Source organism: Triturus cristatus, chromosome 7 (assembly GCF_964204655.1).
Source record: "Triturus cristatus chromosome 7, aTriCri1.1, whole genome shotgun sequence".
NCBI classification, from domain to species: Eukaryota; Metazoa; Chordata; class Amphibia; order Caudata; family Salamandridae; genus Triturus; species Triturus cristatus.
The window spans coordinates 314,418,776-314,707,133 of record NC_140590.1 but is presented as its reverse complement, the minus strand read 5'-3'; the positions used below and the strand labels follow the sequence as shown (position 1 = coordinate 314,707,133).

The window sequence follows — 288,358 nt, the reverse complement described above, 5'->3', positions numbered from 1 at the left end:
GCATTTAAGGAATCGCAATTTGCGATCCCTAAATGCTTTCGCAAAATAAGGAATTGCACATTTTCCGATTCCCTATTTTGCGAGGGCCTTTTGGGATGATACATCCCAAAAGGCTTTTTCCTGTTCTGAGAATCGGCCCGTTTGCGAATGGGAAATGGGTTTCATACATATGCCCCTTAGAATCTGCCATTGCCTTAAGGTATAAGAAATGCACTAATCCGTGTGATTTGGGTTCCGTGCCCTCCGTTGCCCAGTGTAGTTTGACATATCTTGTGATATTTGCATGTGTGAGGAGCAATGAGTCTGGCAATCCCTGCTAAGTAGAGGTGGAAGATTGTGAAGATTTGTCAAATGACACAAAAGTTATAAGCAAAGCAAAGAATGTTTTTCAGATGAAACGTGGTCTCAAACATAACTACTCAGTGGTGACCTATTCGATGTATCTGCACACTGCTGGATGCATGCTCCATGTGCTGTTAACCTTTCCTGTTGGGAGTTGTGTATTGGTTGAAGATGTGCTGCTTACACACATTCGCCAGACCAAATGTTGACTTTGTCTAGATTGTTCATTTTTTGGTGTTGAATAGTAGGGAGGACACAACAAAATTCAGATTTTCTACAAAGTTGTTGGTCATTTTCTTTGGTACTATGATTCACAAGAAATGTGTGGGTCTACTTTGGGTTAAAGTTTAATTTCTAAGTTAAATAGTAAGATAGCCGATATTTCCTTTGTGGACTGTGTCTATACTGCTTGGTCTTTTGTATTTTCTTTTTTTTTTTTAAATATTAAGGCTGTACAAAATTGAAATCAGGCCTGCTGGGTTGATTATGTGGCTCATGGGTGGGACTCTTGAGTTGACACACTCATACTTGTCTTTTGGCTTTATTCACCTTCATAATCACCAGTATCATTTTAAAGACAAACAATTGAGGGTGTTGTGCCACCGTACCCATTACTGTCTAGGTGGCTCTGCACAGGACTATGGGCCACATGCATCAAAAGAAAAACCGGTCGCAAACGGGCAGATTCTCAGAATCTGCCCCTTTGCGACCAGTATTTTTGCATTTGGGATGCATCATCCCAAATGCAAAAATCGCAATTTAAGTAATCTCTAAATTGTGATTACTTAAATTGCGATTGCATTTAAGGAATCGCAAATTGAGATTCCTTAAATGCAATGCATTAAAGTAAAATTAATTGCAATTTCGCTAATAGGAGTCGCAAATTACCATCAATTTGTACATGATGGTAATTTGCAAAAACTTTGAAAAATGCACTAAAGTGCATTTTTCAAAGTTACATTTTACACACACACATGCTCTTGGGGCATTTGTGTGTGCAATATGTACTCATATGCAGATTTCAGGGGTGCAACAGGGTATCCTTTTGGAACCCTTGCACCCTTGAAATTGCATACGCAATTTGCGAGTACCTAGGCCCATAGGAATTAATGGGAAGACATTCCTTAATTGCGACTCGCAATTTGCGACTCGCAATTAAGGAATGTTTAGAAGTCGCTATTTTTTTCGTGTTATCTACATGCATAGGCGTTTGCGATTCCTTAATTGCGATTCCTTAATAATCGCAATTGAGGAATCGCAAAAGCCTACCTTGATGCATGTGTCCCTATGCCTTCTAGGTAAAGCCATGGCTTCACCCACCTCTCACTTGGGATTTCTGGAATTGTTTAGCCCAGAGGAGACCCAGACTTTGTCTGATGCCGCCCTACCCTGGGTAGAGAAGGGGACTCTGGCTGGTGCCTGAATGTTAGAAGCCAGAACACATGAACATGAATTAACCTGGGATCAGGCCCAGCAGGAGTGATGGTTCGTATTCTCCAAGTGGAAATGGTATCTTGCTCGCCAGGAAGCTCACCCAAGTGAATGGGGGTGTAGATAAAATACCAAAAGACAGCCTACTGGTAATCTGCAGTCTATTGTTTTGCCACCTTGATTCATCTCTAGGAGGCGTCTTGTATTGTGTGGTCCAATTTCAGGAAGATTACCATCCAATGTGAGGGAGAAAAGAAAGGTTTAGTCTCTTGTTTTTTACCTTTCCACTCATGCGTCACGTTGCATACACCCTGTCAGACTAACTCACATGTACTATGATGCTGCTTCAGCTTAGTTGCTGGTTTTTGAGGAACCACCTTGAGAGACTGCTTAGAGCCTTCTGTTCATACATAGTCTCTACAGGTTGGAATAACTGCTTGAATCACCTAAACTCTTGCATGAGCTTCCTTTGAACCACTATGCTGTATTCTCTCAAACAAGCCTTTAGTTCATAGTAGTTCGTAATTAGTATTTGTTATAAATGGGAGTCTCTAGTTGGCAGAGGTAGGTACCTTTGTCCAAATAGGGACCCTTGCTTCTAGTCAGGGTAAGGGTATACACACTTTAGATAACCCCTGCTCACCCCCTTGGTAGCTTGGCACGAGCAGAAAGGCTTATTCCAAAGGCAATGTGTAAAGTATTTGTACCAACACTCACAGTAACACAGTAACACAGTGATAACACCACAAAAGGACATCACACCAGTTTATAAAAATAAAATACCTTTATCTAAACTAAACAAAAATCCAACATACACAGTCAAAAATATGACTTTCACAAGGTTTCAAGAACTTGTACCATAGAAAACTATGGATGCATGACTTTTTACCAAAGTACCTGTAGATTGGCATATGCGTAACCCAGCTGTACGTGATAACACCCACTCCTCAACAGCAAATAACAGTTGTTCAAGGCTGGACTACTGGCTACTCACAAGCCAAACCTCCACAGAGGCAAAGGACAAAACCCATCTCCCTAAAACACTCTCTGACCGCAAACCTGTTCTACTGGCACTATTGATTCCGACATACATACCACCGCCACAGCACTACTAGAACCCATTTATAAAGACGCAATACAGACGGCAATAGAAGATTACTTTGCAAAATCTGTCGACAGTGCAGGTACACTATGGGAGGCCTTTAAAGCCACCCTAAGAGGCATCTGTATAAGCACAAATGCTGGCATTCTGAAGGATATCAGAACGCAATTGGAGATGTGCGAGGGTCGCATACACCGCTTAGAAGTAGAATATGACAAGACTCATAGTACACTCACCCTAGGCAAACTACGGGACAAAATGAACCAATATAATACACTAGAAGATGATGAAATAAAATATACCTCAACACCATGCAGCGCGCAGGATAAGAGAGGGAGGGAGACCAGGCAGAATACTAGCTCAAAAAGTGCGCACAGAACACAAACAACACACGATTACCCAAATAGAGGATGACAGTGGACAGATACACTACGATACCAAAGGCATATTGAACACGTTTGTAGAAACATATGGTGACTTCTATAAGTCGCAATACACAGCACCCGAGGCTTAAATTCTGAAGTACATTGAGGACATAGCCTTAGTAGGGCTGTCAGACACACAATGTGAATACCTAGCTCAACCTATAATGGTGGATGAGGTGCAGACAGCTATAAAATCATTACCTAATAGGAAATCACCTGGCCCTAACGGGTACATCGCTGAATTCTATAAAGCATATCCGGACCTGTTTATTCCGCCCCTGCTTGAGATGTATGATGAAGCCTATAATAACAAAATTCTCCCCCCAACACTATGAGAGGCGCTCATAGTGGCACTCTTGAAACCGGACAAGAGACCTGAAAAAGCGGAGTCTTATAGACCCCTATCGTTGATAAACACAGACGTTAAGATACTTGCCACAATACTTGCCACAAGATTACAGCCACTTATGCCCACTATAGTCGTGCCCGACCAATCGGGTTTTATTCCAGCTCGTTCAACTGCACATAATCTGCGCACCATCTTTTCTCTTTTGCATCAATTAAACCTGGAGCTACAGGCCGTGGCGGTGCTACTGGATGCGGCTAAGGCCTTTGACTCTGTCGAGTGGCCTTATCTGTTCGCGATTTTACAGGCAATTGGCTTCCCACCCATGTTCATCAACTGGATTGCCCCATTATATAACAAAACCACTTCCCGTGTTAAGGTCAATAGACATATATCGGACAAATTATCAATACAATGTGGCCCCAGACAGGGCTGCCCATTATCTCCATTGCTCTTCTCCATCGCACTAGAACTGCTGGCCTGTAAGATACGTCAGAAGTATGCACACGCTGCACTGCGGTTCAACCTGAGACCTATTATCATATCGTTATATGCAGACGATATGGTATTATACCTTCGAGACCCAGAAGAGAACCTTTCCCCAATACTGCGAAAATATATATCAAATACGGGCATTATTCGGGGCTGCGCATCAACTGGAGCAAGTCAGCAGTGATACCACTAACAGAACACACTAAAGCAACACCAATGGAATTCCCACTTGTTTGGCAAGAAGATCCAATTAAATATCTTGGAATCTGGGTACATCGTGACTCTGACTTAGTACTTAGATATAACTATGGCACCACAATAGACCGTATAGAAACGCAAATAACTAGGTGGATCACACTTCCTCTATCACTTGCAGACAGAATATCACTAATAAAGATGGTGTTGTTACCTAAGCTGTTATACCTCTTTATTAATATACCAATAAAGCCACCTACCCCAATTTTTAACCGGATACGCACAAACCTTAGTAGACTGATATGGGCCGGAAAGCAAGCCCACATAAGTCTCCGAACCATGTCACTACCGTACGATTCGGGAGGTTTTGCGGTCCCGGATATCTATTTATATTATTTATGCGCGCAGGCGCAATACGCGTACTATTGGTATCACCCGGTGCGATATCTGCCACATCTTGCGGTGGAGGATGGCGATGATGATCCAATACCCCTATCAAGCATACTCACACATACCCGTCATCATCTGTCATCGCGAGAATTAAACACAATTCGAACAACATCGCAAGCCTGGCATTGCATCAGTCAAAAAGCGAACAAATCCCCAATATATGCCCTGAATCTACCACTGGCCCATCACCCCGCGCTATCAGTTACACAATAAAAAAACAGCATGATGATCTTAGAACAAATAGGCATAACACAGATGAGTGATCTATATCCGAATGGTGCCTTCATGACGACCGACGACCTGTCCTACATCAGCAATCAATCAATTTCAGATTTATTTATCATAGACTAAGGGCGGCCATCAGAGAATTGTATCCCACATTCCCAGCTGAACCTTCAGCACTACAGTCATTACAGACGTTGATAGCAACTCCCACTCACTCTAATATGATCTCGCGGCTATACAAATTGGTGCAAGCAGAAATAGGTACGCAAACACACAAGGCCCGAGATAATTGGAACAAACTTTTAGACATCTCCCTAACGGACGATGACCGGGCCTCATGCTGTGCACTTATTACACTGCTCACACCCAATTGTAACCTCTGCATCATCCATTATAAGTATATACATCGAGCCTATCATACTCCAGCCAAATTACATAAATATGGGTTACGCGATAATGCACGATGTAGGAGGTGTGGAGCTGATCAGGCAGACTTTGCAAACCTAGCATGGAATTGTGATAAGATACAACAATATTGGAAAACAGTGATTCACCTGTTGAGTATATTAATCTTGTGTGAACTATCATGCACACCACAATTGTGCCTGTTGGGCCTTCATATACCTGTGAAATCTGCAAAGAAGAAGCTGATTGCCATATTACTACTCCTGGCAAAACGCAGGGTAGCGATACATTGAGATAGTAAACAGACCCCCACTCTACCAAACTGGTTACGTGATGCAGTTTACTGTAGAGAATTTTTTTTAATATATGCGGAAGAACTACCAACTGCTTCAAAGCCATCGGATATATGGGAGCCACTTACAGCATATCTACGAGGCCACCCTGACTTATTCCAACCTAGCCGTTGAATTAACTTTTGAATTGTTACTGTGACGATATGGTAATATGAAAACGCTCAACTGTGTATTACTGGGAAATCTGTATTGTAATGTGCTTGCAGATATTGTTCTAGATGTGACAACTGTTATGTATGACTACCAGAAACTTCAATTAACAAAATTTAAATAAAAAATAAAAAAAGTACCTGTAGATGTGTCAAAGTTCACCAGCCAAACAGCCGCAGCCTCGAAAAAACAAAGAGATGCGACACTCCTGAGACCTTGGGGAGGTGATGCGACAGTCCCGCTGCACGCAGAGGAAGGGTTGCGTTGAATCCGGTCTGTACGGGGAGTGATGCGTCGAGTCTTCGTGACGGTTCTGGTCCGCGGGTGATACATCGGAAGAACTTGCCACACAGGTACGATGCATGGAAATCCGGGAAACGTCGGCGATCAATGCGGCGTTGTTGAGCTGCGCGGCGTCGATCCTCTTTCGCCATGATCCCTTGATGCGTTGATTGCTGTAGTTCTTTGAGTTTCTTCTTTCTTCCAGCTCCCAAACAGCAGCAACAACCTCCATAGGCCCACAACTGGCACAGACACCTCTTGGCAGGTCAGAACTCACAGCAGCAGAGTTCAGGGAATATGGGGATGAAGTCTTTGTGGCCCTGAGACTTCAGAACAGGAGGCCAGCTCACTTCAGGCCCATGGAGATCTTCTTCAAGCAGGGGACACAGCACACAGCAAAGTCCTTCTCTTTTCCTTGGCAGAAACAGCAACTGCAGGCCAACCCCAGAACACATCAAGGGCAGTACTTCTCCTCAGTCTCTCCAGCTCTTCTCCTTGGCAAAGGTTCCTCTTCCAGGAATGATCTAAAGTCTGGAGTTTTGGGTCTGATACTTATACCCCAAAATGTGTTTGTTCTCTTTGTGCAAGGGGCTCTGAGCCCAGTTCAAACCAGTTCTGGGGGCACTCTGCAAGTACACAACAACATCCATTGTCAGTGTGAGCCTTGGCTCCAGACACACCACAGGGGAGAGGAGCCAGCATTGTGGAAGGCAGGCACAGCACTATTCAGGTACAGGTGCTACTCCTCCCACCACTCCAAATGCAGATCAGGCCTATTCAGCCTAGTGCTAACTCATCCAGACTCCTGGAGCTACTGTATCTCCCCAGCCCCTGTCACTCCATAGTCAGACAGTCAATCCAAAAACAGGCAGAGGCACACAAGATGGTTGAACGAGAAAATAGCCACTTTCTAAAAGTGGTACTTTCAAACATACAATTTAAAAACCATCTTTACTAAAAGATGTGTTATTAAATCCTGAGTTCAGGGATATCAAACTCAAGTTTTTCATCTTATCGCTATGGGAAGATATGCTTGTAAAATGTTACAAAACACTCGCCATTCTGTCCTATGGGGCAAGATAGCCTTTCAATAGTGAAAAACGAAACTGGCAGTATTTCATTATGAGGACATGTTGCACACACCAGTACACGTCCTACCTTTCACATACACTGCACCCTGCCCAGGGGGGTACATTGGGCCTACCATAGGGGCGCCCTATATGTAAGGAAAGGAAAGGTTAGCACCTGGCAAGTGGGTGAACTTGCCAAGTCGACATGGCAGTTAAAAACTGCACGCAGGCACCGCGGTGCAGGCCTGAGACATCTTTTCAGGGCTACTCATGTGGGTGGCGCAATCAGTGCTGCAAGCCCACTGGTAGCATTTAATTTACCAGCCCTGGCACACTCAGTGCACTTTACTAGGCACCTACTGGTAAATCAAATATACCAATCATGGATACCCAATCACAATAACAATAACAATTTACACAGAGAGCGTATGCACTGATCAGCAGTGGTAAAGTACCAAGAGCCCTATAGCCAATTACCACAGGTCAGGAAAAAATAGGAGGGAGAAGCAAAACGTTTGGGGATAACCCTGCAGAAAGGGCCATTTCCAACAGTATTCTTCCGAGAGATGAAGTTGCTCACTCACTAGCACAAATCTCCATTCTTCAGACACAACCACTTAAGTCAGTCAGTTAGTCATTCAGTCATGCTTGCACATGCTTTCTGGTAAGTAGAAGTTTTAACTCTCAATTCTTCTCCTTTCTTTCTTTCAGGTCGACTAGGTGCGGTGGAGATGAAGAATGGAAGCGCAGGATACAGAGACTCCCTTGGTGAAGTCTTGTCCGGTAGAGGTGGGCCGAGTCTGGAGCCAGGGCAGGAAGGGAAAACCTCTGTGCACTTCAAAGGCCTGTTTTTGAAGTCTCCTCCACTTCAAAGGCCCGACTGGTTATAAATACTGAACTTCTGACACTATCACTTCAGTACTCTTCTGAGCCTGTGACTATTCTGCCAGGAAGAAGGACCGCTGTGCTGCTGAAAGGACTGCCACTCTGCTTGACTGCTGCTTTGCTGGACACCTGCCTTGCTGTGCTGCCATGCTGCCTGCTGTTCTTGGATTTACTCTGGGTTCAGGTGATGCAGGTCTAGCCCTTCTCACCCAGGCAAGAGAACTAGCTGGCTGAACTCTTGATCTGAAGTCTCAGGGACATAAAACACTTCCAGCATCCCTGCCTCTGCACCTGGACTCTGACATCTGTTTGTCTGTCCTGCCAAGTGATGCCACCCGAGTCCTGGACCCTCAGAAATTTGCCCAAGGTGTTCGCCACAGTGGAAACAATGCTTCCTCTGCTGAACCAATACACCTCCACTTCTGCATGGATTGGTACTGCTGCTCCGCCACCTCTGTGTGGATCAACACCAGCGCATTGCTACTGCTGTGTGGATCAAACTCAATGCATTGCTTGCAGAACCGCCACTGCGCGATGCTCTTTCTGGCGCAAGGTTCTCGCACCCCCGTCGATGGCAGCCTCGACTATGATACTGAAACTCTACATCGCAGCTTCACTGCTCATCGAAGTCAAAGCATTGCATCGCCTCATCGCCTCGACTACACAACGTATCCTCGTCACCAGTTTCACAATGCAAGCCCCATGAACAGGATCCTTGACGTTGATGCATCAGGATCGCACACCGCAGCACCGACACTTCTCTTAACCAGCGCATCGCCTCTGCTGAGTGACACATCTTCGTCCTGAATCCACGCAATGCTCTGCAACCTCGGATTAAGTTATTTCTGTTCAGCTGTCCTAACTGGATCCTTGTATCCCGTCTGCTCTCCATCGTGGTTGACCTGAACGTTTGACTTTGTCTCAGTCCGGTGCAACCAGATATCCTATTTTAGCTATATGCACTTCGTAGCACTATTTTTACTTAAAATCTTTAAAAATCAATATCTCAATTTCTACTTATTAGATTTTTCTTTCTTTTTATTGATTATAGTCAGAACTATGTTTCGCACTTGGTGCGGTATCTTTTCGTGTGATGCTTTCACTGCTTTTCTGTTTGTAGTGTTGCACAAATACTTTACACACTGCCTCTAAGTTAAACATGATAGCTCTGTGCCAAGCTGCTAGAGGGTGAACAAAGGTTAATTTCAGGATGCCGGACACTTACCCTGACTAGGATTATGCTTGCTGCTTGACTAAGGTTTTTACCCCAGTCAACCAAAAACCCAATTTTTAACACTAATTTCCTTGCTTCTCATTCCTCAGGGCCCCTTCTTGGACTTCAACTGTTGGTCCCTCCTGGGGAGCACTGACAAACTACAGCTTCCTTTCTGCAGCCAGTGTCAATCCACTAGCCAAGTTTTTCTCTAGGTACTATTTTCACTTTTGTTTTTGCACTATATAAGAGTGCATGTGTTTGCAATCCCCCCCCCCCTTCCTCCCACTGTCTGTGGTTTTGCTTGCTCTCTACTGTCACCCTCCTTTCGCTGTTGCTTGTTCCCTCCCTCCTCCCGCTATTCATGGTTGTGCCTCCTCCCACCATCCTCTCACTGTTCTATCTGTTGTCTTGCTGCCCTCTCCACCTTAGCTAACCTGCCCTCTCTAACCTTCCTGTCCACCACAAAAAAACATTACCACAGCCAATTAGCGCTCGCACATGAGAGAGCTATTTGGTTTTGTAAATGTTTTTTTTAGACATGTTGCATAGGAGTGCATGCTGTTGTGCAACATGGCTGAAAGTAAAAAAAAAGGGCTATGATGCAGTCAAACTGGCTGTGTCATAACACTTTTTTCTTTACTTTAAGCCATGTTGCACAGCAGCCCACACTACTGTGCAACATGTCTAAAAAACACTGACAAAGCTAATAGATCTTGCAAAGGTGAAACCTATTGGCTTTGCCAATGCTTGTTCTTTATCTATTGCTGACCACACCACCAACTGACCTCTAAATAATGTAAGGCTTTGGTTTGCAGTGTACCCTCATACTGTGGGAAGCACTTTGCCTCTTCTAGGATAATGCTGTTTGACCTATCTGCTTGTACTGTCTCAAGAGCACCCTCCTCATTTGCCCTCTTTTTTGTGGGCATCATAGATATTATGTCACCATCTCCAATGATTTTGCAGTCAAAAGGTGAACCATCCATTTGATCCTGAAAGAATTAATGCTTTATTATTCCATGCCAGGGCAAACATTTTTAAAAACTTACCTGTTGTAGCTCCTGGTGCAGATAAGTTCGGGAAAACCCTAACTTTCCAGTTAACATCAGGCTTCACTAGAAAAAGGCATAATTTAGATTTTTCACAGCCTGCTGGGCAGAAAATCTGGATTTTATTAAAGACACGGAGGCTAAGATTATGCAAATCTCCTTTATTGCGCAGCTCACAGCAGCAACAATGAAGAGATCTAGAACTTCAAAAACATTCCAATAGGATATACAGTCCATGACAACGCAGACATCTCCCTTCTTTGTGCGGCGAACAAGATAGCAACTTCATAAACTCCTTGAAGATAACAACTTTAATAAACTCCTTGAAGAATCTTTAATGAAGACAACCGGAAGATCTCTTGAACATTCTAATCTGAAAAAACAGAAACAAATAAATTATATTCCCAGGGAGGGAACAGTAGAGGAGGGATAATCTTAGCCTCCGTGTCTTTAATAAAATCCAGATTTTCTGCCCAGCAGGCTGTGAAAAATCTAAATTTTATGGCATGACACGGGCCAATATTATGCAAGTTCAAAGTGAGTTCAGAACATTGTCAATAACATTTGGAACAGGCTTAAAATAACATCTTTTGAAAATGCATTCATTTGACCAATCGGCAGCCTTAAGGATATCTTGAAGGCCACCGCCCAGGATAAAAGCTTTTGAAGCTGAGGCTCCTCTAAGGGAGTGAGCACCAAAAACAGAGATATTAATCCCAGCCTCTTTCATAACATCCTTAACCCATCTGGCTAAAGTAGGAGAGGAAACTGCTCTATGTGGAAACCTGTGAGAAATTAATAATTGATCCGCACAACCCCTTAAATTTAAGGTTCTCTTTTCGTACTCCAACAAACACTTCACCACACATAAACCTTCATTCTGGGGAAAGAAGGGGGTAGAAGACAGAAGAGGACATGGTTTTAGTTCGTCTTTTAAGGAAAAAACAAACTCCCTCAGGTTGATAAGCCCTAGAAGAGATATCCAAGGCTCTAACGTCCGACGTACGCCTGAAGGAAACAAGGCAAAGTAAAACAGTGAGTTTATAGGATAGCTTCTTAAGTGAGAGGATGGAGTTCTCACCCCAATCGGCAATTAGTCTAAGGACATCCCTTACGTCCCATAGTTTAGAATATTTGGGTAAAGGTGGATTTAAAACACGTATGCTTCTCATAAGTTTTTTAGTTAGCAAGTTCTGACCTACTGAGGTACCATCTATCAAGCAGTGACCTGCAGCAATGGCCGATCTATAGACATTAACGGTTCGATAAGCCAGACCTGAGGCAAAGATTTCAGCCAAAAAATTGAGAACTTGAACTATATCAGTTGAAATGGGATCGTAATTCCGTCGAAGGCACCAACAAACCCATTTACGCCAAGCCAATCTATAGGCTTTCCTTGTTCCAAGTGCCCAGGATTCAGACATGAGTTTGAAAGCGCTCTCCGAAAGTCCCGGGAGTTGCCATTGTCTCCTGAAATCCTCCATGCCATCAGAGGCATGAGTCCCTGAAGAACTAGGGGGTGACACGCGCCCTGAGGATCTGTGATTATTTCGTCGAAGGAAGGAATGAGAATTGGAAAATCCACACTCATTTCCAACAGGATGGGGAACCAAGCCTGGGATCTCCAGAGGGGGGTTATTACTACCACTATTTCTTTGTTTCTCTGAATCTGAAGGAGAAGGCGTGGAAGCATGGCAAAGGGCCGGAAAGCATAAGGTCTCAGACCAAGCCAGTCTTGAAAGAAGGCGTCTATCCCCAAGGCCATCGGGTCCGGTCTCCAGCTGAAAAAATTGGGGAGTTGAGTGTTGACTCTGTCTGCAAAGAGGTCTATTCCAAAGGGACCCCATAACGACTGGATGGTTAGAAAAACATCCCTGTTCAGTTTCCAGTTGCTCGAATCTTTGAAATTCCTCGAGAACCAGTCTGCAACCCCATTGTTCAAACCTGGAATATGTTCGGCAATGACTGAAATGCCCTTGCTGAGGCAGTAAGCCCAGAAATTCTTGGCCAGATCGGAGAGACCTTTGGAACGTGGGCCTCCCATTTTGTTCACGTATCTCATGGCAGAAATGTTGTCCATGCAAAGCATGACAGAGCATTTCATCAGACCCTTGGTAAAACTCTGGATTGCAAAGGAGCCTGCCAGAAGTTCCAGGCAATTGATGTGAAGTTCCTTCTCCTTTGGAGTCCAAAGACCCCCTGTTGAAGAGTTGCCACATGTGGCACCCCAACCTTGAAGGCTCGCATCCGAGTCTATTACTAAGTCCGGGTCTTCCCCAAAGATTGCTCTGCCGTTCCAGGCCTCTGCATTCCTCAACCACCAGAGTATTTCTTTCCTTGAGTCCGAGTCTAGGCAAACAAATTGGGAATAGGATATATTCCTCCCGAGGGCTTTCGTCTTGAGTCTCTGGAGGGCTCGGTAATAAAGTGGCCCCGGGTAAATGGCTTGGATAGTCGAAGACAGCAGACCCAAAATCCTTGCTAAAGTCCTTAAAGGAAACGAGTGCATCTTTAGAATTCTTCTTAACTCCTTCCTGAGTTTCCTGAGTTTTTCCCCTGGTAATTTTAATACTGCTTCGACTGTATTTACTGAGAACCCCAGGAACTGTGTATCTTGGGATGGAGTTGTCAAAGATTTCTTGGTGTTTATAACGAAACCTAGGTGTTCTAAAAGTTCTATGGCAAGGTTTGTATGTTGTGAAGCAACTTCCCTGGACTGAGCCATTATTAAAATGTCATCCAGATATATAATCAATCTTACTCCCTTGCTTCTCAGCCAACCCGCTATGGGACGAAGAACCTTGGTGAAACACCAAGGGGCCGATGAAAGGCCGAAGGGGAGGCTGCAAAACTGCCACAAATTTCCTTCCCAAAAGAATTGGAGACATTTCTGATGCGGTGGCCAAATTGGGATGGTTAAATAAGCATCCTTCAGGTCTAAACGGGTAAGCCAATCCCCTTTTCTTAAGATATCTCTGAGAAGGTGGACTCCTTCAATTTTGAAATGGCGGTAAAGCACCCATTGGTTCAGGTCTTTTAGATTTATGACTGGTCTCATCTTTTTGTCCTTCTTTTCTACTAGAAAGACATTGCTTACAAATCCTGTTTCCTGAGCTACCCGGATAGCACCTTTTGCAAAAAGGTCTTTTACTTCTTGGGAGACCAATTCGGAGTCTCTCTCCGAGAAACGTATTTTTCGTGGCGGTCTCTCTTGAATAGGAAAGTCTATGAAATCTATCTTGAACCCTCTTACAGTGTCTAAAACCCAAGGATCTTGAGTCACCATGTTCCAGTTTCCAGAGAAAAGGGCTAGTCTCCCACCCACCTTTATAGGGATATCTGAAGGGTCTTTGGGAAGACTTACCTGTTGGGAAACCTTTGGGCTTTCTTTCCCCTCTGAAGCCTCTTCCACGGAATCTTTGCCTCTGGGGAAAGAAGGAGGACTGGGATGTGTAGCCAGATTGAGGGAATCTCCCTCCTCGTCCAGCGAAGGGTCTTGATGAAAAATTTCGACGGCCGGGGAATCGACCCCGCATCCTCCCGGCCCGGGTAAAAACTCTGTTGTTAAAGACTCTTTTGATGTCCTTTTGGGACTTTTGAATGGAGTTGAAGACTCCTACATACTTCATATCTTTGATAAATTCCTCTCCGAAGAGAAGGCCCTGAGAGGAAGCTCCCCCTTCCTTGTTAGCCAGTTCGACTAGCTTTGGGTCGATTTTCAATAATACACTCTTTCGTCTTTCGTTGGAAAGTGCAGTGTTAGCATTGCCCAAAAGACAAATCGCCCTTTGCGCCCATTGGCGCAGCTCTTTTGGGTTTATGGGATTATTATTCAAATATGCCCCTTCGGCTATTTCGAACATTTTGGTGAGTGGACCCGTAATGTCAAGCAGTCTGTCTTGGCAAGACTTAAGACCTTTGTCAAGGCCTTTTCTCGGATCTCTACCGGTTTTGGCAATGAATGCCACTACTTTGCTGTCCAGATCAGGAGTCGCGGTAATTTTATCCGGAAGAGAGGGGCGAGGACATTCGGATCTAAGTCTAGATCTGACTTCTTTGGGTATTTCTTTACGAAGCCAGAAGGATAGGTATTCTCCGATGTGGTGGGAGGGGACCCATTCCGGAGAAAGAGGATGTTTGATGAGGAGGGGGTCGAACATATATTCCCCAAAGGGGTCAAGGATTCCCATTTTAGACCCAGAGGCCCCTGAAGCCTCACCCAGACTATCTCTGGTTTCGCCTTCCTCTTCAGAATTGAAGTCTGAGGAATAAGAGAGGTCAATCTCATCCTCTAGAGCATCATCACTATCGATGGGGATAGGAAGGTTAGGGCCTTTGAACTGCCCATCTGTTGTGCCCGAGGCACAGTCATTGTCACCGCCAGAGCGTGAAGTCAGGAGAGTAGGATTGGAGCTCCTCTGTTTTTTGGTACCTTCAGGGTGATTCAATTTAAGTTGTCTTTTCCTCTGCACTGTCGTAGTCTTAGTGGGCTCCTCTTGAGAGCTTGTGGACGGCCATCCTTTTTTAGTTATTTTTTTCTAGCTTCTTATTAATTGTGTCATCCAGGGATTCCATAACCTTATCCAAGGCTTTATTAATAAGCCCCTCTAATTTATCCTCCATAGAGCTTGATTGGGGGTCTGAGGACATAGCTGAGAAAAAATCAACTGTCAAGCAGAAAGGACAAAATGGTTGTTAGGTTGTTATGGAAACTCTATCGTGCGCTAAGGGTCTTTCCTTTAAATGAGGTAGCTGTGTAAGTCCTTTTTCTAGTGAGGGGAAAAGGTTATTGTCCTTCTATTATTTTAACGGAGTTGGATTAGGACCGAGGGGTATTGTCCTACCTTTGTGTCCCCCTTTTTTTTATTTTTTTTTATTTACTATACTTGTTCTGACGGGGGCGCGTGCTCCATGTGGCTCTGTGGGGGAGATCCGGAAGAAAATCCGGTAAGAAATGGCTTAATCCGGTAAGAAATGCCTTAATTAAAGAAGGAGTGGAGTCTCCGGGAGACCTCCGGCGTGACCCGTCTCCGTGGCAACCCAGCGCGGCCTCCCCAGTCTCGGGTGAGGTCGCGGAGTCGCCACGGAGACGGGAGAAGAACAGCGCGTTACTAAAACGGACCGGCGTTAGGGAGAGCCGGTCCGTGTGCAAGTTCGGCGGTTATATGTTAGACACGAGACCGGCATTTGGAAGATGCCGGTCCCGTGTGAAATGCTTTTAAAAGCGGACCAAAGGACCGGCGTTAGAGGGGCCGGTCAGCATGCGGATTTAGACGCTGTGAAAAACGACACGGGGGAGGGAAAAAAACAACACGGGACCGGCGTTTGAAAAATGCCGGTCCCGAGTGAGAAACTCTCAGCTCTCAGCGGTGAGGAAGCTTTCCTCGGCCTAAGCGAGCCGAGGGAAGGCAGGGGGAAAGTAAGTGAGATCAGAATCCGAGGGTTACAAGGTGGGGGAACATCTTGTAAAAAAGGAAAAACGAGCGAAGCGAAGGTGAAAGAGGGGTTCAGTTCCCACCTATGACACCTAGAAAGGGCACGAAAGGGGATCCAGGCCCGACCAGGGAAGGGTGTCTAGAGAGTAGGCAAATAAACTCGTGCGCAGGGGAGGGCAATCGCCAAGTACTCGAACAGCCAACAAGCATAACAATAACAAGTATTCGCAACAGGCAAAAGAGCATATCAAGAGTAATTAGAGATTAAGATCAAGAGTAGAGAAAGATAGGTACTTATCTTGTGAGCAGCAGCAACAAAGAAGGGAGATGTCTGCGTTGTCATGGACTGTATATCCTATTGGAATGTTTTTGAAGTTCTAGATCTCTTCATTGTTGCTGCTGTGAGCTGCGCAATAAAGGAGATTTGCATAATATTGGCCTCCGTGTCATGCCATAAAAATCATGAGTCAATTGTACAACATGAGTCAGTGTTCAAAATTCCTATAACTTCTGTGGTCTGGAAGATCAGTCTGTAAGAGACCAATTACAGTCTTCTAATATAGTCGAGTGATCAAGAACTGTCCCAACTACTTACTGGTAATCTTCATTATTTTGAGACCTAGCGTTACTTGTAATGTTCTTTACTTAATGAAGTGAGTATTTGTCTTATAGACGGGCTTCAGCACCTACATAAAGCTCAACCCAACCAGAGGCAGAATTCCTATAATTTGTCAAGAACAATAAACAAGATGCAGTATAAACATAACTATATGACAAGAACCTTGATCGCTTCGAACCCCATCTTTCACCAAATGCTAAATCACTTGGATTCACTCTGGACACCAACCTCACCCTGAAGGAACACATTGCCAAAAACACAAAGATGGTCTGGTAACAGTGCTCACTTCTAAAGGTCAAACCATTTCTTCCAGAAAGCGACTTTATACTCCAGGACCTCCCAGACTTTACACTACACTGTAACCCCTTAGTGGCATCCTTCATGCTACATCACATCTCATTGAGGGCCTAAATAAATATTAACGAATGACCCCCATCCTGATGGAACTTCATTGGCTCCCTTTGTTGGGTCGCACCTTCTTCAAAGCCATCATTTACCAAGCTATCACGACCAGCACCGTGTGGAAGCACAATCTGCCCTAAGCACTTTGTTAAACCAGACACGAGCCTGCAAGATATATATATATATATATATATATGTATATATATATATATATATATATATATATATATACATATATATATATATATTCACTGAAAAAACCATAGGTTTCACACATGTTATAGTTAGCTGTACATTTCACTCGTAAAAAACCAATGAAATTCCCCCGTTATAGTTAGTGCAGGCAACTATAACTCACGCGACCGCAATCCTCTGCTGATGCTAATACTGTATTTAGACACTTATTTGCCCATGTCTTCTTCCATTAAATTTTAGCTATACATATATTACAAATATTTTTTTTTCATAAAGACACATATGTCATCAGCAGAAGATTGCGGTCGCGTGAGTTATAGTTGCCTGCACTAACTATAACGGGGGAATTTCATTGGTTTTTTACGAGTGAAATGTACAGCTAACTATAACATGTGTGAAACCTATGGTTTTTTCAGTGAATTTGCAAGGTTTTTTAAATGCTAATTCCTAACTATAACGTGTGTGAAACCTATGGTTTTTTCAGTGAATTTGTACGGTTTTTTAAATGCTAAGTTACTTTACGCCATTCGTGGCATGCGCACCCAGTTAACGCAGTTCGTTCCGCGCGCGCCCACTTTACGCAGTTAGTGCCGTGCACGCACGGTGGTCACGCGGTGCGCTGCGCGTACCGCGTGCCCACGTTATGCGGGATGGGCCATGTACGCACGATGCGCTTCGCGCACCGTGCGCACATGGGGGACATATTATGCGCATCTTTGTGAAATGTATTCTTTGTTTATTTCTTACCTGTAATAAGCCATGCACAAATGGTGGCCTTCGGGCACCATTTGCACACGGGGTGGGGAGTGTGTGGATAATTTTTTTTGAGTGTGGCTATCAAGCACCCGAAAATGTCAGGGTTGATTATCAAGTTTGCCTGCACATCAAGCTAGAACATTATGCACAATAGCAAGTACATGATTACAAAGTGGAGAGCGACACACATAAGTTAGAAAAAGTATTTGAAGAACGCTTAAATTATGTGGAGTTTTCTGAGAAACCTGTTTTAAAGGCTCTTGCCAGGCCTTTTGTGCACAAGTTGTTCAGTCCACCTTTGAGATTCAGAGAGGAGTTGACTGCTTTGTAGGAACAAATGTGAAAAGATAAACAATTGTAACCCTTTTTTTAGCCACTGTTTATCTATGGCAAGTAAAGAATTGGGCTATATGCTGACTCCTGCATCTCTTATTCAATGAAGGCTGGGGAGTTACTGCGTTCGAGGATGACATTTTAAAATTTGCAGAATTCTTATTGGACCATAATGTTCATGCTGTAAAAGGTGCAGGAGATACTAAAAAGAAAAAGTACGCCTACGAAATATGAAGCAGGAACATTTTGGACTCTTCTTTTGCCAACTTAGATAATTTGCCAATTGTGTCAAACCCAAGCATGTCTTGAAAATGATACAAAGAATGTCCCTTATTTTATGGATGACCTTTATTGGTTAGTTCTAAGGTTATGTAAACCTAATTACAAAATCCAACCTTTTATCTGAGCTATTGATACATTACCTGTGTAAAGTGTTGGTTTCAGGTGAGATGATAGGCAAGCACATGCTTTTAAAGGCATCAAGGAAAATATAGTGCAGATCTGGGTGCTGTTTCATCACAGTGTATTCAGCTTTAGGAAGAAGAGGATTATGGCATTTGTCTTCTGAACATTATGAGATGCAGAAGAAAACTGTTCTTCTGTAAAAAAGGATAGTTTAATATGTTTCTTAAGTGGGAAGTATTTTAAATAATGTTTGGGGTATTTAAATTTGTGGTAAGTACTTTCCACAACCCCCATAACAGATTTGATGTTTGACGAGACACTATCAGGGTTTTACCAGTACTTGCAGAGATAACTTTGCGGTTACATGAGCATTCGTTTTCTATTAAGCCCATTTTATTTGGTAAGAACAAACATGGAGATGTTTTATTCACTGATATTTGTGAAATTTTCTGTTTTTAAGGACTGGCCAATTCTTGGTTGCCATGATTGGTGTATTGGTTGTCTATGGAAAGGCTATTCCATGAGACAAATAAGGTGAGTCTGTGAGGACAGATGAAGTTTTCTCAGTTATCAAACAGTTGATTGCTAGAAAGTGGCATAAAGATCCAGAGTGGGAGTAAGCGAGTGTCCGTTGCTCAAGAAGGGCGTACGGTCATGACCACAAATAAATCTGAAAACATTTTAAGAAGATCCTATTAGTGGCTTGGTCTAGATGGTGAAGTAGTTTCTCAATGAGTGCATAGATTGTCACATAAGCATTTTGTTGTATTTTTAATGAAGTAAACAGTAGACCGTTGCTTATATTGCCGTGGTAAATTAGGACTGCCTTGAGTTGCCCGGCAGCACTCTTCTTCACTGGTTACAGCTTGCCTTTCTGTTATTAAGCCTTGTTTAAGTTATCCTAATAACCCTCTGTATGTCTTTTACTGGCAATGAGTCTATGTGAGGAGGAGAACCAAGGTTCCGAGCATTGACCCTTCTGCTGAGTTGTGCCTGTGGTCCGTAGCTGATCACCTACTTTCCGTTCTTTCTGACTACCTTATTGGTGTGGGTGGTGCTTATTTACTTCCACCTGAAGTTCTCATCTGTTTCACATATCCAATGCCTCAAACATTGCTTGCACATCATTCAGACCCGGATGTCCAGCTCCTAAATGAAGCTGAACCCATCCAGAGGTGGAATTCATGTTATTTGTAAAGAACAATATACAAGATAAAGTACAAACATGGCTAAATGACATCAACCTTGACCACTTCAAACCCCATCTTCCACCAAATGCTAAGTCACTTGGATTCATCCTGAACACCAACCTCAAGGAACACAATGCCAAAAACACAAGATGGCCTGGTACCAGCTTACTTCCAAAGAAAGTTCAACCATTTCTTCAAGAAAGTGACTTCAGAACTGCCATCCACTCCCTCGTACTTGTGCATCTGGATGGTGGTAAAGCCTTACTTCATGGCCTCCAAGACTGTACACTGGCACCGCTTAGTGGCATCTTACACACTGCATCATATCTTATACAGGACCTAAATAAATATGAACATATGACCTCCCATACAGAAGGAACTCCATTGGCTCACCTTGCTGGCCCAAACCTCCTTCAAAACCAACTGCATCATTTACCAAGCCATTACCCCTGCTTACCTTCCAAAAAAAGTCCTGAACTCTGGTGGATCTTGGCACACCTGTAGCCAGGACGCCATCAAATTCCAGACTAAAAAGTGTAATAAAAATAGAAATGAAATACAGCAGGCCTTTTCTATCTATGCAGTCAGGATCTGGAACAACAACCAGGTAACCATCAGGACTGCCCAGCACTGCTCCAATTTAGGAACGAGTTGAAGACTTCCCTCTTTGAAGAGCACTACATCTCAATGCGTTAACCATCCACATCCCAGATTCTAGTGCTATTTGCAATTGACTTCATACCTGTCTATGACTATGTTCAATGCTCTGCTGCCTTTGGGGTAGGTTCACCCTATAGACATATAAATGCATACATAGATAAATGGTACAGTATCACTTTAAACTGCAATATGTTTAGAACAGCACAGACTATAAGGATGGTTCAATTAGTTCTGGAGTCAGGCCCTCCAGAAGGATGTAGTCCTGTGATCTAGAGCAGGGTTCTTAACCTGTGGTCCAAAGACCCCTGTGGGTCTGCGACACCTACTCAGGGGGTCTGTGAATGCTTAGAAAATTAAATACCTTTTATAGATTAATAAAGTGTTTTTAAATAAAGAAGCAGAATTGAGAATCGACATTTTTAAATGTTGTGTAAATGTGAACGAATTTGAAATTGAAGACTAAAAATTAAGTTCATATCTTCAGATTGATTTGTGGGAGAGGTGCAAGAACGTCAAACAGAATATAGTATGGTTGATGGGCGGCCTCAACTGAGGTTAGAAAAGCTTCAACCCTCTTATTAAATCTTTTATAATTGTGAATTAAATAATCTATTTCACTGTATGTGTATTTGTTGGGTGGATGCTTCTTTGTGTATTTATGTGTATCAATTTGCAGTTCAAATTATCGAAATTGCTTAAGCTAAGGTCCTTCAGATTCCAGTAATGAACCATGGAGGGTTGCCAGATGTTAATAATGATTGTTTGGGGTCACCGGGTTCCAGTAATAATTAAGTGGGTGTCCAATGAAGTCAAAAGTTTAAGAACTGATGATCTAGAGTAAAAACAGAACATTTAAGTGTTCCTTTTGGTTTGGAAAATAGATCATTAGATTTGCACAAAGTCATCTTGATTTAGACTCTCTATACCCCTTTTAAAGTATCTTCTTCTGGACCTCGTCTTTCTTGCAAAGCAAATGTCTTAATTTTTCCCATGCCTAGTTGAGCTACTGGTATCTTCTGGGTGTCTCATTTCTTTGAGAATGACCCCTGTGCAGGCTTCTATATTCCAGCTCTTTCTCTTTGGCCTTCTGGTCAGAATAAGCTCCTCTCCACACACTTGGCAATGCAACTGCCCCGTCCACCTGAGAAAGCCACGGCAGCAAGACTTATTTCAAGTCGTCGGCCTGGCATTGGATGAAACCATTAACTCTCAGAGTCCTCTTTGACCCCCCCTCCTAAATCATTTATAGGTCTGTCCAAACACTATGCATAAATGTGCCATAGCACGCATTTCAGTGAACCACAATGAGCATTGCTAATTCGATGACAAAGCTTCACAAAGGCTGGGACAAATCCCACCTTACTAGGCCAAATTCAAACCGCATTTGACTTTAAATGTGCTAGGTGGCAGTTTAACGATTTTCCTGTATCCAGAGAATTGATTTAGATCAAGTTGAGGCCCTCATTAGAAAGGCAACTGGCCCTAAATCAAACATGGCAATAACTTGGATATAATTACTTTTATCATTGATTCCAACGTTGGGCTACCAATGTTCGCATAAAATCTACCTTATCAAGGCTCCTTTATTTTTGACTGTAGCTAGATGATATCTCCTTCACACTCTGTACTGAGCATGCGCAAACCCAAGGCTAAACACGGCAGCTTCCCCCTGCCCCGGATCTTTGATCCTGCATCTTAGTTGAGGCCTGTCCCCCGCCTTACGGATTTCTGGAAAAAGTTCAAGATGAGATGCTCCGGTGAAACATGCCATAAATTTACAGTGTTTTTATTAGTGGGGTGAAAAGGGGTGCAGTAAGAGCTCAAGCATTGAAACACAGCTGTACGAAGTCCTTACTTCCACAGTAAAATTGCCATACGGCAAACAGGAAGATAGATCTGTTACATTAAGCTGTCCGGTATGAGGTATATATGGTGGAGGGCCCATCTAGGCCACCAAACCGTGGAACATGGAATGTCGAGGTGCGATGAGGATCTATGGTGAGATATGGAGAGAGGAAGTGGTGAGGAAGAGGGAGAGCAGGAAAAAGAAAGCAAGAGGAAGGGGGCAAAATATAGAGGAGGGGCATCACTATAGAGCCATAGGATCAGGAGGGAAGTAGAAGGTGTGAACGAAATCTTCTGGTGTTGATATTTCAAGACTTTGGGAGGCTATTGTGAGTTCAGACTCAAGTCCTGGCAAAAGCATTAAAAATGCCTGCTGCACTGACAAAACATATAAACAAGCATTGGCAAAGCCAACAAGTCTCGTCAATCCGAGAGCTAATGGCATTGTCAATGACAATGTCTTTTAGCCATGTGTTATGAAGTGAAGTGAATGTATGTGGTGTGGAGTGGAATTATATAGGTTGGATTGGAATTGTTTTTTGTGGAATTACATGGTGTGGAATTGTGTTCTGTTAAGTGGAGTTGTGTAGTGGAATAATGTGGAATGGTGTGCAGTGGAAATATGTGGATAGTAATTATGTGGCATCGAGTGAACTGAAATTCTGTGGAGTTTTATGTCATGGAGTGTAATTATGTGGAGTGGTATTGTGTGTTCTGGAATGGCATGTAGTGGAGTGTAATTATGTGGTATGGTGATGAATATTGTGGCATGATGTGGAGTTCTGTGGTGTGAATTGGATATATGTGTGTGTAGTGGAATTGTGTTGTTGAGTTGAATTATGTGGTTTGTTGTGGAATTATGTGGTGTGGAATGGAAATGTGTAGCGTTGACTTGTGTGACTTGGAACTGTGTGGTGTTGAGTGAAATTATGTTGAGGAGAATTATGTGGCACTGTTTGGAGTGTATTTATGTGGATCGTTGCTATGTGGTATAGAGTGGATTTATATGGAGTGTATTTATTTATGTGGTATTGAGTAGAGTGTGATTATGTGGAGCTGTAAAATGTATTAAAAGGCTATAAATTCCATAAAATTGACCATGGGTGTCCAAATCTTGTATGCTTATTGCTGGAATTCCTTGCAGTTGCTGTATTTTCTTTTTTACCACAGCATTTTTTAAACTTCCAATACACACTTTCATATCGTTTTGCAGAATAGCTAGACCAGTTGTAGAATGGTGTGCTGCACAAGGGAAGCACCAGCCCTCTTAAATCTTTTGTGATACTGCTCTGTAAAGGGAGAGAATTCTGAGCTGTACCGGTGGAGACTGATGTAACGCTTTGGTGTGAAAGGTGTGAGGGTTTCTTTCTGCTCGAGGGGAGACTCATGCCACTTGCCACTGTAGAACCCTCATGGCCGGTGTTGTGATTGTGATCTTGGCTTCACAGGGAATGCCGGGCAATAATTATAACCTGCTTTCATTGATTGCATGCTCTTGCCTACAGCCTGCAGCAAAAATGGAACAACAGTGAAGAGGAGCATGTTCAGACAGAGGCAAGGTTGAACTGTGTTTCACAGTTTGCTGGCAATCAGACAATTAGGGAAAAAAATCCTAATTACAGGTTTAAACAAGATGACCGGAATGGCTAATTTATTTTAGTGCTACCGAAGCACTTTACAAGAGCCCAAAACGCAGGAGCGTATCAAGTTTCACAAAGACAGGCTCAGGCATTTCTTGGCAACCCTCAGAGCAGCCTATCAAGGGTAGGTGGTAGGTTGGATTAACCAGCTCAGTGGCAACCCTTGATATATCACGTAATATAGCTGATTTCAGAAGTCAAATAAATGAATGAGACTTGTATCAAATGCCATCAGACCATGTAATAGGCTGGCCAGACAGCACCTTTACTGCCTGCTGATGGTAAATATATCCAGATGGGAAAAAACTCCTCAAATTCTTGCATAATAATGCTCTTTGTCGCAGTTAATGCTGCATGCCAAAACCAAGCTCCCGGCTCCCGAGTTCAGATCCAGTGGCTAATCACTCCAGCCCACACTTGCACTGCCATACCTAGGGCCCGATTCACAGAATTAACTTAAGACAAAATCCTAAACTTACTAATTTTGGTATTCACAGAATGCACTTACTACTTTTGGTATTCACAGAATGCACTTACTACTTTTGGTATTCATAGAATGGATCTACGACTACTAACTTTACGTCCGCACTCGGGCCGGAAATTCCGGGCCGGAGGCGGAGACTTCCGGGCCGGAGGCGGGATTTCCGGGCCGGTGGCGGAGCTTCCGGCCCGGAGGTGGAGATTTCGGCCATGGCTAAATCTCCGCCACCGGCCGGAATCCCCAGCTCCGGGGCGGAAGTCCCGCCTCCGGGACGGAAGCTCCGCCTCCGGCCCGGAATTTCCAGCCCGAGTGCGGACGTAAAGTTAGTAGTTAATTCTGTGAATCGGGCCCCTAGTGTGGAAACAGATGCCTGGTATGCCACTGACCATGCCTTCTATTAGCCTGGCTAAGACCAGTTCTGTGAAGACAGGTGCTCTAAACAGCAGGAGCTGTAGCTACCATGGTTAGAGGTGGGCGAGCAAATAGCCTCTGCAAAGTTCTGAAAGTGTTTCCTTTGTAGATCATGCAACACACATCACATAAAATATGATAGGGTTTATAAAATACTCGAAGAGAGTATTTCTTCAACATGTTCAAACTTTGATATTAATACTTTACATGATGGCACAGCACAGAGAGGTACTTGTTCAAAGCGATACTTTTTAAACGTTTTTGAAAAAGTGTGAAGAGCCCTTTCAGTCGGAGGTTCAGGACAGGAGGAGAGAAGTGGTGTTAGGCCACAGCTGCCGACTACGGAGCTGGGAAACTGGGTTCAAGTCTCAGCATCGGCACAACCTCCTGTTATCTTGGGCGAATCACTTAATGTCCCTGTTCATACAAAAATTAATATGCCCCTGTGTAACTGGTGCTCATGTAAAGCTCTCTAATAATACAACCTTGATCGCTTCGAACCTCATCTTTCACCAAATGCTAAATCACTTAGATTCACTCTGGACACCAACCTCACCCTGAAGGAACACATTGCCAAAAACACAAAGATGGTCTGGTAACAGTGCTGACTTCTAAAGGTCAAACCATTTCTTCCAGAAAGCGACTTTATACTCCAGGACCTCCCAGACTTCACACTACACTGTAACCCCTTAGTGGCATCCTTCATGCTACATCACATCTCATTGAGGGCCTAAAAAAATATTAACAAATGACCCCCATCCTGATGGAACTTCATTGGCTCCCTTTGTTGGGTCGCACCTTCTTCAAAGCCATCATTTACCAAGCTATCACGACCAGCACCGTGTGGAAGCACAATCTGCCCTAAGCACTTTGTTAAACCAGACACGAGCCTGCAAGATATATATATATATATATATATATATATATATATATATATATATATATATATATATATATATATATTACCTACTGGCGGTCGCCAGTAGGTAGTTATAGTTAGGACCACGTTTCCATAGGAAATCCGCAACATTCTATTTTGAATAACTTTGGCGCCGGTCGACGAATCCTCGCGAATTTTTCAAAATAGGTGGGGCGCTACGCTCCGCTCCTACCCTGAAAGTCTCGGGGGGATTCGTCAAGCGGGGGCTGAGATAAAAGGGGGGTCCCAAAACGCATTTTTCCCATGCATTTTTCCATAGGACCTTTAGACAGGGCTACAGCCCGAACGGCTGAACAGAATTACTAGAAATTTGGCAGAGAGGTAGTCCTCAGGTCAAGGAAGTGCCTTTTGTAGGTTTGGTGTAAATCTGTTCAGTAGATTCTGAGAAAATAGCCTTTAAATCAATATATATATCTGAGCCAGCTTACGGTGCGCTTACGGTACGCTTACCGTACGCGTACGGTGGCGTGCGCGAGCGCGATTCTGATTGGCTCTTAGATCTTAGTAAACATTCGAATCGGCCGAAACCAGGAAGCGGCGGCCGCCATTTTCTCTCTCGCACTGAGAGTGATTTCTAAAATATAAAGCCCAAAAACATGTAAAGGGGCTGTTTAGACAGCTCCCACACACATAGCCATGTTGAGGGAGTCCCCAAAGATCCCCCAAGGCCAAAAACGGAATTTTTATTTTTTCGGTAATTTCGCCGATTACGCTTACCGTACGCGTACGGTAAAAAATTAAAAAAAAAAAAAAATTATCCACACTCTCTCCACCCCGTGTGCAATTGGTGCCCGCAGGGCACCAATTGTACATGGCTTATCAGAGATGAGATAAACTAAAATATTATTAAAAAAAATAATTAAAAAAAAAATTATCCACACTCTCTCCACCCCGTGTGCAAATGGTGCCCGAAGGGCACCATTTGTGCATGGCTTATAAAATATACGAAAAATTAAAATATTACCTTTCAAAACGAAGTGCATCATATGTCTTCCATGTGCGCACGGTGCGCGAAGCGCATCGTGCGTACATGGCCCATCTAGCGTAACGTGGGCACGCGGTGCGCGTAGCGCACCGCGTGCCCACCGTGCGTGCACGGCACTAACTGCGTAAAGTGGGCGCGCGGTGCGCGAAGCGCACCGTGCGCGCACGGAACGAACTGCGTTAAGTGGGCGCGCACGCCACGAATGGCGTAAAGTAACTTAGCATTTAAAAAACCGTACAAATTCACTGAAAAAACCATAGGTTTCACACACGTTATAGTTAGGAATTAGCATTTAAAAAACCTTGCAAATTCACTGAAAAAACCATAGGTTTCACACATGTTATAGTTAGCGGAAATTTTACTGATAAAAAACCAATGAAATTCCCCCGTTATAGTTAGTGCAGGCAACTATAACTCACGCGACCGCAATCTTCTGCTGATGACATATGTGTCTTTATGAAAAAAAAATATTTGTAATATATGTATAGCTAAAAATGTATGGAAGAAGACATGTGCAAATAAGTGTCTAAATACAGTATTAGCATCAGCAGAGGATTGCGGTCGCGTGAGTTATAGTTGCCTGCACTAACTATAACGGGGGAATTTCATTGGTTTTTTATCAGTAAAATTTCCGCTAACTATAACATGTGTGAAACCTATGGTTTTTTCAGTGAATATATATATATACACGGACAAAACAGAGGGGCAGATTTGCTAAGGGCTTGCACTGCCTTTCCGTGGCACAAGTACTTTTAGTATGTATTTTCTAGGCCCCAAAAAGCCACATTGTGTGGTACTAACGGGTTTAGTAAAGCCAAAGTAATGGAAGGCCGCACATATCGCTGCCTTGCGTTACCTTGCATAAGAGAGTTGTCCATGGGTGGAGATTCCCACGCATCTACTCATGGATTTTGGCACATTCACAGAGTTACAACGAGTTGTAAACCTGGAAATCCATCAAAATGGTGGGCCACCCAGACCCAGGTGGCACAAGGAGAAATATCTTTATATATACCCATAATTTCCTGTTTTGCACATTACTTCCTTTTTAGGTCGAGGACTACCGGTCTGCCGAAGGCAGAACCGGAAGTCCGGAGATCTGATGTTTCTGAGAGTGGCTATTTAGCCCGCCTCTCTTTTTGCCTCTCCTCCATTGGCTGGCTTCCCAAACGGAGGCCAGCCATTGGAGGAGAGAGCCGTCCCTCCAAATAAGCTCCGTCTTTTTCAGATTCGGGGGCGTGTTCCGTGCTGTTCTTTCCACTTTTTAGCCACGCCCTTTTTAGAACAGCAGGAACACGCCCCCGAATCCGAAAAAGTTTAGAAGCTTCTATCCGCCATTTGTTTGCTATCGTCTGTTCGCGAGGATCTTCTTGCTGTTGTGCGTCGAGGACCCGCACTCCACACCGAGGCAGACAAAGAGGCCTGTGCTTGCGACATGCCAGCTGTTACTTCAACACATGTGAACAAAAAACACAACGCCTTAGGTTGGTGCAAGATGCAAAAACGTTAAGCTCATTTGAAGGCCAGGAAGGAAGGTACGGAGGAAGCGGAGGGGGCGGCAAGCGTTCCAAAAGGCACCTCTCGCGGGAGACAAAAAATGCTTATAAAAACACGTGGGTCTTGGGGAGTCAGGGCACAGGCGCGGCAGAAAAGGAAGCTTTTATTAACCCCTTCCCCGCTCATGACGGAACCGTTCCGTCATGAGCCACGGTTGCCGTGTGCTCATGACGGAACGGTTCCGTCATGACACGCCCGTTGGCGGCTGCTCCGCCTACGCGGCGCTGTTTCCCCGCCTGTGCGGGGGGACAACGCAAATGGGCGGAGTCATGACGGAGCGGCTCCGTCATGAGCACAGGCCCACCGCGCTGCCCCCCTGCCCCCCCCAGCGCTGCAGCGGAATGTCCGCAGCAGCGAAGGGGTTAACAACACATCTTCTCTGTGCGAAGCTTCAACCCGTGCGTTTCGTTCTCTCTTCTCTAACAGTTCACCTTTTAGGTGTCTGCCCAGGACTGAGCAACGTTTATCTATTTTTAAAGATTCACACGGGGGGGGGAATAAGCAGAAAGATTAACAGCAGCACCCAGTCTGAAAGGAGCGCGTGCCACCAATTTCACATTTTCGCGAGCTCCCTGGCCCAGTTTAAGATATTGATTCCTTAGGGAGTCACAGCACTAAGTTGCGGTTTGAGCTTCTTTTCAAGGGTTGTATTTTGTATTGCAGACAGGAAATCCAATTCACTGCAGCCCTGCAAACCCATGTCCTAACTCTAAAGATGGAGGCTGCACATGGCAAAACACGAATGAACCAAAGGCGTGGCAACCATGACTTGGTCTCTATTCCAAGAAAGAAAGAAAAATGTGCCTATGCATCTTGTTTGATAGTAAAAGACACCTGCTGGTTTCTTACAATAACTGATGCGCAGAGATATACAAAAGGCCAGAGGTCAAAACAATATGGTGCACAGATGTCCACGTGTCAAGCCAGCAGTGGGCGAGGGCGACCACAGCCCTAGTTTAGTTTGTATTTGCATTAGCCAACTGGCTTTTGTACATCCATAATGTACAACATACACACATTTTGGAAACTGTTAAATGATTAGAAGAAAAAGTTGAAAAAAAATAAGAGAGGGCTGCAGAAGAAAAAAGAAATGGCATATGAATAAAAAGAAAAATTCCATTTGCAGCTGACTCCGCTGTCTTTGCAGATCTAAGGATGAGGTATTTTGGTCAAATCCTCAGTTAGGAGTTCAAAAGATTCCGCAGTTTCAGACCAAGCATCCCAGATAAATAAATGGTCACTGTGTTTCTGTCAGTTGAAAAGGGCATTGTCACTCACTAACTCACTCTTTCACTATCTCACTGTCTATCTACTTCACTCTCTCTCACTACATAACTCTATACATCACTACTCCCCTCAATCTATATCACTACCTCACTATCTCACTACTTCTCTCTCTAAAAAGATCACTACCTCACTCTCTCACTACCTCACTCTCTAGATCACAACTTCACTCTCTCTCTAACTCACTACATCACTCACTCTCTATCTCTCTACCTCACTCTTTCTATCTCACTAACTCATTTTCACTCTCTCTTTCACTACCTCTCTCTATCTCACTACATCACAACACCACTCTGCTTACATCTCACTACCTCACAACATCCCTCTCCCTCACTACATCACTGTTTCACTACCTCACTCTCTCACTACATAACTCTCTCTACCTCACTACTCCTCTCTATCTCACTACCTCACTATCTCACAACTTCTCTCTCAAAACATCACTACCTCACTCTCTAGCTCACAACCTCACAACTTCACTCTCTCTCTCACTACCTCAATCACTCTCTATCTCGCTACCTCACTCTTTCTATCTCACTAACTCACTTTCACTCTCTTTTTCACTACCTCTCTCTCTATCTCACTACATCACAACATCACTCTATGCTTATATATCACTACCTCACAACATCCCTATCCCTCACTACCTCACTCTTTCACTACCTCACTCTCTCTATCTCACTACCTCACTCTCTATCTACCTCACTCTCTATCTCACTACCTCACTCTCTATCTACCTCACTCTCTCTCAGTACCTCACTCTATTTCAATACCTCACTCTCTCTCTCTCTCTCACTACCTCACTCTCTCTCTGCTAATGCAATAGGTATCACATGCAAAAAAAAAGCTAATGCCAATACAAATGACAATGCCATTTATTTAGGGATACAAAAATGATAAAAAAATAATGAGCAATACCAATTGCTCTACCTATAATATTGCCGAGACCATTGCATTGCAAATGCTTGTTCTATGTGTAAAGCATTGTGCATCACACATAAAAAAAGGAACATGCATTTAAGGATTGTTTTTGTGCAGGAAAGTATCTCTTCCTGCCTGTAAATCAGACACTCCTGGACCATGGTGCAAATTTGCCTGCATTGGCCCTATGCAGAACACAGTGCACAAGCACAAGGAGGCAGCAGAAATGTGCGATATAGTTGTAAACCTGGCACATTTCTGATGTCTCCCTTTCACGCAATGCAGTGCAGCGCAGCAAGTTACCTTGCTACGCTGCGTGAAATGTTGGTAAATCTGCCCCAGACTGACCAGTGACTCCTCAGGGTTCTTATGGGAGCAAGAAGAGAAGGTGCTAAAATGTAAGGGAAAAACATTTTTGGGGAGATTATTCTTTTATTTTTCTAAGGGGGAAAGTGCATTGCCTGTCTAAGAGGTAACAATTTATTTCAAGACTGTGATGAGAAAGACAGACGAGCTGGTAATGGTTACTTATTAGTGGGAGCTTTTAAGACGAACAGACCAAGTTGATTGTAAAGTCTTTATTGAAGTAGATAGGAACAACCCCCAGACGCTTCCTCTCCCCGCAACCACCAGAGCTTCTCCTCATTCCCTAACAGATTCCATTACCATGGAAACTCTCGTGGAATACAGAGTGAGTTGCTACGACAGCATGGTAGGTTGTAGATGTAGAATATAACACATCCCCTTCCTTTACAATACAATAAAATTAGAAATACTATATATATATCAAATGATAAAAAGATTACAGAACACTTATAATATGCATTCTTGATTAACACCAAATACTCAATAAGTTACATAGTCACTAAACCACCTTGGAGTCATCCGGACACGTTTATCTTGGTTTGTATCCCCATGCTCCTTGATTGTCCTATGATCAGTATTCCTTGATGAACAGGCTTTCACTTCTAACTCGTTACATAATGTGACACTGCGTGTGTTCCACTCCCTGCCATCACTTAACCACAAACTGTTACCTTTGACCTTGGTAATCTGTTTTGGTACTGACCATTTTGACAAACCCCTCCTTTGTGAACCAACACTATATGTTCTTACCCAATCACCAATGGTGAAACTACGTACATTCCTTTTTAATTTACTATTGTGTCTTAGTACATACTTGTCTTGTTGATTCTTAACACGGCATTCCAAATCCTTGGTGCACACAGATTGTGTAAATCCCTTAAACATCCATCCTGGAGTAGCTTTTGTACCAGGTTGTCTTCCTTTCAAAAGTTTGAAAGGTGACTCATTAGTTAACGAGTGAGGTGTGGTACGGTAGTTCCATAACATATCCCTCACCGCTTCCCTACAATCACCACCACTTTCTTCCGTTAATTGTATGCAATCTTTCAACACTCTATTAAATCTTTCAACCAGACCATTTTCTCTTGGATTGTACACCGCAGTGGTGTGATGACTGATACTCATGCTGTCCAAATATGTGTTGAATTCATTTGAAATAAATTGTGGGCCATTGTCTGTGATTAATCTATCTGGACAGCCTTCTCTGCGAAATATTTGATCACAAAACTCTATTATGTTGCATGCTTTAATGTCGCTTGTAAATGCCACCTCTGGCCACTTAGAGTAGTAGTCTATCAGTACTAAGGCATATTTATTTGTGATACCCTTAGATGAGAATGGACCACAAATGTCCATCGCAACCTTTTCCCATGGTCTGCTAGGAAATTGTGTAGAGGAAATGGGAGACTCTTGTACTCTGTGGGTTTTGTCACTATACATACATTCTATACAGTCTCGTACATGTTCTTCTATATTCTTGTCCATACCTGGCCACCAAAATGTTTCTCTAGCCCTTCTTTTCATTCTTGACATACCAGAGTGTCCTTCGTGTAGTAATCTGAGCAATCTGTTATATAAGCTTTCAGGAACTACCAATCTGCCATTTCTACGTAATATACCATCCACTACAGAAAGCTCTGTCCAAACTGTCCAGAACTCCCCAAATTTTTTTTTTAGAATGGCATCAGGAACAGATGGTTTTGATAGTTCAAGCATTAATTCAATGAAGGTGTTATCATTGTTTATAGCTGCTTTCCATTCTTCACATGAAATAGCACCTTTACAAGACCCTTCAACTTCTGCTACTACACAATCATCATTGTGATCTTCATCATTGTCATCACATTCTAATGGTAATCGTGAAAGACAATCAGCATTAACATTTCTGTTCCCTGGTACATACTTTAATGAGAGGTCGTACCCTTGCAATCTGTATAACCACTTGGCTATTCTAGGAGTAGCCCTGGCTGCTCCTTTGGTCGTAAACAATTCTATTAGTGGTTTGTGGTCTGATCTGATTTCAAAGCGCGTGCCCCATATATAGTTCTTAAAATATGTTACCCCCCACCAACAAGCGAGTGCCTCCTTCTCGATTACAGAGTAGGTAGCTTCTGCTCCTTTCAAGGTGCGTGATGCAAATGCTACTACTCGTTCTTGGTCCAAATGCCTTTGCATGAGGACAGCGCCTAGGCCATAAGCACTTGCATCAACTACTATTATGCTTTGGTGTAAGGGATTGAATGGTTTCAAATAGACTGATTTGGCAATTTGCTCTTTGATGGATGTGAAATCATTTTGACATTCATCTGTCCAATTGAATTTTGTACCCTTCTTCATTAACAATCTAAGTCTGTGAACTTTATCGGCAAATTGACGAACAAATTTGGAATAAAACTCCGCAAGACCCAAAAAGGAGCGTAATTGATCCTTGTCTTGCGGTGGTGGTGCATTTGTAATTGCATCTAAAAGTTTTTTCTTCGGCTTAACCCCATCTTTAGATAATGTATGTCCCAAATATTCAATTTCTTGCACACCAAATCTGCACTTATTAATTCCTACTGTGAGGCCTGCTTGTTGTAGCTTCTCTAAGGTTTTGGTTAACGTCACATCATGTTCTTGAAGATTAGCACCCCAGACTAGCACGTCGTCTTGAAACACTAATACCCTCTGTAACCCAGTTAAAATTTTCGACATTACCCTCTGAAAAACCGCTGCTGCGGAAGCTAATCCAAATGGCATTCTTATGAATTGGAAAGCTCCTTCAGGTGTGATAAATGAAGTGAGATGTTTAGATGCAGGATTTAATTTGATTTGGTGATAAGCATTAGATAAGTCAATTAATGAAAAATATGCTGCATTGTTTACTGAGGATATCATTTCATTAATGTGAGGTAGTGGATGTCGGTCTATGAGGATATTACGATTTAAGTCCCTCAAGTCGACACACATGCGTAAATTTCCGTCCGGTTTTTGCGCTAAAACTATCGGACTAAGCCATTCTGATGATTCAATGAGTTCTATTACTTTGGCTTCACATAATCTTTGTAATTCAGTTTTTAATTTGTCTCTCAGGGTGAATGGTATACTTCTTACTTTGTGAACGCATGGTACGTTGTGTGCTTTGAGCACAATGCGGTGTTCAAATGTTTGTAAACAACCTAGACTCTTACTGAATAATTTGGGAAATTTAGTTGACCATTTGGTGGTTTCAGTATCTTCCGTGACCAGAACTTGTTGTGGGTGGTTGGGATTTATTTAAATTCCCAATTTCTTTTGCTCACACCACCCCAACAACGCTCTACCTTTTTCCACCACATAAACTTTGCTGACCGCTGTCTTATTTTTATGAGATAGGGTACATTCAAAGTACCCTAGCAGTGGCAGTTTAACCCCACAATAACCCACTGGTTCCACATCAGGGACCTTCAATTTATGACTCCCCACCTTTTCCCATGCATGTTTATCTATTATAGTGTATGGTGAACACGAATCAGCCCACACTGTTATTTTACTGCCATCAATTCCTAAATCACATTTAGGCGGATTGTATTTTTCAGACACTTCATTTATGACATTGTCACATATCACCATTATTTCTATTTCCCCATCGTTCTCAGAGCTATCATTCTCTACATCTTCATCTATAGCATTTACAGGGTGTTTCCATTTTGGATTGAAAACAGATCCTGCTTTACACATGCGTGCCAAATGTCCTATTTTTTTGCATTTGTAGCATTTTTCTTTGACCGCATAGCATCTGTCAGAATCCGCAGTATGTCTCGTGCTACCGCACCTGTAACATATTTTGTTAATTTTTTGATTGGTGTATGTGTTGTTAGTTATGTTTTCCTTTTTATTAGATTGTGGTTGAATTTTCTTTTTATCTACTACACAAAATTTTGTCGTGGCTCCTTTATCTGAACTTAGTTCTTTAACGTATTTGGTCGTGTTCTCAATTCTTCTTGTTGTTTCTATAGTTTTTTTAAGGGTGGGATTATTCATGTCTAATAATCTCTCCTGGATTTTTGTGTTGCTTGTTCTGTTTATGAATTGATCTCTTATGATTTCTTCATGGAGATCTCTAAACTTGCACGTAGCTGCAAGTGTCCTTAAAACGGAAATGTATTGTTCAACCGTTTCACCCGGTTGTTGAGATTGTGAAAAAAATGTATGTCTTTCTACTACTATGCTAGTTTTTTTTCCAAAGTTTTCCTCTAATGCATTTTTTACACTAAGATATTCATCTCTGAGATCTGTCTCTTGGTATTGTATTTCTGTTTCTTCGCTATCCTCATTATTTTCATCATTGTTTTTTTCCTCTATAACAATTTGTTTTTGAATGGCACAAATAGGTAATGTTTTTAAAACTTTCCTGCCTTCAATACCTAAATTGTGCTTTAATATGGCTACTTTCCGTGATGCAAGGAAATCTTCCCCCCCAATAGCCTCCAAATAAGTTTCAAATGACTCTATCCAATCTTCCCAAGGTAAAGTAGGTTCTCCAGGGTTTTGCAAAAATTTGGGTGGAGCTACAATGGATGACATATCCATGTTGTCAGTGTTAAAATTAAAATAACAATTAACTATACTCTATGTTTTGCAAAGTTGGAAATGTGCCCACACTTATCCTAGGATACAGTTACTATACATCATTAAGTAACAGGACAATCATCTGAAAAGTAAAAGGTTAAGGAAAATAACAGACTAACATAATTAATGTAGTCACCGTCGTCTTAAGTGCTTTGTTCAGTTCTTCCCAGGTTGTAATATGGTTGACTGAGCAGTTCACGTCGTTTTATTTCCTTCTCTAGTGTTTTTCCTCTAAATTGTGATGATATCCCAGTTTATTAATTTGTTTTTGCCCTTCTTGTGGAACAGCAATAAAGTTTTATTTTTCGTTTCTCCTTTGTGAACGCGTTCTATCGCGTTTGGTGGTCGTTATGGTAACCCTGTGTTGATTTTAGCGAATGGGTGATGTCCGGGACGTCATGACGTATTGTTGCTCCCACAATACCTTGCGCGTGCTAGGAACGAGAAGGAAAGAACAAAGACGAAGATTCCTCGTGACGGAGCGAGTCTCAACTATGGCCGAGTGATTGTGTTCAAAGGTAAACACCCGTGCTGTTTACTTACGTTTCCTGTCTATTTCTATTGTAACGTCGATGAAACTTAACGAACTTTGGCAATGGTGTGTTCCTTTCCACACCGTTTCTCAACGGAAACGTGACTTTCACATTGATCTTTCACACTGTAAATATGCTCGCTTTTCCAAATTAATCATGCATATCGATATAATCATGTATCTAGTAAAATCAGCACAGTACTGTCACTCGTATGTTTTCCGCTTAACTGATCAACCACGACGTAATTCTACTCTTCACACGAAACTCTTCCTTTTTTATTTGGTTACTCACGAAGTTGTGGCTTCACTGACATCATGTGGTTGTCGCGTTTTACTCCCACTGTCTCTAAGAAGTTGATGGTTGTAGATTCTTAAAAAAAAAAATTCGTACTTATTAGTTTCATTCCCATGTGAAGATTTTTGTTCCTTCTCAATTTCTGTAGCAGGAAACTGTAGTACCAATATTGTCTGGGGGTTGATGGCTCATAAATTCCGTTTTTTCAGTCTGTTTTAGCAATGAAGACCTCTTCCTTGTCTCAGTCTGAAATAGACATATGATCCCTCGCTCGTCGCCACTTTTAAGACGAACAGACCAAGTTGATTGTAAAGTCTTTATTGAAGTAGATAGGAACAACCCCCAGACGCTTCCTCTCCCCGCAACCACCAGAGCTTCTCCTCATTCCCTAACAGATTCCATTACCATGGAAACTCTCGTGGAATACAGAGTGAGTTGCTACGACAGCATGGTAGGTTGTAGATGTAGAATATAACAGGAGCCTCTCATTAGAGGAGACTGGAGGCCTCTTATTAGAGGAGATGAGTACCACATCTAAAAGTGTGGAACACCCTATGTTGTCTATTAAAAAAAGGTACCCCAGTGAAAGAACGGATTTCTTTAACCTTGTTTTAATTGTGGTTGCTTATGAGACCTGAGGATGAAAGTGAACCTTTAAAGGCTCCATTATGTGAGTTTAAAGCTACTTAGAACATTGGAATGTGGAGCACTTCATGGAAGAAAATGGAGTGCTCTGTGCTTCTACGGGCCGGTAAAGGCCCACAAAGCAACATTCCAACGTTGTTTTACAAAGGCCTCCTGGAGTCCGAGGGAATTTAAACCCCCTTGAATTCTGAGAGGCCTTTGTTTTAATTGTTGTAACATTCTGCCTCTAGTTGCAGAATGTTCTAATAGCTTTAAAGCCCTTCGTAGCTGGGCTATACCGGCTATTAAAGTCCTGCTCCCTTGTTAGAGTCCTTCTCCTTCGGCTCGGGCCTTTAACGCTGGTGCGGGCCTTTAATAGCCGGTATAGCCCGGCATGCTAAAAGGCTATAATGTGTGGATGTCCTGGCTAATAATGAGCTACTCAAATATATCATAAATAAAACATTTTGATAAGTTATGTTCTCATAAGCAGCCCCTGTAGCCTAATATTTTCTCTGGGCCTTCAATCGACAATCGACAATAAATATCTCTAACCGCTATTTTGTGGGGGCGATTATTCTGAAGGGATGGAAGAGCAGAGGGAGCATTGTGTGTGGCTATCAAGCACCCGAAAATGTCAGGGTTGATTATCAAGTTTGCCTGCACATCAAGCTAGAACATTATGCACAATAGCAATGCTTAAATTATGTGGAGTTTTCTGAGAAACCTGTTTTAAAGGCTCTTGCCAGGCCTTTTGTGCACAAGTTGTTCAGTCCACCTTTGAGATTCAGAGAGGAGTTGACTGCTTTGTAGGAACAAATGTGAAAAGATAAACAATTGTAACCCTTTTTTTAGCCACTGTTTATCTATGGCAAGTAAAGAATTGGGCTATATGCTGACTCCTGCATCTCTTATTCAATGAAGGCTGGGGAGTTACTGCGTTCGAGGATGACATTTTAAAATTTGCAGAATTCTTATTGGACCATAATGTTCATGCTGTAAAAGGTGCAGGAGATACTAAAAAGAAAAAGTACGCCCACGAAATATGAAGCAGGAACATTTTGGACTCTTCTTTTGCCAACTTAGATAATTTGCCAATTGTGTCAAACCCAAGCATGTCTTGAAAATGATACAAAGAATGTCCCTTATTTTATGGATGACCTTTATTGGTTAGTTCTAAGGTTATGTAAACCTAATTACAAAATCCAACCTTTTATCTGAGCTATTGATACATTACCTGTGTAAAGTGTTGGTTTCAGGTGAGATGATAGGCAAGCACATGCCTTTAAAGGCCTCAAGGAAAATATAGTGCAGATCTGGGTGCTGTTTCATCACAGTGTATTCAGCTTTAGGAAGAAGAGTATTATGGCATTTGTCTTCTGAACATTAAGAGATGCAGAAGAAAACTGTTCTTCTGTAAAAAAGGATAGTTTAATATGTTCCTTAAGTGGGAAGTATTTTAAATAATGTTTGGGGTACTGAAATTTGTGGTAAGTACTTTCCACAACCCCCATAACAGATTTGATGTTTGACGAGACACTATCAGGGTTTTACCAGTACTTGCAGAAATAACTTTGTGGTTACATGAGCATTCGTTTTCTATTGAGCCCATTTTATTTGGTAAGAACAAACATGGAGATGTTTTATTCACTGATATTTGTGGAATTTTCTGTTTTTAAGGACTGGCCAATTCTTGGTTGCCATGATTGGTGTATTAGTTGTCTATGGAAAGGCTATTCCGTGAGACAAATAAGGTGAGTCTGTGAGGACAGATGAAGTTTTCTCAGCTATCAAACAGTTGATTGCTAGAAAGTGGCAGAAAGATCCAGAGTGGGAGTAAGCGAGTGTCCGTTGCTCAAGAAGGGCGTACGGTCATGACCACAAATAAATCTGAAAACATTTTAAGAAGATCCTATTAGTGGCTTGGTCTAGATGGTGAAGTTGTTTCTCAATGAGTGCATAGATTGTCACATAAGCATTTTGTTGTATTTTTAATGAAGTAAACAGTAGACCGTTGTTTATATTGCCGTGGTAAATTAGGACTGCCTTGAGTTGCCCGGTAGCACTCTTCTTCACTGGTTACAGCTTGCCTTTCTGTTATTAAGCCTTGTTTAAGTTATCCTAATAACCCTCTGTATGTCTTTTACTGGCAATGAGTCTATGTGAGGAGGAGAACCAAGGTTCCGAGCATTGACCCTTCTGCTGAGTTGTGCCTGTGGTCCGTAGCTGATCACCTACTTTCCGTTCTTTCTGACTACCTTATTGGTGTGGGTGGTGCTTATTTACTTCCACCTGAAGTTCTCATCTGTTTCACATATCCAATGCCTCAAACATTGCTTGCACATCATTCAGACCCGGATGTCCAGCTCCTAAATGAAGCTGAACCCATCCAGAGGTGGAATTCATGTTATTTGTAAAGAACAATATACAAGATAAAGTACAAACATGGCTAAATGACATCAACCTTGACCACTTCAAACCCCATCTTCCACCAAATGCTAAGTCACTTGGATTCATCCTGAACACCAACCTCAAGGAACACAATGCCAAAAACACAAGATGGCCTGGTACCAGCTTACTTCCAAAGAAAGTTCAACCATTTCTTCAAGAAAGTGACTTCAGAACTGCCGTCCACTCCCTCGTACTTGTGCATCTGGATGGTGGTAAAGCATTACTTCATGGCCTTCAAGACTGTACACTGGCACCGCTTAGTGGCATCTTACACACTGCATCATATCTCATCCAGGACCTAAAGAAATATGAACATATGACCTCCCATACAGAAGGAACTCCATTGGCTCACCTTGCTGGCCCAAACCTTCTTCAAAACCAACTGCATTATTTACCAAGCCATTACCCACTGCTTACCTTCCAAAAAAAGTCCTGAACTCTGGTGGATCTTGGCACACCTGTAGCCAGGACGCCATCAAATTCCAGACTAAAAAGTGTAATAAAAATAGAAATGAAATACAGCAGGCCTTTTCTATCTATGCAGTCAGGATCTGGAACAACAACCAGGTAACCATCAGGACTGCCCAGCACTACTCTTTGGCCTTCTGGTCAGAATAAGCTCCTCTCCACACACTTGGCAATGCAACTGCCCCGTCCACTTGAGCAAGCCACGGCAGCAAGACCTATTTCAAGTCGTCGGCCTGGCATTGGATGAAACCATTAACTCTCAGAGTCCTCTTTGACCCACCCCCTCCTCCATTTATAGGTCTGTCCAAACACTATGCCTAAATGTGCCATAGCACGCATTTCAGTGAACCACAATGAGCATTGCTAATTCGATGACAAAGCTTCACAAAGGCTGGGACAAATCCCACCTTACTAGGCCAAATTCAAACCACATTTGACTTTAAATGTGCTAGTTGGCAGTTTAACGATTTTCCTGTATCCAGAGAATTGATTTAGATCAAGTTGAGGCCCTTATTAGAAAGGCCGCCGGCCCTAAATCAAATATGGCAATAACTTGGATATAATTACTTTTAGCATTGATTCCAACGTTGGGCTATCAATATTCGCATAAAATCTACCTTATCAAGGCTCCTTTATTTTTGACTGTAGCTAGATGATATCTCCTTCGCACTCTGTACTGAGCATGCGCAAACCCAAGGCTAAACACGGCAGCTTCCCCCTGCCCCGGATCTTTGATCCTGCATCTTAGTTGAGGCCTGTCCCCCGCCTTACTGATTTCAGGAAAAAGTTCAAGATGAGATGCTCCGGTGAAACATGCCATAAATGTATAGTGTTTTTATTAGTGGGGTGAAAAGGGGTTCAGTAAGAGCTCAAGCATTGAAACACAGCTGTACGAAGTCCTTACTTCCAGAGTAAAATTGCCATACGGCAAACAAGAAGAAAGATCTGTTACATTAAGCTGTCCGGCATGCAGAATATATGGTGGAGGGCCCATCTAGGCCACCAAACCGTGGAACATGGAATGTCGAGGTGTGATGAGGATCTATGGTGAGATATGGAGAGAGGAAGTGGTGAGGAGGAGGGAGAGCAGGGAAAAGAAAGCAAGAGGAAGGGGGCAAAATATAGAGGAGGGGCATCACTATAGAGCCAGAGGATCAGGAGGGAAGTAGAAGGTGTGAACGAAAACTTCTGGTGTTGATATTTCAAGACTTTGGGAGGCTATTGTGAGTTCAGACTCAAGTCCTGGCAAAAAAATTAAAAATGCCTGCCTGCTCTGACAAAACATATAAACAAGCATTGGCAAAGCCAACAAGTCTCGTCAATCCGAGAGCTAATGGCATTGTCAATGACAATGTCTTTTAGCCATGTGTTATGAAGTGAAGTGAATGTATGTGGTGTGGAGTGGAATTATATAGGTTGGATTGGATTTGTTTTTTGTGGAATTACGTGGTGTGGAATTGTGTTGTGTTAAGTGGAGTTGTGTTGTGGGATGGTGTGCAGTGGAAATATTTGGATAGTAATTATGTGGCACTGAGTGAACTGGAATTCTGTGGAGTTTTATGTCATGGAGTGTAATTATGTGGAGTGGTATTGTGTGTTCTGGAATGGCATGTAGTGGAGTGTAATTATGTGGTGTGGTGATGAATATTGTGGCATGATGTGGAGTTCTGTGGTGTGGATTGGATATATGTGTGTGTAGTGGAATTGTGTTGTTGAGTTGAATTATGTGACTTGTTGTGGAATTATGTGGTGTGGAATGGAAATGTGTAGAGTTGACTTGTGTGACTTGGAACTGTGTGGTGTTGAGTGAAATTATGTTGCGGAAAATTATGTAAAAACAACAATTGATGGACAGAATGCAGAACAATGACATACATTCACCACAGTACAGAGATCTGGGCCTAAATCCATCGTTTTTTTGCTCACCATGCCATTCCAGTTTGAACCCAGCCATATGCAAATAAGTCTTGACCCTGTGCCTCATGGGAACAGTCCAGCCCAAACTGCCAAGCCAGGTCCTCCCTGGACTGGAAACACGTCTGAGCATACCCGTCCCCACTCGGGTGACAAATGCAAAAACAACAATTGATGGACAGAATGCAGAACAATGTCATACATTCACCCCATTACTGAGATCTGGGCCTAAATCCATCGTTTTTTTGCTCACCATGCCATTCCAGTTTGAACCCAGCCCTATGCAAATCAGTCTTGACCCTGTGCCTCATGGGAACAGTCCAGCACAAACTGCCAAGCCAGGTCCTCCCTGGACTGGAAACAAGCAGGTGCTCAAAACAGCAGGAGCTGTAGCTACCATGGTTAGAGGTGGGCGAGCAAATAGCCTATGCAAAGCTCAGAAAGTGTTTCCTTTGTAGATCATGCAACACACATCACATAAAATATGATAGGGTTTATAAAATACTCGAAGAGTGTATTTCTTCAACATGTTCAAACTTTGATATTAATACTTTTAATGATGGCAGGGCACAGAGAGGTACCTGTTCAAAGCGATAATTTTTAAACGTTTTTGAAAAAGTGTGAAGAGCCCTTTCAGTCGGAGGTTCAGGACAGGTGGAGAGAAGTGGTGTTAGGCCACAGCAGCCGACTACGGAGCTGGGAAACTGGGTTCAAGTCTCAGCATCGGCACAACCTCCTGTTATCTTGGGCGAATCACTTAATGTCCCTGTTCATACAAAAATGAATATGCCCTTGTGTAACTGGTACTCATTTAAATAATACATTTGCGTGGTGTTCGCAGTATATAAAACTGCATTAAAAAATCGGGAGACGGAGCGAGAGATAGGGTTTATAAAATACTCAAAGGGTGTATTTCTTTATCAGTTTAAAACTTTTTTATTACTATTGCACATTAAGGCAAGACACTGAGAAGTACTTGTTCAAAGTGATATCTTTCTAACGTTTTTTTTTTAAAAGTGGGAAGAGCCCTTGCATTCAGAAATTGAAGACAGGAGGAGACAATGCGGTGTTCCGACCAGAGCTGCCCTCTCTGGAGCTGGAAAACCGGGTTTGAGTTTCTGCGTTGACACACCATCCCGTGACCTTGGGTAAATCACTTAATCTCCCTGTTCTGGAAAAATGTACGGATCCATTTGTAAAGTAACTGGAGCTCGCGTAAAGTGCTCTAATAATACATTGAACAGTGTTCACCCTCTTTAAAACCTAATTTAAACAGTGAGCATAGCACCAAGACGCTGGAACATTAAGTCAGAAAGCAGCAAGACAATGATGGACTTTAAGGGGTGATGATAAAAAGACACAGCATACATTCATCATTTGCACATATTTAGACCCAGCAAGCAATGACGAGAATAAGTGCATTAGTGGCAGGGGATATGTGGTCAGGCAGAGGGTCAAGCAGAGGTGTCACTTCTGCCATTACGAAAAGGAGTTCTGCTCTTGGCCACACAAGAGTGTATTCTCTAAAACGCAACTTTGTTTGACCTCAGAAGGGTTAAATCGTTAATATGATTTTTAAGCCGGAGTCATCGTGTTCACGCCATGTGCTGCTGCCCCCACAGGAAGCTTTTCAGTATTTCAGAATCCAAGAATTTGATAATTGTGTAAACAATAGTCCTATGCATCGGGTATTAACATGTGCTTCTTTAGCCGGTACTGTCTGCACAGAGAGCAAAAGGGCTCTATCAGAAACTCTGCCCTTCCTCATACACGCTGCAGGTGGTATGGTCCACTCCACCGCAGTGAGGAGACACGCGCTGCCTCAGGCTGGAGTGCAGCTCACTGCTGCCCGATCACTAGGTTTGGTTGAACATCAGGCATGCGGCCACAACTCCGCTTCAGGTATGGTTTTATGAGCGTCAGTGCAATTATTGGAGCTTCTGTGTTGGCACAACATCCTGTGATTTTGGGCAAACTGCTTAATCTCCCTGTTCCCTCAGAAAACGAACATGCCTTTGTTTGAAGTAACTTGCACACGTAAAGCACTCTTTAGGTGTCAGCACAACATCCAGTTATCGTGGGCAAATCACTTAACCTCCCTGTTCCTATAAAAACTGAACCTGTCCTTATGTGAAGTAACTGGCTCTCTCGTAAAGCACTCGAATAGTATGTTTGGGTGGTGTTTGCGCTATATAAATCTGCATTGAAAAAGAACGACAGAGGAGGGAGCGAGTGAACTGAAAACATGAGCACTGTATGGAGTGCTCTGAGACAAATAAAAAAAGTAGTCCCGAAAACATTTCCTTAAATGGCCGCTGTGTATGAATATTTGTACTTGGTCCCTGCTCTCGGGGAGGGCTAAACACAGGAAAAGGCCTGACGCATGCATGCCATGGGCAAATGGAGAGAACAGTGTCAATTTTCCAAGTTTTCACAATACAATTCAGCCTTTATCCTCAGGCAGATCTGGTCCTCTTTAGATACATCAACTTCAACGTTTTCTCCCCTTTGGCGCTCCATAGAGCTTTCATGAATCTTTCCCTTTTCATTTCTTCAATTTGCTCTTATTGCTCAAGCACCTAGGTCTATCTCTTCTACCTTTCAAAATTATTCAAGTCATTGTTAAAAAGTTTATTTCCCAGATATACAGTGTAAATTCCTAGGGCAACTCAAAATTGATACAACGCTAACATTTTTATTCTAAGGAGAGACAAGGACAAGATGTATATATTGAAAAGTACAAAATATAGTTCTTTATTGAGAATTCTACATTAAATATATATTCATAGATGAGTCTTAAACAATTCAGAAACACACCACATCCATGTCATCTTTCATTCTAAGTTAGTCATAATACATCCAATACGAACAAAGTGAACACCTGAAATAGTTGTCATTCAAAACATTATATACATAATCAAGGAATATATATTGTCTTTATAATATTTGTTTAAAAAAATTCTGAGTAGGCCATGGATACAGGCTTTTAACTCCTACATTCATGTCTGTGTCACTGAGTAGCTGGAACTTCAGATGGTTTTCCAGAATGTACACAGTGTATTATTTCCCTGCCTAGAGGAACTCCCTATTGGTAGCAGGGGGCCCCTTATATTTACGCTTATTTGCCAGATATACAAATCTTCTCAGCTCTTACTTTATCCCCTATTTGGTACAATCCTATTATCACCATATACAACAAAGTTCTAAAGTGGTGCCCCTGGCTGGCTAATGGTGTTACATCATTTTCCCAGATCATCTCCAATAATCAGTTTATTTCCTTTGAAGTTACATACCTGCTTCCAAATTTCCTTCTTTCATAGACGCAAATATGCTCTTCTCTTAGACATTCTTAGGCAAAATGTTATTGACCCTCTTCTACTTCAGTTCAATCCCTTGGCAATCCTACAACGTCTCTCATTTTCTAAACAGAAGTCAAAACTGCTTTCTTATTTAAACAGCGCGCCACATCAGATATGGATAGAGCTAACACCAACATTTAATTAGCCGGGGAATAGGACCTTTTGTCCACTTACTCCATTACTTTATGGAATAAACTATGGCTTAAAATTGATCATACTTCTCGCTGTGCCAGCACTACTCGGTCCATTTTTTTTTTTACAATAGGTTGTTTTTAACTACTAGCTCTGTATTCAAAATGAAACTCTTGAATAACAATAATTGCTGGGCTTGCACTGTTTCCAGCAAAGACTTTCTTCATACGCTTTTTCATTGTCCCAAACTCTCTGTTTTTAGCAAGCAAGTATAGCACAAGCTTTCTCAACTCCTCTCTATTTCGCCTCCTTCCACATAATTCACCTTTTTCTTGGAGGATGCTCCGGCCTATGGTCTGGAGACAAGGTTAAACGTATGTTGGGGGATCTTCTGGCATTACCTTTCAGGTTATTACCTCTAATTGGAAGAATTTCAATAATGTCTCTTTTTTGACATGGTGGAAATTGATTTGCAATAACCATAGAATTGATACTGCTGATGCACCCATATTAGAGATAGCCATTAAAAGAGAATTGCTATGGCTGCATTTGGCTTCTTGCATAACTAACCCTTTTGTAGTTAATAACAGAAATGTTGAAGTCTCTAAACCCCCTTGAATTCTTAGATTTCCCTTCATACTATTCAGGCTACCCACAAAATAGCTCACTGTATACCTCTTGTTTACTTTGTATCATCATTCTGTTGCTGTCATATTTTCTTTTTTATTCCCTTACTACATCTTATAAGGTGTAATTAATAACCTGTTATTTTTCTTTGTCTATTTCCCTTTCTCCTTAAAAATACTTAAAACACATAAAGGCTATTAGTACTATGTTGCAAAATTGCTTCCTTAGTTTGTCTGAGAGATATGTCTTATTTTACACTGGCCATGTAATTGTATTTCTTTACTTTTTTGATTTCTTTATATTATCAATGCCGTTTCTATAGCGACATGTCTCAGGATTTCGTATATTTTAATATTTTGTTGTATTTCAGAATGTTTATTTCTCATTAATCCATTTTTTAAACTGCAAAAAATAAATGAAGTTCTTGGAAACATCCCAGCTTCTCTCCTGAACGGATATGTATCACATGCACCACACCTAACCTCTCCTGCCACCAGGCCCAGGTCTAAGCCAGTGTTTCAACACTGGAAGCAGTTTTCACACATCACTTAGGTCAAGCACTAGCAAGGCAGTTGATGTTAAGCTAATATAATTTAACCTACAGGTGTTCCAGGCAGGTAAAAGTTAACTTTCTAAAAATATTTTTCCTAAATCTTTAAAAAAATAGATTGGATTTTTAGCAAGTTAAAAATGCATTTTTCTACCTTGCTCCAAAAATCAGATTGCAGAACTGATATTTTGTTCTGAACCTTATATTCCCTCATAAAAAAGCCGAGCATTCACCAGTGAAAATTGCTTTTGAGAAGTTGTCAGTCTATGTTCATGGCACCATTACATTTCTAACCGGCCTCTTTTTAAATATGATTAACCTTACCTCGAGGGCTACAAGACCTACATAGAGTGACTTATTAATATTTAAAAGCAAAGTCTCCCCTGTCAAAAGGGTTATTTTGACAGGGCGGGCTAGAAGTTTACACTGCAGCAGTCAGGCTACAGTGGTAGGCCTGAAACCAATAAGGACAGCATTCAGCAGTTGATATTTACCTATGCATGCCATGGGTGCATTTCTACACCATATACTATGGCCTTATAGTGAAGGTATATATGCCAATTAAGAATTGGTCAATTTTTACATGTTTTAGGGGTCAGACAAATACTCTGGGCAGCTGACAGAAGTGCCTAAGTATGCAGAGTCTGAAAAACAGTGAACAAAAAAAAGTGAGAAACAAATTAGGGCTACCATGCAAAAAGGAGCGTTTTGTCACACATTTCCTTTGTATTCTTGTGTTTATCCTGCACAAGAAACATCTCGGCCCCACTGTATTTTGATTGGATGACTTGTATCATTTCATAGCAGATGTCAGGACCTTACATTGCAGTACATAAGGCACTATTGTCTCTCCTTGCTTTTAATGCTCCCCACTCCCTCACTCATCTGTTTAATTAAATATTTGTCTCTCTACCCTCATACGCTGCACCATTTTCTCTCTCGCTCTCTCCTGCTGGCTCTACAATTTCTGGTCCCGCACACTGTTTATTTAAATAGTAAACCACCAGCACTAACCTGCTCCCCTTTGCACCCTGCTGTATTAACAGTGGCTATCTGTAAATAGTTTCTATATTAATCCAAGATGGCATACATGCCTGCCTTCTCAAAGTGTTTTTTCTTACAGCAATAGAAAAAATATTTTGAGATGGCATTCGTGCTTGTGAACGGGTGGGTTTATGCCTGGTGTCATCTTGGAATGCTGCTTCTTTTCCATTCAAAGATGGCTGCCTTATTTCAATGGTTGTGTCATAAGCAAAGACAAAACCAAAAATACAGAAGTAAAGCCAGTAGTTTAAACGGCAATCAACAATACATTTACCCAAAGAACATAAAGTCAAATACAAGCACATTGAGTTATTTGCTGTCAAATATGTCCCAATTTATTGGTCTTTTTTATTTGAAAAATATATTTTGAACGGTCACATACAGTACACAGTATATTCACCATTTAAAAGAGCTGATTTTGATGTAGCAACACATCATTTTTCCAATCTCAATTTATGACCTTTATTTTGAAATTGATGAACCACTAAACAGGCCAGAGGATCTCTGACCTCAAATATAATTTGCCATTATTCCTGAGGTGAGCAATAAATACTTTTGCTATGCTGTCAGTCGTGGTTTGTGTCAGTGAATTGGCCATTTAGATTGACTTGTTTTCGAAGTAGGGTTTAAATTCAACTAATACATAGATTAGAGGGGTGTTTTGGAGCAGTGTATAATTCCAAACATTAGGAAACGCAGTACAGCTGCACCTTTCCACAAAAGCAGCTTCTCCTGTTTGTGCTGTAGAGTTCACATTAGGGCTGCAAAAGTACAGCATTATTCCCTTTTCTTACAACAGCCCTACACTGTGCTGCACTGTGGGGACTGGAACCAACATATGCTGTTTCTAAACCCCCCTCTCTGAAGATACAGTGCTGTGGCTTCGATCTCACTGCAGCATGAGATGAAAATGAAAATCGGAGCCTGTTTTCTTTTTATTCAGTTTTCAAATAAATGATTTAACATTCCTCCATTTGTATATAAAATGAATACAATAAAAATTATTTCACTAACGAGATGTACATACTGTGTAACATTTAAACCATGAAGACCTATGCTCTTGTGTATGACATGACAGTATAGTCACCATTTAAATGTGTGTCCTGACTTAAATAAAGTACGAGTGTGTTTCAAATCCCATAATAAATGAGAATGGTCTTTAATCCTCCTTTCCTACTAAAATAGCTGTTTTTTGTAACTTTTTTTGTAGTTGTGTATACCATAAACTTGACCTGAGGGCAAAAGAGTGCTTTTTATGTGTACCAGATTACATTACTCAAGGCCAGGTTTTTTTTAGACATAGGGAGAATAAGAGATTTGCCCGAAATCACAGGAGGTTGAGAGATCCTGGGTCTCCGACCTGTTTCCTTATTGATGGGCCTTAAATATTGGAGGAATATAGTTTTGATCCCACTTTGAGATAAAGGTAGGAGTGCATCATAACTACAAATAGTCAGCCCTCTAATATATTTTGTGTGATTAACGGTACTAATAGAAAGGTGGAGTACTGCATATATAAAGTGCCTCACATACAACTGATACCGTTTAGATAATGTGTGACTAATGGAGAAATTAATGTACTGATGTATTAATAATTAGATTAGATGATAGAAGATCTATCATAAAACTAATTAAATGAAATGAGCAAACGAATGGCTAGAAGATCTAGGTGCAACACGATGTCATGTTCACTTGAGAGTATTTTATTAATAACGCTTAATAGCTTTGCATTATTCATATGTTCAGTGGCTTAATTTGTGATGCATTTACATTTGTGCATGTATTTGTTAGCTAGTGCACTTGCTAAAGTTGACTATTCATTTTTTTTTAGGCCTATCATGTATTTAGTTAACTTCATGTGCCATTTCATTTTAGCCTAACGTATTTCAGTGCAAGCTCACATTGCAGTCTCACGTTCTCTTTCCGCTAAACCTTCAATGGGCAATGTTTCATTGTATTTTGTTTCCACTGCAGGTGTGGACAAAACCTCATTATTAAGAAAAGGGGGGCTTGTGTTTTGTAAGATAGCAAAGCATGAGAAGATGGAGTTGGCAGAGATAATCATAGTAACAAGCGAGGAGAGGAGTTCCCATGGAGGAGGAGAAGAATGCCCAAGGATGAATAAAGTTATAACTTATAGATGTGGGTAAGAAGTCAACAGTGTCTTATTTGTGCTGGAGGACTGGAAAAATACTGGAGGGGGTCACATGTGATTGTCTACCAGAATGCAATTGCTATTACATGCTGTTCTTAATGAGGGAGAGAGACACATCTTGAGACCTTGTAGCGTGCAGATCCATGCTTATGCAATTGAGGCTTTATGCTACCTGACCCAATGCTTGGAGTATTTCTACTGAAGACTCTAGAAGCTGGCACCTTTCTTCTTTTTCTTCCTATTCTTAACTGAATCAAATGCTCAATAGGATAGTTGGCTCACTGTAAAGTAGTATAGGGAAAGATAGGACTAATGCTTTCGTTTGATAACCGATTGATGAAATTGAATGCACAATTCTTTTTTCCACATCTTTTGCTTGACAATAATCAAACTAGTTGTATTCTTTCTTCAGTATAGGGTGAATCGCTTCAGGAGATTTGGACACGTTTTGTTTGTTCTGTATTTAATAATAATAATAATAATAATAATAATCCACGTTTTCTAGAACGCATAGCTACTCCTGTGAGGTGTGTCCCAGGGTGAGCAGTCAGAAACAAGCTGATGAGACAAACGGGAGAGATGTCCTAAAAGAGCAAATTCTTAAGTTTTTTGCGAAACTTAGGCTCTGACAGGGATTGCCTCAGCTGCAACGGAAGGGAAGTTGTGCAAAGTTCCCAATTAGTGAAGTTGTGAAAATGTTTGCTTTGCCTTCTACTTCAGCCAAGGCAATTTTCCCTGTAGTTGTCATGCTATTGCTGCCAATGTTAATATTAGGTTTATTGTGAAACTAGATGGGCTACATTTTCCTTGTGACTTTGAAACTGGATGGGTGGTTTAAAGAGCAAGATAATTAAAGAAATGCACTTGCAAACTGAAAGGATATTTTAAACAGGTACCAACATTTTGTTTGTTTTCAGGTGTGGAAAGGATGCTCTGCAGAAAATGGTGGGCATATTTTTCAAAAGCTTCTGATTTCGCACGAGTGCAACTAGAGGCACATGAGATGATGAACGGAGAACTGAAACTTTTCAGACACTCACTCCTAGTAACAGATCTAGGCTTAATCCATCATCATTTTTTATCTCACTTTACCACCCCATCTCAGACCCAGCCATATGCAAATCAGTCTTGACCCTGTTCCTCCGGATCTGTGACTAGGGGTGAGAGTCTGAAAAGTTTTAGCGCTCCTTCCATCATCTCCTTGTATTTGCTTTGTTCGCCCTAACTTGGCAGGCTATTCCTAGACGTAGGCCCCTTGCACACTTTGCCACTGGATTCTAGCTAGCCTGGCTGATAGGGGTGTTAGCCCAAAACCGGTCCCAGGATGCTTGTTTCTGGTCCAGGGAAGACCTGGCTTGGCAGCTCAGGTTGGACTGTTCCCATAAGGAACAGGGTCAAGACTGATTTTCATATGGCTGGGTCTGAACTGGGGTGGCGAAGTGAGCTAAAGAACGATAATGGATTCAACCCAGATCTGTGACTGGGGCTGAGTCTCTGAAATGTTCAGCGCTCCATCCATTGTGTCCTTGTGTTTGCCTCACTGTATAGCACATGTCCAGTGTGTGAAATGTATTACAGGTTGTCTAATCATAGGATTTTGTACCACACCCCTTACTGTAAAAAACCTCTGCTAGATATCACTCACTTTGCAATGAGGTGCACATGACGCTAGGCAGTTTGTGTTTGCACCAACACGGGGCAGGAGAGTAGCATCAGTCCTGTTAGAATCCGGGTTCTCTGGTTGGCACAGGTAGGTACTCGTGACAAGCAGGGAACCTTTCCTCTAGTCAGGGTAAGGGGTTACACTCCTAAAATAACCCCTGCTCACCCTCTAGGTAGCTTGGCCCGAGCAGACAAGGCTTATCTCAGAGCGTTATAGGTTAAGCATTTATGAACACATACAGTAACCAAGTGACAACACTACAGATGGACACCACACAGGTTTTTATATTAAAAATAAGGATTCTTTATATAGAGTTACCACAAGACCATTAAACGACAAAAATACACCTTACTGTTAATTTAGATGGTAGAAGTTTGCTTAGTTCTCTTAAGTTCTTAAATGCGACACTTTAAGTTAATGTACCTTAGATGCGACACGCAGGGCAACGAAAGTGTTGCAACGATGCTGATGCGGTGACGTTTTTGGTGCAAAGAAATAAAGACATGAAGATCTTCAGATGCGTTACGCTTCTCCGATGTTGCGAGAAGACTCGTCTCGATGCATCGGCTGCAGCCGCGTCACCCCTTTACGCGATGCGACGACAGCGGCCTTGGCAGCGACACTCTTCTCCGACGTTTGCGAGATGCTTCCGCTCGATGCGATGCTGCAGCGGTGTCACCCCTTTACGCGATGCAACAACAGCTGTTCCGACGGCGGCACGCTTCTCCGTGGATGCGAGGCGCTTTTCTTGATGCGGTGCAATGCGACAACTACGATGGCTGCGATGGCGACACGCTTCTTCCTCGATGCAAGACTCTTCTCTTGAGGCGGTGCAATGCGTCAGCTACGATGGCTGCGTTGGCAACACGCTTTTTCGGTGTTGCGAGACACTTCCGGAATGATGCGACACGCTTCCGCTCGATGCGATGCTGCAGCGGCGACACCCTATGCGAGATGCGACAACAACAGCTCCGACGGCGGCACACTTCTCCTTCTTGAGTCGCGTTTCCAGCTCCTTGCGACACGCAGTCCCTCAGAAGGCCCAACAACAGCAGCAGGCACTTCCAAAGAACTCTGGGGAGCTGGGGGGTGAAGTCCACTGGTCCTGGGACTTCGTTCAGGGGGCAAGCTCAGCACAAGCCCTTAGAGATCTTTTAAGCACAAGTTGAAATAAAGTCTTTGTAGTCTTTCTCCTCTCCTTCCAGCAGCAAGGCAACCACTGCAGGCCAATCCCCCAGGTCAGGGACAGTACTCCTCCTTACAGCTTTCCCAGTTCCTTCTCCTCAGGCAGAGGTTCTTCTTGTCAAGCAGGATCTAATTTCTTGGGAGTATGGTCCCAATACTTATACCTCTAATTCCTTTGTTCCTCTAGGGTAGAGGGGCCTTTGCCCAGTCCAAACCAGTTCTTGAGCACTTTGTTGACATGACTCTGCCTTTCTATTCAGGGTGCAGGGCAGAGATATCAGCCGCTCCACAGGAGGTGGAGCCAGCATTGTGGTGGCAAAGCACAGCCCTATTCAGAGTCCAGGTGAACTCCTCCCACCCATCTGGATGTCAATCTCCCTATTCACCACCAGGCTACCTAGCCCTGCCCCTCTGGGTTTCCCCAGCCCTGTCACTCACACAAACCAGACAGGCAGATACACATCATAGCAGAGGAGGGCTGAAATGGTTAGGCAAGCAAACACCAACTTTCTAAAAGTGGTATTTGCAAACACAGAATATTAAAATAAACTTTACTAAAAGATGTATTTTATTATTCTGAGTTCAGGCATACTAAACACGATTTTCTACCATGTTACCTGGGTCTGTTAGGATCATAGGATGTAACAATTCTAACAGCCCATTCTGGCCTATGGAGAACAGGTAGCCTTACAATAGTGAAAAACGAAAATGGCTGTAATTCACTATTAGGACATGCCACACACATCAGGGCTTGTCCTACCTTATGCTTATAATGCACCCTGTCCTTGGGCCTACCATAGGGGTGACTAATATGAAGTTAAGGGAAGGTTTAGGGACTGGGAAGTGGGTGCACTTGCCCAGTCAGCATGACAGTAATAGACTGCACGCAGGTTCTGCAATGGCAGACCTTAGACACATTTTACTAGGCCGCTTCTGTGGGTGGCACAACCAGTGCTGCAAGCCCACCAGCAGCATTTGTATTTACAAGCCCTGAGCACTCCTGGTGCACTTTACTGGGGTCTGACAGTAAACCAAATAAGCCAATCATGGAATCCAACCAACATACACATTTTAAATAGGGAGCACTTGCTCTGTGGCACTGGATGGCAGTGGCACAGTGCTCTGAGAAGCGAACACCAGCAAAACACATGAGGCACAGCGACAAAAAGTGGAAGGGAGACTCACGCCCAGGAGCCAGGTCTAACAAGTCCATATTGTGTAAATATAGCTCTGTGCTGCTCTCTCTCTCGAGTACAACAAAGTGTAAGAATTTTGGTTACTGCACTGCATTGAACAATGTTTTAATAAATCTACCCCTTAGAGTATAGGTACACTTTCAAGATGAAGAAAGGAAAAATGCCGATCTCTTCTGCTTCGGTACATTACATAAATGGGATCATGATACAGACTTTAATTAATGGATAGGTGTAGCATAATTTTGTTTTTAAGAAAATTCCTTAAATCCAAAACTGTAAAAAAAAAAAAACGTCAACTTTAAAAGTATCTCTTAATAAAGATACAGACAAAAGTTATCCAAAAATTCCTCAAATTCACTGCATGCGGTGTTAAGGTAATGTGGTTAGATCAGGCTTCTCAAACGAGTATCTTGTGAGATTCTGGTAGCTCTCTAGCTACTCTCCAGTGTGTAGCCTAGTCTACTAAATTATAAGATTTTGCTTAATTGAAAGAATGTATTTATTTCAAAACTAAAATATCTGATGGTTTAATCATGCGTAATTGTAGATACTTATTGCTAACATTATTACATTGGTGCCCGGTGCATTGCAGCTACGGCTGTCATGTAATTACCATAGTTAGGCATTCCAAATTCATAAAGACTTTTTGACATTACTGCTAGCAACCCTGCTTGATGTAATGAGGCAATAACTGCTGGTAATCTTGCTTGGTGTGCTCGTTAATGTAATCTTCCCTGAAGTATCCATTGTTACCACACTAATAATATTAATAGCGTGGGAGAATTTTCATATACCATAAGTAGCTCTTATTACAGAACAGGTTGGAGACTCTTGGGTTAGATTGCATACCATGGTACTGTCTCACAATAGCACATCAATGTAGAATCGAAGTAACTGAGCTGATGCTACTACTATGAATTAGCTCCAGAACCCATCCTGCTATAGATAAAAGTACTACATTTTGTTCTGAAAACAAAGTTAGAGAATGTTAAAAAAACATTATTTAAAATACTTGTTACCATTTCCAGAGAATGGGCCTGTTGAACTAAGTATACAGGCATGCTAGATAACTGAGCTGTGGTTATCTAGCATGCATCTGAACTGAATACCCTCTGCAATCGGTAGCTTCGCACAATCAACCTCTAGTTAAGGTTTTTTTCCAAAAGAGGTGAAAGGTCAGCAGGGATCCCAATCCATTCAGGAAGGAATGCTGCATCATAGTGGAAAACATTGAGGAATGGCGAATTAGGCAACGTGTAGTTGTCAAGGTAGATCACCTCTCCGCCCGCTAGGTAACTTGCCCAATATCCAAAGGTGCCGATGGTCATGATGGTGTGGTTGCAGTGGGCGAGGAGGGCAAAGTCCATCCCCGGCGATGACTCATTGCTATCACCAGAAAAGTAGACATCGCCTCTGGAGTTGTTAATATTTTCCTTGCACCACTGCATCCCGTTGCTTGTCACCACAAACACAGGCTCCTCGTATTTGTCTCGGAAATATTTCATAGCCTTTTCTAAGTAATCTTTATCAGCTACTACCCCTTTCCAGGAGTCGGGCATTATCGTCAGATAGTCCCCTCTTCGAACATGAACCCCAATGTAAGTTACATTCTTCCGAGAGCCTTTTACTGTCTCCAAATACTGATTGACCTCCTCTGTGATATAGTCATGGAATGAGAACTCTCTGACGATCTCATCTCGAATGTGGTGGTACAAGGTCCAGGAGCAGGGAGTGCTAGTTAAGTGCACATATTTCCCACTGATGTGCTTGTACTCTTCAGACATCCAGTCGTTTATCCGATAATATTTCCACTTTATTTTATTGATCACACTTTGGTGCATCTGTGGCAGGCGTATCTTGAAAATCGGAGCTAGCCAGTTGAACATCTCTGGCAATATGTAAGCTGGATGCCCGTTGAGTTTGGCCAAAGCATATAATGTTGCATACTCACCCATTTGATTGCCTAGGCGGCCAACGGAATTCACAATCCATGCCCCATCAGCGAGGAAGTGTGAGTCATTCCGTATAGTCTTAGGTTCCTTATGTTGGACTGCACGTGTAGTCTTCAGTTGACAAGTCTTGTGAAAGGAAACAGAAACAAAGAAAAGCCCAAGAAGTGCAACAAAAACCTTGAGGTGAGAGAACGCCGTCCTCATGATATGCCCAGTCACTTGTCGATTCATATTTGCTCTTCACTGTTTGACCTAGACAAAAAGAAAGGATTGGTAATGAGTTCAAGATATGAAATCTCAATTTGTCATTGTTAGAGTCTCTGATCTGTACTGTTCTGTGTCTCTTGTATGTTGCTCAATGCAAAGATGGTGATGTGTGCCCTGTTTGCAGGCCCATAGTGTGTGTGTGTATCTATGAGAGCTTGGAGAATGGCTATGAGCCCCTGTGGTAATGGCTGTATGAGATTATAAGTTTCATTGAGTCCAGAGTTGGAAGGGACTTGGAGAGGTGTGGCCAGAGCGACTGACTCAGGAGCGCAGGGTTCAGGGTTTCGACCCCTGGCGTCCGCGGCAGCTCAGCTCAGCACCATGCAACTCTGGGCATTAGCTCACTTCACCTCCTTGATGGCCCCCAGCGCCTTGAAACACTTAAGGCTTATATGTTCGTGCTTTACAAATAGGAATTATTAAAGTCAGTTGATTATAGGATTTAACAGGCATATATTTAGTGTGCTGCTTGTTGCCGGAGCTAATAAATCGAGCTAGAACAAGATCAGCTTAATTGTTCAGTATCCCTTTTGGAAGAATTGGAAGACTGCAGAACAGTTGAAAACATATCTTTCCGAAGTTAGGCCAGATCTACAAAAGATCCTTTCGCTGTCACAAGCCCTATGATTCACAAGTCACAAGGCTTGTTACTGCAGAATGCTTCTCACAATGTACAAAACCAATTTTATAAGTTAGAAAAGTCTTACTGACTTCTAAAACACTATGTGTGACCCTTTCTGATTCTCAAATAGGAAAGTCCGTTAAAGGAGCACCCTCTCATATTTACAGTTCGGAAGGGGCTACATCAATGGTTTGTCATAAAAAAACAGTGGCAAAACATGGATCAGTTACTGACCCCCGAGATTAGGAGGTGGAGGGTAACTAATTAGTTTTAAGAGGCGCAGACAATATATATTAAGTAAGAACTTTAATAAGTTCAGAGGAACAACCCCTAGACACGTCCTCTCTCCAGCAACTGTCCACTCTTCCACCATCCAGCTCCAGAAACTTAGCAAGCTAGTAACCATGAAAGAATGCAGAACATGTTGCCAGGATACATTACTAGGATACAACATATCTTCCTACTTTAACAATAAAACAAAAAAAAATAATACAAAATATAGATCACAAATGTTACGACAATGAATGGAATACATATACTAATTTGATAATGTGATTAACAATAACGCCTGGAAATCAATGGGTCACGTAGTCACTGTGCCATTTTGGAACCTTCCTAACACATTTGTTATCTCTTACATCATCACTGCTTTTCACCATTTGATCGACACCAATTTTTTCCCACCAAGCGTGTAATTCCACAGCATTGCACAAAGTGACACTTCGAAAATTCCACACCTTGCCATCACTTAGCCAAACACTGTTACCAACAACCGTAGTTATTCGTTTGGGTACTGACCATTTAGATAGACCCCTTTTTTGAACGCCCACACTGTGCAACCTCACCCAATCTCCAACAACAAATACACGTTTGTTCCTTGTTAGTTTGTCATTGTGCCTGCACACATATTTCTCCTGGTGTTTCTTGACCCTACACTCTAGACTCCTGTTGCATACAGGTCGTGCATGACCCTTGAGCATCCACCTGGGGGCAACCCTTGTTCCTGGTTGTCTGCCTTTGAGGAGTATGAATGGAGATTCTTTGGTGACAGAATGGGGTGTGGTTCAGTAACTCCACAACATTTCCTTCACTGCTTCTTTGCAGTCTCCACCACACCCTTCAGACAATTGGATACACTCTTTCAGAACTCTATTGAATCTCTCAATGAGACCGTTTTCACTGGGATTATAAACAGCGATGGTGTGGTGAACAATGCTCATTTTGGAAAGGTTTGTTTTGAATTTATCCGCTATGAACTGGGGCCCATTATCCGTGACAAACATGTCACAAAATTCAATAACGTTAGAGGCTTTAATTGCTCCAGTGAATGCCACTTCTGTCCATTTGGAATGGTAGGCAATTAGTACTAAGGCGTATTTATTGACAATTCCCTTGGCCGAAATTGGGCCACAGATATCCATGACCAACTTTTCCCATGGTCTGCTCAGAAAATTAGTGGATGAGATAGGTGATTGCTCTACTCGATGGGTTTTGTCACTGCAGATGCACCCCACACACCCATGTACATGCTCCTCTTTGTTCCTGTCCATCCCTGGCCACCAAAATGTTTCTCTGGCCTTCCTCTTCATTCCAGACATGCCACTATGTCCTTCATGAAGTAATCTAAATAACCTGGGCTGCAAGCTAGCCAGAACTACTAGCCTACCACTTCTGCGCATCACACCATCCACTACAGAAAGTTCTGTCCAGACTGTCCAAAACTCTCCAGTTTTTTGGACAAAACTGGGGCCGGAAGGATTGAGCAATTCAATCATTATCTCTTTGAACGTGGAATCATTTGTTATCGCATCCTTCCATTCATCAATGGATATGGCACCCTCACACGACTCAGTCACACTTGCTACCTCAAAATCATCATTGGAGTCGACATCGTCATCATCGCATTCCAATGGTAAACGGGATAGGCAATCGGCATTGACCTTACGAATGCCTGGAACATACGGTAGTGAGAAGTCATACCCTTGAAGCTTGTATAGCCATTTGGCGATCCTGGGGGTTGCTTTTGCAGCTCCCTTAGTGGTGAACAATTCTAATTTCAAAGTGGGTCCCCGAGATGTATGTTTTGAAGTAGTTCACCCCCCACCAGCATGGAAGTGCCTCTTTTTCAATAACCGAGTATGTAGCCTTCATGCCCTTGAGGGTACGAGATGCAAATGCTACTACACGTTCATGTCCCACATGTTTTTGCATGAGCACTTCTCCTAGACCACAAGCACTGGCATCCACTACAATTATGCTATGATGTGATGGATTAAATGGTTTCAAGGCTACAGCTTTGACCATTTGTTCTTTGATGGAGTTGAAGACTTTTTGGCATTCATCGGTCCATTCGAATTTGACACATTTTTTAATTAATGTTCTGAGAGTATGGACTTTGTCAGCAAAATGCTGAACAAACTTGGAATAAAATTCCGCAAGGCCCAGAAATGAGCGCAACTGCTCCTTGTCACGAGGTGATGGTGCATTCGTAATAGCATCCAATAACTTTTTTTTGTGGTTTTACTCCATCTCTAGATAAGGTGTAACCTAAATAATCAATTTGCTTGACACCAAATTTGCATTTTTTGACTCCCACGGTTAGACCTGCGCTTTGCAACTTGTCTAATGTTTGTGTCAGTATAGAATCGTGTTCAACACGATTAGTTCCCCACACTAGCACATCGTCTTGAAAAACTAACACTTTGGGTAATCCCACCAATAGCTTACACATTACTCTTTGGAAAACCGCCTAGGCGGATGCCAAGCCAAAGGGCATTCTAATAAACTGGAAAGCTCCTTCAGGTGTGATAAATGAAGTGAGATGTCTTGAAGTAGGATGCAGTTTGATCTGACGGTATGCATTGGACTGATCAATCAGTGAAAAGTAGGGGGCATCAGTTACAGAAAACACAATTTTGTTGAAATGAGGTAATGGATATCGGTCAACTAGGATATTCTGATTAAGGTCTCTCATATCAATGCACATGCGCAGGTTACCGTCGGGTTTGCGTTCTAAAACAACTGGACTAAGTCATTCAGATGACTCAATGGGCTCGATCACCTGCGCGTCACAAAACCGACTGCAACTCTAATTTCAACTTTTCTCTGAGGGTAAATGGTACGCTTCTCGCTTTAAACACACATGGAATGTTATTGGGCTTTAGTACAATGCGGTGTTCAAATTTTTCTAAACAACCTAATTTGGTTCTCCATTTGGTTTTCTAAATATCTTCAGTGGCCAGGACTTGTTGGGGATGATTAGGGTCCAATGTAATGCCCAACATTTTTTGCTTGCACCACCCCAAAAATGCTCTCCCTTTTTCTAGGGAAACAGCCTTTACAACGCAGTCATTACATCACACTACCTTTACATAGCAGTCATTACATCGCAACATCCTTTACATCGCATGTCATTACAACGCAGCCATTAAATGGCATGTCACTACAACGCATGTCATTACAATGCATGTCACTACAACGCAGACATTACATCGCAAGTCATTACAATGCATGCCATTACAATGCATAGTACCCTTACACTATCCAACACTTACCCTACTGTTGCACTCACTGGAGTTAGAATAGTAATTTTTACCCCTACACTATCCAACACTTACCCTACTGTTGCACTCACTGGAGTTAGAATAGTAATTTTTACCCATATACTATCCAACACTTACCTTAAATGTGATGTAATGGTATGCATTGTAATGGAATGCGTTGTAAAGGTAGTTTTTGAAAATGTGATATAGTGGCATGCAATGTAAAAGAATGCATTGTAAAGGATGTTGCGATGTAAAAACTGTGTTGTAAAGGCATGCATTGTAAATGTATGTGTTGTAACGTCATACATTCCTTTTTCTACCACCTATACTTTGCTTGTAGCTACCTTACCCTTGTGAGACAACGTGCACTTGAAAAAACCTAATAATGGAAGCTTAACACCACAATACCCTACAGGTTCAACATCTGGAGAGTTCAACTGATGACATCCTACCTCTTCCCATGTGTTCTTATCTATAATAGTATAGGGGGAGCAGGAGTCTGCCCAAACAGTTATTTTGGTTTCATTGATGCCTAAATCACATTTGGGTGGGTTGTAGCACTCAGATACATAATTGATAACATTATCACAAATAAGCATGGCTTCAACTTCCCCATCATTATCAGAATTATCATCTTCAGAATTCTCTCTAATGGCATTCACAAGGCGCTTCCATTTTGGGATGGGTAATGATCCGGCCTTACACATGCTTGCTAAGTGACCAATCTTTTTACAATTTTAGCACTTCTCCTTAACTGCAAAACATTTGTCCGAATCAGCAGTGTGTCTAGTACTGCCACACCTGTAACATACCCTGTTGTTTTTGGGAATAGTGGTTTTGATATTACTTTCTTTTTGGAAGGAATTTTCTCTAAGGCACACACTTTAGTAGTGCTGGTCTTTTCCCGAGCTCAGTTCTTTGACATAATTAGAAGAATTCTCGACCCGCCTTGCCACTTCAATAGTTTTCTGCAGAGAAGGATCTTTCATATCTAGTAATCTTTCTTGAATTTTAATATTGTTTGTTCTATTTATGAATTGATCCCTTATAATCTCCTCATGAAGATATCTGAATTTGCAAGTGGAAGCAAGGGTTCTTAATATTGAAATGTATTGCTTGACAAACTCCCCAGGTAATTGTGATCGCGAGAAGAACTTATGTCTACCACTATGCTAACCTTTTGACCATAGTTTTCTTCTAGTGCTTTGATTACCTCAACATACTCATCAATAAAAATTACCTCATCATAATGTAGACTTACTTCCACATTTTCTTGTTTATTCTCACCTTCATCCTCTTCTTTATTCTCATTTTCACTAGTGTTTTCCCTTATAATTATCTGTTTCTTATCAGGAATCGATGGGTATTGTTTTCAATACCTTCCTGCCCTCTAGTCCTAAGTTGTGTTTAAGTAATGCCACCTTCCGGGATGCTATAAATTCTTCTCCACCAATAGCCTCTAATTAGGTTTCGAACAACTCTATCCAGTCTTCCCACAGTAAAGTGGGTTCTCCAGGATTTTGTAAAAATTTAGGTGGAGCTATGATGGATGACATATCCATACTGCACATTTTTCCTAGCTGTAAAATGAAAATAATAAGGTGAAACTATAAACAGTACTAATAATAGTCACTGGTGTAGAACCATCTGAAAAATCAAGGAAAAAACCAAACTAACAAAATTAATGTAGTCACCGTAGTCTATGTAATTGCAGCCTTACTCAAATTGTACTCGATATATGCAGTCTCCTTTTCCCTCCTTTTAAAAATAGTTACGTTTATGCCCGGTTATAATACTGTCTTGGCTTCCCGGTCCCGCTTCTGACTTTGTGATGTAACACTCCTGCTGGGTTGTCACAGCAGCCACACACTGTTTGTAGATGAGCGTCATTCACGTTGCTCGTCACACACAGCGTGGCTCCCACACTGCATTGCACGCTGGTGACGTGTAGGAAGGTTCAGAGACTCCATAGTTGAATAGATGAACATGCACCCCATTATGATGACTCACAATAATAAAGAGTTGAACGGGCAGAGGCAAGCACGAGCAGTGGCCGGTGAATCAATTTTAAATCATAACAACTTGTGGGTGAGTCTAACTTTGAACATAACAAGTTGGTCAATGGCTGGAACAGTTGAGCTTCTGGTACCAATGGCAAACTTGGGGAAAGGCACGCAGTCAAATACTTATATGATTGTACGCCAGAGAGTAGACTTGGTAATTAGACGTTCCTGCATCTACACACTACGGCACATTGGTGTTGCTCACTCGCCTTTAATGTAGCACAGCTCGGACGATCCTGTATTAACAACACCAGATTAATCTTAGAGATTAAGTTTTAGCGCTTAACCGACCGGGTTCGTGTACACAAGCGCTTGGTACACACAGTCACAGCTCTTACCAGAGAAGCAGGAAAGCTTGTGTTCAATTTACACATATCTTTGGTATAAAAAGGACTCCAGTATCCGTTTCGTTATAGCAAATCAATCCCAGTCTCTTCTCTAGCTGTTCTCACACTTCAGCAAGCTTACGGCAATGTAGCATCGACAGCTCAGCAGTAAGAGATGTTGTTTCACAGTTCTGTTTTATATCAATTGTCTAGGGGTTGATAACCTGCAGCATCGCATGTCCAGTCCACCCTCACGACAGAGAAATACATCCCATCCTCGTCGCCACTTTTAAGAGGCACAGACAATATATATTAAGTAAGAACTTAATTAAGTTCAGAGGAACAACCCCTAGACACGTCCTCTCTCCAGCAACTGTCCTCTCTTCCACTGTCCAGCTCCAGAACCTTAGCATGATAGTAACCATGGAAGAATGCAGGACATGTTACCAGGATACATTACTAGGATACAACAATTAGCAAAGCATGAGCTTCCCCTTTGGGAACAGTGTCTGTTGCCTTTGGGGTGGAGGGCAGTAGTTGACTTGTACTAGCTCCTCCCAATGTACTTTCAAACGGGAAATACATTTTTTTTAATTAGGGCTCGTCTCTTTAATGAATGGGTCAGCTTTTTTTAAAAAAAAGATTTTCTAGTTTGGCAAAACAAATGTAGGAACGTACGTCTGCTGTCCGTTGCAGACCTCCATCCCTGTATTTTCAGGTAATATGCATTAGACAGGTCATCTTGTAACCTCCTGTGAATGGACTGTTTAGAATTGGACCAATTAGTAATTAGGTTGCATCTCAAATTGCATTCTCCCACCAGTGTGACATTACACACCTTTAGTTTGTAAATGGGAATAGCATATACGGCCCCTAATCCTCAAAATTCTTAGACTGGGTGAAACTGCTGCTCTGTTGGTTATATCTGCCTGGGGGCTACTTCCTCCGTAAGGACGCTACAAGTGTTCTAAGTATGCTTGAATTATGATACAAAACATAGAAATGTAATAGACTTATTCAATTGTAATTTACATAATGTAACCTATGCAATAATATATCCCTACAAATGCTGTATGGAATGGGCTGTGTGATAGGAGGACCATACCTTATCTTCGATAAGATCTTTAACATTCCTTCTATTAGCAACGACAAGTTGTATACTCCCAGTATTCTTCCTGTTAACGCGTTCTACCAATCTATTAGGCTGGGTAGAATATAAGGGAGTGCATTTGTGTACATCATCATTTTTCATTAAAAACTCTGTCATATTATGGGAAACGCATTGTCCCCATGTACCTGATGTTGAAAGACAGAAAAACTTCTAGAGTATTCTTTTAGGAACTCCAATACACCTTCAGTATTGGTGCTTTTCCACTCAACCTAGTTTGAGTAAATATCCACCAGAGTGATAATGTACCGCCTTTCACTACCCAACCCAAGGGAATGTGAATCAATAGCTTCCTGCAAACTACAGGGCTTAATCTGATCTACAGCATTAAGGCCAAGTTTAACTAAGGTTAAAATCATATCATTAGTGTCCTTGTACAGCACAAGTACCCCATTCTATCCAACTGCTTGGTGGCACTCTCAACCATGTGCCCTTTGTGGGCTGTTTCCACAATTTGAGATCTAGCAATCAACTCTCCAGTTCAGGACATTGCATTGGGTTTGTGACGCAAAGTTTACTAATGGGATTGATATTCCAACAATAATCATTGTTTGCATTGAGTTGTTTTGCGTTATTTTGCATCAAGGTGGCGTTCCATGCTTGATGCATGGGTGTTCCCAAGCAACCAAACGATGATGCAAATACCTATCTGCACAGAATTATAGACAGGGATTTGCACCAACAACGTATGCCTTCTATGGCAGGCATAACTAGGAGAATTGCTTTCTTTGCTCCTAGTTTTTCCTCTTTTCATGTGGCTGCATTCTACATCATATATACAAAGAGGAGAATGCCTTAGAGCATAGTTTTTGTACTTTTGTACCGGAAGGGACCCATGGTCCAATAGTTTTTCCTGGGCCATTTATTTAGAATGAAGTTACTAATCTGATCTAATGTATCATCTGTTTCCAATCCCTTAACCCAATCATCTTTGTGAACCGCCTCTCCAATGAGTCCGATGGCATCACCAATTGACGCTACAACAAACTCTTTTAGACTACAAAATGATCATTAGCACTTTCACTACTTGGCAGTCTTGAAAGGTAATCTGCCCTACAGTTCCTCTTACCAGAAATGCATTCAGTATCAAAATTAAACTGAAAGAATTGGCTAATATCCTGACTAATTTTAAATACGATTTCTGAGTGTCATTAACAAAAAGCAGGAGGATTAGTGGTTTACCTGTCTTCAGATTGAAAAGTCTACCCTAAAGAAAGGTTTTATTGTGTTCTGCCACTCACACACATCCCAGGTTCTCTCTTTTGATGGTGGAGTGTCTCTATTTGGTACCCTTTAAAGATCTTTAGACAAGTGCCACCTATTATCACTTCCCTCCTCTGACTTCTGAGTCACAATTGCCCCACTTTCCACTGCCATCACACATGACAGTGCATTATTTGTATTATTTAAAAGATGTTAAAGCCAGGGCATTAATTAGCTTATACCGAAGACAAACTTCTTGGTCATCTTTTGAGACAACTTAATTTTGAATTTTTTTTCTTGCGTGTCCCCATGGGGGAAATAATTGTAGAAAATCCTCTGCAGAACGTCAGTAAAGCTCGTCTATCTACAAAAATAGCTGTCAGGAGGCATTTGTATCTCCTTGATGTCCTTACTAAGACGTCCGTTGGTTTAATCCCTTCACTAGAAATACTACATCCCAAGGGGCAGATCTATATTGGAGATGCGCCACTTTTACGCCGCCGTTGCGTCACTTTTGTGACGCAGCGGCGGTGTAAACCCTGCGCCACGTTGCGCCATATTTACATCGTGACGCATCTATGGAGATGCGTCACGATGTAAAGCCCTGCGCCACGTAAAACCTGCGTCAGGTTTCACGTGGGCGTGTCGACAGAGGGGGGGGGGGCGTTCCGTCGCAGGAACGCCCCTGGAAAGTGACTCAGACAAATCTATAAGATTTGACTGAGTCACTTTCCCAACGCTGATGCGCCAAAACCCTGCGCCTGCTTGAAGCAGGCGTAAGGCTTGACGCACCATGTTAGGGATAGGGTAGGTTGGAACAGTGCTGGAGTTGCGTCGCGCTTGCGACGCAACTGAAGCACTGCGCCAACCTTACGCCATCGGATGCGTCAAGCATCTGTTTATTCCTGCGCCATGATGCGCCGCATTGTAAATGCGGCGCATCATGTGTGCCGCAAGGGTAAACTTGCGTGACGCATCATTCCTGGCGCATCCTTGCTGATTTGCAGGGATGCGCCAGGAAACATAAATCTGGCCCCAACTATTCAAAGTCTTAATACAAAAACTAGTATTTTACAACTGTAAAATCATACCTCTTCTTTGCAAAATATCCAAACTTTGCTTAGAATTCGGTTATGCTCTGTAGGAATACCAGAATATCATCTTGTAATGCTGCAACTCCATCCATTTTCCCAAATAGGTTATTTATAAGTCTCCTGAAAACAGAAACTGCCGAGCAAGGGAGTAGCCAGAAAATGTAAAATTTCCCTCCCTACTTTCATCTATACCTCAAATGGCATTAGGTGAGCGAAGCAAGAAAGCCCTACCCACTCTAAATGAGGTCCCTTCATCCCACCTTCCGTCCAGCTAGCTCATCCTTTAAGCCTTTCATGCATCCATCCAACTATGCATCTCTTCATGCTTCCATCCATCCTTCCTTAACCATTCTGTCTATCCACCCTTTCATCAATACTCTTTCATTGTTGCTTTCATCCATCCTTCTATCCTTCCACTTACAACTCCAGCCATTCATCCATCCTTTTATCCTTCCACTTACAACTCCAGCCATTCATCCATCCTTTTCTCATTCATGCATCCATTCTTTTTCGTCGATACATCATTTAACTCTCCTTTAATCAATTCACCCATTCATCCAAACGTACATCCATCCACACAGTCCAGCCTTCCATCATTCCAGCCATTCTTTCTTTCATCCACCCATTCAATGTTGTTTTACATTTCATCCATCAATTCTTTTACCATGGCATTAATCTTTTTATGTCTTTGGCCCTTCCTTTTTGTCACAGTTTCATTCTTCTTTTCATATGTTCTTCATTTCGCTCTTCCTTCCAGCCCTCTTTCTCACAGTCTCAGTAGCCAGTGTATTGTGAGCGCTAGTTCAAGGAAGAAAGTGGGGCCCCAGCTGCTACTTGAATGATAAAATACAGCTATAAACAGGGGCTTAGTGAGCCCCTCAGGCTTCTTGGCCCCAGTGCCTCCGCACCTGATTCACCAATGGAAGCTACATCCCTGCACACTTTCTCTCATCTTTTCACCTTTTGGGCATTTTACTGTGACTGGCTCCACAACCGTTATAATTTCACCTTTCTTTAATGCTTTTTAAACCCTGTGTCTGCTGAGCTGCAGACAAAACAGGCTAATAAATAATTATGAGTCAACATTACCCCCACTTAAGCTGTGAAAGCGAGGGGTTGACGATGCCACTGCTACCAAGCCTAAATGACAAGGCACGAATAGCAAAATGCCCCATCTGGAATTGGAAAAGTAGTAAGATGTTTACAGTTTTTTTTGTTTTTTTTCCTCAGAGTTTTATATAGCACGAACTAGACCCAAGACATTGGGTATCAGAGTGCTTTACATGAGCACTAGTTTAGTTGGAGATGGACACATTCATTCTTGTTAGGCACGGGGCGATTACGTAATTTGCCCAGAAGCACAGGATGTTGGGCATCATTGCTGAGACTCAAAACCCAGTCTCCCAGCTTCGAGGCCAACCGCTCTAGCCGTAAGGCTACATCCTCTCCTATTACTACTCACTTGAATCTGATGGTATGTGACACGTAAATCTAACATGTAGAAGTAGCTGGCCTTGCACAATGTAGGACCTGTCAGCCTTAGGGTAGTTTCTCCCAACACGTTTTGCCTACTTACCTCCATTTTGTCTGCTGAAATTCGGTTTTGTTGGTCTTAGGACTCTGTGCACATTACCAGTGCTAACCAGTGCTAAAGTGCTTGCGCTCACTCCCCTAAATTTAAATTGGTTTATACTTGATTGGCATATTTAAATTACTTGTAATTCCCTTGTAGAGTGGTATACCATATGGCCAGTGCCTGTAAATTAAATGCTACTAGTGGGCTTGTAGCCTTATTGTGCCACCCACTCAAGTAGCACCTTAGAACATGTCTCATGTATGTCATTACCTACCAATCTCATAGGATAACATTGGGTTGCCTTATCACAATTTATAAGTGCTAACTTTAAACTAGGACCAGGTGAGCATTTCATGTTTGGTATCTTTTAAATTGTAATAAAACATCCTCTTTAATAGTAAAGTCTTATTTTAAATTACAATTTTGAAAATGCCACTTTAAGAAAGTCAATATACACAAAAATACCTCTGACACCATCAATCAATTATCCATTCTGCCACAATGGTTATCTGAATTAACCCTGGGCTACCATTTATGTATGGATTCATTCCATGTTTTTCAAATGAAAAAAGAGGTTGCCAACACATTGTGTTTTATGACATATGACCCCTTCTATTTGGAAACAAACAATACTTTAAACACGGGTACATAACACATAAACGCTATTTACATTACAAATAATAATATGACCTAATACTTGGAAAAAAGAACATACAAACAACCGTGTTCCAACTTAGAACAATGCTATTGCACATTTCTTATTAACAACAATGGTCATTATTGTGTAATTGGGACATTTTTCTGTTCAGTCCTCAATTGTTTTGCATATAAAACAAGGCCCCCCTGTAATTACTAGTGGTTCCTAGGACAGGGAATTGATTCTGAAAGAAATGGCTCCTAGGCAAAACAACACCTGGCGAAAATCAGGTAATGAGCATCAGAACAAGGACTCGGTGTACTACCAGAATATGTTTAAATGCATTTTATTCTTTATCATAGTTTAAAAAGATTTATTTTTTTATAAATGTTACATCAGAAAACAAATGACAAAACAATGACATGATTATTAATAAGGTCATGCGTATATTACAGAATCTTTTGTTGTAAGAAAGACCTATAAATATTACATAAACAAACAATACATGGTGGCTAAATCTAAGTAGATGGAGATGTAAGTCTCTACGCGCGTTTCGGTGTAACAAAAAACGCCTGCTTCAGGAGAAACCACTTGATTTTCTGCATGAGAAACATAGAAAGCCATGTAACATAACTGGACAACACACATGACATGACAAAACGGAGCCTAAATTATATTCAAGTACACCTAGTCCAAAGATATAAAACAATGCGCAAAGTACATCAAAATAATTCCAGGTGCTAAACCGTTTCATTTGATCTAGAAAAATAGTCCATGGACCAAAGGGATAAAGAAAAAAGAGAGAAAAGGAGAAAGATGATAGAGTGACTAAAGGGAAATTGAAAATATATAACCCAATTGTGAAGTGAATAGTTAAACCGAAAAGATAAGTGACCCAAAGTGTTAAGATTTAGCCAAGACAAAAGTGAAGGGTATAAAAACTAGGAACTAGGCGCTTACCTAGAAACAACAAATAGTGCAGATTTTGGTAAATCTGGTCCACAAACATAGAAGCGAACCAAGACACTGGAGGGGAATATGAGAATAAGGAAAATCTCTAAATTATATGTTCAAGATTTTGTCACAACCTAGCGGCATTTTATAGTTAAGATATGAAGTAGTGATACCTTTCCTATATTTTGTATGGCCCAAACAAGGATGTTTGTAAAGGTCGAACAAAGGGTATACAGCAGTGTCACTTATATATATCTCTAGAAAGAATGATATATGATAAAATGTGATTAAGCTAGTTGAAACGACAGATATAAAAACCAGGGGTAAGGGCTTGGTTGGATGTAATTACTCATATACCTGGATAAAATCAACTCTATGAAATGGAAATCACACTGCCAAATACGGAGACGCTTGAGCCCAAGACGTCTGCATGACAAGAATCATATGTAGAATGCTGAAGCCAAAGTAGATAAAATCAAACCAGTAGGTGGGCAGCAATAAATTCTAAACCTGAAAGAGACATGAACAATGTGGCTATTAGACTTAACTTCTCATGTGTACTAAAGGGATTATCAAAGTCATATGTAGATGTAAAAGTACCTGTTATATTGGGATGTATCATATATAAAGATTGGTACATCAGGGGCAATGGCTGCTTAAAGATGGAGACATGCCCGTTAAAACGGTGTAAACCGCTGCTCGACACGATACCTGTTGGATATAGCCACAAATTAGAACTAGAGGCTAGATAGGCTCCAATGTAAATGACTAACTCTAGTATATATTCAAATAAGAAATGGCTATAGATTACGGCATGTCGTTCGTGGAGGCAAATTAAGTGAAAAAAACAGGCCATTGATAGATGCAAAGCAAAAAATAATCTAAACTTTAATCACAGCAAATGGGAATTCATGCTCAACGAGGTAAGTGATGCGTGTCTAATGCGGGATCGAAAAACGTGTATTTATTAAATAGCTAATATACACTACAAGCAGAAAGACGACCAGACTAGGATAACGCAGGTGGTACCATAGTGGTGCGCTAACCAGATTAAATCTGTGATGATTTCGAGTAGGAAGTAATCCAATACTCACACATCGTGGGATGAGAACGGCTCCTGTGCTGCCTCCAAGAATGGGTAGAAAATAGCAGGCGAATACAGCGTCTATATATTGGTACTCCAAAGCGCGCCGTGACGCACTGGATGCGGATATCCTGGTCACGTGGTACGACGTACCAGGAACGTAGACCGGAGGAAAAAAAAAACTAGTCTGCTAACTGGTCATATTGCGAGCAGGAAAAGACCCGGACCCGGGCCATGATACATCGAATAACGATAGCTACAATAAATAATGGAAAACACAAAGGAACCTGCCTGTTATAATAAATCTAACAATATCTACGATGGAAGAGCACTGATCTGGAGGCTTAGATTTCCTGAAAACAAGATACCTATGGAATAGAAAAGGGTATAGTAATCAAAGAAATAGATAAAATAGTACCGCTAGCTAAACAAAGGTATGCTCAGTAGTGACCAAAAGAGGAACATGAGTCACAAATAAAGACAATGAAGCAAAGGGTGAAAAAATAATCGACAATTCTAAAAAATACCAACGTGTCTCAGGTGCCATAATTGTGAGAGATGATCACGAATGCCACAATATTTAAGATCCAAGAAAACCTCATTTAGTGTTGTATTTTATGGCATTCTCCCAAGGGATTTCGTTGTTTAGGCCTTTTTTATGGGATGCTAGAGTAAAAATCCAATATACCTCACGTTTTTTGCGGATGACTTCACTCGTCACTGCCTGTATTGTATAGAATTTCGATGATGAACCAACGTATTTCATTTGGTTTATGTTTGAATTCTAAACAGTGCTTGACCAAGGGGGCATTTATTTTAGATGTATGAATAGCTGAACGGTGTTCAGTGAGTCGGGTACAGAAGGAACGTGAGGTTTCACCCACATATCCAAGTCTGCATGGACAAATGAGCAAATAGATGATGTTCTTAGTTTTACAATTCGAGAACCTGTGAGGGCGGATAGTATAATTTTGGAAAGTATAGCTCTCGCCTTCAAGTGCAGTGGCACAAGCTATGCAGTTCATGCATTTGTGTGTACCTTTGATCGGAGATGTTCCAGCAATAGTTTTCTGAACCAACGGAAGGCCTTCAGTGAATCTCGACTGAGTTATGAAATCTTTGATGTTTTTGTTTCTGCGATGCGCAAACAAGGGTTTAGGCAATTTCCCATGTTCTTCTAGATTACTATTAAGGATATGCCAGTTGGAATTGACAATTTGGCGTTCCTTGTTATTCATAGTGGAATGTCTAGTATTACATACAAGTTGATTTGCGGTAGTCACAACTTTAGGTTGTAATAGACAGTCACAATCATAGAAACGTGCTTGTTTAAAAGATTCTCGGACTAGTCTGTGAGGGTATCCTCGGGAGAGAAATTTGTTTTTTAACAGACTTGCCTGAAAGTGGTAGCCCTTGACGTTAAAACAATTCCTGCGGAGACGGAGGAATTGACTGAAAGGTATGCTTTCTTTTTGGGCTTGGGGATGGTAACTGTGAAAGTGTAATAATGTATTAAGTGCAGTGGGTTTAATAAATAGATCCACCTCCAGGGATCCCTCATTGTGTCGAATGAGGATATCGAGAAATTCCACTTGGTTTTTATTCATGTGTGAAGTAAAATGCAAATTAGTATCGCACATGTTAAGCCATTCCATGAATTCAAGTAATTTGTCGTCCGTATCGGTCCAGATGAAAAAAATATCATCGATATAGCGTGACCAATTGGAAACCGATTCATAGAAAGGGGCTACTTCATGCTACTTCATTGTGAATATGAATCATCTCAAAATATGCCATATAGATATTAGCCACAGAGGGAGCTACCGAAGCTCCCATACTGACGCCTTTAGGTTGTTGGTAAAGACTATTGCCAAATTCAAAGGTGTCCTCAGTTAAAACAATTTCTAGGCATTGTAAAAGAAATGTTTTAGGGCATGTTACGTCATATTTATCAATGAACCAAGAAGTGGCTGGCTACTAGGGCTTTATCTTGAGGGATATTGCTGTATAGAGCCTCTATGTCTAACGTCACCATTGTACTGGTGGACTTGTTAAAAGGAAAATGTTCAACTTTATTAATGATGGCTGTAGTGCCCATAATGTACGATGGTATTTTGGGTATGTGTGGTCTCAGAAGTTTATCTGCATATTTAGAAAGACGTTCAGAAATGGAACCAATGGTAGATACAGTGGGTCGATAAGGAGGATTAAGTAAATCCTTATGAAATTTAGGAACGCTATAGATGCATGGCATTTTGGGTTGTGATTGATTTAAATAATCATGCTCCTTTATGCAAATTACATCATTATCTAATGCTTGTTTGGTCAGATGTTGAATTTTAGATTTAACTCTAGTGGTAGGGTCTCGGTGTAAAGAAGAATAGAAGTTGGTATCACATAGGAGGGATTTCATATTTTGCTCATAGTTAGTGGTGTCAATAACCACGATACCACCTCCTTTGTCACAACCTTTGATAGTCAGCGTCTTGTCATTTGCCAATGCATGAAGAGATAAAAATTCTTCTTTGTCTAAGTTGTACACTGGTTTAGGTACAAACTTAGTAGCTTTCTTTAAGCAATTGAGGACTGTATGTTCAAATACCATGACTTCGGGTCCAAGTTGATCCAAAGTAGGGGTAAACGTGGAGGGGTTGGACATGCCTGAGAGAATCACAACGTTCGTACTAAGATCTTCTTTGTTCATGAAATATTTTTTAAGTCTGATCTTACGGAAAAACGTAATGACGTCTTGATGGAGCTCAAAGATGTTGGTAGTGGAGTGAGGTACAAACGATAATCCTTTAGATAACAAATTGTTGGTAGCATTATCTAAAAGGATGGAGGATAAATTGAAGATTGGAATCACGTTCCTCTCCTCCAATACTGGCCATTGCGTGTTTCTAACATCTGATTGCTACTCTGTTGATTGTATCCATGTTGATAGTTGCCCCGAGTTTGATTGTGAAATCGCACTCTTGGTTTCCCCCTGCGAGCTCCTCGTTGTCCTAAAAAGGTTGTGGGGCATTATGGATAGAGTTAAACGTTCTATGTGTCCCCATAGAATCGTATTGGTGAGAAGTATGGTCACCCTCTGAATCTGAGGTATCGGAGAATGTATGAACTCGAAATATTCTGATAAATAAGGAAACGTATCCTTATTTATCGGAATATTTCTACAAACAAAATCACTACCCCAATGAGGATAACTCTAGCCACTATCGATGATATTCTTTTCATCTGGACCGATACGGACGACAAATTACTTGAATTCATGGAATGGCTTAACATGTGCGACACTAATTTGCATTTTACTTCACCCATGAATAAAAACCAAGTGGAATTTCTCGATCTCCTCATTCGACACAATGAGGGATCCCTGGAGGTGGATCTATTTATTAAACCCACTGCACGTAATACATTATAACACTTTGACAGTTACCATCCCCGAGCCAAAAAAGAAAGTATACCTTTCAGTCAATTCCTCCGTCTCCGCAGGAATTGTTCTAACATCAAGGACTACGACTCTCAGGCAAGTCTGTTAAAAACCAAATTTCTCTCCCGAGGATATCCTCACAGACTAGTCCGAGAATCTTTTAAACGAGCACGTTTCTATGATCGTGACTGTCTATTACAACCTAAAGTTTTGACTACCGCAAATCAACTTGTATGTATTACTAGACATTCCACTATGAATAACAAGGTACGCCAAATTGTCAATTCCAACTGGCATATCCTTAATAGTAATCTAGAAGAACATGAGAAATTGCCTAAACCCTTGTTTGCGCATTGCAGAAACAAAAACATCAAGGATTTCATAACTCAGTCGAGATTCACTGAAGGCCTTCCGTTGGTTCAGAAAACTATTGCTGGAACATCTCCGATCAAAGGTACATACAAATGCATGAACTGCATAGCTTGTGCCACTGCACTTGAAGGCGAGAGCTATACTTACCAAAATTATACTATCCGCCCTCACAGGTTCTCAAATTGTAAAACTAAGAACATCATCTATTTGCTCATTTGTCCATGCGGACTTGGATATGTGGGTGAAACCTCACGTTCCTTCTGTACCCGACTCACTGAACAATGTTCAGCTATTCATACATCTAAAATAAATGCCCCCTTGGTCAAGCACTGTTTAGAATTCAAACACAAACCAAATGAAATACGTTGGTTCATAATCGAAAATCTGTACAATACAGGCGGTGACAAGAGTGAAGTCATCCGCAAAAATCGTGAGGTATATTGGATTTTTACTCTAGCATCCCATAAAAAAGGCTTAAACAATGAAATCCCTTGGGAGAATGCCATAAAATACAACACTAAATGAGGTTTTCTTAGATCCTAAATATTATGGCATTCGTGATCATCTCTCACAATTATGGCACCTGAGACACGTTGGTATTTTTTAGAATTGTCGATTATTTTTTCACCCTTTGCTTCATTGTCTTTATTTGTGACTCATGTTCCTCTTTTGGTCACTACTGAGCATACCATTGTTTAGCTAGCGGTACTATTTTATCTATTTCTTTGATTACTATACCCTTTTCTATTCCATAGGTATCTTGTTTTCAGGAACTCTAAGCCTCCAGATCAGTGATCTTCCATCGTAGATAGGGTTAGATTTATTATAACAGGCAGGTTCCTTTGTGTTTTCTATTATTTATTGTAGCTATCGTTATTCGATGTATCATGGCCCAGGTCCGGGTCTTTTCCTGCTCGCAATATGACCAGTTAGCAGACTAGTTGTTTTTTTGCTCCGGTCTACGTTCCTGGTACGTCGTACCACGTGACCAGGATATCCGCATCCAGTGCGTCATGGTGCGCTTTGGTGTACCAATATATAGACGCTGTATTCGCCTGCTCTTTTCTACCCATTCTTGGAGGCAGCACAGGAGCCGTTCTCATCCCACGATGTGTGAGTATTGGATTACTACCTACTCAAAATCCTCACAGATTTAATCTGGTTAGCGCACCACTATGGTACAACCTGCGTTATATTAGTCTGGTCGTCTTTCTGCTTGCGGTGTATATTAGCTATTTAATAAATATGCGGTTTTCGATCCCGCATTAGACATGCATCACGTAGCTTGTTGAGCATGAATTCCCATTTGCTGTTATTAAAGTTTAGATTATTTTTTGCTTTGCATTTATCAATGGCCTGTTTTTTTCACTTAATTTGCCTCCACGAACGACATGCTGTAATCTATAGCCATTTCTTCATTGAATATATGCTAGAGTTAGTCATTTACATAGGAACCTATCTAGCCTCTAGTTCTAATTTTTGGCTATATCCAACAGGTATCGTGTCGAGCAGCACGCACCCTGCTTAACACTCCACGTACGCAGTCAGCCAGACCCGGACTGAAAAGTCTACACTGGCTACCGGTGAAGCAGCGAGTGGCTTTTAAGGCACTATGCATTTCACATCATGCCTTCTGGAAAACAGGCCCAGCAATAAATGATAATTTGGTCACCCGCTACCACCCAAGCAGGAATTTACGCTCCGCCGAAGCTTTCCTGGCCGTGGTCCCAAAAGTTAAGAGAGCGAGATCTGGAGGCAGAATGTTTGCTCTGAATGCCTCAAAACTCTGGAATTCACTCCCGCTTCAACTCAGATGCAATCCCAACCTGCAATCGTTCCGCAAACAATTAAAGACTCTTCTGTTTGCTAGGTCCGTCCTGACCTAATCTTGTCTTAAACTTCCGCCGTACCTCCCCTCTCTGACTGCATCCTTAGCGCTTGGACGCCCTTCGGGCAGCAATCGCGCTCTACAAATCGATATACAATACAATACAATACAATACACCGTTTTAACGGGCATGTCTCCATCTTTAAGCATCCATTGCTCATGATGTACCAATCTTTATATATGATACATCCCAATATAACAGGTACTTTTACATCTACATATGACTTTGATAATCCCTTTAGTACACATGAGAAGTTAACTCTAATAGCCACATTGTTCATGTCTTTTTCAGGTTTAGAATGTATTGCTGCCCACCTACTGGTTTGATTTTATCTACTTTGGCTTCAGCATTCTACATATGATTCTTGTCGTGCAGACGTCTTGGGCTCAAGCATCTCCGTATTTGGCATTGTGATTTCCATTTCATAGAATTGATTTTATCCAGGTATATGAGTAATTACATCCAACCAAGCCCTTACCCATGGTTTTTATATCTGTCGTTTCAGCTAGGTTAATCACATTTTATCATATATCATTCTTTCTAGAGATATATATAAGAGACACTGCTGTATACCCTTTGTCGGACCTTTACAAACATCCTTGTTTGGGCCATACAAAATATAGGAAAGGTATCACTACTTCATATCTTAACTATAAAATGTCGCTAGGCTGTGACAAAATCTTGAACATATAATTTAGAGATTTTCCTTATTCTCATATTTCCCTCCAGTGTCTTGGTTCGCTTCTATCTTTGTGGACCAGATTTACCAAAATCTGCACTATTTGTTGTTTCTAGGTAAGCGCCTAGTTCCTAGTTTTTATACCCTTCACTTTTGTCTTGGCTAAATCTTAACACTTTGGGTCACTTATCTTTTTGGTTTAACTATTCACTTCACAATTGGGTTATATATTTTCAATTTCCCTTTAGGCACTCTATCATCTTTCTTCTTTTCTCTCTTTTTTCTTTATCCCTTTGGTTCATGGACTATTTTTCTAGATCAAATGAAACGGTTTAGCACCTAGAATTATTTTGATGTACTTTGCGCATTGTTTTATATCTTTGGACTCGGTGTACTTGAATATAATTTAGGCTCTGTTTTGTCATGTCATGTGTGTTGTCCAGTTATGTTACATGGCTTTCTATGTTTCTCATGCAGAAAATCAAGTGGCTTCTCCTGAAGAAGGCGTTTTTTGTTATGCCGAAACGCGCATAGAGACTTACATCTCCATCTACTTAGATTTAGCCACCATGTATTGTTTGTTTATGTAATGTTTATAGGTCTTTCTTACAACAAAAGATTCTGTAATATACGCCTGACCTTATTAATAATCATGTCATTGTTTTGTCATTTGTTTTCTGATGTAACATTTATAAAAAAATATTTTTTTTTAAACTATGATAAAGAATAAAATGCATTGTTTTTAAACATATTCTGGTAGTACACCATGTCCTTGTTCTGATGCTCATTACCTGATTTTCGCCAGGTGTTGTGTTGCCTAGGAGCCATTTCTTTCAAATTCACAGTCCTCAATTGTTTCCTTATTCAGGTCCTAGAGAGGTCAGGGACTTATTTACAAACTCTAATGCAGAACATCAACTATTCAACTCGTGTGTGCCTAATATGGAACGGTGTCTTTGAATTAGGTAGCTCTGAACCTCTCTTTTTAATGAGCCAACGCGTTTCGACCTTCAGTTGATAGGACCAAATGCAAAATTTCAGACGAAGGTCTTCATCAGGGCGGGGCTTTAGTCTGGTAGGACTTTGGTTGCCTGCATAAATAAGACATTAATTAAAACCTGATAAGGGGCTAAACCTAATTTTCTATTGTGTACATTATGTTTCTTCGATTTAGGATCATGACATACCATTTTGAGGCTCACGTGAAGGAATAACGTGGTACTCCTATGCTCCTTTGTGTGGAAAGAAAGATGGCATTTTCCTGCTCCTTATGGTGCCTGCAGCCTGTCTTAGGTCACATGACTGGTTGTAACTGGCAGTTAGACTTTATGAATTCCTCCCAGACAGTCACACAATAGAGAGATTAAGCGTACTTGACTAGACCATCTGCTGACAGGATGGGAGGCAGCGCTGGGCACAGCCCCACTTACAATTGAATTGGCTATACTCTGCCTTCACACAAAGGGCTTGTCACAACAGCATTGTTTCTGCAACCAGCTTGGAACCAGTCCTGGGAAGACCGGATATTCCAAGCTCTTCGCAGAGAAACCTCTAGAAAATTCTCCAAAACTTCAAGAAAGGCACCAGGTATAAAAATAGCGCCCTGAGACCCACACTTCAGTTCACTTCTGGACCTCTGGAAGGACTCCCAGAGGGCAGCCTGCTGCTGTGACCTGATGTGCACTCTGCAAGACTGCTTTGCTGTACCTTAAAGAACTGCTTTGCTGCCTGGAGCCTGCCTTGAACCCTCAGATACCAGACCTGCTTTTCGAGGCCTGCTTTTTCACCTGCATCCAGGAATACCACAGTGACTCCAAAGGCTGGTTTGCTGGCATCTTGTTCAAAGCTACAGGGACATAACTGTCTCACACCAGCTTGAACCGACGCCTTGACCCAGTCTGAGTGAGTCCGGAACCCCTCAGTGGTGTCCCCGCAGTCCTGGATTCTTGATTGGGGTGCTAAAGGATCCAAGTTGCCAAAATCCCAAGCTTGAGAGTCTGAAAGTTTTTGGCTAAATACTACTCTGAGAATCGAGGGGAGACCGGGTCCAACTTGCTGATCTGTCCACCCATGATGCCAGGCGTGGCTGGTACATGTAAGAGCAGTGAGGTTTGTGGGGTGGGGGTAGGGGGCATAGAAGTCAACAGACAACAGGATAGGTAAAATACAATTTTAAAAAACACTTACCTTGCGGTTGCCGCATTGTTGAGTCAGCGAGGGGCAAGGTAAGTTGTGGTATTTATTTTCTTATTTTATTTTACCTATCCCGCCATCTGTCGACTTCCCCCCACTCCGCAGCTGCATGGTGCTGCTACGTTCAGTGGTCCTTTGCAAAAGAGGTATCCAACCTCCTGGAACTGTCTTCAGCTATAGCTTCCTGCCTTGTCCCGCTAGAGATTTTCGACTTCCAAAAGAGTGTCTAAGTCCAAATGTAAAAATCATCACCCCTGCTTCGTCCAGAGGCTTCCAGATTATGGCGCTCCCTCCTCGGACACCGCTGCAGCCTTGCCTCGCTGAATTTTTACCTTTTCAGATCTTTTGTTCGAAATATCTTATGAGTCCATAGGTAAGTGCTGACTGGGCCCAAACCACTCCTTGGATCCCATCCGTGCTCCATTGCCATCTGCTATATTTTTTGACTTTGAACCAGTCTCGTGCGACTAGATGTCTGCGGTTGGAGCTTTGATCTTTTAGGCGCTAGTTTTTACTAAAAAGTTTTAAAATGTATAATTCCGATTTGTCATTTTGGTGTCAAATCATTTATTAAAATTTATTTATTTTTCTAAATTGTTTTTGGATTATTCTTGTGTTTTGGTTTCACTTTTTTGCTAATTTTAGTGCTGCATAAATACTTTACATATTGCCTCAAATGTTAAGCCCAACTGCTTTGTGTGCCACGCTACCCAGGGTTAAGCACACGTTAAATTTAGCGACTTTATGTGGTTCACGTTGCCAGGGATTGTGGCTGTTGCTTGACCAGGGCTCACACCCCAGTCAACCAACAACCCAATTTCTCACTTTGGTGTTCAGCAGCATGGGTCAGGACTTATGTTTGTGCTGTACCATACAGTAATTAGTGTTACACAATTCTTTCTAGTTTTGTCACTTTTCTATATTTAAAAGCCCTTACTGCCTCGTATTTTCACCATGGAAATGGGGCTGTGCAACGTTGACATCCTCAGCCGGGTTGACCAACTGAAACTCTGAAAACACAAAGGGCTGAAAGCAGGCAAGAAGGCTACCAAACTCGATTGTTAGGTAGCCCTCGGAGCCTTCGAGGAAGTGCAGAGGGTACAGTCCTTCTCAGGAGATGGTGATGGTGACGAGCAGAGGGGAGGTGGTGGCTTAGTCCTAGGTCCTAAGCTGCAAAAAGAGCCCAACTTAACCTCAGAAGATGCCCAGGATGGCCATGGTGGGACAGGGAGCATTGTGTCTTCCAGTGGCCTAATCCCAGAGGAGCTGAAGGACAGGAAGGCGGAGAGGGAGCTCGAACTTCAGCTGGCCAAGATGAAACTAGTGACAGAAAAAGAGAAGGCTGAGGAGGAGACAGCCTTAGCTGAAAATAAATTGTTTCTGGCTCATGAACTGAGTCTGAGAGCGCTGGACATCAAAGACAAACAAGTGGAGTCCAGCACTAGTGGTGGCAGCGTACCAACAGTGCCTACTGGAGCAGTGAGTGTACGCATACCACAGGAACTGGTGCTCAATTATTTGGTAGGAGATGATATTGGAAAATGGTTCTTGGCTTATGAGGTGGCTCTGAGGGGACACAAAGTCCGAGAGTAGTACTGTGGTGGGAGAGGGGCAGGGGGGTTAGGTTGTTGAAATGTATGCCTAGAGTGAGGAGGGACACACTACTGAAGTATGCTCCCATTAGCGCCATACTTATTTCCAAATTTGGGCTGATCCCTGAGAAATATCGTCAGAGGTTCGGGGACAGCCATAAACTCCCAAACCAGTCCTGGGTGGACTTCTTAGATGATTCCAACAAGGCACTGGAGGGTTGGGTGAGGGGCAGAAAAGTGGGTGATTTTGTTCGGTTGTACCACCTGATTCTGATGGAGCACGTACTCAAAACTTGTTTTATAGAGCTGTGCCAACATCTGTTAGATAACAAGTTGACTGACCCCAGTGACTAAGTCTGAAAGTAGAAATCATCACTGTGATACAGAGGCTCCTGGGAAGATGATGCTCCCTCCTCGGACACTGCCTTCAGCCTTGAACGTCTACCTTCTCAGGATTTTCATCAACATTTCTTCCAAGCACTGACTGGGCTCAATTCATCTTGGATCCAACCTGCGCTCCATCGCAACTGGCCATATTTTATGACTTTGACCTGGTCTGGTGTGACCAGATACCCGCCGTTGGTTTTTTGATTTTTTACGCACTAGTTTTTACCAAAAACGCTAAAAACTAATAACCCTAGTTCTGATTTGATTTTTGTTGTTTTGGTGTCAAATCATTTAATAGCCATTTCAGTGTAAGGAGAGGAATGACTTCAAACCTCAGTGGAGACCGCAGCAGAAAGCCGCCTGTGTTGTTCGTGCGCCAAAGGCACACTACCTAACCTGGCAGAGCTCCGACAGAGTGGGGGCAGACTTCATGCCCCAGTGGATACCACGGCAGGAAGCCACCTGTTTGTGCCGCTGTAATGAGGAATTCAGAAGCACCTCTGGTCTGGTACATGGCGCAGCAAGTGAGAAAAGACACAAAACTAATACTTTTGAATGCCTTTTGACTTATGCCATGGGGACCATTAACAATGAGATCTGGATTGTTGAAGAGAGGTTGGACACCTCAAAAAAGCTCTATATGTAACTAATACATGTAGCTGTACTGAGATAGTCATCCCCTGGGGTAACAGCACTGATATCCATGGCCCACCAAGTAGGCCGATCCCTAACAAAGAGCAGGTTTTAAATCCCCCCGGGGTTGGTAACAGGACAACTAACCAGTGCATCTATAATGGCATGCTAGATGTTGCTCAGGACCCCATAGTAGTGACACACTCAGAGCCGAAATGTAATCCCCCATAAATAAGCAAAAAGAAAAGACTTCCCAAACAAAAATCCAAGGTGGGCTTAAGAAAATCCCTGCTGTCACAACCCAAGTCCAACAGCTGATGGACAGAATGCAGAACAATGTCATACATTCACCCCAGAACAGAGATCTGGGCCTAAATCCATCTTTTTTTTGCTCACCATGCCATTCCAGTTTGAATCCAGCCATATGCAAATCAGTCTTGACCCTGTGCCTCATGGGAACAGTCCAGCCCGAACTGCCAAGCCAGGTCCTCCCTGGACTGGAACCAAGCATCCTAGGACCGAGTCCTGGGCTCACTGTGCCACTGGAATCAAGCTATCCTGGCTGAAGAGGGGTGAAACCCCGAAACCTGTCCTAGGATGCTTATTTCCGGTCCAGGGAGAACCTGGCTTGGCAGTTCGGTCTGGACTGTTCCCATGAGACACAGGGTCAAGACTGATTTGCATATAGTCAGGTCCAAACTGGGGTGGCATGGTGAGCAAAAGAATCATGGATTTAACCCAGATCTCTTGACTGGGGGTGAATGTTTTGATTTGTTCTGCATTCCGTCCATCAATTGTACGTCTTTTGCTTTCTCGCCCTAAGTGCGCCAGGTATGCTCAGACGTCAGTCCTGGGCTCACTGTGCCACTGGAATCAAGCTTTCCTGGCTGGAGAGGGGTGAAACCCCGAAACCGGTCCTATGATGCTTGTTTCCGGTCCAGGGAGGACCTGGCTTGGCAGTTCGGTCTGGACTGTTCCCATGAGGCACAGGGTCAAGACTGATTTGCATATAGTCAGGTCTAAACTGGGGTGGCATGGTGAGAAAAAGAATGATGGATTTAACCCAGATCCCTTGACTGGGGGTGAATGTTTTGATTTGTTCTTCATTCCGTCCATCAATTGTGTGTCTTTTGCTGTCACAACCCAAGTCAACATCTTGGATGGTGACGAACTGCAGGTTGGGAATTCTCACGAGGTGGACAAATGTAATGTAGTTGCGTCATAATCAACCCTGGCCGCTGATTTGGAGGGGCAGATGTATGTACCGGAGGCCATATGAGCCAAATCTTTAAATCTAGTACTCACGGCCTTAAAGGAAATCGATCGGACACAGAAGGATATAAAAGACCAATTAATTGATCTGAATTCTAAAACTAATGTTAACTCAAAAAGGGGTTTGCCTTGTTCCTACAGTAAGGAAAGTTCTGCTTGCGAACAAGTAATTCCTGATGGATCACAACAGTTCGATCGATAACTCAAACAGACAATAAAACAAAAATAAATCAGTTTACCCCCAAACTCCATTTGGCTGACACAACTAAAAATCACAAGTTGCCCTGGTTGATGGAACCAAGTTTAAAATCGGTACCAAGTGCAGGTCGCCAACCCAATAGCTTGTCTGTCTTTAACACTTCTGCTCTCCCTCTTATCCAATCACCACTGGAGTCACCCCGGCAGGCCATTGTTTTAAAAAAATTACCTATTCTGATAAATGGCCAGTTAGAGGCGGAAGCTCAACTGAAAAATAAGGTTATTCATTGGCTTTGTACATCTTTGGAAGACATGAACAGCAATTCCGCCCCAAATAATATCAGTACTGTCCATAGAGTTCAATGGATAGGCACTGTGCCAAAAGGGGAGTTTGCATTATTGTCAACTTTACTAATGCCCGGATAGTGGGCCTCACCCTGCATTGACTTCCTTGTAAAATCTACAACCAATGTGTGAAAGCGGTCCCCCTGAGCTTTTTTTTTATAGAATCAATACTGAGAAACATTTATTCCTTGACATGGAGAGTCCTCTGTTCCCTAGCCAGCGTTCTATCACTTGCTTGTTACCAACTCATAACCGTTTTTTATCATTGGCTGATGTTGATTGACTGGAATTTGCTGTTCCCGGCATGGATCATGAAAGCAGGGTTAATATAAATGAATAAAGGGTTGATATAAATGAAGAGGTGTGGCGCCAGGGCGACTGACGTTGGATGCTGGTGATCACGGTTCGATCCCCAGCTCCGGCTGCAGGGGTCTGCCCAGCACCATGCCACTCTAGGCATTAGCTCGCTTAATCTTCCCAACGGCACCCAGCGCCGAGATACCCCTTCGGGGGTGATTCGTGCGCTATATAAGTACTGGATTTATTTATTTTACCCGCTAAATACTAATGTATCGCTTATATCTTATTCCCATGAGTCCTCATCCACAGCACCTGTTTTGTATACTTATAGGGCTCATAAGTCCCAGCATACAATCAATTCCACAACGGAAATAGTAAATAAAGGGTGGGGCTCAAAGGCCCTATTTTGGAATTTAGCAGGGATTACACATAAACTGTAAGACGCTGAATGGCTAGCCATGATTGGTGATCATCAAATTATCTGTTTACAAGAGACTTGGACTAGTGCGCATATATTTCTGAATGGCTATCGTACAATTTCAGCCTCTGCAATACCTGCCCCACATGGCCACAATAGGGGAGTTTACTAACTCTTATAAGTACAGCTCTTTTCGGCAAAATAATGGATACGGTTACTGACTCACCTTTTTGTCAGATTTTATGTATTAAACTGGGGACAATGTCCATGATAATTTTGATCAACTTCTATCACAACAACTTTGATGCAAATGACTGCACTTTTATAGATTTCATGGGTACTGTGCTTATAAAGTCACTGAAAGTATTCCAGGGGATTTTTATATGTTGTGGGGGGTGATTTTAATTTGAGGCTGTGCCAATATTCTAGCAATCTTGTTTGTGGTCTTTGGGACAACGATTTTCCTGATTTCACACAGTTTACTCACAGTCCATGTGACTCTGCCTTAAACACTCTTTTGTTAACACAATTTATTCCTAACTTGATTTGCTGAGCGGTTCAAGTGACAGACCGGTGTCTTTTACGGGGAGACGTTCCGGGAGATTAATCGATTCTATTACCGTCTCATTGGAGATTACAGACTGCATTATAGATTAGGTCATCCTAACCACCAAAATAAGATCACAACCCCCAAGAGATAAATCTAAAACTGGGCTTAACATCTTATGCAACTACACAGCTTTTACCTAGCGCTGATTATTCTAAAAATCAGAGATTTAGGGGCAGATAGACTCAGGGGAGCTCCCAAAACAGTGCTGGGAAGCTGTGAAACTGAAATTGATATTTGCCTAGGTTGTGATACCCCCTCAACAAGAGTTATTGAGGCATATTTAGACATTTGTCATATCATAGCTGTTAACAACAAAACCATCAAAACGCCAGAATAAGGCCAAGAAATGGTTAGATGGACACTGCACTAGGGCACATAAGCTACTCAAAGAAGCATCGAAAGTCTCACCCAGGGATATTGAGACAATTTACTCATTGAGAAATACCTACAAAGCTATGCTTGCCGCTAGGAAAGTGAGCTTAAGGACAGAGCCATGGAAGCAGGTGGAGAGGGCCTGCATAAAGAAAGATTTAAAGACCTTCTGGACAGTTGTTAATTCCCCATATTTTGCTTACAATCACATTTGTAATACAGATCTACCCATCCTATCTCAAACCTGGATGGCTCACTGTTAGAAATGGGGGTCTCTAGTTGGCAGAGGTAGGTACCTTTGTCCAAATAGGGGCCGTTCCTTCTAGTCAGGGTAAGGAGGATACACTCCTAAAATAACCCCTGCTCACCCCCTTGGTAGACTGGCACGAGCAGACAGGCTTATCTCTGAGGCAGTGTGTAAAGCTTTTGTGAACACATACAGTTATACAGTGAAACACTACAAAGGGACACCACACCAGTTTAGAAAAATAAGTAACTTTATCTAAACAAGACCAAACGACAAAAATCAACAATACAGTATTACAAATAAGATTTCAAATGGTAGAAATAGTTCAGTTCAATGCAAGTTGTAAATGCAACACTTTTCTCACATAGTACCTCAGGTGCGTCACGCAATAGAAACAAAAGGGTCACAGGGAAGGTGATGCGTCAGTTCCTTGCTTCAGGGGAGGTGATGCGTCGGTTCCTTACTGCAGTACAGGGGAGGTGATGCGTCGGTTCCTTACCGAAGAGGAGAGGATGCGTCGGTTTCTTACTGAGTTCCGCTTACGATGCGACAAGATGGTGCCTTGATGCGATGCTACAATCCGGTGCGATGCGACAAAATGGCCGGTCGAGGCGATGCGACGACCCGGTACGATGCGTGTACGTTTGCAGCTGCACGGCAGGTTCTGCGACAGTCTTCTCGGCGATGTGTCGGGACCCGGTGTGGATGCGGCATGCTTCTTCCTGGTTGCTCGGCGAGGCGTCGGAACCAAGTGCGGATGCGGCACGCTTCTTCCCCGTGACTCGGTGATGAACCGGGAATCGGTGAGGGTGCGACAAGCTTCTTCTCTTTGCGTGAATCTTCCTGCTACCAGCGACAAACAGTCTCTAGAGTTCTTAAACAGCAGCAGGCACCTCTTTGCAGGCTAGAATTCCCAGCAAGGAAATTTAGGGGAGCTTGTGGTGAAGTCTTTGTGTTCCTGAGACTTCTGAACAGGAGGCAAGCTCAGTTTCAAGCCCTTGGAGATCTTTTCTTCAAGAAGGTGACAAAGCAAACAGCAAAGTCCTTCTTCTCCTTTCCTTGGCAGCAAGCAGCCACTGGAGGCCAACCCCAGACAGCAAACAGCACGGGGGCAGTATTCCTCCTCAGCTTATCCGGCTCTTCTGCTTGGCAAAGGTTCCTCTTGATTTCCCAGAAGTGATCTAAATGTCTGAGGTGTGGGCCCCTCTTTGTATACACCAAAATTCTTTGTTCCCTGAAGGCAGAGAGTGTCTGTACCCAGCCAACACCATTCTGTCCTTACTGGTGCAGCTTCCTAGCAGGAGGTGGAGACAGCATTGTTGAAGGCAGACCAGGTCCAGGCAGGTGAGAGGAAATCTCCTCCCCCTACTCTAAATTCAACCCATGTCCCATTCAGCCCATAAGACTTCTGGAGCCACATCCCTCTTCCAGCTCCTGTCACTCACCTCACAAGCCACACATGCACTACACAAACCTAGCAGAGGCATACTGGATGGTTAGGCAAGAAAATACCCACTTTCTAAAAGTGGTATTTTCAAACACAGAATGTAAAAATCACCCGCACCAAAAGATGCACTTTAACATTCTGAGTTCAGGCATACTAAACTTTCTTTTCCTATCTTGTTCTTAGGGCCAGTTATGTTTATAAGATGTTATAAACTAACTGCCCATTCTGGCCTATGGGAACAGCCTTTCAATAGTGAAAAACGAAATTGGCAGTAATTCACTATCAGGACATGCCACACATCAGCGCATGTCCTACCATTCCCATACAATGCACCCTGCCCACAGGGGTGCCTTGGGCCTACCTTAGGGGTGACTAACATGCAGAAAAGGGAAGGTTTAGGGACTGGCAAGTGTGTGCACTTGCCAAGTCGACATGGCAGTCCCAGACTGCACACAGGGTCTGCAATGACAGGCCTTAGCCTCCTTTTACAAGCTGCTTCTGTGGGTGGCACAACCAGTGTTGCAAGCCCACCAGCAGCATTTGATTAACATGCCTTGGGCACACATGGTGCACTGTACTAGGGTCTGACAAGTAAATCAAATCAGCCAATCATGGAATCACTAATCCATTACATCAATTTGCAAAGGGAGCACTTGCACTTCGGCACTGAACAGCAGTGGCAAAGTACCCAAAGCATTTAGACCAGCAAAAACAGATGAGGCAACAGCAAAAAAATGGAAGGGAGACCCACGCCAATGGTGCCAGGTCTAACACGTGTCCCCTCCAGCTGAAATGTGGAGAAAACTACCAACCCTCCTGGGAGTTCTCTTCACTAAGGCGGAAAAATCTGGACAGACCATCAGCATTGGCATGTTCTGTACCAGGGCGGTGTTCCACCGTGAAGTCCATCCCCTGTAGGGAAATGGACCACCTCAACAGCTTTGGATTCTCACCCCTCATCTGCATCAACCATCTGAGGGGCCTGTGGTCTGTCTGAACCCGGAAGTGAGTCCCAAACAAGTATGGTTTCAACTTCTTCAGTGCCCAGACCACAGCAAATGCCTTACGCTCAATCACACTCCACCTCTGTTCCTGGGGAAGTAACCTCCTACTAATGAAGGCTACGGGTCGGTCTAGGCCCTCTTAATTCAACTGTGAGATCACAGCCCTCACGCCATGCTCTTAAGCATCTGTCTGCACAATGAATTCTCTTGAGAATTTGGGCGCCTGAAGCATGGGTGCCGTGCACATGGCAGATTTCAGGGCATCAAAAGCTTTCTGGCAGGCATCAGTCAAGTTCACTTTCTTGGGCTGCTTCCTGGAAGTCAGCTATGTCAAGGGTGCAACAATGCGGCCATACCCCTTGATAAACCTCCTGTAATGCCCTCTGAGTCCTAAAAAGGCTCTCACCTCTGTCTGGGTCTTGGGGGGTTCCCAAGCCAGGATGGTATCAATCTTGGGCTGTAGGGGCGCCACCTGGCCGTTCCCAACCTGGCGTCCCAAGTACACCACAGAACCCTGCCCGATCTGGCACTTACTTGCCTTGATCGTGAGACCTGCCATCGCAGCACCTTCAACACTTCCCAGAGGTGGTGCAGATGTTCCTCCCAAGTGGCACTGAACACTGCAATGTCATCCAGGTAGGCAGCACTGAAATCCTCCAGTCCAGCCAACACCTGGTTGACCAACCTCTGAAAGGTGACAGGGGCATTCTTCTTCCCAAAGGGCATCACCTGGAATTGGTAGTGCCCATCTGGTGTGGAGAATGCTGACCTCTCTCTTGCCCATCAGTTAAGGTGATCTGCCAGTACCCAGACGTTAAGTCAAACGTACTCAGGTACCAGGCAGCCCACAACCGATCAATGAGCTCATCAGCTCTGAGGATGGGGTGCGCGTCAGTCCTGGTGACTGAATTGAGCCCTCGGTGGTCCACACAGAACCGGAGTTCTGGTGTGGCACCGGGTGCGGCAGCCTTTGGGACCAAGACCACTGGGCTGGCCCAAGGGCTGTTTGAGGACTCAATCACCCTAGTGCTAACATCTTGGAGACCTCTTCCTTGATGCAAGCTCTGACCCTGTCAGTCACTCTGTAAATCTTATGTTTTACTGGAGGACTGTCCTCAGTGTCCACATCATGGACGCATCACTGAGTGACACCAGGGGTCAGGGAGAACAGATCCGAAAACTGTCCCAACAGTTGGCGACAGTCATCCTGCTGCTCAGGAGTCAGGGCGTAGAGAGGTTCACACCATTCGCTGACCCATCTTGCTCCTTTGCAGACAGGAGGTCAGGAAGTGGCTCGGTCTCCTCTTCTATCCCAGCATCTGTTGCTAAGAGCATGCCCACTTCGGACCTCTCCAAGTGGGGCTTCAGGCGGTTCGCATGTAGGACCGGCAAAGGATTCCTAGGAGACTGCAAGTCCACCAAGTAGGTGACTTCACTCTTGCGCTCCACCACCTCAAATGTTCCAGTCCACTTATCCTGGCACTCACAAGGCTCCACTAGGTCCATGACCCAAACCTTTTGTCCAGGCTGAAACTCGATCAGAGTGGCATTCTGATCATACCACCATTTCATCTCTTCCTGGCTGGCTTCCAGAATCGCCTGAGCGAGTTGTCTGAAACACCTAGTCTGGTTTCTGAAGGCCAGCATGTAGCTATATACATCCTGGGGAGGTTTTCGGGGAGCTTTCTCCCAGCCTTCTTTCACCAGACTCAGAGGTCCTCTTACAGGATAGCCGTACAACAGTTCAAAGAGACTGTGGCACCTCTCTGTAGGCAAACAGAAGGCATGGTAAGAGGACGTCCCACTTACACCTCATGGGTTCCTCAAGATCCATTATCATTCCCTTCAGGGTACGGTTGAATCTCTCAACCAGCCCATTATCTTGGGGCTGGTAAGGAGTGGTGAACTTATAGGTTACACCACACTCCTGCCACAGGGACTTCATATACTTAGATATGAAGTTGTTATCACGGTCTGACACCACCTCTCTGGGGAACCCCACATGGGAGACAAAAACCCCATTGACGCACCATGAGGGCAGTCACAGTCTGGAGAGGGGTGGCTTCCGGGTACCGGGAGGCATGGTCCACCAAGACCAGAATGAGCCTGTTGCCCATGGCCGTCTTGGGATCCAGAGGCCCCACAATGTCAATGCCCACCCTCTCAAAGGGGGTGCTGACCGCAGGGAAAGGTTGGATAGGATTCTTGTGCTTTCTTCCACTCTTACCACTTGCCTTGCAAGTCTAACAAGTTCTGCAATGAGTATCTGAACTCTTGCACATTTGGGGCCAGTAAAAGTGGGTGACACGCCTTTCAAAGGTCTTGTCTTGCCCCGAATGTCCTTCTAAAGGTACATCATGAGCCAGACCCAGTAGGAAGGCTCTGAAGCGCTGGGGTACTACCAGCACATGGGCTGACCCAGGCTCAGCAACCTTAGGCTTGCTATACAGGAGACCATTCTCTCAGTAAATCCAATGTGATCCAGACTGATGACCTGCTGCCTGGTTTGCAGCCTGTTGCCGCAAACCCATAAGAGAAGGGCACTTCTTCTGTTCCTCGCAGAACTCTTCTCTGTAGGGGCCTCCTTCCTGCTGCCAATGGGTCAGCTCAGGCAGGTCCCCCAGTTTAGCTAATTGCTCCCCTGTAGGCTCCAGGGCATCCCCCTCAAGGTTTGCCTCCTCCTGGACCATGGGAACTTCAGGGTCCGGTTTCCCGCGCCCCCTGCATCTTCTCTTTAAGGCAGGTACCTGGGCCACTCTTTCAGGCTCCAGGTCCTCTTGAATGCCTTTACCGGCTGCCATTGACCGAGTGGTCACACATGCCCATTCAAGGGAAGCTCTCCAAATCATTGCCTAGCAGACAGTCAACAGGCATGGCTGGCCTCACAGCTGCTTTCAAGTTACCTGAGACCCCCCCACTCAGAGGGAACCTGTGCCACTTTGCAGAGGCACTCTAAGTTGTCAGCGGCAATTACAGGCTGGAATGTGTAAGGGACCACCTGCTCTATAGACACCAGCCGACAACTGACAGCTGTCACACTAGTTCTGGTGTCTCTCAGAGCCTCCAATCTATGGCCATTGATGGTCACCCACTGCCTGTATTTTTTAGTGTTATCAGGCAGATGAGCCCTAAGGACCATCTCACTGTCTCCTAAAGAGACCAGGGACATCCGTGCGGGACCCCACCCACCTTGGGCACCCATCTCCTCCCCCAAGGCTACACTAGCCATTTCCCGGGGCGGTGCACCAGTCAGTGCAGTGGTAACTGGTTTGGAACACTTAGGATCTCCCCTGAAGTGACCCACCTGACCACAGCTAAAACAGGTTTTGGGACCCTTCTGCAGAGGATTACCTGGCTGGACCCATGGTCTTTTGTCCGCTGGAGAGTGGGAACCCTTACCTAGGTTCCCTTGGAGATTACTTTGGGGCCCTTATTGGAACTCCTTTTGTTTATCCTTGTCCCCCCCAACTCTTCTGCTGGAGACCCTGCCCATTTTTGGCGGAGTCTCCCCCAAGACCCTTGTGGATCCGTGTACTGGCCCAGCGGTCTGCCTCCACAACAAGCTTCCTGGGATCAGTCAGCTTACTATCAATCAGGTGCTGGCGTAGCTCTGGAAAACAACTACTGGACAAGAGCTCCCATGCAATCAAATCATAGAGCACCTGAAAATCATTTGCCTTGCTACCCTTCACCCAACCATCCAATACTCTGCAAAAAAAAGACACATATTCCACCCAGGTGCTAGGCTTCAGCTTCTTGCTATTTCTACATTTCTGCCTATAAAGCTCTGGGGTCAACCCAAACCTGGCTACTAAGGCTTCCTTCATGGGGGCATAGGACACCTGATCCTCAGTGGGCAATGCCAGCAAGGTTTTCCTTCCTTCACCCATGAAGCGGCCCCACAACCCCTCTCCCCAATCTTTCTCAGGGATTCTATGGGACATCATGGCTACCTCATAAGCCTTAAACCACTGCCGAATGTCCTCATGCTTCTGGAAATCCTTAATCACATCTTTGGGAATAGATACGTTTCCTTCTACAGGCACTGACAGTGTGCTGCCACCAGAGGGAGTGGTCTCTAAGCGCTTCGCCTTCAGCTCCAGCTTCCTCAACACTCTCTCATGCTCTAAAAGCATCTTCTTTTCCTCCATGGCCAATCTCTTGCTCTCCAACTCCAATTTCTTATTCTCTATGTCACCCTGGCTCCCCAGTTTGAGCTTAGCAAGCTCCATCGCATGCACTCTGCTTTTCTCCCTGTCCTCCAACTCTTCTGGAGACAGACCCTTTGAAGACACACTGCTGCCCTCCCTGGGAGGAACTCCCCCACCAGAAACAATACAAAGGAACACCACACCAGTTTGGAAAAAAAAGTAACTTTATCTAAACAAGACCAAATCTCAAAAATCCACAATACAGTATTAAAAATAAGACTTTCAAATGGTAGAAATAGTTCAGTTCAATGCAAGTTGTAAATGCAACACTTTTCTCACAAAGTACCTCAGATGCGTCACACAATACAAACAAAAGGGTCACAGGGAAGGAGATGCATCAGTTCCTTGCTTCGGGGAAGGTCATTCGTCAGTTCCTTACTGCAGCGCAGGGGAGGTGATGCATCGGTTCCTTACCGGAGACGAGGGGATGCGCCGGTTTCTTACTGCGTTCTGGTTACGATGCGTCAAGATGTCGCCTCGATGCGACGATCCGGTGCGATGCGACATAATCGCAGCTTGAGGCAATGCGACGATCCAGTACGATGCGTGTATGTTTGCAGCCGCACGGCAGGTGCTGCGACAGTCTTCTCGGCGATGCGTCGGGACCCGGTGTGGATGCTGCGCGCTTCTGCCTGGATGCTCGGCGAGGCCTCAGAACCAAGTGCAGATGCGGCACTCTTCTTCCCCGTGACTCGGTGATGCGCCGGGAATCGGTGCGGTTGCCACACCTTCTTCTCGTTGCATTGATCTTCCAGCTCCCAACGACAAACAGTCTCTGGAGGTCCTAAACAGCAGCAGGCACCTCTTTGCAGGCTAAAATGCCCAGCATGGAAATTCAGGGGAGCTGGTTGTGAAGTCCTTGTGTCCCTGAGACTTCAGAACAGGAGGCAAGCTCAGTTTCAAGCCCTTGGAGATCTTTTCTTCAAGCAGGTGACAAAGCAAACAGCAATGTCCTTCTTCTCCTTTCCTTGGCAGCAAGCAGCCACTGCAGGCCAACCCCTGATAGCAAACAGCACAGGGGCAGTATTCCTCCTCAGCTTATCTGGCACTTCTCCTTGGCAAAGGTTCCTCTTGATTTCCCAGAAGGGATCTAAAAGTCTGGGGTCTAGGCCCCTCTTTGTATACACCAAAATTATTTGTTCTCTGAAGGCAGAGAGTGTCTGTAGCCTGCCAAAACCAGTTCTGTCATCAGTGGTGCAGCTTCCTGGCAGGAGGTGGAGACAGCATTGTTGAAGGCAGACCAGGTCCAGGCAGGTGAAAGGAAATCTCCCCCCCTATTCTAAATTCAACCCAGGTCCCATTCAGCCCAGCCCTGACTTATCAGACTTCTGGAGCCACAGCCCTGTCCCAGCTCCTGTCACTCACAAGCCAGACATGCAATACACAAACCTAGCAGAGGCATACTGGATGGTTAGGCAAGTAAATACCCACTTTCTAAAAGTGGTATTTTCAAACACAGAATGTAAAAATCACCCTCACCAAAAGATGCACTTTAACATTCTGCGTTCAGGCATACTAAACTTTATTTTCCTATCTTGTTCCTAGGGCCAGTTATGTTTATAAGATGTTATAAACTAATTGCCCATTCTGGCCTATGGGAACAGATAGCCTTTCAATAGTGAAAAACGAAATTGACAGTATTTCACTATCAGGACATGCCACACATATCAGGGCATGTCCTACCTTTCACATACAATGCACCCTGCCCACAGGGGTACCTTGGGCCTACCTTAGGGGTGACTAACATGCAGAAGAGTGTGCACTTGCCAAGTCGACATCGCAGTCCCGGACTGCACACAGGCTCTGCAATGGCAGGCCTGAGCCACATTTTACAAGCTGCTTCTGTGGGTTGCACAATCAGTGCTGCAAGCCCACCAGCAGCATTTGATTTACAGGCCCTGGGCACATATGCCGCACTGTACTAGGGTCTGACAAGTAAATCAAATCAGCCAATAATGGAATCACTAATCCATTACATCAATTTAAAAAGGGAGCACTTGCACTTTGGCACTGAACAGCAGTGGCAAAGTGCCCAAAGCATCTAGACGAGCAAAAACAGATGAGGCAATAGCAAAAAAATGGAAGGGAGACCCACGCCAATGGTGCCAGGTCTAACACTCCCTTTAGCCAGGTCTTTAATGACCCCCATAATAAAAATCATGAGAAATTGCCGACTGATTTGAGTGAGGTTAGGGAACTATCAGATGCTTATCGGATTAGATGAAGTTACTCTAGCTCTCGCAAGATGCCCAACTAATAAAGTGCCCGGGCCGGATAGGGTGCCAGTTGATCTTTGTAAAAACAATACTTAGCTATGGGCACCCATTCTGGTTAACATTCTAAACAGTGCTATCCTGTGTGGGCCCCCCAAGTCCTGGTCCAGTGCCATTATAGTCCCAATTATCAATAAAGATGGCAGAGGGGACCCCAAATGTTATTGCCCAATATCGCTTATAGATAGCACAGCTAAAATTTTGGGCAGGACAATTTTGGAGGGTCTGGAGAATTGGGCAACTGATAACGAGATCCTGACACCAGTCCAGTTTGGGTTTAGGAGGGGACTGGGAACAATGGACCAATGCCTCAAACCTGCCCTAATTCATGGCAAATATGTACAGGCTAAGAAAGAACTGTTATACCTCGCCTTCATGGACCTAAGCTCAGCATTTGACAATGTTGACAGAGGTAAAATCTGGGTCCAATTGCTGGACTTGGGCGCAGAGGCCGGGTTGGTGCACATCCTAAGTAAACAACATGAGGACGTTGAGGGCTGTGTCAGGTATGGCATTAACGGTGTGCTCCCCCTTTTCAAAATCAGCATGGGAGCATGTCAAGGGTGTGTCCTGACCCCCTTCCTCTTCAGCATTTAAATCAATGCTCTGGAGAAACACCTAGGAGAAAGTGTGGCAGATTCTCCAAGAGCAGGGACCACAGCCAACACTGAATTTATGGTACGCGGAAGACTGTGTCCTTATTTCGAGAACAGCTTTGGGTCTTCAGAGGTTGCTGGAGGGACTTGTGGCATTTATGGGATCCCTAGGTCTACAAGCCAACAAAACAAAGTCCTTTACTATGATTTGTAGCCCCTCTAATAGGAAGATTAGACCATTTTTTATCCAGGGCACTAGATTGGAAACAGTGAGTACATTTACGTATTTAGGGATACCATTTGACAAGGCATGCAATTGGAAACACTTGGCCTGGGTAAGATACTCTCAGTTTGAACAAGATGTTGGAGTGATTCATAAGTTCATTAAGAAACTTTCTTTAATCTTTATTTCGACTACGATGAGTCATAAAAGATAACACAAAAAAACATAAATTCCACAATTATAACACAATTGGACATAAAATTTCATAGTTTTTACAATCAAGAAAAAAGAAAAGAGTATATCCATCATACAGTTATGATTGGAAAAGCCACTAATCACGTTAACAGACATAGTTTGCATCATTCGTTCTAGCAGAGAAGTGTAAAACTAGATGGTATCATATTTACAATGCTTTCTCCTTATTTTCCACATTGCATCTAAAAATTTGCTAACTGCAAAAACGGTTAGAGGCGATAGATCCGTTTTTAATAATCGATATGCCTCCATGTGTTTTCTAAAACCCCATTTTTTACATAGGGGGATAATCCATTTTTTCCTGGATTCTATGTATAGAGGACAAAAGAAAATTACATGGAGGTCATTTTCAGAGTGAGTGGTGCAAGAGGGACAATTAAGATCAGTTGAGGGGCGCCATCTATTCGTAAGAGCGCGGATGGGAAGGGAATTATATCTCCATTGTAGATACATTTTTCTTAAGGTTGTGGGGTAAATATCATCCAAGACCATCTCCAACCTATAATAATCTTTCATTAAAATGAATGATCTTGTCATAGAGCCCAAATTATCAGAGGTCAGCCAGACCGAGCAATTTCTTTCATAAAACAATGTTACCAGGGCTTTACGTGATATGGCCTTGGATGCAGTTTCTGGAGAACTCCATAGGGAGGGGCAACCCAACCTATCACACTCTGTCTTGATATACCTTAACCAAGGAAGGTTTTGTATAGTTTGGTACTTCAGTAAATCTGAAAGTTCTTGTCTATAGGTATTGAGTTCCGCGGTTGCCCATAAACGTCGCCAAAAGGTTAGAGGCTTTAAGGCTAATTCCTCCTTAATGGATCTAATTCCTAGGTCCAGCCTAAGGGGAAGAAGTGGGGTGCTAGCCGGTAGAGATGATAATTGTCGTAGAAAGTTATTTTCCACGACCATAAATGATTGCAGGCAATTATTGCCCCATAGTTCCGCCCCATAGATTACTGCCGCTCTGGCCTGTACCTTATAAATTTCTAAAGGTGGGCCAATTGGTTTTATGTAGGAGTTTTTCCAGAGTTTGCCAATCGCCCCAGTTTTCTGTGTTAATTTTAATCGTGATTTGGTTTGGTGTTGAGTCCATGTGAAGTTTTCATTTATTGTCACTCCTAAGTACTCAAACACACGGACTCTCTCCAAACCAATTCCGTCAATGGTTGGGTTTGGCCGGGATTTTTTTGGGGGGTTCAGAATCATAAATTTTGTTTTTGAAGTATTGATTTCCAAGCCCCTGTCCTGGCAAAAGGAAACAAACCCATCCAATACCCGCTGGATACCCATAGGGGATTTGGCAAGTAGCAAGGTGTCATCAGCAAACATAATTGCCGAAATCCCCACTCCAGCCAGCTTTGGGGCATCTCTGTTTGGAACCTTGTTTAGGTAGGAGATAACTCCATTTACGTATAGGCAGAAAAGAGTGGGAGCCAGGACACAGCCCTGGCGGACACCTCTGTTGACAGGGAAACTAGCTGATAATTTTCCCTCTCTCCCACATCTAACCTTAGCATAGTTTTCAGTGTGTAATCGGATTATGATGTCCAGAAGGGAAGGTGGAATTCCTAATTCACGAAGAACAGCCCATAGCTTGGTCCGTGGGACCAAGTCAAAGGCTGATCGAAGATCTACAAAAACTGTGTATAGGGATCCACCTTCAACCATGACAGTTTTCCAGTAGAGCATGTTAAACCTAAAAATCTGATCAATAGTAGATACAGATTTCCTAAAGCCAGCCTGATAATGGCTTAGGATCTCCTCCTCATCAATCCAGTCCAGTATACGATTGATAATTAGTCTGGCAAACAGTTTTTGGGCTACGTCGATAAGGCTGATAGGCCGGTAATTGACTGGGAGGAGAGGCGATCCCTTCTTATAGATGGGGACCACCTCCGCGCCCAGCCAAGTAGAAGGAATCTTCATACCCCTTGCGATCCCATTATATATAATTAAAAGATAAGGAGCCCAGACTTCTGGTTCATGTTTATAAAGGTCGCCAGGGACCTTGTCAAGGCCTGGAGCCTTCCCTGCTGGGAGTGCGGCGATAGCAGTCAGGACTTCAGATATAGTAAAAGTAATTGGATTAAAAGTGGAATCATCAATCAGTGGTGATTCAGATAAAAGAGGAGTTGGGCGAGGGGCTGGGTTGTTGTACAAAAGTGTAAAATGATCCTCCCAGACTTGCGGGGCAATATTCGGGCTAATAGCAGAGACCATATCAGTGGAACCGGTGGTGACAATTTTCCAAAATCTAAAGGAGTCTCGTTCCGCCAAAGCAGATGTTAGATCGGCCCAGTTCTGACTGGCCCACTCAAGTTTGGCGTGGTGAATCAAATAACAATACACACGCCTTTTGTATTTGATTAGATCTCGCTCAGCATTTTCCTTTAATGCTGTCATTAGATCAGCTTTTGCGAGTCTACAAGCTCGATTATACCATGCATGTTTCCTGGGTTGGTGTTTCTTTAGGGGAACTACAGGATTCAAGATATCTCCTAAACTTGCATAGAGTGCATCATTATGTACAGCAATCTCACTATTAATATCCAAAACTAATTGGGACTCAATACGGTCAGCAATTTGTTCCAAAGCTAAGCTAACCTTCCCATAAATTTTGGAGATGTCCTCCGGATTGCTGACCAATTTCGACCATTTCACCCTCCGTCTATTATTGGAGAGGGCAAGATTCTCAGTTCTGTCTGGAGTCATCAAGGGTTCAATAGGACCCAAACCGGACAGAGCATAATCCAAAATTAAAGGGTTGTGATCACTTTCCCTCCTTGGAAACACCAGAAAGTCCAAAACTCGATTCCATTCCTTGCACTTAACAAAGATGTAATCGAGATGGGCTTCTCTGCCCGATACATTAAAGGTCGACTTCGGGGGATTATCGGATTTGGAGCGTCCGTTACACGCTCTGATGGAATGGGCCAACGATAGAGAGGTAATTTGAAGTGCCAATGGGGTCCATGATCTTACTATGGGACCAGCTACTTGTGGGATGTCCCAGGAATCATCCTCTTCTTGGTTTATGGGATCTAATAAACCCTCTAAGGGTTCAAAGTGGGAATTGAAGTCCCCACCCACCACAAGAGGAATACCCTCAGGTAGCTCTGCCAGTACCGTTGATAAAACCTCCACAGCTTTTGATTCTGTAGAAATACTAGTCGGTCTGGAGTAGATATTAACCAGGGCCATCTGTACCCTGCTGTGCCATTTCACTATTATGGCTTGAACATCATCAGATCCAGTACTAATGGGGGTAACGGTACAACCCAAATGAGATGCCACCCAAATGATGAGGCCACCAGACGGTCGGCCTCTACCTCCCCAAATTGCCGGGATAAAAAAGGAGGCAAATCCTACTCGATGATAATTAATCCTAGCCCATGTTTCCTGGAAACAACATATGTCATGTTGATCTATAAAAAGGCCCCATTCGGGGCAATCAAGTTTATTGTTAAGACCCGCTATATTCCAGGAAAGGATCTTTAGTGATGAACTAGGACATGGGTGGTCGGCAGATATACCAGCGTTAACTGAAATACATCGGAGATCGTTGTTGGTAATATCAATTGGTGGAATCTCCTCAGTCTGCACAAATACGGAATCACATTCATCTACAATAGAGGTAGATCCAGCCTGCAGTCAGTCCACCTCTTCGAGTGGACTAAACCTATTGTGGCATGGAACAGTATAAGCAGTAGGCTGATATGGCCAGGAATTATCACAATTACGAGGAGCAGAAGAGAGTGAGCCCACCCTAGTCCATCCCTCTGCATTCTCAGCATATGCATTGTTATTTAAGGGGGGGTAGAAATAGGAGAGTGGTAAAGGTTGAATACAGGTCTCTCGGTGTTTTCCCCTCCAATTGAGGATGTATGCTACTATATTAGGGTCTCTGAAGTTCACCAGGACACAATCGCCCTTATAACGTTTAGGTGAATTTCCCAACCAATTAATCCTCCTAACCATCAAAACAGCCGTGGTTACAAAATGCGGAAGTGGCCTGTGGGTATTTAACCAACTTGTGACTTTGTTTTTAAGAGAGTCATAGGTTTCTACATCAGAGTTGGTATACTTAGGAATTCCAGCCAACACAAGTACATAAGGGGCCGCCTCGGGGGGTAAATTAATCACATCCTTCCTACTCAGCTTACCCTGCGCACTGGTGTTGTTTCCAATTATGCCACTATAGGCATTCGATTCTTCAGCATTGTCCACAGGCCTAGATTGAGCAGATAAACAATTCTGGATGGGGTAGGGGGGAGCGACAGAAGTCTGTTGGGGATTCGTAGATTGAGCCAAGGCCTGTTGGTCAGTAACCACCCCCCCTCCTGCTTTTTTGGGTGGAGCTCCTGAACTTTCCCCCCTAAGGGACAAGGACTCAGGTAATTGTTTTTGGGCATCATTATTCATTTTGGGAATAGAACTTCCTTTGTTTAACAAACAGTTAGTAATAGTTCCAGTAGCTTTTTTTTATTTCTATAAGCGTGTCATTGATGGAATCAAATCTAGCCAAAAGGGGGTGAATTAAAACTTTTAGCGCATTAACTAGTGAGCTAACAAGCAATTCACTGTCTCGCTCTGATCCAACAACTCTGTTGAGGGGTGGGGGGGGTTGAGGAGTTTGATTACAACTTATTGTGGGTGCTAGAGTCTGGTTTTCAATAATACCTGATAACTCAGTAGATGAGGCGTCAGTATCTAGCCTAGGCTTTTTACCACCCTTCAACTTCCTCACACTTTTCCTTTTGGGTATCGCCCCCTCCCGTGAACCATGAGCTACAGTTGGAGGTATTTCCTTCCCCTGGTCTGTAGGAACATCCGGTGCCACAGTTGAACTAAATCTTAAATCATGTAGTACCGAATCTATTGTTTGATCAATGCTGTTCATTAGGGCAGTATGAGAGTTATCCAATCTCTCCGGGGTTCTTACAGCTGCTAGTAGGCCGAGAGAAGATCTCCTGGCACTTTCAATGCCTTCCGAGAGTCGTTGTTCCAACATTACCAATTCATTATTAACCACCGAGTTTGCCCTAATAAGAAAATTGTCCAGTGTACCTGAAATCATTGAGGTTGATGACTGTGTTCTCGACCGTGTGGCCATAATTTCTCCTCACAGGCAAAACAATCAAGAGAGGGGGCCCGGTCCGGTCTTGACCGTGCTTGAACGGGCTTAAACGGGCCCGCCCTTTGCTAACTAGGAACTTCTCCAATGGGTGTGCTGCTTAACATATACAAGGCTATATGTGTCTCTGCCGCCACCTACGGAGCAGGTATATGGGGAATACATGAGCCCACCCTACTACAGCTTGCAGAAAATACATTTATACGCAATCTCTTACACTTACCCAGGTATGTACCGGCATCCCTTTTTTCACAAAGAACTAGGCCTTGAGCACGTAAGAGATGAGACCTCATTTTGTTAGCTCCTTTAATGGTATGGATATCAGTTTGGTTTCACTCTGAAGTGGCATTAACCAAGGCCGTAATCAATGATTGCCTGAAGTCAGACAAGGCAGGCAGTATTGAATGGTTGTAATATATTAAAACACAACTGGCAATGATAGGGATACATGCTCTTTTTAATTACCCTACAAGTATCACTAGGGCCATGAAAACCCTGGTCAAGAAAGAGTGGATGGGATATACAATGGTACAAAGAGAAGAGGTGGAGCTTAGCAAACTCTCAGCTAAAGCATACGGCACGTTAGTAACAACTGGATGTATGGAGCCATACCTGCTTACCATCCTTTTAATATTGGAGTCCAAGCAATTGCTCTCCTGATCCTGTATAGAGTTGATCCTCTTGATGTTCTGTAGAAGACAGTAAAGAAATGGCAATTTGTTTTACACCTGAAGCATTGCTTTTTGAAGGATAGATAGCTTTTATGCTGGCTGAGTGGGGACACGATCCACACCACAAACATCTATGATACAAATTGGAATTGGGAATAGCTTTAGTCTTGTCCTTGGCCTGATCCTGTGGATCAGTTGAAACTTGGCTTTTGATGGCACAAACCTAGTCGGCTGGTGAATGTAAGTCTCCTACCACCCTGACAGAACTTAGAGAGACTTCTGTATTTTTAACAATATCAACAGTTTCTTTGAGTGTCAACTTTCTGTGCCTCAGAAGCTGTTCTCGATTATTTTATTGAAACCATGTACTACAGTTTGGTCTCTTATACAGAAATCCAATGTCACATCCAATTCACATTATATAATGTAGATAAACATGAAGCTGGCAAGCAAGAATCATTAGGAAGCTGAACTTGGGTATAAAAAGTATGTCTCTCTATCACAATAAGGGATTCATCAGTAAAATGTGCATTAAGGCACTCAATAGTTTCTGTATATTCATTGTACTGGACAGCTACCATGCCCTTGGGCGAGGGACATATGGGTAGGTTCTCAAACTTTTTTGAGCTTCTTTTCCAAACAGACTTTGTAGCAGAGTTTTCTTCCTTTCGTTATTGATGGAGCAGGTAAAACAAAATTTTGTATACCTCCTCTAAATTGCATGAAATTAATTACGTAATCATTCTAAATCTAACTTGCACTAACTGGTTTGCAGTGAAATTTTACTAATCAACTTTTACACCATGATAAACCCAAGATACATGTGGGACTAAAATGCTAATTGCATGGCAGAATAATTAATTAATTAATTATAGTACGCAAACTAACTTTAGATTGTGGTGCAATAGAAAATTGCATGATTTATGTTGCTTTGTGATTGTTTGTGCTTCCAACATTACAAAATGGTGAGTATTATCGCTTTAAATGTTGCTACAGCTAGGGAAATACTAATATATATTGGGATTAGTGTGGGTTTAAACATTAGAATCTCCATTTCTATGTTTTAATTACTGTTATGTCTGTTTTTGCTTAAGTTGGCATTCGGGCCTAGTAGGCCGCAGTACCCAAGATGGAGTCTCTACCGAAAACGCTACCATGTGAGCGCGATGGTTTCTGCGCAGAATCAGATGGCTATGGAGATCTCCAAATGACCCCAATTCTGTGACACCGTGTTCCTTTCAAGGATAGGAAAATGGTTGCCTGCCAACTGACGACGGTGTGAGAAAAGCAGAAGGGACAATACAGAACCTGTGGAAGAGTGTCTTCTCTTCCTCTAAAAGTTACATTCGCAATTTTCGCCTGGGAGCGAAAGGAACATTATACAATTTTCGGCTTCCTATGCCAAGTCTCATGGAAAACCAGTTTACCCTGGGAAACTTTAGAACATTTACAGATAACCCCGAACTGTCCAATCAGAACATTTCTCTACCCCTAAATTGTTGCAAGTTAGCATGAAGTAAGAGGGAAAAAGGGTATATAAAGCCCTCATCCTCCAAAGGGGGACACACAACGGGCTGATCTTTCATGGCGTTGGTTCTGCATTGAGCTGGTGACGATTTCCGTGGTTTGCCTTGGGTTTCTTTGGTTTTCGGGAAGTTATTTTGACTGATGGTTTGATCTTTGCTCTGGGTCGGACAGTCTATCCTGGAGATTGTACCAGAGAATGCGGATAACTCTCTGTTTTACTCAGGAAGTCGCCGACGCTTGCTAATTGGTAATTAATTAACTGCGCGTTTAAAATTCATGCTTATTTACTAAATGTCTGGTTTCTCTTGGAAAATAAAACTGAATTTATATTATGAACTGTAGTGCATAAATGCTAATGCAGAAAAAAATTATTATTAGATAAACAAAAATTGAATTAATAAGAAGTGAGTTTGTGGTTCTTTAATTGATTACAGAAAATAATCAAATGTTTCCTAGGTTTTAATTGTGATTTAGCTGGTTCTAATTCACCATCAAGCAGTCCAACTAATTGGTTCATCGACCAAGTGGTGGAGTGCCTTGATATTAAGGTCAGGATTCTGTAGGTACATATGTATAAAATGTATATAATGTAAAGAAAATTTATCCTGATAGGTAATAAGGTACCCACATGTCCAGCGCTTTTTCTTCTATGTATGGATTCGAATGAGACGAGTGCGTGTTGGTGTTATGGGCCCCACCAATGAATGAGTGTATGGATGAGTTGTTGTGATTACGAATCTGTGACATAGGGAGAATATGTAAATATTACCTCTTGCGCTGCATCAGATTTCTTGGTAGCAGATTGATGGTTTTATTGCATTGGTTTGGTGATTATTGATTTATGTTGAACACTTTATGTTGAGTATTGTCTACGTTAAATGTAGTGGGAAATTGAAGCTTCTGAGAAGTAGGGAGTGGATTTATGTGGCGAGAGAAGTCACATGGAATTGAACATTGTCTGGTTTCAAGAATTGTGATAACACGGAATTGTGTTATGTTAGGGAAATCTCTGTGTGAATGTGTGTGAGTGGCAGAGTAATAGGTTCTCTTGTGAAACTCTGGCCTTAATTCTCAGGAGCATTGTAGTCTCCACATGTGTTTTACCCCCAGAGAAACAGTTTGCCTTTTAATTGATAGAAGGGTAAGGTAGATGGAAGTGCTACTTTATCGGCGTAATGGAAAATTCTGTGGTAGGGTAGAGGTAAGCGCTGCCTACTGGAAAGACAGAATTCTTGTGTAAATGAACAAAGCTATCTCTTTGGTTTAGCGAAAATGTTGCTACTAACAGATTTTGATTAAAGAAAACGTAAGAAAAGTTTTCCGATAAAATTTTGTAAAGGAGGGGTCAGCAAGAGCAGGAGTAGCGAGAAAGGCTGACGTCAGAAAGACCGCGCTGGGATTGGTCAGCTGTAGAAAGACGAAGCGTTCACTGATTGGTGCGTAAGTGTGAGACGCGCTGGGAGTGGAGAATTACCGGAGTGACGTAGATGCCCAGCATTAGTGTGTTAGTGTTGAGTCGCGCTGGGATTGGAGATTTTCAGGAGGGACGTAGAAGCCCAGGATTGGTGCATTAGTGTGAGTCACGCTGGGATTGGACAGAATACGGAGAAGCCGTGAAGGAAGTGATTTGCAAAGCTTAGTTGATTAAGAACTTTGACAAATTAAAAATGATGTACTACGATCCACCTGAGAAAGAGAAAATATCATGGTTTGGTAAAATCAAAGACCTGTTTAACAAGCATTGGCATAGCCAATAGGTCTCGCCTTTGGGACCTTATAAGTATTTATTTCTGCAGCACAATATCCTTGGTGCAACAACATCAACTGTTGCATTGCTAAACACTTATAAGGTCCGAAAGGCGAGACCTATTGGCTATGCCAATGCTTGTTTGCATTGTAAGGGCGCAGGGCACCATTTACTGGCACTCGTGAGTTCCAAAGACAGAAGGGTGTGAGGGAGCAGTGCAGATATTGAGAGGATCACAATTCACTAAAATGCATAAGGTCCAACATCAAGAAGCATGCGGGGGCACACTGCACAGTTGAAGATTGTTGCAGGTAACTGTTCACTAGGGGGGTTCATAGTAGAAAGGGTGCAAGGGCATAGTGCCTAAATGACCCTTATTTAACAGAGAGAGAAAAAGCTAGGTCTTCAGAGCTTTTCTGTCGTTTTGAAGAAATAATTGTTACTGCAAAGATAGAGTAAGCAAGGTCAAATCTGAGGCAGTTGCCCCTGAAAACGTTCTGCCACTAATTGCGGAATGGAGAAACTGATGTACTGACAGAAGGAAAACATCCATAGACCACAAGCAACTGCTGGGTTTATAGCAAGACAGCAAACTGACAAAGGTGTGTAACAAGCATTAAAAAGTGTTTCATGTACTAGGCAGAGAGATGTAAACAACCCTCTGTCCTTCACCGGCAGCCAGTGGAGAGAGGTTAGGGCACGAGAGACACAAGTAAGAGCGCATGTAATGTGTGCGCTGTTGTAGGTGAGATCTAACAATGAGTCGCTAATCGGTATACGTAAATTAAAAAGTAAACTATTAAGCAGTGAGTTCCAAATGCATAAATAAATGTGACCCATGATGCTGTGAGTCCCAAACTTCTAAAAGCTTCAAGTCCTATATGAATAAAGAGTGACCCGTTCAGAAGCCAGTTTAGCGGGTTTTCCCTGTGCGGGACTCAGCGTGTCTCTGCTATGGGTCCGGGCCCGGGTCTCTGTCCAGGGGGAAGCTGTGGGGGCCAAGACATAGGAGGAGCTGCACTGTGTGCGCTGAGGTTATAGTCACTGTCCAAAGCAACAGGAAGTCTTCTAGTGCAAGCCAAGTGCCAACATTTGAGAAGAGGAAAGTGGAAGACATAAAAAGTAAACTAGCAGGAGCAGTGGCGCGCGGCCCATGTGCGCGTGCTCTAAGGGTGCCCGTGACCGATGCACTTAATGAGCCATGACGATGGAGCGTCCCGCGAGTGGCGCGAGAGCGAGCACCAGGCCATATGTTTTGAATTATCGCGCCTGCGTCTGGGCACGATAATTCAAAACACATGGCGCCCGTGCGGGTAATCGCAAGCAATAGGCCACACACGCACGAGCGTGTGGTGAGCTTTCTGAAGCCCCTTACAATAAGTCTCGCAGAGCAGCGCATGTGCGCTGCTCTAGGCTCGACCTAAAAAGAAGCCTATGCTTACAAGCCATACTGTAAACTTTTTATACATATCTTTTTACAACTTCACCAGGATTTCCTTATCATTTGTTGCTACATTCGAAATCATACATTAAGGTCTGATTGTCCTAACAGGTCTTTGTGCAAATCAGCTTTGTATTACATTTGGACTTCGTTGGGACCCAGAACAAGTTTAAAGTGCAAGTATGCGGTGAACAGTAATAGTATTTCCATTGTGCAAATGAACTAGAAAAGTGCATCAGCGTCTTCTGTTGTGCAAACAAAGCTGTAACAGGGTGTATTTTCGTTTCAATAAATTACTATTTATTACTGATAAATTAATGTTACCATTTGCATAAAACCATTAAAAGATTATGACCACACTAAAGAAGAAGTCACTTCTAAAAAATCATGATAATAGATCCAAAAATGCCCTAATAGTTTTAGGCAGTTTCTGCCCAAAGATTAAAAAAAAATAAGTAGATCAATTTTACAGTTGTTTTAATCCTTCCTAACATACCTAAAAGATATAATAGTATTTGAACAATTTTCTCTGTTCGGGGCAGAAGCTTTCGACCAGAAATTTTAAAATTGATTAAGCTTTTACCAAATAAAAGATCGTGAGGCTGGTTCTGAAATTGAAAGTGGACAAAGTCTCGTAGTGTCTTTGTCAGTTTGCTACTAGATTTAGCTTTGTATTTGATGCACTCATAAAACGGACCAGACTACAGGCTAGTTGAATGTCCTCGCCTTTGAAACAAACTTTCACTGCTTGTCTAAGGCAAATCTATACTGGATTTTACAGTGAACTTTACCGAGTTCTCTGAGTTGTGATTTGTACTCTTTATTGCTAATCATGCTTGTGAGATACTTCATGTATTCTGCTTAACAATACTTTAAATACGGAGGAGCCAAGATGGCCGACGGGACGGACGCTTGAGCTCCCGGCTCCGTGGACCGTCTGGCTTCCTTTGATAATCCTGATCAATTCTCCTGACCTGCGCCGCTCTACCGCCGCGGATTACCGGCACTGAAGTGACTGGCGTTCTCCTGACACCTTTGTCGGCGGGTTTGGTAGCAGACTCGGTGTTTGCTTCGACCTCCGGCGCTCCCCCTGGTCCCTGCGTGGATGGCCGCCGCTGGACGCCGAGGGATGTGGACGGGGTGCTGAGCTGTATTACTGCGGGTGGTCGCGGGGGTGACAACGCTGGCTGTGCGACGGGAGTCGGACCCTTACGTCCGGGTCGGACTCCCCCCCGCGCTGGCAGTGGTGTGGACGACGTTGGAGCCCCCTAATACTAGCTCTCCTCAGCCACCCTGAAGGAAAGCGAGCGGACTCTATTTTGAAGTGTCTTCCTGCGGCGAACGGCCGGTCCGCACGGCAACCGTGGGGCGCTCTCGCCCTGTGCAGTTCCCGAGTGGAGCACGAAGTTTTTCCGGTGTCTACATCCTCGGATCTCCGGTATACATGGTCACTTTTGTCCCGCTACTAAGTGCCTGCAGTGGAGATGACGATGGCGCCTGTTCTTCTTGCTGAGACGCTGGCTGACCCTGGACTCGCAGGGTCTGCGCGCCCATGTGCCCCGGAGCTGATTGCCGCATCGGAGGAGCAGCGGGATAGGGCGGACCGATGCTTGGTACTGAGAGACCCGACCTGTGGGGATGTACTGGCCGCCCTCGTGGCGTTAAAAGTGGCAATGCAGAGTACTTGCTGGGCGCTGACCCGGAGAATCGATGAGGCACTGTTCGCAACGGGACGTCCCCGGCTGGAGGATCCCCCGCCGCCCATGTTTTCTCCTGGAGGTGAAACAATGTTGCAGAGCGGAGGGGCGGTGGCGCGGAGTCCTCCTGGCTACAATGTAACGCATCAACCCATCGACACGGATACAGTTGCAGGGACACCCTCCATTTTGAACGCTGTGACTCTGCCTACGAACTACCTGTTGAGACCTAGCCTTTCACCTCCCTTGCCAGATGTTACCCTGAAGGCACCTATCGCTGGAGCTTCTGTGGCATGTTACTGCTGCGTTTGGGACCCTGCGGTACGATACGGCTTTATGGTCCCCTTTCCTCGAGAGCGGCCATCTTGTCTCTTTGTCCTGGCTGAAGGTGACTCGCAGCAATGGACGGGCCTGAACCACATCTGCCGGTCCGGACAGGGGTGATGGCAGGCTCGTTGTCGCTTTGGTTGGATCGGCGGACGGAGACCTGGACTGATACACGTTTTGCTATATTGGCTGAGTAGTTTTTAATGACCTGTTTTTTGCTACATGTCGCTGTGATTTCGCCCCCTGTTTCCTTCTTCTGCCGGGGGGCAGACTTGTGAAGTACTGAAGTGCTGGGGGGTATTGCTTCGGGACCACCGGGTTTACGTGGGTCTTTTGATACTGTGCTGTACATGGCGCAGGAGGTACGGGCGGCGCGGGAGTCCGGGAGTTCGGCAGTGGGGTGGGCTCCTCCCCGCTTTTCCTTTTCCTGGGAGTAATAGGGTAGTGCACTCTTCTTTTTCTATGGTTCTTTTTCCTTTCTTCTTTTCTTAATTCTACATTTCGGGTTCCTATGGGGCGACAGACACGTAGCTAGGGGGGGGGTAGGCCATAGCCTCGGCATGCGTGTAGGGTGGGGGGTCTTCTTCGGCACTTTTTTTATTTCTATGGGCCTTCTTTTTCCTTTTTCCGTCCTTTTCTCACGTCTTTTCTAGGATCAGTGGGGGGGACTGCTGTTAGGAGGGTAGCGGCTGGGAGGCACACCTCGCTGCGTTATTATATCCTGGTATTATAGTTTCGTGCCGCCATTTTAGATGTGTTCACTGTTAGTTGACTCTCCTGTTGGCTGTTACCCATTTATCATATGATCGTCTGTTCTGTACACTGATCCGTTCTAGTTTCTGTATCTCCTTACAAAAAAAAAAAAATTTTGTTTTTAAAATTAACCTTGCTGTCTCCTGCCACTCGGTGCACGTGGATTTATTGTAACATAGGTCGTATGCTTCTATGTGCTGCCGTGCCACCGAGTGGACATATACTTTGCTATCAAGCTTCAGAAGTGTCGAGGCCGGCCGGATGGTTGTAGGCCCGTATTTGTCTTGTACACAGTGCTAAATAAAGGTTTTAAAAAAAAAAAATCTTGGCCCGTGTCTGTCATTCTTACTGAGAATGCTACAGCTCTGATTCTGGGTTTTGACTCTATAAAATTAAAGAAGAATCCAGTCGGGGAGCATCAAAGTCCATATAGTAACTACACCGCTCCTGGTCCAAGCCATTGGCGTGCCCTTGGTACGGTTATGCGAAGACTGGTTTGCACATGATAAACCCCTTCATGTCACTTTTTCTAGAATGCAGCATCTGCACTTCCCGCTTTCATCCCCTCATGTTCATTCTGCCTTTTCATTGCTGTTTTGTTTTTCGTGAAAAACCTTATAGCAATTATTAAACAGCCGAACTGCAGAAAAGAGAGAGCACAAAAAAACAAGGAATCATTATTAACATCATCAAAATAAAAGCGGGATGGCACAATGAGATGTTGTAATTATTAATTTATAAAGAGAGACATTTAAGATATATTTGAAGTCTGCAAATGAGAGGACGATATGGATAGGGCGTCAGCAACAACTGCCTCTCCTGCTGACATGGAAGTATGGTTGTCACCGGGTCGTTTTTATAGGATGCGCTCAGCTTCCCAATGGATGTGCTATATACAAAAAGTGATAAATGTAATATGCATGAATGCTATAAAAGCATCCCTGTTCATCCCGTTTTTGCTGTGGGTAATGAGCGCCAGCGCCACTTACAAAAACAAAGAAAATATCTCAACGTCGCGTTCATTGGCAATAACCACTGATGATACTATACAGGTCGACTAGGATTTCGGTGCCCTGAAAGAACAAAAAACTGCATTTTTAATAGTACAAAACCCCGCCAGTGTCACTGCATGTTTAATGAGGTCTACGAACAAAGAACAGCAGGGCAGCGCCGCCGGCAGATTTGAGCATTGCCTTCCACTACCTGAACATAGTGACCACACCGTCATCCGCTCCACTCAACACGCATGCACAGACGTCACCCAAGGATTACACTGACACTTTCATTGTGGGTGAAAAACTGCTGCAGGTTTATTTCATACAACATAAGTATGACGGTAAATGGGTTATCTTACGGGCGATCCAGGGCAAGCAGCCCCTCGCTGCTCCGCCCGCCTGGTGAGCCAGCAGGCACGGTGGGTCGATGCAAACTTGTTGGGAGCTCCCCTCCCTGGGCGCGGCCTCGCTAGCGAGGCGGAGCGGGGGGGGGGGCCATGCTGCGACGGGCGGCCACTAGAAGGCTACCCTGCTGATGTCCCTCTGCGTGGGACGCGGGCAGCGGCATTCCCCAAAAAAGGTTGGGAGAAAAAACAGCACTGCATGCGCTGCCCTGTTGGATAGGGCGGAGGGGCTTCCACAAGGAGGCAGCCACGCCCTCTATGCTCAAACCTAATGCAGTAACCCAAAAAATGCATGCGTTCAATGATACTTGGGAATTCATAAATGAACACTTAGGAGATATTTGCTTTAAAATGTGTATAAACGCACTGGAGAATCGTGTGCTGTCGCTTGGATTGGAGAGCACATCACAAGCAATACAGTGAAATGAAAACAGACATGACCAGCATCTACCATGCTCGATGTGCTTCGCAATTAGAAGTGTGTACAATGAAGCACCTGTCGGCAAAATAAGGCAGCTAGGAGCTTTTATTTGCAAGCTCGACGCATCGCTCTCTCGTCTGTTTGACCTTAGAATACCGAGCATGAGGGAACTACACACAGCATTTATATGCAATTCATAAAAACACGAGGGCACGGCCAATGGGGAGGCAGCTCTTTCCCAGTTACAAAGTAAAGCAGATGCAGGCAATGTGCATTACAAGAATTACGGTAATGTCTTCATCCCCCGTCTCTGGTGCTACTCTAAGAAGTTGAGTCAGCGGTGTAAATGAGCACGAGATATTGTTATTGTTTCGTATCATGCGAGAAGCAAAAACGATTACTGTTTGCCAATCCCGTGCACAGGGCAACCAGCAGCAGCCGGAGCAGGGAATTGCTGGTGGCTGCACAACATAGTGCCAATATCGGCAACAGTTGTCACAACACACATAAGTACATAAATAAAAACACACGACACTGAATGTAAGTGGAGAAATATTGCTGCAGGTTTATTAGCATAAGCAATATGCAAACATGGTGGGTTATCTTACGGGCGATCCCAGGGCAGGCCAGCCCCTATGCCGCCTGCCCGTCTGATAAGCCTAGAGTCACCATGGCAACGCCAATTGGTGTATACCTAATGTTGGGAGGGTCCCCCCCTACCACCCGTGGACCACCAGTCCACTTGCTTCACACGCCCCCCCGTGATGGGTGGGCGGAGCATACATGGCAGCCCCCGGTTGCTCAGACCCACAACCGCCTGTCGGATAGCGGAGCGCCGTCGGTCTTCCAGTGGACACGCTAAACATCCCTGGGTATCCTGGCTTAGCACCACGCGGTGCTGCTGCATGCTATACCCCTTGGTATGTGCAGACCCTGGATCGCCCTGTAACTCCTCCACAGCCTTGGGAGTGGCCACCGTCACTACCAGGGCCCCCCACCAAAGTCCCCTATTATTCGCAACCCGCAGCTGCCAGTGCTTCCCCTAGATCCAGTAAAAACAACTCCATGCCTAGATCCGAGAGGTGAACCCCATCGCCTTTCAGACATCCCGTTGATTTGGCGTGCAGAAGGCCATGCCTGATGAAGCCAAAGCCTCTTTGTTCAGTGAACTTGCGCATGGCGCTGTTAACTTTTCTTCTAGACACCTCGATGGCGTCGCCTGAGCGAGCACCATGCCAAATCGCGCGTGGTGTCATCTCAGACCACCACAGTTCACACGGCCCCAGCAGCACGCTCAACTTGCAGAAAGTATCCCTCATGTCTTGTAGCAAAGCTCTCCTTCCTAGTGATGTGAGGTCATTCCCCCCCAGGTGAACCACCAAGAGGTTGGGCGGGAGCCACCCTCCCCGGAGTCTCTGCTTCACTTTCCGTAACAGATCGCACCAGCGCAAGCCTGGGAAACCCAACCACGTGATGTCCGTGTTGGCAAAGCCATTCTGCCACTCTCTTGCCTCCGCCCAATGTGCCAGTCTTGCAATAATTGAGTGACCAACTACCCACACCTTCATACCTAATAAAGAGAAAATTGGTTTTGAGTATATGTTTATTAGCGGAAAACATCAGCAAAACATCAGCACATCTACAGTCAAGGTTTACGTCAATCAGGAGCCAGCGAAAAAGGGGGGGGGGGGCCTGAAAGGATTGTAGGTCCCGAATAGACAGCCCAACCAATGTGTCCCACTGCCCCCACGGCCACTCCTAGGGCCGAATGTATCGCTTGAAGCAATGCGATTGCCAGCGCCCCACCTTCATGATACCTTCTGCGGGCAGTCCTGCCAGGAACGCTGTGGTGGCCGCGCCTATGCGGAACGAATGGCTGCTGAATTTTTTGTCCCTAACCTCATGGCCAGACAGCCTTAGGCAGGTCTTGAGGATGTGGTCCACTTGAAATCTGGTGACCGGGAGGCCATCCGGATGCACCAGCAGGTAACCCGCCCCCCGCGGGCGAAGCGGCAGGTAGGTTCTGACCCAAGCTACCGGGCAATATCTCTCATCCCCCAAGCTGTGTAGCACAAATAACCTCCCCCGCCCCAGCTGGTCAGTTTTGGACTGTCTCATGACTATTTTCAGGCACCCCGGCTCCAGTTCTACATCTTTTACGTTCAAGGCCACCCCCGAGGAGTCAGATTTTGAGCGAGCCACTAGTTCCCCGATCCTAAAGGCGCCAAAGAAGGCTAGGGAAAAACAGGCCGAGAACAGTGTAGCTTCATACCCTGAGTGGGTGACCCTACCCATACAGTCTAACATCCCTTGTAACAGTGAGAAACTAATGGGGGACCTGGGATCAGGGAATCGTGGAACCAGTTTGGCCCACCCTCGCAAGGCTGCTTTGATCACAAAGGCCTTGGTGGGATCAGACTGACCCTTAAGTTTGGCGTGGTGGCTGATGGCAGCGAGGTGACCCGTTATCCAGGAATGTGTTTTGCCCTCCCCTCTGGCCCACAGCAAGAATTGTTGGACTCTCAGTTCCAGGGCCACCTGATCCTCCTCCCAGCCCCCTGTAATTGCACAGAAAAGAGTGACACAGCTCCCGTAGCGCTTCGCAGTTCTGGGGGCTAAGGACCGCTCTCCCAGCTCCCTCATCCGTGGTCCCACTTCAGCAGCCGCCACAAGTGCGGCGGGAAAGGAGTCCGCTCTTGACGTGCGCTCGGCCAGGCCTCCCGGAAGCGGTGCCACTGGAAACGAGACAAAGAGTCAGCGGCAACATTAGAAATCCCTTGAATGTGCCTGGCCCTGCACTCTACGTTGTTAAATAGGCAGGCCCTGACAAGCCCTCGCAGTAGGCACAGGACTAGGGGGCAGCTGGCAGACTGGGAGTTGATGGCCTGCACCACCGCCAGGTTGTCTGACCAAAAAAGCACACGTTTAGCGGACAGGGCCCTGGGCCAGAGATGAAAAGCTACCACAATTGGGAAGAGTTCCAGGACGGTGATCTTGGACGTGACCTTTTTCTTGTGCCAGGCGTTCGGCCACCTCTCTGCACACCACTCCTTGTCCAAGATCACTCCGAACCCTTCCCTGCCAGACGCATCAGAGAAGAGGGCCAGCTCCCGGCTGTTAGCCCAGGGGTCGCGCCAGATGACTGCCCCATTAAAGTTGACTAGGAAGTCTGCCCACATGATAAGGTCTTCCCGCATCCCCTTGTTCAATCTAACCATGTGGTGCTTCCTATTCACCGAGGCCGTAGCTCTAGCTATCCTTCTCGTAAATGCCCTGCCCGCGGGGATGACTCTGGCAGCAAAGTTTAGCTTCCCCAGAAGGCTCTGAATGGCTGCCAAGGAAACCTTCTCCTTCCCTACCACTTGGCTAATCTGATCTCTCAGGTCCCGCACCTTGTCGGCTGGCAGCCTGGCCTCCCCCGCCACTGTGTCCAACTCAATACCTAAGAAAGAGAGAACCTGGGCCGGACCCTCCGTTTTCTTAGGGGCTAAGGGAACGCCAAGGTGATGCATCAGAGCCTGAAAATCAGCGAGGGCTGCCCTGCATTCCTGAGTGCCATCCCTCCCGATGAATAAGAAGTCATCCAAGTAATGGGAAACCCCAGAAAAGCTGTAGGTGTGCTGGAAGGCCCATTGAAGGAAGGAGCTGAAGGCCTCGAAGAAGGCACAGGAAACCGCGCACCCCATGGGCATGCACTTGTCAAAGTAGTACATGCCGTCCACCTTGAAACCCAGCAGGTGTTGGCTGCTGGGGTGCACTGGTAGTAACCGAAAGGCCGACTCAATGTCGGCCTTCGCTAACCATGCTCCTTTGCCAGCCCTCCTTACCCGGTCAAGTGCGACATCCAATGTACAATAAGACACAGAGCATGACCCCTCCTGAAGGCCGTGGTTTACTGAGCTCCCTTCTGGATAAGACAAGTGGTGAATCAGTCTGAAAGACCCTGGTTCTTTTTTAGGGACCAAGCCAAGGGGGGAGACTACGAAGTTATCTAACGGGGGCTCCCTGAAAGGACCCGCCACACGTCCCAGCCTCAGTTCCTTCTGAACTTTTTCATTTAAGACCTGTGGGAGAACCCTGGCAGATCTGAGGTTCTCCGCATCGCGAGCGGACAGGGGACCTACATAAGGGATGGTGAAGCCCAGCGAGAAGCCTTCTAGCAGGAGCGCACTGTCAGAGGAGAGGGGGTACAGTCTGAGTAACTCGAGCATGCGGTCAAGATTGACAGGGGAAGGACCCTTGATGGCCAGGGGCGCAGGAGCACAGGCGACCTGATCGGTGGGAGGGAGGGGGAGGGGAGAGGCCGCAGCTGGGAGAGGGTGCGGGGGCGACTCAAGAAGATGGTTTGAAGGAGTCAGCAGGCTTCTTGTCCTGTTTGGCTTGGCACGAGGAAGCGGGGTGACGCCCCCCGCACTTGCTGCATGAGTGCTGGAAACGGCACTTGACCCCCCAAGAGCAAGCGCCGGCATTGAACAGGTTGCAAGTCCCGGGCGAGACCCGCTTGGCCCCCCTTCCCCTGCCACCTCCTCTACGCCCCCCCCGAAAGGGCTGCCTCGCGTGCTTAACATTGAGCTGGGAGCTTCCTGGCTGGCCGCCCCCCCCTCCTGACCCTTTGGGAAGCGAGGCAGGGCTCTGGGCTCCCCGAGACCCCATGTGGTCCATCCACAGCTGTACCTCTTTCTGGTCCCATTCCATCTCTGGGCAAATGGCCATCTTCTTTCTGAACTCCATGTCATAATTGAGCCAGCCTTCCCCGCCCCACTTCTGCGCCTCTGTGTGAATTAGCCGCTGGTACAGTACTAAGGCCTGCCCCTGTTCAGGAAATTTTTCAAGTATAACCGATTGAAGAATGGAAAAGGCGGCTAGCCAGTTATCTATTGTTTTATCCGGCCACTGCTGGAACCTGACCTTCTTATCGTCTTCCTTCCCCCCAAGCCTACGCGCGTCTTGCCCATGCTGGCCCAGCAGAAGTAGTGAAAAGATGTCTAAAAACTCGCGCCTCCAGATGAATTCCTTTACTGCTAGGGGAACCTCCCAGATCAGCGAGCTATGGCCAGACAGGAGCGGGGCATGAGTAACCTCCTTCTTGGCTGAGACCTGCAGAGATGGCCCTGGTACTGTTGCGCTAGCTGGCTGTGTGGACGCGCTGCCCCCTGGGGCGGGGGGGGGGGGCGGTGGGCTCAAGGACGGCAGCAGGCTGCCCGGTTTGCGGCTCACCTCCTGCTGGTTGACGCTGCTCACCCCCTGCCGGGAGGGGCCCTAGTGCAGGGGGGCCAACGGGAGCCGCCCTCTCCTGCCTGACGGACATAACAGACCCTGCCACCGCCGCCGGTTCTGCACTCCTGGGCAAGGAAATAGGTGGTGTGCACGGCACCGTGGACAGCTCAGGGGCCTGACGAAATGTCCCTTGTGGTGCCCAAACAGTGGCTGCAGCGGAGGGGTTCCCTCCCGCACTGTCAGCAGTCGGCTGTCCCCCGGCTGAGGCTGCCCGCGAGAAACCAGCCCTGACCTCTTCCATAAAATTCTTAAGGGTCTCATTGAGGTTGGCCAGGTCCTCCCTGGATGCAAAGTTAGCGGAAGGAGAGCTTAAACTGCTCGGGGGTGGCGGGCCGGCCGGGGACGGCAGGGGCGGATGCCCGGAAGAGCCCTTGACAGCGGGCACCGAGCGGACCCTGTGTGCAGTTCCTTCAGCCGGGAAGTCTCTAACCGTGGCCCTGCGGATTCGTTTGGGGCGGGGAGGTCCTGCCTCCTCATTCGACTCTTGTCCCGTCGTGTGACCCCCAGAAATGACCCCCGAGTCATCAGGTCAGCTGGCCTTGAGGAGGTCTGCAGCCCAGGCCAGTCCTTTGGATTTGGCTAGTTCAATAATTGCTGCTAACTGTGCGTCTTGCGAATTGCCCTGCTGGGTCTCATCGACCTGGGACGGCGTCGAGAAGAGCGCTGGGGTACCCTCACTTTCCATCTCGGACTGGGTCCTAACTCTCACGGAAGCGAACGCACCTCCTTCAGCCCCGAACGTATGCTGTCCCAGATATCCTGCATACAAAGAACAAAAACTGTTAAAAACGCGCCCCAGGGCGACCATGTTCTAGGCCGGCAAGCCAGGAGCCTACTCTCCCCTTTCTTCCCCACCCTTTGACACACTTACACCCTTTTCCGGCAGCAAGCGTGTTCGTCTGATACACCTACCCTTGGCACGATCTAGGAGGAAGAGAGGAGAGGATGAAAACGACAAATTAACTTCCCTGCTGCTATAACCTACATGCATGTCCCCAAAGCAGCACCTGTGCAAGAAAGTGAATGGGGAGGGGAGCCTGGGGAAGTGTAAGAAGCGTTTGTTTTAACAACTTGTGACACATCGCAGCGTTAGCGGGCACGGGCCCCTGTCCTGTGAGGGCCTTGCTAACCGAATGTCTTGAGCACGAATTCTAATACTTGACAACACTTTTTTTTTTTTTTTTTTAAATGGAGATAAAGTGATTGCGCAGAATATAGGCTGTTCGGCATTATCAAAAAGACTCGAGTTTATCTCCCAGTTCCCCAGGTCACATCCGCTCCCTCGCTGATGTAACAAAGAAGCCTGGAGAATGCGGGCACCGATCCCGCTACCTCTCGCATGCTAAGCGAGCGCTCTACCATTTGAGCAAATTCCCCTCCTAAAGTAACGCACTGACTCGAACACGTTGACGAGCCTGTTCAGATACATACACCTTTGCGAACTGACAGGAGCTCCGGGTCCCCGAGGGTGAGCGGGGAGGGCGCGCGCGCCACAAATAAACCCCCCCCCCCGCGTGCGTGAACCCGCCCCGGACACGACAGCCAAAGAAAGAAAGGAGGGGGGGTGAAATTCCACATGTCGCAAAGTGGCGAAGCGACCACGCGCCTGCCAACTTGCGCCAGACGAGCACTAACGCACCTATGTCGACGAAGAAACCATACACCCAACTAACGAGTCTGGTGGAATGCCGTCAGGCCTGGGCCCACGCGCGAGAGTTCCCAAAGTGCATCACACCAAAGAGCAAACACTGGACAGTGGGCCGCGCAGGCACTACCACTCGACAGCAAGAATGCGCCTATAAGTCCAAATAGGACCTGCAACAATTCCCTCAACAAGCTGCCTGGTCACGTGACCCCAGACTGGGCTAGAGGCCCGCACCCGCCACATCTCGGGCATCAAGGCGCACACAATTATTCCAAAGCAAAACTCAACATACACAGGAGGAGCATACACAGGACAACAGCTTGGGTTTAGCTTTAAAACGGGTTGCCCGCTCCATCGTCCCTCGGTCTGCAGCAAGTCCCGTGAGCGCAGGTCTTGTGCGCTCAAAATTACCGTTTAAAACACTTTTTTCCCCGGTCATAAATGAAGCACATTAGCTCTTAGGGGAGGAAAAAGATTAAGTGATTCGCCCAGAATCACAGGATGTGAACGCGTCCCCGAGGCTCGAACCCCCGGTATCCTGCACCAGAATCGGCAAACTAGCCGCCAGACCACAAATTGCGTGTGCGCCTTTAAGACCGTAATTGAGACTGAAAGCCGTTACTTGGTAAGTGCGAGCTTGCACTTCTGTGGCTGCGTGAGTCTTTTCAGCGTGCACGCGTCGCTTCAGCAGTCGCAAGCCTCTCCAAGCGAACAGTTGGAGTCTCCGACCGCCCCTTAGGCCACAAAGCGTCTGTCGGGATTAGCCCGGAACACAGGCCTAGTCCGCATCGAATCCGGGAGAAAATCCCCACAACACCTTTCCCGCCGAAGTAAGGGACCTAACTCCCCCGGGACGGCCAGCGACAAAACTATCTCCGGACATGGCCACGGAGAAGGGGGGGGGGGGACCCTTCTACACTGAGCCCGCCCCAACCGAAAGTGAACCTTCCCTGGCCGGGAACCGAAACCGGAACACCAGGGAGCGTGGCAGCACTGGTAACGGCAGTGATGGCGGCCTGGGGCTTCTCCGGGTCTTAACCCCACCGTGGCGAAACCCCCCCCCCCCCGAGCCCACCCGCGGCGTACTCCGGGCAGGAGACTTGGTCGTGTTGGCAGGGGGGGCTGCGTCGGGGGTTGCAAGAATGTCGGGCAGGTGAACGGAGTGAATACAGAGGACCCAGTAGCCTCGCGATGAAGGGTCAGTTGGGCCCACTCCCCACAAACCAGGCCTCCTATGCATCGATGGAATCTTGACGCACACCACCAGTGTGAGACACGGACCGCGTCTCCACCCTGCTGCCCCTTAGTCCCCACACAAACACGCAACACCGACAGCACCCCGCGCACGGCCCCCCCCCGCGGTACACCGACCACAGGGCCCCGTCTCCTGGTACTGCCCAGGGACAGGGCCGGGGCGAGAGGAAGGTCACCGGCAACTCACCGCGTAAACTTGTAGCAGGCTGAGCGCGCACACGACGATTCTGCGACGACGAACTGCGACCTCGGCCCAAGGCGAACGAGCGGACAAGAGGGCGAGGAGGGGGCGGAGACAGAATATGTACCCCCCTGGCTCCTCCCCGCCGGAAGCAGCTATCTGCTGGGGTCTCCCTTGGTCTATCCCAGGGACACGTTCTCCCACCCCTGTGCCTTCCTGTGGCACTAAGGCGGCCGCCCTCAAAGGGGCGGGCCGCTGCGCAACCCCCCCCCCCGGGCAGCCTTACAAAGCAACCGGCCTTTGGGAGCCAATACTACGAAAAAAGCATCCAAGCCCCCGCCATGGAACGACGTAACATGCCTTGCTCTCAGCTACGTCCTTCCACATGGATGGCACTGGGCAGAAAACCGCTCCGTTTTTACAGTAAACAGCAAATGCCAAGCTCGGGGGCTTGGCTTGGACGCCGCAGCGACATGGCGGCTTTCCCGTGAGCTCCGTTGGGACGCGGAGCTTTTCTGCTGCTATTCCACCCTCGGACGCCACCTCTTCCCGCTTGGAAGACGTCTCCGTATCCGTGATGGGTCGGTGAGTCAGCGGGCTGCGAATGGAGGCTTCTACGTTGTTTTTCGCCCTGGGAGCTGCGGCGGTGAATATTTCCTCATAATAACGCGAGCGTCCGCCATTTTGAAGCGCGGCGCTCGCGTTCCGATTTTTCTGGCTTCTCCCTCCTCAAATGTTCGCTGCCTGGTTGTTCATGACTCTCATTTGGCCATTCCTACATTTTTATGATGTGGACAGTACAATACAGTACAATGAGTAATTTTTAACGCCCTTTTCATCAGTTTAAGTGGCTCTTCACAGTTTGATGCTGGTATTTACCTCTAAGATGTGAGCGTCCGCCATTTTGTATGTCTTTTTTGCGGTGCTCGGCTCTTTTTCCATTATTTAACTTTGTACTAAGGAATTGTCTCTTTTTTGTCTACAAATGCTCATACATATGGCCTGATGCTCCTCAAGGGCATTTTTGCTGCCTCTTTCTTTTTCCATGGATTTCCAGCCAATGAGTCTTTCCTACTTATGTTCTTCATGACGTGTTTTTCCCTCCTCAGCTGCGGTCACCTCAATCGCTTGCTGTTTTCATGAGGCATTTTTCCGTTCGTCATCACTGTGCCAAGTCCAGTCATGGCGGGGTCTTGTTGTACTGTATTCTAGTATTCAAATGGACTAACTGCTCCAGGATTCTTTATTACATATTAGACTTTTAAGTTGTGTTCCTGCTTCTGCTGAATTTGCTACTAGCCCACGTTAATAGTATCGCTAGGCTTTTCCTGCTTTCGGATTACTGTATCCTGAACTCTCTACCGCTCCAGGATGTCAAACGACCCTCATGTGCCTAGAGCTTCTAGCTCTGGTACAAAACCGAAAAGGCACAAAAACGACCCGCCTTCACCGATTTTATCTTCACAGAACCCTGTCCTGGACTCCATCTTGGATGAGGTTCGTGGCCTCCAGCCATTCATGTCCGCTACTAATGACAAACTTAAACAAATTGAGGAAAGATGGATTGTTATGGAAAGTAAGGTGCTAGATCTTGAACAACGGGTCAGTGATTTGCAGGATATCTCCACGAAGATCCCTTTTCTTGAACAGGAAGTTCTTAAATTAAAGCTCCATACAGAGGATCTTGAAAATCGCAATCGAAGAAACAACCTTCGCCTTTTTGGCCTGCCGGAAAATGTTGAAGGGGCTGATCTAGTTTCGTTCCTAAAGAACTTCCTTCGTGAGCTCTTAGATCTTCAACCTTCATCAAATCCTCTTAACATTCAAAGGGCTCACCGATTGGGTCGGCTTATACCATCTGCTAACAAACCGCGTGGTATTATAATGCTTTTCCTGGAGTTCACCGATCTTATGCAAGTCTTGAAAGCTGTCAGAATCAAGCGCCGTCTTTCCTGGTCTGGCCATAATATTTTTATTTCTCAAGATGTTTCCAACGCTACCAATGCCAGACGTAAAGAATTTCTTGCTCTACGACCTCAGCTGCGTCAACATAACATTCAATATGGAATTCTTCATCCCTGCCTGTGCAAAATTACTCATGAAGGTCGCACACGCTCCTTCGAGGATCCGGAAAAACTCAAACTGTTTCTACAGAATTTTTCTGCACATGGCATGGACACTGGCTCATGATGGCTTCCTTATTGCTGGATTGTTTCTTTTTATTGTTATATTGATCTGCTTATATTCCTTTCTTATTTTTCTGTCAGTTCTCTACTTGTGAGGTTTTAGTACATTTTACTGTTCTCTCCCTCTGGTCTCATGGTGGTCCATGTTCTCGGTATCACTATGCTCCCCGTTCTTTGATCTTCTTTTTTTACAGATCTGGATGTTTTTCCTTGATCTGTCTACTCTTCTTCATCTGCTCCTTTTTTTGTATTCTCCTCTCTCTTTCATCTATTTCTATTTCTCTTTTCCTCTTTTCTCCATGCTTTTTCTTCTATCTTCTTGCGTTGGTGTTTTTTTCAGGATTATGTCCTTTGTTTTTGCTATTGTAACTTGTCTTACTTTATATTTTTCTGTCTCCTTTGCAGTTTTGTGGTCCTATGTCTGTACTTTCCCCTCCGTCCAGAAGAATGGTTAATGTCGTTTCGTGGAATGTTCGTGGTCTGGGTCACCCGGTCAAGCGTCAGAAGGTATTGTCTCATCTCGCTAAACTTAACACCCAGATTGCTTTTTTACAGGAAACCCACTGCAATGACTCAGAATCTCTTAAACTTAAACGTCAGTGGGCTAATCAAATTGTTTTTTCCCCTGCTGCAGATCGTCATGGTGGTGTTGCTATTTTGTTTCACAAATCTATTAATGCTCAAATTTTATCGACTGAATGTGATCAAAATGGTCGTTGGGTATTGGCTGAGGTTATCATAGCTAAGAAACAGATTGTTTTTTTCAATATTTACTGGCCTGTTAAACCAGATCCGGATTTTTGGCATTCTATAAAGTTGAAACTCCTATCCCTGTCCAATCCTAATCTTGTGGTAGGTGGTGATTTCAATAATTGGTTAGACCCGTTCACAGACAGACAATCCAAATGCAAGTTCAAACCTGATAAATCCCACAAGTCATTCCAAACTGCCATTGCCTCCCGCCCTCTATTTGATTCATGGAAAACGTGCAACCCTGATACTTCTGAGTTTACATTTTTTTCACCCGTTCACCATACTAGATCCCGTATTGACTATATACTTGTCTCTAAAGCACTGTTACCCTGTCTCCTGTCCTCCGACATTGGTTCCATTTTTATATCCGACCATGCTCCTGTCTCCACCCGTATTGATCTATCCCTCACCACCTGTAAACAGGGCTGATGGCGCTTCAATAATTTTCTGTTATCAGATCATACTTTTATTTTAGAAGCGTCTGCCTTTATCAAGGAATTATTTTCCTTTAATAATTCCCTAGACACTTCCTTGCACAACAACTGGGATGCCTTTAAAGCATCTTTTAGAGCCTTCACTATTGCTTATTCCTCTAAGAAGAAAAGGTTACTACACACTAAATATAAAGAAACTTTATCCCATATAAAACTGCTTGAACATACTTATTTTTCTTCCAAATCTTCTTTATCATTGCAAGAGTTAATCAAAGCTAAATCCACTTTAAATAAGATTGTTACTAAGGATGCCTGTAATGTTCTCCTTAAGATTAAATCGAAATATCATGGTGGCCAAAACAAAGCTGGGAAATTACTTGCTAATTATCTAAAAATTAAATCAGAACGAAAAGTTATTGGTCCCATTCATTCAGAGTTGGATGATACACTCCTCTCATCTGATTCGGATATCATTGCCTCGTTTCAATCGTTTTACAAGCTCTTATACACTGAAACTACCAATCCCTCTAAGGAAGATTTTGTCTCTTTTTTTCATGATATCCCTAAGCCTATAACCTCCCAAGATGATTTCCATTCCCTGGAAGAAGATATTTCCCTACAAGAATTGAATGATGCTCTTAAATCCTTAAAGAAAGCAAAAGCTCCTGGCCCCGATGGCTTTTCAATTGAATTAATTTCCGCTTTTTCCTCCATTTTCGCTCCTAAATTACTTGAACTTTTTAATTCTTTTATTTCCAATTCCCGGGCATGTGGATCTTTTCTGGAAGCTCTTATTGTTATAATCCCCAAACCTGGTAAAGATCCATCCTACTGCAAAAATTTCCGTCCTATTTCCCTAATTAATTATGATTGTAAAATTTTTGCAAAAATCTTGGCGTCTCGTCTAGAGAAAATTATCCCTATACTCATTAACCCTGACCAAGTTGGTTTTGTTAAGGGTCGATTGGCATCTGATAATGCCAGGATGTTTTCCAATATTATTGCCCTTAGCAAAAAATACCCTTCCCCGTTAGCTGCTCTATCCTTAGATGCAGAAAAAGCCTTTGACCGTGTTAATTGGGACTTTTTGATTCATACATTACAATGGTTTGGTTTTGGCCCGAAATTTATTTCTTTTGTAAAATTATTATATACTAATCCTAAAGCTTGTATTTTGGTTAATGGTCTCTCTTCCCCCTACTTCTCCCTGCAAAGAGGTACACGTCAGGGCTGCCCTCTATCCCCATTACTGTTCCTGTTATGTTTAGAGCCATTTTCGGAACGTATTAGGAATAACCCTCTCATTACCGGTTTCAGTTTTAAGTCTACACAAATTAAGTTGTCTGCATATGCTGATGATGTTCTTGTTTATATGTCAAACCCTGAATCCTCCCTACCCCCCTTTTTACAGGAAATCTCGTCTTTTGCTAAAGTTTCAGGTTACAAATTAAACTTCTCTAAGACTGAAGTCCTTCCCTTAAATCCCTCCTGTTTCAGGTATATGTTTGAGACATCTAGTTTTATCTGGTGTTCTCAAAAAATTAAATATCTCGGCATTTGGTTCTCTCCCAACATCCGTGATACACTACTTCATAATTTTTCTTCCCTAAAACTTAAGATTACTAACTTGTTAAATCTTTGGTCCCCTTTGTTTCTCTCTTGGTGGGGCAGACTTGATACAATTAAAATGATGATTGTCCCCCAGGTTCTATTTATATTGTCAATGTTACCATTTAAAATTCCTAGATACTATTTTACTCAAATTAATTCAATATGCTCCAAGTTTCTATGGAATAACAAACATGCACGTATTGCCTTATCTAAACTGATTCGTCCTAAAAATGAGGGTGGGGTGAGATTTCCTGATTTTAATTTATACCATGATGCATTTTTAATTCGTCAATTTTTTGCTCTGTCTAAGGATTATCAAAATGTACCTATGCCTCCATGGGTTGCTGTTGAAAGCTCACTGTTAAATGATTTTTCAATACGTGATGTTGTACACATGTCTAACTGTACTTTTATTTCTAAATATCCTATTTTGAAACACTCTCAAGTTTTGCTACGCACACTTTTCTTTAAGTCATTTACTAACTACCAATCTTTTCTAGCGTCATCACTCTGGTTTAACAAACACATCAAATTTCGCCACAAATCATTTTACTACAAACAATGGAAAGAGAAGGGTCTTTTTTATGTACATCAAATGTTTGCCAATAATGTAATTCTCTCCTTCCATCAGCTGCAAGAATCTTTTCATTTGCCTGACTCGTGTATTAAGCAATATGATACTTTAGCTCCAATTCTTCAGGGATGTTTTCTGTCTTTCCTCTCTCTGCCAGCTCCTACTTCTTTTCTTCCTGATTCTTCTTTGTATCAAATCTCTAATGACATTATTCCTACTGCCTCTTTCATCTATAAATCTCTATCTTCCCCTATAGTCACTCGGAATAAGTCTAAGGTTGAATTGGATTGGGAATTGGATCTCTGTTTGACTCTCTCTATCTCACAATGGGACAAGTTCTGGCTGAAAATTTTTAAGACATCTAAAGCTGCTAGTCTCACTCAATCACTATTTTTCATTTACAATAGAGTTGTTATTACTCCTGTCTTGCTGCATAAAGTTAATCACTCTGTCTCAGCATCTTGTTGGTCTTGCCTTTCTGCTGAAGGGTCTTTATTGCATCTTTTATTTTACTGTCCTAAGGTTTATGCTTTCTGGAATGCTATTTGGTCAAAATGTGCTGTGATTTTTTCCTATAACTTACAACTTACTCTCCAAAATGTGTTTTTAGGCACTTTGTCACCAGCTTTTGATAATGCGAATCCTATTTCACCATTACTGGATTTATTCCTTGCTATGGCCTTTAAAGTTATATTAATTTGTTGGAAAGACAATTCTAAATTATCCTCTTTTCATTGGTGGAACTTTATATGTGATGAGCATAGAATTGCCTCCATTCCTCAATCCTCCATTCATCTACAAATTAAATCTGATCTATTGTGGCTTCCCTTCACATCTTTTCTATCACCAACATCATAATCCTCTTTCTCTCCTTTCCTTCTCCTCTTTCTCTCTCATTCTCTCCTCTCTCTGTTCTTTTGTTTTCTTGCTCTTTTTCCCTTTTTTTTTGATTAAAAAAAAAAATCTTAACCTATTTTTTACATTTTTTTTTTTTACTCAGTCTCTTTAGGTCCTCTGGTTCTTTGTGTACTATTATATTACAATTAATTTTTGTTATAGCCTTCAGTTATTATCCACATTGTTATCTCTGTTTATAGAGTATATTACCTTTTTATATATAATATTTGCTTAGTGGTTTACTACTACTTTAAATTTGCCTGTACGCTTACTCTTATATACTTATTGATTTTCTTCTCATTTGTATTCCTGTGCTTTCTTATCTTCAATAAAAATTTACCTAGCAAATGCCAAGCTCGATGTCTGTACTACGACTACTACTCCTCAATGGATACAAATGCGCCCTAACGCCCACGTTTTCTTACAACCAATCACGGTTGGTGAAATGCGCATTCAAGGCGTGGGGGTTATTTCAGTAATTAACCGCACAACCCCCTGGGGATGACAATGCACGCTTCCGCTGAAGGAAACAAGGTGGTTTGTTTGGGGAAACGTGGTTTTTACAAGTTCTTTTTTTTCGGCTCGCTCTGTTCTAAGTAGAGTCAAATGACTCATCTCGTAAAAATAGACGAGCCCACGGGAGCGCGGGAGTCAATGCACACATGGGAGCGCACTTCCCCTCCATCAATGCGCGCGCACTAGATGCAAAGCTGCGGATTCCAGGGCAGCGTGCGCGTCTTCTTCCGAGTGTAAACATGAGCAGAGAAGGATCGACGCCACGTGAATAACAGTGGCCTTATAAACAGCTTTTGGGATAAAAACAAAAAAGACAGTACACCCGAACATAGCTCTCCATATGGCTTGTCTTATACGGTCGTATGCCCAAGCATGCAGTGTAACGTCACCTCTGTTTTACTACTGGGAAGTGGGCTGCGTGATTTACCACTGGCCAAAGACTAGGTTTAGTCCTCGGTGACCTGCGATATCTTGATATACATTCACTTGTATTTTTTGGAGGTGGGGGTCCGTTGTTCTCTTCTTTGTGAATGTCTACAGAAACAAGAGGAGACATTGTGGCCTCTAATACGGTCAGCGTTGCATGTCTCTGCTCTATAGTGGACTAAATTCACATAGGGTCAAACCAGGTCCCTTCAAATGAACCATTTTTTTCTGTTTATAATTTCGCACACTTGAGGTTTGAGGTGTGAGCTGCTACCTGTCACACTGCATTTCCATAGTCTGTGTGGGAACGCCGCAAAAGACACCGATCTCACAATAAATATAAGGATTGGCGGGAGATCCCGCTATTCGCCGTAACCACCTACTGAACGCCAGTCACGTTCATGATTCCCTTTTAGTGGTAGTCTCCAGGACATCAGGACAGATACAATCTTCAGGGTGGGCGCCAAAACCGTCCCAGAATGGAGGATTTTGTTCAAAGAGCGCAAGAGTCGGATCTTGATAGAGTTTGTCCAGCCTTGGCGTGCTCACCATAGGGGTGGATGAGCAGTAGAATTCCCCCATGGGAGATGGACGAGACGCGTGCCTCAATGACGAGCTTATTGACAATTGTATTGTCAACGCTCTGTGGACGCTACAACATTAAGCATATGCTCAGGTGTCATCCTCAGACATGGCCTCAATGTCCACTAGGAACTATAAAGCTGTAATGGGGCTTCTGTCTTCAGATACAAACCCCATGCTTGACATTCGCTCCCCCCCCCTTTCACCGCCAGAGTGCCACAGGTCCTAATAAAATGTCAGTGCTCCATGTTTTCAGGTTCCCCAACACATACAAGTAAGTCAAAGTAAAAGAAACACCATATTAGGAACTGATGTGACCACTGATGACTTTCCAGTCACCCCCACTTGTGCATGCAGAGTGCAGTAGTCCCACACCTTACGGAGGAAAATAAAAATACCCCTCCTTCCTGGATAACACTTTTCTGGGCCCCAGTAGCATAATGTTCTCCCTTATAAATTACCAAGGGTTATTGTCAAGAATCCTACTTTTCAGGTGGTAATCAATGATAGAACGTTGCTCTCATGATCGATTATGCTCTCAGTAATACTCCTCGTCTGTTCGTGCCCCCATAAGTCAAGGAAGTTGCCTGCCCCTCATTAGAGTCCTACACTGCAGAACTGCACATCTGCACCTATGAAAATCAGGCCAGCACTACAGAGTGAGAAGACGTTGAAAAAAAAAGTCTCTTAAGAGCTACACATTACACCTTTCCACCTGCAGCAAAGCCCCCGAACAGAGATGGTTAGATGGGAAAAGTTCCTATCACTCACATAGAGCGTGTCAGGGGGTAAGAGGGTGGTAACCTTATTGAATGGTGAAGGAACATCTTACTGAACAGTTTCCTGCGCGTGAAGCAGACTGCTGTACCAACACCACAAACACCTCCACAAAACCAAACTGTTTGGGGGCGGAGTGTCTAGGATCTACACAGGATCTTGGAAGAAGAAAAACTCGAAATTTTTCATTATTACCAGGCAATAAAGCGGCACAGCAATGATGTTGAAAGAGAGGATAAAGGAGAATGGATTGTAGTTACCTAAATACGGCTCGGAAAAACAGCCCTGCACAGTATTCTGTCCTCGTAGGAGCGTTATAAGGGGGGGGTGCAGAGGGCCTTAATAACCGTTTGATGCGTTTTGTTCTGAGAAAAATGCTTCCTTTTTATGGAACATTTCAGCAGCGTGGTGTCTGGAGCTAGAGCCTCGCACTTGGCGCCTTGTCTGCGGTAGTCCATGCGCGTTTCTTTTTACAGTACACTGCACATTATGTCTGTGCATTTCTACTCGGAGGGGTGGACTCCGGTTTTTCAGACGTGTTTCAACCAAAGATAACCCCCCAAACAACTCCGCGAGGTGCTCCATGTGGAGACAGATGTTAAGACCCCTTCTCACCTTACACTCATCCTCTAAGAAAGGTGTTCTAGTTGCCCCAGCTGAGATGTGGGTGGGTGGGATGGAGGGGGTTCCTCTCCGAGAGAAGCTGCCCCAGATTGCTTCCACGCATCATTTACCACCTCCTTGGCTGCCTGTTGATTAACAGAGAAGGAGCCAGTCCAGTCAGCCCTTCGCCGGCATGGCTATATCCACCAAAATAGTATTTACAAGCAATGCTACCAAATATTTAAAGTAAAACTATAAATAAACCAGGCAAGCTTGGGGTGGAGAGGGGGCGCGACAAAGGCAATAACAACAAGCACAAGCGCGCGTGGCAGCAGGGGAAGGGGGGAAAGAGGAGGGGGCCTACGTGATTCACTTGCGGGAGGGAGCGGCTGGCGCCTCGATAATTGATAACATATGGCGCCAGCCGCTCGCTCCCGCAAGTGAATCTCCAGACGTGCACGCGTTGCCATTGAAGGCAATGGAACGCGCGCACGTTTTTGGCTGAGAAACCCAAGCGATCGTTAAGGTCTTTTTGCTTATGCAGCGCATGCGGGCGGCGTAGGCGAGACCTAAAAAGGATAAGCTGATTGTGACTAGGGAAGGACAGATACTTCCTCCACCTAAATTTCCTGCATCTTTTATGGTAGCGAAATATAGTTATCATACATCTATTTGATTAGAGAATTGGGCAAAGTATACCAAAGATGATGGAGTGCTAGCATTTCCAGAAAATGGTTCATTTAGTTTGGCAGTATTACGAAATTTAAGAGACAGGATGATGAGGTTAGAACCGAAACCCAGACCTACCCAATTCGAGGCTTTGACTAAATGGAAAGAAGAGATGTATGAAAGGGAAAGGCATCAGAGTGTGAGAAGGTATAATTATATGTTTGGTAGACATTGTGGTCAAGAGAGTCATGATGACAGGATGAGAAGATGGGGAAATGCGAATATGACTGATGGTATGTTTCCTCTGAGAAATGCTGGAGAGATGAGTGGCAGAAAATGCACAGAAAAGAGAAATAACACAGGGCCAGAAGGTTACAGATATGGAGTGAGTGAATCAGAAGATGAGGTGCTGGAAGACATGTTTTATAAAAACCCACCTCCATATCAACAGGATTCTACGTCGGTGATGCCGAGTGCACCGGCAAAGGAGACTGTAATGAATAAAAATTTTGAGCAAATGCCACAAAATTGGGGGAAAAATAATCCATTTAAAGATTCGGAAATGTCACAGACCTGAAAATGAAAATTCAGCAGAGTTAGCTAGAACTACACTGGAATTAACTGAGAAAATTAGAGAATTAACTAAGAATATGGAAGCAGTGACTGTGCCTGTAACTATAGGACTGGTGATACCTGTTTTTTACAAACAAAAAGATAGTGAGCATTGTTTAACTGTCCCATATAATTGCGGTATGCAAAAGGAGAAAGAAAGGAGTGGTTCCTGGTAAAATTAATGGAAGATTATGGCAGAAACATCAGGATTAAGTACCCCAAAAATGTAACTGTAAATCAAAAACCAGCGAGTAAGACACCTATGACAACAGAATCAGCAACCAAAACTCCAGGGAGAATGATAGATAAAATGAGAATATAGACAACCCCTATAGGACCGACATCGGAAAAATTAATTGATTGGTTAAGAAGTTTACAGTATAAAGATACAGAACCACAAACCTTAGATGTAGCAAAATCAAAAGTAACATTAGAAGAGTTAATTGTAGGAACAATTCCAACTGAAAAATTAAAAGCATATCAAGATGAGGAGTTAATGTTTTTATGTAAAAGCATAACTTGGAGAGCAAGGACTTTGCATGAAAAGTTAGAAGAGACAGCGAGCGAAATGGGAATCGATTTTGAGAAAATAAGGTCATTACAAAAGCCATATAGGGTAGATTTTTCTGAAAAGGATATTGAAAACTTGAATACTGCAGGGAGACTGACCCAAATTAAAGAACTGATTGTATTGTTAAGGAAATGGGGTGATGTGGATCGGTGGAAGAGTAGATAGTTTAGAAAAAGAGAGGAAACTACAGATAAGGCCTCTCTAGCATTCCCAGTGAGAGAAAAGGAGCCAGTGGTAACAGAATGTCCCATGAGAGAAATTCCTGGAGGAGGATATGTGCATGTTCCATGGACTAGACAAGATATTTTGTCATTTACCAATGATTTTCCAAGGTTAAGAGAAAAAACAGTGGAATGGTACTGACAGGTAGAAAGGATTGTCAAACTTTCAAAGGTGTTGTGGATAGATCTGAATGGTCTTTTTGATATAATTGTACCTGCAGATTTATGTGCTGAATGTAAAATTACAATAGATTGGCCAACACAAGAATATCCTAGGGATCCTAAGACGGGAGCCCCCGATCCATAAGTAATGAAAAAATATGATCAGGTGATTACTTTTTTGAAAAATAAAGTACCTCCGAAAGAAACTGACTGGGTAAAGATTGACAGAACTCATCAAGAAGCTAAAGAATCAGTGCATGCTTATTACAAAAGATTACTGCTTTTAAACAATACAGTGGAGATGAGAAATTAAGTGAAAAGGATTTGAGTCATTTTGTGTACAGATTTGTTTATGGTTTAAGGCCTGAAGTTAGTGAAATGATTAAACAGCATACAGTAGATTGGCAGAACAAAAAGATATACAAAGTGTTACGACATGCAAAATATTTTAGTGATGAAATTGAAGCCAAACAGCGTAAACTGAAAGAAAAGGCAATGTGGGCACAGGTTAAGGTAGCCGAGCGACAAGAAGCCCAGTTAATCGAGCAAGCTAATGGAATGGGGCAAGCAAAACAAAAGCCTAATATTTGAAAAGGAAAAGGACAGATCAGCATAGGGGAAGCTAAAAAGAAATGGCCATGTCATAATTGTAGAAAATTAGGGCATTGGAAATCCGAGTGTAAATTGCCACCGAGAGCTAATGGTGATAATTCATCATTGAATCCACAGGTGCAGAATGAGGTGAGTTGCCAACCGCCGCAACAGCAGCAGGTTGTTACCCAACAGTGTCAGGTGCCAAAGCCACCTTTTCCACAGAACGTAAACCCTCAAAGATACAGTAATGAGACAGGATTCTACACCGAAGAACAGGTAACAAAGCTACCGCGCGCTGGTGCCGTTTCGCAGTATTGGCTGCAACGCGATGAGAGTGACTCAGAAGAAAATTATTGACGGTGCCTAGCAGAGGAAGAGGAGTGCGTACTTGGCGCAACTCTAGAGGTAGACCAGACAGGACCCTTTGTGGATGGAAAGGTGAATGAAGTAAACATTACCTTCCTAGTGGATACTGGTGCTACTCGTTCAACTGTTAGATCAGCTGAAGTGAAAAATCTTCCTCTCTCGGGTGAAACAATCCAAGTAGTTGGAGTCTCAAACAGACAGATAAAAGCTTATCTTACTGATCCTGTAAAGGTTAAGATGGGGAAATTCACTGACATGCATCGATTTGTCGTATGTGACACTAGTCCTGTAAATCTGTTGGGGAGAGATTTGTTGTGCAAGATGAATTGCACCATCTTTTGTACACCTGATGGTATAGCTTTTGAAACTCCAGATGAAGACGTACTGTATAGAACGACAATGGCAAACTTAGAACCCAAAATCACTGAGGCATTTGTTGTATTTGATCCGGAAGGATTGCCTCAAGAGTTGAAAGAAACGGTGAAAACAGAAGTGTGGGATTTCACAGGAGAGGATGTTGGATTAATGAAAAGGGTAGATCCGGTGAAAATAATTGTAAAAGAAGGAGTAAATTACCTGAATATTCCTCAGTATAAATTAACACCAGAGATAATTGCAGGAGTGACGCCTGTAATAGACAGAATGCTTGAACAAGGAATTCTGAGAGAGATAATGAGTAGTCCATGTAACTCTCCGATCATGGGTTTGAAAAAGCCGAATGGGACCTTTAGGATAGTACAGGATTTGAGAAAAGTGAATAAAATCGTTGTTCCTTGCTGTCCCATTGTGTCGAACCCTTCGGTAATTCTATATCAGATTCCCCATGATGCAGAATGGTACACAGTCATTGACTTGTGTCATACTTTCTTTTCTATTCCATTGCACCCTGATAACCAACAAATGTTTGCGTTCCGGTTCGGTGAGCGTATTTTGGCATGGTGCCGTATCCCTCAAGGTTATACAGAGAGTCCATCGATATTTAATCAAATTCTAAAGAAGTCACTGGAAGATTTAAAAATGCCTGAAAGTTCAGTGCTCGTGCAATATATCGATGACCTATTGGTGGCATAGAAGAAGCGCGAAGCATGCGTGGTTGACACAGTTGCGCTGTTAAATCATTTGGCCAATGGAGGACTTAAAGTATCCCCAATCAAAATTACAGTTTTGTCAGAAAGAGGTACAATACTTAGGTCATAAGATTGAAAAGGGCCTGAGAAAAGTAACAATGGACAGAATTAAAATAATCAAAGGAATGAGAGCACCAATGACACAGAGAGAAGTCAGAATGTTTCTTGGAATGGTGGGAAATTGTCGACAGCGGATCAGCAACTTATCGCTGATCGCAAAACCACCAGTATGTTTGACAAAGAGTGATGTGAAAGATCCCCTTGAGCTGAATAAAGAGATGAAATCTTTTAAACAACTGAGAGACAGCTTGTGGGAAGCACCGGCTCTTGGAATGCCTGATTATGAAAAAGAATTTGAGCTATATTGCAGTGAGAGAGATGGGGGTGCTCTTTCCGTATTAGTGTAGAGACATGGAAGATTGAGACAACCTATTGCGTATTTTTAAGCTGTACTAGATCCAGTAGCTGTAGCATTGCCTGGTTGTTTGAAAGCCGTAGCAGCCACCTGTAAAAGCTTGGAACAAAGTGAAGGAATTGTAATGGGATACCCTGTGAGAGTGTTTGTTCCCCATGATGTGGCGATCGTTTTGACAAGAAGTAAGACACAATTCATGACGCATAGCCATCTAACTAAATATGAAAAGGTGATTTTGGGAGCTACAAATGTGCGTCTTGTAAGATGCACTAATGTGAACCCATCGACATTACTACCTGATGCAGTGAATGCGGAGGTGAAAAATGTTGATCATGATTGTTTGGAAGTGCTTGATTTTTGTACCAAACCACGTCCTGACATAGAAGATGTGCCTCTGAAAGAGAGTGACTATGTAATGTTTGTGGATGGGTCTTGCCTAAGAACTGGAGAAGGGATTCTGAGTGCTGCATATGCTGTGTGTACTGTAGCGACTGTGTTAGAAGCATCTTGTTTGAAAGGAGTACGATCTGCGCAAGTTACTGAGTTGTTTGCACTGATTAGAGCATGCAAGTTGGGAAAGAATTTGCAAGTCACTGTAATTACTGACAGTCACTTTGGATTTGGAGTGGTGCATGACTTTGGGCAAATCTGGTCCCAAAGAGGTTTCTTTATGTCGAGTGGAACTCCAATCAGTAATGCAGAAATAGTTGGAAAATTACTTGAGACGATACAGCTGCCTAAACAGATCGCTTTTATAAAATGTAGCGCACACCGAAAGGGAACTGACTATGTGTCAGCAGGTAATGAGTTTGCCAATAACCTAGCACAGTATTGTGCATTAAACTAAACTTCATCAAATCGTAACAGGGAGAAGGAAATGGATTTATGTCCCTTGCTTTTACTTACACCGTAAGTACATGGGATGAAGTGAAACAGTTACAGGAAGAGGCAGGGGAAGAGGAAAAGAAACAGTGGACAAAATCAGAATGTACACCACAAGAAGCAGACAGAGTTTGGGTTTACCGTGATGGAAGACCAGTAATGCCTAATAGCATGATCTCTACCGTGGCACGGATGTACCATGGGCAGGCTCACATAGGTAGGGATGCCATGATTAGACCTTTTAAACAGACCTGGTATAATGCAAAGTTGCGGCTTATAACTGAGAGCCTTTGTCAGAGATGTCTCATATGCCAGCCATTTAATCCAGGAAGGAAAACTGTGGTGAGCTTGGGAACCATAAGACAGGAGGGAGGTCCTTACACTCGAATGCAGCTTGATTTCAATGAAATGCCCTCATGTAACAGGCTAAGATATGTATTGGTGATTGTCTGTCTGTTTTCACGTTGGGTGGAGGCTTACCCGACCCGAAGGAATGATGGAGTTACTGTAGCAAAACTCCTACTGAGAGAGTTCATTCCTAGGTTTGGTTTCCCAGTAATGATTGAAACAGATAGAGGAGCTCCTTTCCAGAATGAGGTTATAAAATTGATTTGTGAAGCATTGAATGTACAACAGAAACTGCATTGTGCCTACCGACCAGAGGCTTCTAGAGTGGTGGAGCAAATAAATGGCACCATAAAGAACAGATTGGGAAAAATGTGTTTGGCCGCAGGTCTAAAGTGGCCAGATGTCTTGCCTCTAGTTCTCATGACAATTAGATCAATTCCTGATAGGAAGACTGGTCTGAGCCCCCACGAAATTATCATGGGTAGAGCGATGAGACATGTTTTATTCCCGTCAACAAACTACTGCCTATATCTGATGACTTTGTCTTGGATTATTGCAAAGGATTGGCTCATATGGTACATTCTGTGTTTCATCAGGTTGGACCAGATGCGACCACTCTTGAAAAGAAGCCAGCTCATGACTTGAGTCCTGGAGATTGGGTACGCACAAACGTACACAGAAGAAGAAATTGTCTGGTTCCACGCTGGGGAAGACCACGACAAGTGATTCTGACAACAACGACTGCTGTGAAGTGTGCAGGAGTGAAGAACTGGATTCATGCCAGTCACACTCTTCGTGTCGCAAATCCAGAAGATCAATCTGAAGAGGAACAACGAGAAGTATCAGATACCAGTTCTGAATCAGAAGAAACGAGAACAAGACAAAACCCAGAAGCAGGAGAAGAGGGTCTAAGTCAAATTGTTGGGCAAGAAAATATACCACTAAGGAGACAACCTTGAAATTTCTGATACCAGTTCAGAATCAGAGACAGAACCAGTGGGAATCCAAGAAAGAATAAATGAGGACACTGGAAAAACTGAACAAGTAATCTTTGGAAAAGAAACCCCGAGTACAAGCACAAGAGAAATTCCCCCCGAAATCATAGCGATAGAAGGTGAGGAATTAGATACAGAAAGTGAGGGTGAGATAATTGCGGAAGAACCCCGAGGAGGTGTAGGGACGCAACACACACAGGTAGAAAAAGGGACAGTAGTTAGCAGGAAGATTGCGTGGAAGAAACACGAGGAGGGATAGATACAGACAGTGAACCTGAAGTCTTGAGGATAAAATCCAAAGAAAGTAAAATCCAGACAGATACAGAATCTGAAGAAAGTGAAGTAGAAAGCAAAGGTGGATGAACTTTGAGGAAAAGAGCTTGGAAAACAGAGCGAGGAGGGAAAGGATTGAAATTAAAAAGGCCTTTGAAATAAGATATTTGGCCCAACAAAATCAAGAGATTGAGATACCGACTAACCAGAATAAAATCTGATAATGCTGAACAAGTGAATGAAGTGTCTAGTAAAAAAAAACAAAAGGACACTGATCAGAAACACTTGCAAAGAGCAAAGAGTATAAAGAAACCAAACCAGAAGTACAAGTCATCGGAATGGACATATGTGGCACTTACTGATATCCAAAAGGAAGCTGATAGCCAAGAAAGTCTAAGAGTGACTATACAGAAAGTGGACGAAGGAGAAGAAGATTTGGAAATCCTGAGAGTTATCTTGTCTGACACCAGAGAAGAAACAGATGATCAGGAAATTCTGAACAAAGACTGTGAACCTAAAGACAAGGATGATTCATACAAGGACTAAGTGGCAAAGCAAAATCAAAAAGAGTCAAAACCCGGACAAGACACATGACCAGAACAGAACCAAGTAGGCAACCAAAGCCTTAGGTTTAGAGAAAGGTAAATTGTTGAAGAAAGGAGGCTAAGTCAAAAGACACAGATGATTACCAAAATGGAAAACAATGAAAATAGAAATCCAAAATGTGGATTCCTCAGAAGATGGTGTAAAATGTGTTTTTGTTGTACATTATTACTAATGCCTGTCTGGATCATATTAGCAATAACAATTTCATTTAGAATAACATTTGAAAATATAGATGAACATACAATAAACAGAACTAATAAGGAAAAGGCTGATGAAAGTCATATCACAAAACTGGCAGATAGAACAGAACTTCACAAAGATAAGTCCATAAACGATTTTTCTAATAATGTTTTTTCCAAATTATTGTATGAATATGTGAAAACAATGGAGGTTAGAGACTGTTATGTTTGCATGCAGTTATCTGTATCAGAAGGTGTCACTTATCATCACCTTCCTTTGACATATGGAATAACTTGTAGTGTCTTAGCTAGTTCATTTTATAAAACAGGAACATTAGAATACTATTACACTGATGTACATAATATTTTCTCACAGATTCCTGTAGTTCCTGAACTAAACAAAGTGATTACTGGTAGAATACTAGGTGAATTTTTCCTGGAAACAAGAGAATTAACTTTAGAAGAAGTGTGTAAGAATAACCTTACTTGTAGTTTAAGAAAAGAAGAGAAAACTTTCCTGAATGTGGTAGAGGAGAGGAGAGTTAAAATGCAAAAGAAGGCATCTGGGAAAAAGATGGAAACAATATTTTGGGATGTTGGCAAGGAAAATCATTTAAACAGAGAAACAAATCCAGCAATGGCTTTAGATTGGCCCCAGAAAGGGAAGTTGTGCATTAGTCGAGATAATACTGTATATGATAATTATTTTGTAGGTGCAAGTGAATGCCATGACTTATACAAAATCCTGGGAGGATGGGGATTCCCTGGAATATATTACATCTGTGGGAACAGAGCTTATTATAGGTTACCGGACCACTGGTACGAGACGTTACCTAGGCCTGGTCTTTCCAAAAATATTTCATGTGGAAAGGGGAGATGACGGTTTGCACTAAATAGGTAGACGACTAACACATAGAAGGAGGGAAAGTTGGTCAGAAATTATAGGTGATATCTTTGGAGCACTAATACCAGCAGTTGGAATATCTCTGAATGCACATAAAATTAGAAAATTGTATACAGTTGTGGATCTTTTATCAACAAGCACAGCTGGAGGGTTCTTAATGGTAAATAGCGAAATGGTTGCCATGAGAGCGATGATAATGCAAAATCGGCTTGCTCTTGATATTATATTGGCCAAAGAGGGAGGAGTCTGTGGAATGCTGAAAGTACAACATTGTTGTACTTATATTCCTGACGAAAGTCAGAATTTAAAGAAATGTAATAAGAATATAACTGATTTGCATGAAGAAATTGTTCCACTGGAGGTAAAAGGTGTATGGGAGAAACTTGGTAAGGGTTTTTCCACTATTAAGAATTTATTAACAAAACTAGGTAGCTCCTTTGTGGGAAGAATACTGATACCTGTGACCTTTGTGATTGTTTTAGTGTTAATATTAAGATTAGGATGTGTGTGCGTGAAAAGAAGGAAATTACAAAACAAGATAAAAAGAGAAAACAAGAGAAGGAAATAAGAGAAAGAGAGATAGAAGAAATAGAATTAGAAGAGTTGCAAGATAATGTATACAAGAAAACAAAAGAGAACAGTATGGAGAACACTATGATGTAACCTAACAAATGTAAGTGTGACTGAATAAAACCATTTCCGTAGAGAAATTTAGAAAATTTAGTGATCAGTGGTGATGTTTAAAATCACCAAAGGGGGGATTGATGGAGCAGGTAAAACAACATTTTGTATACCTCCTCTAAATTGCATGAAATTAATTACGTAGTCATTCTAAATCTAACTTGCACTAACCAGTTTGCAGTGAAATTTTGCTAGTCAACTTTTACACCTTGATAAACACGAGATACACGTGGGACTAAAATGCTAAATACATGGCAGAATAATTAATTAATTCATTTTGGTATGCAAACTAACTTTAGATTGTGGTGAAATAGACAATTGCATGATTTATGTTGCTTTGTGATTGTTTGCGCTTCCAAGACTACAAAATGGTGAGTATTATCGCTTTAAATGTTGCTACAGCTAGGAAAATACTAATATATATTGGGGTTAATGTGGGTTTAAACATTAGAATCTCCATTTCTATATTTTAATTACTGTTATGTCTGTTTTTGCTTAAGTTGGCATTCGGGCCTACTAGGCCACAGTACCCAAGATGGAGTCTCTACCGAAAACGCCACCATGTGAGCGCGATGGTTTCTGCACAAAATCGGATGGCTATGCAGATCTCCAAATGACCCCAGATCTGTGACACCGTGTTCCTTGTCAAGGATAGGAACGTGTTTGCCTGCCAACTGACGACGGTGTGACAACAGCAGAAGGGACAGTACAGAACCTGTGGAAGAATGTCTTCTCTTCCTCTAAAAGTTACATTCGCAACTTTCGCTTTGGAGCAAAAGGAACATTATACAATTTTGACCTTCCTATGCCAAGTCTCATGGAGAACCAGTTTACCCTGGGAAACTTTAGAAAATGTACAGATAACCCTGAACTGTCCAATCAGAACATTTCTCTACCCCTAAATTGTTGCATTTTAGCATGAAGTAAGAGGGAAAAAGGGTATATAAAGCCCTCATCCGCCAAACACAACGGGCTGATCTTTCATGGCGTTGAGCTGGTGACGATTTCCATGGTTTGCCTTGGGTTTCTTTGGTTTTCGGGAAGTTATTTTGTCTGATGGTTTGATCTTTGCTGTGGGTCGGACAGTCTATCCTGGAGATTGTACCAGAGAATGCGGATAACTCACTGTTTTACTCAGAAAGTCGCCGACGCTTGCTAATTGGTAATTAATTAATTGCGCGTTTAAAATTCATTCTCATTTACTAAATGTCTGGTTTCTCTTTATGAACTGTTGTGCATAAATGCTAATGCAGATACAAATTATTAGAAAAACAAAAATTGAATTAATAGGAAATGAGTTTGTGGTTCTTTAATTGATTACAGAAAATAATCAAATGTTTCCTAGGCTTTAATTGTGATTTAGCTGGTTCTAATTCACCATCAACCAGTCCAACTAATTGGTTCATCGACCAAGTGGTGGAGTCCCTTGATATTAAGGTCAGGATTCTGTAGGTACATATGTATAAAATGTATATAATGTAAAGAAAATTAATCCTGATAGGTAATAAGGTACCCACATGTCCAGTGCTTTTTCTCCTGTACGGATTCGAATGAGACGAGTGTGTGTTGCTGTTATGGACCCCACCAATGAATGAGTGTATGGATGAGTGTTAGACTTGGGGGTCTCTAGTTGGCATAGGTATGCACTTGTGACAAATAGGGACCCTCTCCTCTAGTCAGGGTAAGGGGGTACACTCCTAAAATAACCCCTGCTCACCCCCATTGGTAGCTTGGCACGAGCAGACAGGTTTATCTAATTCACCATCAGCCAGTCCAACTAATTGGTCCATCGACCAAGTGGTGGAGTGCCTTGATGTTAAGGTCAGGATTCTGTAGATACATATGTATAAAATGTATATAATGTAAAGAAAATTTATCCTGATAGGTAATAATGTACCCACATGTCCAGCGATTTTTCTCCTATGTACGGATTCGAATGAGACGAGTGCGTGTTGGTGTTATGGGCCCCACCAATGAATGAGTGTATGGATGAGTTGTTGTGATTATGAATCTGTGACATAGGGAGAATATGTAAATTTTGCCCCTTGCGCTGCATCATTATCAATGTGTTTCCATCCACTGCGACCAAGTAATTTGAGCATTGCTTAAACCATAATTCCTCTTTCATAGGTGTCTGTCAATCCCTTAAATGTCTGTGTTCTCTAGCTTTGGTGTGGGGGTACTAGGCTTAAAAAATTGCCTCTAATTACGACATGCTGGGTCTGGGGGGGGAAAAGACTATTTTAAAGAGCCTTTTTCCCTTTTAAGTGTAATGGTCAGAACAGGACTTCACTTTGGAAGATTCGGTAGCAGAACTTTTCAACCTGGCCAAAATGTCCCCAGAGGATGGCTGTGGTCAAGAATAGTCTGGAGAGCAGCAAGATAGCTCCAGCCTCTCGAGGAATCTTCTGTGGGCACCAGTCAGCAGAGGAAGGGCCTCAAAAGAAGGGGTATGTTGTTGGCGCAGAGGCAGAAGCTGCCTCTTTACGTTTTGGGCTCAGGTTTCACTTGTAGAGACCAGCTCGTCTGCAAGAAAAACATAGGGCCTTGGCACAGAAATAAAGATTTCCTCCATCACCATTTTCAGCATCATCATTATCAGATGAAAAGTCTTTGTTCTCCTTTGCTTGAAAGCATCTTTAATGCCATTTTATGTCTCAGAGGAGGACAGCAGGGCCAATCAGAAAAGTGCTGGATGCCACGGCAACCAGAGAAATCTAAGCAATGCAATAGTGTGGTATGGAAAAGCAATCGCCACTCCCAGTCAGCTAGCAGCTGTCTAATAATCATCTTCTTTGACCACCCTAAACAGCGGCGAGACCATTAGTCAACACATGAGAACGGAGTCTCATCCTATCCAGCGGCAGCTGGCATATAAGGATGGTGGTGAGGTGGGAGAGAAACAAATAAAAGTAATAAATAAAAAAAAGTTAATCCTGGCGCGACATGTTCCTCGCTTCGGTCTTCGGCAGGCAGGCTCCAATGCGGGACCGTGAAACTGCCGTAACCAATCCTAGCACTGCTTTCATGCAGCATGAAAAAAGCACTAGGATTGGAAGGAGTGGCCTCCTTCGGTGCTCCTGTAGACACTAGAGCCCTACTCGGTCTCACAGCTAGGTTAGAGAGGTTTAAACTGCTCATGTCCGTCTGGCTGCCGTTAGATGGCCGGCCAATGAGACATGCCCACTTTAAATCTAAAGTGCCCTGTCAATCACTGCTTTCTGCTGCTGCCTGACTGGCAGCAGCAGAAACCAGAAAGCTCCTCCCCCTGTCCTGACACTCAGCTCAGCACGGAGTTTTGTAAAATAAAATGGTAATACAGAAACTTTATTACCATTTAATTTTCCACAGCTGGGGGAATATTAGTTAGTGGGTCAATGCTCCTCTGCCTTAACGTAGGAGCCACACCTGAACCTATTACTGTCCCAACTTCCAAACTTGAAACTGCATCTGATGAGATCATCTACAATGGTTACGTAAAGACATCTTGAAATCACGATACATTGCTTGCTATAGGCCTTACCTTGAAAGGACTGAGGATCTTCACGGTTTATTTTCAAGCTCTCCAGAATCCAGTTAAGGGGGGCCCTTAAAGGGGGGCGAAGAGCCAACTACTCACAGTAGTCGAAAAAAAGACAGCAGATGGTCCATCCCTCTACCTGTCTCAGTGACTCAAATGCTATTCCCTGTCTCACATGCTAGGATCAGCTAGCAATAGCATCCTGACAGTACGTAAATCACCCCTTCTACAAAATTCCATCCCCATTCGCCTCTGCGCCCTTCTATTATCCCTGCATTCAAATTCAACCTTAAAAGAACAGATAGGTCGGAACAATACAAACAGCTCCCACTCTGGGGCGATGTCCAACATATGTATGAGTAAATCTAGCTCTTAATCCAGAAAGTTCAGCATACCAAAGGTGAGACAGTGGTAGTGCAGACGAAGGCAGTGAGAAAAAGCGTAATTGTATTTAAATAGTGTTTCCTATCCTTGAAAAGGCATTGAAACACTTTGCAGTGAGTTGAAAGCTACTCCAGAACCCAAGATTAAAGGTTAAAGTAGCTAGTAGTTTAGATTTATCTTTCTTTTTTTTGTGCATTAGTTATGTTAAGTTTGTGCTCTTGATTTATTATGTGCTTAGTAGAGTTTTTAATGATAGAAATGGATTTGAAAGGGGAAGTAGTATGTTTTGTTCTTATAAGTAGTGATTGTGTGTGCCTGTTAGTTGGGTGACATGGCTAAAAAGGAGGGGAGAGCTTGTGGGTTCATAGTAGTTAGAAAGGTTAGGGATAAGTCTGAGAAAGGAAGGATGGGACAAAGGTTCAAAGGAGTTGTTTTTACTGTATCAAAAAAATAAAAATAACTTAAACATACATATTATGTTCCTAAGTCATCCTTGTGCCCTGGGCACCCACCCTATTTTTTGCTGACCTGTACTGGTGGTACATGACTATGACTGTCCCTGGGCTCTGCCTAACCAAGCCCAGGGCCAGTGCTATGCTGAAAACACACTTAAAATACAGTGAAAACACTTATATATACTAGGATACACTATGGGGTTAGGGTACGCCTATGGTTGGCATGACCTCCTCTATAAGGCCCTAGTTCATAATAGGGCAGGGGGATTAACCCTACCTTTATGTCCTTAGTATAGAATTGGTAAAGGCCTTTCTGCACTTGCATATGTGCACTGCTGAGGCCTGAGGTCAGTTTGAAAGCAGCCCTGTGTTACAGGAATGCTTTTAAAATGCAAATTGTGCCCTGAGTCGACTTTACTGTATGGGGCACTTAGCAATTAATAAACTACAATATTTTTGCATATTAGGTACCCTCCGGGTCTTCTCTAGGTGTCGCAGTGGTGGTGGGAGGTCAGGCACTTTTAAGGAGGACCCTTATAAAATGAATGAATGAATGAATGAAAAGAGTTTTTATAGAGCGCGATGGCTACCCTGAGGCGTCCCAGCGCTAGAGACCTGCGTATGCGTGAGTGGATAGAGGGACCTAATCTGTGGTGGTAAACAGCAGCGTTTTCGGAAAGAAAGATGGTTGGGTTCAGAGCGTAAATGGAAAGGGAGAGAGTTCCAGAGTTTTGAAGAGTTATAGGAGAACAATCGTCCGCCCGCTCTGGTTCTCTTAATTTTTGGCACTGTGGTCAAGAACAAGGACGCTGACCTGAGATGTCTGGTTGGAACGTAGGGGGAAATCAGTGAGTGGTTTATGGTGGCGCCAGTCTTCCAGAAAGCGCGATGGGCAATACATAAGCTCTTGGAGGCGATTCTTTCTCTAATTGGGAGCCAGTGCAGTTTCTTTAAACCAGATTTTATTGAAACAAAGCAGGGAGCTTGCAGGAGCATTCGTGCTGCACAATTTTGGATGACCTGAAGTTTATTGATAGTAGACGGGGGGCCACCAGATAGAGGGCATTTCCATAGTCCAAACGAGAGAGTATCAAGCCTTGTGTCATAATCTGTCTGGCTTTAAAGGGGAGTCTGGAAAGGATTTTTTTGATAAGCCTGAGCATACCGACACAGGTGGCTGAGAGCTTCGCCGCCTGGTATGAGAAGTTAAGAGACTTATCCAGCCAGATTCCCAGACTCTTAATTGAGTCCTTGGGAATAGGAGTAGGGCCAAGGCAGGATGGCCAGAGGGAGTTATTGATGGTGTATGATGAATTGCCCAAGAGCATCATCTCTGTCTTATCTCCATTTAATTTAAGACAGGAGGAGGTCATCCAAGAAGCAACTGCTTCTAGGCAGTCCCTCAGGTTGTTGTTAGTCTGTGTCTGGGTTTGATTTAGCACGACTACTAACTGCGTATCGTCTGCATAGGTTATGATTTTGATCCCGAAAGGGCGGACGATCGCAGCCAGCGAGGTCATATAAAAATTGAAAAGTGTTGGACTTAATGAAGAGCCCTGCGGTACTCCACACCCTAGAGGTTTACGAGAGGAGGTAGCATCATTCTTGAAAACCTGGAAGGAGCAATTGGACAGGAAAGATTTAAACCAGTTGAGAACATGGGTGGAGACTCCCAGATTGAAGAGTCTCTGGAGAAGGATGCTGTGGTTCACAGTATCAAAAGCAGCGCTAAGATCAAGGAGGAAGATGGCGACGGTACCTCCTTGATCGATAATCCTCCTAGCCTCTTCCGTCACTGCAACCAGAGCGGTCTCAGTCCCATGCAGGGGCCGAAACCCAGTCTGGGAAGGATCTAACAGATGATGGGTTTCGAGAAACTCCGTCAAAGACTTATTGACATGTTTCTCTAAAATCTTACTGAGCCAAGGTAAGAGAGAGATTGGACGATAGTTAGCTGGATTGTTACTATCTAAGTTTTTTTTTTTTTAGCAGGGCTTTTACCATAGCCTGTTTCCAAGGAAGCGGAACTATGCCGGTGGTTAGGGAAGCATTAAGCAGATCCATGATAGTCGGCAGGATGAGTGGGCTAACCGAGATGAAAGAACGTGGGGGCGCGGGGTCATTGGGCGAGCCCGACTTGATCTGGAGCATCAAGGACTGTAGGATGAACTGATTCAGAGGAGGGAGTTTTTCCAGAGTAGCACAAGGCGGCACCTCTGTCCCAGTATCCTCAATAGACGTTGAAAGAGTCTGGGTAGTAGGGAAGGTGGTATAAATCGCTTGGATTTTTCCATGGGAAAACTCTGCCAGATCGTTGCAACGAAGTTGTGCAAAATAGGTTTTATATGCCTTGGGTTTAGTGAAAACGCACATTTCACTTCCCGCATTGTAGCAAAGAGCCACCCAAAATCAACTTTTGTCCTAGGAGCACTGTGAAGTGAGGTTCTGCAAAATGTTTACACATTCAGAACCTCTAAAGCTTTCCCTAGGGGAACAACCTTTACAACGCAACTTTTACAACACACTACCATTACAACGAAACTGTTACAACGCGAGTGCATTGACAACGCAGGACATTACAACGCAAGTCTTTACATCGACTTGCACTAGATGGCGTGCTAACATTAAAAATAGTGTAGTTTACTATCCCAACACCTTCCCTACTGTTACGTGGACTGGAGTTGGAATAGTAAATTACACTTTTTTAATGTTAGCACGCCATCTAGTGCAAGTCGATGTAAAGACTTGCGTTGTAATGTCCTGCGTTGTCAATGCACTCGCGTTGTAAAACTTTTGTTGTAACAGCATGCGTTGTAACAGCATGCGTTGTAACGTCATACATCCTTCCCCTAGGTTATCTAAGGGCCGTGTAGATATAGAGAGGGTCCTTATAAGAGATGTTTTTTAAGCCCAGGTGTTGGAGAAATTGCCCAGTTCATTTGACCCATTGCAGATCCCTAGCCACATAGGTTAACATGCAAGAAGTTATTAATTAATAACTCCCGCTAGGAAACACAGAAAATATGATTCAAGGACTTACTAGAATGGTATTGATAAATCCAACAATATGCAATTGTTGAATTTATCATAAAATGGACAGTCAAGAAGTTATAAGCCTTCCAGTGATCTGTCCTGATTGGTGAGAGTTAAGTGGATCAGCCATGCTGCTTTGATGAGGTGATAAGTAGCACCTGGGGTGAAGAGCCATTCTGGGAGGAGAGGTTTCTGCTCCATAGGAAGGGCCAGAGCAAGGGGGAAGGGTCGTAAACCATAATCTTCAAAAGGAGGGGACAGGCAGAAGATGCCATTTTCATTACACCCCTACTCTTTGAACCCTTTGAACCCAGTCATATGGCATAGTGCTTTCTGGGAGGCCATTGTGCCATACTTTGGAGCAAATGGTCATGCTCTGGAGTGTTACCCTGCACTTCATTGGACAGAAGTGCCCTCCTGTGTGACCCCAGAGAACACTGAATAAGTATCTGTGGGGAGCAGTGCCTCTCCGCTGCTTGAAACTGAGAGAAGAAGAAGGATTGCCAAGCTGGAAACTTCATTTGCACCATCAGGCCCTGCATTCTGCGTCAGCTACATTATCTGGAACTACAGCCCTTTGGATGTACCTTGCTTCAAGCGGAATAAAGAGTGGGCTCCATACAAGCTATAGGTCAACCTTGCTCACCTGCGTCAACTTCACCAAGAGTCCCCTATCTGGAGTGCATCCAGTGGACTTTTAAGGATTTGGCCAGGTGCATTGTGGGAATTGTGGTCCCAGACTTTCCAGGACCATCTTGGAGCTTTCAGACCCTTAGATTGTGTTTTGGGCCCTTTGTACCCTCAAGAGGCACTTCAGGAAGAAGTTACAGAAGTTTGGATGAGTTTAGAGCAACTTTGGGAAAATAACTCTATAAGGTGACTAAGTGCTAGAAATTATTTATTCTTTAAACATTCATATCTCAGGTTCCCTACATTGGATTTGTTTTCCTTTTGGTGTCATTGACCTCTGACCTCCTCTTGGAGCAAGACCTCTGACCTTGTTGGTCAGTGTCACTGCTGTCCCCCGCGCAGCTCCACCATTAAGGCTCTGCCCTTGAGCTCCTTCCAGGTAGGTATTCAAGACCCTCCTCCACGTGCGGGCTCCTGCCTCCGCCTCACCTCTAGTGGAAGAGGTCCCTGCTCTTCTGCTCTGTCCTGCTGTGCTTGCCCTTTTCCTGTTTGCCCTTTTCTCTGTCTGCCTCTTTCTCTTTGTTGCCTTTTTCTCTTTTGTGCCTTTTTCCTGTTTGCTCTCTCTTACGGTTTGCCTCTTTCTCTTGGTTGCCTTTTTCTCTTCTGCTCTTTTCTCTTTTGTGCCTTAGTTCTTTGCCTTTTCGCTCTCTGCCTCCCTTTCCGCTTCTCGTGCTCCCTGTCGCTGCTGCCCGAGCAGCCCCTCCCCCCAGTGTGTTGCTCCCGCTCCCCCCTCCCAGCTAATCGCCCTCCCCCGACCCCTACTTAATGGCAGCAGCTGCACGGCAAGAAGAGCAAGACCTCTGAACTTCTTTTGTCAGTGTGACTGATCTTCTCCGCGCAGCTCCACTGTTAAGGCTCTGCACTTGAGCTGATTCCAGGTAGGTGTTCGAGGCCTCCTCGGCCCGCAGGCTCCTGCCTGCGCCTCATCCCTGGTGGTCTAGTGGAAGTGCACCCTGCTCTTTTGCTATTCCACTCTGTCCTGTTCTGCTTGTCTTTTTCCTGTTTGCCTTTTTGACTGTCTGCCTCTTTCTCTTGATTGCCTTTTTGTCTTTTGTGACTTTTTCCTGTTTGCTCTCTTTCACTGTCTGCCTCTTTCTCTTGGTTGCCTTTTTCTCTTCTGCTCTTTACTCTTTTGTGCCTTTCTTCTTTGCCTCTTTGCTCTCTGCATCCCTTCCAGCGTTTTTGCTGCTGCTCCTCTGCTGCCCCTCCCCCTAGCATGTCGTTCCCACTCCCACCTCCCAGCTGATCGCTCTCCTCTGACCCCTACTTAATGGTGGCTGCTGCGTGGCTGCGCAGCGGGCGTGCCAAACCCTAGCCCGTCTGCGCCCATCCTGTCCAGTCCAGTCCCGACCTGACCACGATCAGCGCCAGGGACCCTGGTTCCCTGACCTCCCGACGCTCTCCACGCTTTCAACCCCGGATGCAACAGTAACTGTCAGCTCTCGACACCAAGTAACACCCACGGCCTGATCTCCTGCCAACACTGCCGCTGCACCTTCACCCACCTCCGGACCTCGGCAGCAATGCCCAGCCGTAGGACACCACTGCACACAAACTACTAAGCTGCATCCTCCTCAACATACGCTCCCGGCACAGACATGCTGTAGAAATCTGGGACCTCTTCAACTATCACACACCCGACATCGCTTTCCTCACAGAGACCTGGACCAACGCCAGCTCCGCACCCGACATCGCAATGGCCGTCCCTGACAGATAAAAGATCCTGAGAAAAGACCACCCCAACTGCCCAAGAGGAGGCTCCATTCAACTGATAACCACCAACTCGGACAACGCCTCCTTCCCCATAGAGCACATTCTCTTCCATATCTAGTCCAACCCCAGAACAAAACTCTGTGGAATACTCGCCTACAGACCACCTGGTCCTTGCACCCCTCTCACCAACGTCATTGCCGACCTCAGCGCACTCCTCACCTCCACAGACTACAACCTACTTGGACACCTGGATAACCACAGCGACTCCAACACCACAGCCCTCCTAGAGAACCTCACCAACATAGGACTGAAGCAACTTGTCTTCACCCCCACTCACACAGCAGGACACACACTCGACCCCATCTTCGCTGGAGAAAACAACATTCGCTTCAGCCACACCACAGAACTGCTCTAGACTACCACCACTGCATCCATTTCTCCTTTACAAAACCCACCCACCCACAAGAACACGCGCCACCTCCCACACAGAATCTGGAGCAAAGTCTCTGAAGAACACCTCACCCCTGCCCTCACCTGCACTCCACCCCAAATTACAACAGACGCCAACACAGCGGCAAGCAACCTCCACCAATGGATCACCAGCTGCGCCAACACTCTCGCACCCCTCCAGAACACCATGAGACAACACAACAAGAAAGCCAACTGGTTCACCACAGCTCTCCAAGAAGCCAAACGCCCCTGCCGACGACTGGAAAAAATGTGGAGAAACAGCAACATCCCGGCAGCATACTCAACCCACAAAACAGCCATCACAGCACACCACCAACTCATCAAATCAACAAAGAAAAATTTAATCTAAGACAGAAAGCTCTCAAACGCCCACAACTCCAAGGAACTCTTCGCCATCATACAGGAATTCTCCATAACCCAACAGCGAAACAGCCGACGTCCCTCCCTCCCAAAACCTCTGCAACAGACTCAGCCCCCTATTTCACCTCAAGATCAAGATGCTTTATGACAACTTCGACGACCAAGACCACTGCACCGCCAGACCCCCTCCCCCAATGATGCTACCCAACAGACCCTTCTGACCTGGACCCCTCTCATGACAGATGAGACCCTAGAGACCATGAAGAGCACCTTTTGACCCTTGCCTGCCGCACATCTTCCACAGAGCCGCCACTTCCATCACACCTGAGCCACTTTGAACTATCAACTGCTCCCTTGAGACAGACACGTTTTCCGACAACTGGAAGCTCCCCAAATTCAACCCCCTCCTAAGGAAGCCCTCCGCAGACTCGACGGACCTCAAGAACTTCAGGCCCATCTCACTGCAGCCAAAGTCATCGAAAAGGCTGTCAACACACAGCCAGCACACTTTATAGAAATCAACAACATCCTAGACACCTCTCAATCCGGATTCAGCAGCAACCACAGCACCGAGACCGCCCTCCTCGCTGCCACCGATGACATCCGCATCTTCCTTGACCAAGGCCATACAGCAGCTCTCTTCTTCCTGGACCTATCAGCAGCCTTCAATACCGTCTCTCACCGCACGGTTGCCGCCAGGCTCCACGATGCTGGCATCCAAGGAAAGGACTTAGACTGGCTACAACCATTCCTCTCAGGCAGAACACAGAGAATGAGACTCCCTCCTTTCCTCTCCGAACCGACAGAGATCAGATGCGGGGTATCCTCCCTCAGCCCCACATGCTTCAACGTCTACTTGGCTCCCCTCACAACCATCATCTGAAACCACCGGCTCAACATAGTCTCCTACGCCGATGATACCCATCTCACCCTCTCCCTCACCAAGGAACCCAACATCTCCAGGCACATTTTCCAAGATGGGATGAAAGCTGTCGCGACCTGGATGAGGGCCAGCTGCCTGAAACTCAACCCAGAGAAAACAGAAGTCCTCATCCTTGGCTCTACCCCCTCTGCATGGAACAACACCTGGTGGCCCCCCTGCCTTCAGAAACCCACCCACCCCAACGGACCATGCACGCAACCGCAGCATCATACTGGACTCATCACTCATCATGAACAGCTAGATCAATGCCGTCTCCTCTGCATGCTTCAACACCCTCTGCAGACTACGCAGGATGTTTTCAAGTGGATCCCCCCCCCCCGACTCCAGGCAAACTGTCACTCACACACTCATCCCCAGCAGACTGGACTACGGAAACGCCCTCTATGCCAGAATCAACAAAAAACTCCTCTGCAAACTTCAGACCGTCCAGAACGCTGTAGCAAGACACTGACTCCTCTTCGAAAGAAGAACTTTCAAGCTGCTCATGCACGCCTACAAGGACCTCCACAACACCGGACCCCAATTCCTCAATGACCGAATCTCTTTACATGCCCCCCAAGGAAAACCTCCGCTCAGCCGACCTCTCCCTAGCCACCGCCCCACGCTTCTACAGGACCAGAGCAGGTGGAAGATCCTTCTCTTACCTCACCACCGAGACCTGGAACTAACTCCCCCTTCACCTCCAACGGACCCCAACACTGCACCAGTTCAGGAAGGACCTCAAGACCTGGCTCTTCGTATGATCCCAACTGAGCTGCTCACACCCACCCCCAGCGCCCTGAGACCCTCACGCGTGAGTAGTGCGCTTCACAAAACCCTGAATGATTGATTGATTTTAAAAATAAAAATGTTTCCTATTTTTATAAATTGGTCTTGATTTTTTATTGTGTATTACTTTGTGTGTGATACAAAGCAGCTTGAAGGTGGATATTCTGACAACTAGTAGCCAGTGTAGGGGCCTCAAGGCCGGGGAGATGTGTACTGGTGGCTTGACATGTAGGAGGAGTCTAGCAGAAGCATTCTAAGATGTCTGTAATCTCGTTGTTGGCAGAGTGGGCATACAACAGCAAGCGCGGGAGGCAGAATGGGTGATGGGTAGAACCTACCCTTGAACCGGACCATGTATATGTTGATGTTATGTTTACTGAATACACTACACTGCCGCCTACATCACATCACATCTCATCATCACCCTATATGTACGTTACAACCCCTCTGAAATGTTTGCAGTTCTCAATGTATATAAATACATTTTACTACAAGGGCTAGACTGACTCTGGCACTTTAAAATTATGTACGTTGATTCTGTAATAAGGAAGTATCTGCGTGAATCTTAATTTTGCTTTTCTCTCCTTTTGCTTGTAAAATCTCCCAGCTGGACTATTACGCTAGAAGGTCCTCCCATTTTCTTCTAAGTATTTTCCTGTTTTATTGTTTTAATAGCCATGTCCTTATCTACTAGATAGGTTTTCTGAAGAGAAGCCTTGCGTTCAGCCCCCCTACCACAAATGAAGAGTCTCTTCTGGGGCAAATCTAAGCCTGCCTTTGACTCCAATACTTGACTCTTGGGAGTTCTGCAACTCCTCTCAGATCATGTGCCCTCAGACAGTGCAGTAGACCTCGCAAACACACTCTCAACTACCTACCTTACCAGCACCAAATAACAGCCCAAATGAATGCCAGGCACTTGTGCTTGCTCAGCATCCTCTCCTCCCAGAGACCTGTCAAAGCTGTAGAAAGTGGCATCGATTGTGGATCGCCGCAATAATCTGTGCATCACTTCTGCTGGGGGCGACTTAAACAGCTGCAGTTACTGTCATTCTCCCATTGTGCGCATGCGCCAGCCCGCCACTGTTTCAGTACATCTCCCTGTAGTCTCTGCCATCTGAGCACAGGTGTACACTATCCACGGGTGATGTCAGCAGAACAGCTGGGGCTCGTGGCGCTCACGTGTCCTTCGTGCTCAGGCGACTTACGCCTAATGGCTGATTATTAAAAGTCGACAAGCTCTGGGTAAGTCACGCTGGTAATTGGTTTCAATGGGGCCAGGCAAAAGGCGCCGGCCATAGGCCACCGCGATGTATTTTCCATTGAGGGCGGGGAAGGAAATGCCTGCTCAGACGCCACTCACGGAGCGTTGGCTATACATGGAACGAGCAAAGCTGTGCTGAGATGGAAGCAATTAATTACAAGTGGTGTTGCTGCTCCAGCACAAGGGCCATTATAAACAGGGCAGGAGGGCGCACTTCCCTTTGTACCACTCAGGCCTTCGCCGGCAGGTTGCAGCCTCCCCCCACCCCACCCCACCCCACAATGGAATGAGCATAGCAGGGCACCAGTGACAGGCCACGCACCCCTCCACTCCAGAAGCAACTGGGACCGGGCAATACAGGGGCCAGGGCCCCAGAGGACAGGGGAGACCTCAGCACCCCAACTCACACTGGGAACAGTCAGTCCACGCTCACCCTCCACCACCCCCAACCTCCCGTCCCTCCGCACGCGCATATGAGAGGGAGGAGCAAAAGAGGGAAACAGCAGAAGCAAGAGCAGACAGTAGAGGGCAAGGAGCTCAGATAGGGGGCGGCCCTGCTTCTAAAGCATGGACAAACTATGGGCGGTACATGACCTACCCTGAGTGACTACGGATTGCCGTCTTTTAAAGCTACTGTGTGGCACTGATTTATCTACCATCAGAACGTCCGCCACTAGGGTGACCAACTGGCATTGGTGCAAATTCAGGACGGTGAGTGTAAAAATTCAGGACAAAGGGTCAAAATTCACGACACAAATTCAGGACAGGAAGTCAAAATTCAGGACAAAACTTCAGGACAATAGGTAAGTTTTACAGACACATCAGAGGAGGTCGTGAAATAGTATATAAGTAAGCCCAGCCATACATTGCTTAATTTGTAAAATATGAAGTCCAGGTGCTCAAATGTTTGTAGGAGGCCACATCCACTTTCCCTGGCTCCACTCACTTCCTTCACTGACTCCACCCACTTACTCTAGGAGCATTATCAACTCTGCGGGGGTCCTGACTGCTGGATGGCCACCTACCAGCCGGGCAGTAAGTTGGCCACAGAAACCAACTAGCTCACCTCGCCGAGCTGTGATCCAATGGCCTGGACGAGGGTGGCATGAAACCAGTACATGAAACCAATGGGCCACCAAGTGTTTACGTTTATAAAAATGCCCTCAATTCAGCCCTCTAGTGCTGGTCACGCACATAAGTCCCTAGCCTGAACCATCCACTGGTCACGCACATACAGTCCCTCGCCCGAACCATCCACTGATGGTCACACACATACAGTCCCTTGCCCGAACCAGCTACTGATGGACACGCACATACAGTCCCTTGCCCGAACCATCTACTGATGGTCACGCACACAGTCCCTCGCCTGAACTGTCCACTGATGGTCACGCACATACAGTCCCTAGCCCAAACCATCCAGTGCTGGTCACGCACACACAGTTCCTAGACCGAACCATCCACTGATGTTCACGCACATAGAGTCCCTCACCCGAACCATCCAGTGCTGGTCATGCACATACAGTCCCTGACCTATATATTCAGTGATGGTCATACATGGCAGTCCCTTGCCTAAGGCATCAAGAGATGGTCACTCATGGCAGTGCCTCATCCGAGCCTTCCAGTGTTGGTCACACGTGGCAGTCTCTCACCTGATCCATCAAGTGATGGTTACTCATGTGCTGGTCACTCATGGCAGTCCCTCACTTCAAGCATCAAGTGATGGTCATTCATGTGATGGTCACTCATGGCAGTCTCTCTCCCGAGGCACCAAGTAATGGTCACCTATGACATTCCCTGAGACATCAAGTGATGGTAATTCATGGCGGTCCCTCACCTGAGACATCAAGTGATGGTCATTTATGGAAGTCCCTCGCCTGAGGCATCAAGTGATGGGCACTCATGGCAGTCCCTCACTTGAGACATCAAGTGATGGTCATTCATGGCAGTCCCTCGCCTGAGGCATCAAGTGATGGTCACTCATGGCAGTTCCTCACCTGAGACATCAAGTGATGGTCATTCATGGTAGTCCCTGAGGCATCGAGTGATGATCACTCATGGCAGTGCCTTCCCTGAGGCACTGAGTGACAGTCACATGTACGACAGTCTCTAGTCCGAACCTATATTAACAACATGGCCAAACTGCAGCAGTATATATGTAGCATTGATGCAGATGCGCCAAGTGTATTATGCTATTTATTTCCACTGTGAAATGTGGAGAGGGGCCATCAATAAAGAAGGGCAAAGCCTCAAGTGACTCCTGATGTCCTTATCCACTCTCAGCAAAGATGCCACCAAGTACCATTGATAACTGGAATAATACTTGTTAGTTACAGCGCTTAGAAGCATGAGACGTTCTTTAAGGAGCATATTTACTTCATATGATAAGAAGTTAGAGGGCACAGTACTCTTCGTGGGTCAACGCATATATTGCAAGTCATGCTGTTTTATTATTAATAAAGTTATTTTTACGGCTCCATACCACCGTTCTGCCCCTTTCTACGATCTGTACACAACAGGTGTTAATATTTACCAGGTCAAAGGGTCTCAATTACTCACCATGGAGGATGAAAGGCTGAGTAGCCCTGCCAGGATTCAAATTTTTGACTTAAACAAAAGCCCACAACCCCATTCCTCTTAACAGGAGGATGCCATACGAAAACACAATTTATACGCAAGCCAAATAGACCAGTTCTACAACTCAAGAAAAAGAAAACACATGATGCAGTCAATGACCAAAATAGCCATTTCACAACACTAGAAGGAAAAACACCCGGCGAAACTAAATTCCCAGTTCGCTCACAGAAAACGGAAGCCCCAAAAAGCTGTGAAATACTATTTCCAATAAAGGAATTATTTTCCAGCTGTAGTATAGTCGGCCCACAGAACACCACTAAACTGTGTAATCCCCCATGCCTCAAGGTGCAACTCGGCACCCTTCAAGAACACGCAACATCCACCCCCTTAGAATGTGCTAGCATAGTAAGGCGGCGTCCTATCAGGAGGCAACCGCAAGGCCTTGTTAAACTCCACATGATGTACAGTAAATAAGCATGACCCCACGTCACATGTGAAGTGTACATAACACAGAGAGCATCTCATGGCTCCTTACTCAACCACACCCCACCCTACAACATAACGCTATCAGGTACAACTGACCGGACGTCTCAACCGCCACAAGAGCACAGCAGAATCACATCTATCCTTACAAAAACCTCCACAAGAGCGCAGCAGGGTATCCCCTTTGTTCAAGTTTTTTTTTTTATTATTACGTTCACCACCACTGCCTCCTGAAAAATAATTATCCAAACATATTCAACCATTTGCAAACCTATCCATCATGTATCCTTCCATCTATCATTTCACTCATCCATCCCTTCATCCATCCTTTCACTCATCCATCCATCTGTACACTCATCCATCCACTCTTCCACCCATCCATCCATTCACTCATCCATCCAGCCATTTACCCTTTCACCCATCCAGCCATCCTTTCACTTACTCATCCATCCACCCAGTCACTCCTCCTTCCACCCATCCACCCTTTCAGTCATCCATCCATCCTTCCTTTCTCTGTCCATCGACCCTTTCACTTAGCCTTCCTTCCTTCCATCCACCCACCCATCCATCTACTCATCCACTCATGAATCCATCCATTGACCCTATCACTCATCCATCCTTTCTCTCATCCATCTATCCTTTCACTACTTCACTCATCTATTCATCCTTTTGTCCATCTACCCCCTTGAACTCATTCATCCATCCTTACATCCACCCTTTTACTCATCTGTCCATCCATTCACCCTTGCACTTATCAATTCATCAATCCATCCATCATTTCACTCATCCATCCACTCACTCATCATCCACCTTTTCACTCATCCATCCACCCTTTTACCCATCCAGCTACCCTTCCGCCCATACATCCAGCTATTTACCTTTTCTCTCATCCATCCTTCCACTTACTCATCAATCCATCCATCCTCTCTCATTATCCATCTATTCAATCGTTCATTCATCCATTCACCCTTTCACTAATTCATCCAGCCATCCACCCATCCCTTCACTTACTCACTCGCCCACCTTTTCATATTAATTTTGAGCTGAGCCTTTTTGAGAAGAGGCCCATCAAGAACTTCACCCTCGCTGCAGGAGCCATTCCAGGGCTGGGACAGAAGCCACCCAGGATGGAGACAGGATCCATCACAGGTGGGGGGGGGGGGGGCAGGAGCCACCACATGGGGGGACAGGAGCCATCGCTGGGGGGGGGGGGCAGGAGCCATCACAGGAGGGAGAACAGGATCCACCAGGGTGGGCACAGGGGTGGGCATGCAGTATTCTAGTATCATCTTGGTCTCTTCCAAGGTGGGGTAGGGCTCCTCACCCCCTCCTGGACAAGACAACCAGACGACAGGCTCTCTTTCCAAAATGTTAGTTTTGCCATCCCCCACTGTGATGTACAGTACTTAAAGGAGATACTCCAAGAGAACTGATTTAACTGATTGTCCTCCATACTTTGTTAATCAGAGTCGGTGCGATTGTGCCATTTCTTTATTTTATTACATTATAGACTGCATGTTTGAAGAACCAAGGTTTGCTTACATTTTAGTTACAGTAATTAAGCTCTGTGAAGAGAACCACGTGCTGCCTCGGTGTAATCAGGGCCAGTTCTAGGGTGTTTGGAGCCCTGGGCAGAAAGGGAATGTGTGAGGCCCCTCTAAATTGCAAAGACATGACGCATTAAGGGCTGTTTGCATCTGAATAGATGCCCCTGCTCCTGCAGCCCCTCCCTCTCAGTCACCTTCAAGCACCTCTTAGCAGCTCATCAAGGGCTGAAGGTGTGAGGGTTGCCATCCCGCTGTGCCTCTCCAATGCTGCTGGGTATCTGAACTTTGGTACTGCATCGAGTCTGTTACACCAGCATCGGAGTCAAGCAGGGAGGTGGGTGGAAGCTGTGCCGGCTTTAGGGTGGTGCCACCGGTGCCCGGTTAAAATTACGGACAAATGGCGTCCGTTAAAGAATCCTTCACGGACAACTGACAGACAGCCGAAATTACGGACTGTCCATGAAATTTATGGACGGTTGGTCACCCTATCCGCCACCCTCAGGACAGAAGATATAATAGGGACAGAAACTGCTAGCACCATGACCAAGGCTGTCACCAGGACCATCTGGACCGAGGCTGCCATCAAGAACGCCTCTACCACCAGGACAGAAGCGATCATCTGGACACGGAGGCTACCACAGGACAGTGGCTAACACATGGATACAGGCTACCACCAGGACAGAAGCGATCATCTGGACACAGAGGATACCACCAGGACAGAAGCTATCATCTGGACACAGAGACTACCACCAGGACAGAAGCTATCATCTGGACACAGAGGATACCACCAGGACAGTGGCTAGCACGAGGATAGAGGACAGAAGCTACCACCAGGACAGAAGCAATCATCTGGACACAGAGGCTACCATCTGGACTGTGGCTAACATCTGGACACAGAGGATACCACCAGGACAGAGGCGATAATCTGGACACAGAGGTTGCCACCAGGACAGAAACTATCATCTGGACACAGAGGATACCACCAGGACAGTGGCTAGCACGAGGATAGAGGACAGAAGCTACCACCAGGAAAGAAGAAATCATCTGGACACAGAGGCTACCATCTGGACTGTGGCTAACATCTGGACACAGAGGATACCACCAGGACAGAGCCGATAATCTGGACACAGAGGTTGCCACCAGGACAGAAGCTATCATCTGGACACAGAGGATACCATCAGGACTGTGGCTAACATCTGGACACAGAGGATACCACCAGGACAGAGGCGATGATCTGGACACAGAGGTTGCCACCAGGAAAGAAGCTATCATCTGGACACAGAGGATACTATCAGGACTGTGGCTAACATCTGGACACAGAGGATACCACCAGGACAGAGGCGATGATCTGGACACAGAGGTTGCCACCAGGACAGAAGCTATCATCTGGACACAGAGGATACCACCAGGACAGTGGCTAACACTTAGGATAGAGGATAGAAGCTACCACCAGGACAGTAGCAATCATCTGAACACAGAGGCTACCACCAGGACAGAAGCATTCATCTGGACACAGAGGATACCACCAGGGCAGAAGCAATCATCTGGACACAGAGGCTACCGCCAGGACAGAAGCTATCATCTGGACATAGAGTCTACCATCTGGAATGTGGCTAACATCTGGACACAGAGGATACCACCAGGACAGAGGCGATGATCTGGACACAGAGGCTACCACTAGGACAGAAGCTACCATCAGGACAGTGGCCAACATGCGGATAGAGGCTACCACCAGGACAGAAGCTATCATCTGGAAACAGAGGCTACCATCAGGACAGTAGCCAACCCGCGTGTAGAGGCTAGCACCAGGACAGAAGCTATCATCTGGACACAGAGGATACCATCAAGACAGAAGGGATCATCTGGACACAGAGGCTACCACCAGGACAGAAGCTACCTTCTGGACACTGAGGCTACCTTCTGGACATAGAGGCTACCATCAGGACAGAGGCTACCATCTGGACACAGAGGCCACCATCTGGATACAGAGGCTCCCATCAGGATAGTGGCTAACACGAGGACAGCGACGTCTACCACCATGCACAAGGCTGCCTTTAGGATACTGACTACAATCAGGACAGTGGTTGCCGTATGGCAAAAGGTGGCCCTGTAATCTGAAGCAAGAAGTGTGTGCTGTCTCCACGCTTGTAGTATGGTCCTCCACCTGTGAGCCCGCATCCATTCCTACACTATAGTCCCCTGTAACTTTGGGTGCTACGCTCCCCTCTTCGGAAGTCTGGTACACGCTTGTTTGATTTCGAGTCCAACTCAAAGAGCAACTTCTGTTTTTAGATCCGGCTTTGTAGTGATTATCTTTTGGTGTTTTGTGCTGTTGAGCACATTTTACTGTTTCTGTCATTGTTAAATGAAATGAAATGAAATTGAAATAAAATTTATATAGCGCACTAATACCCTCGGGTGTGTAGGCACTGTAGCTTCAAAATGGGGAAGTGAAAGAAAAAATAAACCTAGCACAGATGATAAAGTTATTCAGGATCAGTGCTTAATTTGAGCTATTGGTTTCCGGTACGCAGCACAGGCACTCAATCATCAACAGCAGCGCTTTTCATGAGCACCAGTTAAAGACACATTCATTTATGGTAGCCATGGAGAGATTAAGTGATTTGTCCAGAATCACAGGATGTTGAGCGGACTCTGAGATTCGAACCTGGTTCACCAGCTCCGAAGTTGGCAGCTCTGGCCATTACGCCACATCGTGTCCCCACTTTCATGCTATGTTTTAGGTGGTGCTAACAAAGAGATATTGACTGGTGCAAGCTGCCTACTGACGAGAGCCCCAGCACTTATGTTTTTTGCAAATTAACCACTGGGTGGCTCCCCAGGGGAATCATGAAATAACGGAAGTGGAGTGCACTGCATGTCGGGAATAGCTGGGTGAATTGGAGAAAGGGTGAAATAAGATCCAAACAATGCATAATCTTAGGAAAGACTACGAGCTAGTCGTTTGACAGCTGTATTCCTGTACGGAAATATGGAGACATGATCCAGCCAGGCCAATGGAGAGGAATGAAGAAAGGCAGCCTGGTTGGGAAAAGACAAGATCAGATCCAGAGTGTGCCCTGCTTCACGTGTAGGGCAATTACATGTTGGGAGAGACCAAGAGCAGAGAATGAGTCTTCGAGACTAACACTGTCTGGTGCAGTGCCCAAGTCTAACCGTAAGTTGAAATCCCCAACAAATGAACGCAGTGGCACCCCCCTCCCTTTTCCAACGCATGATGAGTGTCTGCCACTGAGCTAAGGTCATCCTGACAATCACTCACCATGTCGGGATCAGGCACCCAGGTGCTTTACATGCACTAATGTGTAGGCATCTGGCAGCATGAACCACGCTTTTCTGCGCTGAAGATCTCACAGCCCTGAGGGAAGTGACATCATCAGCCCAGAAAAACCCTGTGAGGTCCTCTCCCTTGTGACTAGATGGAGCGCCACCAATGGTGTCCTCACTGGGTACTTCTCGTTTAAGCTCTGAAGTGCATAGGGCTGAGTGTCTATTAATGACACCTCGTCACAGAGTAGGATCGGGTCAGCAAGTCTCACTGACCCAACACCACTCTGCGATGAGTTAGGGAAGTTCCTCCCCTTTTTGGGTGACCCATGACAAGGTTAGCCAATGAGAGGAGGCAGCACGGTCTTCAGTGTTCCCTATCTTCACCAAAGCGTCCAGCTCCTTCAGGTTCCTTTGTACTTCTCCCTCCCGCCACCCACCTGCCCTGCCTTTACCGCAGTGGCTCTGTAACTGTTTATTGAACATTTGGGTGTCTGTGTATATGTATCAATGTATGTGTATTTGCCCATGTGTGAATGAAAGTGTGCAAGTGTATGTATTGATGTGCTTGTGAATGGTGGGTGTGGGTATGTATGCATGCTTGTGAATGGATGTGTGCGAGTGAGTATGCTTGTTGATGGGAGGGTGAGTCTGTGTGTGCGCTTGTGGATGGATGAGTGAGTGTGATTGTGGATGGGTGACTATGAACATGTGTGTGCTTGCAAGTGAATTGATGGAAGGGAGTGTGCACATGTATGACAGGCAATGCCCCTCCACTATTCCTAAAAAAACAACCTACCACTAAATGAAGGCCCAAGAAGTAAGGGAGTAATACAATCAGAGACATCTGTAATAACGTGGACATGGAGCATGGCCGGCAATAGATTAGTAGATTGAAAAGTAAGCAAGAGGGAGACAGTAGTGAACCTGGAACCAATAGGTAAGAATGGATCAAGAGGAACTGCTAGTGACTGTTTATGGATGATCACCAATCTGTCCCCATTCATCTCTGAATGAGAAAGGTGAAGCAAGAGGGGGCGGGTGGCAATTGCAAGGTCAGGAGTAGAGGTGGCATGAGTCCAGGATTCATTGATAAATAGGATGTCAAAGTTATAATCCGGAATCAAGTCATGTATATCAAGCACATTTTTCTTGAGATAGTGAGCATTAGTAAAACAGCAGTGTAAATGATGACCAGAGCTAAAGGGGGAAGCAGTATCTCAGGAGAGAGCTGAAATAAAGTAGAGATTTAACAGGAAATCTCAGTATTGAATGAAGTCCTAAGTGGAGTGGACAGAACATAAGAAACAGCAACAGTCAGAAGTGGTAGATCCTAAATTAAAAATGTTCTAAAACAATGCACAGGGAGCAAAGATGGCAGTGTCACTTTTACCTGTGGGAAATGGGCAAGTTGAAAGGGGCATGAGCGAAGTTGGAGTATGACTATGAAAATGAGAGCGCAGACAAAGTTTAAAACTGTGAGAATGATATGCGAGCGACACTGACCTTAAATTGAGCTGGAAAATCAGCAGCATGTTGGCTCAGGTCATGTCTGGGGTGTGTACGCGTGTACGCAGGCTGGCCTTTGGTGTGCAGGTCAGCGTTGGTGTGGATGCGTTAGGGTATACTTTATGTAATGTGGGCAGGTGAAGAACATGACCTCTTCACGGCAGACGCCAGCAGTAATCTTTTGTGACTTGTCTTGGTTACTATGCCTCCTCCCCAGAGTTCCAAGTCCCTGCTGCTCAGCCAGTGAGTGATGTTATTGGCTGGTTGGAATGTTAAGAGTGTTTGTGCTTGGATGAGTGAACAGTTGTATTGGGAAGGACTGAGCAGGAGGTTGCTGCTCAGGTGGGGCTTTGCCTGATTTGCTTGTAACCTGGTCTGCACCTAATAAACCTGCATCTTTTATAACCTTCAAGACTACATCCTTGATTGTAACACCGGCGGTGAGCCGAAAATAAACTATGCGCGAAGAACAAGAAATGAAGAAGAAATTAAAGAAACTAAGAAGAACTAGAATATTACAAAGAAAAAGAGATTGAGGCCTGTAAGGAAGAATTGAGCCTGGTAGCCCCACTATTGTCTATGTACATCAGACAACCTGTAGTCCAGGGCAATTGAACAGGCCAGCGTACTGTGTGCAGCAGATCTAGAGGGTGGTTGCTGAGTTGAAGGACTTTGTTATCAACAAGATAGAAGTTGGTATGTACAAGAAGAGTTCATGGTTTGGCTAGTCATGCCAGAGGGGAGTGAACAGACAGCGCTGTGATACAAATAATGCAGTAAGTTATGTAGTGAGCGAATTGGCAGTGTAAGTTTTACCTATGTTTAGACGCTGGCTCAAACTGTTAGTGAATATTGGCATCAGTGAAAGTTGCCGCTTATCTTTTTTGGAATCAGACAAGATTACAGCTGTTATGGAGGTTGAATTTTCTCTGGGATTTTGTCCAGTAGTAAGTGACTTTCACATTTTGAGGAAGAAAGATTATCGCACCACAGCTACCTCACTTTTGGGCAGTGGAGGTCCAAGCATTTGAAGCAGAAGAAGGAGGTAACCACATGTATCGCAGCTGTTTTGAAGGCGCTGAACTGCAACTGCTGATCCTATTGTGGCAACTGAGGAGGGATTGAACTGTTCCTGTTGGTCTTTTTGTTAGTATTCAGGGTTGGATGTCGGGTGAGAGGTCGCTCACTGGAGTGGAAGTTTTTTTGATGTGTTACCTCAGTTTATGTATTTAATGCCATGCTTAATTCTCTTCCAAGTCATGTTGGGTATGCAGAATAGGGAGTGTGTGTACAGTGATATGGTGGTCCTAAATTGTGACCATGTTGTGATGTGTTGGTCCTGGAGTGTAATTTGTTGGTTGAGTGACTTTGAGATGTGTGATTTATACCACCCTCCCTAAGGGGTTAAGGGTGTAGAGGCATGTGTTTATCCCAAGGTTTGACGGAGGCATGTGTTTATTCCTAGGTTTCACCCTTTCTAAGAGATTAAGGGTATAGGGGCATGTGTTTAGCCCAAGGCTCCGCCCTTCCTAAGGGGTTAAGGGTGTTGGGGCATGTGTTTAACTCAAGGTTGTACAAGTGTGTGTTTTCTCTGTCCTGTTTACTTTGCAGGAGGAAGAGAGTGTGTTGAGTGACATTGTTGTGAAGTGTTGACTTTGACTTTGACTGTGTTGGAATTTTTGCTGTATCATCATTGAACTTGCCGGTTTATTCTTTATTACTCCTCTCAACGTGCTACAGTGTTCTGATGTTTGCCTAGCATAATTATCTGCTAAGAGTATTTTGTTTATGGAGATCTGGATTTGCTTCATGAGTTTGTTTTTGCTTGTGTGTCAGGGTGTGGGTGAATGTTTCAATCCTGTTTGGTGAATGTGTCTTATACTGTGTGAGGTGTGCATATTGCATAAAGTATTACACTGTGAGGTTTCCCTGTGTGTGGGAATAAGTTAGGGTTTGAGTTTGGGTCTGTTGGGAAGCTGGACAAGGTGTTTGAGACCGTGTGTGGTGTGCTACATTTTTCTGAGATTTCCTGTGTTAGTGGGAATATAATGGGTTTAAAGATACCCTTTGATTGTGATGAGATAAAAGATACCCTGTTATGGTATGGGTTGAAAGATACCCTTTACAGAGGTCCTGAGGTGAGACCTTGTCCTGCTGTGAGTTGTGTAAGTGCAGTAGAGGGTCGGAGTCCCTGGTCCTGCTGTGAACGTGGATGCAGAAGAGGGTGTGGAGTGCCTGGTCCTGCAATGAGTTGAGTTGATGAAGTAGCGGGCATAAAGTCCCTAGTTCTGCTGTGAGTTGTGTAAGTGCAGTAGAGGGTACGTGGTCCCTGGTTCTTGGTCCTGTGTGTTTTGTAAGTGCAGTAGAGGGCTTGGAGTCTCTGGTCCTGCCAGGAGAGGGGATGAAGAAGAGGGTGTGAAGTTCCTGGTCCTGCTGTGTTTAGAGACACCGATTTATATTGGTTCTGTTGTCCTTCTTGAGTGGGTAAAGATGTAGTGTATTGCACCCTTATGATAGTGTTATCCCTCTTGAGTGGTTAAGGACGTGTTACATCTTGATGTTGTGAGGTGAATGACTTGGGGGGTGTTATTTGTTTGCTAGTTCTGTTGAAGATTGCATGATGGGATTATCTATGTATTCTGGTGTTCATAGAACTATTATATTGTGTTATGTTTTGTCCTTTTGATTTGATGGTAATCTAGAAGTAATATTTATGGGACTCGATTGTTTTATTTGAATTTTCCATTGTTTCTTTAACAGAGGGAGAAGTGTTGTGACTTGTATTGGTTACTATGCATCATCCCCAGAGTACCAAGTCCCTGGTGTACAGCCAGTGATTGAGATCATTGGATGGTTGGAATGTTAAGAGTGTTTGTGCTTTCACTGCACAAACACTTGAGGCAATACGTAAGCGCTGGATGGGTAGCCTAATAGGTACCACTTACTCTAGTTACACCAGGGGACATTGATATGGGTGGCACCCAGGACCCCGTTGGAGGACTGGTATACTCAAATCGATACAGAGGGTAGATAGGTGGTCTTAGAGGGATGATTGGATGCTCTTCCAATATAACTGGTATCGCTTTATGCTCCTAACTCTAGTAGGGCAACCTTCAGGGCCGGCTTTAGTGCTGGTGGCGCCCTGTGCGACAATGTTTGTTGGCGCCCCCCCCCCCCAATGACCACCTCCACCAGGGAGTCTCTCACTAGCACCCTTTAACAGTGACGAAGTCTCCTTAAACACACTCTCTCAGATGCATTGAATTAGTTACATAGCGCCACTCATACCAGTGCAGGGTGTCCGAGCACTTTGCATCACACACACATTACACAGAGACAATCAATCATACGTGTGTAAATCAGTTTATAGGAAATGTTACATAAGCCAAAAGACTAAAAGTGTAGGAGTCACATGTCATCCATACTGGTAGGCAGTATAGTTTAAGAGTGCTTGGTGTGGAGAAGCACAAACTCAGAGTCGAAAAAGAAACAGCATAGTTGGGAGTTCTCTTTAATAATAAGAATCGATTTCTAGCCAAATCAATCCTTTTTGCAACATTAATGAATGCTCTAATAATGTATATTTTGCAGTGTGTATGCAGTTCTAGGTTGAAAGTTGATAGCTCACTATTCTATATTAGGGCTATAAGTTATAAATTGCAAGTAACAAAAGGACGTTTCTTTTGAAAGCAGTAACCTGCTGATCTGTGTACATCATACTTCTGTAATCTACTTGGTACATTTGTGTGAGGCCTGGTAATTGCTGGGGGAAAGAAACGGTGCAGCAGGTGCTTCAAAAGCGTAATAAAGGTTCAAGCTCGGCGCCCCCAGGAAGCCAGCACCCGGTGCGGTGGCACCGGTCGCACCGCCCTAAAGCCGGCCCTGGCAACCTTCCCACACTCCTTGACACCCACGTTACTGCAGGACAGGTTGGCCCCTGTTTTCTGGGGTGGGGATTATAACTGCATAATTGACGTAGACATAGACCTTTCCTGCCCCCCAATCCTCTGTTTGCAATCCATAGCTCTAGCGTGCAGTGTACAAACATTGTCCACTAATTTGCAGATACGGGAAGCTCGGAGGGGTCTGCACCCAGAAGCCAGTGAATATTCACAGTACTCAGGTTTGCATGATCCACACACTAGAATAGATCCAGTATATGGTTCACACCAACCCCTTACAAAGGTCTCCCAGGTGGAGTATGTCGGGTGCACATTGTAAGACCACAGCCCACTACATTTGTGGTTGAAATGGGGCAGAAGTAGGCCTACGATACCTATGTGGCGATTGCATGTAGCGGCACTTTAAGACACACCATTACGCTCCTCTATGTCTGAAACTATAGCTTCCTACTTCCACGATAATAAAGGCTGTGCCTCAGGACCAGGGATTGAATGGGACACATTTAAGGTAGTACTGAGGGGAATCATGATTAAAGCAGTCTATGGAACCAAAATGGCCCTCCCGAAGAAAACAACACAACTAGAATTAGAAATACACCAGCTGGAATAAAGGTCTCCTGGCTCGGATTTAGAGATGGGGTGGCTGGCAAAGGAAAGATAAGATCATAGGGAGGCACTAGACTGCTTGTGAACTATAGACTACAGGGAATACATGGTCTGGTGCCACACAGAGGGAGACAAAGCTGACAGGGTGTTGGCATGGTTACTGCGGTCAGCTACACCAAAAGCCTGATTCTGGCTATTGGGGACGGAACGGATGTGTAGTTAACACACAGATTGAAATAAATACGCCCTTCCACTCATATAATGCAGCCTTGTACAGTGCTCCGCAGGACATAGACACCACGAACTACAGTCGTTCTTAGAGGGCATCACACTCCTACAGATACCGCCAACAATGTTTACAGAGCTGGAATCTCCCATTACAATAAGCAAAATAAAAGATACCATGCAACAACTGGCAAGAGGGAAAACTCCAGGAGCAGACGGACGGCCCTCCGAATTGTATATGACCTTTCGAACCCAGCTAGCTCCACATTTACACCAAATGTTTATGGACGCGTATGACACTGGCATGCTACCTGCCTCACTGCAGGAGGCGGTGCTGGTAGTGCTCCCTTAGCCGGGTAAAGACCCTCTACTCCTTGGGTCATACTGTTCCCTATCCCTAATAAACACAGACTACAAGATTCTAGGTAGAGTATTAGCAAACAGGCTAACTGATTTGACACAAATACAAGTACATCAAGATCAGAATAGCTTTATATGTGCTTGTGTGTGTGTATGTGTGCGCGTGTGTGTGTGTGTGTTTAATCACATGAGGCTATCAAGACAGTCCAAAATGTTCATAGGATCCCTACAGCTGCTTAAAAGGTCAAACAGACTTGGAGTTGGCAACTGTCTTTGTGACTAGAGGGAGGGAAAGAGGAGAACAAATACCAGGATAAGATCCAAATGACTAGCAGTTCATGGGCCACCTGGAAAACCAGGGGGACCAAGACAACTAGGACCAAGAGAAATATGAAGACAAACAAGACAAGTAAGACCAGAAAGATCAAGAGAACCAGGGCCAGGAGAACCAAGCTGAGGACCAAGACAAGCATGTGGAGCTTCTAAGCAAAAACTTTAAGCCCCTCCATTTATTTTTTGTTACTTTTACAAAAGATTTTAGACCCCTTGAAGACAAGTGTTTGTGGATTGTCCTAATTATTGAAGGGTTAACGCATGATCCAGAAATAATATTTTTCTTGAAGTGTGTTTTTCATTTAATAATTTAACATATATGATACAAAGCTGAAACCCAGTAAAAATTACTTAAGTGCGGGCACTTTCTTGAAGCGAGTTAAGGTACGGTGCCACCAGCAGGAGGCGGCATATGAAACAATGTCACAGCTGGGGACTATAAATATTACCCTTTTGTCGGGAGTGCGGAATAATACGTATTTGCCTGGGACTTTATAAATCCTTGCACCGTTCATGGATTTGTGCCTTTTAAGGTATAATTTTAGTTGATCATAACAGTCTTTGGAGAACCGTCAGTTTTGTTGAACTAAATGGCATATAGAATCAGGCAGTTGGACTGCTGCACCAGGTAAGATATTGTCAGAGCAAAGATAATTTTCATCAACTTCATGTTTTTGAAAACACCTGCTTCCTGATAGATGGATGAGCTTTACCGAAGTCAACATAAAAGTGATGGTCGAATCCAATTCATGAATTATCATGAAAAAGGGACACACCATTAGAGGATGTATTCAGTAGGCCAGAGTTCACGCCCCCCTCTGCGCAGTTTAGTTTCTACCTTGTGTGTTTTGTGTTTTATGAAACGCTGCGTAGATAAGGGTCTGGAATGATAACAGAACGGCACACTGTGTGCAAACTGCGTGAACTGTACAACCAGAGGAGTTACGCTGACACAGTTTACAGAGTTCACTTTCTCCACTTGAACTTTGCCCTATTTGGCAGGTGTGTAGTTCCAGAGCCTAAGCTAAGGTAGCGTTGAGGGATAAGCTTGACGTTATAGATGCAGCTGGACCGTTTCACAATTCCTCCCCCCTACGTTGTATGTGTCAGCCCGGGCTGAGACAGCTTTCCGGGCACACGCACAGATTTTGAGCTGACAGCCGCACCCGAGTACTTCACAGGTCTTTAAAAGACCATTCACTTGCTAACGAGGCTTTGTTGTAAACACTGATAATACCAGAGGCAATACTTACTCTGTGAGCAATCACCATACTATCCTGTTTTGCAACTCTCTGCTGGAGCACGGCAGCGCCACAAAATGTGCTAGTATTTTCCCGTTTTTCCATATAAATACAGATAAAGGAAAACTTGTTTTCCGTCTGTATTTATATGTAAAAATCCGTTTGAACGGAAAACCGGGAGCCCTAATTACAAATAGTAAAAAGGAGTAGCTGTGTTGTCAATACATTTCACTAGTAGAAATGCATATTGTGGCCTTTGTTACTGAGAGTGAGTGTGCAAGACATAAGTACTGTGATGAGTAGAAGATTAATTCTCTTTAAAAAAAAGTTATGATCTCCCAAAACTCTTGTGGGATTGTGAAAAATAGGAAGGAGTAGGTGATATTTGAATACACTCTTATTACTGTAGGAAGGAGTCTTAGTGGAGATGGTGTTTATCAGAGTCAACTATCTCAGTCCATCGGTTTAGGAAGAGTTAAGGCTCTTCCTACAGCCTACTATGCGCACCCATCAACCAAGAGAGGGTTCTCAGTAGAAATGCCAATCTCTCCACACAACCCACTACGGACACCTGTCATCCAAAAAGAGGTCTCAGCGGAGAGGCTAGTTCCTCCCTATGCACTACTATGCACACCTGTCATATGAGAGCGTGATCTGAAAGGAGAGCCTAGTACTGCCCCAAACCCTACTACTCACACCTCTCATCTGAGAGAGGGGTCGGAAAGGAAAGGACAGTCCCTGTCCATTCCTTACTATGCACACCTGTCATCTGAGATAGGCCTGAAAGAAATGGCCAATCCCTCCCCACACCCTATCACCCATCATCTGAAAGAGAGGTCTCAAAGAAGAGCCCAGTCCATCGAAACACTACTCATCTAAGAGAGGCCAAAGGAGAGGCCTGTCACTCCCCATACACCCTATTATGCACACCTGTCATCTGGTATAGAGGTCTCAAATTAGAGGCCAGTCCACCCGCTCACCCTAATACGCACACCTGCCATTGGAGAGAGAGGTCTCAAAGGAGATGCCAGTCCCTCCCCACTCACTACTACGCACACGTTATCTGAGAGAGAGGTCGCAGTGTAGCGGGTAGTCCTTCCACACCCTACTATGCACACCTGTAATCCAAAAGATATGTCAGCAGAGAGGCTAGTCCCTCCCCACAAACTACTACACACACCCATCATCCTAGAGAGAGGTCTGAGAGGAAGTGGCCAGTCCATCCCCACACCCTAATATACACACCCATTATCTGAGAGAGGGGTCTCAGCGGAGAGGCCAGTCTCTCACTGCATGCTACTACGCACACCTGTCATCCAAGGGAAAGGCCTGAAAGGAGAGGGCAGTCTCCCTCATCACACCCTACTGTGCACACCCATTATCAAAGAGAGAGGACTCAGTGAAGAGGCTGGTCAATCCCACATGTTACTATTTCCCTACAATTCTGTTGCGATCCTGTGAGTGTCTTGCAATAGTGTTTTGCAAGCTTCAGGGAGTGAAGCTTGCCGCATGAGCCTCGGGCGAACCCATGAGCATCTAGCAAGACCCAAATGGAAAATGACTGAACCTGCCATGAGGTGTTTTACGGTCCAGTGAGAGGCTCGTGAGACTCCCATGAAAAATTACTGAGCCTGCCACGAGGGGTTTTATGAACCCGCGAGAGTCTCGCGAGATCGAATGGGAAGAACCAGAAAAAAAAGGTCAGGTTATATTAAAGACAACCAATAGTTAACATTTTTATTACATGGTTGAAGAAATGCTGTGATGTGATTGGCTGTAGAACCAGAGATAGCTCACATTGTGCTTCTAGTTTGGAGGTGCAGAAATTTCTTTCACTTGTGCTCAGAAGATATGATTTAATTTGGAACTGAAAGAGACTAGTGTCTTCAGCAGCATTTAAAAAACAGCTCAAAGTTCAGGAAAATAATAATATACCTAATGAACTTTGTTGAGAAGTGTCAGTAAGTGCCCTACTGTTGATAAACTTATTCTACACCATGTGTACTCATGGACATCATTTGGAGTTAGTCAGGGGTCGCAGCTGTGACCTCTAGCTTGCTGCCTGCTCCTCCAGGTACTTCCTTTGTGACCCCTGACCTCAGACGGGGCAAAACCTTTGTCTCCACTGAGGTCAGGGGTCACAAAGGTAGTGCCAGGAGAAGCACAGAGCAACAATCTAGAGGTCACAACTGCGCCCCCGTGACTACCTCCAAATGATTTCCATGTGTTTACTGACTCAAAAGCCATTTATATAGGTGCAGATTTCTCAGTATAGTCTTTTATAAGTATATATTATTAGAATATGGAGTGTTCACACTGTATATAGCCATAACTAAAGAATACACAATGTTAGAATCCGGGTTCTCTGGTTGGCACAGGTAGGTACTTGTGACAAGCAGGGAACCTTTCATCTAGTCAGGGTAAGGGGTTACACTCCTAAAATAACCCCTGCTCACCCTCTGGGTAGCTTGGCGCGAGCAGACAAAGCTTATCTCAGAGCGTTATAGGTTAAGCATTTGTGAACACATACAGTAACCAAGTGACAACACTACAGATGGACACCACACAGGTTTTTATATTAAAAATAAGGATTCTTTATATAGAGTTACCACAAGACCATTAAACGGCAAAAATATACAATACTGGTATTTTAGATGGTAGAAGTTTGCTTAGTTCTCTTAAGTTCTTAAATGCGACACTTTAAGTCAATGTACCTTAGATGCGACACGCAGGGCAACAAAAGTGTTGCAACAATGCTGATGCGATGAAGTTTTTGGTGCAAAGAAATAAAGACGTGAAGATCTTCCAGATGCGTTACGCTTCTCCGATGTTTCGAGAAGACTCGACTCGATGCGTCAGCTACAGCGGCGTCATACGCGATGAGATGACAGCGGCCTTGGCAGCGGCACTCTTCTCCGACGTTTTCGAGACGCTTCCGCGCGATGCTGCAGCGGCATCACCCCTTTACGCGATGCGACGGCAGCACGCTTCTCCGTGGATGCGAGGCGCTTTTCTTGATGCGGTGCAATGCGACAACTACGATGGCTGTGATGGCGACACGCTTCTTCCTCTATGCGAGATTCTTCTCTTGATGCGGTGCAATGCGTCAGCTATGATGGCTGCGATGGCGACACGCTTCCTCGGCGGTGCGAGACACTTCCGGAAGGATGCGAGATGCTTCCGCTCGATGCGATGCTGCAGCGGCGACACCCTTTGCGAGATGCGACGACAACAGCTCCGACGGCGGCACGCTTCTCCTTCTTGAGTCGCGCTGCCAGCTCCTTGCGACACGCAGTCCCTCAGAAGGCCCAACAACAGCAGCAGGCACTTCCAAAGAACTCTGGGGAGCTGGGGGGTGAAGTCCACTGGTCTTGGGACTTCGTTCAGGGGGCAAGCTCAGCACAAGCCCTTGGAGATCTTTTCAGAACAAGTTGAAATAAAGTCTTTGTAGTCTTCTCTCCTCTCCTTTCAGCAGCAAGGCAACCACTGCAGGCCAATCCCCCCAGGTCAGGGACAGTACTCCTCCTTACAGCTTTCCCGGTTCCTTCTCCTCAGGCAGAGGTTCTTCTTGTCAAGCAGGATCTAATTTCTTGGGAGGAGGGTCCCAGTACTTATACCCCTAATTCCTTTGTTCCTCTGGTGTAGAGGGGCCTTTGCCCAGTCCAAACCAGTTTTTGAGCACTTTGTTGACATGACTCTGCCTTTCTATTCAGGGTGCAGGGCAGAGACATCAGCCGCTCCACAGGAGGTGGAGCCAGCATTGTGGTGGCAGAGCACAGCCCTATTCAGAGTCCAGGTGCACTCCTCCCACCCATCTGGATGTCAATCTCTCTATTCACCACCAGGCTACCTAGCCCTGCCCCCCTGGGTTTCTCCAGCCCTGTCACTCACACAAACCAGACAGGCAGATACACATCATAGCAGAAGCGGGCTGAAATGGTTAGGCAAGCAAATACCAACTTTCTAAAAGTGGTATTTGCAAACACAGAATATTAAAATAAACTTTACTAAAAGAGGTATTTTATTATTCTGAGTTCAGGCATACTAAACTCGATTTTCTACCATGTTCCCTGGGTCTGTTAGGATCATAGGATGTAACAATTCTAACAGACCATTCTGGCCTATGGAGAACAGGTAGCCTTACAATAGTGAAAAACGAAAATGGCTGTAATTCACTATTAGGACATGCTACACACATCAGGGCTTGTCCTACCTTATGCTTACAATGCACCCTGCCCTTGGGCCTACCATAGGGGTGACTAATATGAAGTTAAGGGAAGCTTTAGGGACTGGCAAGTGTGTACACTTGCGCAGTCAGCATGACAGTACCAGACTGCACGCAGGTTCTGCAATGGCAGACCTTAGACATATTTTACCAGGCCGCTTCTGTGGGTGGCACAACCAGTGCTGCAAGCCCACCAGCAGCATTTGTATTTACAAGCCCTGGGCACTCCTGGTGCACTTTACTGGGGTCTGACAGTAAACCAAATAAGCCAATCATGGAATCCAACCAACATATACATTTTACATTAGGGAGAGCATATGCACTTTGGCACTGATCAGCAGTGGTAAAGTGCCCAGAGTCATAGAACAGCCAACAACAGGTCAGAAAAAATACAGGAGAAAGGTAAAAATTTCAGGGATGACCCTGCAAAAAGTGCCAAGTCCAACACGACCCCCTTCCAGCCAAAACGCAGGGTAGCCCAATCACCACCGTGATGGGCTTCCCTGCTTCGGGCGATAGAACAAGGACCTGGCCCGCAACTGCAGGGGCAGACTCCAGTTCTACGCCAATCTGAACCTATTGGAATCCCTCTGTCCATACTTACAGGGCCCAACAAGCCAATCCATGGGGAACCCTTCTCCTCACCTGTGGACACCACCTGGGCAGCACCTAACCATAACTGGCTCATAGGTGTGTCCCAACAGACAGACAGCAAAATGCTACAGTGGCCACTGACAGTGGTCAGGGATGAGACCCAGGCCGCATGCCTTTCAGGGCTCTCAAACCTCTGTGGCGCCAGTGAGCGGGGGGCAGTAGCCCCAGGTGCTTGCCAACCTTTGTCCATTCTCCCTCCTGTCAGGTCAGGTATGACATCCTGGCACTGACCCACCAGCCCCAGGTCCGTACCCGGCGGCTGGACCAAAGACTGGGGTGGCCTCTCCCACACCCGGTCCTCCTCCTTGGGGCTCTGTATCCTCCCACTTGAAGTGGTACCCCCTTCCAGAATTGCCAGGGCACCTGCAGCAGGTGTCCTGCGCAATTCGCCCACCAGTTCAGGGGTTCTATCCTGCAACTGGGCGTCCAGGTCAGGGGGGACACCCTGAACCCGGCCCTCCAACCTAGGGTCTAAACCCTTCAGTTGAGCGGGGGTCAGAGGCGAGGACTTCCTCCCTCTGCACCCCCTTCCAGATGGCTGTACCCTCCCACCTGGAGTGGTACACCAAGAAGACAGACTGGTAGGGACACTGATTACAGATGTCCCTCCCTCCAGGTCAGACAACACCTGAACCTGGCTCTCCAACCTAGGGTCTAAACCCTCAGGCTACACCGGGGTCAGAGGTGAGGACTCCCTCCCTCTGCACCCCCTTCCAGAGTACTGCACCCTCCCAACTGGAGAGGTACCCCTAGAAGCAACATGGGTCTGGACACTGATTACAGTTGTTCCACCCTCCAGGTCAGACAACACCTGAACCTGGCTTCCCAACCCTGGGGCCAACCCATGCAGTTGAACGCTCGCCTGGCGCACCAGGACTTCCCGGGGAGCACGCATGCCCCCTCTGAGGGTGACACATAACTCCTGTGTCATGTGACAGTCTGCCTGGCGCAGATCTCCCAACCCCTGTCCATCTGACAGTGCACGAAGATCCCCCAGGACAGAAGTGGTGTCACCATGGTCATTCACTGGTGACGCAGCCCTTCTGGCTTACCCCTGACCCACTGGTTCTTCCACTGGGGACTCCTTCCCCCTCTCACCCCTCACTCTGGACTTTTGCACCCTCCCAACTGGAGCGGTACTGCCAGACACCAGAACTGATGGAGGCCTGCCCCGTTCACCAGACACTAGGGGGTCCCGCACAACGGGCAGCCCCTCAGGACAGACTAGGCTCCCCACCTGGTGTTCCCTTATAGAACCATCCAGGCTCTGAGACTGAGGTCGGGCACTACCGGGACATAACCCATTCTCACTCCTTCCCCTTAAAGACAGGATGTGAGGCCCTACACCCCTCTCACTACTACAGGACCTAGTTGGGCTACTCTGAGCCACTTCCACCATGCTGGGTTTGAAGATACCTGAACCACTCCTCTGGGGATCACTCCCCAATGCCTTTCCAGACCCTCTGGACTCCACCAAAGGTCTGCCTCCAATGTGAGCTCCCTGCGGTCAGAGAACTCACTCTCCCACAGGTGTTGGCATAGCATTTCAGTGGAGAGATTGCTGTTTCTAAAGAGAAACACCCTGCTCACTGTTAGGAAAGGTGTCTGAAGAGAAACATGTTACTCTGTAAATCTTTATGGAATCAACTTTTACCTTGTATAGAGCTGTTAATAGTTAAATTGAATATTATGCAATGTAGGTGCATTCAATTGCTTTGTTACTTTGAACTATGTATACGATGTTTTGCATGATTTTGATGAGTTACTCAGGCCTCATAGTTGTTAACCATAGCAGGTATGAATCACTTATCATTTATTGCCTAGCATGTAACTTTGAATTTTTGGGTTATTTTTGTCTTTTTGTAGGAGGAAAATGGAAAAAAAGATATTGGGAATTAGAAAACTACCATTTGACAAAAATATATGGAGGAGAAAAACAAAACGTGGTCACTTTTGAAGCAAGAAAAAACAACAATTCTGTCAAAAATGAGGGGAAAAAAACTATTAATTGAAGAAGTGATTATGATCCTCCTGCCTAGGGGGACATTTGTGCTCTTGCACAATCATGTCCTGTTGAGCTCTATTTGTCTCTAATAAAAATAATTGCCCGCTTATATAAGCAGCAAAAAAGAGCCTTATTAAATGAAGCAGGATTATTGTCTTGTTCAGCAGTAATTACCTGAGCAGGCAAAGTGTATCCAGGTTTAAAGGATCTGGAAGCGCCCGAAGAGCTCTCCAGCATGAGCTAACCACTGCCTGAGCTATCCTTTGTGAACTCCTTTTAACAAACTTTGCACATGCCAAACTTCGCTGAGACTTTGCTGCAACGTTTTTGTAGCTGGCCGCAAAACAATAAACTGCTAAATAAAAGATTCTTTGGCAGGCTAAATTAGCGGAGGTTGCTGCATTTACACCAGGCTGCTCATCATAATCTGATAAAGATATTGTAAATTAGTGAAGCTGTTTTTTTACAGCTGTTAATATAGTTTGGTAATATAGTTGTAGTTTTGTAACGTTGTTAAATTATTTTGTTGTAATAAAAAAAGTTTAAAGTTATTAGTTTTTTCTTTGCATAATAAATATTACTGATTGTAATAATATTACAGTATTGCGATATTGACTAAAACTGTCAGATCTATTTTCAGGGATTTCGGAGGTACTCCTACATGTATATGAATCCATACTGTACTAAGCACATCTTTCATGCTACAGAGACTTGTTGATGGAGAAGCCAATTATTAGACTACCCTACTATGCTGACTTGTCATGCAAGCGTAAGGTTTCACTAGAGAGATCAGTCCTTGTCCACATTGTAGTATAAAGACCTCTCAGACAAGAGAGAGGTGTTGGCACAGAGACCACTGCATCCTCATACTGTACTATGAACTATCAGCTGGTAGAGTTGTGGTAGTAGCGGATAGTTCTTTTGCATGTTACTGTTTATGCTTGTTATTCTGGAGAGAAGTTTCAGTGAAGAGGTCTTTCCCTGTGCAGACCCTACTACACATGCCTCTCTCCATAGGGAGCGGTCAGTGTGTCCCCACATTGAAATATCCACACCAGTGGACCAAGACAGAGTTTTCAGCATAGAAGATACTTCATTTCTGTATCCTACTATGTACACTCATCACCATGAAGAGATGTAGGAGAAGAGAGAGCAGTCTCTATCCACAGTCTACTACACGTGTTACTCTGGGAAAAGTGTGAACTGACAGAGAAGACTTGTCATCCAACACAGACATCTCAGCATAGTGGCCATTCCCTCTCCACACTCTTGTTGTACAACTGTCAACCTGGGGAGAGGTGTGAGCAGATAGGTAAGTCCTTCCTCACACCCAGCATAGGTGGCTATTTCCTCTGCACACCCTACTATGCCTACCCGTCATCCAGACAGGGATGTCAGCAGAGAGGGCAGTTTCTTTCTACACCCTTCTATGCATACCTGTCACTGTGGGGAGAGGTATGAGCACAGATGTCAGTGTAGAGACCAGTCACTCCCCACACTCCACAACAAACATCAATCATTCAAGAGCGGGGTCTCAGTTGAGATGCCAGTCCCACCATAACCCGTATTATGCTCACACATTATCCAAGACAGAGGTCTCATAGGAGAGGCCAGTCTCTCCAAACACCCTATTATGCACACCTGTCATTCCGGAGAGAGGTCTCAGCAGGGAGGCTAGTCTCTCTCCACACCCTACTACCCACCCCTGTCAGCGCAGAGAAAGGTGTCAGTGGAGAGGATAGACGCTCTCCTCCTTCTACTATGCACACCCATCATTACAAAGAGAGGTCTTATCGGAGAGCCCATCCCCTTCACACACCTTAGTAGGCAGACTTGTTATCCAACAGAGAGTTATCAAAGGAGAGATGAATATTCATCACATAACCAAGAGGTCTCAGGGGAGAGGCCTGTCCCTCCTCACACCCTACTATACAGATCCATCATGCAAGAGAGCTGTATCAGTGGAGAAGGCAGTCCCATTACATACCCTACTATGGTCACCCATCATATGAGAAACAAGTCGCAAAGCAGAGGGTAGTCCGTCTGCACACCCATCACCCAAGAGACAGGTCTCAGTGGAGAGGCCAAACCCTTCCCACACTCTACTACGTACACCAATCATCCAAGAGAGGGGTGTCAGCAGAGAAGGCAGTCCCTTTACACACCCTACTATAGTCACCCATCATCTGATGTGAAGTCTCAGCCGAAAGGCCAGTCAATCCCACACCCTACTATGCATACTGGTCACCCTGAGAAAAACCTAGAAATTACCTGAAAAACCAAAGGATGAAGTAATGTTATAGTTAGGTGTGATAAAAAGATTAGATTTTTTTTTTTTAAGTACAAAATTCACTGAAAATAACAAAGGTTCACAGTTAGGTGAATTTCTCAGTGACAACATTAACGTTTTGAACTAAAAACGCACAGAAATTCAGTAGTTACAGTAAGCAGCGCTCGCTACAACTTGTGCCCCCGCCATGCACTGCTTATGACGTCACACATGACATCACTTATGACATGTTCTAAGACATCATTCATGAAATAACTGATTACTTCTCAAGTGTCATCTTTGATGATACCACTGTTGACATGATCCAATAAGTGTTAGTTTGTTTTATAGATTTCATAGTCGTGGGTAACTACCATATTACTTTTCCACCTAATTTTGTACAGCTTGGGTCCCGCTAATGGGTGTAAGTGTTTACAAATATTGTGTGCTCCTAATGCCTATAGCTGTGTAGATGTATTGAATACATTAAAAATCTTTGTATTCAAGAGTAGTAACTCTGTGTGTAGGTGACAGTTGACTTCTGTTCATTATGTTGCACACAAGTTTTTTTTTAATTTTTTTTATTTATTTGATTTTTTAATTACATACCTCCCGTGGTGGTGGGAGAGGAATTGACAATAAAGCATAATCATACAAGCTAGAAATCAATAGAAAATTATACAGCAGGAAGACATTGTAGACAAAAAAACTAAAAGCAGACTACTATTATCATATAATCATAGGAAAAAACCAGTGCATATGCTGAGATGCTCTATTCATTTTGTAACCATTCTTGAAAAGGAGCCCAATTCTTAGAAGCAATTAGGTGTCGTCTTTTCCCTTTGAACTTTTGTACAGCAGTTTCTAGTTTAAACCATGCCAGCATCCTGGCCTGCCAATGGAAAAAAGTAGGAGATTCCGGATTTATCCAAAGGAAGGTAATACAAAGTCTAACCATTGCCATTGCAATAAACAAAAATGAATGCATATATCTTGATCTCTGAGAAGTCATAGAAAACTGATACCCAGTGATTACCATTTCTGCAGTAATTTTAATTGAAGACTGAGTGATCTGTGTGAGAAAAGTTTCAATTTGATTGATAAAAAAAGACAGTTCGGGGCAATCGAAGAACATATGGAGGGAATCAGCAGATGAAAGTTTACATCTTGCACAGAATGAGCTTTTACCCCCGTTAGTGGTCCCCCATCTAACCAATTTTGCCGGAGTGTAGTACAAATTAAACATAGCCATATAACTTTGAGTACGGAGAGTGCCAGAGACCAAAACGGTCCTGGCTAGCATCAATGGAAGTTTCAAGTCGATGGAGGGTACTCCAAATTTAGTTGCCCACTTATTATTATGATCAGATAGGTCATCTGGATATTGGGATTGGAGAGTTTGATATAAAATCCCAATTTTTGCTTTCTTTTTAACTAATTCAATAATTAGAATTTTATCAAACAGAATTAGGTTTGTCAGAGCTTTTTTATCTAAAAAGCTTCTGATTTGTAAGTATTTGAAAAAGTGATTAGCCTGTAATTGAAACTTATATTTTAAAAACAGAAAAGAGGCCATCCGGCCGGAATCAGCGAAATCTCCTATTTCCCTCAGGCCCTGAGAAGCCCAAATGGAGACTACACCCTCTTGAAATATTGCTGGAAGTAGGCCGGAGGCATTTAATGGCGTATAGTAATTAAGCTGAGGGATGGAAAAAAGGCGGCGTATTTTTTGCCAAATCGTAAATAGAGCCCATGCGACCTTAAATCTCGTTTTTTTAAAATAACTTGGCTCTAGGATGCGTGTTAGTATTCCTTTCGTGGCATCTCCTAATGCAATTGAATATATTGATGGCGCCAAATATGATGGGATCTCAGTAATCTCGTCTGATAATGGGAAGGCAAATTGCTGGATCATAGTTGCCCAGTAGTAATTGACTAAATTCGGGACAGACCAGCCACCTCGATCCTGTGGAAGGCAGATCCATTTAATAGCTCTTTTTGGCTTGCGGTATGCCCATAAAAATCTTTGACAGATCCTTTGAGCTCTTATTAGGATAGAATTAGGAATTAATAATGGAATGGATCTAAATAAATATATAAATTTAGGGAGAACGAGCATTTTGAGGACATTGCAACGCCCATATAAAGTAAGATGGAGATGATTCAAACGTTCTAACTTATTGTGAAGCAGATCAATAACAGGGAGATAATTCAGGTCAGAGATCTGATCGACTTCGGCCGAGATCTGAATGCCCAAGTATGTTGCCTGTGTGCTAATGGGAACCTGAGATATTGGCATAGCTGATGTTTGTAAAATTTGTGTTTTTGCAATGTTTAACTTATAGCCCGAAATTGAGCCAAATTGAACTGCTAGAGTCTCCAATGCCGGGAAAGAGTCAGCAACATTATCTGTCAAAACGACTATGTCATCGGCATATGCCAGTGCCTTATACTCAGTACCCTGAACTACGATTGGAGGAATATTTTGAGATTTTTCTATAAGGGACAGAAAGGGATCAATGGATAAAGCAAAGAGAAGAGGGGAACAGGGGCATCCTTGTCTGGTGCCCCTATTGATGGAGAAATAGTTTGATTCCTTCCCTGAGATACGAATTTTAGCAGTTGGAGATATATACAGGGTTTGTAGAGCTAGTATGAATTCGGGTGCTATACCCTTCCAATGTAGGACAGCCCATAGGTACCCCCAGGAGACCCTGTCGAACGCCTTCTCGGCGTCCAACAGGATCACCCCGAGGGGAGAATTTGTCACCTGGGCCCAATCTAAGAGGGCAATAACCCGCCTGATGTGGTCAGTCGTGTCCATGCCAGGGATAAATCCATGTTGGCGGACAGAAACTAGAGGAGAGATTATTTGCGCGAACCGATACGCTAAGATCCTTGAATAAATTTTGTTGTCAGTATTTATTAATGCTATTGGCCGGTATGAAGCTGGGTTTAGTTCATCCTTACCCTTCTTCTTGAATACTACAATTGTCGACTGCCGCCAGGAATCAGGGATAACCCCAGTCTGAGCAAGTTGGAAAACTTCTAGTAGCTGCTGCTTGAGTAAGTGTGAAAAAGTCTTATAAAATTCAAGATGAATGAGATCAGGCCCGGCTGCTTTACCAGCAGAAAGAGATTTTATAGCAGCCAGAATTTCTTCCCAACTAATGGGTTCTGCAAGGGTTTGATTCTGATCGGCAGTGACCTTCCGAGTGTCGAGGGATTTAAAAAATTGTTCCAGTTGAATTTGTTGATGTTCAATTATATTTACCTCCTCAGTATATAGCTGTGAATAAAATTCAACAAAGGTATTAACAACACCCCCGGGTGAATTTTGTACTGTGCCGGACTGATCCCTGACCCTGAGTATTTGGTTAGCTATTGCTCTTTGTTGTAAGCGTTTTGCAAGGACCTTTCCAGCAGCTTCACCCACCTCATACATCGAAGATCGAAATTGAAGATACTTAGTTGCTATGTCCTCATAGAGAGGATCCAAAAGATTGGCCTTAGCCAGGGCAACCGCTTTCTGGCTGGATGTTACGTCCTCACCCCTGAAAATGTTGGTGCTCAGGTCCAGCTCTGCTTGTTGAAGTGCTGCTACTCTACTTTTAAGAGTTTGCTGTTCAACTTGCCATCGATAGGATGCGATTCCCTTAGTTTCGCCGCGCAAAGCGGCTTTAAAAGTGTCCCAGACTATACCAACTGGTGCAGTAGGGCTGTTGATTTCAAAGAACTCTGGAATCCAAACCGACATCCGTTCCTGGTATATTTTATCAAGCAATAGCTTCCTATCGAAAGTCCATGACCTAATTTGATTAGCTGGGCGATCCCATGAAAAACTAAAGATGATGGGATTATGATCTGATATGGTCCGAGGGTCAATTTTAATCTTAGTAGACCCCATAACCTCAGGAGACATGAAGACAAAATCGATGCGGACCATCTTTTGATGAGGTATTGAATAGAAAGTAAACCCATCATAGGTTGGATAGTTAACATGCCATAAGTCTGCCAATCCATGTTCAGAGAGTAATATACGAAGCGCCTTGTAAACCTGGGGTTTCCGCCCAGCATACACACTATGCTTTGTGATATCTAACTGACTTGGAATATTGATATTAAAGTCTCCACAGAAGATTAGTGGGTGTGGCCACATAGCTAATTCTACATTTAAATCTATAAGAACCTGCGGGTCATCTAAATTAGATGCATAAATCGAACATATAGAGAGCAGACGATTGTTAACCAGCAGCTCAACGATTAGCCATCTACCAGAATTATCCTGTTTAATCCTTTTAACCTGCCCGACTCGCGCTTTTGAAATAATAGCTACACCCCTAATAGTGGAAGTTTGTCGAGTGGAGGCCACTAAATCGTAACCCAAAAATCTAAGATGGTGGCGACTACCCCAAGGGATATGTGTTTCCTGGAGGCAGATTAGGTCTACTTGCATCATCTGTAACAGCTTGTAAAAAAGCCTACGCTTCTTGGGGTCATTCAATCCGCAAATATTCCAAGTTGCGCACGTCAATCTAGGGCCTGTCATTAGTTATATATATAAAGTAACGAAATATATCTGAGCGATAATTTAGAAATTTATAGAATGAACTCCTACTGTTCACCTTAAAAAATGGGCGAATGACAGATATCTTACATGCATTTATAATCATCCTGCTGAAGTTAATGTCAGTAATTCCAATCACCTCTTCCACCCACCACCACCACAACACCACCCAGTTAGCCCACCCTACCCCCACCCCACCCAGCCCACCCCCTGTTGAGCCCGCCTACCTACCCATTGACCCCCCCCTACCCCTCTCCCCCCGTTTGGATCACAGGACCGAGGTCCTTTTGATGGTTGAGTAAGCGTCACCCCACACTCCACTGGACCTGCAATTCCTCCTTTAAGAACCCCCCCCCCCCCAGAAAGAGGGGAAGACCCTGAGATCCTGGGTAGCATTTAACAAATAAAATTTCCCAAAAATACATGTCTGTAGAAAGTATCATTCCCTGAAGGCCAAAGAGCAAAATAGGATATAATCTGCTTAAAGATAGTGAATAAGCAATGAGGAGAGATAAGAAAGGAGGGAAAGCCTTAAAAGGTTTAACTAAATTGAGTCCAGGAACTCCTTAGCGGGTATTTCCGACAGAAAAAATCTTGTCTGGCTGTTGAAGATCACTTTCAATTTTGCCGGAAAAAGCAAAAACACCTGGGCCCCCTTCACCTGAAACATAGGGATTAACTGGCGTAGGTGCCAACGTCGATCGACAGTCTCTGCACAGAGGTCTGGCCGGACAAAAAATTGACAACCCTTGGCAGACCTCTTTTTATTGGGCCTGGCTAGGTCAAATATGGACTCTCGGGCCAAAAAGTTGTTGAAGGAGACCAGGATAGCTCGAGGATATACATTGTCGGCATTGGAAGAGGACTGTTTTTTCCTGGAAAATGGAAATCGATGCGCTCTCTGTATCTGAAGATCCCAGTCCCACTGGGTGAGCTCAGGGAAAGCATCTGAGAAAAGTTCGACTATGAATTTTCGAGCGTCGTCGCCCTCCTTATTCTCCTCAATCCCCAGGACGCGCAGGTTGTTTCTTCGCGCCCGATTCTCAAGATCAGATAGTTTCCATAAAATATCTTTACGTTGTTCTTTGACCTCTATAGTTAGATCTTTCTGTGATGCAACGGCATCTTCTAAAGCTGATATTCTTTCCTCAGCTTCCGCAACCCTTGCAACCGTCTCAACAGAGGACTTAATAACACGGCGCAAAGAGTTTTGCATCTTGCGGCAAACCCCTTGAGTGCGGATATTTTCCTGCCTAGTTGCCTCTCGATGCATCATTATAGTATGATAGATTGTCGCCAAGGAGATTTCTTCAGGAATATCAAATGAGTCTCCTCCGTTATTGCCTGAGATTTCCTGTAATTCAGATTGGGATTGACCGTCTCGAGGATCATTCTGTGAGTTTTTTGCAGTGTACTGATAAGATGACTTGGATCCAGGTGCCTTGCGTACCGTGTCTGCCACCTTATCCCTTGGAGCCTTACTGGGTCGCCAATCCGGCGCATCACTGTCATTATCAGACCATTGAAAATCAGGGTCGTCCTCCTCCCCAGAGCCAGAGTGATCAGAGACAGAGTAAAACTTGTCTGTAGATTCACTGACCTCTGACCCCCTAGCATGATGAGGTCCATCAGCAGGCAGCTCCAAGATACCAGATTTGGCTGTATCGGATGATTGGACTACGTTACCCAGAATGCAATGGGCCGGGGGAGATATAGCATTGGAAGAACCGGAGCCCCGGGGTGTCTCCTCTTGAGTAAAATTTAATGGGTCCTGCATAGTTAGCGTAGTAGAAGGAGTCAAAAAGTCACTGGTTATATGCAGATTTCCCCCCTCCTTACCGGCCAAGCCATTGGGAACCGAAACAGCATCTCGGGAAGTAGGCAGCACACCGGCGGCTGAATTTTGACTCAAAGACTTCTCTCTTGCATTGAGTTTGCCAAAAATATCCGGTAGCGTTTGTCCCCTAGCGAGCATTGGAGACAAAGTAGCAGCAGCTGTGGGATGTGAGGTGAAAGGCTTATCCAAGTCTTGCGCTCGTGTTTTCGGAAGCACAGACCCGGAGCTCCCCGTGTCAATATCCTGCACATTTCGAGCAGAGCCGCGGGTCTTCAAAGCAGCCGCCGCCGCCTTAGAAAGAGCCTTCGGTGGAGCTTTCGGAGGCATTCTTGAAGTCAGAAGAAAATGTAGGAGAAACAAACGCTGGGCTTGAAAGGTAGGAGCTGCGATATAGAAGTTATCTTTAAACGGTCCGCCAGTAGCCCGCCAGTAATCCAACAGAGCACAGTCAGTTTCAGGGTAAGACCAAATCAGAAAAATAAGTTGTTAAGGAGTTCCGTTAAACGTTCATCTTTTCAGTTCGGATTTTCTTCAGAATTGCGATATGCTAGCACTGCAAGATCCCATTCGAAGTCCGTTGCGGTCCAGTGGAGCAAACGCTGCCTCACACAGCCGAGGTTACGGCCGCCATCTTGCTCAAACGGCTGCACACAAGTTTTTTGGTTCTTTTTTTTGCAGAAAAAGTTTTGAACAGGAGAAAGATTCTTCATAGTAGATACTGACTTCTGTAAGCAGCTTTAAGTTATTAGAGCGAATCGTGTCACCAGGACAATTCTACTTAACATAGAAGACTGTGTGCACCAGACACTAACCTATGTACATGTACTTGTTTGGCTTCAGATAATGGGCTATCTGTAAAGTTTTCACCACAGTATGAAGTGTACAGGTAGCATGATCTTTAGCACCTTTAGATCTTAGTTATTTTTAGCAAATAATGTCTTCTTGACAACTGCTGCACAGAGGGTACACTGTTCTTAGAAGATTCTTTTCAATACTCTGAGGTGTATTTTTCATGAGAGTTTTACTGTTTGCAAACAGTGTGCTATATAATAAGTCTCTATATAGAGTAAACACTGTTTACAGTACCCAGTTTTCTACTGATATCAACGTCATTTCTGAATGTGGGTTCGGTGTACGTGAGGGGTTTCATACAGATAAAAGCTGTCCATAGTTGAGCATTTGTTTTGGAACTGGCATTCACTATTTTGGCTTTCTGTGAACAGTAGTATACAGTTTGAACACCATACTCAATTAGAGTTTCCCATATATCTGTGGTTGGTTTTTAATGTGAACTATGCTACCTGTAAAGTGTATGGTTTAGGGTCAATGTTGCTTTCAACATCTAATGGAGTTGTATCTGTGATGGCACTAATGAGGCCTGATATTCTCATGAGCTATTTTGTACTTAACTGTCAGGCCTCTAATGCTATAGTAATTTATAGAGCAATATGCGGAAAAACGAAGGTTGGATGATGTCATCAGTCAAGTCCTCAAGGATGTCATTTGAGATGTCATCAGTGATGTAATAGATTATGTCATAGAACATGTCAAATGTGATGTCATAAGCAGTGCATGGCAGGGGAGCAAGTTATAGTTAGTGCTGCTAACTATAACCGCTGAATTTCTGTGTTTTTTTCAGTTCAAAACTTTAATGTCACTTAAACCTTTGACTTTTTTAGTGAATATATATATATATATATATATATATATATATATATATATATATATATATATATATATATATATATATATATATATATATATATATATTCACTGAAAGAACCATAGGTTTCACACATGTTATAGTTAGGTGGATATTTCACTCATAAAAAACCAATGAAATTCCCCCGTTATAGTTAGTTCAGATAACTATAACTCGCGCGCCCGCAATCCACTGCTGATGACGTCACATATTACATCACTCATGACATGGTCAGTGGCATCACTCATGACATCACTGATGACATCATCCTTGTGATAGAGTGGCGGCCGCGCGAGTTATAGTTATCTGAACTAACTATAACGGGGGAATTTCATTGGTTTTTTACGAGTGAAATATCCACCTAACTATAACATGTGTGAAACCTATGGTTTTTTAAGTGAATTTGCAAGGTTTTTTAAATGCTAATTCCTAACTGTAACGTGTGTGAAACCTATGGTTTTTTCAGTGAATTTGTACGTTTTTTAAATGCTAAGTTATGTATGTATTATTATTTTTGTTATATATTTATTTTACAATAAACTACGTATTTTTTTGGTTTTTCACCGTGCGCGCACGGTGCGTGCACCCCCGCGATTTAAAAAAAAAAATTAAAATGTTTTTTTCTGCCTTCGGGGTCCTTCAGGGACCCCCTGACAAAGGCTAGGGGGTCAGGAATTCTCTACCCTGCCCCCTTTTCACGTTCGCCACCTTCCTTTTTCACTCTCGCACTGAAAACAAACAAAATGGCGGCCGACACTTCCTGATTTCGACCGATTCGAACGTTGACTAACATGTAACCACCAGAATTACGATCGCGCACTTTAGGGTGCTCGCACGGTGCGCGCACGGTGCGCGGCTATAGATATGTATGTGCTTTTAACTGAAATTTTCTCAGGAACTACTGAACAGATTGACTCCATATATGCAAAAGGCACATCCCTGAGCTGAGGACTACCTCTCTGCCAAATTTCAAGTAATTCTGTTCAGCCGTTCGGGCTGTACCTTGGACTAAAGGTCCCTATGGAAAATTGCATGGGGAAAACGCGTTTTGGGACCCCCCTTTTTTCTCAGCCCCCGCTTGACGAATCCCCCCGAGACTTTCAGGGTAGGAGCGGAGGGGAGCGCCCCGCCTATTTTGAAAATTTCGTGAGGATTCGCCAACCGGCGCCAAAGTTATTCCAAATAGTATGTTGCGGATTTCCAATGGAAACACGGTCCTAACTATAACTATCTACTGGCGACCGCCAGTAGATAATATGTATATATATATATGTATATATATATATATATATATATATATATATATATATATATATATATATATATTATCTACTGGCGGTCGCCAGTAGATAGTTATAGTTAGGACCCTGTTTCCATAGGAAATCCGCAACATTCTATTTGGAATAACTTTGGCGCCGGTCGATGAATCCTCGCGAAATTTTCAAAATAGGTGGGGCGCTACGCTCCGCTCCTACCCTGAAAGTCTCGGGGGGATTCGTCAAGCGGGGGCTGAGAAAAAAGGGGGGTCCCAAAACGCGTTTTTCCCATGCATTTTTCCATAGGACCTTTAGACACAGCTACAGCCCGAACGGCTGAACAGAGTTACTTGAAATTTGGCAGAGAGGTAGTCCTCAGGTCAAGGAAGTGCCTTTTGTAGGTCTGGTGTAAATCTGTTCAGTAGTTCCTGAGAAAATAGCATTTAAATCAATATATATATGTGGGCGGAGCCTAACCACACATCTCATCCTGAGATCTGATTGGCTGTCAGCACTTCATCCAAGAAGTGTTGGCAGCCATCTTGGGACCAATATACATGATAGCACCTCATTAAAAAGCATTGCAGTTAATAGAAGGTTTTAAGACTTTAGTTACATTATAAATCATTTGTTGATGGTACCATACTCATTTTAGGAATTGTGGTATGTTCTAAGGTGATTTCACCATGTGAAAAAGCCTTCTGCTGGGATATCATGATTGAGAGAAAAATATTTTCTCATGCTTTTACCACAGAGGTTTGGAAGGTGATCTATAAGCTAAACTGAGAGCTTATTTTCTGTAAATTCACATTATCTTTCTCAGTCATGTGAGAATGAAGTGTGACATTCTCAGTAAAACATGTACATCCAACAAGGGCAGAGACTGTCAGTTGATTCCTTTGTGTTCTACTGCAGCTTTCCAGAGTGTTCCAAAGAACTACTAGAGCGCTAACCGTCCTACTTATGATAAATGTATGGCACACCTGAAGCCATCTTGCTTGGATTAAAGTGGTAACTCTTAAAACATTTAATTTAAAAAGGAACAAAATGAGGGGGTTCATTTTTCCATAAAAAGTATGATTAGTGCTGCAGAAAGAAAAATTAGGGCACATTTTGAGTGACTTCTCAAATCCTCTTCTATTTCATTAAAAAATTCTGACATGCAGACTGAAACATGCACTTTCAATACCAGCAGCAGTTTTCCCTGGTGAGCAGTAGCTTTACTACAGTGATCTAATGAGCAAAAAGAGTGCTAACATTCTGATTTTATGGCAAATGTGTGACACATTTGAATGCCTTCTTGATGGAATCAAAGTAAAAAACTGAAAGTATTTCCTACTGAGGAGACTGCAGTAAATGAGGAAATTAGGAAACTTCATAACAAATAAGTCTCCCAAGATGGCCACCAGAGACAAAAGAGCCCAAATGTAGCCCAAATATCACCCAGATGTAGCCCAAGTATAGCCCAATGACAGAATGTCCAAGAATGTTCTTAAAAACAACTAGAGCACTTACTGTCTTCATTATGACAAAAGTATGGCACACCTGAAGCCATCTTGATTGGAATAAACTGGTAACACTTAAAACATTTAATTTAAAAAGGAACACAATGAGGGGGTTCATTTTGCCATAGAAATTATGATTAATGCTGAAGAAAGAAAATGAGGGCACATTTTGAGTGACTTCTCAAATCCTCTTCTATTTCATTAAAAAATTCTGACATGCAGACTGAAACATGCACTTTTAATACCAGGAGCAGACTTCCATGGTGAACAGTAGTTTTACTACAGTGATCTAATGAGCAACTAGAGTGCTAACATTCAGAATTTATGGCAAATGTGTGACATATCTGAATACCTTCATGATGGAATCAAAGTAAAAAACTGAAAGCATTTCCGACTGAGGAGACTGCAGTACATGAGGAAATTAGGAAACTTCATAACAAATAAATCTCCCAAGATGGCCACCGGAGACAAAAGAGCCCAAATGTAGCCCAAAATCACCCAGATATAGCCCAAATATAGCCCAATGACAGAAGTGTGCAAAACACTTATTATTTTGTGTTTTTGCAGTGTTATATAGTGCAGACTTGTCAGGTATTGGAGTGCTTTACATGAGCATTGGTTACATCACACAAGAACAAATTCATTTTGGTTGTAGACATGGGGAGACTAAGTGATTTGACCAGAATCACAGAATGTCGAGCTGAAGCAGAAACTTCAACCTGGTTCCCCAGTTGCAAAGTCTGCAGTTCTGGAAGTAACACCACATCCTCTCCCCTAAGTGCAACATTTAATCAAGTTGTCAACTAGATAAAAAAACATAAAGATAACAAATAATTTAAAAGTGCTTTGTCGCTATTTGAAAACTCAGAAAATATGTCCTTATTTTAGTCTTTTAGAGCACTAACCATAATTTTGAAGCCAATAAGACCCTCTCATATATGTAATTTCTAAAGGAATGCTCTAGGTATTACAGTTTTGATTACATTAAGATGATGTCAGGCGTTCCACACTTTTGTAATAAATATAGAATGTTAGCAATCTAGTTGTTCATTAGGATACTGTTGAGAGGCAGAGGCCAGGGGCACGGACTCTGAAAATTGAAGGCAGGTAGGAGGGTGCAAAGGCAACAATTTAACCACACTGAGCAGGCAGGAAGGGCCGTGGAAGCACAACAGACTATGGAGGGCAGTGGAAAGGGGGGCAGGGGCAACAAACCAACAATACAGGACTTGCAAGAGAGGCTGTTGGAGGGAAGATCTATTACGGGTCAAGGAAGCTAGGGGCGGTCCCCAGACCCCGGGAGCCACCACAGAACTGAGCAGGAGAGTGAGTCAGGGACAAAAGGGGCACCTTAATTTGAGCCGGGGTGCCTAGGAACGCTTGCTCCAAAAATGAAGAAAACAGACATATGAGACATGGAATTGGAGGCAGAATACAATGGCAGTTTAATGAGAAGATGCAACTTCAAAGAAACCGCAGAATAGAGACATAAAGTACAAAATACAGAATCCAGATAATCATACAGCTGTCATGATATTCTCTGTATCTCAATTAATGGACTGACAGAGAGAGAGAGAAAACACATCTATAAATGCATCATGAGAAACAAGTTACACCAAGGAAAATGTTACCTAGGGACACTCACATTTACTCTTAGAGCAAGCATTCCTGCAATTACAATACAACATCTTTTAAATGCAAAAGTAAAGAGAACAATGGTTAAAAAATAACATGACATTTCATATAGGTAAAATAGAATAAGATACTTCAAGCAAAGCAGAGCAAGACATTTTAAGCAAAGGAAGACAAGAGCTCCCAGTTCTTGGGGAAAACCTGCACAGCCTGTTAACCTACATACAGACGGCGAGGTTGTCCGTCGATATCTGTGGGTGCTCCCTTTTTATATCATTTTGTGGGCTCCTTTGCACGCTACATCTACCTACGTATGCTACCCAAAAGCTTCGTCTGCAGATTTTATCAGACATTTCGTCATTTACCCACTTAATGCTGACAATGGACTGGGTGAAAAGGTCAGTCTCTCAGGCCAATCGCTTATCGTAAGTTCCATAGAGCAAGCAGAAAATAATGGGTATTCTACAGGAATTCAATATATTCATGTATAAAATCTCCTCAGTTCTCCTAACTTGACGCTCTGCGGTTGCCACTTCCTTAAAAGCGGGAAACCTGCCCAGGAAGCAAGTACCAGTCCAGGATGCAGCCTACTGTATGTCGACAGCTTCAGGGGGATGTTGAACTTTGATACCGAGCACGGAGCACTCGGGTAGGGTGGGGGCTACTAGTTTGGAGCAGAAGGCCTCGCAGACCTGCCTTCAGACTGCTATACACTAAAATTGCAGAGCTATGGTCAATTTAACAAAGAGGCCTACATATTGAACAGAAGGGCCTACACAGGGGTTTTATGCTGGCTGAGTGGTAAGGATGTTTCAGGATAATTATATAGCAACACAGGACCCGCTGGTCAATTTAATACGGCCTACAAATGCGGCTGGCAGGGCAAGGACAAGGGTCTCATACTTCAGGTGTGGACAGAACGGGCCAGGGGCCCCCTGTGATACAAAATCTATCCTCCTTCAAGGCTGTGGCAATGTAATAGACCATTGTGGGCAGAAGGAAGAGGCAATGGTAGTACAACCATACATGCCAACAGACCCGATACAACCAGGAAACGTCCAATGTTTTTAAGCTCAAATGGGCTTTATTTGATCTGTCTCCTGTCTACAATATCCTCTTTTTCAATGTAACTCAAAGGGGAAAATCAATACCCCAGTTTTTTTCCAAAATCTCCCTCTTACCAAGTTCAAAATGTTCGCAAGTATGGTACATTGGATCATGAAAGGAAATTGGATAGGGACATGGACTTGGATAACAGAGGACAGGAGAGACATGGAGAGGTGCACCAAACTGACCCTGCAGGGCAGGCATCAGGGTTTGCAGCAGCACAATACACCACACAGGGCATGCAGGACGGGAGTGCAGCACAACAATCCATAGAAAGCAAGAGGGAGGGGACAGGACCATGCACATGGACAACAGAGAACAGAGGGGCAAGAGGCAATGGTAGCTAGCTGACCATAATGGACAGACTGGAGAGAAGGCTGCAGCATAACAGACCATAAAGGGCAGGAGGGACGGATCAGGGGCATTACAATGGAACAGACAAGCCAGGAGGGAGGGAGTAGGGGTCTGCACATGTAAACAGAGGGCTGGGGGCAAGGGGGCAAGGGGGCAGGGCAGGAGCAGCAAGATAGCCATGGAGGTCAGGCAGGATGGGCACTAGAAGCAAGACACAACATGAAGAGCAACAGTGAGACTGTGATGGCATACACACAGACCATGGAGGGAAGGTGGGAGGGGGTCAGGGGCAGCTAACTGACCACACAGGGAAGGTGGGAGGGGCCATGGCAGCACAGAAGACCATGCATGGCAAGTGGGAGGGTTAGTGGCAGCACAATGGCTATGATGGGCAAGAAGGAGGGTGCAGGGGCATGCACAAAGGACGATGGAGGATAGAAGGGAGGGTCAGGACCTGTGCACAGACAAGAAAGTTCAGGGGAAGGGGCCTCACAACAGACCACACGGGGCAGGCAGGAGGAGCAGTTGCAGCACAACAGACCAGGGAGGGCAGAAGGGTGTGGCAGTACAATGGACCATGTAGGACAGGAGGAAGAGGATAGAGGCATGGCATGTGGACAGGCAGGGTGGAGGTGGCAGGGACAGGTTACAGTCATCTGACAATGCTAGGCAGGTGGGAGGGGAGTGGCAGCTCAACAGAACACTCAGAGTAGATAGGAGTGGCAGGTCCATGGGACATGGTGGGCAAAAAGGATGGAGCAGGGGCATGCACAAAGACATCGGAGGGCAGGGGGAAGGAGAATAGGGGCAGCAAGCTAAGCACAGAGTTTAAGCAGGAGGTCAATGATGGGGCATAGAATTGGGCAATGGAGGGCAGGAGGAGTGGACTGGTACATCATACTAAATTGAGGGCAGTGGCAGCACATCAGACCATGCATGGCAGGAGGGAGGAGGCTAGTCCATGGATTCACACAACAGAGGATAGGGAGGAGGGGGATGGGGCAGCAAGCTAACTGTTCAGAGAAGGCGGGTATTAGAAACTTTATTGTTTTTAAAACATTTTGTCTGTGCAAACTACTTAAAATATGAACAAGTATGCAGCATAATCTCACTTTTATTCAGGAAGAAGAAGACGTTAGTGACTGTGACTCCGGGCTCACTTGGCAAAAACACCCCCTGACCCTCCACCCCCTATCGCAAAATGTAATGCCCGTGAAAAGGGTAGGTGAACACAGTGTTATATAGAACATAGTCCTGAGAGCACGATTGAAAATGAAAACTAGATATAGTGTATGGTATAAACTATGCACCAAAAAGTGTGATATAAGATGAACCAGGCGTGAAATATAATATGCAATACATTGTGCGCAATGACAGATTCATTGGAGAGCGCGAGATAGCACAGGCACTAGCGCGTGCTATGCGATATGCGCCTTGGAGTGTAATATGCACAGGGCAGTGTTGTGTAACCTAACTAGTCTCTAAAGTTGTAATATAAAATATGTGCTGGGGAGTGTAACGTTGCATATGCACTGTGACAAAGATATGGATCCCAAATTGTAATATGTATGGCATAGCACTGTGCGTTATAACATAGGCATCGAGGAAGGCACGTTAGATGGGGCAATATAACCTGTGCGAAGACAAGTGTGGCATGACATTTTCACGGGGTGGTGTTACAGTGCACATGGGCTAGAGAGTGTCATAGCATATGCACTAGCTAGTGGAATACAATACAGAGGTGTGTGGCACTCGGCAGGCAATGGTGGGTGTAACACAGCATTGGGCTCTGTCAGGAGCGCTCTGTGACTCGCAAGTGATGTTCGTCCCCTTTCCAGAGAGTAAAATAAAAAGTATTACACATCCGGCAGTGGATGTGTGTTTTATTAACTGTGAGGGGGGTTTCTTGCATAGTTTTGGTCGAATTTTTGTCGAATCCCCTTTGAATGGCTTGGTGTGCATGTGTATTAAATGTGCCCGTCAATAGCTACCCATGTTTGTATAAATAAACGACAAGGGTGTCTACCGGGATTAGGCACGGTAGAGCATCAGACATGTCAGAGCTTCACTAGTGGTGTAAATACATTCCACGTGGATTAATGGCATGCATAGTCGCCTTTTAATGAATATCACGCAAATTGTCATGGTGATAGGTACGTACGGTTTGTCCAGCATGTCCTAGGTGTGTCTATAAATATATATTTTTTAAAAATAATAAAAAACAGTGGCCGGCCCTGGGGATTGGGGTCAAAAAAATATAATTAGGAGACAGGCCCTGGGGGATGGGGTCATCAGGGCCAATAAATTAGAATAAGAAGGGGAACCACACAGCCCCCCTTCTTAAAAAAATAAAATAAATAAAAGACTGGCATCGTCCCGGAGGCCATGCCCCCTCCATGCAGCACTCTGCAAACGCGCCCCCAACAGGCATCTCCAGTATGCGCCAGGGAGCTGCGCTGCAGACAGGTGTTCTGAGGCCAAGCCCCTTTTTACACTTCTCTGCAACGCAGCTCTGTGGCGCTTACTGGAGGTACCTAGTGGTCTAGTGTGACCCTAGGGACCCTTAGGATTCAAGGGGACTTAATCTCTCAACTTAGAACAGCCATAGGGCGCGTTTACACAGTGGTGAAGGGAGGGGACGGGGCCTGAGGTGACGTGTGCAAACACGCACCATGGCACGTTTTAAATTGGGGATATAATTTCCCTTCAATACTGAGGGCCCCTGGGGGCTAACTAGCCCACCAAGTGCTTCCAGTAAGCGCCACTGAGCTGCATTGCAGAGAGGTGGTCCAGGCCGTGCCACTTTTTACACCTCTCTGCAACGCAGCTCTGTGGCACTTACTGGAGGTACCTAGTGGGCTAGTTGGACCCTAGGGACCCTCAGGACTCAAATGAACTTAATCTCCCAACTAAAAACGGACACAGGGCGTGTTTACACAATGGTGAAAGGAGGGGACGGGGCCTGAGTTAACGTGTGCAAAAACGCCCTGTGGCCTGTTTTAAGAGGTAGTTTTAATCCCCATGCCCTATTATATACTAGGGGCTTATAGAGGAGGTAAGGTTAATCACAGGGGGACCCCAACGCATAATGTTCCCTAGTGTATGTAGGTGTTTTCACTGTATTCTAAGTGTCTTTTAACATAGCACTGGCTCTAGGACTGGTTAGTCAGACTCAGTTACCACCAGTATCCGTCTGAAAAAGTTGAGGGTACAGGATGATTTTGCAACAAGGCTTCTTTCTGCTCTTCTTTTTGTTCTTTCTGCACGTTATCCTTCTTTCTGCACTTTTCTTCGTCTTTGAGGACTTCTGTTGCTTCTTTCTGCACTTCTTTTGTTTCTTTCTGTGCATTTTTTCTTCTTTCTTCACATGTCCTATCTCTGTAGGCATAGTTAGAAATTAGCATTTAAAAAACCTTTGAAATTAACAGAAAAAAACCATAGGTTTCAGGCACGTTATAGTTAGGAATTAGCATTTAAAAAACCTCAGAAATTCACTGAAAAAACCATAGGTTTCAGGGGTGTTATAGTTAGCTGGACTTTTCACTTGTACAAAACCATTGAAATTCCCCCGTTATAGTTAGTTCAGCTAACTATAACTCGCGCGCCCGCAATGCACTGCTGATGACGTCACATATTACATCACTCATGACATGGTCAGTGACATCACTCATGACATCACTGATGACATCTCAAATGACATCACTGATGACATCACTGATGACATCATCCTTGTGATAGAGTGGCAGACCTCCTCTCACCCTAATATAACCTTTGATACACACATTCAAAAATAGAGACTAACATTTTCAAAACAATGGACATACCAATACCAGTTACAACAACCTCTTCAGTAATTCTAAGATCCACATACACATCCACTCATTCACCAACAGTCCAATACAGTCCCTCATACATGTACTCACTCATCATATGTACTCATACACCTATACATCCTGTTACACAATGCCACTCATCCATAGAGTTACTCACACACATAGTCACTCATGCTAATAAAGAATCAAACATACATTTACTTGCATATACAGTTATACACACACCACCACACTTACTTCTACGGAAACTTACACATACTTAGTCTTTTAAACAATCACTTATAGAAACACATACTTATTCATACAGGAACTCTTTCAATCTCTCACTCTCACATATACTCACATATATACACCAATAGTCACATATACTAGTTTAAAACATATGTAGTTACTCATAAAGACACTATTGAGACAGTCATTCACTCACTAACACACCCATACACACACTCATCCACCCATACAGTCCTGCACACATACTGTGTTCAACACATACAAACAGTGAGTCACTCATTCATGCACCTATGCACTACGTAATACCCCCCACCGAACCATGCAGACCCTCAGACTGATACTCAAAAAACCAACTAATAACCTATATAGACACCCATGTAGCTACTCACCAACCCATGCAGCCACTTATACACAAAGTGAGAGACTGATACAGATATTTACATATTTAAACATTACTCACTAAGCCATGTATTCACTATGATACACTTAATCAGTCAGTTACACAATCAATTTTTCAAAAACAAATCATCCATTTAGACACTTATATACCCATTTATTCTTCCATCGACCTTGAGATATACATATATAAAACATATTTAATTTTCAGAATAACACACATTCACTGGATGATGTCATCAGTGATGTCATCAGTGATGTCATTTGAGATGTCATCAGTGATGTCATGAGTGATGTCACTGACCATGTCATGAGTGATGTAATATGTGACGTCATCAGCAGTGCATTGCGGGCGCGCGAGTTATAGTTAGCTGAACTAACTATAACGGGGGAATTTCAATGGTTTTGTACAAGTGAAAAGTCCAGCTAACTATAACACCCCTGAAACCTATGGTTTTTTCAGTGAATATATATATATATAGGTATATACATATATATGTATCAAACACAACTCCTATCCCACAAGGAAGAGAGCACGCACATAAGGGCTGCTAGATTAGGACTTTTTTATTTCATTGGGCCTCCTCTGACCCAGCAAACAGGAGAGACGCGTTTCGACTGACACAGCAGTCTTTCTCAATCTGGTGAGGGCCATTTTTCTTGAACATTGTTAGAAATGGGGATCTATAGTTGGCAGAGGTAGGCACCTTTGTCCAAATAGGGAACCTTGCTTCTAGTCTGGGTAATGGGGATACACTCCTAAAATAACCCTGGCTCACCCACTTGGTAGATTGGCACGAGCAGACAGGCCTATCTCAGAGGCAGTGTGTGAATCATTTGTGAACACATACAGTAACACAGTGAAAACACTACAAATGGACACCACACCGGTTTAGAAAAATAAGTAATCTTTATCTAAACCAAAACAAGACCAAACGACAATAATCCACAATACAGTATTAAAAATAAGGCTTTCAAATGGTAGAAATAGTTCAGTTCAATGCAAGTTGTAAATGCGACACTTTTCTCAAAAGACCCTTAGATGCGTAATCCAAAGCAAACAAAATTGCCGCAGGGAAGGTGATGCGTCTGTTCCTTACACTCAGGGGAGGTGATGCATCTGTTCCTTACTATAGAGCAGGGGAGGTGATGCGTCGATTCCTTACTGCGAGGGGAGTTGATGAGTCTGTTTCTTACTGAGGCCCCCAGTGATGCAACAGTCTTGGTGCCACGATGCGTCGATCCAGTATGAAACGTGGTTTTGTGCAGCCGCACAGCAGGCTTGCGTTGGAATCGGTGCGGCAACTTCAGAGACCGTTACACCCGATGCGTCGTTCGGCTGATTTCTCACACACATACACACACCTAGAGGGGATATGTGTCAACCCTCTTCAACTGTTCAACAGTTTTTCACTTTTTTATTCCATCCTACGCAGCATGGGGCTGAGGTCAGCCCACTTAAGCCATTTGTTAATATTTGTAGGTCAAACATATTGGCAGCGCGTATTTGCTGCTCGCTCTGCGAGACTGCTGTAGTAGAGTATGGGAGAGAAGCTGCACCCACTCTCCTCCCATATTTTTCATTGGCTTATGTCATTGTCTTTCGTAAAAGTTGCCTGCTGATTCGTTAATAGTCTTGTTAGTCCCTCCTTAGTATGGCCTCGTCTTCATTTGTACCCTCCCATGTCGACTGGCCCTTTTACTTCACTTGTTACATGGGACCTGTTATTTAGTCTGTAAGCACTATGTACTTTGAGTTTCTCTTACTTCAGGCCAGACATGTGCTGCTTCAGCTGAAACTGCTTGTGTATTTCAAGCAGCACGGCTGCCTCCGTAACACGGGCACCTGCTTTCAATCACTTTAACCCGGCATTATCTTGTGTCTGTATCAACCCCCAAGTTAAATGATCAGCGAATTAAGTCATGTGAATTCCAGACTGAAACAGACAACAGCACATCTGTGTTACATGTCATCTGTACTAAAGCCACCTGATGGGTTGTTTTCAAAAGCCTGTTTTATTAACAACACAACCACCAATACCACCACCATCAGTACCACCATCTCCACCAATACCACCACCACCAATACCACCACCACCAATACCAACACCGCCAATACCAGTACCACCACCAATACCACTACCAATACCGATACTGCCACCACAAATACTGCCACCACCAATACAAGTACCACCACCAATACCAGTACCACCACCAATTCCACCACCACCAATACAAATACCACCACCAATACCACCACCACCAATTATTTAAACGTCTACATCAGGGCACTTTTGCAAGAGTGAGGTACGGGAGGAATGGAGAGCTTTCGGCCGCCTTTCCGGTGGAAAAGGGAGTGAGGCAGGGGTGCGTGTTGGCCCCCACGCTCTTCTTGCTTTTTCTTAATGGGTTGATCAAACACCTTTGGGACGGGCGGGATTTAGATTCTCCCAGCTTGGCAGCCCAAAAAATACCAGCCCTGATGTTTGCTGACGATACCCTTTTGTTATCAAAATCTTCAACGGGTATTCAACTATCATTGGAGGCTTTCTGCTCCTTTTGCAGACTAAGAAACCTGGAGATCAACCTGTCCAAAACCCAATTTATGTTTTTTAACTCTAAATTGGCCAACTGTCCCCTTCCCCACATGGATGGCTCGGTCCTCGAAAGAGTCTCTACTTTTGAATATTTAGGGGTAACACTGAATGACAAGATGGAATGGGGGACCCATATAGCCAAGGCAAATATGAAGCTGGCCCAAGCAGCGGGAGGTATTCTAAAGGTACATAATGAGTGCACATTCAAAATTGTGGGACCTCCAGTAGAAATCTATAAAGCACAAGCAAGAGGTGGGGCGTTCTACGGTGTAGAGCTATGGGGCCCCGCCAATGCCTCCTCGCTCTCTATCTCTGAGAATAGTTTCATAAGGCGTCTGCTGAGACTCCCACAGAGCACACCGCTGATCCCGCTACGCCTTGACTTAGGTTTGGTCCCCATACATGAAGTTATCCCTTACTCTCCTCTATTGTACTGGAGTGACTCTGGTCCACATCTGAGCTCTTAAGTTATCAGGAGGAACGTAGTCATCTATTGACGCTAAGGGGTGTGGGAAAAATCCCTTGGTTAAAGCATGTTAAAGATCTATGCCTGGCCCTGGGGACGGGAGATCTGTGGCTTGCCCCCACACTCTCCTCAGTTACGACTCCCAAGAGGGCGCTGGTCAAAGCACTCAACTATTTCCAAATGGAACAGATGGCACTAAAAGACCATTGTTGGGTAGGTTGTCCAGTAGCTTTCTCGAAGTTAAAGACAGGTACCAATTTGAGAAACTCTTGGACGACATTCAGCCCCCACTGGCGAAGAAATTATATGTCCAATTTAGACATGGATCTCTCCCAGTGAGGGCAGTAACAAACAAGTGGTCAATGGCTCATTATGCATCTAGCCTATGTCCGGGGTGTGAATACTCCGAAGAGACAGATCTGCACGTTGTGCTCTTCTGCCCCTCATACTCCACGGCTAGAGCCAAATGGATCTTACAGTTATGCAAGTCCAGGGGTTTCAGGGATTACAGGGTTGTGTTTAGATTGCTGAAATATGACTCTACCCCGTTGACTGTGTTTGCGACCTCCAGATTCTTGTTCTCTATGTGGTGCTCTAGAGGAGCCAAACTTAAGGAGAAAGCAGCACTAACTGTTTAACTGTCATTACCCTTCTGCATTTACTAGGGAATTTTAATACCACTTTGAGTGGCCTGTTTTTATCTGTTTTTCTTATTTTAAATACTATTTATTGTTTTAGGTGTATTGTTTAATTATGTTCACTTTGTATTGCTGCTCATTGGTGATCAATTGGTTGTCTTATGTAATTATGTATTCTTCGCTTTTATGGTTTTTAACCAATAATAAAGCTTTTTACTGACAATACCACCACCACCACCAATATCACCAATGCCACCACAACCAAAATCACCCCCAATACCACAACCACCGATACCACCAATACCAATACCAATACCACCACCACCAATACCATCACCACCAACACCACCACTACCAATACCACCAATACCACCAATACCACCAATACCAGTACCACCACCACCAATACCACCACCGCCAATACCACCACTACCACCACTACCATCAATACCACTACTGCCGCCACCACCAAAATGCCACCACCACCAATATGCCACCAATATCACCACTTATACCACCACCACCACCGCCAATTCCAGCACCACCAATACCGCCACCACCAATACCACTACCTCAGCGCCTCTCGCTCACTAGTAATAGCAGGGGAACTGTACGAGGCCGGAGCTGCAGCAGAGACCATCACTCTCTCCCTTCATGCCTGCCATAAAACACAGCCGCTCTGCACCAGGAGGTGAAGCCAGGGACCTACTACAGCTGGAGTGTTTTTTATTAGGCCAAAGATAGCAATGACATTACTCAATGCCACACTGCACATTCAAATCACAGAGAGGGCAGGAACTAGCCATCCCCCTCTTCCTCCTGAGCAGCGACAGTGTAATCACAGAACGAAATGTGTTGGAGCGCTTTGTTAGGGTTTAAAACTCAGATCATATGTAACTCTCACTTCACACTTAGTGTCTGTGTAATTTACAACACTTACACATCTTCTTCACTGCACTATTTATCACTACTTTGAAGACGTCGCAGGCTGGTCTCTTCCTCTGATATTTACATTCTAACAAGCAGCCGAGAAGGTACTTTATTGCAATGCAATAGCTCTCGCATTTGCAAGAGTATAAGCTATTAGTATTGTAAATGAAAATGCCTTTTATTTATGTTTTAAACCCAAAACATAAATAAAAGGCATTGGCATTTACAATGCCAATAGCTCAAACTCATGTGAATGCAAGACCTATTGCACTGCATATGCTTGTTTTCTATGCCAGCGCTGAATAATGGCAGGACCTACCAACTGTAAACACTGGGGTTTAGGCACCTGCCGTGTGGATCTATGTGTATCCATAAAGTGTCAGGGTATCAGTGGCAAGTTAACTCTGGTAGTTAATGCACTTGCAGGAGAAATAAGTGCGTCATCGCTGTTAAAAAGTTTGAGGCATTATAAAATGGCACAAAGACCTAATAGGCCTGTTTCAGGGTGTAGGGGTGTAACATGTAGTTCAAGGTTTGTGCTTCATGTGAGATAGCTCACTGTGTTGCTAAACTTTTTGGGTACGTCTTGTTGTTATTTGCAGGTCTCAAGTTTCAATTTTGGTAAAATAAATGAAAAAACCATGTGGCAGCTTCAAACAGCTCAGTGTAGCTTTCAAACAGCTAGAATGAAACCTTTCAGCATTAGACTAAATCTTCCCGAAGGTTGATCAGCGGGTTCCAATGGGTAGTTAGTACAAAATAATTATTTTTATAGACCAACTTTTTTCAAAATATCATTTGTACTGCACTTTTATCAGTCTACACACATTAGACAGATACATCCGACTTTCTGGCAGAGCATGCAGCTTGCCAAAAAGTCTACATTTAAAGTTTCAGATCTCACCTGATCTCTTGCCAATTTGTGGCATGATATACAGGGAGTATACACTGTCCCCTGGTAGTCAAGGTGTCAGGCTTCAGCTGCTCCTAGCCAGAAATGGCAACAAAGGCGCCCAGCCATTAAGTGAGGCTTTTGCATCCTCCAGCATTACCATGAACACAGGGAATTACAACTGGTGCTGCTCCTGTGTCCCAGTGTTGGCACTCTCCACCAGGAAACAAACTGGATGGTTTCCTGGAACCGGCCCAGGTCCCAGATTCGTCTCATGAACAGTTGCTTATTCTAGAATTCGACTGCTTCCACTCAATTCCAACGCTGAACTCTTCCAAATGTATTTTTTCATCAGCCCACGCACCCATCATCCAATATGTGTCCCCTTGCAGACATATAAATGTCCTCTTTTGTGGTAATTGTAGCACATGGTTGGAAGCTAGCAAACCTTCTTGAGCTTCTGGAATATTAGGATTCCAGTAGGAGTGCTTTGATGTAATGTGTGGTAATTACTGCACTCAAGGAAATCGAATACCAAGACAAATGGAATTTAGATGTGATCATTTGATAATTGTCATCAATTCCAAGCTTTGTCCTTAAAATGTGGCATAATGTGCAGATTTTGGTGCTTACAACGCCAAAATCTGCATGTCCCAGTATTTGTCTGCACTTGTTCCTCTGAAAAATATTAGCAAGTTTGACTGGACAAAAGTTACCCAGGGAAAAGTGGTGCCATCCGAGTCCTGGACCTTGGAAGTGGGCCTGAAGGTGCTCTGCCAACAAAGCTGTGGTCCCAGCAGAACCGATACAGAGGCACTGCATCAGAACTGCTGCATAATGCATCCCTAAGGCCAGAATTTGCAACGCAGCCTCGCACCTCATTCAAACCACAGATGCGTGAATCAGGGTCTTGCATAGCAGCCCAGAGCTCCTCTGAACGGCCACTGCATGACGCATCTCCACCCAGGACCTCACATTGTCTCCCGCAGCCCAGTGGAACCACTGCTGTGTGAAACATCTCTGATGCAAGGCCTCACATCACCTCTGCTGCATGACACATCCTCAACATGCGACTTCTTACTGCTCCGCATCCCGAATTTAAGGTACTATATTTAGCGGCCCTAACATAGCCCTTGTATCCGATCCGCACTCCCTCACGGGCGACCTGAACTCGTTACTGTGTCCTGGTCTGGCGCGACTAGATAATCACAGTTGACACTTTGTGTTTTTAAGCAATATTTTCACTTAAATCTTTTAAATTTTATATCTCAAGTTCTACTGATTGGATTTTTGTTGTTTTGGTCTCAAATAATTTTTAAAATTGTATTCTATTGTTCTAAATTGGTAATGGACTTTAATTGTGTTGTGTTTTCACTTTATTACTGTTAGAAGTGCTGCACAAATAGTTTGCACATTGTCTCTAAGTTCAGTCTGACTGCTTTGTGTCGTGCTAGCAGAGGGTTAAGCACAAGTTAATTTGGGGGCTGCTTATGTTTCACCCTGAATGAAATTGTTGTTGCTGTTTGAGTAGGTTTTCATCCCCCTCGAGCAGTAACTAGGGGTGGGTGGTATTCCTGGAGTTTCACATTGCTAATTCTGCAGAGCTACATGCAAACTCTCAAGATTCTGAGGAGTTCCGCCCATTGGCAGTAACATGCATGTCGCCCTGCTCGCTCTGCAATTTAGCTCCAGTAGCACGAGCAGCGCTGAAAGGTCAGCAAGAATGGCACCTTTCGATGCACAAGAGAGAACCGCACTTTGAGTGGATTTTGCTGCCGCTTGAGTGAGAAATCTACTCAAGCTGCAGGAAATCTACTCGAAAAGCAGCCCTCTCACCGCAGCCACTTGCAACTGCCTGTATTAGAACATGGCGCAAAGCGATGCCAAATCTTGCTCACATTTCTGCAGCCTCGCAGGAAAGAATTCCACCATGTGCCGATTAGTGGAATTTGGCCATAACTCCACGTTACAAGAGTATTGAAACATTCTGCGCACCCCTACCAGTAACTCAATTCCCAACATTGCACATATGGGAAATATCTGAGGCACTTGTAATCAAGTCCTTAGCTTCCTGCTCGTCATTGGGCCTGGCATTAAAATTCTTATGCAAACTCTTAACGGAGGTCACTCATTTGATATTATTTTCACCAATGTTTAATTGAATCCTTTACCATGGACCAGCCATTTTGTTCCTAAGTTTTTCATTGACTTTTGTAGAAAATATGTTGGTGAATTAACTAAATCAGAGTATCTAACAATTGTAAAAACATATGAAGCAGCTTTAAAATATCTCAATTTAAGTATTGGCTGGATGGTACCTGTGAGGCTGCCAGACTCTTCAAAGGGGGATTCTAAATACAATACTCAGGGGTCTAACCACGTCTTCTGTACTACCTCTACTATGCCAGCAATTATGCGACAAAACGTATGGATTAGTTGTAAAATAGAGTAAATTACAGCCACTAATCACGGCTGAATTCTAAAAAGTATCCGAATTTGGATAGGCTGTATCCACCTCTTGAGTTTTCCTTTTCTATATCACTCAAGAAACTCAAATCGCAAAAACATAGTTACCTGCAGACCTACGCCCAATAAACACATTGTAGCTATTCCACCTTTTCCAGCTTACATGGATGCTTCTCTCATTGCTGATAAATATCCATCCGCTTGGAAGCAGCACATGGAGAAACTAATCTTGAAAAGCCTGATGTGGTTCAGTTTTTCCTACTGTAGTCTGATGTCACTTTTCGTTTTTGCTGCCAAAATTATTGAGCACTTTTTTAATCAATATCTACTCTTCAGTGAGCAAAACGTGTTACTGGATCTGTTGGAAGCAGGCTTCTGTCCTCTTTATAACTTAGAATATCTCTCTCTTCGTCTCAGCTGTGTATGACCGAGTGTTTGCCTTGACAGTGCTGGCGCGGCAACCCTTGTATGGTTGGACCTCTCTGTCGCACTTGACACAGCTAAAGGCGGGATGGTGGGAGTCAGGTCAGTTACCGTGGCTGTCCTCTACCAGGCTCCTGTCTGTCTCACGTTCCAGTCGGATCCAGCCTCAACACTGTGACGTCCTTCAAGGCTTCACATGAACCCCAGTGTTGTTTAAAATAAATGGCGCCTTCTATCCAAATGATTAAGCCCCTTCTAAATCTGATGAATAGTTGAACAGATGACCTGTTCCTCGTGGCCAGAGTGGCTTACAATTCTTCATTACTCAAGTCTCCTTACATGAGTCCCCATTCACTGATGCTAATAAAACAGGGGATCTTTTGGTTGTTGGACTTAGCAGCCATAGTCTAAGGGCTTCATTACGACTTCGGTGGTGCTGCGCTGGCTCTCTGACGACACAGCACCGCCAAAGCCACGCAAGGACCGCCCACCTGAATACAAGTGTTTCTCGTGCAGGCCGATGGTCCTTTTGCCGTTCCTATGCCAGTGGCCTGAAAAAGGACACCACAATGGGAACAGCAAAAATGTTCCAGCACGCGGGGCACTAGAGGGCGCACAGCGGAATGGCTGCCTCCTGAGACAGCTCCGCCGGACGGGGGAAACAAATGGTGCGACAGGCGTGATACAAGCGGCGCTGCTGCTCAAAACCGACACCACAGGGATCGGATGACAGCCGCCACCCGTGGCGGGTGCGGAGATCGCCCAAGTGGACCGGTAGCCCCTGCAGTGCGACATTGAACGCTCCACCGTGGGCGCTCCTAACGGCTGGCAAAATGGCGGCGCCCAGGGAGACGGAGACGCGCTGATATCAGGAGCTGCTGCGACATCCAAAGCGGGCTGTGTTAGCGGAGACAACAGCACCGAATGCTGCCCCCACGGGTCGGACTGGAGCTGGGGGCCTGGGGGCTCCGCGGTGGTGTGCGACCTGAGGAGAGACGCGGCGCGAGGTGGCAACCGAGGCTGGAAGAGGGTGCCCTGCGGTTGGGAATAAGATGGAGTCTGAAGGTGGTGTGACACTGACTTGGGAAGCCGAAGCGCGCTCCCCGCCGGCATGAGATGGGGGTGAGTGCTGCCCTACGGATGCGGTGAAAAGTTGACACTGGCTGGCAAGACGACTGAGAACTAGCGTGACTGCTGGGGTGCTGGCCTAAGACTGTCGGATAGTTTACCCAACACGGCACGGAGGAATTGGAGAGCTCCACGCTGACCGGGCGCGAGCGAGGGGAGGGCCGCCTTTGCCTGCACGTAGCGGCTTGCCCCTGATCAGCTTCCTGAGCCGGAGGTGAGGCCTGGAAGTAGATTAAGCTCCTGGGAAGTACGAACCGCGCTCCACGAGTGCATCCGGCCCCCGGTGCCGGCGGCCGGGCTGGGGAGACACCGCGTGGTCTGACTGCCATTGAGGCTGTGCAAGAACGAAGAGGCGTGTGCAGTGTGTGGCGCGGCGGTGAAGACGCGATCGCCTGGGGAGAGGAAGGGGGCTTTGAGACTACTGCCCCGCTGACCTGAAGCGCATCACATCTGCGGGAGGGCCGCCGCTGCATGGTGAATCTGTGAGCTGGGCCACCGGGTGAACGACGGAGGACGGCAGCGAGATGGGGAAGCCGGAAAAGACGCAAACCAAGCTCCCATTCGAAACCAAGCGTCAGGCTAAGGGCGCTATGGTGATGTCGGACACTGCCATGGATGCTGGAGAGACGACACCCCCGGGCATGGAAGGAGCTCTGAGGGCCATTCAGCAAAGCTTGCAGGACATTCATGGCAAACTGGACACAATCACGCTGCGTGTTGACAACATGGCGGCCAAGCTGGATGGGCACGGTGAGCGGCTGATGGGGGCGGAGACCCGCATCGGGGCGGTGGAGGATGTCTCGCAAACCACGGCCAAACAGTGTGCAGAGACCGAGAGGCGCGATCGCGACGCAATAACGTGAGAATCACGGGGGTTCCGGAGTCCACCAACACTGGCAGGATGGAAACATATGTTGAGGAGATGATTTGCAACGTTATTGGCGTGGAACAACTATCCCCGATGTTCCTGATTGAAAGAGCGCATCGATCGTTGGCCCCGAGGCCAAAACCTGGAGCGCCCCCGTTGCCTATAGTTGCCAGGGTTTTAAACTACAGGGATCGCGATGCCATCCTCAGAATAGCGAGGGAGAAGAAACAGATCACACACCAGGGCAGTACTCTGGAATTCTATCCGGACTTCACGGTCGCAGTCCAGCTGGCACGTAAGGAGTTCAATACGGTTAAAAAGAAACTGCGCGACCTTGGTGTTGACTACGCCATGCTCTATCCAGCCAGGCTTCGTATCACACATGGGGGTCGTGCAACGCTGTGTCACACACCTCAGGCGGCACATGAGCTCGTCAAAAAAATCGGAGCCAGGCGCAAAGAGCGGCAGAGACAGGATCAGGCGGCGGACACCGACTAGTTGATTGCCAGCGAAAAATGCCCGGAGGGTGGCGGTGACGCTGCCCATCATGAGACGCTTCTGTAGCCCCGACGTGGGGTGTAAGTGTGTGTTGGCACGGGTGGCGGTGGCCCCCCTAGACTGTCGGAGACTGCACGTGAAAGTGCCACGAACAGGACTGCCCAGGCTCATGCCCTGCAGGTAACCGGTAACCCTAATGATACTCCAGCCCTGGTGGGCCCAAGGTAGCTTTTGGTTATGGACTACTGAGGAGGTACTGTTCTAACAAACCGGGGCCTACCTAGTGCTACCCATTGACGCTCTGTGCTGCTATAGCATGCAGCCCATGGGAAAGGGAGAGTACAGAATCAATGGGTGACTGGAGAAATGGAATCTGGGGGCTGAGGCTGGGACCCGGGTCAGTGTGGCAGGCATGGGAGGGCTCGATGCTGACTGGCGGGAGGTTGGGCAAGGTCCATCGAACAGTGGGCAATTGATAAAGTGGTCGATGTAGGACACGGGGTGGGACGTGAAAACGCCTGCTTAGACATGGGGCCGCCGGGCCCCACATAATAACCTGTCCCCGTCCACATCCATTGAGTTGGATGGAGAGGTGTGCTCTAGGTGGTCCCCTGAAGCGGGTGATCCCCGAACTCAGTTAAGTTAATGTTTGTTTTCAACTGTGGGGTGTGTCTTTGGCATGGTTGGGGTGCTGAAGTGGGTGGGGGGAGGTGGGTTGGGGTCGGGAAGTTAATCAGTTGGTCACTGTGCATGAGACGCATCGCTGAAATCCAAGTGCTATTGGATAGGAATGTCGAGGTCCTTCTGTGTCTAGATGGTCACTGGGGCGCACCCACGAACTGCGGGGTTGAATGGTGCACTAACATCAATACTGGTCTATGGCTGAGAAACGGCTAGGAGCTGGGCGCATCCGACTGCTCACATGGAATGTGCGAGGGCTTGGTAACCCCAAGAAAATTAGGCAAACGTTGGCATACCTAGACAGGCTGCGCGTTGACATTGCACTCATACAGGAGACCCACTGCGCACCTACGCACCAAGTCAATGTGGGGCAGAGGTGGGCTGAATCGGTGCACCACGCCTCGTACTCATCATATGCACGGGGGTACTGGTACTGGTTAGAAAGGGACTAAAATATGCGATAGACACGGTTGAGGCGGATGACATGGGGCGCTTTGTAATTCTAACGGGTCTCCTGCGAGGACAGAGACTGGCTGTTGTAAATGTATATGGTCCTAATGTGGATGACCAGCAGTTCTATCACTCACTGTGGGGTAAATTGCGCGATCTCCAAACCCCCCACGTGATATGGGGAGGGGACTTTAACCTAGCGCTCTGTGATGACGTAGATAGGTCCGGAGCGACAACGGAACCACACAGACGCGCACTGCGCGTCCTACAGGACATAATGGTGGACAGGGGACTTATTGACATTTGGAGAAGTAGGTACCCAGAGGAACGAGAGGCCACGCATGTGGCAGCGGCACACGGTAGCTGGTCCCGCATAGACTATTGGTTGGTGACTGGGGATATTGCCTTGTGGACACGTGAGGTCCGACATCTGCCTCGCACGCTATCGGATCACAGCCCGGTGCTCCTTTCCCTGGAACTCCCGAACTATACACCACCTCCCTTCAGTTGGAGATTTAACGCGAAGGCATTACTAGATCCCATATATGTTGATACTATTGGGCAGGCGATACAGGACTATTTTGCTAACAACGCGCCTACTACCGACGACCCGGGCATACTCTGGGAGGCATTTAAGGCCACCATACGCGGTGTCTGTATAAGCACTAATGCGGGTATCCTTAAGGTTATACGGCAACAACTTCGAGCAAGGGAGGAAAAGCTACGAAACTTAGAACAGGACTATGTTAACACACAACACGCTCACATACTAGGGGATATTAGAAAAACACTTTCTAAATTCCAGAGCCTGGCGGAAGACGAAATAAAGTATACAACGAAGAGGCAGGTGGCAAGGGCCTATGGGGAGGGTGGCAGGCCGGGCAGGCACCTGGCGGCTAACATATGTGAAGGGTGTGTCCCGCAGAACATACAGACGATCCGAGATCAGCAGGGAGAGAGGAAGTGTGGGGAACGGGAAATACTGGGCGAATTTGTGGCTGCATATGGAGCGATGTACGCCTCCCGGCCAACGGCCACTACGGCAGAAATCGTAGAGTACCTGGATGATGTGGCGATAGCGTGGCTATCGGACACGCACCGGGAATACCTGTCTCTGCCTATCACGGTCGAAGAGGTTACGGAGGTGATTCGATCACTGCCGAATGGTAAGGCCCCAGGCCCAGATGGGTTCTCATGTGAATTTTATAAGGCCTTTGTGGACCAGCTGGCCCCTCGTCTGGTGGCGATGTACGGCAACGCCCATGAACAACAGCACCTGCCGCCGACTCTACGGGAAGCGTTACTACTGGCGCTGCTCAAACCGCAAAAGGATCCGGAGCTCTGTGACTCGTATAGACCCTTATCCCTAATAAATGTGGACAATAAGATCCTGGCAAAGCTACTTGCTGCCCGACTTAACCCCTTGATGCCCACCCTGATTCTGCCCGACCAATCTGGGTTCATACCGTCGCGCTCCACTGCGCACAATACTCGAACACTGTTCGCGCTCTCGCACTATCTAACACCCGAGACGAAGGCGGCGGCGGTCTTCTTGGACGCGGCCAAGGCCTTTGATTCCTTGGAGTGGACCTATCTGAACGCGGTGCTGCGAAGAATGGGGTTCCCGCTCAGGTTCCTCCAATGGATACAATTATTATATGACGCACCAGTAGCGCGGGTTCGGGTGAACAATTATATTTCAGACTCCATTGATATTCGGAGGGGGACGAGGCAGGGGTGCCCCCTGTCCCCTCTCCTGTTCGCACTGGCGTTGGAACCCCTGGCCTGCAAAATCCGGCAGGGACACCATTACTCGGCTCCGCAGTTTCCGCAGAGGCCGCTGCACATATCGTTGTATGCCGACGATATGCTGCTATATGTGAGGGACCCAAAGGACAACTTGAACCCGTTACTGAGGGAGTATATCAAATTTGCACGCCACTCCGGTGTCACTATAAATTGGGCCAAGTCAATGATCATTCCCTTGACGGACAGCACGCAGCCGCACCCAATGGACTACCCGTTGGAGTGGAGGACCGATTCGATAAAATATTTGGGTGTGTGGTATCACAGAGACCCAGAAATTGTGATCCGGACTAACTATGGGAGGGCAATCGATGCAATGGAGGAAAAGGTGGGGAGATGGATCCAATTGCCACTGTCTCTGGCGGATCGCATTGCCATTGTTAAAATGGTGGTGCTGCCTAAGCTACTCTACCTTTTCAATAACATCCCCATCCACCCTCCAGCAGAGGTATTTCGACGTATTACATCGATGGTCCTCCGGCTCATCTGGGCGGGAAAAACGGCAAGGATTGAGATGCGGACGCTTACGCTGCCATACAGCCGGGGAGGGTTCGGAGTTCCTGATTTTTTCCTTTACTACCTTTGTGCACAAGCGCAATATGCGCACTTTTGGTACCACAAAATCCCATTTCTCACCCACACTGCAATCGAAGAAGGGGACGCTCTGCCAATCCCGCTAGAAGCGGTTATAACTCATCGCCGGCCTCCCCTGCACAAGAACGGCATCAACACAATAGACGCCACGAATAAAGCATGGCATATTATGGGCAGGAAAGCTAATAAGCTACCGCTGTATGCCCCGGCGCTCCGGCTCCAATGGCATCCGGAAATCTCAGTCACGCAGGAGGACGTGGGGTTGGACTTGTTGCGTCAGGTGGGCATTGACACACTGGGAGATCTGTATGAAGGCGGGACTTTTAAAACGGATATATGACGTTACAACGCATGCTGTTACAACGCATGCTGTTACAACGAAAGTTTTACAACGCGAGTGCATTGACAACGCAGGACATTACAACGCAAGTCTTTACATCGACTTGCACTAGATGGCGTGCTAACATTAAAAAAGTGTAATTTACTATTCCAACTCCAGTCCACGTAACAGTAGGGAAGGTGTTGGGATAGTAAACTACACTATTTTTAATGTTAGCACGCCATCTAGTGCAAGTCGATGTAAAGACTTGAGTTGTAATGTCCTGCGTTGTCAATGCACTCGCGTTGTAACAGTTTTGTTGTAATGGTAGTGTGTTGTAAAAGTTGCGTTGTAAAGGTTGTTCCCCTTTTAAAACACTAGATCAATTGACATTCATTAGTAATATGTCTGCACTGTTCCGCTTTAACTATCACAGGCTGCAAAAAGCTATAAAACAGCTGTACCCAACGTATCCGGCGGAGCCTCCGGAACTGACCGCCTTGCAGTGGCTGATCACCACACCTGCGGCCAGGCACCTGGTGTCTACACTGTACACGAAAATCCAAGCAGACATAGCGGCAAATACGAGTGCCTCCATGGAGAAGTGGAATAGCTGCTTGGACACTCCACTAACAGAGGATGAATGGGCTACTGCCTGTACACTAACTGGCATGTTAACACCTAATGGCAATCTCCGCATCCTACACTTTAAGTACCTACACCAGACGTATTACACGCCTGCCAGATTACACAGATATGGGCTGCGGGAGGATTCTAGATGTGGGCGCTGTGGTGAAGAGGGGGCGGACTTCATTCATTTGGCGTGGTCGTGCGGGGCAATTGGGGAATACTGGACGCAGGTGACGCAGCTGCTGAGGACTATGGTGGGCGGTGAGGTGTGCTGGGAGGCCAAAACCTGCTTGCTAGGACTGCTGCCTGACTTTAGGGCATTGAAGCGTAGATTCTGTGTTATAGCGTTGCTAATGGCCAAGAGGAGGGTCTCGCTCTGCTGGAGTGGCAGGCAGATCCCGAAACCTAAAGACTGGCTTGTGGATTTAACGCACTGTAGAGATACCCTGAGGACCTATGAAGAACAACTTCCTATCAGATCGAAGCCAAAAGACTACTGGGTGTACCTAACCCAATATTTGCAATTGCATCAAGGGAGCGAACCGCTGTTGTCACATGCGACAGGTGGCGGTGGACGTGGGGGGTCCTCTGATTAGGAATGGGATACTAAGAATTGGACGATGGATGCTGTTGTACTGTGACCGAAATGTTATGGTTGTATTTGATTGTATACAATTAAAATGCTAATAAAAAAATAAAAAATAAAAATAAAAAAAAATGTTCCAGCACAGCATGCTGTCCTGAAACTGAGGGGAATACAGGCAATATACCCATTGGCGGGGGAGGCAAGGGGGCCCTGTAGCGCCCCCTTTGTTCCTCCACTGCCAGCCTTTTCATAGAGGGCCTCACACCATGAAATGGCTGGCGGAACTCGTAATATGCTGAGCGGGACTGTGCCCAGGGCTGGCTCCAGGGCGGTGCGACCAGTGCGACTGCACCGGGTGCTGACTTTGGGTTGGGCGTTGTATTTGGAAGAATTGTGTGGATTTAAAAGCACCTGCTGCCGCATTCTTCCTGGCCTCCAGAAATTTACAGGCAACAATATAAATGGCAAGATAACTCTGGTGATTAATGTTCTTCTTATAGAGAGATCGGAGGTTTGTCTAGTGGAAGTTTTGACTTGTGGTGGTAAGGCAGCACAGAGGGCTAATATGCCTGCTGCAAAGAACGTGAACCATTCAGAATAGGTCAGTGGGTTACTGTTTTTTTCTGGAGAGATCCTTTTGAGACTTGCAGTTTATAAATAATAATCCTAAAATAGAGCAGTGAGCTATTAACTGTCACCAAAGAGCTGCATCAAAACTGCAAGGCAAAGATTAGAGCATTACGATTGTATCCTGTCTTTCATTATCCTAATGTTGGAAAAAGGTGCATTTGGATAGAAATCAGTTCTAATTGCTATAAAGAACCCCCAACCATGGTGTTGAGTTTTAAATTCAGAGTTTGTGCTTCTCTAGACCGAGCACTATTAAACTGTACTGTCTACCGGTATGGATGACATGACGCCTGTACTTGTATTTCTATGTTTTATGTAACATTTCCTATACACTAATCTACATTCCTATGGTTGATTGTCTCTGTGTAGTGTGTGTGATGTAAAGTGCTCGGACACTCTACACCAGTATGAATGACAATGGTGCTATAAAACAAATTAAACACACCTGAGAGAGAGTGGTTATGGAGACTTGAGGGGCCCTGTTAAAGGGTGGAAGTGAGGGAATCCGTAATGGAGGTGGTTACTGGGGGCGACATGGTGCTATAAAACAAATTAAACACGCCTGAGAGGTAGTGGTTATGGAGACTTGAGAGGCCCTGCTAAAGGGTGGAAGTGAGGGAATCCGTAATGGAGGTGGTTACTGGGGGCGCACAAGGCGCCACCAGCGCTAAAGCCGGCTCTGACTGCGCCAATGCAGTCCAGCATATTGCATTGAGCCTCCACTGCACCACCGCAAGGGAACTGTGGTTTCCTGGTGCAGCCGGTGGTCCTCTGCCGCTACGACTACATGTAGTCTTAATACGGCATATGGAGCACTGCAAGTGCGGCGGTCTCTTATGACCACCTCACTCGTAATCAAGCCCTAAATTATGATGGCCTTCCACTATGAGAGATGACCCTGGTGAAATCTATTTTTCATTTTAGATAAGTATTGTAGGAATCTGGGTTGTAAGTTTAAAGGGATGGAATCGTATCAGGGTGTGCCACAGAAAGTCACAAAATTAACCTGTGCTTAACCCTCTAGTAACTTTGCACAAAGCAATCAGGCTTAAGGCGGGACTAACAGGCCTCATTATCAATCAGAAGACAGAATTTACGAAGGTCAAATACAAAAGCCAATGAAAAATATGGGTGGAGAATGAGGGCAGCTTGTCTCCTCATACTGAACTACTCCATGCCTCTCAGACCGAGTAGAGCATGCGCGCTGCCGCTAAAGCTCGACCTGAAAATGACAATTTTACTTGGACTGACTTTGAAATCCACTGATGTCAGGAGTCACGTGTAGGGAGAAAGTTAAAAAGCAAAAAAACACAGATATTTTTTTTTTTTTAAAGAAAAAGTGTAAATGCTTTCCAAAATGTAGCAGTTTCCTATGCGTGCAGTTTAGATGCTGAATGCAGGCAGTGGAAAGCGCGTGTGCAGTACAAGAACCATCAGGAAACGCAAGCGCATATCTGTGGGAGGTGCGGCCGCGCAGACAGCAAGGGAGGCGCGTCGGACGACGTCCCTGTGTCCTGTGACTGTTCCGGGATCAAATCGAGGGGGCCTACTGCTCCTTTCATCTTTCCAGTGCAGACTCCGTGAGTGCAGCTGGCCTGGGTACTCACAGGGTAGTAGATATATAGCACGTTGAACCATAAAGATGCATTTTTGAGATTTCACTGTTTTCTTAAAATTATTATTTACAAAAATCGAATGGCAGTAAGGACAAAGAGGTCAGGTGGGCGCTGAAGCAGTCACGGAGTGCCGGAAATGGTAAAGGAGGAGAAATAAGCGACAGGGTAGGGGAGTTCCATATTATTTCAATGTTACTGAAATTCGATCTAAATATTTCTCCCTTTTCTGCGGAGAATTCGTTTGCAGAAGAATCAGTGCGGTGCAAGCGGTTATCAAATGCTATCTATTGTTAGTCGGTCTCCTTTGGTTGATGCCCTCTGCCTCAACTTTAACAGTAATATTGTCCACTTAAAAAGCTCACGTGAGAAAACGAAGTGCGTGCTGCTGTCTAAACCATGAATGTCGGTTTACGCAGTTACGTGGTGCCCTTTCAATTGCATTGGAAGGATGAAAGGATGAGTCGGCTCTCAGGACCGCTATCCTGTAGACTGCTTACAGTCGCCGCTGCAGGGGCTCAGCCGCAGCCCCAGCCCACTGAGCGACCTCGCCGGGGGATCCTCCATAAGACTTATTTTTTCGTAAAATTCTTCCGGCCGTCCCATATTTGGACATTCGGCGCACTGTGCAGGCGGAGATTGCTTTCCTCAGCACCAGGGCCGACAGCCCAGCCCACCCCCGAGCCGTTCTTATGAGCAGGCATCGATGCCCCTCCCCGGCGCTGCTCACGTGACCTTTGGGCCACCTCTGTCTGCTGTCTCTACCGACTCTGAAGCCATGAGGGCGCCAGTCTGCACCTGCCTGGTCGCCATCCTGCTCATGCTGCAGGACCCTGCTGCGGATGGAGCACCCCCTCAGCAAGGAGGTGAGGACCCCCAGCTGCTGAACCCCTGCAGTCGACGGACCCCTGGTCACGCCTCGCCTGTGACTTCTTTCACGTCTTCCTGTTTCTCTTCTCCCATTCGGATTATTCCGATTATGGAGGAAGGTTGCTCAGCGGGTTAATGCCACTGCTGTAGAATTTTGTGTGCGTCCAACAGGTCATCTTTACATAATCTAGGTGGGGTAACCCAGCCCTTCATCAATCTAATGTGGATAAAAAGAGTTCAACTGAGTTGGATTAGAGGTACACCTGTTATTGCACTTTATAGACACGAGGACGTTTTATATTTAGAAACATCACATTGTTCATAGTTTCAAACTGATCGCATTGGAATCGTATTTTGTACTCGTAAATCTAGAGGTTTTTATTTTTGGAGCTAATTGACAATTTTAAATTGGACTGTTTAGGCATTACTCCTTAAACGCATACATCTGGCCTTACTTATGCATACTTTGCTGGGTCTTAGTCCCAGCGCACCACTGACGCTCTGTGTGATCTGAAGTAAACCTGATTATGTATTTAATATTTATTTTTACAGGGATAAGTCGTGCACCGATCTGTACGACTTGGCGTAGACTTCAGATATAAAGAGAGCTGGAAGCATTTGGTAGCTACACAGAGAGTACTTTGTATGTGGATAAGGTTCACAGCAGCCGTAGCCAGGTCGACAGGCATTGCAAAGGGGAGCCGGGTGTGCCTCTCATTGTACCCGAGTTAGAACCCTGGCCGGCTGCCAATGCATTTCCTACACAATTATGCATTTAATGCACTTGCCAACAAAATCACTACCTGCTTCATAATTGCAGATTTCAGCAAAAAGAAATGTTATTCAAACGGATTAAAAGTTACAAAAAATACACATGTGGTTTTGCAACGGCATTGCATTTCAAAGGTCAACTGGCCACCTTTCAGTTGATGATTACTGAATTAAAGAGTAAAATTGGTATTAGTTAGATTAAATGCGCTCAGACAGTATGAATGTGTGTTAAAAAAATATATAGCCCAATTAGCAAGTGTGCATTATGCTGCCCAATTTGCTTTTCTTTGCCACATAATTTAATCAAGTCTGCCTACAGTGCTACACAATTCAAAACAAAGTAGCCGAATACTGCTGCAGCAGAATGTGCATTATGCCGCCTAGTTTGCATTTTCATGCTGCATTATTTGGTACAGTCTGCCTCCATTGCCGCACAACTGCAATAGACTACAACTACTGGTGTTATGTGATTAGAATTAAATAGATCAGTTGTGTTATATAGTGTATGGGTACAGAGCTCAGGGGGGTCCCGCGTCAGGTATGGCCGGCGCTCCAGTGTTCTTGGATGGGTGAATATGTGAACTTTTCCTACCCTCATGAAGGCGGAGTATGGCCATCGCTACCATGGATGGCACGGGCAGCCAGCCGTGGTCCCTTTAACGGCAGCCCGTTGTGCACTCATCCATTTATTGCTGAAGGCGAGAGGCTCAAGTCAGAGAGTTATCGTCGCTTGGAGGGTCTGGAGGTACCACATCAGTCTTTGGCACACGTGACACCTATCCATGCCAGATGGTGGCATCTCACCCAGTCCCACCATTGTTTCTGTATTCTGCTACATGTACTTCTGCTTGTCCCATTGTAAACCTTAGAAAACAGGTATCATCAGAGCGCAAAGAGAGAAATGCAAAACAGCACAAACTTCTCGTAAAAAATGCACCAAACGAGATCTGTGAGAACCTTTGATACTCACTGAGTGAATTAATGGATGAATGACGAAGATATATGGTAAGCCTAGCCACTGCGCCTTGTCCCACTGTCTCAAGAAGCTTTGCCATGCACCCCAATACAGAAATAAACAAGCATTTGCAATGCAACAGGTCTCGCATTCGCGAGAGTTTAAGCTATTAGCATTTCAAATGACAATGCCTTTTATTTGGTTTACAAACCAAAACATAAATAAAATACATTGTCATTTACAATGCCAAAATCTCAAACGCACGTAAATGCCAGACCTATCGCATTGCAAATGCTTGTTCTCCAATGCTGTGACAACAACCTATGAGATAATAAGTGATTGGCACCGTGAAAGACTTCCCACAAATTGGAAAAGCGTGAAAACGAGAAAGCAACTAAAAAGCAATATCTTATATTGAGAAGGAAGACTTAAATAGGATCAACTTTGTCTGATGAGTTACCAAAGGATTCCGAAACATCTACTCAACCATTTTCCCTATAAAACATAAAGGGATAACTTACGTCTCATTAATTTTTTATTTAAATTTATGCATTGCGAAAGAGGAACAAACAACACAAACTTGTTATACGAGGTGTGCCGGAAGAGGAAATCAACGTGTGTGTGGGCTTAAAGACATTATGCTCTCTTATTTGAAAGACTGAACCCACCACAGTGACCAACTACCTTCTCCCTTTGCCTCCGCGTACATTCTTTGATAGCTCTGCTTCCCAACGCAAAGTTGCGAAGCAGACAAGTTGGGAGTAACATGCCTACTGCTATTATCTATTTCCATGATTGAAGCTGCTTTAAAAGAACAATCTGTGCTCAGTAAGCCCTTTATTTGGGGTAGGGCAAAAGGGGGAAGCTATGTCAGTGTGAGCCAAAGGGAAATATCTGTGTTGGTGTCCTGTGCTTGAAAGACCATGCCTTCTGCTGTGACTGGCTGTCTGCTCCATCTTTACTCTCTGGATAGAACACAGGCAGGGGCACTGGGCATGCTATGGGTTCTTATAAACTCCAGGCATTTTGTTTACATTTTTCAGGATTAGTGATTAGACTTTTTGTTGTTTGCAAGATAAGTGGGCGGCCTTGTGCTAAAGTCTTGAAACATGGACCCTAGTTTGAAGAAAGAAGTCTGGGAAATTCTCAAATGAAAAGGGAGTAAAAACACAGTTAGCCCTTTGGCACAGTCCCTTCCGAGTTTGGGAACTACAAATTTGCTTGTAGACATAAAAGAAAGGCAACACTCTATCAAAATGAGGCAGTATCGAGGTGCCCATCTGTTCTCTACCAGGGGGTAGACTGGAAAACCTCTCTCTAAGCTAAGGATCAATAGGTTATCACAAACTCGTACCTTGACCTCAGGGGCAGATGTGAATGCAGAACTAATTGGTAGAATAGACTCTTGCTTAGAAGATTAGCCCCAAAATGTGGTACACGTGATTAATGAACAAAAAGATCACTAGTTTGTAAAAGTATTTGTATAAATTGTGGAGTTGAGATTTACAGTAAATGTGGCACTGAAGCCCTGGGCACCTCATTGGGCAGCAAAACAATTATGAAGCTGATTGGAGGCAAGAGCATTTCCCAACAACTCACTCATTACTCCGTTCAGCTGATGCATACTGTGCTCCAGGGGATGCTGCAAATGCTGCGGCGATCCATAAAAGGCCAAAGTAAAAAACCTGCTGGCTGCTTATTTCATAAAAGGTAAAGGGAGACTAAACTATTGACATCTTCGCAATTTTGCATTTGCAAGTTGCACATATGGATAAAGAATACTGTTAACAATTCAACAATCAGACACTCTAAAGGAACATGCAGTAACTCAGAGGTTTGTTCAGAGAATAACAGTATTATCCTTCATGTTCCTTCAAGAGTGGCAATGCTGTAGAGGCAAAATAAGAGAGTCATCCGGTCCCCTGAGGGGTACGTGTAGATTAGGTCTTCGTATTGTGAGTAAATATATTGAAATGGATGGGGTGAAACAAATTGAAACAAGCTGTCTCCGCGTGCACATCTCCTGTCCGCGCAGGCACAGCGAACAGGAGACAGGGAGGGACAGGAGATGTGCACGCGTGTGAGCGGCATTGAATGAAGCCAGAGAGGAGATTCCATTCGCATGGCGAACGCAGCGTGGCATTGAATGAAGCCAGAGAGGAGACGCCATGCGCGTGCACATCGAATGTCTGTGGGCGCACATGGTTTGTCTCCCTTCCGAACGAAACCAACAACAATAAAGTCTCGCCAAGGCGAATGCAGCGCATGCACTGCGTTCCCCAGGCGAGACCTAAAAAGAAACACAAAGAGAATGAATGCGAGGGGGAGGGGTTGTGGGGGACAATGGCACATGGGAGTAAGCAGCGGCTTCCATGAAGGGCCGCGCTGAGCTAAGAAACCCCGTACACTCTGCCACAACAACTAACAGCGTGCGCAAACACAAAGGGAATACGCATTTGCAATAACACGCCTTTACAGTGTAACATTCGAAGTAAAGGGGCCAGTAGCCTGGGAAGGATACAAATGACGACATGGCATAATAAGGCGGGACTAACAAGCCTCATTATCAATCAGAAGACAGAATTTACCAAGGACAAACACAAAAGCCAACAAAAAATATGGGCGGAGAGTGAGGGCAGCTTGTTTCCCCATACTGGACTACTGCATGCCTCGCAAAGCTCGACCTAAAAAATGGACTAGAAAGAGAATCAGAAAGCAGGGTAAATGGGGTACAGACAAAGGCAAGCACATAACACATAGAGGCACAAACAAGGGCTAAATCGAAGCGCAGAAAGGCATAAACATGGGTTGAAACTACAAGAAAACTGGTACAGAGAGGCACAAAACAAGGGAAAAAGTGGCAAGGGCAAAAATGAAGCACAAACAAGGGGAAAAGGAGCCTGTCATGTAATGTCATATCGAAATGTGCACTGTTTAAAAAACAGGGTTTAGGTGCTCTTGTGTGTTTATAATGCACTCACTAGTACATACAAGAGTGCCTTTGAACACTTGAGATCAGAATGTGCACATTACTAAAAGATATTTTTTAAATACAGCGTACATGATTTGGAGCTCAACCTGCAATCAATCATCCAGTGGCTCGATTCAGTCGTCGCTGCTGCGAGGCGGCACTCCAGAGGCTCACTTCCGCATCTACCAGCTCCGCTCCAGATTCAAAAGTGTGTAGAGAGGCAGCGCCGGAGCTGCTGGGATTGAGAGTCTGGGATGGCTTGCTGTGGGGTTTCTGGAGAGGCCCTGTGATCCAAACCTCACAACAGCGAAGGGTGTATAACTGGACTGTCTGCGGCCTGCTCCTGCATGTGTGATTGGTAGTCATTGTCATGTGCTTTTCAGTGTGTGTTATACACACAATTCACCACATGCATTTCATTCATGTCCTTATCTAGTTGAGTCAATAGTTTGTGTACCTCATTGTGATTCATATCCATTTACAGAGATGCACATATTCATTACGAGTACAGTGTTATTTACCTAATTGTTATTTATATCCATCTCAAGATTTGTTATATGTAAATCATTCTCTAAATGTTCATTTTTTTTAAATGAGCTTTATGTTATATTGGCTGAATACAAAACCGTACACTTTACCTCACTAGATCACAAATGAGTACACACATGGAACAACATATTGGGCCACTGGAATTAACATGAATCATATCCATTTCAACAAGTATAATAATCATGTCAATGTGTATCATATTACTTTCAACACAAGCATATTCATTTTGATAAATATGTTTATTTTAACTTTACTCGTGTTTATTTTTAAACATGTCATTTCCATTTCAATGAAGCTCATATTCATCTCAACTAATGTCATATTCATTTTAACATGTGTTATATTACTTTCAATCAATGTTATATTTATTTGAATGGATGCCATATTCATAATAACACTTGTCATTTTAATTTTCTATTGCACCTTATCCATTTTAACATATATCATAATCATTTGAATTTGTATCATATTAATGTCAATGCATGCCAAATTCAAATTAACAAATGTCATGAAAATCTCCGCTTTCGCAATACTCACTTGAAGGCATGTCAAATTCAGTTCAATGGGGATTATAATAATTTCAACACAAGCCATATTCATTTTAAATCATCTCCTATTCATTTCTGTACATCTGTTATTCATTGCAGTCTGGGTAATATTCAACATGTGTAATGTTCATTTCAGTGTATATTATATTATTTTTAATATGCATTATATTCTTTCCAGAATATATTATATTAATTTCAGTAATTTATATTAATTTAAATCCACCATATTCTTTTCAATGTATGTCATATTCCTCTTGGCTTATGTCAGTCATTTAAAGAAATGTCCCATTCTTTTTTATGCATATTTTATGTGTTTTGGTGATAGCTATTTTGTTTATACTGAGGAACCTATTAATTTCAGTGTGATTGATATATTTCAGTATATCTCACATTGAATTTGGAGTGTGTGCTATTCATATTAATCACACCAAGGACCCGATTCAGATTTCGGACAGAAGGGCTCCGAACGATGGGCGGAGCCCTTCCGTCCGCATCGGAGCGTGCCGGCCAGATTCCTTTCCGACCGAGCCATTCCGATGGGATCAGTCGGAAAGGAGTCCGACTCTGATTTCCGGATGGCTTCCAATGGGCTTGGAGAGCCCGTCCGCCATCCGGAAATCCTTCAGTACTCCCCGGGTCGCCTCTTTACGACCGAGGGAGTATGATGGCAGTTTTCCACTGCCTTTTTGTGCCGGTGTTTTCGGCACAAAAAGGCAGTCAGAAACTGTCTCTGGGGGCCCCCAGTACGGCCCCATGGGTGCGATGCCACCAAATGGCGGCCTGGGGGCACCTATGGTGCCCCTCTGTTGATCCCTGCACCCGGTGGCAGACACCTTGGGGTGCCGGCCAAAGGGTGAATGGATGAACTGCACCCCTCCATTTCACAATGCGGGCATGCATTCCTCTCGGAATGCATGCTCCCATTGTGAAACATACGAGTGCGACCAAACAGGGTTTGGTCGCATCGTACTTGCAGTAGGTCGTTCGGTCATGGTTCCTGACCGATGTCGGCATCGGAATCGGCCCCTTAGTAGCATATTAATTCTGCAAGGTTTCATATTTGTTTTGGTTTAAGTCAGATTCACTCTGCCAGATATCATATTTATTTTGACATATATTGCATTCATTCTGGTGTCTGTAATATTCATTTTGCAGCATGCTATGCATTTCAGGAGGTGTCCTATATGGGGAGCTGCAATTTTGACATGAACCGCTTCCTAAAGAAAAGCCCTGGCTTTTTTCTCCATGAGAGATGAGCGGGTCAGGCTCCTTTTACCTATACAACAAGCAGGCGTTTTCCGTGTTCAAGAGCCCCAGAACCTGGCAGGGCAGCCTAGACATTACAGGCATGGAGCCCTCATCTATCCGTTCCACAAACACTTCTCTTCACAAGAAGTATGCTGACTCCAAGTTCAAAGGGTTTAGGTGCTTTATATCACAATGGAGATATGCGGGAGGTCACTTTCATCTTTATGTGTTTCAGCCGTCTCAGGATCCTTGGTCATAGGTGAGGTTTACCTCCATTTTAAATTGACGACAGGTCTCATATAGACAAATACCAAACCACCTTTTCAATTAGTAGTTTTTCGGTCGTATTTCTACTTAGGACTGCACATTGGAAACCAGTAAAAACAATTTACTTCCTATGGCAGTGTACTTGTTCCAATCTCAGTTCATCAGTCTTGATTTTTATTCATTACATTTCAAATGCACACACAAAATTATTGACTCATAACTTGTAACTCTGCCTTCTGCTCTATGTCTCCTTTTTTTGCTCGTATTATCCCTTTGAGATCAGCGAGTAGGAAACCAATATTTCCTCTTGCTCCCTTGCCCATCTCACATATGATTTCTTCTAGGAAAAGTAATACTGTTTTCTTCAGTAGAGACGGACGGGTCGGGCTCCTTATACCTATACAACAAGCAGTCGTTCTCCGTGTTAAAGAGCGCCAGACTCTGGCAGGGCGGATTCAACGTGATGATCCCAGAGCCCTCATCTATTCATTCCACAAGAACTTCTCTAAACAAGGTGTACACCGACTTCAAATTCAAAGAGTTTAGGCTCTTGATTTCACAATGGAGATATGCAGCCATTCACTTTCATCGTTACGTGTTTCAGCCCTCTCCCTCATAAACCGAAGACCTGGTATAACACTCCGTTAGGTAAGCTTGAACCTTGTGCCTTTGGTTTAGAAATTATCTAATGTTCCATCTCATCAAAGACCCTAAAAACCATCTACAGGGTTGTTTCTTGCAGATCCATGAGGGCCTGGCCCATGCCAGAATTAATATGTAAATGGTTACCATTGAGAATCGTTATATGCAAACAGCACAGGAAATGCGGGGGATCCAGCTAAGTCCCAAACCCATCAGCTATCAGCCAGATCTCCAATCAGGCCTGGAACCAGTGAAATCTGCTTGATTTATCCAGTTACAGTTTGAGGACACGGACACACATTCAGCAATGCCCGAACCTTGTCTACTGCCTGCTTTTTAGGTCGAGCCTAGGCAGCGCATGCACTGTCTCTCGACATGCTATATCTCATCTGTGGGCTTTCAGCACACCCATCGCTTATCATTCGTTCTTTTGTCTGCCTTTCGGAATTCCTGGGATTTCTTTAGTGAATGGTTCACAATTGTCTCACCTTTTGGCTGTTTAATTCCCGCTCTGGAGACTGACCCTGTTACATGGAGCAGTTCACTGTTGGCCATTTGGTTACTTTTGTCTCGCTCATGTTTATGGATTGTTGTGTTTTTTGGTTGTTGTACTAAACTCTCTTATCTTCCTGCCTTCACCCGACCCGATTTTAAAATGTGTGATGAGCGGGAGCAAGGTCCGCAGACGTTAAAGATCTGTGCCTGCATTGGTTGGAGCAGCCGTTCATAGTGGCGTGGGGCAGCAGGGTCAGGTACCTAAACTGGCTTTGGCAAACTGCTCGGCCGGGCCCCTGTTTGCTAGGGCCAGTTTTAAACAATTTTGTTACAGGGGGACGATATTGCTGGTGCACGGTAACAAAATGGCCCCCCAGGGGCCCAAACCTGGGCCCCACCCTGGCGGCCCACCGGGGAAACGCCTGGTGCCCGCTACTGCCAGCCCTGAGCGGGGTCACCTCTTTCCGAAAGCAAATTACAGTGATGGCAAGTGAATTGCATACTTCTATTCTACTTTGAGGTAATGCATAAACACCCTGGGTGCAGGTTGTGCCGGAATATGAAACAGCGGGTCCTTCTCTGAGACATGTTCCCCATGTAAAATGAAGCTTGGGGGATGAGGTTGCAGCATGCTGTTACCTTTTTCTTCTAAAATATCTGTTTTCGTTCACCTTTCTCTGCGTCTGCCCCTTCACCCTCTTTCTCTGGATACACCGCATGTGTGCTGGTTATAGATTATATGATGACCTGTGGATGTGTGTCCTGGAGAGAAGTTGATGGACAAAGGCTGTTATGGAGAATCAGGGGAGAGCTGGGAGGGGAGGGAGAGTTTGCTTTTATCATCTTTGCTGACTGTCTTTACTGGGCAGCGGTAATGCACCAATTAATACCCCTATCATAGAGGGTGCTCCTGGCATTAATTGCAGCATTACCACTGCCCGGTAAAGGCAGTCAGCTCTTAGGGCTTGGGCTCTCGAAGTCTTGGCATCAAGCCTCTGTTCTCAGAGACAGGCGTGCCACTTCACAGATATAATCACGCACTTGCCCTCCCTGTCGGGACTTTTGCGAGGTGCACTAGAAGTTTCTACATTGCACGGGCTAAGAATGGCGATCAACATGCGGTAGTTGAGTGCACCGTAGCTTGAAAATAAACATGATTTTCTTTTCTACACCAAGACCCCAGATGGCCTAACCAGCAGGCCCAGAACGTGTATTTATTTAAGTGAGTCCCGCTCCTCCCCCACTCCTGAGCCACTGCCTGAGTTCATGCATGCATCCGGATGTCTTTTTAGGTCTCGGCTAGCGAAGGCAGTCTCGCTTGGCGAGATTTAATGTTTTCTAGTATGGGGCTTGAACCCGCCCCTCTTCTCCATTGGCTGGCTTCCTAAACGGAGGCCAGCCATTGGAGGAGAGGGGTGTCTGTCCATTTAAGCCCCGTCTTTTTCGGATTCGGGGACGTGTTTTTTACTTTCTTTCTCTCCTCTGGAATGTAAACATTCCAGCCAATGACAAGAGGAGAGAAAGAAAAAAAACACGCCCCCGAATCCGAAAACGACGCTGCGTTTCTCCGAGGCATTTCTGCTTGACCTCGGAGAAAGATGGTGGCGCTCGCTCCCTCTCCTTGGGCTTTTGGGTCACATCGGCTCAGATTTTCCAGTAAGGATTGCAGCATTTCCCGAAGTTTCCTGGCAGGGGCACTGGCAGACCCTCCCCTTAGCCCCCGGTCACTTGTGATTTGATTTTTTTTTTTTTAACTTTTCCATGGAAGCCTGTGAGGCAATGTCCAGCTGCCAAGGATGACCCAGTCCTGTCTGCGCACCCCCCGCACCCACCACGGAGAGGGCCCTCGTCTGGTGCTGCCCGTTAATGCATCTGCAAGGGCCCCACACGGTAACTGCTGTAGCCGGTGGAGGTGGCATGGCACAGAGGGGGGCAGGCGATGGTGGGGGCTGGTGCAGTGTGGCTGTTGTGTGTTATCCTCCTGCGCTTTGGAGCTGCTGTGTGTTGTAGCTTCCTCCATCATAGCCTGGTATTCCAGACAGGTTCCTTTTTCTCTGCTCCGGGGATCCCCGGGCAGCAGCAGCGTGGAAAGGGGCCCATACCTCCCCCAGCGTGAAACTCAGTTACGCACCACCGAAAAGGCTACAAATGCGCGTAGTTTGGCGCGTAATGTGATTAAATGTGTCTTGCTGCGGTGAGCCTGTGATGTCGTGATCATGACGCGATACGCCTGGGGCGTATGCGTCAGGTCATGTGACATGGAAGAATAAAAGTAGGTCGCGTGCGCGCGTACGCCACTGAGGCTACGGCGGCGGACCAAGTTTACCACCAACACTGTCCCCGCGTCATTATTTATACTTGGTAGGCCTGCAGTCACAAACCACGATGTGAGCCGCGGAGGTGTCGCCCGACACCACAGAAACTAGCGACGAGGGCGGACGTGCCCTTGCCAACGCGTGGTGCGCTGGTGTGGCGGCCGCGAGCACCATTCTCGGCTCGCGGCGCTCGTGCCCCAGCGCAGCGCGGACAATGGATTCTGGCACCCCGTGTGGTGGGCCTGGTGCGTGGAACGATCGCGCCACCCGGCGGCGTTGCCGGCAGAGCGCGTGAGGCACGCGAAGGAGGTGCACGATCACCACGTGGTCCAGGCCTGGAAGTGGGCCGAGTTGCTGCCCCCACAGGAGTGAGCTCAAGCGAGTGCTGCCCAGTGCACTGCAGGAGGGGAGGCAGCCCCTGGAACTGACTGTGAGTACTGGTGGCTGAGTGTCTGTGGCCCCAGGTGGGAGGAAACCCAAATATACCCACATAAATGCACAGCAGCCCAGCTCCCCACTGTTTCAACCAGGGGAGTTGGCCCAATAATCAGGGGTGTGCCCAGTGAGAGGAGTACCCACGAGGCCCTAAGGTCCGACAGGCAGGAGACCTACACGCAGAGGCCCGGGGGGACAACGCACCGAGCTACACAACAGCCATGGCCACGATACCACCAATAGAACCTTTCATAGTGGAAGGGTCACCATCTTCGTTTGCGGCAAAATGGAAGGACTGGGAAGATCGGCTGCGCATATTTTTCGAGGCCACCAAAGTCCATAGGGACCAGAAAAGGGCGATGACCATACACCTGGGAGGAAAAGACATTCACAACATTGTCAAGACGCTAGTGGAGGCCACTCCCAAAACACACCTAACGCTGATAGCTGCCATCAACAAACACTTTAAACCGATGGCCAACCGCGACTATGAGAGGTTCATTTTCCGACAAGCGCGCCAGCTTCCGGAGGAATCGCTTGACACGTATCACGCCCGCCTAAAGAACCTGGCGGCCATGTGTGGTTTCCGGGACGAGACGGAAGAAATCAGAGGGCAGATCATCCAGGGGTGCGCATCGGCCAAACTGCGAGAGCGCATCCTGGAAGAGTCCGGGAAGCCGTTGGCGGAAACCCTGACGATGGGTCGGACTAAAGAGCTGTCAAAAGTGGGGGCGGCGCACATGGAAGTGGTTCTTCAAGCGCCAGTGAAGACTGAACCTGTAAACGCGGTGTCAGCTAGGCCCACGCAGAGATGGGGCAAGAAAGGAGCGGGAACCTCATCTCCAGGACAGCCAAAGTCATGTGGATACTGCGGGGGACTGGCGCACGCAGCAGCAGAGTGTCCGGCGAAAGGGAAAAGATGCTCGGGGTGCGGACGTTTCAATCACTTCGAAAAGGTATGCCGGTCAAAAAAGTACTGCAGGGCCTGCCAAGCGGCGAACACCGTCACGGAAGAGGATCCAATACCCAGCGACATGGATGACGATGAGGAAGAGGAGAGAGTGGTGCACAAAATCCACATGATCGGCACCGCCACCCGCAAAGCAAGATGCCTACCACAGTGTAGCGTCCGGGTAGGGTCGCAAGAGGTCACCGCAGTCATGGACACCGGGGCCACCATTAATATCATGGCCGCCACCCTACACAGCACAATGCACCCGAAACCGGCCTTACACCCCTCAACGATAACAGTGTATGCATATGGCCAAGAAGCCCCCTTGAAAATACGTGGACGGTTCAGGACGGTCATCTCCCACGGCACGCAGTCGGTTACCACCAACATCTACGTCACAGAAGACGGCCAGGGAATGCTCCTGGGATGCCGAGCGGCCGAAGATCTGGGAGTGGTGACATTTGCTTTCGGAGTGCACCAGGAATCCATGCAGCACATCCTGGGCGAATTCGAGGAAGTATTCCAGGGGATCGGAAAATTCAGAAGGAAAGAAATCTATCTCCACATCGACCCAACGGTTCAGCCGGTTGCCCTACAACACCGGCGGATAGCGTTCCACCTAAGGCCGCTGGTGGAAGAGGAACTTAAGAAGCTAGAGGCGGCAGGGATAATTGAAAAGGTGTCAGGCCCCACTCCATGGGTGTTCCCCGTCGTAGTCGCCCGGAAACACAAACAGCCGGGCGCGGTGAGAATCTGCGTCGACATGTGACTCCCCAACATCGCGATCAAGCGGGAACGCCACATCACTCCCACGATAGATGATCTCATAGGGGAAATGGCTGGCACCCGTTGGTTCTCGAAATTGGACCTCAGGTCCGGATATCACCAACTAGTACTGGACGAAGCCTCCCGAAATATTACAACTTTTTCCACACATTTGGGACCCCGGCGATACACTAGATTAAGTTTTGGAGTGTCTAGTGCCGCCGCCGCGGAGGTGTTTCAAAATGTGATCCAAGAACTGATTGCAGGAATCCCGGGGGTAATCAATGTCAGTGAGGACATTATGATCCACGCCAAAACTATTCAAGAGCACCATGAACGACTGCTCCAAGTGCTACGCCGGATACGAGAAGCCGGCATCACGCTACACTGAGAGAAGTGCGAGTTCCTATGCGCCAAACTGCAATTCTTTGGCTACACATTCTCCACGGAAGGGGTGAATCCCGATCCAGAGAAAGTGAGGGACATTAAAGAAGTGGTTGCTCCCACCAATGTCACGGAAGTTCGCAGCTTCCTTGGGATGGTCAATTACTGTGGAAGATTCATCCAGGACTTGGCCAACCTGACGGCCCCCCTGAGGGAATTGACCAAGGAATCCACCCCGTGGAAATGGGGCAGTGAACAAGCCCAGGCATTTGAGAAAATCAAGGAATCGCTCTCGGAAGCCACGACGCGTTCTTTGATCCCGCCAAGCTTACCCAGGTTGCCGTAGATGCTGGTCCGGTCTGGCTGGGAGCAGTCCTCCTACAAAGGAAGAATCCTCAAGAAGAGTGGGCTCCCGTGGCATTCGCTAGCCGATCCCTCACCGCGATGGAGCAAAGATACTCACAAATAGAAAAGGAAGCCATCGCGATTCATTGGGGGTGTCACCATTTTCATTTGTACGTGTATGGGAAACCTTTTGTAGTAGCGACAGACCACAAGCCGCTGGTGTCACTTTTTTCAGGGACCTCAACCAAGCCACCGCCATGAATTGAAAAGTGGATGCTGCAACTACTGAACTATAATTGTAGGATAGAATACCAGCCCGGGTCCAGAAATCCGGCCGACTACCTATCCCGCCATCCTCGGAAAGCTACAGCCCAAGAAATGGAGGAGGCCGCTGACACGGAGGAGTATGTAAGATGTGTCACTGCTCGATCCTGTCCCTTACCCATCTCCATGGCCAGTCTCTAGCAAGCCACCAGCCAGGATGAGTGTCTGCAGCGCGCCAAGGGAGCTGTCCAGAACAACAGCTGGAACAATGCAAAGGAGGAGTGGAAGAGTTTGACAACCATGGCACAACGAATAATGGACAGCTTGTATCATGTACGAAACGAACTCACCGAGGATGACACCGGGTGTCTGCTGCAAGGACATCGATTAATAATCCCTACATCGCTAACACAGAGGGTGGTAGATCTGGCCCATGTAGGACATCAAGGCATGGTGAAAACAAAGTTGCGACTTCGCACAAAAGTTTGGTTTCCACTCATGGATGACCTGGTAGAAGCCACGGTCCGGACCTGCTCCTCGTGTCAGGTCACGGGGAAGGCACCCCGACCTGCCCCTATCATCATGGAACCTCGGCCGAGGGTCCCTTGGTCCCGAGTGAGTGTAGATTTTGGAAGTCTTCCGGACGGACGCCACACCTTGGTAGCCATCGATGACCACTCAAAATATCCTGAAGTGGAGATACTGTCGGCACTCAGTGCAAACAAAGTCATACCTAAGCTGGAGAAGATCATGGCTACCCATGGACTCGTGAAAGAAATCAGGACGGACAATGGATCTCCTTTCCAGAGTCAAGAATTTGCCGCATACCTGCAAGCGCTGGGCATACATCATCGCCGAATTACTCCCCGCTGGCCGCAAGCGAATGGGGAGGCCGAAAGATTCATGAGGACACTCAATAAAATAATACGTATTGCCCATGATAAGGCTCAGTCCATAGAGTTGGCCATATTCACTTTCCTCCGGAGCTATCGCCAGACACCTCAAACGACCACTGGAGTGGCTCTCACACATCTACTGATGGGAAGAATCATCACTGACACAATCCCTCACCACCCGGAGTGGCGACCAGATACTCCTGAGGATAGTGCTATTGATGCCCGGTGACGAAAAGCACATGCTCATGCCAGTACCCGGCGAAGAGCTGCCGTACCCAATATCCTCAGAGGGGACACCGTGCTCCTCAAGAACAGGGCGCAGGGAAGCAAATTCCGTTTGAACTTTGAGAAAGAACCATGGACAGTGGAGTCCGTCAAAGGAACTTGCATCACGGCTACTCGCGGGAGGGAGAGAATAACCAGAAACGTGTCATATTTTAAAAGGTACAACCTGCCGCAAGGAGAAGCAGGCACCGACCAGGGGGGCCGCACCTGTGACCCAAGGTGTGTGGAAGGCCGGGTGGAAGATGGTGCCACTGGAGGTGGAACGACAGAGTTGGCCACGGATAACCCAGGAGGAAATGATTTTCCATGGTCATCGCAGCAGCGAGAGACACATGATCCAGCAAAGAGCCCCGAGCGACAGCCTCACGAGACTGTGACTCCCGGTGAAGAGCCAATGCGGAGATCCCAGAGACTCACAAGGACGAGGTGCGTCGCAATACCAACTGCGGAATAATCCTGAGCCCTCCTGTCGTCTCAAGGACAACCTCACGTAAGACTGTTCCGTATATTCACGTTAAATTTGCACTGTTTGTGGTAAGAGTGAATATCGAGCGGGAATTTCAATGTCAGAAAGGTTTAGAGTAAAATTTTTGGTTTTGTGTTTGTTGGGGAGGAATGTGATGTCGTGATCATGACGCGATACGCCTGGGGCGTTCGCGTCAGGTCACGTGACATGGAAGAATAAAAGTAGGTCGTGCGCGCGCGTACGCCACTGAGGCTACGGCGGCGGACCAAGTTTACCACCAACACTGTCCCCGCGTCATTATTTATACTTGGTAGGCCTGCAGTCACAAACCGCGTGGTGAGCCGCGGAGGTGTCGCCCGACACCACATGAGCCCAGAAGCCAGTTCTCCAGGGCATGGCGACTTATGAGGAGTCCAAACAAGCACCTTGAGTGTTAACTTTTTGTGTTTATATTTATTTATTTTTGGGAGGGCCTCCTTTGGAGCACTTCGGCCAGATGTCACTCAGGTGGAGAGAGGCCCCGGCTCCTCTTTCTCCTTAGCCAGCAGAGAAATCCGGAGCCCGCGGCTATCCGCGGAGACTTCCTCCACGTCTGGATCCAGGGGCCACTTTGGAAAGATTCAGACGCCTCGGGCCACCGGGCACCAGCTTTGCCCGGCTCCTCCATGGAATTAGGAGAGGTTCTCACCCCTCGCGGAGCAGCTGTTAGACACCCCATAAAAGGACCGGACTCCCAGACACGCTTTATTTCTGAAACACCTCAAGACGTGTAGCTTTGTTGTGGGAGTCGGAAGGCGACAAGCCGCCTCATTCTCAGGTCGAGCTCACACGCCCCTCCCTGTTGGATTTAGGATGGCCTTTCTGTGCTAAAACAAAATGAATCTTACTTACCTTGTGTAATGTAACTAGTGCTCATGTAATGCGTTCCAATGCGCTACATAGAACTGCAAAAAGAAAGAAAATAACTCTTGGTTTTATTCCCAGCCTCTGTGGGCCACCCCTAACTCTTGCCTCTACCCTGGAAAAGGGACTAACAGCCAGTAAGGGGGGCGGGGGGGAATTAGGCTGCCGTGCACAAACGCGGCGGTCTAAACTCGCGTGTAAAGGAAGTAGGCGGCAAACATGCACGTCTCCCACCTGCACGTGCATTGTAATCAAACGCTGCTGTGAAGTTCTAAGCAGGAGTGTAACCGGGTGCTGTTATCCGAGTTGTATTTGCAGGAAGGTCAGGCTATAATTCTTCACCTCCTACTATGCTATGCACCAGGACTAAATTGGTTAAGAGGTGGTCTCAAAACACCAGTACATACAGTTGAATGTCTAACGCAGTGGTGAGAAGTCATTATGGGACTGTTGGCTCAATTCATCTGTTTTCAGTGCAGAATCAAATTAAGCCGGGGACAGAGCTCCTACTGTAATCTACGACGCCAAAAAGCACAGTGCTCTGAACTGTCAACTGCATTGTTTGTGCTGCGACGTTCTAACCAATCAGCTGTGCACCGCCGACCATGCACAGAAACCGCTCCTGTGCTAGGGTTATCGGAGTCCCATGCTAAATGATATTTTGCTGTTTGGGCACTCCTTCTAATCTTGCTACATGGACATTAGTATCCATCTGGTGAGTTCATGATAGCGCCATAAGGCAGCTGCCTACAATGGCCCTAACTTAGCACCAGCCAGGGCCAGCAATCACAAACCCTTCACCAGTGCTTTACCTCCCCCCGCCAGCTCCCCCCCCCCACACACACCCTTTCGGACCAGTACAAGCCTCAGTTGGATTACTGGCAGCTGGCGTGCCTTTCGGTTGTTAGTTGCTTGTTTACGAGATGCAGAGGAGCGCCAGCAAGCCAAGAAAGCGGCCAAGCCTCGCCCGAAGTTACAGAACAATGAAACATTACCCTATAACTGATGCAGCTCGTGCACACATACATTCGTATATACATTATTTGAAAGGTTGTTTCTGTAATATTAGGGACACCACAGTGCGCCCACTCGTGGGCCATCGCTTGATCTAAACAGATCTTCAGAGCACATGCTCTTGGGGGGGGACTTTTTCTGGGGTCTGATGGTGCACAACAGACCAGACCATGCTCTCGGGTGGGGGAGGCGGCTTTTCATGGGGTCTGAGGGTGCACAACAGACCAGACCATGCCAAAAACATTGCCATTTACAATACCAACAACTTTAAACTTTGCAAATGCGAGACCTATTGCATTGCAAATGCTCTGTGTGTGTGTGGGAGGCTCTGTGTGTATGGCTCTGTGTGGGTGGCTTTTTTTGAAGCTGGCTCTATGCGTGGTGGCTCTGTCTGTGTGTGGGTAACTCTGTGTGTGTAGGTGGCTCTGTGGGTGGCTCTATTTGTGTGTGGGTTGCTCTATGTGAGTGGCTCTGTGTGGGTGGCTCTGTGTGGGTGGCTCTGTGTGTGTGGGTGGCTTTGCGTGTGTGGCTCGTGTGTGGGTGGAAATGCAATAGGTCTCGCATTTGAGAGTGATTAAGCTATTGACATTGTAAATAACAATGCCGTTTCTTTAAATGTTTTAAATACAAAAACATAAACACAAATAATGTCATGAGCAATGCCAATAGCTCTAACTTTAACAATGCCGCGACCATTGCATTGTAAATGCTTGTTAAGAAATGTAAGTAAGGTGAGGTTGCCAACAAGGGATTTTGTTTATGGTCACTTAGTTGAATTCCTTTCAGACTAGATTTAGGAATGTACTTTAGGTCAATTGTACCCGTAACATAAATGTTATCAACAAATTAATTGCAAATATAAAACAAAACTATAAAAGGTACACACACGGGATTTGTTTTTGTGAATGAATCACAAATTCTTTTATATAAATCAGAATCAAACAAGAGAGGGGAGAAGGAAATACATGAAGTACAATAAATTTCCAGCAATAAAGCATGAAAGATGGGTTGACTTAAAACCACATTTCATCGGATGACATCTATTCCCAGATGATTTTAACAGAGACTAATTTCATACAAGAAAAGAAATCAACTGTGGTTGTCTGATACTGGGGAATTAGATGGTAGTGTCGACGTTTCGGTCTTTGAGGCAGAAGTCCGTTAGACCATCTTCAGGACGGTTAATGATTGCACAAAACACCCTTTAAGGGTTCAAGGAAACACACGTAGCTTATTATTCGCGTTTGTATGCTTTTGTCAAGGCGTGTTGGTTGAATATATCACCCTCGTTATTTCGAATTTCGCAATTTTGGATTGTATATTTAGGCTCGAAAAAATCCGTCAGAGTCAGGAGCGCCTGACTCTGACGGATTTTTTCGAGCCTAAATATACAATCCAAAATTGCGAAATTCGAAATAACGAGGGTTTCAACCGTGTGAATCTCCGTGTAGGAGAAAGTTTGTCAGCGAATAGGTGATATATTCAACCAACACGCCTTGACAAAAGCATAAAAACGCGAATAATAAGCTACGTGTGTTTCCTTGAACCCTTAAATGCGAAATTCGAAATAACGAGGGTTTCAACCGTGTGAATCTCCGTGTAGGAGAAAGTTTGTCAGCGAATAGGTCCCCAGCCAGCAGCATTTATGTTTGATTGGGAAACATCTTTTGTCGAACGCCCATTGTACGTCCTCCCTCCCCCGCCCTTCACTATGTGTCCCTCCTCCTTTCCTTCCACGGAGGCTCGTGTTTGGAGTCCTTTTCTCACAACCAGCAGCCTGCTTAATCTGTGGAGTCAACATTTAACTCGAGTAAGATTACGGATGACCAGTGCTTCTTTTGTTTAGTTGGATATAATGCCACCCCCCCTCACCCCCCGTTAATCAGCTAATATCCGTAGGCTGTGCGTTCAGATGCTTTGAGTGTACTGTGCACGTTTACATCATTTCCCCTGTCTAGTGCCCACTGCAGTGCTTGTCACAGGTGCGGCATCACTCCTCACCAGTGCAGCACCATCTCAGCATCAATCAGCACCACCTCACCATTACTCAACACCAGCAGAGCACCACCTCAGCATCACTCAGCAGCACCACTTTAGCACCACTGCAGCATCAGTGCAACTCTCAGCACAGAACAAACTCAGCACCGCCTCAGCACAGCACCACTTCAGCACCAGTCAGCGTCACTCAGCACCACTTCTGAATCAATCAGCAGCATCACCGCAGAACCGCCTGAGCATCACTCAGCAGCACCTGAGCCCCACCACACCACCACTGCACCTCCTCAGCACCAGAACAGCACCAGCACAGCCCGACCTCAGCATCACTCAGACACAGTGCAGCACCATTTTAGTGCCAGCGCAGCACAACCTCAGCACCATTGCAGCACCACCTCAGCACCACTGCAGCACCATCTGAGCACCAGCGCAGCACCACTACCGCACCAGTGCAGCTCCAGCTCTGCACCACTGCAGCACCAGCGCAGCACCACTACCGCACCAGTGCAGCTCCAGCTCTGCACCACCACAGCACCACTGCAGCACCATCTGAGCACCAGCGCAGCACCACTACCGCACCAGTGCAGCTCCAGCTCTGCACTAGTGCAGCACCACCTCACCACCATCGTTGTTTATGTCCCACCCCCAAGACAAAAAAAGCTTTAACAAACAAGCATTAGAACAGGCACAAATAAATTACCAGCATTGCAAGGACAAAAAAACTAGAAGATGTTTGTTAATTCTTTTTTTAATAGGGTCGTTAAGTTGTAGAAAATATCTTCTTGGTTACTTATAAGGTATCAAAATGTTATATAACACTTCTTTATTATCTCTTTCCGACATGCTGCACAGCAGCCACGCTGATTTAAAATATAGCTTAAAGACATTGGCAAGGTGCGACCTATTGGTTATACCAATGCTTGTTGTTGCGAGCATCAACATGCAAGCGATGAAGGACCTTTGTTATTTTCAATTCCAGCTGGGCTCAAAACGTAGTCCAAATTAAAGGGGCTAACATCTGTCCTTTTGTTAGAGTGCTTCACCGAATATATGGTTTGTAGTCAGGCTTTTGACTTTGTACACCCCCTATATATAAGAGATATGCATGCACTGTACGAATGTCACATGCATTAGTCTGTATGAATAGGTTCACAAATAACAATTTAAATAGCAATTTCTTTTTTAAATTAATTATTTGATTGCACTGATCATCCCAGTGTAGGCTCTCGAGCGCTTTATATCACAAGCACACATTTTACATTGGCAATAAATGAAACAACTATGTAAACCAATATACAGGATGTGTTACATAGGATAGTGAGGGTTACAAGGTGTAGAGGTCACATATGTTCTATACTGGTAGGCGTTAGCTCTGAAGAGCGCATGGTCAGTATAAATACAAAGTGAGGATTTAAAAAGTTAGGCAGTGCTTGGGGTTGTCTTTACTAACAAGATTGACTTGCTACCCAAAGGAACCCTTTTAAGCAGCCTTATTATAAAAACATATTAGGAAAATAACCAAAAAGGTTCTAAACCCATGCCTTGCAGTTTGCATGTAGCTCCTTAAAGCTGGTTCATAGCTCACTGTGCTATATTAGAATAATTGCAATTTATGATCTCCAATTAACAAAAGGATTTATGTGTTGACCCCTGGCTTGCCCCTTGCAACACCTGGCACCGCATGTTTGCTCCTGGCTCCAGAGGAGGCAAAATCAGTGCCATGAACACAGGCCAACTTGTATTTATGGACATGGGTTGGGGCTCCAATCTCCTTGTTGTTGGTAATTGTTTTTATTACACTAATAGTAAATACTAGTATATTATTCAATAATAGTGTAATAAAAAATGGAGCACTATGAGCTGAAATATGACCCTTCCTGGCAGCAGCGGTAAGTCAAAAAAGCTTTTAAATGTAAGCTGTGTGCATGCGTGTAGGTTAGTGTGTTTATGTGAGAGTGTGTGTATCTGTGATTGTGTGTGTATGTGTGTGTGCGTTGAGTGTTATGTGTCTGTGTAAGTGTGTTTTTTTGTGTGTGTGATGTCACTTCCGCTACCCATGACCATTTCGTGAATCGACGTTCATGAGTAACTCACTTACCATCTGCATACAATTACAGTGTGTGAGCTGTATGTTCATGATGTGCTGTGCAGGATAAATGTTAACTCTCTATGCTATTTGTGAGTCAAAACCGTGACTGGGCCACACAGATCTCTCCAGCAATTGCACTGATCACCAGAGTTATCATACCGCTATTATTATACCTTATTTGCACCTGATAACAGCTGGGCACACACAGATTTCTGCAGCTGCAGGTGCATTAACCACATAAGATATTTTAAAATGCAGCATCTTCCTGACCAATGACCCCAGAACAGATTTAATGCCATGTTTGTCCTTGTTGCAAATTTCTTTGATACAGTTTTTTTTTTTAACTGAATACGTTGACTGTCAGACTCTGCTGTCTGTGACTCTGACCCTCGCACCTCCATCCCCTTTCCGTTGCCACACTTTGACCAGAATTTATGGGCCCAGGAGTAAATGTTTTACGAGCGCAGCACTGTATGTAAACGTCTTTTATGTGGCAAGGCGTAATGACGCGGCATGGTGCCCCCACTTACCTCTCCGATAAGATCCATGATGGCATCTGGCTCCTGAGCCAATAGATGTACTTCCTCCTGCCCTGCTTATTAGGTCTTAGGATGTCCGTCCCCATAGACGCAGTTCCTAGAATCGCCTCTTTCTAAGTACAGCGCTGCGTTGCTCCCCAGCCAGGCTTGCACTGTGGGAACACCGGCACGCGCACAATTCCTAGAAGCCCTTTACTAAGTACTGGAGCCCTGCGTTGCTCCCCAGCCAGGCTTGCACTGTGGGAACACGGGCACGCGCACAGTTCCTAGAAGCCCTCTTTGCTAAGTACTGGAGCCCTGCGTTGCTCCCCAGCCAGGCTTGCTCTGTGCGAACACGCGCACACGCGCGCACAGACGCAGCTCCTAGTATCGCCTCTTGCTAAGTACAGCCCTACGTTGCTCCCCAGCCAGGCTTGCACTGTGGAAACACCGGCACACGCACAGCCCTGCGTTGCTCCCCAGCCAGGCTTGCACTGTGGGAACACCGGCACGCGCACAGCTCTGCGTTGCTCCCCAGCCAGGAGCACGCGCACACACACGCGCACAGACACAGTTCCTAGAAGCCCCTCTTTGCTAACCACAGCGCTGCATTGCTCCCCAGCCAGGCTTGCACTGTAGGAATATCGGCACACAAGCGCACAGACACAGTTGAAGTTGCAGCTCTAAATCGCAGACATTGTGAATTCAATTTCTAAAATGTACAGTCCTGACTAAAAGCAGTCAACGCGTTTTTCTCACGGTGTACCCATGATCAGCACCTGTACAGCTGTCCCTGAAACGCCATCTGCCCTGTTGTCGATTTAAGTGTATTTATCCCAGTTGGGTATTACGATATTAAAACGGGGAATACCCGAGGCCCGCGGACCAGCGAATCACGCCCTTGGCAGCACTGGCGTAACGAAAATTGAGGGGGCCCCCCTGCACAGGACGTAGAGGGGCCCCCTCTGGGCTCAATCAGGAGCTCTCCGGCCAGAGTGCAGTGCCGAGAGGGCCCCCTGGAGCGTGGGGCCCCCCCGCACCGCGGGGGCTGCGGGGGCCTGTGTTACGCCCCTGCTTGGCAGCATCATTGGTTCTGAAAGCGGGGTGCGGCAGCAGGCAGGCAAAGGGCGTACGTTTATTGACGGAATATACTATATATCGTATCATTGTGTAGGGTTGTAAGCAAAGTAAAAGGGAAATATTGAAGACCTGAAAGCGAGGGTGGTCCTCGGTTTATCGATCGATGGCTGTGGGGCCCAGATCGAACTACCGGGGTACGGTGAATAAAAGCAGACCTCTCCTCTGCCCTCACAGGTTGAAACCGCTCGAGATGGTTTCTGGTAAATAAGCAGACCTGAGCCCCCATACCCCCGCCCCTCCCCCTCCGAAGCAGTGCCCGCTGACGAGCCATACCTGGGATAGTTCTCCGCTGCGAGACCCCTCCAGGGAAAGCTGCTGAGCGGGAAGCGATATTCCAAAGTGGCCCCAGTGGCACTAATAACAGCATCTCCCCTTTCACCGCTGAGCTCCTGCTCCGCAGGTGGCACTGCCTCCCAGCCTCTTGGGTTACACGCACCTTTCCTCTTTTCTTCCTCCACCTACCCGCCTCTTGGTCTACACCCTTCCCTCTCTTTCCTTATTCCTCTCTGCCTCTCTCCATGTGCAAACGTGTCTTTCTTTCTCTGCCCTTTTCACCCTCTCTTGTCCCCTTGTCTCTCTCTGTTCTCCCTGTCCATCCGTCCCACCCCCCTCCTGTAATTCTCTCCAACCGACACGCGTTGCATTTATCTTTTCCTTCTTTCCCCTTTTCTCTCTTCCCCTTCCTGATTAAATCAATTCCTCTAACCACTCTCTAGGTTTCCCCTTGTTATCACTGTTCCACTCTCCTTCTCTGTCTCTGCTTCTTCGTATTTTCTCCCCTTCTCTCGTTTTCTCTCTGTCGTCCTCCTGCCATCTTTCTCGGTCTCCTTCCTCTGCATCTCCCCTTTCTGTCTTCTCCTGGAGTTTCGTTTTCTCTATTGCAGCAGTGGTCGAAGTGGGCAGGATCGGCTTGGCACGGCGTGCCCCTACTTCTTTAATTTATTAGGTTCCGTTTCCCTACTTTTTCATTTTAAACATGCGTCCCAGGACGCCAGAAATCAGCAAGGACTATAGATAAAGCTTGGCGTTCGGGGAGGGGACGGGGTGAGCAGAGAAGGAAGTGGATCTGTCTTTTCTTTCTGGCCCAGAGAAGACTGTGACAGTGTCCACTTTTGCTCTGCCACTGTCAGCTTCTTCCTCTTCTTCCCTCTCTTTCTGTCTCGCTCCACCTCACTCAAAGAACGCGTGAATTCAAGAAACTGGAATTACCCTGTCTTTCCTTCTTTGGTTTATTTGTTCCCTTTTGAAATGGATCCAAAAAAAGAAAAAAACCTGCTGGAAACGTGGTCTTTTTCTGAAATTTTCAATTTCAAAGTGCAGCCTCGAGATGGAGAGAAATAAAACATTAATAATATGAACAATAAATAAATAAATAACCACAGAAAAATAGAGCGGTCGCAAAGTGGCCAGAGTGATTTTATTCACACCCAAACACATTAGCGCCACTTTACAGTGTTTGCCGGTGAAGGGCTACTTTTGTGTTCTTGTCTCTCTTTGAACAACGTTGTTTTCCCTGGGTGGGAATGTACACCATTCCTGGAGGTACTGAAATGCCTGCTTGATGGGTGGATTGGAAAACAAAACCGGGGCTGTGTGTTCACCATACTGCTTGCGTATTGTAAGGATATAAGCAATGGGCATTGAAACGGGTCCCTTCTGGGCCCTGGAGTCATGTCCATAACTTGTCAGGCAAAAGCACTTACTCATTTCTGAACAATGAGCGTAAAAGCGTTAAGGTAACCATGTTGTTCCTGTAGTGAAGATCGTTATCTACATATGTACAATGCTAAGTTAGCATAACCGCGTTAGATGTTAGAAAGCCATCTTGCCGCTTTTGCGGCTTTTGCACACAACACTGTAGTCACATGTTATTAAATTGAGAAATGCTTACTCGACTTTGCTTCACATGAGAACTGTCTGTTGTTAACATCCCGAACAGTGAGCAGCGACCTTGGTCTGTACACAGTGTAAAGAAACAGTCTGGGTCGCTAGACGGTGCATGTTGTTGAGTTCAGGTTGATCGGCCCACTAGTTTAGCCATAACACGCACGTAGCTGCAAATACCTGAAAGTCGAGTGCTTTTTATACTGCTGTGTTACATGTTTTCATTACATTCGAAAGAAGAGCGTTCCTAGGAGCAGAGCATAGCTGATCCTGCGATGTGAACTCTCTGAGCTGATCTTTACGGTATGGGGTTCCCCATTCAAGCCTAGAGACCTTCTATTAGTCTAATAATACTATTAGTGTGTTAGAGAAAGGAAGGTGGCTTAGATCCACTGTCATTTTAGTATGATTACTCCTTTCATTTTCTATGGTATTGTAACTATGCTGATGGTTTTGATTTTAATCGTTTGTCTGGTAATGTTAGCCAAACTGCTACATCTTAGGACACGAGGTTTATAAAATAAATTCTTTAAACTTTTACCGTGTCTCTGTTTATTCTGTTGTGGACTGGTACGAGAATAATTACGAAAAGGTATTTCTGATTCCCACCATTCCTGAGAAATATACTAAGTCGCTTGTTCTGGGTTGTCTATACATTGGGACCGCCGATCTAAACCTCGGATAACGAATGGGACACTGATGCTGGCCGGATAAGGGGTTCTGGGTTCTGAGGTGGGTTTTTGGTACACCGCAATTCACTGAGGGCCTGGGTTCCTGCGCATAGTTCTGCGCATAAGCAGAATCCCTGCAACATGGCGCACCTAACGTTTGGTCAATTGATTTGAGACGCCTTAGTAGTGCTTGTATTAGTCCACAACACCCTCACTCTGGTTTCCGGATAACGGGAGTGACGGTTTAACCTACCTGTGTTTTGACTAAATAGGTTCCTTCAAGCTTGATCATTAAAAAGGTTATTTAATTTGAACCCTAGTGCTACTGATACACTGTAGATTTACTGTTTGTGTCCTAATGGCGGTCGATATTCCGGCTCATAGCCGGGCACCCCTGAAACGTCATCTGGCGCAGTATGGGGTGCCTGACGATGGTATGGCTGTGATTTTTGTAGTAAGTGCCGATGCGTTGTTCCCGTTTGAGTTGTTCTACTCTTGGGTTACTTTGCCGGCGGTGAGTGAGGACGATGACACGTTCCACACCTATACTGCCACGCAGCTACCAGCCAACTATACACCTTATAGGACTCAGGAAATTCCTATTTCTGCCTGGCAGCATAGCATTTGGTTTAATGGCGCCCTTCCCCATGCGGTGGTACCGGCGAGAATGGGCCCTTTGTCGATTGCAGGGGCCACATGGCCGGTACTAGCCGGATTAACGCCTCATCCCCGCTATCTACAGGTATCGGTGGCTGAGTTGCGTGTGCTTCACACAGCCCTTATTACAGTACATAGGGCTTTAGTGCAGTACGTGTCACGCAACGTGCAGGTGGTCGCTACTGCGGTTGCAGGGCATCAGACGGACCACCACGCGGTGGTGATTAGTCCTGTTATGGTTAATTCGGTTGTCGGCAAGCAACCCCAAAATAGGGATGATTTCCCTTATTGGCTTGCTGAGAAATTTGACCAGTTAGAAGCGGTTTATCCGCATACGACTCCTGTGGAGAAACACAGGATCCTTACCATTACTTTGCCGAAAGACTTAGTCCCAGATATGGCCGATTGCGAGAACTGGGGTAAGGTCTTTGCAGCGACATACTCGAAGTGCTTTGGCACTCCGTCTCTGTCGGTACTGCCCTCCGTTATAAAACGTGTTCAGGAGAATCATGGTGCGGAGGCTGCTGTTGAATTGGGTATGCGGCTTGACGGAGTCTTTGATGTGGTTGCTACCATGATACTGGGCAACCTCAAAGGAGATGCTATGCAGTTCCAGGTGCTTAATAAATTAGAAGCAGTGGACGAAGACGACAAGCCGAGGGAATTCGCCAGCCCCGGCCCGTGGAGGGAGTTCCGTGGGGCGGTAAGGCGGGGCGGGGGAGGGGCAGGGTGGGGGTCCTAAAAAACGGAATATGGATATTTGCAGGTAAGTAAACAATTTAATAACTAAAACAAATTTCGTAGGGCGCGCTGCATCTCAAAATGCGATGCGTCGCGCGCTACGAAATTCGTTCTATTTATTTAATTGTTTACTTACCTGCAACTATCAATATTCCGGATTTTAGAAAACAATTCAAAAGATTGCCAATGGGCTATAAAAATAGCCCAGGTGTCTTTGCCGATCGCGTGGTCTCCCTCTTAGAGGGCATAGACCCAGATGCGTACTCGTATGTAGATGACATTTATCTCACAGATGACGAGTTGGACCCGTATCTCCGTCGCGTTGATCGCATTATTGTTTTGTTTGCAGACTTCGGTTACAAATTCAACTTTGCGAAGTCACACATTGCGGAATATACAGTGTTGTTCTTGGGGTACGAACTCAACAATGAAGGTCGAGGATTGGCTCCGCACTTTCTAGAGAAGTGCGCATGCCTCCGTGCTCCTACTTCACTGAAGAAATTACAATCCCTGCTGGGTTTTCTGAATTTCGGTCGAATTTACATCCCGGATTATGCCCAGCATATCAAGCCGCTTTATGCCTTGGTACAACCTACTTTTTCCAAATCTTGTTGGCTGCCAGAGCATTCAGCTATATTGCAGTTATTGCTTCTAAGTACTTACTGACACGTGATAACCACACTAACCTGGTCATAAGAATAGTGCCCGGCGCAGTTGGTTTCACATACTTAACGTTCAATCAGGGCGACACCATCCCCATTGCTTACAAATCTCACTTGTACACTTCAGCTGAACTGCGTTTTTCCGCTGTCGAGAAGGTTCTGACAGCAGTGCAGATGGCGATTCTGAAAGAACGAGCGCTGTCGCAGGGAAAACGCATGTTGGTGGTAACACCCTATCCTGCCCTTGAGGCGGTGACAAAAGCGAGTGTACCGAATTCTAAAGCTTTGCATCCAAGGTGGATACAATGGGCCACTTCCTTGACCTCGCCGGACGTCACTCTTATCTTTGACGCGGCACTCCAGACTCAGGAGTTTTTGCAGTATGAATTCGTTCATCCGGCTCCTCTGTCCTTGCGCCCGCTCGAGGATTACCATTGTGTCATATACACTGACGGTTCTGCGCAACCCGCAACTGGATCAAAGCACGCCTATTCAGCGGCTTGCGCAATTGTAGTCGGTACTTTCGTAAATGGTGATTTCCAGTCCGATGTCGTACATACGCAGTCATTGGGTGATTGTACCGCTCAGTTGGCGGAGCTTCGTGCTCTGTTGCTTGCACTGGAGTTTGCTGATCCCCGGGTCACTACACTTATAGTGAGTGACTCCTTTTATTGTGTTCAATCTTACAACGACAATCTACATTTTTGGTCTCAGAATGACTACCATGACTCCAAAGGTAGCACTATTAAGCATAAACTGCTTTGGGTTCGAGTGGCAGATCTTAAAGAACGTCTGCCCCTCGTGAATGTAATTCACACTCTTGGTCACCAACGAGTTGGTGTCCATGCTGTCGGCAACAACTTAGCTGACGAGGCAGCAAAAACAGCAGTGGCAACATATTTAGTAGCAGCAGTTACAAGATCCAAAAGTAAGATCGATGATGACATCTTGGCAGCTATTGCTGCTACGGAGCAGGGAACGAAGCCACCGAGAGGTTTTCTTGCTCGTTACCATTATCGCTTAAGTCCTGATAAAGTCCCATTAGTAAGGATTAATGACGTTGGTGACAGATTGATTCCCAACGCGGACTGCAGACCTTCTTTGATATTTGCAGTGCACGAGGGCATGGCTTCCCCCAATGCCGGCGTTGCGGCTACTGTATCTCTGCTACAACAACGTTACTGGTGGTGCGGTTTGTACAAACAAGCCAGGGCTTATGTTCTTCATTGCGTCATTTGCCAGCAGATTAAACCTTCAACTGCGGCGCGCCCACCACAAACTCAGTTGTATATATCTAATAAACCATTGGGTTGTGTTTATTTAGATCACTGCGGTCCTTTTACCTCTGATACTGCGTTCAAATACATCTTGGTTGCAGTTGATTCGTGCACACGTTTTCTGTGGGTGTGGCCACAAAGGAGTGCTGATTCTCGCACTGTCATAAAAGATTTGCGTGTCTTTGTGGGGAGTTTTGCATGTGGTAACTTTCATTCTGATCAGGGCCCGGCGTTCGCCTCTAAGGCGTACAAAGAGGCCATGGGGGGTTCAAGTCAAATTTTCGTCTCCATACCGGCCTGAGGGTAATAGTGTAGTGGAGCGAATGAACCGTGACTTAAAGCAATCTTTGACAGCCAGAGTTTTGGGTACTGGCCGGAACTGGCTAGCCCACTTGCATGACGTGCAACGTGCACTTAATAATCTCCCTAGAAGGTCTCTGGGTGGGCGGACCCCATACATGATGCTCTTTGGTGTTCGAATGTTTGTTCCAGACCTTGATGGTCTAGACATGGCGGCGTCAGCCGCACCCTTTGACGTAGATGAACACTGTGCTGTCTTGCAGAATCTTCAAGAAGCCAGAGACAGTCTAGCGAAGGAACACGTACCCTCCTCATCTGATGCTGAACTTCAGATTCCGGTAGTCGGCTGGCTGCCTCGAGTTGGTGATCTGGTCCGTGAGAAGGTGGAGAACAAGAAGGAGTTCGGCCCCTCTTATTGTGCACCGGTTCCAGTGCTTGGAGTGCAGGGTACTAGAACAGTCATTTTACCTCCACTTCCTGGTCGAAAGGATAACAGGTACATTTCGATTGACAATGTCAAACTACAACGAGTGGCCGATTCTTCTTAGTATGACTCCGGCGGTTTCCTGCCCTTCGATGCTGAGAAATTCTGTTGTGGCCCAAGCCTCTGACACAGTTCCTGATGTTGCCATCGAGATGCATGCCGTTACTGGTCCCTTGTTGCCACAAAGACCTGGTGGTGTGCTTGAAGAAGTTGAGTATGCTTATCCTGCGGATGTTACCTTGCCTGTTTTACAATCCACCACAGTTGCCCACTCACAAGACTCTTTTGATTCTCGTTCAATGACTTCCATTGCCCCGTCCAAGGTTTCGATTTTTGTGGCTTGGTTCAAAAGACATTTTTTAATACCCCCTTGGACTTACATTTGGCTGGTGCTCATATGTGTTTTTTTGTTTATGTCCATTGGCTTTGTGGTAGTATTTTTTCGACTTATCAATGGACCCTACCTGAATGAAAGGTCTACTATTTGACTAATTGATGGAATTTGGCCCCCCACTCCTCATCTCACATTATGAAAAGGGACCAGACTTTTGTGAACATTACTGCCTGGCCTGTATGTGATGGGATCGCTTGGGATGCCGTTAAATTTCAAATTCATGGCCCCACTGAAGTGATTAATGTGCCAAATGTATTTCGTGTTTCCATGGGTGATGTCGTTAAGCAGAACATTCACTCAGATGATTGTGATGTTCAAGCCATAGAAGCACTGTTTTCTGATTTGAAATATTATGCTGCATTTGATGATGAGGATTTGTATTTAGATACTGCTAATTATGATGAGCAATATTGTTATCAACATTATGGCACGCATTTCCTACACAAAGCAAACACGTTTAGAAATTTTGTAAATTATACACAATGGGAACACTGTCCCGCCCCTAGGCTGGGCAGCTCCTCCACGTTAGTGGACAAATTCACATATTTTTCGGATTTCAGTGTGTCAAATCCGGCCTCCTTTTATTTTAACGTTGTGGCTGAGTCTGCTTCTAAAGTTAGACTGACACACACCAAATTGTTGTATTACAAGTCCTTTATGGACGAGTTGGCAATTGGCGGGTATGATTTGTGGAAAGCTACAGTCGATCTTAAGTCGGTTTGGGGCTCCAAACGATGGCAAGTACAGGGAACAGAAGCTTTGCATCGTGCCTGTCTTATCCCGAATCACATGTTATTTTTAAATTCATCAATTTTTCAGACCACCTGTTTTGGACTGGCTACTACTAAAAAATTAAATTCTCCCTCGACTCCGGATCTGGGTGCTTATCCTGCTTGGGTTAATCATACAGATCTGTCTGCTACGTTGCAGACATACGTTTCCAACAGATCCTTCAATGTTTCTGAATTAGACCCCGAAGGGTGGTTGGTTTGGCAGACCAGTGCAGATTCCTGTCAACATCGGTTTCTTGGTTTAAGACCGGGGTATACACAAGTTCGTGTGGACCCCCGTTTTGAATCTTCTCACACTGTGACTACCTACTCAATAGGGAAGTTGTGCCAGTCTTGGCTGCAACATTCGACTTTAGAGTCTGGTAAACTTCATTTATCCAAATTAAACGACAAAATAGATTTGAATGATTTTGTTAAGGGTCCTGCGAAAGGCAGGTCCAAGAGATGGGTGTATGCTATTTACAACGAAGTTTGGAAGTTGTCGCAAATTGAGGCTGCTTCCCGATTACGCGCTGTTGACCAAGCAAATATGGAAAAAGTATTGGCTGTAATAGATAATAGCATTAACACTCTGTCTTCCAGAATTTATACATTAGATAATATTGCATCCTCTGTAGTGGACATTGTGCAGGATGATTTGTCTGTATTGTATCACGGTCAAAATCAAATGCGTTCTGTTATGCAGTTTGCATGGACGTTGCAAACGTTAAAGGCAGGGAAGGTCCCTTGGGATTACATGAATACTTCATCTTTGTTCCCCCCTTTTAATTTGTCTGCAAAACAGCAGTTCATGTCCATGAAAGATGCTACATATTCATTGCTACACATTGAAAAGTTAGAACCTTTGCCTTTCTCTGTTGCCGAATTGAATTCTGCTGTGTGGCTTGTACGTGGGTTGATCACGTTACCGTTTCCCCTGTTCAAGTTTAGTTCATGCATGAAACATTATGCTCTAGGCGGATGTATGACGTTACAACGCATACTTTTACAACGCATGCACTTACAACGCAATTTTTACAGCGCAACATCCACTACAACGCATTCCATTACATCGCATGACACTACAACGCATTTTTAAAAACTACCTTTACAACGCATTCCATTGCATCGCATACTACCTTTACAACGCATACAATTACAACGCATAATATTACATTGCATTTAAGGTAAGTTTTGGATAGTATAGGGGTAAAACTTACTATTCTAACTCCAGGGGGTGCAACAGTAGGGTAAGTGTTGGATAGTATAGGGGTAAAAATTACTATTCTAACTCCAGGGGGTGCAACAGTAGGGTAAGTGTTGGATAGTATAGGGGTAAAAATTACTATTCTAACTCCAGGGGGTGCAACAGTAGGGTAAGTGTTGGATAGTATAGGGGTAAAAATTACTATTCTAACTCCAAGGGGTGCAACAGTAGGGTAAGTGTTGGATAGTATAGGGGTAAACATTACTATTCTTACTCCAGGGGGTGCAACAGTAGGGTAAGTGTTGGATAGTATAGGGGTAAAAATTACTATTCTAACTCTAGGGGGTGCAACAGTAGGGTAAGTGTTGGATAGTATAGGGGTAAAAATTACTATTCTAACTCCAGGGGGTGCAACAGTAGGGTAAGTGTTGGATAGTATAGGGGTAAAAATTACTATTCTAACTCCAGGGGGTGCAACAGTAGGGTAAGTGTTGGATAGTGTAGTGTAATATTATGCGTTGTAATGGTATGCGTTGTAAAAGTAGTATGCGATGTAATGGAATGCGTTGTAAAGGTAGTTTTTAAAAATGCGTTGTAGTGTCATGCGATGTAATGGAATGCGTTGTAGTGGATGTTGCGTTGTAAAAATTGCGTTGTAAGTGTAGTGCATTGTAAAAGTTGCATTGTAAAGGTTGTTCCCCGCTCTAGGCAGGTATGAACAACTGGTTACTGCCTTCTTGCATGAAGTTTGGTCACTCCCTTTCAAATGAAGGATGTGTGAGGGACGGCAAGGAGGTTTACTTGAAAGGTGAAGAATGCACTTCCACTCCGGATCATTCTGTTGTGTGTAGGCACATTCAATTGCATGGTGCATGTAATGTGCACGCCCCTAATTTAGCTTGCGTCCTGAAAGGGATTCCTGTGCCAGTTATTACTCCATCTTTTACGCTGCTTGCTAACGGTAGTTATTTGCTGTTAAATAATGAAGCTTGCTGTGGGATGTTAGTGGGAATTCCCTACATAGTGACTGTATCGCAGAGAGTGGTTTGCTGTAATAACGTCCTGTTCCCACCCCCGCATAGCAGGCTCGATGTATCTATCTGGCCTTAAATTCCAACCTTGAAAGCAGAGTTCAACAAGATGAGCAGAATAAGGGCTCTATTGTCTCAAAAAGAAGTCGCGTTGACTTCATCACGGGAAACATTTGTTCTTCACGTGGCAAACACCCGCACTGAGGTGCAAGCGCTGATCTGCCTCTTCATTTTGGGACTCTGATTCAGACTATCTTTAATGCCTCATCTACAAGTGGCATAGCTCATTTTTTTTAAATTGTGAGCTCCGGCCTCGTGACCTCTTTTCAAACTATCTTTGGTGTGATCCCGGCCTTTTTTCATTCTATTTTTTCCAGCGTCTTCGGAGGTCTCCCTTTACTTCTCCCCCTCATATCTGGAATACTGTTGTTGATCTGCGCCCTGCGCTATGGATGCACAACTTGCATCACACGACAACATGTCCCGCCTGCTCCATCTTCGTAACCGGATGCTTGAATTCTATGGCGCCTTACCGCTGGCAACTCTGAGCGTACCCTATGGATTGTCCTTCCGGTTTGCCTACTTTACTTGTGTACAGCCAGTCTTTCATTGCCTAGATTGTCCGTTCCAATGGGCTCTGGATTTGTGTCTGTCAAACTCGGTGTCTCCTGACCCGGATTATGATCGACTTATGAGCTCCTTAGTGGCTAATGAGTTGGACTGTTCTGGTGTCGGGATTATGGCCTGTGCTGCAGCGCATGGAGTTCTTGGAAATTGGGACATCGGAACGGCCGCGATTGACTTCTTAGCAAGAAGTTATCTTGAGGTACACGCCAGTTGTCCTCTTCTGGTGCTGGAAGCTCCGGTAGTTGAGGAGCATGTATGTTCATTCCCCGTGCTGAACTGGATGGCAGATAATTTTGCAGAACGTTCTAATGATTTCCTCTTGGAAGCTGTTGCGACTTATTGTGCCTATACATTGATGGATTGACTTTTGGACTTTCCTTTCGTCCTACGTCCTTCCAAGATTGTTTTTTAACCTCTACATGTTTTTTTTACTACGTTTTAACTTTTTTTTTTTTTTGCTTCGAACTTTTTTCACTTCCCTAATATGGACTTATAGTTCACGCCCTTGGTTCCGTTCTATCGAACTTGCACTCTGCGTTCTTGCAAGTGCGCCCCTACTGGTTAGTGGTCCGATCAAGGGGGGGTGTAGTGAAGATCGTTATCTACATATGTACAATGCTAAGTTAGCATAACCGCGTTAGATGTTAGAAAGCCATCTTGCCGCTTTTGCTGCTTTTGCACACAACACTGTAGTCACATGTTATTAAATTGAGAAATGCTTACTCGACTTTGCTTCACATGAGAACTGTCTGTTGTTAACATCCCGAACAGTGAGCAGCGACCTTGGTCTGTACACCGTGTAAAGAAACAGTCTGGGTTGCTAGACGGTGCATGTTGTTGAGTTCAGGTTGATCGGCCCACTAGTTTAGCCATAACATGCACGCAGCTGCAAATACCTGAAAGTCGAGCGCTTTTAATATTGCAGTGTTACATGTTTTCATTACATTCGGAAGAAGAGCGTTCCTAGGAGCAGAGCATAGCTGATCCTGCGATGTGAACTCTCTGAGCTGATCTTTACGGTATGGGGTTCCCCATTCAAGCCTAGAGACCTTCTATTAGTCTAATAATACTATTAGTGTGTTAGAGAAAGGAAGGTGGCTTAGATCCACTGTCATTTTAGTATGATTACTCCTTTCATTTTCTATGGTATTGTAACTATGCTGATGGTTTTGATTTTAATTGTTTGTCTGCTAATGTTAGCCAAACTGCTACATCTTAGGACACGAGGTTTATAAAATAAACTCTTTAAACTTTCACCGTGTCTCTGTTTATTCTGTTGTGGACTGGTACGAGAATAATTACGAAAAGATATTTCTGATTCCCACCAATCCTGAGAAATATACTAAGTCGCTTGTTCTGTGTTGTCTATACATTGGGACCGCCGAGCTAAACCTCGGATAATGAATGGGACACTGATGCTGGCCGGATAAGGGCTTCTGGGTTCTGAGGTGGGTTTTTGGTACACCGCAATTCACTGAGGGCCTGGGTTCCTGCGCAGAGTTCTGCGCATAAGCAGAATCCCTGCAACATTCCTGCTTACACGCACCTGCTTTACTTAATCTAGCTGCCTGCCTATGAGTGATGCTTTTTCCAGGATGTTGTTATTTTCTTTTTAGGCAGCATATTGCTCGTGTCTAGTGCGTAATTTGAATTGAGTCGTATCCAGGTGTTTACAATTGGGTTGTAGTTGAAGGCAGTGCGAGTTTCACTCAGTGGGGCAGTATGGTGTTCTGTGGGGGAGAGGATGTGGCACTATAGTCAGAGCTGCCGAATTTGGAACTGGGGAACCAGGTTCAGCCTTCATGAACAGTCCCCCTGACCACTATCCCAAGGGATCCCATTCCCATGCTAGACCTTAGAAGGCCCCGCAAGACCTTAGAAGCACTGGTGTCTTCGCACCAGCAGGTGGACCCTTGCGGTGGCAAGTGTGGGTTAATCTTGAAGGCCTGTCCACCACTATCCATACTGAAGTTCACCTCCAGTCTTGCGGGCAGGCCTATGAAGCAGCACATCCTAGAGCAACAGTGACTCTGTCACTGAGGTCACAGGACCCTTGAGCAGGGCAGCTCTAGGGCGATGCGACCGGTGTGATTACACCGAGCGCTAACTTTGGGTGGGGGCATTGTTTGGTTTTTGCAAGAATATTATGGTTTTCAAAGCACTTGCTGCCTCCTTCCTGGCCTCCAGCAATTTTCGGCAACAATAAAAATGTCATGATAACTCCGGTGATTAATTTTCTAGTAGAGAGATGGTGTTTTGTCTAGTGGAAGTTTTGGCTCAAGGAAAGAAAGTGCAGAGGGTTAATATGCCTGCTGTTAAGAACATGTACCAAGGAGATCACAAAGTGCACATAATGTAAATAGGTCAGTGGGTTACTGCTTTTGTCAGAGATCCTTTTGTTTCTGGCAGTTTCTCAGTTAAAATCCTAACATAGAACAGTGAGCTATTAACTGTCATCTAAGAGCTGCACTCAAACTGCAAGTTATAAATTAGAGCCTTATGGTTTTTCCCCAAGTCTTTGATTATTCTATAGTTGCAAAAAAAGGGTTTATTTGGATAGAAATCAAAATGTGTGATGCAAAGTTGTAGTATCTTCATGCAAGGTCATTACTGTTCTCCTGTATCTTGTAACTAGCTGCTCAGATGGACTTTACTAACTTACACCCTTATGCATCAAGCCAAAATCCAGTCGGTAAAATACCGATTCCTTATTAGCTCCCGGTATTAAGTAAAAAATACCCAATCCCAATGCATCAACCCAAAAGCAGAAATCGGTATTTAAGGAATCCTTAAATAGCGATTCTTTAAATAGGGATTCCTTAAATACCGATTCCTTAAATAGCGATTGCATTTAAGGAATCCCAAAGTGAGATTCCTTAAATGCAATGCATCAAAGTTAAAAAATTAGCGATTTCGCTAATAAGGGGAGCAAATTACCATGAAGATGAACTGCATGGTAATTTGCAAAAACTTTGAAAAATGCACTTTTGTGCATTTTTCAAAGTGTCATGTTGCGCACACACATGCCCTTAGAGCATGTGTGTGTGCAACATATGTGCACATATCATTTTCAGGGGTGCAACAGGGTGTCCTTTTGACACCCTGGCACCCTTGAAAGTGCTCCAGCTATTAGCGATTCGGTAATACCGAATCGCTAATACAGAATGGCTTTACATTCATTCCTATGGGCCTCCAAGGCCATAGGAATGAATGGGTAGGTATTCCTTATTACCGATTCGGTATTACCGATTCGGTAATAAGGAATGTTAAGGAATCGCTATTTGAATAGCGATTCCTACATGCATAGCCTTTTGCTATTCCTTATTAGCGATTCCTTATTTTTCGCTAATAAGGAATCGCAAATGCTAATGTTGATGCATATGCCCCTAAATAAATATACTAAAGATCTATCCTGGCTACGTCTGCTGTGTCACATCAACCTATGGAACCAGGTCACTTCAAAAGTGCTCTGACACCCTACACTGGTATTAATGGGACTGTACGTTTTCTGACATTTTATTTTGACATTTTTACAGTCTAACAGCTAACAGTCTCTGCAAATATTTTTCCTTATTAGTACTAGTGTAACATACAAATGCAGCAGTGAGAAAGGTGACCAATCAACCTTTACAAAGGGCGCTCCACTTCACAGCAGCACAAGTTACATTTTTTAGTAACTTTTGATCCGTTTGAGCTACAAACAATTTATTAGTTAAAATCGTCAGATTATGCAACAGATGATGTATTATGTGGCAAATATGGCAGAGCCATAAATATATGGAAAACTGCTCTTGTGGAAGAAGGGAGGAGAAGTGCTGATGACAGAAACTCCATTGCTCAGAGACAAATGGCTTGTGATTCCACTTTTCAGCATATTTGGGATGTTATGTGATTGGAAACATATTCCACTTTGTGAATGTATTTTAATGTCAATAACTCATATTAAACCTTAAATAAACATGTGTATCCATTGGTTGAATTAAATAACGTAATAAGCTGTAACCGGTTAGTGAAATGGGAAACAAATCCAAAAAATTGGGATATTTTGTTCTTTTGGTCACATCTCTGACTCCGCCCACTGACCCAATCCTGTGTTATTCTCACCCTCTGATTCCCCGCCCACAGTTCCCCTACTTTTTTTCCTCCACTTCGACCACTGTATTGCAGTGTCTTCTTCCATCGCATACATCCTCAGTTACATTATTTCACTGTTCTTCTGTTTTGTTTTGTTCCCTCTGTCCGATCTCCTTTCTCTTCACCTAACTTTCTGTTATCTCAAAATTCTACGTTTACATAAAAAACCTACAGCTTATGCCAAATTATGAGCCCATTTCCCTTCTTCCTGCTTTTTTGAAAGTTTTAGAAAAATTTGTATATTTACAACTCTCACAATATTTACAAATGAATGATATTCTGCCCGAGTCGGTCTGGATTCAGACCTCACTTTAGCACAAAGACCACGAGCTTAGAGGTCACGAGCATATCAAGGGCTCCTTAGACAAAGGAAGGAAGGCCATGTTGGATTTATCGGTGGCCTATGATACTATCCCCCACTTGAGACTCCTCGCCCGCCTCCAATCTAATGCAATTGGTGGCCTAGCCCTGAAATGGCTCACTTCCTTTTTGGATGAAAGAAGTCAAGAAGTTCGGCTGCCCCATTTCTCCTCCACAGTTTGTGAGCTAACAGTTGTTGTGACTCAGGCCTCGGCACTCAGCCCCACCTTATTAAATGTCTATCTCATGCCTTTAGCTGTGTTAGCTCTGGCAATCTCATATGCTCACAACACCCAGCGTCTCTACACCTGTGCAAAGGAAGAAGAGTTCGCAGGAGAGGCCATTAAAAATTCCCCCTCTAAGGCATTTCACTGGCTGTCCATCAACCAATTGAAATGTAATCCTGACAAAACGGAGATCGTGTTTTTTGGCCCTACATTGCCAGACATATGGAAGATCTTCTGGCCGAAGGACGCCCCCTCCTTGGGCCACAACAAGGCATGGTAAGAATTTAGGAATTACATTTTATTGTGCCCTTCCAACCACAAATCCAGGCACTGGCTGGTTCTTGTTTTGGGCTGCTATGCACTTTGAAAACATTTCTTCTTTTATTGCCTGTTGAAGCTAAGAAAACAGTGATCCAAGCCTTGCTAACTTCCAGAATGGATTATGGAAATTCACTATACCTGGGTCTCCCAGAATATCTTCTTTATGGACTTCAAGTGGTGCAGAATTCAGCGACCCAAGTCCTTCTCAATCTTCCCCCGAGAACCCATATGTCATTGCATTTGAAGGCGCTTTACTGGTTTCCTATTAAAAAAAGGATCATTTTTGAATCCCCAGTCCTTGTTCACAGAGCCCTGCATGAGACTGAAGCTGGCTATCTGAGAGAAAGAATGTGTGACTATGTACCTTCCAGAAACCTACGGTCCTCCTTCGATCGATTGACTAGAGTTCCAAACGCTGCTGGGCTAGGACCAGTGGCAGGTCCTTTTCCTATCTTGGATGCGTCGCCCGGAAGCAACTTCCTCTGGAGCTATGTACCACAACTGGACAATCAATTTTTAAGAACGACGATGGGCAAGGGTCTTGCATCGCATCAACTTACTGCTCCTGATCATTGGCTTGACAGACCCAACAAAGCACAACTCAGTGCCTCGCTTCGCAGCACTGTGCAGCCCCCTACATAATAATAATAATAATAATCAAATTTATAAAGCGCATGGTTACACTAGAATAGTGTGTCCCGCGCTGTGGTACAATCTGAAAGGCACTCATCCCGAAAAAGACAATAAAGAAGCTGGCCAGTAGACAGGTTGGCTTAATCAGATGGAAAGAGGGGAGTTTTCAGCTTCTTATGGAAGATAGTCTCCGAAGCCTCCAGCCGGAGCCCCCTTGGGAGTTTATTCCACTGCTGTGCTGCCAGAAAATGAAAGGAACGACCACCCATCCTTGCTCTCCTGATGGTAGGAATGCTCACCTGCCCCGTCCCGCTAGATCTTAGTTGGCTGGTCAGGGAGTAGGGAGTTAGTAGGTCATGCAGGTAGGTGGGCCCCTTCCTTTGCAGGATCCAATGACTAACACAGAGAGCCTTGAACAGAATTCGCTCCCTGATCGGAACCCAGTGAAGGGAGGCTAAGGCCCTCTTAGAAGGGGCTCTCTTTGGTAACATCAGAACGAGGCGCGCTGCTGCGTTCTGGATACATTGTAGTCTCTGTATACATTTGACATTCGCTCCCAAATAAAGTACGTTTCCATTGTCCAGACGCGATGTTACTAGGGCATGGACCATGGTTTTCCTGGCTGTTGTGTAGGTAGCACATCTAAAGTTTTCCGGAGTCCTCGCAGGACTCCAAAGCATGTACCAGCCACTCGCCTGGTATGATGCTCAAACAGGAGCATGGTGTCCAGCCACACCCCTAAGTTCCTAACCTGTTCACAGGGAGTAGGGGTGGGTCCCAGTATCTGAGGCCACCAAGCCAACGACCATACTGATGGTGCTTTGCCAAGCACAAGCACTTCGGTTTTGTTGCCATTCAATTTGAGGCAGTTATTAGTCACAAAATTGATGGCTGCCTTCTCATGTGCTTGTGTTAGGGACACCACCAGTTGAGTGTCGTCAGCATAGGACATGACATTGACCCCACATTTTTCAGTAATCCCTGCCAAAGGAGTGACATAGAGATTAAACAGGGTTGGGCTGAGGGTGGACCCTTGTGGCACCCCCTGTTTCAGCTTAATGTTTTTAGAATGGTAGGGTCCCTGCACCACCTGGAAACTGCGATTCTTCGGAAAGGATTCCATCCATTTCAAAGCACTGCCAGCCACACCTCCCTTTCTGAGACAATGTATCAAAGTATGATGGGCTACAGTGTCGAATGCGGCACTTAGATCTAATAAAATTAAGGCCGCCGTCTGTCCCTCATCTACATGTTTCCGAATGGTCTCCGCAGAAAGAAGAAACGCCGATTCGGTAGAGTAAGATGCCCAGAAACCAGACTGGGTAGGATGAAGTAGGCTGTGTTTACTGATGTGTGCTGTCATTTGGATATTAACTACCTTCTCTGCAACTTCGGCAAACTTGAGGTTTTGTCACTGTCCCAGTGCAACCAGATTCCCGCAGTTGTTGCTTTGCGCCTTTTGGCACTATTTGTACCCTAAGCTTTAAAAACGCTTACCACCGGTTCTACTGCTGATTGGACTTGAGTTGTTTGGACGCCATTTTATTTATTAAAATACAATCTATTTTCCTAAATTGATTTGGATTTTCATTCTGTTGCTTTTTCACTTTGTTATTGTTTGAGTGGTGCACACATACTCTACACAGTGCCACTAAGTTGAGCCTGACTGCTTTTGTGCCAAGCTACCAGAGGATTAAGCACAGGTTTATTTAGTGAGTTTTGTGATTTATCCTGGCAAGGATTGTGATTATTCTTTGAAGTGGGTTCTCACCCCCAATCCAGGTTCCTCATTGTTCAAAATGATTGCCACTCATGAATACTGACGCCATGTACCCTAACCCAGCGCTGGGTCACAAAATGGACCAAGCATTGCAGTAACTGTCTGGCAGCCGAGGCGCACATGGAAGTTTTCAGCATGCGTAAATGTCAGTGCAAACCTCTGCGGAATTTGTGTGAATCCTATGGAAGTCAGAAGGACGCAGTAAATTGTTAAACATGGCATGGCCAGGCAAACTGGTGAGTTAGAGAGAAGAGTCCCAAATTAGTTAGAGGCGCTGGAAGTGAAACCTAGATAGGAGGAGGGTCATAACTCCTCAGGCTATATATGGGCTGATTCCCAACATTTTTACTGGATTCAACAAAACTTTCCACCTTAAGTATTTATTTAGAGCAACCTCAGTTTCTTCTCTGACAAAAAAATGGGCAATCAAAAACCTGGCTTCTCAATCAACACACGCACCTGTATATTTACAAACTCCAATTAAATATCGACATAAATCAAATAAAGGAACAGCACTAAGCCGGTTTGGAAATCAACCAACCTGCTAAGCTCATGGGAGGCATTATTGTGCCAGGAAAGGAGATTAAGTGAATGTATACCATACCCCAGAACAAAAGGAGCTGCTTTCACACGCACAGAAGAAAAAGCATTTCCTTAACATTAGACAGCATAAAAGAGTAGACCCGCCCTCCCCGCCCCCGCGCAATGGCATACAGAAAAAAAGATTCCGCACACAGGAAAAACTAAATAGTTTGCCAGCACAAGAGAACAGCGTCATGAAGGGCAGACCCTGGTATGCGGAAGGCCAATCACATTATCTTTCTCTGCCAAAACCATGTTGGCAACTCTAGATAAACTAGAACTTGGAATTCTAAGGCATTTAAAACGTATCTGACTATAGAGTAGACATGCCTGCTTGAGGATGTCAATTGTAACAACCGCTTACCCACCTCCTAATTTATGTTGGCCATAGGCACTTATGATTTTGTAACATTGTAGAATTAGTAAATTACTGAAAGACTGAAAAGTGCATAAACCAGAATTTAGTGGTGCATAGTATATCCAAATGATGGCTGGAAAAAAGATCGCCAGTTTCAGAATGATAAACATAGGCTGCCCTGGGCTTTAGTAGAATGCATATTAGAGAGGAGTTAGCAGTTGGAGTAGAAGGTGTGTGAGTGTGATTAATAATTATGAGATTATTTATTTTGGTGTGCTTGGACGTGAGCCATTGGCAAGGCCTTAGGAGACACTACATTTCAGGAAAGGACACGGACAGCCTTGGGAGAGCTTATCCAAGGGTCCGGCTTGGCTCTAAGAGGCATATTTACAAAAAAATGTCAGTGTTTGGTGCTACGCCAAATTTGGCAATGCCAATTTTCTGACATTTTTCAAATGCAGGGATGCACTGTATTCACAAGAATACAACGCACCCCTGTGTTTCCCCTAGTGCTGGCGCAAAAAAAGCTGCATAGCGCCAGCGCAGGCTCTCTGCCGCCATGTTGCAAGGGTGCCTGCGCTGCAGGGGCGATTCTTTATGTGCAGGACGCCTGGCTGACCTGTTGGTGCGTGTGGAGAACTGCTGCCCTGACTGCTGCTTTCCTTGCAGCGCCTCGCGGAACCCGCTTTGCGGGTCCCGCTTCGAGGGGTGTGCTGTCCTGGACCTTTGGACCCCTGGAGTTGTTTCCTTGCCAAAGCGGAGCCTGCAGTGGGTGTGAGTGCGCGTGGGCAGGGCTGCGAGCTGCGGGACCGGGACTACATCTCCCAGGAGTCCCCGCCAGCCCTAATTACAATCATCTGGGCCGCTCTCCCTGCCTGCCCCGCTCCCACCAACGAATTTAAAACCTTTGGGACTCCGTTATACTTTGGGACGCCTGGCTGACCTGTTGGTGCGTGTGGAGAACTGCTGCCCTGACTGCTGCTTTCCTTGCAGCGCCTCGCGGAACCCGCTTCGCGGGTCCCGCTTCGAGGGGTGTGCTGTCCTAGACCTTTGGACCCCTGGAGTTGTTTCCTTGCCAAAGCGGAGCCTGCAGTGGGTGTGAGTGCGCGTGGGCAGGGCTGCGAGCTGCGGGACCGGGACTACATCTCCCAGGAGTCCCCGCCAGCCCTAATTACAATCATCTGGGCCGCTCTCCCTGACTGCCCCGCCCCCACCAACGAATTTAAAACCTTTGGGACTCCGTTATACTTTGGGACGCCTGGCTGACCTGTTGGTGCGTGTGGAGAACTGCTGCCCTGACTGCTGCTTTCCTTGCAGCGCCTCGCGGAACCCGCTTCGCGGGTCCCGCTTCGAGGGGTGTGCTGTCCTGGACCTTTGGACCCCTGGAGTTGTTTCCTTGCCAAAGCGGAGCCTGCAGTGGGTGTGAGTGCGCGTGGGCAGGGCTGCGAGCTGCGGGACCGGGACTACATCTCCCAGGAGTCCCCGCCAGCCCTAATTACAATCATCTGGGCCGCTCTCCCTGCCTGCCCCGCCCCCACTAACGAGAGTCTCTATTTTTTCAATCTGTTATTCCCGCTGCGCGGGAGCGCACGCGGGAGCGTCCCGGGAGAAGCCCGGGACAAGGGCGGGACCGTCTGTGGCCGTCAGAGGCCGGAGTAGGCCGGGCTGGGCCTACTCTCTTGGATCGTCCATTCGACCCCTGGTCCTATTTTCTGTCACAGCCCCTTGCCGATTATAATCCATCACTCACATTATGCCGTCCCCGGCAAGGGAGAGTACCCCATTGAAGCCGGGAGGAGTTAAAAATAGGACCCTAGAGAATTATTTCTCCCGGGCGGTGGGGGAGGGGGACAAAGAGTGCAACCTGTCCCGGTTAAGGGCAGAACGGAGACGCTCAATAGATAACTTGAAAAACACCCCCCTTGGAGAACAACCCACTACGCCCAGGGAGGAGTTGTCCCTAATAGATGATGTCCCACTACTGCTGAGGGATTGTATAAACACTCCACCAGTGGCAGCCATGAGTATAGTCCCAGCTACCAGTCCAAGCCCTACAAGGGTGACCATTGATTTAGTCTCCCAACCCCCCCCAGCCTCTAAGGCTAGGAAAGCTAAACCCAAGCCAGTTACTACACAAGGAGCACCGGGGCCCCCTCCTAATAAACGTAGGAGGAAATCGAAGGGAGCCCAGGGAAGGAGTAAATCCAAGATCTCTCACTCGGACTTTGGGAAGTCTTCAAAACCCCCCGTATTAGCAGCGAAATTACCGGCTGAATCACACCCCAAACCTATTGCCCGGGAGGATCTAGCTCCCGCCCTGATAAAAGACATAGGAACTAGTACCGCTAATGTCCCCCTCTCTGTTGTCCCGCTTGGAAACCTGGAATTCTTGCTAAGGTCTCTATTACTACCGATTAGCGAGAGTATAAAAAAGATTGAGATCAGACTAACTATTCTGGAGGCCACACTAGGTAGTCTGAAAATCCCGGCAGGTCATCAGGGAAGGCATCTAGAATCTACCCCCGCCACAATAGCCCCTCAACAGCCTGTAAATAGTGCAGCAAACTTAGTCCCTCTACAAGCCGCAAATGCGGCGGCCCCGCAAAAACCCCTAAGGCCCAAGCCTGCATCAACTAAGCCCCTTAACTCTAACATGCCTACTCCTCCTTCAGGCCCTGTTCATCCGGCACAGCCGGTAGATAGTACCACACCGACTCCCCTAATGAAGCTTCCCTTGAGACCACGCAGACCTAACCTACCCCCAGAGACTAATGATCTCACTGTAGTCATGGCGGGTGTCCCCTCACTCGAAGAAGGTGAAACTGAGGATTTTTGTGCCCTGAAAAGTAGGGTAATTAAGTGGTTAAACATAAATAGACCCCTCCCGACACACCTTAATAACGAAATCATAATGGTAAGAAGGGTGCCATGGGTGGGGAGAACATACAAATCTATTATAGGGGACTGCATATTGGTGAGTTTTAGGGACACAGGAACGGTGTCCTACATATGCCAAGGGAAGAATAGATCCAGAGAATCCACTATCCAAACCCTTCGTGTATCTTTCTTTTTCCCCATTATTCCAGTCCCATTGCAGCCGCCCCAAATTCATGACAACTGGGAGAGGGTTGGCAGGAGGGGGAGACACTGGGCCTTCAACCCTAGGCCATTATTTGGCCGACCAGAACCACCCTTGCACACCTATAACCGGTTTACTTGCCTGAACGGTCTAGAGGGGGTGGATTGACAAACAGATAATGTCCCCCAGGGTCACATGGATAAGGGCGTTTTGGTAGAGGTGGTGGAGGAGCAAAACTCTCAGGCTCAGCAAACTCTACCGAGTGGTGTGGGGATTTCCATGTTTGCTGAACCTAACGCTACAGCCATAGAAGGTATAGGAGGGGGACATGGGCTGGCTACGCAAGGGTCATTACAGGAGATACCATCAAGGCCCCAGGGGGGTTCAAGACGGAGGGGAGAGGGAGTGAGATTCATCTCCTGGAATGTAGCAGGCATAGCGGGCAAATTTAATAACAAGGAATGGGTTGATTTTATTAGAAAATTTCAAGTTATATGTGTACAGGAGACATGGGCCTTGGTGAATAATTACCATCTACAGGGGTACAAGTGTTTTTTTGTCCCCGCCCGAAAATCCAGATCAGGGAGAGCAATGGGCGGTTTGTCCATCTACGTAGATTTAGACCTCCCAGGCTCCTGGTCCTCCCCAGATTGGAACTCACATGGGATTCAGGTAGTTCGGTTCCTCGGAAAGGGGTTAAGATTTTCTGTTCTTAACATCTATAACACTGAGATAGTAAACAACCATATCCCGCTACTAGCTGAACTAGACCATAGGCTGGGACAAGAAACAACATTCCAAAATAAGGGGCCGCCGCACGGGCTGCTTTTAGTGGGAGACTTTAATTGCCACCTCTGTCCGGCACTGGTCAAGGTAAACACAGACTGGTCACAATGTCCAATGGAGAAGGGTCCGCATTTTTCTCATACGCCTACTGGGTTGGCTCTTAGGTTGCTTCGGCTTAAGTACGACCTAGAGCATACCATTAATATGATAGACCCACAGTCGGATGGTTCACTCCCACCAACTTTCAAGGGCAGGGGTTGCTCATCTATTATAGATTATATTTTGGCCTCGAGATCCCTGATAAACAAAATAATCAGTGTAGGGATAGATTGGAGCAGTTTTAGTGACCACAATCCCCTTGTTTTGATGCTCTCGTATAGGGTGGGTGCTGGAACTAGAGTCCACCGCTCAATTGAGGAGAGGGTCACAGATCAAGGTAGGAGACTGAAATGGTCCAAAATAGATGGGGTAAAGTTTTATAAAACTTTGGGCGACAAGGGCCGACTAGCCATTAACGACTGTCTAGACCTAGAAGTCCAGGGACCAAGGGTACTGGAAGCATTTGACCAGATTGCTAACCTGGTCGATGGCCTACTTAGGACCAGTGCGCCCACATGTAATCTGGTAAATCCCCGGTGGTTTGATAAAGACTGCTCTAAGGCACTGAGGGAGTTGAAATGCTCCCTTAAGCTAAAACCAAGGGACCCTCAAAAAATCAAGGGGTGCAGAGAAAAATATAAAAAAGAGACCAAAAGGAGGAAACTTGCCCTGCAGGCAGAAGCTTGGGCAGACTTAAGAGAGGCAGGCGAAAGAAGGGATCTAGCGGGATTTTGGAGAATCATTAATAAACCGACCTTTCAAGAAAATGATTCCCCAGAGATAGGGGTTAACATCCTCCCGGAGCAGTGGGTCACACACTTTAGGGGTCTATATAACCATGAGCCCGGTATCCATGTAGAGTCACCCGTAACCACAAGTCAGGTTCCCTCAGTAGTATTCACTCTTAAGGAGATTACTGCAGGGATGGAGGGTCTGACTAAAAATAAAGCCCCGGGGCCGGATGGAATTCCCCCTGACCTGATTCTTAGTAATATAGAACTATGGGCCCCGCTGATGACCAGGGTCATAAATACTGCGACCATTTGCGGCCTGCCACCATCCTGGTCTAAAGCGATCATCGTGCCAATCTTCAAAAAGGGCAATAGGGATGACCCCAAGTGCTACAGGCCCATTTCCCTGATTGACGTATCGGCTAAACTTTTGGGTAGGGCAATCCTCAACAGACTGTCCGAGTGGTCTGAAGAGAATAACATCTTCTCGGACACTCAATACGGGTTTAGGACAGGGAGGTCCACCAGTGACCAATGCCTGAACCTTTACATGCTGACTGCCAAATATACTCTGGCCAGTGATGAACCCATTTATATGGGATTCATGGATCTGGCAGCAGCATTCGATCACGTCAATAGAGGAAAGCTGTGGGATATGATGTTAAGCATGGGGATTGAGAGTGGTTTAATTACCATATTAAGGGAATTACACAGCGACACCACGGCCAAGGTTCGATTTAATAGGGAGGGAGGATTGTCTGACTCTTTTCCCGGTAAGAGTGGAGTCAGACAAGGTTGCATTCTTGCCCCTTTTTTGTTCTCCCTTTATATTAATAACCTGGAGCAGTTTCTCTTGGGGTTAAAGGCAGATTCCCCAAGGGTCGGGGCGCGGCATATTCCTGTTCTGCTTTACGCAGATGACGCGGTTCTGCTTGCACGCACACCTCGAAGCTTACAAATCCTGATAGACGGGTTTGTTAGGTTCATGAGTACACTGGATCTATCTGTCAACCTGGGCAAATCATATGTACTCCTGGCCGGCAAAAAACCTTCCTCTAAATTTACTTATACAATAGGCACCCATACTTTAGAGGAGGTCAAAACGTTCTCTTATCTTGGAGTAACCTTTGATGGTGCTTTGCAGTTTAACTCTTTAGTGGTGGAACGTTGTAGCAAAATGATTGCCTCTAATGGGGCTATAGCTGGATATGGCAGGAGGCTAGGTAGATGGAGCCTGGAACAGGTGATGAACTTGTATGGCTCCGTATCATGCTCCAAAGTAATCTATGGGGCAGAAGTATGGGGCTTTGTGAACACCACTAGAATTCAACAGGAAGAAAACAAATATCTGAAATCTATCCTGAGGGCACCACCAAGTACCGCTGGAATCATAGCTCATAGGGAGCTAGGGAGACCATACTTGGATGACCTGTTAAAACAGGCCAATTGTGGCCTGGCTAAAAATATGGGTTAATCCAGATGCGCATCTAAGCAGAGAAATTTTATTGGACTGCTTAGATAGGACCCATTGTATGCGCATCCCCTGGCTTAAATATGTAAGAAACACCCTTGAAGATTTAGGCTTTGGAAACCTCTTCACGAACCCCACATTAATTTCAGCCCAGCACAAGAAACAAGTAGGGGAAATTTTCCTAGAGCGGAAAACCCAATGTAGAGCTGAGGCTGAAGGTGTTAAAAAGACTGTGAGGGCTCATAATCTGGTAAAGAGTGTGGAGGGTATGGAGCCTTATCTGTATCTTGTGCATAATGCACAGGATAGATTTCTTATGTGCCGTTTTAGACTGAATTTACTTCCTTTTATGTTGGCCTCACCAGCAGGTTTCACCACGTCAATTGAGCAGAAGGGACCCTGCGGCTGCGACAACAGGTCTCCGCAGGATTCCCTTCATTTTGTTTTGCTCTGTCCCTATTTCTCTATGCCCAGGCGCAGATTTCTTGTAAATATTTAAAAAAAAGCCCAACAGGAACGTGCCAGGGACGCATTAGTCTTTTTGCAAAAAGCCTCTGATCCACTAACATTGTGCTGTATTATGAATTTTATTAAGGTTGCGGTCCGATTAAAGATGACTAGGGGAGAGGAATGAAAGACTTTGGATTTTCCTTTTTTATGATCCTGTATGTCGGTATCTCTATTTGCACTAACTTTGTATAAGGATCTTGATTAATGTTTAATGACTTTTTATCCATGTATATATATGTGCTTTTATGGTGTTTTTTAATCACCGAATAAAGATTTCAAAAAAAAAAAAAATGTGCAGGAAAGGGACACCTTCCTGCACATAAATAATCATGGTGATTTGCTCTTTCTATCTGTGCTTCTTTCTGTGTGCTGCAAAATGCATCACACATAGAAAGAGCAAAAAAAGAGGAGACATTAATAATGTCTCCTCCTTTTGCCATTCTAAGATCAGGTATTCCATGGCGTTTGTTTTTGGCGCTGCCTTAGCCTTGTAAATATGGGCCAGCGTCCAGTTGCGGCCAGCATGACTCATGAGAAGGGTGGCAGGGTTGGTGCACGGAAGGGGGTCACGTGTGGGGGGCTAATTTAATTAAAAAATATATATAATTAAACTTACATTCCCGCCAGCCGGGTCTCGCGTCTTCTCTACTCTCCTGCGATCCAGGTACAGGAAGCAGAAGCAGGCAGCCAGGCTCCCTCCCTCCCCTAAGCCAATCATAACGCTACAAGCAGCGTTGTGATAGGTCAGGACGCTGCCCAGCCAGCCACTTATGGGGAGCTCATATTCTCCATGTAGGCTGCATTACAGCCTGCATGGAGAAGGGCAGAGTCCGCATGAGTGGTTTGGATGGCCCCAGGGGGCGACCAAACAGTCTTTGCGCTCTCAGGAATGGGCAGCACAACACTCCTCCCCTGACCTGCTCTCAGAGCAGCCCGCCCACTCGCAACCACACATAAAATGGTAATAAAGGAAAGTTATTGCCATTGCCAGAAGCAGTGGAGTGATGCTCCTCCACCCTAGTGGAGGAGCCGCCCCTGCCAGCGTCAACAAGCAGTGGGTGTTGCTGTGGAAAGCTGACAGAAACACCTATTGCACGCCACTTTGTTGCAGAGGAGTGCTTGCGGAGAAGAGCATGTTTACAAGGTGGCATTAACGTGGCTTGTAAATATGGGAAATTGCGCTGTGCCACCGGAGCCTCAAAAAACAGTGACGCTCCGGTGGTGAATGGGGATGTAAATATGCACTTAAGAGTCAATTGAGCAAATCAATCAAGATGAAAATCAGGCAACCAATGTCATGAACAAATATGATAAAGACTTTAATGTGAAAAACAACATCTATTTTTCAATATTTCTCAGTTTCTAAATTAAGTATGTATAATTATATCACTGAATATTTTGACAGTTATTGAATGTGCTATTATTTGTTCACTCTAAGTTGGCAAGGTATGCCCAGATGTGGGTACCTTGCTCACTTTGCCAATGGATTCAAGCTAGCCTGGCTGATGAGCGGTGTTACCCCGAAACCCATCTCAGGATGCTTGTTTCCGTTCCAGGGAAGACCTGACTTGGCGGTTCGGGCTGGACTTATCCCATGAGGGACAGGGTCAAGACTGATTTGCCTGTGGCTGGGTCTGAACTGGGGTGGTGAAGTGAACTAAAGAATGATGATGAATTCAACCCAGATCTGTGACTGGGGGTGAGTGTGTGGAAAGTTTCAGCGTTCCGTCCATCATCTCTTTGTGTTTGCTTTGTTTGCCCTAAGTTGGCAGGGTATGCCTAGACATTGGTCCCTTTCTCACTTTGCCACTGGATTCAAGCTAGCCTGGCTGATGAGGGGTGTTACCCCGGAACCAGTCTCAGGATGCTTATTTCCGGTCCAGGGAAGACCTGGCTTGGAAGTTCGGGCTGGGCTGTTACCATGAGGGACAGGATCAAGACTGATTTGCCTATGACTGGGTCTGAATTGGGGTAACGAAGTGAGCGAAAGAATGATGATGGATTCAACCCAGATCTGTAACTGGGGGTGAGTGCCTGAAAAGTTTCAGCATTCCGTCCATCATCTCTTTGTGTTTGCTGTGTTCACTCTAAGTTGGCAGGGTATGCCCAGACGTGGGTCCCTTGTTCACTTTGCCACTAGATTCAAGCTAGCCTGGCTGACGAAGGATGTTACCCTGAAACCAGTCCCACAATGCTTGTTTATGGTCCAGGGAAGACCTGACTTGGCAGTTCAGGCTGGGCTGTTCCCACGAGGGACAGGTTCTAGACTGATTACATGTTGCTCGGTCTGAACTGGTGTGGTGAAGTGAGCTAAATAACAATGATGGATTCAACCCAGATCTGTGACTTGGGGTGTGTGTTTGAAGAGTTTCAGCGCTACGTCCATCATATCTTTGTTTTTTTTTGGTTCGCTCTAAGTTGACAAGGTATGCCCAGACGTGGGACCCTTGTTCACTTTGCCACTGGATTTAAGCTCCCCTGGCTGATGAGTGGTGTTACAACTGAAACCGGTCCCAGGATGCTTGTTTTCAGTCCAGGGAAGACCTGGCTTGGCAGTTCGGGCTAGACTGTTCCCATGAGGGACAGGGTGAAGGTTGATTTCCACATGAAAGGGTCTGAACGGAGGTGGCAAAGTGAGCTAACCCCAGTTTGCGTTGAGTTGGGGATGCGGTGTGCGTCCGAGCGCTCCAAAATCATGCTTGAATGGCACTATGTGCTTCTCAAGTGTGTTCTCGCGTTCTAAATCGGACCCGAACAGCACCACGCGGTCCACATGGAGGCGGCCATCTCATTTTTGTGCTCTTTGTTGTGGCGCTGGTCCTAAATTTTAATCTGTCCTTAATCTTTGTAATCCTCTGTCTTTATTACTTTTCTACCCCTAATTTTTATATTTTATAATAGTGTACGTCTTTGCGTTTGTGTAGTGTATGTTTTTGTGTAAATGTTTTTCATGTTTTTGTGACTTTTTGACTTTATTTCACCTTCTTTCTTTCTTGTTTACTTTCCCTTCTTTTTCCATTTTAGTATTTCATCACCCAGCGCAATGAGAGAGGGGCGATTTTCCTGCAGGCAGCTCTGCCATCCAGGTGTGCAGCCCCGGTCAATCTTTAGAGAGGAGGAGGTGGCAGCACTAGTTTTTTTGTGCAGCACCACCTCCCCTCTATGCTGGCAGCATGCAGCAGGCCTTGTAGCGGCTACCCCTTGTGGGAGCATCGGCAGTGCTGCCGATGGTGCACCGGTGCATGAGGCGCACCAGCTATGTTCAGCGCACAACTCACAGCAGCTGGAGCACTGTTGGGTGGACTTTCTGGACCGGGAAAAGGACCTGGTCGACCTGCTAGGTGTCAAGATTCTAGGGCTCAGTGAGCATTATTTATTTGTTGTGTTTATGTTTACGATGCTAAAACAAAATCTAAATAGCATGCTGCTCACACTCAGAGATGAGTTATGTATAGTTTACGATGGTATATTATAGTGTGAGCCTACCTCTCATTCATCATCCCCCTTCCCCGCCTATGGCATTTATGCCAACTATGGCCGAAGTGCAGTATAGGTCAATCAGTTCATGACTGCAGTGTTGGCTGTGTAATATGGGTCTGCTTCAGTTAATGCAACATATACAATGTTTTCAATGCATTGCAAACTGAACACACAAAGTGTATTGTCCCTTCACCCACTGAGTCACCTCTTAGTACTTCACTACTTTATTTTTTCCTAAGTTCTTCCGTCCCAGCCTACCAAATTGGGAAATTCATTCTTCTTGGCATGTGCCACATTTAATGTGATACCCATGTGAAGTGATTCCAGAACCTATTTCATTGTTCCCCAGAGCAAATTAAATTACACTTGTTCAGATTTTTACCTTTCAAATTGTACCATGACTGAATAAGCCAAAAATTATGAATTGAGGATCAGAGTAGTGGCTCCTCTAATATATAGACTGTTAATACTTATCTGCCACACAGTCAGTGCCTTTTTTTATGTTTGGCAACATGTGTGGGTAAAACATAAATTGGCCTTGTAACTCTCCTAATCATAATCACATCAAATAAATTCCATTGACCCTAGGGGACCAGCAATGTACTGTTATTGTGCCACCTTGTAATTTAAAACAATTGTTTGCACACAAGTACAACGTGCGTGCGTGCACACACACACAGCAGCATTTCACAAACACACCTTTCTCTAGTCCACACAGCTGAGTACTAGGCCTCAGACTCTTGGTTTACCTTTGAACTGAAGTCAATACTCGATAACTTCTTGCTTCTAGTTGTTGATGAGGTAGCCTGCAGCACCTGCCCTGAGTTCTTCCATGATACTCCTTCAGTGCTGACACAAAGTAATGCTGTCCCAGACCAGTCATGATCCTCATGAATCACGATGACCCGAGCAAGATAGAGTGGAGTGCACTGCTGTTGAAGAACAAGTAGAGAAACAGAATTGCAGTATTTTGCATACGTTTTTGTTTGTTACCTAAAGTGCCTGTTCTGGTCTTTGAAGAACTAGAAAAAAGTAGAACACCCTGCAATTAAATCTTGCTAAGTGTGAAAGGGCTGATCACCTACATAGAGAGAAAATGAGCACCCATCACTCAAGCCCCAAACAAAGCAACTCAATAATCACCTCAAGAAATGTACCTTATTACAGTTCAACACCCCCCAGTGTCTGTCACCACATGAATCATCAATCAACTTAAATCATCACTCACGCAATCAGTCACTCACCTTTGCAATAGTTGAAGTTACCTCATCCAATCCAAGCACGGGTATTCAATCATCTTTGATGAAGGAAACACATTGGAATTTGGTATTGGCAGGCAGTCTTGTAGATAATAAATAATTTTATGAAGCAGCCCTTCTAGTGCTAAGTGATGCAAAAAAGAATAGTCATTAGGCAATAGGCATGCGAGGGGGGAAGGCATTGTACCCAATATCATGAAGGAATTGTGGAGCCTTCTTTAATGCACACAGGTCCAATTGCAATGCAGCAATATTTTTGTGACTAATAAAAAAGATGGAGCAGCATAAATCTAACACAAAAATAATAATGTTTCACTAGCAAATTAATTTTGTTTGTTTATTTAGAAAGAAAGAACTAAGTTCAGTGAGAAAATTTTTAAAAGGTCAATAGGGGCACTGGCATACTTAGTCTGGGAAGTGGAGTTCATCCTCAAACTCAGGTGGTTAACCCAGAAGTTGGTCAGCTAACACATTTGATTCAATTTCGCACCAATCACCATCCTCCTCTTGTGCTGCTGCTTTAGGAATGGTTTAATTGTGTGGTATAAAATGTTGGTTCATTTTGATCATAGTCAATCACTCCACATTTTGATGCAAGAGACTGGACCTTCTCACTGTGACGACCACACCAGCTGCACTGAACACACGTTCAGCAGACACCCTGCTGACAGGATAAGCCAGATACTTTATTGCTAGCCTGCTGTGCACTGACCATTGGCGCATCTTCCCATACCAATATATCAATGGATTTTGATATACATAGACCTCTTTTGGATCATCCAGATACTCCTGGAATATCCCGTGGATGGACATTGGTGCTACCCCTTGCTCAAGCTGTTTTACTATCGCATCTGCACGGGCCTTGATCCCTACCAACTGAAACCAATCCAATCCAGAGGATGAGTCCGGTCCTTCTGTTGCTGTTGTTGCTGGTATTCTGGTTGCTGGTGTTGTTGGCTGCTGTGAGGCAAAACTACCCTCTCTGGAAGTTGAAGGTGGCATCCCAGAACTGCGGGGTAAGACTTGAAGTTCCCGCTGTTCTTCTTCCAAGTCTCCAACTTGATCTACAATCTACCTCTTGTATTTTAAAACATCCCCTTCAGAAAAAGGAATGAAAGTGGGCAGAATGTTTTTGTGCGATGAATCAAGTAGTGTGACACATATGTATGCTTTGGACTCGATGATGTCATGTTGCACCCTTTTATTAGAAGCCAAGCGAAGGACTGATGTCTCAACCAAAGCATGGGCTTCTGTGTTGTCATTCACACCTGTGGAGGTGAGCCTTTCAGATGCCTTCTTTACCTGGTCTTGTAGGAGATGCAACAACGGGATAGCTTGGCCCATCTTGTCCTCCTTGCTAATTTCCCATGTGAAAACTTCAAAAGGTAGTAGCATCTATGTCAGACATTTGACTAGGCCCCATTTGTCCGCATCCATGGTCATAGCTTTCCCAACTGCATCCCCTCCTCTTTGAATGACATAGTCGTTATCTATTTGTACTGCTCAAACAGATGTTGTAGCATGTAAAAGGTCGAGTTCCAACATGTTAGCACCTCCTTTATCAGGGACTTAACTGGTGCTCTATTATTATGCTTAATAATTCGCAGCTGCTTCCGGGCTTTAAAAGAATCACTGAAATTAGTGTAGATTCTTTGGCAGATGGTCAGTATGTTGCTGACAGTGTCTTTCTTTTTGAGGAAGTCTTGCACAACCAGGTTGATGCAATGGGCCAAACACAGGACCCTAAAATAGCCTCCATCTAACACGGCCTTGACTATGTTACTGCCATTGTCTGTGGCAACAAATCCAATTCTTAGACCTCTGGGTCGCAGCTACTCATACACCTTGCTGTTAAATTCCTCCAAGATGTTTACAGCTGTATATGAATTCTCTCTCGCGAACATGACCACAGTTGCATGTCCCCAAATGTTCTTAAACCTTTCTTCAGGACCAAGACCTGAAGATATATTTTGCTTTACCCCTGTAAAAGAGATCCAGTGTGCATTGATGCACATGTAATCAGTCAACTGACAACTGGTCCACATGCCTGTCGTCAGGTCTATGGTGTGAACAACACTTTGCTGCAAAGTTTGTCCAACCAACTGCAGCACATCGTGATGCAGCACTCTGTCTCTAGTAGCAGGCCGGTGAAGATGGGAGTGCCACAGGGCTCCATTCTGAGTCTGACTCTTTTTAATTTGTACATGACCCCTTTGGCCCGGGTGATCAGATTATATGGCTTTGATGTCGTGTCATACGCTGACGACACGCAGATCTTGGTCACCCTGGGCCCAGATCCATCAAAAACTAAACAGCGTTTTAAAAATTGCATGTCTCACATCGACAGGTGGATGAGCTCAAATCATCTCCAACTAAATGGAGGTAAGTCTGAGATCATGCTCTTTGGCAAAGCTGGCGAGCATTGGTCTCATGACTGGTGGCCTTTGAACCTCGGCTCATGTCCAATACCTAAATCTACGGTGCAAAACTTAGGCTTCTATATTGACAGTCAGTTGTCTATGAAAAATCAGATCAGCCATATAGTTGGCTCATGTTTCGGAGTGATGCGCCAACTTCGGAAGGTTTTCAAATGGATCCCTATGGAGGCCAGGAAACCACTAGTACAGGGCCTGATAATAAACTGCCTGGATTGTGGAAATGCCTTACTGTCATCGATAAATGAAAGCTATCTAACTAAACTCCAAATCCTGCAGAATACAGCGGCGAGATTGGTTCTGAACCTTCCGCCTAGATCCTCGTCTGCTCCCTGTCTGAGATCTTTACACTGGCTCCCTGTCAGACAGAGAGTCCAATTTAAGACCCTCTGTCTGACTCATAAAAACATGTATGGGAAAGGCCCTGGTTACTGGTCCAAAAAACTACGATGGTACCAGCCGGGTAGATTGCTTAGATCAAGTAATGAGTCCTACCTAACGGCCCTTAGAATATGCAAGGCAAGATATGGAGGAAGGTCCTTTTCCCATCTTGCCCCTGCGCTCTGGAACAAACTCCCTCTTCACCTACGCACCATCTCAGATCACAACTGTTTTCGAAAGAAATTGAAATCTTGGCTATTTGACAAATAAGCAAGTATCTTATCGGAGCCATCTGGAAGCGCCATGAGACTTCCGAGTGATATGTGCGCCATACAAATGTCCCTGATTTGATTTGATTTAGAACAGCCACTTTGGTGAAATAGGTCCGATTTGGTACCTTCCATTTTGGACAGACGGCTGCCACAAATTCTAAGATTCCCACTCCTTCCACAAAAGAACAAGCATTGGCATAGCCAATAGGTCTCGCTTTTGGGACCTTATAAGTGTTTAGTTATCCAGCACAATATCCTTGGTGCAACAACATCAACTGTTGCATGGCTAAACACTTATAAGGTCTCAAACGCGAGACCTATTGGCTATGCCAATGCTTGTTTGTTGTGTGAGAGAAACATCCACATACTGTGCAAGATGCCATGCTGTTTAAATCACAGATTCTAGTTTACAGGTTTTAAGCCACAGCCTTGCGTACATAGGACACCCCTTTGGAAAGGAGTCCTTGTTACTTTTCTTTGGCCACGCCCCTTTTAGAGGACCCCCAACCACCTATTTCACCCCACTTAAAGACTGCAATAGACACTGTGGCATCCTTTGTGCAGTTTTCAAACACCTCCAGGCAGTGATTGAAGTGAAATGAAAGCGAAAGGGGTCTCCGAGGGGCGTCTCTTAAGCAGCCTAACAAGGAACCCTTTACATGACTGATGTTGTGCGGCCTGAATCCATCTGACTACAGTCCTTGATGCAACCCTTGATTATCTGTGATAAATCCCTCAATACAGCTGTTCTAAATGCAGGTGAGAGCTGTCTTGGATTGTCTCTTCTTTTAAAATAACATACCTAAATTTTAAAAAAGATACATGATCATGTAAGTCCCATCAAAAAGGTCACGGTCAATAGGGCCGAGTTTAGTCACGTATAGCATCAGCTTGTTCCAAAATTAGAAAAGAATATTTAAGTGGGCATTTCCCTTGTAGGTATAACGCCTGCCTTCGCTAAAGATACATCCTGCCTGTTGCTTCAGGTCTGGAATTTAAAACAGGAAACCAATGACATGTTGGGCACTAACACTGGGCTCTCTTCAGACGACCCAATGAATGCGCACGACACTGCGAGCTGTGTGTGGATATGTACATGTACATGTGCAAAATGTACATGTGCAAAATGACCAGGCTGCACCTTCAGGGGTGGACTGAACAGAGCCCCAAAAGGAGGTGAGTTTTGCAATGTCTAATTTTAATGTTTGCGCCTTTTCGATTCCGCCCCCTTTCATCTAGGCCCCCACTCACTAGGCACATTGATAGACAAAGGGACGTGTGGCATTCGGGTTAAAGGTGCTTGCCTGCAGCAGTGCCCCATTTCTACGCTACCGGGGGTTTGTTGAACTTGACTCTACAGAGCTAAGCATATGCACAGATTCATACTTGCAAGCAGTGATACATTGATGCGATGAAGCTGTTAGTGTAACGTGCTTTTGCAGCTGATACTGGTGGGAGCCCAGCAGGCCCCACTTCCCTCGCTGGCGCTGAAGTCCAGCAGCACAGCGCCGGCTCGGGCGATGACGCATTCGGCGCACTAGGAAGGAAGGAACCCTGCCGAGCCCAGCTCAGGAAAGACAGCCTGGCATGGGGGCCCGACCCTTGAGGGTCTGCATATATGGTTTTGGTTATATCAGAGCCCTACGAATTACTGTCGCTGCCCCGTGGGCTCCGAAGACACCCTTTGATTCAAGAGGCTTATCCCGGGGAGGGAACGGCGCAGGACCGACAGATGCGAGGGCGGGAGTGAACCTGAGAGGCGCTCACTGTACCGCGCGCCACACCGGTATGAGTGACCACTCAGAGGGCCTGACGCCACCTAAGCTTGCGCGGCACTGCACTTCACTTAACTCAGTGCGAGTGACCACTCGGGAGTGATCCCACAGACGGGATGCAGGTGTCTCTCTGAGGGTCACTCCCAGCACTTCACGCAGCTCAGTGTGAGTGGATAATCAGTGCCTGAACCCACAGACCTATGTGAGTCATCTCGCACGATGTGTCTCTTCACTTGCTCAGGGGTCTTGTTCGGGGTCTGGTCCCACCAGTGAACCAGCACCCCGGCTCACTGAGCTTCACTTCACAGAGCTCGGTACCTTTTGATGCAGATGCGGCAGGTGCAGTGGCACCACTGCTTAGGGGCCTGCGGGGCCCACTGAACCCCGATTATTCTTGTATTTCACAGTTCAAACAGCAGCCAGAGGGCCTATTTCCTTCCTGGTACAAGGGCCCGTGGCACATTGGCTACGACCCTGCTCAGTGTGTGTGAACACCCAGGACCTGCACACACACTCCGGGAGCAGGAGTTTCTCCTGCCCTGATCAGCACTCCCTGCACTTACATACCCCAGTGTGAGTACAAACTGTGAGTCTAATCCCACAGGTGCACAAGGTCACCGAAGCGGCATTCCCTGCGCTCCACAGCCCTCAGTGAGGGTAAGCAAGATTTTAAAAACACAGTTAGAGCAAGGACGGACGAACATAGGAAAGGAAAAAGGTAAGGAGTGAGGGGGAAACAGGAGGGGAAGGGATTAAGGAGAGAAAGGAAGTCCAGCTCTGTCCCTTGTGCCCTGTCGCCCTCCTGTTAGACGCAATTATTTCACGGCCAGGAAGATTGAGGTGAGTACCGAGAGGTTGGCTGGGCCGGCGGTGAAATACGACATATTTTATTAGCACTTCAAAACCCGCTCAGTGCGCTATGACATGGCAGGCTCGAGGGATTCCGTGGCTCTGTTTGTGTTACCCAGAGGATCTAACCCTGCCCTCCATGGAACTGCCCTTCCTCTCCCACAGTTGGAGAATGGAGGGGGCTGGGATCTATTGCTGAATCACAAAATTCCCATGAACTTTATGGGAAAAAGAGCACCCCTTTTAGCGCCTCTTTGTTTACGGGGAGCAGTGGCAGCCTTCACAAATCGACTGTTTCGTTTTCAAGATCCCTTCTCTTTTTTATGTCAACGAGGAGGAGTATTTCACAGGAGTATTCTGTGTGTTCTGATGTAGATTTAATCCGGAAAGGAGCCTTCAATATATTGCTGTTCCCTCCATCTTCCGGGTCTGGTGTAACTGCTTCTACATTTTTTAACATTAGGGCTGATTTCCATGACAAAGGCCGCCGACCCCTGTCCTGGCGCATTTCAAAGGGTATATTAGCGATTACAGTGAACCTTCAGAGGGCCCTCAGCCCCCAGCGCCGGGGGAGGCCCCAGCCTGCAAAACAATGGGCTAATTACTCACTTGTTAACCTTTAACGGGGGTCTAGGGCCGCCCACTGCCAAATACACACAGAACAGCGCATGCTACCAGGAGATGGTGGTGGAGAGCGCCGAACAATGGCAAAACCTGGTAGTGGGCCGGGGTTTCACGCCAGAGTGCCGAGGAATGCGGGCGCTGGAGGGAGGGACATAATAATTATAGCAGGGAGCAAAAGGAAGAAAGAGGAGAAGATACAGAGATTAAAGAACAGAGGGAGATTGGGGAAGGAAGAACATGTGGAGAGGACAAGAAAGAAAGAACGAGGACAAATGAGGCATGGGCAATAATGGGAATAACCAGGGGTTGGAAGAAGGACACAAACAGAGTGTAAGATAGAAGTGAAGAAAGACATTTTAATAAGAAGGAATAGAGAAAAATATTGAAAGAAAGATAACTAAATAAAGGGAGAAAGAAAGCGAAGGAAGAAAGTAAAGGAAAATAATGAAGAAAATGCAAAAGGAAATAAGAAAAAAATGGCTAAAGGACGTGCAGAAAGGAAGAACATGAATAGAAAACAAGCACAAGCGCACGCGTGCCTCGTGCGGCTGCAGGGGGAGGGGCGAGAGGAGGGGGACTGCACGATTCCCTTGCGGGAGCGAGCAACAAGGCGCGATAATTGATAACATATGGTGCCAGCTGCTCGCTTCCGCAAGGAAATCGCCAGACGTGCACGCGTTGCCATTGAAGGCAATGGAATGCGTGCACGTTTTTGGGTGAAAGAGGGAACCGATGGCTAGAGGTCTCTTTCCTAAGCAGCGCATGCGCGCTGCGTAGGCGAGACCTAAAAAGGGAGTAGGTCCAGCGCTAACATTTTTGCCAGCTTCTCATTGTACAAATGAGCGGTTGAGTTGTTTCGCTCGTAGGGCACCTCCTGCCTAAACAAGCCCATAATAGTAGCCTGGATTTTCTTCTTTCGTGGGCGCTGACACAGGCGTCCTTTGAGAAGTAGATCCTAGTGGTAGACTCAATGTGCATTGTGGTGGTGGGGCATTCACTGTATGCCGGTGTGTCTCCATCATATCAATCTGAGTCTTCTTCTGGCATTGTGAAGTCGCTGAGGTGGGTGAATCTTATGGCACACTGCTGGGGACAGAGCTTCTTTGCTTGAAAATGCCACTCTCTTCTTCCTCATCATCACCTTCCACTGTGATTGGACTAGTAGCTGATGTTCCCCGGGTCTCCCCACCACCACGACCACGTTCAGATTTTTTTTTAATGTGCTTCTTCCACTTGATTGTGTTGTGTATTTTCATATAGGTTGTCTGGCCTCCAGTACCATAATGTATACCAGGCTTCCCCCAATGAACATTTGTGTAGCAAATTGTGCACACTCAATATGCTCCCCTGTTGGACGTGGCCCTTTTTGGCAGGTTCACCCCTAAACTTTTTGCCTTTTTTGTGACCTGGTGTTGGTGGTTTTAGGCCTCTGGGCACTTTAGCACTGTGGTCCAGTGTAAAGTGCGTGCGCTCTCTGTGTTACGTTTGTTAAGTTGGCCTGCCCTCCCATAGGAATGCATTGGGGATTCCCTGATCAGTGTGTGTCAGTGGTAATTCCTGTTATGAGAGGAGCAGTGTGGTCAAGTGTGGTATGTAGGAAATTGTGTGAATAAATGCTGCGCAATGGTGTGCGCAGATTTATTGTGGTTATTTTAGAAATGTCCCTTTTCGAAGTTGGCATTTCTGTGTGCTATGTGTCTGCCTACCTGATGTGAATTGCATGTCTGGCTTGTGAGTGACAAGAGCTCAGGGGTGTGGGTGGCTCCAGGAGGGGCAGGGTGAGTCAGTGCTAGGCTGAATGGGACACCTGGGCTAAGAGTGGTGGGAGGGGTAATCCTCTGACTCTGAATAGGATGTGCCTGCCTTAGTGAATGCTGGCTCCGCCCCCATGTGGTGTGTCTGATGGCGAGCCCCCACCTGACAAAGGGGAAGAGGAGCTTGAAAAACAAAGTACTCCAAATCCCCCCTGGACCAGTTGCATCTGGTTCCCCATGCCCTGCACTTTACACAAAGGAAATGTTGATATAAATATAGGGGCTGTGACCCCATGATGTTGTTCTGTATTTGTTCCTGAAACCTGCGGGGCATGCTGCTGCTGGGGTCCAGGAGGAACCGCCATGATGGCTGCCTCCCTGGGCCCAGCATTGCCCCCTCATCTCAAAGGACTTTTTTTTTGGCTGCTTTTACTGCCTGTGGGCACTTTTCTTTCATAGCCCAAGACCTCCAGGACTTTGACTGTCTTTTGTGCCCTGAGAGCGCTGAAATCTGGCTTCTGGAGGAGCCCTGGAGCTTCGCAGCGCTGAGCTGCATATCGCCCTGAGGGAATCCCCAGCTTAGGGATTCCCCCAACATTGCTGGGATTGAGTGGGTGCCCTCCCCGCATTCACCTGCTGCTTCGTGGGTGCCCACCGCATATGGCCGCTTTATATTTATTTTGAAATCGCGGGTTCCCACCCCGCTTTATATCTTTAATTAAGAGGGAGCCTACCCCTCATTGCGCCAGGAGAAACAAAATCACTGCCGCGGCCTGGCGCAACCAGGAAGACAGATGCGTCCGCCTGACTGTAGGTGGGGCCTCGCGGACGTCATTTCCACCTTCCCCCGGCCGGGAGAAGGCGACCCGGAAGACCGTCCATTTCTCCTACGGGGCTCCTGTGGTGAAGAGGGAGCCCCGCGTGTCGCAACAGGATGCCGGATTCCAGGCGGGGCTCTCCTAAGCGGAGAGAGACCCCGTGTGTGCAGGCCTGGTGAAGTCCCGGTCCCAGAAGGGAGACCGGGCGAAGAGGAGACCTTGGGGAGCAGCGCAGAGTCCCACAAGGAGCCGGTGAGTATAGGCTCTATGTGGGTGGTGCCGATCCAGGCACAGTGTCCATGTCAGGTTTCTGAGCGGCCCCGCATGACAAAGGGCCGCTCCAATGATGGGGCAAATTTTTTTAGAGCCCTATAGCGGTCCAGAGAGCCCTCATGTGCCCGTGACTTTATTTTTGGCCATCCCAGCAGCCCCGCCTGACAGTGGGCAGCTGCAACGTGATGGGGGCAATTTTGTGTAAGGAAGCCCAGCGGGGCTGAGGAGGCACAAATGTGCGCGGGCTCCTTCATGTTCCCTATTCACAGCTGCAACGCACCAGCGCGGGCAGCTACAATGTTTCTGGCATAATTACTCAGTTGTTCTAAGGGCACAGTGAGTGCCCAGGCCCAGGTTCAGCTTCACAGCTGCCCAGCAATTAGTGGGCAGCTGCAATGTTTAGGCCATCCTTCCTTTGGGGGCATTTTTGCGAGGAGATAGGAGTGAGATGCACTCCTCGCCCCTGTACTTTCACAGCTGCATGGCAAGTAGCGTCAGCTGCCACGTTTAGGTATGTGCAGTTGCGCACTTTTGGAGATTCTGCTGCATTGGCAGCGCGCCCTGACTTTGTTAGACATAGGGTATTTGAGCCCCTTTGAGAAGGCCAGTTGGCCAGGGGGACTGTTAGATTTATAGGGCCCCAGGCCCTAATGTGATTTATGTGGTGCTAGGAAATGTGATTTATGTAGGATGATTTACGCACCCTGTTTTATGCCTCTAATGTGGTTTTATGATTATGAGGTTTTGTACACTATGTTATGTTTGAGTTATTCTCTACTATGGGTTAGGTATGAGGTTATTTGCCTACTGTGGTTTATGCTAGTGAGATTATTTCCTAATGTGAGTTATGCCTAGGAGGTTATGGTCTAATGCGTTTAGACTTATGAGAAGATTGCATAATGTGTTTATGCTTATAAGGTTGACGCAGAATATATTTCACGCCTAATGTGATACTGTGCATAATATGATTTATGTTACAGGAGGATACTGAGTACAGTGTTTGCCAGTAATTACTGGTTGTGTTCTATGTTTATTCTATGTTCTACATTTACTATTTTTACTAAGTGATTGTCCTGACAGTGGTCAATGTGGCCCTGTCATGTGTATATAATCCCCTGTAAATATTGCCCAGTGCCAGTTGGCACTGTGTATATTGTGTGATTACTATTCTAATGTGTTTTATGATAATACAAAGGCTATTTTTGATATAACCTTGTGTGGAGTTGGGGGAGGAGCCTAGCGCGCAACCAAGATGGCCGCGTAGGTGCGAGGCTCCCGAGGACCTCCGCGACCTCCTGAATTAATCCTGGCGATATCCTGTCCTTGTTGAGGGGACTGTGTCGGGGAAACCGAGCTGAGGCGCCACCCGTTTTTCGGGCTCGAATCGGACCCCGGACACCTGTGGGAGCACCGATCGAAGGTTTTGCCTTCTCATCGCCGGCCCCCCGGATTGGAGTAGTGGGGCGATCCGGGGACAAAGTGAACAACAGCGGCGGGCAAGGCTGGGCGACTCGCGTACCCCGCACTTTCACTTTCGCTTTTGCGCCCTCCTTGCCCTCAAGCGAGGTAGGGTTGCGGAGCGGGGTGCGGTGGTGTGGTCTTGTCCAAGTGCCCGGCTGACCCGCCGGCTGTGGGTTGACCTGTGGTTCGGTGGTCGCCCCCGCCCCCCCCCGGAGCCCGTGAATTGGTATAGCGGCCTGTTCGAGGAGATTGGCACGACGGTGGGAGAGCAAGCATGTCCACCAAACAAGATGGCGACCGGGCGAAGGTGAAGACGACCCGCCGTGGCACGGCGCACCAAGCTAACAGTATGGACCGCTACACTCTCCAGAAGGGTTCTCCGGAGACATCGCGCACATCCCCGGCGGGCCCGACGGAGGCATCTGCTCAGCCTGTGGATCTGACCCTCCGGGACGTCATGGGCGCCATCGCAGAGATGAAGGCCTCGGTGGACCAGCGTTTCGACACCCTAGCGCAAAAAATAGACTCGGTCCTGGTGGATGTGAGCCTTGTGAGGGCAGACTTGTCCAAAACGAACGACCGGGTCGATTCCCTGGCCCACACCGCAACGAGCCTCACGACGGACGTGGTGGCCCTCCAAAAGGAGGTGCGCCGGCTTGGCCAGGCGGGCGCCCTGATGGACCGGCGACTGGAGGATTCCGAGGGTCGGGCCCGGAGGAATAATGTCCGTATTGTGGGGGTGCCGGAGGGACGAGAGGCGGAGGCGGCAGATCTTTTTGTGGAAGAATTGATCCTTACCCATCTCCAGCCCCGGGGGCTGAGTAAGCTTTTTGCGGTGGAGCGTGCTCACCGGGTCCCTGGGGGCAGACCTAAGACCGGTGCCCCGCCGCGGCCTCTCATTGCCCGGATTTTTAACTTTCGGGACAGAGATGCTATCCTCCAGACCTCCAGGCAACAGGGACCGGTCAAGCTTGACAACATGGATGTGCATTTCTACCCAGACTTTACGCCGGCGGTTCAGAAGCAGAGACAGAGTTTTCTTGGTGTTAAACGTCGCCTACGGGACCTGAACCTTAAGTACTCAATGCTTTTTCCAGCTAAGCTGAGGGTGGAGGTGGATGGTCGCACGCACTTCTTTGACCGGCCCGAGGCGGCTGGGGACTGGTTGGACACTCTGCCTGGAGATCGGGGCCGGGGGGGCGGGGGGGGCGCGGCTGGCGAGGAGGGCCCGCCGGATCAGAATTGAGGGGTGACTGAATAGGCCTTGCTCTGGACGATGTTCCTTCCCCATTTATTGATTGCATATGTTCCCCTCCTATGGAGGTCGTGCGGGGTCTGTTGGGGGCTTCCCTCCTCCTCTGGGGGACTAGTTAGTTTTTAGCTATGGGGCGACAGGCACACTGCACTTTGGGGGGGCTGTCTGGGCTCATGCAGGGGTGCAGGGAGGGGGGAGTTCTGTTGGGATGGGGGGGTGGGGGGGGTGTGTTGTTTGTTTGCACCGCAAGGCAAACCCGCTACTGTATTGTTGTTTTTAAGATGCTCTGTGGGGGACGACCGATTGTTTCGACGTATGATGGGGGGTAGGGATTTGACTGTGTTGTCATGGAATGTTAACGGCCTGGGGGATAGGATTAAGCGTGGTGTGGTCCTGCAGTACTTGAAACGTATTTCACCAGATGTTGTCTTCCTGCAGGAGACACACCTTATAGGTAACTCCTTTCAGGCAATGAATCGGCGGGGCTATCGTTTGGCGGCCCATTCTGGCTTCACTTCGGGCTCGCGGGGGGTGGGTATTATGATCAAGAACTCCCTCCCGTGGGAGATCGACGAGGTGCGCCATGATGAGAGGGGACGCTACACTGTCCTGGTGGGAAGAATGGAGGGTAGAGTGTTTATTTTGATATCAGTGTACGTCCCGCCTGGGTTACAAGCCACCACATTTGCGGACCTGGGGCACCTCCTCCTGGACCTTCCGAGTGGCCTGCTGGTGGTTGGAGGGGACTTTAATGCGGTAGCTTCTGGGTCTATGGATCGCCATCCCCCTAGGGACCTCCCCCGGGCACAGGCGTGGCTGCCCGGCCTTTTAGACACGCTGGGCCTGGTGGATTGCTGGCGACTAAAGCATCCCGCACAGCGGCAATACACCTTCCACTCGGGTGCCCATGGTAGCCTCTCGCGGCTTGATTATATCCTTGTCCCGGCGGCCCATGCAGGGAGGGTGGGGGAGGTGCGCCATCTGGCGCGGGGTATCTCAGACCACTCCCCATTGCTGTTACATTTCGATGTCTTCCCGAGGGGGGATGGCAGGGTGGCTCCAATCAATGCATGGTATTTGCGCGACCCCACCATTCGTGCCGATTTGATCAAATCCTTACAGCGTTATTTCGACGAGAATGTGGGGTCGGTCCCTTCGGCCATCTCCCTGTGGGAGGCTTTTAAGGTAGTTCTTAGAGGGGAGGCCCTCTCCTTTATCTCCCATGCCCGGCGCCGCGAGCGGGAGGAGGTGACCCGGGTGGAGGCCGAGATTGCAGAACTGGAGGGTGACCTGGGGAGCGGGGTAACAGATGCCAAGCTGCATGTTCTACACCTAAAGCAGGCGGCCTATCGGGCCCTCGTCACGGAGGCGGCCAGGGGCCTCAGTCGAGAGCAGCAGGGGCGATTGTATGATGTGGGTGATAAGGCTGGCAAATTGATTGCGTGGTTGGATAAGAGGGAGAGAGCGAGTCGCGTGGTTCCTTTGATTGAGAGTGCGGATGGTGCGTGTGTCACCGAGCCGGAAGCCATTGTCTCCTGCTTTGCGGATTATTTCCGCGAAGTCTACTCCCCGGTTTCCCCCTGCTCGGAGGAAGATTCCCATGCCCTGCTTCGGGACATCGCACTGCCCTCCCTTACGGTGGAGGACAGGGATTCGCTGGACGCTCCTCCCACCTCGGACGAAATTGCCTTGGCTATTCGCTCGGTTGCATCCGGCAAGGCCATGGGCCCCAATGGTATCCCCATCGAACTATACAAGCTACGCCCGGATGTGTTGGCGCCCCACCTGCGCGCGATGTTCCTGGCGGCACACTCGCAGGGTTCCCTCCCGCCGGACCAGCGTCTGGCCACAATCGTGGTGATCCACAAGGAGGGGAAGCCCCGTGAACGGGTCGCATCCTATAGGCCGATCTCGCTCTTGAACGCGGAGCCCAAAATCCTCGCCAAGGTGTTGGCCAACCGGTTGGTTGGCGTGGTGGGCGATTTGGTCCACCAAGACCAATCTGGCTTTATACCACACCGCAACACGGCGCTCAATCTGCGGCGCTTGCACGGGGTGCTCGCGCGTGTCCCATTTGTGCGGGAGCCGGCCATCTTGGCGTCCTTGGACGCCACCATGGCGTTTGACACGCTTGAGTGGCCATACATCTGGGCGATGCTGGCGAAATTTGGATTTGGACCGGGCTTTATTAGCTGGGTCAAATTGTTGTACTCGGGCCCCTTGGCGCAGGTGGTGGTGAATGGGCGAGTCTCGGTCCCATTCGCGCTGGGGCGGGGCACGCGACAGGGTTGCCCCTTGTCACCTCTCCTGTTTGCACTGGCCCTGGAGCCCCTGGCGGAGTGGCTGCGGTGGCACCCTTCCATCCGTGGTCTCCGCTGGACCCCCGAGCATGAGGACCGTGTGTCCCTCTATGCTGATGATATCCTCCTGTATCTCGCCTCCCCGCGTAAATCACTGATCGTCCTGGTTGATGTTTTGCGCTCATTCGGTCGCAACTCAGGCCTTGTCATCAACTGGGCGAAATCCTGTGTATATGTGCTTTCCGGGGAGGCTCCGGTCCTACCACGGGACTGTCCGATCCAGATTGCCTCCCAGGGGTTTCGGTACCTGGGTATATATATCACTCTTGACCCGGAGGCCCGCTATGAGCGGAACTTGCTGCCCCCCCTCCAGCGCTTGAAGGAGGACGTGGTGCGCTGGCGGCGTCTGCCGCTTTCACCGCTCGGCCGAGCGGCCTTGTTTAAAATGATGTCCTTGCCGCGCTTCCTCTACGCCCTCCAGAATACTATGGACTTGGTTCCGGCACGCTACTTCCGTGAGGTGGAGGGCCTCCAGCGGCGCCTGTTCTGGGACGGGAGGCCGCGCATTGCTCTGGCCAAATTGACGCTCCCGTGGTACGATGGGGGAGCGGGGTAACAGATGCCAAGCTGCATGTTCTACACCTAAAGCAGGCGGCCTATCGGGCCCTCGTCACGGAGGCGGCCAGGGGCCTCAGTCGAGAGCAGCAGGGGCGATTGTATGATGTGGGTGATAAGGCTGGCAAATTGATTGCGTGGTTGGATAAGAGGGAGAGAGCGAGTCGCGTGGTTCCTTTGATTGAGAGTGCGGATGGTGCGTGTGTCACCGAGCCGGAAGCCATTGTCTCCTGCTTTGCGGATTATTTCCGCGAAGTCTACTCCCCGGTTTCCCCCTGCTCGGAGGAAGATTCCCATGCCCTGCTTCGGGACATCGCACTGCCCTCCCTTACGGTGGAGGACAGGGATTCGCTGGACGCTCCTCCCACCTCGGACGAAATTGCCTTGGCTATTCGCTCGGTTGCATCCGGCAAGGCCATGGGCCCCAATGGTATCCCCATCGAACTATACAAGCTACGCCCGGATGTGTTGGCGCCCCACCTGCGCGCGATGTTCCTGGCGGCACACTCGCAGGGTTCCCTCCCGCCGGACCAGCGTCTGGCCACAATCGTGGTGATCCACAAGGAGGGGAAGCCCCGTGAACGGGTCGCATCCTATAGGCCGATCTCGCTCTTGAACGCGGAGCCCAAAATCCTCGCCAAGGTGTTGGCCAACCGGTTGGTTGGCGTGGTGGGCGATTTGGTCCACCAAGACCAATCTGGCTTTATACCACACCGCAACACGGCGCTCAATCTGCGGCGCTTGCACGGGGTGCTCGCGCGTGTCCCATTTGTGCGGGAGCCGGCCATCTTGGCGTCCTTGGACGCCACCATGGCGTTTGACACGCTTGAGTGGCCATACATCTGGGCGATGCTGGCGAAATTTGGATTTGGACCGGGCTTTATTAGCTGGGTCAAATTGTTGTACTCGGGCCCCTTGGCGCAGGTGGTGGTGAATGGGCGAGTCTCGGTCCCATTCGCGCTGGGGCGGGGCACGCGACAGGGTTGCCCCTTGTCACCTCTCCTGTTTGCACTGGCCCTGGAGCCCCTGGCGGAGTGGCTGCGGTGGCACCCTTCCATCCGTGGTCTCCGCTGGACCCCCGAGCATGAGGACCGTGTGTCCCTCTATGCTGATGATATCCTCCTGTATCTCGCCTCCCCGCGTAAATCACTGATCGTCCTGGTTGATGTTTTGCGCTCATTCGGTCGCAACTCAGGCCTTGTCATCAACTGGGCGAAATCCTGTGTATATGTGCTTTCCGGGGAGGCTCCGGTCCTACCACGGGACTGTCCGATCCAGATTGCCTCCCAGGGGTTTCGGTACCTGGGTATATATATCACTCTTGACCCGGAGGCCCGCTATGAGCGGAACTTGCTGCCCCCCCTCCAGCGCTTGAAGGAGGACGTGGTGCGCTGGCGGCGTCTGCCGCTTTCACCGCTCGGCCGAGCGGCCTTGTTTAAAATGATGTCCTTGCCGCGCTTCCTCTACGCCCTCCAGAATACTATGGACTTGGTTCCGGCACGCTACTTCCGTGAGGTGGAGGGCCTCCAGCGGCGCCTGTTCTGGGACGGGAGGCCGCGCATTGCTCTGGCCAAATTGACGCTCCCGTGGTACGATGGGGGGGTCGCCCTCCCGGACATTAAACGGTATTACTGGGCCACCCAACTGGCTGCAATTAATCATGGCCTTTACGGGCCCGCCTTGAACCCGGCGTTTGAGATGGACAAGATGCTCCTGCCCGGTGGCGACTACAATCGAGCGCTTTACTCTGCCGCGCCCGACCCCCGTCTGACGGGACCGACGCGTGTCATGGTACGTGTCTGGCACGCGGCTAATGCAGCTATGGGGTGGAAGGACCGTTTGACCCGGGCGTCACCGCTATATGCGTCTGAGAGGTTGGGCTCCCTGTGGACATCGAAGGGCTTTGAGAAGTGGGACACGATCGGAATCAGCACTGTGGGAGATCTCTGGACGAGGGGGGGATTCAAGACTTTTGCGACGCTGCAGACGGAGTTTCAGCTGCAGGGCAGTAAGTACTTTCGGTACCTACAAGTCCGCCATGCGCTGGGCTCCGTCTTCCCGGATGTCGCGTCCATTCCGGAGTCTTCCCCCCTGGAGGACAGAGTGCTGGATGGCCATGTCCCAGACAGCACGATCTCCCTCATATATAAAAAACTGATCAACGACAGATCGTGCCTGCTGACTAGTCTCCGCGAGGCCTGGGTTGCCGACGGGCTAGAGCTGGACGACGAGGATTGGATTTCCGCGGTGGCCTCGCCAAAAGAGGTGGCCATCCCGGCTCGCCTTCGTTTCGTCCAGCTTAAGATCCTTCACCGGGTTTACGTGACGGGGCCAAGGCTTCTACGTATGGGCTTTGCTGGTGAATGTGTAAGCGTGGCTGTGGTGCGTTGGCAACTTTCATGCATATACTGTGGGAGTGCCCAAAGGTGGAGCGATTCTGGCGTGGTGTGCATGAGGTCCTGCGTGTGGTTACGCGTGTCGCGCTGTTGCCTGTAGCGAGGAGATGCTTGCTGAATGTGTGGGAACCAAATGACTATTCGGTCCCGCAGACGCGGTGGGTGACTCTGGGATACATGATAGCTAAACGTGACATTGCTCAATTGTGGGGATCCCAGAGGCCCCCTGCGGTGTTGGCCTGGAAAGAACATATGGATTGGTGTATGTTCCGTGAAAAGGTGGCGTATGTGGCGAGGGGTAAGCCTGGGGCGTGGGTGAAAATCTGGGGCCCCTGGAACGCCTACCGCGGGGGTATTTGTGAGCCGCCACTGCTACCGGCTGCCTCGCCTGCTCCGTCTCCCTAGATGGCCCCCCTCCCTCGGCCGTGGGCACGCGGTCCCCCAGTCCCTGATCTATTCCCATTCCCCTCTCCAGAGTTCTGCTGCTGGTTGGGATCCCCCACTTATGGAGCACGTGCTGTCACTTTGGATCGCGGGTTGCCTTGCGGGTGTGGTTTTTTGTGTTGTTTTGTTTTGATAAAAGGGAACCGTACTGTGGGCATGGAGCTATGCGGCCTGCAACATTGATTTCTCCTGTTTTGCTAATCTGCACTGCCAAGAGACTCTTACTGTATGTTGCAATATGCTTTTGTCACTCTAGCGGCCGGCCGAGTGGTTGTAGGCCCATACCTGTAACTTTTTCAAACTGCAATAAACGGTTTAAAAAAAAAAAAAAAACCTTGTGTGGAGTTCCTTTTGTGGTATGCCTAGTATGTTGTTGCTGTGTGGGTTGCGCAAAAACTTTACACATTGCCTCCGGGATAAGCTTGACTGCTCGTGCCAAGCTACCAAGGGGGTGAGCAGGGGTTATCTTTGGCGTGTATTCCCTTGCCCTGACTAGAGTGGTGGTCTCTGCCTGGCTTTGGCACAAGCCTTAGCCAACCAGAGATCTAATTTCTAACATGCCCCTTTTTGCTAACAGTAAAAAAAAGTTCCAAACTGGGGAGGATTACTTTTATACTAGGCCACTGCCAATGCCTGAAGAAGAAGTGGAGGTAGGTGAGCATGTTGTCGATTGTCTCTCTGCTTCTCCTGAGGGAGGGATCGGTGCAGGTCTCAGCTGGGGCTTTGAAAATATGGGAGCTGGTGGCAGTGATACCTGTTCCACATCCCTCTGAGTTGGTTGAATAGTAATACCAGATTCCTCTGTGTCACCTTCCACCATGACTACCTCGTCATCATCATCCTCCTCTTCATCCCCTTCCATAAGTCTAAGGGGAAGATTTACAAAACCTCCTTCCAACGCAGACCAGCCCCCAGCAAAGCCGCGCTGCATTGGGCGATAGGGAGGGAGCAGGAGAGCACCATATCTTTAAAGATATGGCTCTCTCCTTCCCTTTTTCTTGCGCCAGTGCTGTTTACAGCTGCCGTGCACCACACACACACCTTAGCGCCATAGCGCAGGGTGTGTGTTTGATTCTAGCATAAGTTTTGTACAGGAAGGGTACCTTTCCTGTACAAAATACCAAGCCTAGACAAGACGTAAAGTTTTTCCCACTTTGTATGCATGCTGCACAGTGCAGCAGGCATGCAAAGTCGGAAAAGGAAGGAGAAAGCATTTCTCCTTCATTCTGCATACTTTAAAAGGGCACCATTTTCTCGAGCTAAACCCAATCTACTATATTTAGTAAATTGGGTTTAGCATGAGAAACCTCGGGTGGTTGCATGGGAACGCCCATGCTCCACCCTTGGCATGTCCCCAGGGTGTTTTGCGTTACTTTTCTGTTATTCCAGCGCTAAACAAGTATAGCGCTGGAAAGTAAATTGGAAAAAAAAGATTTTGCGACAATTTGCAACACTTCTGTGATGCAAACATGGTGCAAAATCTTCATAAATCTCCCCCTTCGTCTTTCTAGAACTTTTATTTTCCCTTGACTCTCCTGTTGTCTCCTTGTCTCTGTCGGTGTTCACTCCATGTCCCTATCATCATCATCGGATGTGGTGCTTGGAGAAGATGGTGCAGTAGTACCCTTCCTTTTCCTTGCAGGAGATCTGGGAGCCAATGATTCTAAAAGAGGAAGTTCAAGTTCTTGCTTGGAATGAAGCTGAACCTCCTGTTCTGCTCCAACATCAGACAAATGTACTATTGCTGACTCCGTCTGCGGTCCACTTTGGTGTTTCCTGAAACGATTGTGTACTACTTTGCAAAAGGGACAAATTCAATTCAACATCACTATTCGTCGGTGTTGATATGATTGTACTGGCTGCCTTACTGACAGACATAGTCCTGGGCTTATGTTGGGGGGTGGTGCTGTTGATACAGGAGTGCTGCTCCCAGCTTGCCTGCCAGAGGCCGGTGCGGCAGGCATAACTTTCCTGATTAAGGTTGTGGTATGCACGCCAGTGGTGGAAATCTGCTTCTTCTGCTCCTGACTAGCCACTTTCTTGACAGCACCTTTCTTTGGGGCCATCTTGAAGCTGTCAGTTGGCAGTGGCACTTAGCTTCACAACAAGCTGAAAAGATGACCATGTTGTGTATTCAGTCATGCATCACATCGTGCACAGGCCTTCTGTCTGACAGTACTGTGGGAGATATCTCTTCTCTTGTGCACGTAGAAGCAAGCAAGCAAGAAAAAGATCAGTGAAACGTGCCACTGTTGCAGTTCAAGTAGCAGTACAAGCAAACAATATCATTGAGTGTGTCGATTTAGCAATAATACAGTATAACTATCCATTCGTGAAACCACACCAGCAAACTTTCAGTGTGTACAGAACACTCAGGAAGGAACAGAAAGAGCAAAAACATACAGATGTAACTTTTTGGTTTAAGTGCATCACGTTGAGATGTGGCACTGGAATGTGCAGGTGACAAAGGAATGTGCTGCACAGTGCACCTATTTCAGTCATGGGGTTGATGCCAAATCTTAGGAAAATGGAAAACATTTTTTTTAGATCCAAATAATAAAAATCAATTCAAAAAATTAATATAACAACTATTGAAGATGTTTTTTTTGAAGTCTTAAAAAATGTTAAATTAAAAAAATCATGATAAAAACTAACACTAAAAATTGTGAATTAAATTAATCAAAATACATTTAAAAAAAATTATATAGCAAAAAAATTAAACAAGGTAACATTTTTTTCATTAAAGCAACTAAAATTCTAAAAATCTAAATAAAAAAATAAAAAATAAGTGAAAATATCTGCAAGCATATTAATTTATTAACCTGCTATCATTGTCAACCATCCATGCAAGCCTATCGCAAAGGGCCACACTGTCTGGACGCATAAAATAGCTGCAAGCCAGTGCAACATGGTCATCGACAACTAATACTGAGCAAGGAAGCATGGTCTTAATTTCAGAGAATATATGCAGGCCTATGGCAAAAACACACTGGCTGGGTACACAAAATGTCCGCCAGCCACAGAGTCACAACAACCAGCAAGATGACATGGCCACAAACAAAGAAGACATGCAGGCATATGGGTAAAGCACACTGGCTGGCTACACAAAATGGGCACCAGCCACATGGTCACAACAACAA

The 288,358-nt window shown here is 45.5% G+C and overlaps 1 protein-coding gene across 1 annotated transcript; it reads right to left on the bottom strand.

Annotated features, from left to right (window-relative positions):
* Positions 1–54,204: 54,204 nt before the first annotated feature.
* On the bottom strand, positions 54,205–237,441 carry LOC146809548 (galactoside alpha-(1,2)-fucosyltransferase 2-like). The gene is made up of 3 exons (XM_085614355.1): positions 237,325–237,441; positions 100,821–100,897; positions 54,205–55,832 (listed from the first exon to the last, which is right to left on the bottom strand). The coding sequence occupies exon 3, from the start codon at positions 55,809–55,811 to the stop codon at positions 54,771–54,773; it is 1,041 nt and encodes a 346-aa protein (XP_085470481.1). The 5' UTR covers positions 55,812–55,832; positions 100,821–100,897; positions 237,325–237,441; the 3' UTR covers positions 54,205–54,770.
* Between the last annotated feature and the right edge of the window lie 50,917 nt (positions 237,442–288,358).

Coding starts and splice junctions, on each gene's coding strand:
- LOC146809548 (XM_085614355.1), bottom strand. CDS start 55,811: ATGAATCGACAAGTGACTGGGCATATCATGAGGACGGCGTTCTCTCAC.